This window comes from Schistocerca nitens, chromosome 3 (genome assembly GCF_023898315.1).
Source record: "Schistocerca nitens isolate TAMUIC-IGC-003100 chromosome 3, iqSchNite1.1, whole genome shotgun sequence".
In the NCBI taxonomy this organism is placed as follows: Eukaryota; Metazoa; Arthropoda; class Insecta; order Orthoptera; family Acrididae; genus Schistocerca; species Schistocerca nitens.
The window spans coordinates 742,941,323-743,229,680 of NC_064616.1; the positions used below are offsets into that span (position 1 = coordinate 742,941,323).

Consider the following 288,358-nt stretch of genomic DNA (forward strand, 5'->3'; position numbering starts at 1 on the left):
ATGATGTGTAAAGAGTATGTTATGAGACGAAAAAAATACAAATACAAAATACAAATATAGGCTTCACTTCTGTTTAGATATTTTATTGTAAATGCCTCGCCAGTTAACCATTAGGATTTTAATACTCTCAACAGTGATGGACATTTCTTTTTATTTTATGCTGATACTTCTGGGTTTCCTACAGCTATCGTTACCTGAACTGATCAGTATTGTATTTCTTGTCTTTGTGTACGCAGTTACACCTAAAATGGTTGATATGTATGAGTGCTTTAGGGAGATCATTGTTGGATTTATTGAAATATTTGAAAGTCACACACGTTTGTGGAAAGTTAAGACCAAGGATTACAGCGATTGAGATAATAAAGCTGCCACTTATTATTCTTTGACAGAGGAAACCGGCAGTTAACCCTATGACATAAAGGGAACAGTTACGGACGTAAACAGATATTTATCTGTCTCCATGTACATTCGCAAGTAACTGCGTCGGGTTTGTACTGTAACTCGTGATTTAAACGAAAATATGAAAACTGCTGGCGTTTAAGGAGCCACTGTCTAGTTGCGAACGTAGGTCGCAGTAGAGTCTTTTCCGTTGTGAGCTATTGTCCTTAACTGAGATATCCTCGCTACAGGGAAGCTACTTACAGCTGAAATTTCTTTCCTAGACGGACAGAAGACGGACCAACAGTAGAATGAACCTGTGTCGAGTGGACGAGCGAATTTTGCGGCGATGTATTGCATTTACCGACATCACCAAAGGAATCTGCGAAGCTACATAGGTGCGTGGGAACAGCCGCGTTTTACGTTGATGTGTCAAAGATGTCTTACGAGTACTTTGATTCTAGTTGGAATATCTTTGGTATTGTAAGTTTGTTTTGAAACATTAGCGGTGTGACAAAATTTATGTTTGACGTGTGTGGGTGAAGCCTGTATACCTATACAACAAATGTGAACATAACATCGTCGTCAGGAAGACATTTGGCAAGGTATGGTGGTAAACTCTTCTTCTGAGTTACAGCGTAGTGAAACTGTCTGACGCTCGTTTGCTGAATACAACCGGCAGAATGAGGTTGTAAGATGTGTGGAGCGAACAAAAATGTTTTGTGATAGTAGCAGCACTGCCACAGCGATAACCCGGTACTGACGATATAAATTACAGTGAACCTTTGCAAGAGTTAAGCATTTATAACTATTGTTTCTGTTCGTTTTATATCCTGTTATCAGTATAAAGTTGTGAACACCGTATTCTCAGATCTTCACATTACACAATCACGTATTTTCTCACATTTATCATGTGAGTTACATCATATTTGTAATTTTTTTGGGACCCGTACGTCATCTGTAGTATGGGATAAACGATACTTCATTTACGGGCGCCAGTCATCATTTTGTTACCTGGGCATCTGTCCCAATGGTTCTATTCGATCTGCCACCACCATCGTTGCTAAACAACTGACATTAAACTATCCCCAAGCCTCAGCATCTGAAACTTACCATTCACCATCACAAAAGACGAGCGGACGTTACTTTCCCATAATTCCATTCTATACCCTCAAAAACATACAAGGAATGAGCACTCACCTTCACAATGGTTAGCCTGGGACTGTTATCTAATTTTTAAACATCACAAGACCCACCGAATGTTGGACACAATAAGAAAACAACAGTGAGCAGTGTTATTTTATTATTAGCGGTGTAGCAAGATAAAATAAAGAAATCGTCAGCAGGAGAAGATAAAAAGTCCTGTTTCCTTCTCCACAGATGAAGCAAAGTTATTAGTAAATCACTGTCTAATATAATAAATACTTCATTTTAACATACAATATTCCCAAGAAAATACCAAAAGTCATACATATACATAAAAAGGGATCTAAAGATGGTCCTAGCACTACTGTCCAGTTGCATACTATCTGTGTTCAGTAAAATATTTGTATATGCATGGCTGCCAGACTAAAATAAATTATTAGAAAAATACAACATTCTTTTTTCTGCTCGGTATGGTTTCCAAGAAAATGAAACTGCTGCCGATGCCATATGTGAATTCTTTGATACTACTCTATATCTTGCTGACAACAAATGCCTACCTGTAGATGTCTTTCTTGATGTGAGAGAGATCTTTGATGCGATATACCACAACATATTCAATCTTGCAAAAGTTTGACTAATATGAGGGGAACTGCCCATGCCTGAGACAGAAGTTAACTCAAAGACCAAGCACAATATCTTCATGTAAATCAATTCAATCAGGAAAGAATCCTAAATGTTGTGTACTCATCTGTACAAGTGCACTTGTTACTTTTACTTTATATAAATGACATCCCCTCCACCCTGCCACTAGTAAGGCATTTCTGTTCTCTGATGATACTGATGCCTTTACTCAGATGCAGATGAATCTTTCCAGTCAGCAGTTAATAGAAATACAGCCCAACTAGACCCATGCCTTGCATCAAACAGACTGCTCCTGAATGCAACTGAATGCAAAAAAGACAGTATGGGGTCATTCCATGTCAATTCAAACAATTTGAGAAAATGTTCCAGCTGATAGTCTCAGATTTGGCCGAAATTTAGCACACCAATGCTACCAAGTGTGGAACACTCATGTACAAAATTTTAAGTTCTCCTACCAATTAGTTCCAGAATTATGGCTTGTGAAAGAAGGTGGTGTGACCCAGAAATTGTAACCCGCATCTGGCAATCTATCTTCAGACCCAAATTCAGGTCTTAATAACTTTGGAATTATTCCACACAGTCCAGTGAAATTTTTACAACCAAGTAACATCCACTTAGAGAACGCACTCTATGAATCAAAATGCCAACAACATATTTCTGAGGGCAAATAAAAAATTCCAAAATGTGATTAAAAAAATGTAATATGTTAAAAGGTACATATTGTAGGTGCCCTCTATGCCAAATATAATTCACTTAAAAAGGGTATAATTTTTTTTGTGGTAAGCTTAATGTGGCCTAAACACAGACAGGGCTCATCATGCCCATATCAGTCACAAAAAACTGAGTTACATGCACACGAAAATACAAAAATTTGGAAAATTACCTGAAAAACATGGATTTTCGAAGTATGGTAGCACAAAAGGGACAAGTGATATCCAAGCCAAATTTCACATACTGCATAAGTAGACCATAATGATATATATCTCAAAATTTCAGCATGTTATTGCAAGACATTTGTGTACAATGGAAGTTGGCAGATGTATTTGGTTACGTTTCTTTTAATATGATTTAGCAAGTAATAGTGATGATGCAGACAGCTTGTTTCAGATAAAGCTGCAGCAATTGTTGGGAACAACTAGGCAACAGAAAGTTAAACAATGGTAGTTTTCAGGGACAGAATGAGTCATTGTTAGGCAGGAACAACAAAGGAAACAAGCAACAATTATGGGTTATTCATGTTTTTAAGATTCTAGTTCAGACTGGTAAGTACTGTTGTGGAAAGTCAGTATGGAGGCAGAAGAGTGTACTGGTGGTGCTTTTGTTCAAACAAGTTGCAGTATTGTTAGAGCACAAGCATCTGAATGTCATAAAACAAGATATGGAACAAAATGTGGCATTCGCTTTGTACTCTATGATCTGGATGATCCGGACCAAGATTTGTTGCTATGGAGATTCTGGATACACCCTGTGGGCACAAGAAGTATACTTCCAGGAAACTTTAGTGTTTGTTGTCATCATATGAAAGTGTTTCTGGATAAGTTTTCTTTCCTACATAGAAGTTGTTTTGATCCATTTTGGATTCATAAGAAGACAGTGAAGTGTAGCCTCAGAGAAATTGATAGAAAATCAGTATTGAAAGTGAATCAGTGCATGGGACTTAACATGAAACCAGGACAAAAGTTATGTTCCAGGTGTGTTACACTGCTAAAAAAATGAAGAAATTTCTGATAATTTACATGACAGTGACGAAGAGTATCAGTCACCTACAACCACAGCGGATGAGCAATTAAATACTTCAGTGACTGCGCTTGGTTTGTCTCCCATGAAGACACACAAAGTTGGGAAAAGAGACAGGTAGAAGAAACTGCAAAAAGCTCAAATGGAATTTAAGCACAAAATAGCTGACACACTAATGGTGGAAGAGGAAGAACTATCTGCTCGAAAGGAACAGAAATCATGCCAGAAATGCTCTGATTTTGACAAAATTGTGCATGATTTGAAAGAAAAATGTGCCATATCCACACGCCAGAAAAAAGTAACTATTCTTACCCTTGCACCTTCCAGCTGGTCTATTGACTACACAGCAAAGGCATTCAGTGTTTCTACATATATGGTAAAGCAAGCTATGAAAATAAAAGCAACCCAAGGAGTGCTTCCACAACTTCAGCAGGCTGAGGGTAAGCAATTGAGTTCAGAAATAAAGGTGCTAGTGCTGGAGTTTTATGAAAATAATGACTACAGCCAAATAATGCCTGGAAAAAAAAAGACTATGTAATGGTGAACATGGGAAATGTACGTGTACAGATGCTAAAAAGGCTGTTGCTATGCAACATATCAGAACTATATGTAGAATTCAAGGAAAAGTATCCCAATACCAAAGTAGGTTTATCATCTTTTTTCAAACTTCGGCCAAAATGAGTTGTGCCTATAAGTGCAAGGGGCACACACAATGTTTGTGTATGTGAGACCCATCAAAATGCTAAGCTGATGTTTGCTGCTATAAAGGATTCTGGTCTGGATTACAAAGGTGCAATGAAGCTGCTAGAGTGTGACATCAATTCCTACCAGTGCATGATACACAGGTGTGAAAAGTGTCCTGGTAAGGCAAATCTTGCACAACACATGAATAACAAACTGTATGGTGAACTCCTTATGGATGACGATGAACATGTTTCTTATAAACAATGGATACACATGGATTGCACAAGTCTTGAAACAAAGCAAAGTACAGTGGAAGATTTTGTTGAAATGTGTTGTCAAAAAACAGACAAAATGACCACACAGCACAATCGGCTTATCTCCAGTTTTGTAAGGATAATTTGAAACAAGATGAAATTATAGTAATACTAGACTTCTCTGAAAATTATGCGTTTATAGTTCAAGATGCCATCCAAGGATATCATTGGGACAACAGTCAAGCAACTCTCTAGCCATTTGCGATTTACTATAGAGGTGAATCAGATGATGTGTCTGTCATGAACCTTCGCGTTTTTAGTGACTGTTTAATTCATGATGCCATTGCAGTTCATGCCCACATTCGCACTGCCATGGCATATGTGAAAAACAAGCTGCCTCACATACATTTTGTGAAATACTTCAGTGATGGGGCAGCTAGTCAGTACAAAAACTGTAAAAATCTCAAAAATGTATGCATGCATTACCATGATTTTCAGATTCACACAGAATGGAATTTTTTTGCAACAAGTCATAGTAAAAATGTATGTGATGGTATTGGTGCTACCATTAAGTGCATGGCATTACGAGCTAGTCTGCAGCACCCTACAGAAGTTCACATTCTAACACCTCTTCAATTATTTACCTGGGTACAGAAAAATATCTCTGGCATACGATCATTCTATGTTTTGAAAGATGAGGTGAAATCAGTCGAAGAATTCCTAAAAAGCAGACTAGAACATGTTAAAACTGTTGCAGGCACAGGAGCCATCATCACTTCTCTCCAGTGGACTCTGACAATTTGCAGATGAGCAGACTGTCCAGTTATAACTATAGGTTCATGCACAACATGTGTCTTCACAGTGTGTCTGACTCAGGATTCAGAAGCAAAAGCAGCAACATACAACCAGGTTGCTATGTTATTGCTGTTTATGACGACTAATGGTACTTAGGATGTGTTGCAGAGTGCTGTGAAGTAGAAGGTGATGTATTTGTGAACTTCATGGCACCAGCAGGACCAGCAAGATCATTTCATTGGCCATGTTTGGCAAACAGGTGTTGGATTCCTATTGAAAATATTCTTATGACAGTTCCAGTTCCTACCACAGTGTCAGGAAGACAGTACAATTTGCCACTCAGTGTACAGAGTACAGCAGCTGAAGTGTGGGAGAACTTCTGTTCAAAGCACAATTGACTGAGTTTTAGCAGTTAAGGGTGCAGTAAACATTAATGATAGGTTGTGTTAACCTGTCTATATGTTGTTGCTTAGTGATTAAACAGTTGTGGGAGAGGATAAGAAGAGGCAGAACAGTTTACGATATGTTTTTACAAAATTGTGTTGTGGAACAATGGCCACATCACCAAATACATCTGTCATCTTCCATTGTACACAAATGTCTTGCAATAACATGCTGAAATTTTGAGATATATATCATTATGGTCTACTTATGCAGTATGTGAAATTTGGCTTGGATACCACTTGTCCCTTTTGTGCTACCACACTTCGAAAATCCATGTTTTTCAGGTAATTTTCCAAATTTTTGTATTTTCGTGTGCATGTAACTCAGTTTTTTGTGACTGATATGGGCATGATGAGTCCTGTCTGTGTTTAGGCCACATTAAGCTTACCACAAAAAAATTTATACCCTTTTTGAGTGAATTATATTTGGCATAGAGGGCACCTACAACATGTACCTTTTAACATATCACATTTTTTAATCACATTTTGGAATTTTTTATTTTCCCTCAGAAATATGTTGTTGGTGTTTTGATTCATAGAGTGTGTTCTCTAAATGGATGTTACTGGGTCGTAAAAATTTCACTGGACTGTGTGGAATAGTTCCAAAGTTATTAAGACCTGAAGTTGGGTCTGAAGATAGATTGCCAGATGCGGATTGCAATTTCCGGGTCATGCCACCTTCTTTCACCAGTCATAATTCTGGAACTAATTGGTAGGGAAAACTAATACTTTGTACACGATTGTTCCACACATGCTAGAATTAGTGTACTGAATTTCAGTCAAATCTGAATCTATGAGCTGGAGCCCCTGGTTGAACTGACATGGAATGACCCTATGCTCAACCTTCCCACTGTTGAGAACAGAACTCCCCAGGTTCCAACAGTAACACTAAGTGACGGATCCATATCACTGACATATTCACACAGAAAAACCACATGGACATGATTAATTCCAGGCTAAGCAAAGACTCTTACACTCCACTCAGTGAGGGACGAGTTAAATGCCAGTGTGTTGACATATATGTATTATGCTCTTTTCTGTTCATTACTATGCTATGGATCATTTTGGGGGGAGGGGGGATCATAGTATTGAAACAGTGATATTTAAACTGGGGGAAAAAAAAAAAAACATTTGGAACAATCCTGCACAAATGAAAACGAGAAACCTGTAAACCACTTTTAAAAAATTAAACATAATGCTTCTCCCTAGTCAATATGTATTTGACCTGCCCTGTTTAACAAACATCAATAGACTGTAGAGGAACCTAGACAGTCACCACCATGACACAATGTTAAAAAGTTTTTAAGATCAGTGCATTTCTTTAAACTGTATAGCAATAGTGTTTAATATGTGAGAATTGAAGTGTACAATTATCTCCCAAAAGAAGCTGAAAAAATAGTCAAAAGCCAACAAAATTTGAAAAAAACTCAAAGAGCACTTCTAGCAAAGCATTGCTTCTACAACACAATAGACTTTCTGGAACGTGATCTGTCATAAATTATACATTTTGATTATCTTTCAAAACTAAACTTTTTTTATTAGAAGTATAACCTATTGCCCATTAATGAACTTTAACTGTGTGATATGACCAGCATTGTTATTCAAGGTTACTCTTACATTATTATGAACACATATGGGTAACTCCATGTCAATTCAGTGCAGCACTCAACCCATACAAATTTCTTTCAGATTTGGTGCATTCAGTGACCCAGATAAGAGAAGGAAAACTAGCAGTGTGCAGAGGTGTATGACAGTTGTGAAGAAAGTTACAGATCTGTAAAGTTTGGAAATTGTGTGAAATTTATGTGCATCTGTCTCACCATAAATGACTATAATTCTGGTTTTAATCCAAATACACCAATGAAACTTTTATTACTGAAAAGCTAATTGATAAGAGCTTTACATTGATATGCAATATGGCAGGTTTCTAGGAATTCCCACATTCAAGGTCATTGACCTTAACCTTTGATCTCGAATAACTCAAAATATATCATCTTCAATTATCTATGTGACTATAAGTATGGTAGATATCAAGATGGACACCAAAGGCATCATGACCCAATTTTTTTCTGTGTCATTACATTAACTAATGCAATAATCAGTGGTGTGTGTGTGTGTGTGTGTGTGTGTGTGTGTGTGTGTGTGTGTGTGTCATTTATTTATTTATTCCTATTCAACAGTTCATCAGTGGTATAGAAGTAGTTGTAAAGGAGATATGATATCAGTTTATTTTTGAAACTATCCCTTTCTGTGCCAAAGATAGCATAAGTAGAGGATAGTGTAAGTCTTTCTTACCTCTGGTATTATAATCATGAATGTCACTGTTGTGTATAAACTGGTCCATGTTGTTGAGAACAAATTCCATTACTAAGTAAATGTACTGTGAGGCTGTTGCGAGAACTCCTAACCTTAAGCAGATGCCTACAGGATGTGCGGCTATGAGCCCCAGATATTATTTTAACCGCCTTCTTTTGAGCAGTGAATACTTTCTGCCTAAATGTTGAGTTACCCCAACATAGTATTCCGTATGATGTCAAAGAGTGAAAGTATGCAGAGTATGTTAGCTTGCTAATTTCTATATCCTCAAAATTAGCAATTATTCTGATTGCAAAAGTTACTGAACCTAGTCATTTTAGGGGATCCAAAATAGGAATTTTCCAATTAAGATTCTCATCTATATGTACACCCATAAAATTAGTATGCTCTACCCTGGCTACTGACTGCTTTTGATGTGTTACATTTATTGGAGGAACTGTACTCCTCATAGTAGAAAATTGGATATACTGTGTTTTTTCAAAGTTCAGAGCAAGCCCATTTGCAAAAAACCAATCAGTAACTTTTTCAAAGACATTATTTGCATCATTTTCAATTGGAGCTTCTTTTACTGGATTAATAATGATGCTTGTATCATCAGCAGACTGTCAGTTTAGCTTCTTGTCTCAGATAAGAAGGGAGGTCATTCACATACATCAAGAACAGAAGGGTACCCATGATCAAACCCTGTGGAAGACCTAATGTAATTTCACCTCAGTTAGATGAAGTGGAAGTGGGAAACTTCCTTAAATCACCTAATTCATATGAAGAAACTTTTTGCTTCCTTCTGTGAACAGCCAATCAGAGAGACTTTTTTTTCAACCAGGCACCATTAGCATGTCTCATGGGTGTGGCTTGTTTACTCAAACTGCAGTGTACATGTGTTGTGATGTTGTTTTTTCAGGTCAAAATTGTACTGTTACTATTGATTTCAAGGAGGAGGTCATCCAAGAGTACAGAAGAATTTGAAAAAAGTCAGGAGTGTCCTAATGTATTGCTAGATGGTAAAATTTGCAGCAAGTCTAGGACATAAATATCCCAAAATGCAGCTGTGCTTATTACTTCTAGAGAGCGTGTTAGGTGAAGATGAAATAACATTGGCTCTGGCACTGGATTCTTTAAATATTAACATCCAGTTTTTAGACAAACCACTTGTGAAGAAAAAGAGTCTGCAGTGTGAGAAGAAGTACACAAAGTAAAAACTGAAAAGTTTGTCTCGGGGTTGGAACATATCTTTGTGGCACAACTGGAAAAAGAAGAGTGTGAAAATCACAATACAGACTGTAAGTGTGGCAAGACACAACTTTTGACATTACTTCCCAAGAACTGCTGAATAAGGAAAACCATGAAATAATTTTCCATTTCACATTACATGATTTGAAGAATAAAACAGATAGAAGCAGTGGCATCAAATCCGAAGCCAGATAAGACGTGTTGTGAAAAAAAAGTTCAGTTTGTACCTGATTTTTGCTGTGATCTATGTGATGCCAGGAAGAAAAGACTCTGTGTCTGTGAAAGAAAATGGAATTAGAGTACATAAGCAGAAACAGTGAGTTCTTAAGGAATTGTATGCATATTTCAAAGGTATATACCCAGATGTAAATGCTGAATTTCAAGATTTTTTTGAGTTGTGACAAAAGCAGTGCCTTTGCCAGTGGGATCCAATCCATACTGTTTGTTTGTGGATCACACCAGAATTTTAAGTTAAAGGATGAAGGATATGAATTGAAAGAACTAACTGTATGTGAAGAACACACATCACCATCATTAAAGTGCTGTGTAGCATTTCTTATGTGCAGTCCTGTATTTCCAGCATGTTTCTTAAGTGCATATCCCTGTCGTCCAAGTTTTACAAGAGTGACTTATCTGTTTGAGCTGTTTGGTACCAACTGCATTGACAAAATTACATACAAGTGTTGGTTAACTGTAGGCAGGGTAATTCTGGAGACGATAACAAAATCAGTAGACAATTTCATTGAGCAGTTGGCATCAAGTTTACAGTAGTTACAATGGCATTACAGAAGTGTCCGATTCCACCTGTCTGCTTTGACCCATGACGTCATCAATATAGCAGAAATGGCTGCCTCCAGCGTAGACAAAATGATGATGGTGATGTCACTACATACGTACGCCGACAAACCTGAACAAAAATAAAAATGACACAGTAATGTCTCACTCCAAAAATAAAATGAAACTAACAGGGCAATCATGGAAAATTGGGGGTTAGGTTGGGGACAAGCTAATTATACAAAATGAAAAAGTACCCCATCATCCCAAAAGAAATAATATAAAAAAAATTAAATTACAGAACTCTGCTGCACTAACAAAACTGCAGCAATTGGACATTTCCCTTGACCTATATAGGTCAACTTTACATACCAATACCAAAAAACCAATGTGTATTACCCCAGAAAGGGGAATTGGACATTTCCCTAGTCATATACAGCTAAACTGCAGCTATTGATACCAAAAAACCAACCACTCAAAAACCCAAATAGCCCATATTCACTACATCAGTTAAAACACAACTAACCTACCATAAATATACAATAAACAACACATCACAATTACTGTTGAATAAAACCAAAACAAAAATTACTTGCCAACAAAAGCCTCCTACAATACCATCATATCATCACCCATCTGAAAACGCAGTGATACACTCGTGAACTTCACTGTCATGTCCATACTTAGCAAGAAAAGCAATATATATATAAAAAAAAAATTACGTTTCTTTCCTCACAACAAACTCCAAACTAATCAGACCTAATGAAAATGCCAAACACGTAAACAAAATAAAAAAGTTAATAGTTCTCTGAAAACTCATCCCCAACACATTTTATCACATCAACTTCCTAAACTCAAAACCACGTTTTCACGGTGACAACGAAAACTCAAATGAACCCAATACCACTTGTTAAACTCAACATGTCCACATCCACCATCAGAGGGCACCATCACATATAACAACACGGCATCCAGAAACACAACTAACTCGAAAATTCAGTACCATAGTGATGTCACACACAATACATCACAGGTCAAAGCAGACTTATGGAATCAGATGCTTCCATTGACCTCTTACTGCCACACATATGTATCACTCAGCAGCAATCAAAGATCTTTAAAATCACTAAAGAGGAACTTAGAGTAAATAAATATCATGTTGTTTGTGATTTTGTAGAGAATTACTCCTTCAACATTCAGGGTGAAGTACAGGGATTTCACTGGTATAATTCACAGGTTACAATTCACACATTTGTAGCTTACTGCAGAGATGCAGATACTAGTGAAATACCCCATGTGTCATATGTGGAAATATCTGATTGCCTTCAACATGATACAGTGTGTTTGTGTGTGTATTCTTTCAGCACAAATTCTTAAAATGTCACTTTCAAACTCCAAAACACATTTACTACATTTTGGATGGATGGGTTGCCCAATAGAATAACAGAAAGAATTTCATGAGTTCTGTACTTTCATCAGGAATAGTTTGAATGGCAATTTTTTGCTACAGCACATGGCAAAGGAACTTTTGATGAGGTTGCAGAGGCTGTAAAGAGATTAGTCATATTGGCCAGCCTCAAACGACCTTACGGAACTGTTTTGACACCATGACGGTTGTTTCAGTGGTGCAAAGAAAATATTCCTCTATATGTCTTTGAGTATGCATCAGTTTCTCATCACGATTAAGACATTCCCCACCTGAAGCAACATTTCAAGAATAAAAGCATGATTCCAGGTACCCATAAGCTTCATTGTGTAATACATATTAACAAAGGTGTTGTAAATGCAAAGATATAGTCTATGTATTTAGTGAGCAGACAAGAGATTGATATGTGGAAAGAAATGCTGGTAACAGACAGATGCATTTGTTGCAGCCACATTTGCACTTAGAATCATTGTAAATCGTGGGGAGAGACATATCAGTAAGTTGACGTATTTTGCATATTTTCAATCTGTAATGTCATATGGAATAAGGTTCTGGAGTAACTGATCTTTAAGAAAGAAAATCTTTATTGCGCAAAAATGTGCTGCAAGAATATAATGTGGTGTTCACCCCGACCATCCTGTAGACATCTGTTTGAGTTAAGGCTTATGACTACTGCTTTATAGTATATTTATTTCTTCATGAAGTGTTGTTTTCCACTGCAGTTGAAAGAGAACAGTGATGTACATAATTAAAATACCGCAAGGAAAAATAAAATTCATCACTTCATGTTAAGGTTGTCTTTAGCACAAAAAGGGGTGCTCAATGCTGCAACAAAAATTTTGATCACTTATCCAGTGATATAAAATGTCTGGCAGACAGCAGAGTAAAATTTGAAAACAAACTGAGAAAGTTTCTCCGTGACAACTTCTTCTATTCTGTAGAAGAATTTCTATTACCGTAATGTGCAGAAGATGGTGAGTAGGACTTACTAGCTCACAACATCAGTATATATTTTTTCTTATTGGGAAAAAAACCTTAGAAACATTGAGAATGTAACCATACACTGATAAGCCAAAACATTATGACCACTGCCCACGGTGGCATTGTGAGTATATGACACAGTAGAAAAAGTATGTAAGTAGAGCAGACGCAGATGGGGGATCACCCTAGCAAAGGAATGTGCAGCAGATGGGGAAATTCTAATTTGGATTCTTATCCCTAGATTATACAGTTGATCATATCAGCATGACACATCCTTTCTTTCTGTTCCGAGTCCGTTTTACATTACGTTATCGAACAGCACGTGTCGGGCAACCTTTTGCTGGCGTGGGTGCTTGCCCAGATAATTGTCCTAAAAGGACAAATTATCTCAGCGGGACATGGACAGCCGCCATCGCGACCTTGGGACCCGGGGGGCCCCTTTTTTTTATCAGTTGCTGACCCTCATGAATCGAAACATGACTGCGTCGCGTCGTTTCATGATTCGAGGGTAACGTAATGTAAAACGGACTCGGAACAGAAAGAAAGGATGTGTCATGCTGATATGATCAACTGTATAATCTAGGGATAAGAATCCAAATTAGAATGTAAAATTTGAAAAATTTTATATGGCAAGGTATCAGAATATTCATTTTTCAGTAGCTTTTTTGTGATTATATACACAGCCTGTCCCATTTATCTTGACCACCGTAAATAACTGCCAACTTACATTCCCCATAGATGAGTAGCATTTCTACCTTCTCTTGGTTGGTGTACATTCTGCTCATACAACTCTTCAATTGATGATGGTTGACGGAATGACGGGTGTGCATTCTACTTATGTTTACGTTTGTCCTCTGCCAACGTCAGCACGTGGATGTGTTCCATACCCCGAGTACCTGCACTAAGCGCTGGGAGCGTCAACATCAGTGTTGTGTTATGTAATTAAAACATTGTGTTCTAATGAATGGTACACTGTGATACATTTTTGAATAGGTCTTTAGGAGAGGAAATGAATTACCGAATAAAAAATACAGGGTTCCATTTAAAAAAGTCATACCGCTATTCTTATCTTTGTAAAAAACAAAGCTACAACTAAGGCAATCATGCTGATTGATGTCCCCCCTGACGGCTAAAGAACATTTGCTTGAAACATTTTGTAATTTGCATCCGGACCAACAGTTATTTAGGGTGGTCAAAGTAATCTGCTTATTTAGGGTGGTCAAAGTAATCTGTCAATGATATCACAAATAGCTAAAGACGTAATATTACGTAAGGTCAGTGCCATCAAGTACATCACCATGACATCATCATGACTTAACAAAATATCAGCAAAATCAACATCTTCCTCCTCTGAATCACTTACAGCATCTAATGCTCCACCACAACGTACACTTCTGAATAATGGCGTATTAACGCAAAAATAAATTATTACCGCCTTTTACATACATTACGTTATCGAACAGCACATGTCGGGCAACCTTTTGCTGGCGTGGGTGCTTGCCCAGATAATTGTCCTAAAAGGACAAATTATCTCAGCGGGACATGGACAGCCGCCATCGCGACCTTGGGACCCGGGGGGCCCCTTTTTTTATCAGTTGCTGACCCTCGAATCATGAAACGACGCGACGCAGTCATGTTTCGATTCATAAGCTACTTTGACAAAGGGCAAATTATTATTATGTAGAGCCTGTGAACGAGTATCTTGAAAATGGTGAAGCTGGTCAAAAGTTCACATGCTACTGTTGTGAGCATCTACAGAAAGAGGTAGAAGGACAGAAAAACTACCTCTAGGCGCGAAATGGTTGGACGTCCATGACTCTTCTTACAACATGGGGTTCGGATGCTTGTCTGCTCTGTAAAGTAGGGTGATTGGTGATCTGTGGCATCTCTGCTGAAAGACCACAATGCTGGTTCATGCACAAGGTTTTTTTTTTTAAGCACACTGCTCATTGTTCATTGTTAAACATGGAGCTCCGCAGCGGACCACCCCTACGTGTCCACATGTTGAACGACATCCTCAGTTACAATTCCAGTGGGCACGGGACAATCGGGATTTGACCATCAATCAATGGAAATGTGTTGGCTCTTTGGGTGAGTAACATTTTTGCTACACTAGGTCAATGGTTGTCACCACAAACTCTGTCATCAAGGTGAGCGACAGCTCAAAACATGCAGTGTGTCGTGTATGCAGGCTGGTGGGAGCAGTACTGTGCTGTGGGAGACATTCTCTTCTGCTTGCATGGGACTTGTGGTAGCAATCAAAGACAAGCTAATAGCTGTGAATCTCCTGCATCCCTTCATGCTTGTTGTCTTCCCTGATGGCGATCTCACCTTACAGCAGTATAATTGTCTGTGCGTCTCAGCCAGAACAATGCTACAGTGGTTTGAGGGGCATTATAATAAACTCATATTGATGTTTCGGTGACCAAATTCACGTGATGTAAATCCTATGGAACCCATCCGGGTCACTATTGGATGCCATAAGTGCATACTCAAATCAGCGGGCCACCATTTACATGAATTGTGTGACCCTTGCATAGTTATCTAATGCCACATACCTCAACAAACCTACCAACAAACTGTCAGATCCCCGGTATGCAGAATCAGTGATGTATTTCGTTCCAAAGATTGACTGACAAGCTATTAAGCAGCTCATAATGTTTTGGCTCATCAGTGTATATACAAATTAATTTGTGAAAGGAGAAAATATAAAAATGCAGTAAATGAAGCAGGCAAAAAGGAATACAAACGTCTCAAAAATGAGATTGACAGGAAGTGCAAAATGGCTAAGCAGGGATGGCTAGAGGACAAATGTAAGGATGTAGAGGCTTATCTCACTAGGGGTAAGATAGATACTGCCTACAGGAAAATTAAAGAGACCTTTGGAGAAAAGAGAACCACTTGCATGAATATCAAGAGCTCAGATGGAAACCCAGTTCTAAGCAAAGAAGGGAAAGCAGAAAGGTGGAAGGAGTATATAGAGGGTCTATACAAGGGCGATGTACTTGAGGACAATATTATGGAAATGGAAGAGGATGTAGATGAAGATGAAATGGGAGATATGATACTGCGTGAAGAGTTTGACAGAGCACTGATAGACCTAAGTCGAAACAAGGCCCTGGGAGTAGACAACATTCCGTTAGAACTACTGACGGCCTTGGGAGAGCCAGTTCTTACAAAACTCTACCATCTGGTGAGCAAGATGTACGAGACAGGCGAAATACCCTCAGACTTCAAGAAGAATATAATAGTTCCAATCCCAAAGAAAGCAGGTGTTGACAGATGTGAAAATTACCGAACTATCAGTTTAATAAGTCACAGCTGCAAAATACTAATGTGAATTATTTACAGACGAATGGGAAAACTGGTAGAAGCCGACCTCGGGGAAGATCAGTTTGGATTCCGTAGAAATGTTGAAACACGTGAGGCAATACTGACCTTACAACTTATCTTAGAAGAAAGATTAAGGGAAGGCAAACCTACGTTTCTAGGATTTGTAGACTTAGAGAAAGCTTAAGACAATGTTGAGTGGAATACTCTCTTTCAAATTCTAAAGGTGTGCAGGGGTAAAATACAGGGAGTGAAAGCCTATTTACAATTTGTACAGAAACCAGATGGCAGTTATAAGAGTCGAGGGACACGAAAGGGAAGCAGTGGTTGGGAAGGGAGTAAGACAGGGTTGTAGCCTCTCCCCAATGTTATTCAATCTGTATATTGAGCAAGCAGTGAAGGAAACAAAAGAAAAATTCGGAGTAGGTATTAAAATCCATGGAGAAGAGATAAAAACTTTGAGGTTCGCCGATGACATTGTAATTCTGTCAGAGACAGCAAAGGACTTGGAAGAGCAGTTGAACGGAATGGATGGTGTCTTGAAGGGAGGATATAAGATGAACATCAACAAAAGCAAAACGAGGATAATGGAATGTAGTCGAAGTAAGTCGGGTGATGTTGAGGGTATTAGATTAGGAAATGAGACACTTAAAGTAGTAAAGGAGTTTTGCTATTTGGGGAGCAAAATAACCGATGATGGTCGAAGTAGAGAGGATATAAAATGTAGACTGGCAATGGCAAGGAAAGCGTTTCTGAAGAAGAGAAATTTGTTAACATCGAGTATAGATTTAAGTGTCAGAAAGTCTTTTCTGAAAGTATTTGTATGGAGTGTAGCCATGTATGGAAGTGAGACATGGACGATAAATAGTTTGGACAAGAAGAGAATAGAAGCTTTCGAAATGTGGTGCTACAGAAGAATGCTGAAGATTAGATGGGTAGATCACATAACTAATGAGGAGGTACTGAATCGGATTGGGGAGAAGAGGAGTTTGTGGCACAACTTGACCAGAAGAAGGGATCGGTTGGTAGGACATGTTCTGAGGCATCAAGGGATCACCAATTTAGTATTGGAGGGCAGCGTGGAGGGTAAAAATCGTAGGGGGAGACCAAGAGATGCATACACTAAGCAGATTCAGAAGGATGTAGGTTGCAGTAGGTACTGGGAGATGAAGAAGCTTGCACAGGATAGAGTAGCATGGAGAGCTGCATCAAACCAGTCTCAGGACTGAAGACCACAACAACAACAACAAATGTAAAATGACTCATTCCACATCATTACGATCTATCATGCAAAATGATCCATGGAACATGAAACTGACTAATTGTATGACAGTCATTGGCGAGTTGTGTATGTCTTACAAACTTAACAGATAAGGTACAGGCCAGCTTCTCGCATTCTTATAGACCATCTCCATCATTTGTGTTTCCTGCCATACCGGATACTTATGTTATCAGAAGATGTGACATTCTCGCAAGACTAGATCCAGTGATACAAACTGGAAGGACATACTCTGTACTTCCAACAGATTTGGTGAACATTAAAAATTTAATTGGCAGCTTGTGAAACAAGGTGTAACCAAATTTTGTTACTTTTTCATTGAAGGTACACTATATATAAATGGTTCGTAATACGGTTACAGTAATATAAACCACATTTTTGTACAATATTACTTATGTTTTTTTAAAAATAATGTGTGTTAGTGGCATGTTGGAGCTACACAATATATTAAAAAAAAATGACTGTGGTGTGTTTTGAGACATTGAAGGGCAAAGGTCAAGGACAATGGTCTTGAATGTGGAAATTCTTAGAAACACACCCTGTTATAGGCTTAAAAAAGTAAATTATAACAGATTTCTTGAGAGTTTTTTTGTATGTTTTAGTGAAATATTTCACCCTACCGTCTGCCATAAAAAATTTACAAGCAAATTGAAATAGATAATTGCTGGTATAAAAGTGTGAAGTGCCAGAAAAAGGCAATTACATACTGATCTAAAAAGTAATACAAATTTCGATATTGTAAACTGTGTAAAAAGGTATAAAACTGTATTTGGAGGGGTGGTAAAGGCACCAAGACAAATGGTACACAAAATATGCATTCTGCACCATATAAATAAATCAAAGGCAGTATTGTCAGTCATAAACTCGGAACTTGGTGTAATAGATGACAGTCCACAGGTTTCCGTAATTAATATAGGTATCAAATCCAAATCAGATGTTAGTGTAAGTGGTTACCTAGGTAATGTCCAACCCTTCAGTTTCAACCAGGATAACAGGCAAGTTCTATCTACATTTCAGTGAATTACAGCGAAAGGTGTAGAAAAAGTAATAGTCTCCCCCAAAAATAAAAATTTGACTGGGTGGGATGAAATACCCACTAGAGTAATGAAAACAGTTCCTAGTATAATATCAGCACCTCTGTCTGAAATAATAAACCAGTCGTTTGAAGAAGGGTGCTTCCCAGATGCTCTAAAGCACACAATAGGAAAGCCATTACTGAAGAAGTGCTCAAAGAAAGGAAGATGTAGGAACTGTCAACCAATAAGTCTTCTCCCAATATTTGCAAAGGTATTTTAAAAAGTTGTTGCAATACAGGTCCAAAATTTCATGGCAAAATCTAATATTATCACATTAAATCAGCTCTGCTTCCAGAAAGGAAAGAGTACAATGCGTACCATCAACAATTTTGTACAGAAAATTTGCTTATCTCTGGACAAATTCCAAAAAGTCACAGGAATTTTCTGTGACATTATGAAAGCTTGTCACTGTGTAAACCACTCCCAACTGTTACATAAATTAGAAGTATGTGGAATAAGTGGTAGTTCTTTGGAATGGTCCAAATCATATTTTAGCTGATAGAAAGCAAAGGGGTTGGTGTAACATCAGTTACAGGAAATTGTTTCTCAGAATGGAAAATTATTGTACAGGAAGCCACACAAGGTTCTGTCTTTGGCCCAATCTTGTTTTTATTTTATAACATCCCACTCAGTTTTATTTGCAAAAGACACATCTGTACTCATTGAAAGTGAGACCACATAACAAATTCCTCAAACAGTCATTGACATTCTAAATAGTTTAGAACATTGGTTTGATGTAAATGGATTAAAATTAAACTTGTAAAAAACCCCACTCACATAGTGTAAAACCAAACAATCAAAATCAAGTGACTTCCAAATTACCCACAAAAATCAGAAACTTGGGGAAGCAGAATCTGTCAAATTTCTGGGGATATTTACAGAAAAAAATGTTTATCCTGGTCTTCTTATATAAGCTACTTGGCAGACAAACCGAACAGTCTTGCCTTTGCAATGATTGTCTTACACAAGTGACATGGACATTAGGACAGTTGTTTATCACAGCTGTTTTGAATCTATTGTAAAGTACAGAATAATCTATTGGGGGCAATGCAGATAGTGAAAATATTTATTACTTCAAAAAATTATTATTTGAAATATATGTAGTATTGAGCATAGTGTGTTATGCCAACCTTTATTCAGGCATCTGAAAATTTTAACTAGTCCACACATTTACATTTATGATCTGTTTGTCATTATCTGTACCAAGCCAGAAATATTTATAGAAAACCATTTTCAACACATTCATGACAGAAGAAACAAAGATAATTTCATGTTACACTCTCATAGACTAAAACTCTACTTCAGTACTTCTCAATACAGGGCCATGAAAATTTATAACAAATTAAATCTGAAAAACTTACACAGTATGGAACTAAGTTTACTGAAGATAAAATTATGCGCCATCCTAATGCAAAAATATCAGTGTTCACTCATGGAATTTTTACATGAAGAAGAAGATTTCATTGTAGAATGATGAAACAAAAGTGTAATGATTTTTTAAAATTAAGACTGGTTGTTATTTGACACATTGTATGTATCTCTGTTACATTATTTATACTGAGGAGTTTCTTGTACTGTAAATCAATTATGAGTGTATGTCACGAGACAATAAAATTCTAATTCTGATTGCATATCATTGTAAAGCTCTTCTCATTAGCTTTTCAGTAATATTAGTGTCATTGCTGTATCTGGATTAGAACCAGAATTATAGTTATTTGTGTTGAGACAGACACATGTAAATGTCATACAATTTCTAAACTTTGCAGGCCTCTAACTTTCTTCACAATTGTCATATACCTCTGCAAATTGTTAGTTTTCCATCTCTTATCTGGAGCATTGAATGCACCAAATTTGAAAGATATCTCAGATGATCAGGTTAAAAATGCTTCTTTTCTGTATAGAACCGATGTGGAATTATCCATGTGTAACACATCTTCAGTGTGATGCTATATGAAACAATATTGTGTTCTCATATCATCTGCTTGGCTTGTCTTATATTATGTTGTTCGCTTCTGTACATTGAATAATTGGGTGGATCAATAAAGATGCAATAAATACACTCACTGTCTTTGGTACTGAGAAATATTGTTCACGTGTGAAGTCTTCGTGCAGGATCAGAATTGTATTGTCTCATGATGTACATACACAAATCATTGATTTAAAGTGCAGGAGAATTGTCAGTATGAGTAATGTAACAGAGATACATATGATGTATTGTCATGGTTTAAAAATGCTATGAGTGAAAAATAACATTTTTGCACTAGAATTGCAGGTAATTTTATCTTCAGTAAACCCAGGTTCCTACTGTGAAAGTTTCTCATTTTTATCGTATTATAAATTTTCGTAGCCGTGTATTGAGGTGTCTGGGAGTAGAGTTTTAGTCTATGAACTGGCAACATGAAATTATCTTTGTTTCTTGTGTCATACATATGTTGAAAATTGTTTCCTACAAATAATTCTACATTGTTACAGATAAAGACAAATAGTCAATAAAAATAAATACATGGAATAGTTAAAATTTTTAGATCCCTGAATAAACGTCAGCATGACACTCTAGCTTAATATTACACATATTTCTAATAATAGTTTTTTGAGTAATAATATTGTATTTACACTACTTGTATTCTCTCAAAAGATTATTCTGTTTCTTGCAGTAGATTCAAAATAGTAACTTGAATGAGAAAAATTACATTTAAAGATGTGTGTCATTTAGTACAAATTGTATCTGGTCCTTACTGTAGATCTGCTTCACTTTATGAAATTCTGCTTCACTTTATGAAATGCATTGTATTTCCTGTATGAGATGTGAAGGAGAGGCCAGTTTCTATGTGAGCAGTGAGCTCACTATTTTTTATGTGATTTGAAATGGAAAAAACAGGGCTATTTTTCAAAGTAGGTGCTTCTCTTCTAATATTTATAAATATGTGTTATTCACACAAAACTGGGGGTCAATGGTGGTCATTAGTTGGGATGTGCACTGAGGAGATTGTAGACACTAATTGCAGAACACTAGCTGTAATCAATAATTCAGACTGCATTACAAACAATACTGTTAAATCCTAACAGGTATCATCAAAAGAGCAAAAAGCATGTACACTATTAAAAAATCTGGAAAAGTAAAATGCTTGGACGTCAAAGTTTGTTTTCCCCCCAGGATCTTCTAGTACTGTATTTGGATGATACATAGGCTTTGTAAATGTCTATTTCTCATAGAATCTAGTTTCCTACCTAGAGATTAATTTTATATGATCATCTTGTACATTGTTTTAGTGCCCCTTATAAAGAGGCTTTTTCTGCTGAAATAATTATTGGAATTTTTTCTGTCCTGACATTTTTGTTTTTAATTTGATCTAGTTTGGTACTATAATTACATTTACTCTTTCTTCTATTGAGAGTCACATGTAATTTGTGTACTATAGAATAGGTAGTAATGAACCCTTTCGCTTTTTGCTGTCTGAGGAAGTGATAAACTGTGTGCTGCTCTAGTGTTTGTAAGAAGCTTAAGTAAACTATCAGTTAAAAGTGAAGAGATATTTTAGCCTATTGAATTAGAGTGTTTTAGTATTTGAATTTGTCAGCTGCTACAACATATATTGAGTAAACACACCTCTAACTTCTATCTCTGTATATCCTTCATTTAAAATATGGGGTTTCCATGAAGTCCCATTATTATTTCAGAAAATCTTAACTCTGAAACTATTAGAGATAAAGCATCGTGATTTGCTGTAAAATGTATTGCAGCTCTGAAACTTTCTTCTGTTACGCCCCACTCATCATAAGTAGAACATTGAGGTGATATTCGAGTGTTGCCCATGTAAGGATCAGCATTGCGGCTTCGACCATTCTGTTTGCTTTATTGTTTTGTGTGCAAAGGTTACCAGTATCATTGACTATGTTATGCACACACGATTCTTGATGTCACCCTACAAGAAGTAGTAAAATGGTGTGACATTGTGAGAGCGCGAGGGCCATGAGATGAGACTATCATGATCTGTCCACCTCTTAGGAAAGTTGGGCAATTGATTTTGCTTCCTCCAGTGCACATGATGCACAGGAAATTGACTTCTAGGGGCTGCAATGAAATGCAGCTTGCTCTCTGTCCATACATGCTAGTGACACAAAGGGACGTCGACTTTGAAGAACGTCTTTGACACTGCGTGTCTCTTCAAAGTTTGTGGACCACCCCATGATGCTTGTTTTCCCCAGTGGTGTCCTCACATACTGGGAGCAACAGTTACGCTGTACCACTGTCACAGATTTTGGTTCTGCGTGCCAGACACCACTTTCCTCTTTACTGTTGCCATTTTGATGCACTCCAAGTCAAATCTGCAACAAAGGAGAAATCAAACTTTTAGACCTGCTAAATGTTTTACAACAAACTAAAATTATCCATCTCTAATATTATGCAAATTATATATTTTTTAAATGATAGTGGGACTTAGTGGATAGCCTCCACATTGCTTTCAGTTTCAGCTTGAGTTGAATCTTTTCATTCAGTCTTTATATGTAACTAGATTTTTATAGGAAAATTCACCAATGAATCTATTTTATTTTGTATCTTTTATGGAGTCTTATTATACCATGATATGTTTTCTTTGTGTTCTTGTTAATTTCATAAATAACTTGTATTTTATTTGTTTGATATTGCTCATACTCTAATTTGAGGTACTTATTAAGGTGGCCCAGTACACTCGAGCCGTATTTGGGAGGATGTCAATTCAAATTCTGTACCCAGTCATTCAGATTTGGTTTTCCATGATTTTCATAAATTGCTTAAAGGAATGCCAGGACGGTTCTTTTGATAGGTCATGGCCAATCACCTTCCCCATATTTTTCCCCCACTCCGAGCTTGTGCTCCATCTCTAATGATGTCATTATTCATAGACATTACCCAGTAATCTTTCTCTTTCTGTTTCGAGCTGTTGTTCTCTGGACTTCATTTCCAGGGCTGGAAATGTGTATATGATGATCCAGTACAAAACAGAAATCCTCTCATTTCTATTAGTTTCTTCATGTGTGGGATAATTTCTGAATGCTGAAACCCTTTTATCATGCATGCACGTCCCCCGCCCCCATCAGCCCCCTGCCCCCCCCCCCCCCGCTAAAAAAAAAAAAAAAAAAAAAAAAAAAAAAAAAAAAAAAAAAAAAAACAAGAATTTGCATCACATCACATGATGCATACAGGAACACATGTTTTTACATGGCATATAACTGAACTGCTGTTGATAAACGACTTCTAAGTCCTTGCTTAATGTATTTAACATCCCAATATTTCATTTCATGCACAAAGGTGTCAAATGCTTTTAGCATTTAGGAACTATTTCTCTCTTTCAGTCATCATTATAAACATGTTCCCAGTCGTCACCACTGATCACTTAGTCTGATATTTCAGTTGTTCACATAAAGCTTTTAATGCCATGTCAGTACAATAAAATCTTCTCATGTTACTAACTATGTGAATCCACATGGTGTCTGTTCTCTCACTTTGTCACAAGATAGATGAAGTGGGAGAAAAGAATATACTTCCTAAACCACCCTGTGAATTGATGTAGTTAGTAACACAAGAAAATTTTATTGGAATTTCAATCATTTATCCACAGTAGTAGAAAGTGACTGTATTTACAATACACTTCCATAACTTGCACCATCACCTCATGCCCTGACGACAGCCGTTGGCTGAAGGAGGTGTGGGAAATGGGCTATAGGTTGGCTCATTCTTCTTTTTTACACAAAACCACACAGATATTTCCCAACTGGGACTAAAATCCCCACCTCCCATCCCCACCCCCTCAAAAAAAGAAACACCTGAAGGAAAGGATGGATCTAGTAACCTCAAACATCCTGTGTCCCCCAAAATCCACTTACAGAAACTATTTAAATTGAAATCGATCCCCCACAATAGGTGGAATAGACCCACATTGAGCTGCAAAATAAATTTTCATTGCTTTCACTCCCCCCTTCTTCAAAGATGCACACAGTTATTATCCAAAGGAACTGAGGTGTCTACAGCCACCACCTTATGAGCTTAAGCAACGAATAACACTTCACCCAGTAGCTTGTATTGCCCTACAGAAAACCCAGTTTGCTGCAGACTATTCTAATCTCACCCATTACAAAGCATATTACAATAATTGAGCTGACCCTAGGAGAGTGTCAGGTGGGTTTGTACATCGATCTATGAGACCAAATTTAGTAAACAGCTTGTAGTTAATAGTTCATTGGAAGTGATAGCTGTATGTATATGGACACACAGTGATCTTAAACTCTGTAACAGTTATTTACCTCCAGATTGAGAGATCACACACCAGCTGACCAATGATTTGATTTTGTGACAACCTTTACCTCTGTTCATCTCAGAGGATTTTAATGCCCACAATCTCTCAGCAATGTAATATACTAGAACAGATATTTTAAAATTTTAATCATTATGTTTTAAACTCCGGGTCTCCCACTCACTCTAGCCTACTCATATGGTACCTTCAAAGCTAACGATCTACCAGTCTGTAGCCTCAGCTTTCTCCTGTCCATTTACTGAAAAGTGCATGATGAATTATGTGACAGTGATTACTTTCTGGTCAGTCTTTCTTTCCTGCAGTGATATCCATTGTAACACCTACCATGCCAATTGTCATAGTTTCACATTTCTTTCATTCCTGAACTCCCCTCCTTAGGAATAAGTGACATACCATGCATTACAGCTACATGAATGACATCCATTGAGGAGTACACTTACTACCTTCAAAAGGCTTCGAATCTGGAATCCCTACCTAACTGAAAAATACAAGAACTACTGTTGGGAAAGATGTGTAACTACTGCTTAGTCCCATACTTTTTCCTCTCAAATTTGATACAAACTATGCTTCATTTATGGACACCAGTCATCATCCAGTATTGCCACCACTATCCTTGCTGAATAACTAACAACAGACTTTGCCCAAGCCTCATCATCTGAATGTTATGCTCCCACCATCCACCTCAATAAAAGATGCACAGAGAGTATTTACCTATCCTTCCATTCCCCATCTTCAGAAACATAAAATTAGCCATACAATAAATGGAAACTCATCAGTACAGTGGCAAAAAGTCACGACACAGCCCCAGACACTGATCAGACACATAACTAGATGCTACGTCATTTTCAGCTAGGTTATAAACATCATATTTTTGCACATTGTAATCACATCTGCCATGGGGATGAATTTCCTGCCAGTGGAGAGAAAGTGTCGTTACCCAAGTTTGAAACCATTTTGGAAAGAGAGTTTGAAACCATTTTGGAAAGAGCTCTGATGAAGTGGACATCTATCATTTGTTTTATGCAAGCAGTTTGAACAGATGGTGACTATATGACATATTTGGACTCTTGAGACTAAGGGATTTCTACCAGATATTATGTGTGGAATTTGGGAGGGCCAATCTGGCAACAAGCACATATTCTGCATGGAATCCACTATCAGAACAGCCTTCATTTGTACCCATCTTCTTCTTCTTCTTCTTCTCCCCCCCCCTCCCCCCCTCTCTCTCTCTCTCTCTCTCTCTCTCTCTCTCTCTCTCTCTCTCTCTCTACCGAGCAATGAAAAGCCTATGATATTCACACGGCAGCACTGTATTCTTACTACAGTACTCTACATGAAGAGGCCTTTCTCATTTTTAGCTGGATTTTTTTTTGGTCCTTCCATGTTCAAGTCGCCACTTCTCACAGGAATCTGCTGTTGTATTCTTACTACACCACGTGGAGGGGACTTTAGAGGTGCCTTCCAAATTTTTATTTGTAGTTTTTTTTCTCTCATTAATCCTTCCATGTTCAAGTAGGCACTTCTCACACTCTTCCCCACGTGCAGGACAACAGAGTTCCACAAAGCTATGTTCTAAGCAGAACTCTTTTCCTAATAGCAGTTAACAGTTTTATAGAGGCCATAGGCCCTACAGTCTCATATTTCCTGTATGTTGATGGCTTCTGCGTCTACAAATCTTCAAATGTAAGTATTTCACAATACCAACTACTGGCCCTCACCAGTGGCATGCAGTTCACTATTTCAAAACATGGCTAATGCAGTTCTGCCATTGCTGAACTGTCCACCCACTCACAAATCTATTTTCATAATAAGTTACTTGTTCTTGTTGTGGTCTTGAGTTTGAAAACTGATTTGCTGCAGCCCGCCACCCTTTTCTGCCCTGAGCAAGCCTTTTCATCTCTGCGTATCTATCGAATCTACACCCACTTGAACCTGCTTAGTGTATTCAAGTCTTTCCCCCAGCAGTTTTTACCTCCCACACTTTCTTCCATTGCTAAACTGACTACTTCTTGATGCCTCAGAATGTGTCCTGTCAACTGACCCCTTTTTTTAGTGAAGCTGCGCCTAATTTGATTCAGTACCAACCAAATTTCAGTAGCTTCTATTCTCTTCTTGTCATCAATGTTTCACCTCTTTATGGGACTACATTCCATATAAATACCTTCAGAAAAGATTTCCTAACACGTAAATGTATATTTGATTTCTCTCTTTCTACTTCAGCCATCATCAGTCATTTTGTTGCCGAAATAACAAAACTTACTTACAGGTTTTAGTGCATTTCCTAATCTAATTCACTCAGCATCACACAATTTAATTTGACTACAGTCTGTTATCCTTGTTTACTTTTGTTGATATTCGTTTTATAATCTCTTTTGTAGACAATATCCAATCTGTTCAAATGATCATCCAAGTCCTTTGCTGTCTCTGACAGAACTACAATGTCATTGACAAACCTCAGTGTTTTTTTCGTCTTTTTCTTTCTTTCTTTTTTCTTTTTTTTTCTCCCTGAACTTTAATTTCTACTCCAAATTTCTCCTTTGATTCTTTTACTGCTTGCTCAGTGTACAAACTGAATAACATAGTGTGAGGTTACAGCTGTGTTGCACTCCCTTCTCAGCTACTTCTTCCTCATCATGCTCTTTGCCCCTTACAACTGCAGGCTAGTTTCGGTACAAGTTATAAATAACTTTTCCCTCCAGTATTTTACCCCTGCTTCCTTTAGAATTTTGAAGTGTGTATCCCAGTCAACAATGGCGGAATCTTTCTCTTTCTCTAAGTCTACAAATAATATAAATGCAGGTTTGCCTTCCTTCAGTTAGTCTTATAAGATAAGGACCCAAACCAGTTTTCCCCAAGGTTGGCTTGTATAAATTTTTCCATTGTTCTGTGAATAATTCATATCAATATTTGGCAGCCATGATTTATTAAACCAATAGTTTGGTAATATTGACACAGGTTAGCACCAACCGTCTTTGTACTAGGAATTGTTATAGTCTTTTTCAAGTATGAGGGTGTTCAACTTGCCTCATATCTCTTGAATTCAATTGGAATAGTTTTGCCATGGCTGGCTCTCCCAAGGATCCAAATAATTCTGATGGAATGTCGTCTACTCCAGGAAACTTGTTTTGACTTAGGTGTGTCATAACTGTGTCCCATCTCATCTTCATTTACTACTTCTTCTCATTGTTTAATATTGTCTTCAAGTTCGTTTCCCTTGTATAGCCCTTCTGTACTGTATACACAGCTTTCTTTTCTTTGTGTAGTACTGGATTGCATCTGAAATTGTTATATTCTCACTGGTATTTATCTTTTTTCTAAAGGTTTCTTTAATTTTACTCTAGGTGACTCCCATATTTCCCCTACATATACTCTATCTGATCAAAAGTATCTGGGAATCTCTGTATAAATCAGAATTGACAAGATGTCATGAGAGGTGGACCCGCCGTTATAAAAGGAGAGAAAGAGTATTTTGTTGTCAGTAGAGAAGCAGTCGTAGCAGAATGGGTCAGTTAGGAGAGGCCAGTGACTTTGAACGAGGACTAGTCATTGGATGTATTGGATGTGACCTAAGTAACAGATCCACCATGGACATTTTAGCCCTTCTAAAGCTGCAATGTCAACTAGTGGTGATGTGTTTGTGAAGTGTAAATGTGAAGGAACAACCACAGCAAATCCAGGACCATGCATGCCTCATGTACTGACAGACAGGAACCTTTGAGCATTGCAAACAGTGTTTGTAAAGAAAAAGGAGGGGCAAAAGGAATGACTCATGAGTTTCAAAGTGCTACCAGCAGTCCAGCTAGCAGTTAAAAAGAATTAGGTACAGTGATTGAGCAGCTCCTCACTAACCATAAACTTGTGTGTCAGTGCTAAGTGACACATGAGATGACATAAAGAGCAATTGTAAATGAGTTATACCCTGTGGCGATCTTATGGAAGTGTTTGGGTTTGACCAATACCTGGAGTACATTACCTGACATCATGTGTAATGCCAACACTGAAGGAATATTAGGACTAAACATCCCATCGATATAGATTATTAGAGATGGAGCACAAGTTCAGAATGTTTTTATTAAGTATGAAAAATGAGACCAGCCGTGCCCTTTCAAAGGAACCACCCTGGCATTTGCCTGTACTGATTTAGGGAAATCATGCAAAACATAAATCTGGATGGCTGCAGGTGGGTTTGAACTGCTGCCCTCCTGAATGAGAGTCCAGTGTTCCAACTACTGTGCCACCTTGTTTGGTGCCAAAAGTGAAGTATGGAGGAAGTGGTGGTGGTACGGTATGGGGCTAAATTTCGAGGTTAGGTTGTGGTCCCCTTATTGCACTTAAGAAAATGCTAAATGTGGAAGGATATGAATGCATTTTAAAGCATTGTGTGCTGCATACACCAGAGGTACATTTCAGAGGTTATGATTGTTTGTATCAGCATGACAATTCACCCTGTCATAAAGCAGCATCTGTGAGGCAGTGGTTTGTGGACAGTGACGTTTCTGAAATAGACTAGTCTACCGTGAGCCCCAGCCTGAACCCAGTGGAACACCTTTGGGATAAGTTAGACTGTTAACTTAGCTTAAGACCCCAAAATATAAAATTTGTACCATCCCTGGTTTTGGCTATTGAGGAGAATGGGCTGCCATTCCTCGAGATACTTTCAGACAGCTCAGTGACAGTGTCCCCACTACAGTTCAAGGCATCATAGAGGTGAAGGGTGGGCACTCGCCATATCAATCCCCACTAATAGGTATCTGAATACTTTAGATCAGATGTATACATGCATTTCATGTCCATCTCATTTTTTAGATGCGTATATTCCTTTTTATTTGCTTCATTTGATTTATTTTCTATTTTCATCAGTTACATTCAATATCTTGTGCATTATCCAAGGATTTTTATTGATACTTGTGTTTTTGCTTATCTGATTTCATCTGTCAAGGCTACCCCTTTTGTCTTCTGTTATGTTCCTTGCACCAATTTCAGTCAATTGTTGCCTATTGCTTCCTGTGAAACTGTCAACAACTTCTGTTTGTTTCAACATATACTGGCCTCATCTCCACAAGTCCCTATGTTTCTGTAATTTCTTCAGATTTACTCTGCAGTTCATAACTAGTAAATAATGGCCAGAGTCTGCATGTGCCCCTGGAAATGTTTAGCATTTTAAAATCTGATTTTGAAGTCTCTCTCTGACCATTATGTGATATATTTTAAACTTTCTAGTGTCTCCAGGTCTCTGCTATGTTTACAGCCTTCTTTCATTAGTTCTAAATCAAATGTTAGCAATAATTAAATGGCGCCAGACAGCTTTCCCTTTCATTCCTCTCTCCCAGTCCATGTTCTCCTGCTATTTTTATTTCTCATCCTTTTTCTGCTATTGCATTCAGTCCCCCATCAAAGTTAAATTTTCAACTCCCTTAAATGCTTGAATAATTTCTTTTATCTTGTCATAGATTCTTTCTGGCTCTTCATTGTCTGCATACTTTTCATATAAACCTGATCTACTGTGATGGGTGTTGGATTCATGTCTGTAGAGTTACTTAAGGCAGTAGAAACATACCACTTTCTAGGACTATTTTTTATGTTGAGCTGACTTGGCTGCCTTATATACACAAGCTGAAAGAGAATTTCCTGATAGTACTTTATGCTCTATGCTGCCTCAGCAACACTTCTTGGGATGCCAGTCACTCCATCCTTTTACAACTGTCCCATTCGGACTACAGAAGCCTGGTCTGTGAATTGACAGCTCCATCTGTGCAAGGCCATTTAGATCCAATGGGATCAGACTTAAAACCAGCACCTTTCAGTGTAGCCCCATATATGGCATACTGATGGAGGTAGGAATACTCCTTTAAGGGATGTGACAGCTCAAACTATTACTGAACTACGATTTCCATGAAACAACGATATTGTCTTCCCAGATAAAAGACATAACATCTGCAAAAACATCTTCATTCTGGTATCACAATATCAGCCTGTCTAAAACTCATTCTCTCTAATCTACACATGACTTTTTTGAACCCTCCCTCGTGATCATGTGATCATTCTCACAAACACTCCTTCATTGGGTCTCATGTGTACATTTTTCTTAGTTGTATCCTTCAGGCCAAAAGGCATAACAGACTGTGGTAATTGTTTTTTTGAATGAATTCAGAGTTTGGATATCATTTACACTGATGTATGGCCAAATGGGTTTAGGCCATTGCGCACACACACTCAGCAGTGAACATCACTCTCTACCACAGGACTGTAGTGTCTTTATTGCAGAACTGTTAGTCATTATGTGAGGTAGTAAATAAACCTGCACCTGCTCATATGAGTCTTTTATAATTTGCAGTGACACAATGAGTTTTTCATAAGCCGTAGCTCATTGCTACCCCTGACACCCACCCCTATTGTCCGTTAAAGACCTTCTATCTGGGTTCCAAAACAATGGAAGGCCGATTGTATTTTTCTGGCCCCTTGTCATGCCCAAATCCCAGGAAATGAACTTGCAGATCATTTAGTTAAGGGAGTTAACCAAAAAAGGACACCTTGGTATTAAAGATATCTACATAATCTGCAAGCCACTGCACGGTGTGTGGTGAAGGGTACCCTCTACCACTAATAGTTCCACTCACAAATAGAGTGAGGGAAAAATGACTGTCTATATGCGTCCATATAATTTCTCGTATCTTATCTTCATGGTTCTTATGTGTAGTGCACGGTAGGGGCAGTAGAATCATTTTGCAGTCAGCTTCAAATGCCGGTTCTCTAAATTTTCTCAGTAGTGCTCCTCAAGCCTCTGAATTGCTTCGATGTCTTCCTTTAATCCGACCTGATGCGGATCCCAAACACTTCAACAGTACTCAAGTATGAGTCATACTAGTGTCCTGTATGTTGTCACTTTTACAGATGAACTCCACTATCCTAAAATTCCCCCAATAAACAGGAGTCGACCATTTGCCTTCCCTACTACAATCCTTACATGCTCTTTCCATTTCATAATGCTTTGCTGTGTTATGCTTAGATATTTAATCAACGTTACTCTGCCAAGCAGCACATTACTAATGCTGTATTTGAACATTACAGGTTTGTTTTTCCTACTCATCTGCATTAACTTACATTTTTCTACATTTACAGCTAGCTGCCATTCATTACACCAACTAGAAATTTTGTGTAAGTCATCTTGTATCCTTCTACAATCACTCAATGCCACCACCTTCCTGTACATTACGGCATAAACAGTAAACAGCTGCAAGATTGCTTCTCACCCTACCCACCAGATCATTTATGTGTTTAAAAAACAGCAGCAGTCCTTTCACACTCCGCTGGGGCACCCCTGACGATCCCCTTGTCTTCGCCGTCAAGAACAGTGTACTGGGTTCTGTTACATAAGAAGTTTTCGATACCTGGCTCTGACCTATGGAAGACACTATATACCAACAAATTCTAGCATCATGCTGTAGGGAGTGATATGCTGAAGCAACCACCAACAAGCTATACATAATGAAAGATGACATTCTGTTGAGACTACAATTCTTTGGCAACTCTGCATCAGCGACACTAGACTGTCCTTGAAGACATTGTTAAACAAGTCACTAACACTTTCTGGAGTTGTGCTGTGCCTTTATCCATGGAACACATTTTAATAGAGTATGCTGCTTTTATTGCAATAAGGCAAACACTTGAGGGTAACTGACTCATCACTCTCAATTTCAGCTGATGACATCTAAGCAGTGTTCCTAGATTTACACTTTATCGAACCATGTGGCCTGTATAATCGTGTTTGAAAGCCATACAGTATCCTTTATGGTGGTGGGTCACCTCGTGCTGTAGTCTGTCCTGGACGGGATCTGGCTGTCCCTGGCTGGTGGGTTGGCCTAACCCCACCTTATAATTTGTTTTGCATTCTACATCTCTCATGATTTTAATTAAGAATGCTACCTTATTACCCCCTGTGAGTCCGGGGATTAGAATAGGCCCGATGTATTCCTGCCTGTCATAAGAGGCGAATAAAAGGTGCCTCACATGTTTTGGCGTTTATGTGATGGTCCCCTGTAGGGTTTGACCTCCATTCTTCAAAATTTTCCCAAAGAGCGAGCCAATTGAAGAAGGGCGCCTTATATGGTGCATCATGTCCATTGTGCCTTGAGATCTTTAGCCCACTTTCTCGTCGTCGCACTGCTGTTCAGTCATTCTCCACCTCTTGGGCGAACACGCCTTCCTGGGTGCGTTTTCCACCATGCACTATGCAGTGTCGCTTTTTGTGCCAACGGTGACATGGATTTCCTTGCACCTCATATCTAGCACGGTAGCCAGTCTGTTGTGGTGGGGCCACCATGTACCCTGTTGGTTGTAGGCCCCTGACAACACAGGGATCGCTCTGCTGACTCCTGTGCTGTTAACTCCGCACATATGCCAAGCAGTAGATGCCCATCACCCTGGGGCATCGGGACTCCCAGCAGTGGCCATCCTGCCAGGTGGCCTTTGCTGTGGCTGGTTGGTGCCCATGGGGAGGGCATCAGGGCAGATGACGTGCGATGAAGTGTACCACGTCATCACTTGCTGGTGATCAAACACCAGCAGACTCTAAGCATTTCAAGTCTCAGTACAACGCAAGAAAGTACGACCCTAAATCAATCCCCTCCCTGGCCCCACCATGGGAGGAACGCCAGGCTAAGGATGGCAGCGAACCTTATTCACCCCTGTACCTTCTATGTACGAGAACTGATTGGGGGCTCCTTTGTTTTGATGAAGCCACAGTTTTTTTGTAGAGCATTTAGACGACAAGTTTGGGGAGGTTGAGGGCTTGTCCAAAATGCGATCTGGGTCAATCTCGATAAAAACAGCATCTTCTGCACAGTCACGGACTTTACTCGCTTGTTACAAGTTGGGGGATGTTTCTGTTACCATCACACCACATAAGAGCTTAATTATGGTCCAGGGTATTATCTTCCACAGGAACCTTCTTTTGCAGTCTGACGACGAGCTGCACTTCAATTTAGAGTGGCAAGGTGTTCATTTTATGCGGCGCATCCATCAGAGTCCGAGGGATAATCAGATTGCCACTGGTGCCCTCATCTTGGCCTTCGAGGGTGACTCCTTACCCGAGAAGGTCAAGGTGATGGTGGACCGCTGTGATATAAAGCCATATGTCCCTCCCCCGATGCGGTGCTTTACGTGCTGGAAGTTCGGCCATATGTCTTCCCGCTGTACTTCCAGCATCACATGTCGAGATTGTGGACATCCATCACATCCCAATAATCCATGTGCCCCGCCTCTCATCTGTGTCAACTGTGGAGAGCATCTATCACCTTGCTCGCCAGACTGCACGATTTTACAGAAAGAGAGGAAAATCATGGAATGCAATACCCTGGACCGATTGACCTACACTGAGGCAGGCTAAGAGAAAATATGAGCGCCTATATCCTGTGGCTATGACCTCCTCATACGCTGCCGCTACGAGAACAGTTGTAGTCCCATCAGTTCCGCGAATTCCAGTCAGCTCTTCAGCTCTCAGTTAGCACACTGGACTCGCATTCGGGAGGACAACGGTTCAATCCCGTCTCCGGCCATCCTGATTTAGGTTTTCCGTGATTTCCCTAAATCGTTTCAGGCAAATGCCGGGATGGTTCCTTTGAAAGGGCACGGCCGATTTCCTTCCCAATCCTTCCCTAACCCGAGCTTGCGCTCCGTCTCTAATGACCTCGTTGTCGACGGGACGTTAAACACTAACCACCACCACCACCACCACCATCTTCAGCTCTCAGAACCAGAAGGCTACAGATGCCCCCTTGATGGTGGGGGCACTTCCCCCCCCCCCCTCCCCCGTTCCTCCCACACCACCTACGTCGGGTGCACTGCCCCCCCCCCCCCCCTTTCCCAACCATCGGGGACACCAGTCCCCACTTCACAGCCGGAGAAGCGTAAGTCTTCTTAGGCTCCTCTCTCCAGGAAGGGGTTTCTTGGGTCACTCCCTTCCCAGATTTCTGCTAATGGGAAAGATGATGCCCGCCAGTGGCTGAAGTGCCCAAAAGCAGCTGGTTGTAGGGCTTCACGATCATCCTCAGTCCCAGAAACTGAATCAGTGAAGCCCTCCCAGCTAGAGAAACCCAAGGAGCAGCAAGAAAAGTCCAAAAAGAAGACCCCTGAGACCAAGGAAATTGTGCGGGCACCCACACCAGTGCTACCTACAAGTTCTGCAACTGGGGATAAGGTGGAGATTCTGGCGTCTGCTGAGGACCTAGATCTCGCCGAACCTTCAGACACAATAGATAATAGACTGCTCAGGCAATAAGTCGGTGGCAGCAGTTGACCCTGAGGCGTAAACTGCTTCATTGAATGTTCCATGCCTCCCCAGTCTCGCAATGACATATTCCTCCAGTGGAATTGCTATGGTTTTTTCCACCGCCTGGTTGAGCTACAGCAACTGTTAAGCTTTACACCTTCTTTCTGCATTGCCCTCGAGGAAACCTGGTTCCCGGCAATGTGGATCCCAGCCCTCTGCAGTTATAAGGGATATTACAGGAACTGTAGCGGATATAATCGAGCTTGAGCCTTTATGTCAGAGAACTACCACCCAGCCTTTCGCACCCTCAAACAGCGGATGGAAAGGCAAGTCCACTCATTCGGTACACGCCACAATGAACCCTATAATACCACATTTACACAGCGGGAGCTCCTCAGTGCCCTTGCACATTGCCCCGACACAGCTCCTGGGCCAGATCTGATCCACAGTCAGATGATTAAACATCTCTCATCTGACTAGCAACATTTCCTCATCATCTTCAACTGGATCTGGTGCGATGGCGTATTTCCATCGCATTGGCGGGAGAGCACCATCATTCTGGTGCTTAAACCTGGTAAAAACCCGCTTGATGTAGATAGCTATTGGCCCTTCAGCCTCACAAACATTCTTTTTAAGCTGCTGGAATGTATGGTGTGTCAGCAGTTGGGTTGGGTCCCAGAGTCACGTGGCCTACTGCCTCCATGTCAGGATGCCTTCTGCCAGGGTCGGTCTACCACTGATAATTTTGGGTCCCTCTAGTCTGCCATCCGAACAGTCTTTTCCAGTTGCCAACACCTGATTGCCGTCCTTTTTTATTTATGAAAAGCGTATGACATGACCTGGTGACATCATATCCTAGCCACATTATACGAGTAGGGTCTCCGAGGCCTGCTCCTGATTTATATCCACAGTTTCCTGTCCTTTCATACTTTCTGTGTCCAAGTTGGTGCCTCCCATAGTTTCCCCCCATATTCAGGAGAGTGGGGTCCCATAGGGGTCCGTATTGAGTGTATCTCTATTTTTAGCAGCAGCTGTGGGGCCATCCGTCTCACTTTCTCTGTATGCAGATGACTTCTGCATTTCATACTGCTGCTCCAGTACTGGTGTTGCTGAGTGGTGCCTACAGGGAGCCATCCAAGGCGCAGTCATGGGCTCTAGCCCACGGTTTCCAGTTTTCGGTCGCAAAGTCATGTGTTATACACTCTTGTGAGCGTCGTACCATTCATCCAGAACCAGAACTTTACCTTAATGACAATCCACTCACTGTAGTGGAGACATATCAGTTCTCAGGACTGGTTTTCGATGCCCGATTGACTTGGCTTCCTCTCCTCCGTCAGCTTAAACGGAAGTGCTGGCAGCACCTCAGTGTCCTCCACTGCCTGAGGAACACCAACTGGGGTGCAGATCGCTCTATGCTACAGCAGCTCTACAGAACCCTTGTCCAATACCGCCCTGAGTATGGGAGTGTGGTTTATGGTTCGGCGGCATCCTCAGCGTTGCGTTTACTAGACCCAGTGCACCATTGTGGCGTTCGCCTAGCGACAGGAGGTTTTAGGATGAGTCCAGTGACCAGTGTCCTGGTGGAGGCCGAGTCCCTCCATTGCAGGTTAGGCGTGTGCAATTTCTCTCCAGTGACATTGCACACGTTCGTAGTTGTCCTGCGCATCTGAATTACCGTCTCCTTTCCCCACCCACAGTGGTTCATCTCCCTCATTGGCGACCCAGGTCAGGGCTTACAAGTGCAGTTCATGTGCAATCCCCTCTCTCCAAATTGGAGTCATTGCCTTTGTGACCTATACTTGAGGTTCATTCATGAACACCTCCATGGTGTACACCTAGGCCATAGCTTCACCTGGGCCTTTCACATGGTCCTAAGGACTCAGTCAACCCTGCGACTCTCCGCTGTCACTTCCTCTCGATTGTTTCCATGTACCGGGACCATGAAATGGTTTACACTGATGGCTCGATGGCTGATGGTCACGTTGGCTTTGCCATGTAGGACATATAGAACAGCACTCCTTGCCAGATGGCTGCAGTGTTTTCACTGCAGAGCTGGCGGCCATATGTCATACTCTTGCCGACATCCGCTCATGCCCAGGCAAGTCATTTCTCCTGTGTACTGACTCCTTAAGCAGCCTATAAGCTATCGACCAGTGCAACCCTCGTCATCCTTTGGTAGTGACCATCCAGGAGTCCATCTATGCCCTGGAATGTTCCAGTCGTTCAGTGGTGTTTGTCTGGACCCCAGGTCATGTTGAAATCCCAGGCAACGAACTTGCCGACAGGCTGGCCAAACAGGCTACGCTGAAACTGCTTATGGAGATCGGCTTCTCTGAAACTCAGCTGTGTTCAGTATTATGCCACAAGGTTTTGCGGCATTGGGAGACGGAATGGCATAACCTCAGTACGCACAACAAGCTGTGTGCCATTAAGGAAACTATGAATGTGTGAAAGACCTCCGTGCGCGCCTTTTTGCAGGGACTCTGTTGGCTCAGCAATGGCCATACGTGACTGACGCATGGTTACCTCCTCCATCGCGAGGACCCACCTCGGTATCGCTGTGGCTCATGAATGACGGTTGTCCATCTCTTGCTGGACTACCCACTTTTAGCCACTCTGCGACGGACTTTTAACTTTCCCATCACCCTACCTTCGGTGTTGGGTGACAATGCCTCAACAGCAGCTTTAGTTTTACGTTTTATTCGTGGGGGTGAGTTTTATCATTTGCTCTAAGTTTTAGCACATGTTATTTGTCCCTGTGTGTCCTCCACCCTAGTGCTTTCAAGGTGGAGGTTTTATTGTGTTGCAGAGTGACTGGCTTTCCCTTTTTATCCTCATGGTCAGCCAGCCATGGTAACCTGCTTTCTTGTTTTAACCTCTTCTTGCTGTTTCTTACGTTTTTGTGGTTTTCTTGTCCCCTTTTGTCCATTTAAGTGTTTGTTGCCCTTCAGTTGTTGTAGTTTTTCCTTTCATTCTGTTTTGTGTCATAAGTCTCATTGTCTTATTCGCACCCTTGTGGCATTGTTTCCTTCAGAACAAGGGACCGATGACCTCGTAGCTTAGTCCCTTCCCCCCTCTTTTAAACCAGCCAACCAAGCTGCCTTATTTACTGTTATGCTTTTATTGACCTGACTATCTCATTAGACATTTATAATGATTACAGATTTGCCACTCAAATGCAGAAGATGTATCTTTTGCCAGTTGTCATTCCTTGGAGGGCCTTCAGCTATTTTTTGCAGTCATTCTTTCTTCACCTTACAGTACTTTACCTGTACTTTATAGTTTTATCAATCCGTTCTCTTTTTTCCACCCCTGACGAACATCATAGTGGTCATTTCTGCTGTCTATTTTGTTTCTTTGACAATACTTTTATTGATTTGACAGTCCCAGGATGGAGGAAGTGATGACATAGTAGTTTGATTCTGCAACTGCATGACTGTGCTCATGCAAAACATCGTGTTGAGACTACAGTTCTTTGGCAACTTAGCATCGGCCGGCACTGGACTGTCCGTGAATACATTGTTATGCAAATCATTACCCCTTTCTGGGGTTTTGCTGCCCCTTTATTAGTGGGACACATTTTAATAGAGTAACTTAAACTTCTCAATCAAATCCATTTCAAATATACTACAGTTCAGGGCAACTAATTAATGTATGTAAGGATAATATTAAACTCTAATATGGAGCCTCATGGAACAGGTGACATACAGTACCTTAGTTAGGTGCTAACTAGTTACCTTCTGTTCAGATAAGACTGAAAGAAACACTGTACTTTACTTGTTATTCTGTAATATTATAATTTATTTTGTTATGTTCTACACTGTCAAAACTCTTTAAACCTATGAAAGATACCGTATGGCACAGTTTATTTGAAAAGATTCCACTATATTGAACAAGAAGGAATTTATTGTGGGGATGGCTGAAGAAAATTCCTGAAATTGAACTGTGAATCTGTCAGGAACTGGTTTTCTGTAGAATTTTCAACTATTGTATTGTACATAGCCTTGTCTTTTTTTTTAAAAAAAAAAGAAATAAAAAATTAAAATTCCTTATAACAATGATATTGGTTAGTGGTTATCATGGTCTTCATCATTATCCCCTTCCATGTGTAGATGTATCACCAACTAAATCTTTTAAGTCTGCCTTACACTAGTAAGTACACTATTAATACAATATGCATCAGTCTTCATGATACTACTGTCTGATTGTAACCATACAGATCTTACACTTTGGTAACCTAATAATTACATCAGCATTATTTCTTTTATTCCAATAACGCAATCTCCTGTTGCTTTCTCAAGCAAGTTTTCATGAAGAAGTTATATAATTGGTGTTATGCTATAAGTATTGATTCAGTGTACCAGTAGCAGACAAGATTATTGAAGACTGTGCTAATCGTACTGAGGCCAGTAACATTTTTATTCTGTAAGATACATCACACTTCACAAACCTATATAACATATCATTGTTTATCTTCCAGCATTACAACTTCTTAGTTTTGACTAAGTAGATCCAGTGGTCATACATTTTAATGATTTATTTCCACAATATTTTAGAGCAGCAATTCGAGTTTATTGTAGTACACAGTGATGATTCAGAGCAGAGAAACTCTCTTGGCTGTTCTGATGTTCTTACTGCACTGTGCTTTTGCTGTACAAATAGTTGTGGCATTGTGTTGACAGAGTCCATTTCATACTCTAATGAGGGAGCAATGGTAATCTCAGATGTATCATCTTCTCTATTTCACCTGACAAGACAATTGTTGTATAGCTAGTACTCACATTTAACACTGCAGCACATAGTGATGGCTACTTTATACAGAAAGCCCGGACATTATCTAAGAATTACATAGGTTCTTTGCTGTGCTGAGGCTTCCTCTTTGAAGCTAATAAGTGGTCTCACCCATAGTAATCATAGCTTCTGTACCACTATTCATAATTTTGTTTATCATCTATTGAGAGTGATGTTAGCCAGATTGAAGTGCATGACTTTATTGCTGCTTTATTTTGTGCAGTGGTACCAATGGAAGATTAAATCATATACACTGCTCATTCCCCCCTGCGGGTTCGGGGGTAAGAATAGGCCCACAGTATTCCTGCCTGTCGTAAGAGGCGATTAAAAGGAGTCTCACCTGTTTTGGCCTTTAATGTGATGGTCCCCTAAGGGGTTTGACCACTCCATTTCCAAATTTTTGCATTAGTGCGTACCGTTTGTGGAAGGACGCCTTACGCGGTGCATTCTATATCCATCTTGCCGTAAGATCTGCCACATTCGTTATGTCATGGAGTTGGACTACCGCTGAGCTTCCGGCCACATCGGCTGCAGTGTGTTCCGGGTAGCCTACGTTCCCTCCATTGTGCACTGCCATCTTTGCTCCCTTTATTAACGGATATTCGACACCCGACAACCAGCATGGTAGCCAGTCCGTTGTGGTGGGGTCATCATGTACTCTCTTGGTGGTAGCCCCCTGACTATACAGGGATCGCACTGCTGATGCCTGAGCTGCTACCTCCCCATGTATGCCGAAGAGTAGATGCCTATCCCTCTGGGGCATCGGGACTCCTGGCAAAGGCCATCGTGCCAGGTGGTCTTTGCTGTGGCTGGGTGGCACCCATGGGGAGAGCCCCTGGTCGGAGTGGGTGGTATCACGGCGGTGACCCGCAATGAAGCGTGGTACATCGTCTCTCGCTGGTGGGCCTCCACCAGCAGTCTCTAAGCGATCGAGGAAGGAAGAAATATGATCCAAGATCATTTCCCTCCCTGGCCACTCCATGGGAGGAACGTATGGCTAAAGAAGGCAGTGCAGATTATTCAGCCCGGTACCTAGTCTGTACATGGGTTGATGGTGAATCATTTATGTCAACCAAGCCCCAGTTTTTTGTGGAGCATATAGAGGACAAGTTCGGGGAGGTGGAGGGCTTGTCCAAAATGCGCTCTGGTTCAGTTCTAATCAAGACAGCATCCTCTGCCCAGTCATGGAGGTTGCTCGCTTGCGATAAGTTAGGGGACGTTTCAGTTAGCATCACGCCCCATAAGAGTTTAAACATGGTCCAGGGTATTATATTCCACAGGGATCTTCTTCTGCAGTCGGACGATGAACTACGTGCCAACCTAGAATGACGAGGTGTTCACTTTGTCCGGCACGTCCATCGGGTCCGAGGGATAATCAGGTGGCCACCGGTGCCTTCATCTTGGCCTTCGAGGGTGACGTCTTTCCCGAAAAGGTCAAGGTGATGGTTTACCGCTGTGATGGGAAACCATATATCCCTCCTCCGATGCAGTGTTTTAAATGCTGGAAGTTCGGGCACATGTCATCCCGCTGTACTTCCGGCATCATATGTCGAGATTGTGGACGTCCTTCGCATCCCAATACTCCATGTGCTCCGCCTCCCATCTGCGTAGAACACCATTCCCCCTGCTCGCCGGACTGTAGGATATTCCAGAAAGAACGGAAGATAATGGAATATAAGGCCCTGGACCGCCTGACCTACTCCGAGGCGAGGCGGAAATATGAGATGCTCCATCCTGTGCCAATGACGTCGACCTACGCCGCTGCTGCAACGACGGTTCTCCCATCTCCTGTGCCTTCCCGTATGGTTGGATCTATGATTGGTCAGAATCCACCAGACCCCTTGATTGTGGGGGGCACTTCACACCCTGTTGCTCCTGCTCCATCTACTTCAGGAGCAACACCCCCCCCCCCACCCCCCCACCCCCCTAACCATCGGGGACATCAGTTCCCCCTTCCCAGCCGGAGAAGACTACGACTTCTTTGACTACTCTCCCCAGGAAGGGGTCCCTTGGGGACCTCCCTTCGCAAGTTCCGACCAGCGGAAAAGCAGACACCCGCAAGTGGCTGAAACAACCACCAGTCCCTGGTCGTAGGGCCTCACAGTCGTCGTCCGTCCCTGAGACTGACCCAGTGAAGCCCTCCCAGCCTGAACCAAATGGTTCAAATGGCTCTGAGCACTATGGGACTCAACTGCTGAGGTCATAAGTCCCCTAGAACTTAGAACTACTTAAACCTAACTAACCTAAGGACAACACACACATCCATGCCCGAGGCAGGATTCGAACCTGCGACCGTAGCGGTCGCGTGGTTCCAGACTGTAGCGCCAGAACCGCTCAGCCACCAGCGGCCGGCAGCCTGAACCACCGAAGGCACAGCGAGAGAAGCTGAAAAAGAAGAAAGTCCCCAAGAATAACGACATTGCGGTGGCACCCGTCCCACTGCTTCCTACAAGCTCTGCGTCTGAGGACGAGGTTGAGATTCTGGCGTCTGCTGAGGACCACGATCTCGCCGGTCCCTCAGGCACCTTGGATGGCACTAGCACAGGTGCTCAATCGGAGGCAGCAGGTGACCCAGTGGCGTCATCTGCCTTCCCAGTCCCTTCACGCCTTTCTCAGCCATGGACAATATCATCCTCCAGTGGAACTGCAGCGGTTTCTTCCACCATCTAGCTCCGACAACTTACCAGCCTTCACCCTTTCTTCTGCATTGCTCTTCAGGAAACTTGGTTTCCAGCAATGTGAACCCCCACCCTCCGTGGCTATTGGGGTTACTATAAGAACCGGGCAGCTTATGAAAGGGTGTCTCGTGGCGTCTGCATCTATGTCCTTAACTCTCTTCACAGCGAGTCTGTCCTTTTACATACAGCTTTAGAGGCTGTCGCCGTTCGGGTGTGGACGCCTCAGGCTGTTACCGTCTGTAGTCTTTACCTTCCACCGGATGGTGATGTCGTGCAGCATGTCCTGGCTGCGCTGATAGCCCAATTACCGCCACCTTTCTTGTTACTGGGCGACTTCAACGCCCATAACCCTGTGTGGGGTGGGTCAGTGGCAACAGGTCGAGGCGCCACTGTTATGCATTTATTGGCACAGCTTGATCTTTCGATTTTAATCGATGGTGCCTTCACACACTACAGTGTGGCGCATGGCACGTACTCCGTCATCGACTTTTCGATCTTCAGCCCTAGTCTCTTACCGTCTGTCCAATGGAGTGTGCATGACGACCTGTGTGGTAGTGACCACTTTCCGATCTTTCTGTCACTGCCGTGGCGTCACTCTTCTCGGCGCCCTAGCAGATGGGCTATGAATAAGGCTGACTGGGACTTGTTCTCCTCCATTGCCGCTATTGAGCCTCTCTCTATTGGCGCCATTGATGCGGTGGTTCACTCAGTCACCACCGACATTGTTACTGCTGCAGAATCTGCCATTCCCCGTTCTTCTGGGTCCCCTCGGCGGAGGACTGTGCCTTGGTGGTCGCCTGCGATCGCCAAGGAGATTATAAAGATCGCCGGCGGGCGCTCCTGCGTCACAAGCGGCAACCCTCTTAGGAAAACCTCGTCGCCTTTAAACGGCTCCGTGCGCAGGCCAGCTGCCTTATCCGCCAACACAAGCAAGAGTGCTGGGAGCGGTATGTGTCCACCATTGGCCTCCATGTCTCTCCATCGCAGGTCTGGGCCAAGATTAGACGCCTTTATGGTTATCGGACCCCTGTCAGCGTCCCTGCGCTCTCACTGAATGGAGCAGTTTGTACTGACTCCGACGTCATTGCCAACCGCTTGGCAGAGCATTTTTCTCTGAGTTCCGCTTCTGCGAACTACCCACTGCCCTTCCGCTCCATTAAAGAGCGGATGGAACGTCAGAGCCTTTCATTTTGCACCCACCATCCTGAGCCCTACAATGTTCCATTCAGTGAGTAGGAATTTCACAGTGCCCTCGCCGCTTGCCCTGATACCGCTCCTGGGCCAGATCGCATCCACTGTCAGATGCTGAAACACATTTCAGTGGACTGCCAGCGACGGCTCCTCGACCTTTACAACCGACTGTGGGTCGAGGGTGAGTTTCCGTCGCAATGGCGGGAAAGCATTTTTATCCCCGTTTTGAAACCTGGCAAGAACCCTTTGGAGGTGGACAGCTACCGCCCCATTAGCCTCACCAACGTTCCGTGCAAGTTGCTCGAATGGATGGTGAGCCGGTGGTTGAGTTGGGTACTCGAGTCACGGGGCCTCCTGGCTCCGTCTCAGGGTGGGTTCCGTAAAGGCCGCTCTGCCGCCGACGATCTGGTGAGCCTGGAGTCCGCCATCCGTACGGCCTTTGCCCGCCGTCAGCACCTGGTCGCTGTCTTTTTCGACATGCGGAAGGCGTACGATACTACATGGCGCCATCACATCCTCTCTACACTTCATGATTGGGATCTTCGGGGACCGCTGCCGATTTTTATACGCAATTTTCTGGCGCATCGTACCTTCCGCGTGCAAGTCGCGGCCTCTCATAGTTCCTCCAGAGTTAAGGAGAACGGGGTGCCACAGGGGTCTGTTTCAAGTGTCTGCCTGTTTTTAATAGCAATTAACGGGCTCGCTGCGGCGGTGGGAACGTCTGTCTCAGCGTCCTTGTATGCTGACGACTTCTGCCTTTACTATAGCCCTAATGGCATTGCAGCTGCTGAACGTCAGCTGCAGGGCGCTATCCGCAAGGCGCAGTCTTGGGCTGTAGCGCATGGCTTTCAGTTTTCGGCAGCCAAGACCTGCGTTATGCGTTTCTGCCAGCGACGCACTGTTCATCCGGAGCCGCGGCTTTACCTTGATGGCGAACTTCTTGCTGTGGTGGAGTCACATAGGTTTTTGGGTGTGGTTTTTGATGCCCGGTTGACTTGGCTGCCTCATATTCGGCAGCTTAAACAGATGTGTTGGTGGCATCTAAATGCTCTGCGATGCTTGATCCACACCAGCTGGGGCGCCGACCGATCTACCCTCTTACGGCTCTACCAGGCGTTAATCCAGGCCCGTCTGGATTATGGGAGCCTGGCTTATGGCTCAGCATCCCCATCTGCGTTGCGGGTGCTGGTCCCAATCCTACACAGCGGGATACGACTTGCCACTGGTGCCTTCCGGACCAGCCCTGTGGACAGCATACTTGTAGAGGCAGGTGTCCCTCCACTGCGGTTGCGGCGCCAACATTTACTGGCCGTTTGTGCTGCCCATGTTTGTAGCTTGCCCGGGCATCCAAATTCTCGTCTCCTGTTCCCGCAGTCAGTCGTCCATCTCCCAGAACGTCGGCCCCGGTCGGGTTGTACGATCGCTGTCCGCGTCCGAGAGCTTCTCTCCGGGCTTGGGGTTTTCCCTGTTCCACCTCCTTTCCGGGCCCCTCTACGTACACCCCCGTGGTGTGTGCCTCGCCCTTGCCTTCGGCTCGAATTGGCACAGGGCCCGAAGGACTTAGTCCCTCCGGAGACCTTCCGCCGCCGCTTTTATTCCATCCTCGCCTCGTATCAGGGTTCTGGCGTTGTTTACACTGACGGTTCGATAGTTGCTGGTCGTGTCGGTTATGCTCTCACTCTAGGGGACCATTCCGAACAACGTTCATTGCGGGCTGGCTGCAGCGTTTTCACTGCTGTACTGGTCGCCCTAGAGTATATCCGCGCCTGCTCAGGTGAGTCCTTCGTTATCTGTAGCGACTCCCTGAGCAGTTTACGAGCTATCGACCAGTGCTTCCCTCGCTCTCGTCTGGTGGTGGCTGTCCAGGAGTCCCTGCATGCTCTTGCCCGTTGCGGCCGATCTGTGGTCTTTATGCGGACCCCTAGCCATGTTGGGATACCTCGCAATGAAAATGTTGACCGCCTGGCGAAAGAGGCCACCAGTAAACGATCTCTGGAGACTGGCCTCCCGGCGACTGATTTGCGGGCAATCTTACGCCGCAAAATTTTCGATTTATGGGACACTGAATGGCGCAACCTGCCCGTGCCAAACAAACTCCGTCCTATCAAGGAGACGACGACTGTGTGCCGGTCATCCATGCGGGTCTCTCGCAAGGAGTCTGTTGTCCTCTGCCGGCTGCGCTTTGGGCACACTTGGCCGACGCACGGCCACTTATTGCACCGTGAGGACCCACCTCTATGTCGCTGCGGTTTCGTTTTGTCTGTGGTCCACATTTTGTTGGAGTGTCGCCTTTTAGCTGTGCTCAGGCAGACGTTCGCTCTGCCTGATACGCTCCCTGCCCTTTTAACAGATGACTCTGCCATGGCGGAATTAGGTTTGCGTTTTATTCGGACAGGGGGCTTTTATCGCTTACTGTAAGTGTTTGTCTTTTTGTGTTGATTCTGGCCTATGGCCTCCGATTTTAGTCTGATTTTTTAATGTGTTTCTCGGTGATTGGCTTTTCCTTTTTTGTTTCTATGGTCGGCCAACCACCGTCACACTCTGTGTGATTTTAGTTCGTCTTCTCCTGGTCTTTGTCTAAGTTTCTTTTGTCCTGTGTCGTCTGTCTTTTTTCCATTGTCCGTTTTTATTCTTTGTGAGTGTTTTTTAAGTTTTGGAACAAGGGACCGATGACCGTAGCAGTCTGGTCCCTTTCATCCCCCAAAACCAACCAACCACTGCTCATTCCGTAGTCCCATTGTGAGGAGATCCTTGTAGGTGTGGAACATATTATAAGATCAGAAATATGTAACACATGTTTACAAAATAACTGGTAAAAAGCTTACTTCAAACATTTGATTAAAGTAGATGATGTGTATTCAGATTTTGCATAAGAGTGGCACTAGTAATGCCACTATCAGGATGCAAATCAGGTTTGCTTTAAATACACACTATTATGGTTTTGAGCATTAGTTACCTTTGGGATTGGACATGATGAGTTGATGTTACTCAAGAATGCCTCTAATGTGACAAAGACATCATCATCAACACATCACTTAGTTTGAGCAATGTCATGTAATAAAGCTACAAGAAACTGGATTTCCCTTTGCGATATTGCAGAAAGACTGGGCAGGAGTGTAACCACTGTACATTATTGCTGGCAGTGATGGTCACAAGAATGTGTGGTCAGAAGGAGATTGGGTTCCGGACGGCTGTGTGGCACTACCGAGAGGAAGACCATCATGTTCGGCATATGGCTGTGGTGCATCGTACTGCATCTGCAGCTTCAATTTGAGCAACAGTTGGCTCCACAGTGGCACAGCGAACTGTTACAAATAGGTTACTTCAAGGACAGCTCAAGGCCAGACACCTTGTTGTGTGCATTCCACTGATCCCAAACCACCACTATTGGTGGCTGCGGGGCTATGGGGTATCATCTCAGTTGTGCGACTGGATTCGTGATTTCCTGTCAGGAAGGTCGCAGTTCGTAGTAATAGACATCAAATCATCGAGTAAAACTGAGGTGATATCAGGTGTTCGCCAGGGAAATGTCCTCGGACCTCTGCTGTTCCTGATCTATATAAATGACCTGGGTGACAATGTGAGCAGTTCTCTTAGGTTGTTCGCAGATGATGCTGTAATTTACCGTCTAGTAAGGTCAACCGAAGACCAGTATCAGTTGCAAAGCGATTTAGAAAAGATTGCTGTATGGTGTGGCAGGTGGCAGTTGACGCTAAATAACGAAAAGTGTGAGGTGATCCACATGAGTTCCAAAAGAAATCCGTTGGAATTCGATTACTTGATAAATAGTACAATTCTCAAGGCTGTCAATTCAACTAAGTACCTGGGTGTTAAAATTACGAACAACTTCAGTTGGAAAGACCACATAGACAATATTGTGGGGAAGGCGAGCCAAAGGTTGCGTTTCATTGGCAGGACACTTAGAAGATGCAACAAGTCCACTAAAGAGACAGCTTACACTACACTCATTCGTCTTCTGTTAGAATATTGCTGCGCGGTGTGGGATCCTTACCAGGTGGGATTGACGGAGGACATCGAAAGGGTGCAAAAAAGGGCAGCTCGTTTTGTATTATCACGTAATAGGGGAGAGAGTGTGGCAGATATGATACGCGAGTTTGGATGGAAGTCATTAAAGCAAAGACGTTTTTCGTCGCGGCGAGATCTATTTACGAAATTTCAGTCACAAACTTTCTCTTCCAAATGCGAAAATATTTTGTTGAGCCCAACCTACATAGGTAGGAATGATCATCAAAATAAAATAAGAGAAATCAGAGCTCGAACAGAAAGGTTTAGGTGTTCGTTTTTACTGCGCGCTGTTCGGGAGTGGAATGGTAGAGAGATAGTATGATTGTGATTCGATGAACCCTCTGCCAAGCACTTAAATGTGAATTGAAGAGTAGACATGTAGATGTAGATGACCTCAGTGATTTCCAGCACGAAACTGATTTGAGGGCAGTGTGGAGGTCTGTTGTGTTTTCTGATGAAAGATGGTTCCGCCTTGGTGCCAGTGATGGCCGTGCGTTTGTTAGGAGGAGGCCAGTTGAGGGCCTGCAACCAGCCTTTTTGAGTGCTAGACACACTGGACCTACATCTGGAGTTGTGGTCTGGGGTGCAATTTTGTATGACAACAGGAGCACCCTCATGCTTATCCACACATCTTGACTGCAAAATTGTATGTCAGTCTGGTGATTCGACCTGTTTTGCTGCCATTGATGAATAGAATTCCAGAAGATGTTTTCCAACAGGATAACACCCACCCACATACCACCTTTGTACTCCAACATGCTCCAACTTTCAACCTTCCCTTCTTTACTTAGGACTGGTTTTCCATGTGAGATCTTGATATTCATGCACGTGATTCTCTTTTCTCCAAAGGTCTCTCTAATTTTCCTGGAGGTGGTATCTATCTTTTCACTAGTGATATATGCTTTGAAATCCTTACATTTGTCCTCTAGCCATTCCTGCTTAGCCATTTTGCACTTCCTGTCAACCTCATTTATTTAGACGTTTGTATTTTCATTCACCTGCTTCATTTGGTACATTTTTACATTTTCTCCTTTCATCAGTTTAATTTAACACTTCTTGTGTTACCCAAGGATTTTTACTAGGTCTTGTCTTTGTACCTATTTGATCCTCTGCTGCCTTCACTATTTCTTGTCTCAAAGCTACCCATTTGTCTTCTACTTATTGCTTTTCTCTGCTCTAGTTTGTTGTTGCCTTATGCTACCTGTGAAACTCTCAACAGCCTCTGGTTCTTTCCGCTCATCTAGGTCCCATTTCCTTAATTTTACCTTTTTGCAATTTCTTCAGTTTTTATATGCAGTTCTTAACCAGTAAATTGTGATCAGAGTTTACATCTAAGCCTGAAAATGTTTTATAATTTAAAATCTCGTTCTGCAATCTCTGTCATAGCATTATACACACACATAAAAAAAGTTTTGCATCACTTCAGTTCCGAGAGTTCCGGAACCTGTACAGAAAATTGGAATAGAGATCAATATAAACATCATTTTCGCACTTTTCATTGCTCATGAAAACCACACATTACATGTTGTACAACTATACAGCGAGACCTTGAGAGGTGGTGGTCCGCCGCGCGGGATTAGCCGAGCGGTCTTGGGCGCTGCAGTCATGGACTGTGCGGCTAGTCCCGGCGGAGGTTCGAGTCCTCCCTCGGGCATGGGTGTGTGTGTTTGTCCTTGGGATAATTTAGGTTAAGTAGTGTGTAAGCTTAGGGACTGATGACCTAAGCAGTTAAGTCCCATAAGATTTCACACACATTTGATCATTTTTTTAGGTAGTGGTCCAGATTGCTGTATACCCCGGTACCTCTAATACTCAGTAGCACGTCCTCTTGCATTGATGCACGCCTGTATTCGTCATGGTATACTATCCACAAGTTCATCAGGGGATTGTTGGTCCAGATTGTCCCACTCCTCAACGGCAATTCGGCATATATCCCTCAGAATGGTTGGTGGGTCACGTTGTCCAGAAACAGCCCTTTTCAATCTATCCCAGGTATGTTCGATAGGGTTCATGTCTGGAAAACATGCTGGCCACTCTAGTTGAGCGATATCGTTATCCTGAAGGAAGTAATTCACAAGATGTACATGATGGGGGCACAAATTGTCGTCCATGAAGACAAATATCTCGCCAATATGCTGCTGATATGGTTGCAGTACCGGTCGGAGGATGGCATTCACGTATCGTACAGCTATTATGGCGCCTTCCATGACCACCAGCGACACACGGAGGCCCTACATAATGCCACCCAACAACAGCAGGGAACCTCCACCTTGCTGCACTCGCTGGACAGTGTGTCTAAGGCGTTCAGCCTGACTGGGTTGCCTCCATACACGTCTCCGACTATTGTGTGTTGAAGGCATATGCAACACTCATCGGCGAACAGAACATGATGCCAATCCTGAGCGGTCCTTTCAGCATGTTGTTGGGCCCATCTGTACCACACTGCATGGTGTCGTGGTTGCAAAGATGGACCTTGCCATGGACGTTGGGAGTGAAGTTTCGCATCATGCAGCCTATTGTGCACAGTTTGAGTCATAACACGATGTCCTGTGGCTGCACAAAAAGCATTATTCACCATGGTGGCGTTGCTGTCAGGGTTCCTCCGAGCCATAATCCATAAGTAGTGGCCATCCACTGCAGTAGCGGCCCTTGGGCAGCCTGAGTGAGGCATGTCATTGACATTTCCTGTCTCTCTGTATCTCCTCCATGTGCGAACAACATCGCTTTGGTTCACACCGAGACGCCTGGCCACTGCCCTTGTTGAGAGCCCTTCCTGGCACAAAGTAACAATGCGGACATGATCGAACCGCGGTATTGGCAGTTTAGGCATGTTTGAACTACAGACAACACGAGCCGTGTACCTCCTCCCTTGTGGAGTGACTGGAACAGATTGGCTTTCAGACCCCCTTCGTCTAATAAGCGCTGCTCATGCATGGTTGTTTACATCTTTGGGCTGGTCTAGTGACATCTCTGAACAGTCAAAGGGACTGTGTCAGTGATACAATATCCACACTCAACGTCTATCTTCAGGAGTTCTGGGAACTGGGGTGATGCAAAACTTTTTTTGATGTGTGTATAATCAATCTGAAATCTTCCAGTGGCTTCAGGTCTTGTCCATATATACAGTGTTCTTTCATGATTCTTAAACCAAGTGTTAGCAATGAGTAAATGATGCTGTGTTCAGAATTCGACCTGGCAGCTTCCTCTTTCATTCCTTTCCCCCAGTCCATATTCACCTACTATTTTTCCTTATCTTCGTTTTCCTACTATTTAATTTCAGTCCTCCATTCCCATTAAATTTTTGCCTCTCTTAACTATCTGAATAATTTCTTTTATCTCGTCATACATTTTTTCAGTGTCTTCTTCATCTGCAAAGCTAGGTGGTATATAAACTTGTACTACTGTGATGGGTATGGGCTTCGTGTTGATCTTGGCTACAATATCGCATTCACTATTCTGTTCATAGTAGCACACCTGCATTCCTATTTTCTTATTCACTATTAAACCTACTCCTGCATTAGCCCTACTTGATTGTGTATTTACAGCCCTATAGTCATCTGAGCTGAAGTCCTGTTTCTCCTGCCCCTGAACTTCACAAATTGCCATTATATGTAAGTTTAACATATCCATTTCCTTTTTTAAATTTTCTAGTGTATGTACCCGGTTAAGGGATCTAAGATTCCACCCTCTGATCCGTAGGACGCCAGCTTTGTTTCTCCTGTTGACGACATCCTCTTTGGTAGCCCCTGCCTGGAAATTTGAATGGGGGCTATTTTACCTCCGGGATATTTTACCCAATAGGATGACATTATCATTGAACAATAGAGTAGAGCTGCGTGCCCTCAGGAAGGATTACGCCCATAGTTTCCCTTTGCTTTCAACCATTCAGAGTACCAGCACAGCACAGTGAGGCCACTTTGGTTGCTGTTACAAGGCCACATCAATCCAAACTTGCCCCTGCAACTACTGAAAATGCTGCTGCCCCTCTTTGTGAACCACAGATTTGTCTGGCCTCTCAACAGATACCTCTAAATTGTGGTTGCAACTACGGTAGAGCTACCTGTGTCATCTAGGCGTGAAAGCCACTCCAGCAGCAGCAAGATCTTCATTTCATTGGAGGGGGGAAGCGAGACTTATTCACTCGTGTTGTAACAATTAGATAAAGCAGCAGCATATTTGAACCAGATTAGTATGTATTCTGTATACTGCTGGTAAATTATATTGGGAGCGTAAGGTAATGATGTTTCTGTGTTGTCTAGTTGCAAAGCTACATACATCACTTTTTTTCTAGAAGTGAGATTGTTATTATTTTTTATCTCTATTCAAAAGGGTATTTGACTGTTTTCTGGATATTGTCTTAAATGATTAATTATGTAATTTGATGCTCCCAACATGTTTTTCTTCCTCTCGAATTTCAGTATTATTTTATGAAAACAGAAATGAAATTCAAATCATTTGAAATCTCGCTAAAACGCTCCATTCGGGACATGTGATACCTGTGACATCACTGGCTAGCTCGCTGCTTCTAATGTCATAATGCTAATCCACAGTGATGTCTTGTTTTGGAATTTAAGTTTCGGAAAATGGATTACAAACAGTAGCACCATACTGTACAAATACATCTACAAATCTCCTGAAAAGTTGTTTTTGAGTGTTCCAGAGGATGAGAATAAACCGTCAAATTTTATAAGACGATGGCCATAGATCGCTGGTTCGAATCTAATCTGAAAGGACATTTTATCTTATTTGTAAAACGACCCGAAAGTCGTCTCATACGAAAACCACATCACAGAATTAGAAAACTTCACCGTACCGATCAGAAACAGAATTTTATTGTCTTTTCTTTGCTGTTTAGATGCGCTTACATTTGCAATCACTGTTCGCATACGTCACGTTCAAAAGATATTTTCTAGTTAATCTGACAACACACTTGTTTTGTAAATAAAACTGCCTTTTCCTGCTGCTAGTTATCATCAGTGGGATCTACACTGCTGGCCACCGTAAATGCAACACCCTGAAGGAAGCATCCGAATCAAGTGAAATTTACACCATGAGTTTGCAGCGATGAGATATGCAACTGATTAGAATTTCAGCGCAGACGCACATCACGCGCGCCTGTGGCGCCACCTCATAGCGCCATTTAAGGCTTGGCGATTTCGACGAGTGTACGTTCAGCACGTGTGTTTACCTTGTGGTTGTTTCACAAGACGATCAGTTATGCCTCGTAGACAACAGCGAACATCTTTTGATCAAGTATCCGAGTTCGAGAGAGGAAGGATAGTGGCTTACCGAGATTGTGGATTGTCATACAGAGAAATCGCTAGTCGTGTTGGACGAAACCAAACAACTGTAATGCGGATATGTGACCGTTGGATGCAGGAGGTTACGACGGACCGACGTGGTCGATCGCATTCACCTCGGTGCACCACTGAACGTGCTGATAGGCAAATTGTGCGCATGGCAGTGACGGATCGCTCAGTGACATCCCGAACCATAGCACAGCACATTGCGTCTGTAACGCATCATCCAGTGTCTGCGCGTACCATTCGAAGCCGTTAACAGCAGAGTGGTCTGTCCGCAAGACGTCCATTGCTTCGTCTATCATTGACGCAGAACCACAGACGTCTCCGTCGCCAATGGTGTGATGACAGACGGATGTGGACGGCAGAATGGAATGACGTTGTCTTTACTGACGAGGCACGCTTCTGTCTGCAGCACCACGATGGTCGGATTCGAGTGTGGAGACACCGTGGAGAGAGGATGCTGGACAGCTGCATTATGCACCGCCACACTGGTTTTGCACCGGGTATTATGGTATGGGGCGGTATTGGATATTACTCTCGCACGACTCTAGTACGCATTGCCGGTACTTTAAATAGCCGGCGCTACATATCCGAGGTGCTGGAGCCAGTTGTCCTTCCTTACCTTCAGGGCTCGGCCACAGCCATATTTCAACAGGATAATGCGCGACCACACGTGGCACGCATTGTCCAAAGGTTCTTCGTCAATAACCAGATTGAATTGCTTCCCTGGCCGGCTCGCTCTCCGGATCTTTCGCCGATAGAAAACATGTGGTCCATGGTTGCTCAACGAGTGACCCAGATTACATCCCCAGCTGCCACACCAGATGATCTTTGGCAACGTGTGCAAGCTGCTTGGGCTGCTGTACCCCAGGAACACATCCAACGTCTCTTTGACTCAATGCCGAGACGTGTGGCAGCGGTGATCTCCAACAATGGCGGCTACTCTGGCTACTGATTCTGGCAGGAACCACATGTCACAGACGTCTGTAAACGTAATCATTTGATACTTGGTCAACATGTTATCTACAAAATAAATTTTGTTGTGCTACCTCTTGTCTTTCTTGGTGTTGCATTTACGGTGGCCAGCAGTGTATAACGATACGTTCTGTTAGTTTTAGATTATGCCGTAGAACAGGAGAAGACGAAACGCGTATGGGATAAATAAAGTAACTAGCAGCAGGAAAAGGCAGTTTTATTTACAAAACAAATACACTCCTGGAAATGGAAAAAAGAACACATTGACACCGGTGTGTCAGACCCACCATACTTGCTCCGGACACTGCGAGAGGGCTGTACAAGCAATGATCACACGCACGGCACAGCGGACACACCAGGAACCGCGGTGTTGGCCGTCGAATGGCGCTAGCTGCGCAGCATTTGTGCACCGCCGCCGTCAGTGTCGGCCAGTTTGCCGTGGCATACGGAGCTCCGTCGCAGTCTTTAACACTGCGACCTGGGACCGGACTGCAGCGACGCACGGATGCACGCCAAGACCGTAGGATCCTACGCAGTGCCGTAGGGGACCGCACCGCCACTTCCCAGCAAATTAGGGACACTGTTGCTCCTGGGGTATCGGCGAGGACCATTCGCAACCGTCTCCATGAAGCTGGGCTACGGTCCCGCACACCGTTAGGCCGTCTTCCGCTCACGCCCCAACATCGTGCAGCCCGCCTCCAGTGGTGTCGCGACAGGCGTGAATGGAGGGACGAATGGAGACGTGTCGTCTTCAGCGATGAGAGTCGCTTCTGCCTTGGTGCCAATGATGGTCGTATGCGTGTGTGGCGCCGTGCAGGTGAGCGCCACAATCAGGACTGCATACGACCGAGGCACACAGGGCCAACACCCGGCATCATGGTGTGGGGAGCGATCTCCTACACTGCCCGTACACCACTGGTGATCGTCGAGGGGACACTGAATAGTGCACGGTACATCCAAACCGTCATCGAACCCATCGTTCTACCATTCCTAGACCGGCAAGGGAACTTGCTGTTCCAACAGGACAATGCACGTCCGCATGTATCCCGTGCCACCCAACGTGCTCTAGAAGGTGTAAGTCAACTACCCTGGCCAGCAAGATCTCCGGATCTGTCTCCCATTGAGCATGTTTGGGACTGGATGAAGCGTCGTCTCACGCGGTCTGCACGTCCAGCACGAACGCTGGTCCAACTGAGGCGCCAGGTGGAAATGGCATGGCAAGCCGTTCCACAGGACTACATCCAGCATCTCTACGATCGTCTCCATGGGAGAATAGCAGCCTGCATTGCTGCGAAAGGTGGATATACACTGTACTAGTGCCGACATTGTGCATGCTCTGTTGCCTGTGTCTATGTGCCTGTGGTTCTGTCAGTGTGATCATGTGGTGTATCTGACCCCAGGAATGTGTCAATAAAGTTTCCCCTTCCTGGGACAATGAATTCACGGTGTTCTTATTTCAATTTCCAGGAGTGTATTCATATGCTTGCTGCGGAGGATGGCCACACAAACTTGTTGACAACACACTGTTTAGTTTATTAGAAGCAATGTTTTTATATTCGTACTGTCCAGCAAGGATCATTATTGTTTAAACTTTTGCAGTTTCATCATCTTATACACAGATGAAGTAAACCTGGCCGGCCGCTGTGGCTGAGCGGTTCTAGGCGCTTCAGTCCGGAACCGCGCTGCTGCTACGGTCGCAGGTTCGAATCCTGCCTCGGGCATGGATGTGTGTGATGTCCTTAGGTTAGTTAGGTTTAAGTACTTCTAAGTCTAGGGGACTGATGACCCCAGATGTTAAGTCCCATAGTGCTTGGAGCAATTTGAATTTGAAGTAAATCTGCTCTAGACGATAACGTCAGTTGATACCTTCAAACTGTACAGCCCTTAGGTTTGTGTTCCATATATGTTATGCACGCGTATCTCCGTGTAACCTCATAGTCCTACACCTCCTTGTACTGTGGATGTATGGTGATTATCTTCACTACTATCAATGTTTTCCAAAAGAGTGAATTGTATGCTCGCAAATTAGATGCACTTATCCTCCGTTGTCCGTTTCTCAGACTAAGACCAATGTGAAACTACAGGGTAACAATTATTGAACTATATTATATAAAATCGTCGTAACTTCTGAACGGTTTGCGTTAGGACGTCCAAAATGCACGGTTGGCCGCGGGGCATGATGGAAATTAGTATGCAAATGCATGGTTTGGTTTAGCTACGAAGCCCACATTCATTTGGATGGGTTCGTCAGAAAGCAAAATTGGCGCATTTGGGAGACCGAATATTCGCATTTCGCGATTGAGAAGTCTTTGCACTATTAACGGGTGACTGTGCGGTGTGCAATGTCCAGTCACGGAATAATCGATGCAATATTCCTTCATGGCACGGTGAATACTCAAATGGTACGTGAAGGTTTTGGAAGATGATTTCATCCCCATTATCAAAGTGACCTTGATTTCGACAAAATGTAGTTCACGTAAGACGAAGCTCGGCCCCATAGAAGCAGGAGAGTGTTTGATGGCCTGGAGGAGCACTTTGGGGACCGCATTCTTGGCCCTGTGGTACCCCGAGGTCACTGACATGGACCTCGATTGGCCGCCATATTCTCCGGACCTGAACACATACGACTCCTTTTTGTGGGACTATATTAAAGACAAGGTGTACAGCAATAACACTGAAACCGTTGCTAGGCTGAAAACAACCATTCAGGAGGTCATCGACATCATCGATGTCACGACACTTCAGCGGGTCATGTAGAATTTCGCTATTTGTTTGCACCACATCATCGCCAATGATGGCAGGCATATCGAAGATGTCATAACCTAAATCCGAATATCTGTAGTGACGTTTACATGCTGAATAAATAATTGTCACCCACACTCGAAACAAATGCTACAATCAGTTTTTGCTAAAGCTGTTTTCGTATTTCGTGTAAAACTTTTAAAAATATATGACCTTTCCAGAATTCGAACATGTAACCTCTTCCACTGCAATCGAATGCGCTGCCCGTTGCGTCACGGTTGCAATATCTGTGCTGTCTTCTACACAGGAATCAGCCCTAATTTTAGGTAATAATGATTTTATTGTGCTTTGGGTCGTAGCTCATGACTGATAGTTGTAATATGCGGATCCATTTGCAAAAGTTGTAAAACTCCTTAGTTTTGAGCGAGTTTAATGATATTGCAGGGAGCAGGGAAAGGAATGTCCGTTGTTGCACATATCGCCGCTCTAAATGGGTGGAGCATAAACGCATCAACTTTGGCAAGGCTTCCACTATCAGCGTTCACAAAATCTCTCACTATTGTTACTTAGAAATTTTATTGCGTTTTCCATCACTAAATAGCTTATCTGTTTGCAGTAAAAGTACATAAAAGCCTCGTAACTTCGGCTAACGCTTCTATAACATGTGTACATCTTCGTCTTACTCCTAGCCTGTGACGTCACCAGAGTACCAGGCAGTAACAGAGCATTTTCGATCACGTGACCAGATCTTGATATTTAATTACATAAAAGTAAGAGATATTTTTTGGGAATATTGACTGTAAATACTATTTAAATGTTATAATCAATCAGAATAATAACAATCCGAACCATATTTTTAACACAGGAAGATAGCCTATTCTGCACCTTCACGTGAAATCCTAGATTCCAGAACAACATACATGCATATTTTTTCATCAACAAAACTAACATTGGAATCAAACCAAAGAGATACATAAACGATACAAAGTGGCAGTCTTGCATTACAGCGCTCTGTGTGGCAGTTGCAGTTAACACTAGCTACCATATTTTGTAACATCAGGTGCACTGAAAATGTAAGTTGGGTAGATGGAACAGCTACTGGAAAAATTCATGTTTTTGCTATCGAAATGTAAGTTAAAGGATCACAAATCACCCCAAGTGTATATTCAATGTACAAGGTTATTAAGAAATTCTGAAATGTTGATAGGGAAGAACAATTTTGTCTTAGGATTGTATGTTGATGTATTCAGAATGTTGGGACATAGATTGAGTTTAAGCACCTAATGTCTGTCTCCAAATTTGGCGATGGACCTCATTATTGTTTTCTACTGAGAATGGTGTTCAAACATTACTTCAGTTGTAGGTTGGATGGTTCAAATGGTTCTGAGCACTATGGGACTTAACATTTGTGGCCATCAGTCCCCTAGAACGTAGAACTACTTAAACCTAACTAACATAAGGACATCACACACATCCATGCCCGAGGCAGGATTCAAACCTGCGACCGTAGCAGTCGCGCGGTTCCGGACTGCGCGCCTAGAACCGCTAGACCACCGCGGCCGGCTAGGTTGGATAATATGTGCAAAACAAAATAGTAAGTAGAGATTTGACAAAAGTACGCAAAGTTAATGTTGTTTAAAGGACTATGGATAACTTTATCTTGTTAGTAGGCCTATTTCACATGGAAATTTAATCTGTTTAATGTCAAATAATTGTATGTCTAACTTATGTAGCATAGCAGCTGATATTATTTATTTAAAATGTAGCTACATCACTAAAAATCTATATTTACAACTAACTGGGGTACCTGGCTTTACTCTGGGAGTTGGTATGAGATTTTGTGCTAATTGGTATAAAATGATAAACTTTCAAGTATAAGAGCTAAAAATTTTTTTATTGAAAACGTATTCTAACTATTTACAATACGTGTTTATAAACAACATTTTTCATTTTGCTGGCTGGAGTATATATGTACAAATTTTTCGAATTTCCTAGTGGAGAGCAAGCTATGTATAATGGACCATGAGAGAAGCAGGAGTTTTTGAGGTTGATATCCCAACATCCTTGCGCTTAGTTAATTTCAAAACTGTAGGTTAATTTGATTGGAAATTGCAGTCTCTTAAATTTGGAATCGTAGTTCAGTAGAGATCAGTACTATTCTGGGGATAAATAGTGTGTGTCCATCACATGTTCCAGTCATGAGTTCGGCTTCGATGATGTTATTTGGTAGCTGTTTCACTGTCATTTTTGTTCCATCACGTAGTTTTGGTGAGTTGAGATGTTTGAATAGTATGATTGGAGATCCAATTGTAAGTCGAAGGCATTGTAATGGCATTCCTGGAAGTTCACACTTTCTTCAATATTGACCATCGTGTCGATCAATTTGTATATTCTCTCTAGACTGGGAATTTACTTTTGAATATTAAAGTTGATATCATCGACAGTATTACTTTTAGTTGCCAGAATTGCCCTTTCAAATAGCCAGTCCAGACTGGTCTAGTTGTGAACAATGTTTGGATAAATTTGATCAATGAGTTCGCTTTCAGTAGTGGCTGTGTTGCAGAAATCACTGTTGAGTTTAATGAGGACGGTCGTCTGGTCAGTAGCCTAGGTGCCTTCGCCTATTTGTTAAAGTTGTTGAGCAAAATGTGCTGTTGTTTCGTCTTCCGATAATTCAACTCTCGTGTTTTTCGTTAGTCGCAGTATTTCTGTGTGTTGCCAGAAATGTGAATTTTTAAAGCATGTATTGATCTCGTCTGCTGGTGTTGACTTGGGGATAACGGGAAGTGTTTGTCGAAAATCTCTTGAGAGTATGAGTAGAGCTCCTCTCATCACTTCAGAGTTCCCTCGCAAGTGTTGTAATGTTCTGTTCGTGGTTTCGAGTGATTTTTTATGTGCAATTGTTCACTCGTCTCAGAAGATAATTTTAACATACTTCAGAAATTCGCTTCACCCATTGAACTACTTTTTGGTTCCTCCCTTCGTCACTGATGTGAAAGTGACATTCAAACCCACGACAGTTCGTGCGTTATATACCCCTGTCAATGGGTAGCCCCACTAGTGGTGAATTCCAGAACATACCAAAAAGGTTTAGAATGGTCCACAATGTTCCAGAACATTTCACAGCATTTGAGAGTGTTCTGGAATGTTCCACAATGATCTTAGATGTTCCAGGATGTTCCTGAACATTTTGGAATCTTCCCAAATGTTCCAAGCTATTCCTGAGCATTCTAGAACACCCCGCAGCATTGTGGAACATTTTGGAATGTTGTGGAACGCTATTGAACATTCTCAAATGATCTGGATGTTCAAGAAATTTATAGAGGGCGAAATTTCCCATTCCTTATATCTTCAGAACCACGCGCTTCTTCATGGATGGGCAATAGAGGTTTACCATACCATATAACTCCCTTGATGCACATTGTACACTTACTTTTATAATATATATTGAGTATCTGAAATCACAAACTAATATCCAGGCTACAAATGTAGGCTATTGATCCCTCCATTGTCACCAGGAACTCTGTAGGACTGCCTTGGAAAGCTCTTGAACTACTTGGTGAACAATCTGCTTTTCAGTGCCAGTCACAACTTGTAGAAGTTATTTTCTTACTTGTTCAGAGAATCGGCCAGTGTTGGTTCTTATTCAGTTAGGAACAGATCAGATCTCGCATACCGATTCAGAGCTAGGTCGCTTGGTTGATGTGCACGACATCTTGAGTTGGTCCATTGTGGCATTAGTCTGGCATGTGTGTCTCGAAACGTCATTAGTAGTAAAGCCATTGCTATCTAACATCTTTGCATTTCTTCGGGTGAGTAACGAGAGCAAAGCCTTCCTTTTCCGATGGTCGGAATGCCTATGTGAACAGGGAGCTGAGGATTTTTCTGTAGTTTTTTGTACTCCCATACAAGTGCTCTTTCCCCTACAGAATTGGAGGTGGTATGTGGCTAAGTCTAAGTAGCTAGAAAGTATGTGTACGTCTGATTGTACCAATCACAAGCCCCCTGGTACAGTTGAGCTATATGTCAATGAGTCTTGCATGAGTGCTATTAATTCAAGCTGGGAAAATTATTCCACAACAGGATAAATCAGCCCCAGATCTGAAGTGCAGAGTGTTGATGCAGAGGATCCCCGAAATTGGCCACAAAGAATGTGGAGAATATTGTTTCGAGTCTTAATTTTGGCAGCTGTTCTTAATAGATGATGTTCGTAACTGAGTGTTCTGTTATGCACGACCTAGATATTACGAGTTTCTGTTATGTCTCAGGAGTCTTCCTTCAAAGAAAACCATGAGCATTTTGTTGGCCAACTTATTTAGGTGAAATGTTGAGGCTTCTGTTGTTAGTGATATGTGGCTGCAACCTCCATTTGCAGATATTTTTACCATTAATTGCAAGATCGTAATGCAACATTGCAAGTGCGAGTCAACATACGCAAACTTTATTGATATAATTAAAGGTCTACCTGGTAGGTACAAACTGAACGGGAGAGGGCTACGCGACCGCTACGGTCGCAGGTTCGAATCCTTGCCTTTTGGCTACACATTAATTAAGAACCAGAGCTCCAAGCCCTAATAGAAAGCACTGAAGCTCAAATAGTTATAGGTACAGAAAGCTGGCTGAAGCGGGAAATAAGTTCAGCCGAAATTTTTTCAAACTATTTCACTGTGTTCAGAAGGGATAGAGCAATTCGGGGATCGAGATTGCATCTTTCAACACGATCCATCACCTGTTCATAATGTACGGCCTGTGGCGGAGTTGTTTGCACGACAATAACATCCATGTAATGGACTGGCCTGCACAGAGTTCTGAACTGAATCCTATAGAACACCTTTGGGTTGTTTTGGAACGCCGACTTCGTGCCAGGCATCACCTACCGACATCGATACCTCTCCTCAGTGCAGCACTCCGGGAAGAATGGGCTTCCATTCCCCAACAAACCTCCCAGCACCTGGTTGAATGTTTGCCTGCGAGAGGTGGTGGTGCAGTATTTATTGCTGTCAGTAGTAGTTCACCTTGTAGTGAAATAGAAGTAGATGCACAATGTGATCAAGTGGTTGAAATGGCTCTGAGCACTATGGGACTCAACTTCTGAGGTCATCAGTCCCCTAGAACTTAGAACTAGTTAATCCTAAGTAACCTAAGGACATCACACACACCCATGCCCGAGGCAGGATTCGAACCTGCGACCGTAGCAGTCGCGCGGTTCCAGACTGCAGCGCCTATAACCGCTCGGCCACTCCGGCCGGCCACTATGTGATCAAAAGTATCCAGACACATGGCTGAAAATGACTTACAAGTTCGTTGCGCCCTCCATCGGTAATGCTGGAATTCAATATGGTGTTGACCCACCCGTAGCCTTGATGACAGCTTCCACTCTAGCAGGCATACATTCAGCTAGGTGCTGGAAGGATTCTTGGGGAATGGCAGACCATTCTTCACGGAGTGCTGTACTGACGAGAGGTATCGATGTCGGTAGGAGAGGCCTGGCACGAAGTCGGCGTTCCAAAACATCCTAAGGGTGTTCTATAGGATTCAGTTCAGGACTCTGTGCAGGTCAGTCCATTACAGGGATGTTATTGTCGTGTAACCACTCCGCCATAGGCCGTGCATTATGAACAGGTGCTCGATCGTGTTGAAAGATGCAATCGCGATCCCCGAATTGCGCTTCAACAGTGGGAAGCAAGAAGATGCTTAAAACATCAATGTAGGCCGGTGCTGTGGTAATGCCACGCAAAACGACAAGGAGTGCAAGCCCCGTCCATGAAAAACACGACCGTACCATAACACCACCGACTCCGAATTTTACTGTTGGCACTACACACGCTGACATATGACGTTCACCGGGCATTCGCCATACCCACACCCTGCCATCGAATCGCCAGATTGTGTACCGTGATTCGTCACTCCATGTAACGTTTTTCCACTGTTAAATCGTCCAATGTTTACGCTCCTTACACCAAGCGAGGCGTCGTTTGGCATTTACCGGCGTGATGTGTGGCTTACGAGCAGCCGCTCGACCATGAAACCCAAATGTTCTCACCTCCTGCCTAACTGTCATAGTACTTGCAGTGGCTCCTGATGCAGTTTGTAATTCCTGTGTGATGGTCTGGATAGATGTCTACCTATTACACATTACGACCCTTCTCAACGGTCAGCGGTCACTGTCAGTCAACAGACGAGGTCGGCCTGTATACTTTTGTGCTGTATGTGTCCCTTCACGTTTCGAATTCACTATCACATCGGAAACAGTAGGCCTAGGGATGTTTAGGAGTGTGGAAATGTCGCGTACAGACGTATGACACAAGTGACACCCAATCACCTTAGCACGTTCAATGCCCGTGAGTTCCCTCATTTTGCTCTCTCGCGATAAGTAATGACTACTGAGGTCGCTGATATGAAGTACCTGCCGGTAGATGGCAGCACAATGCACCTAATAAGAAAAACGTATGTTTTTGAGAGTGTCCTTGTACTTTTGATCACATAGTGTAGTTCCTGCGAAATAGTATGGGTAGACGTTATACTTGACAATCGGACTAAACTATTAATTGGATCTGGCCGTGCGGTTCTAGGCGCTCCAGTCCGGAGCCGCGCTGCTGCTACGGTCGCAGGTTCGAATCCTGCCTCGGGCATGGGTGAGTGTGATGTCCTTAGGTTAGTTAGGTTTAAGTAGTTCTAAGTTCTAGGGGACTGATGACCACAGCAGTTGAGTCCCATAGTGCTCAGAGCCATTTGAACCATTTTTTTTTTTATTATTAATTGGATCGTGATACACCACATCACTTCTTACGTGCACTTCGGAGACACCTCAACAGACGATATGGTGGCAAAGTTCCTATGCAAAGTTTAATTTACGAGACTCTTGTAGAGACAGATCTGCTGGCACGAGTTCTGTCCGCTGTACCAGAAATTGAAGAGAGACTAGATGGGATGAAGAGAGTGTACCAGAACATGCTTCGTAGGTACAATGTCTGTAGCAACGTTAGGGGTAGCCACGTCGAGCCGCTGTTGTAATGCTTCATTATTGTTCTGTACGTAGGCTACAGTATGCTGGGTCCTTTCTTTTTTTGTTTTGGAATAATCTAAACGCGTAGTGTTTAAGTGTTGATACAAACAAATGTGCTTAAGTGATGAATGGAGGTTTCATTGCGTTTCCTTTCGAACTGTTACCAAATAATTATACTGCGTCATGCCCAATTCAGTTCCTCAAGCAGAAGTGGATAAGTTAAACATCTGAATTGAAACGGTCGTAGAACGGAACCTGAAGTCACATAACGTCTGCCTTGCTGCGAGACCTAGTCAATGCGTGTGCATCTCCGATGCAGTAAATATGGTTCAGTACACGTTGTCGGAATACATAGACATGCTGAAACTTGCTGGCAGATTAAAACTGTGTGCCGGACCGAGACTCGAACTCGGGACCATTGCCTTTCGCGGGCAAGTGCTCTACCAACTGAACTGCCCAAGGATAGCTCACGACCCGTCATCACAGCTTCAATTCCGCCAGTACCTCGTCTCCTACTTTCCAAACTTCGCAGAAGCTCTCCTGCATAGACATGCTGCTTGTGTGTAGCATAGCTCGAAGTAACGGAAGAGCTGCTATTCAAAATGTTATGTACTCATTCCTCTCTACAAGTCGTAGAAGTTTGTAATGGGGATTTCCAAACCCCCTGTATATCAGATTTTCTAAGTGTTATGTTGATATTTCTGTGTAAGTAAGAGGTCTTATGAATCTAATTTCCCGCCATTGCGTTCTTTTTTTGGGTGGGTTTCGGTAGCCAATTCTTTATTGTTTGATGCTGCTGCAATATCCTGTTCGTGTAGCATTGGGCTCCATTAAATTTGATGCTGTTGCTCCTCTGTCTTCCTTCGATTAAGTCCTGCACTTTGTACATCGTGACTAAAATACAACTGGCCCGAAAACTGTTTAGAAAGCTGAATGGTTCAAATGGCTCTGAGCACTATGGGACTTAACATCTGAGGTCATCAGTCCCCTATAACTTAGAACGACTCTAACCTAACTAACATAAGGACATCACACACATCCATGCCCGAGGCAAGATTCGAACCTGCGACCGTAGCGTTAGTGCGGTTCCAGACTGAAGCGCCTAGAATCACTGGGCTACACCGGCCGGCCTTAGAAAGTGGAGTTCAAGTCGGTTACTCTTAGGTAAATAATAGGAGAACCGTTCGAACAGTCCACGGGTGTACTGCAGGTTAATAGTGTCCAACAGGCACAATACTTCGGCGATCAGATGCGCTGCTGTTGGCTGACGCTATGACGTCACTGAGGAACAGCCAGGGGCCCACGGGAACAGCTCCAGTCTGTGACTTGGGGGACGCATGTACACGCGATGTATTGTGGAATGCTTGAGTTTCCACTAAAGTAATGAAATGTAAATTGCTGCTGCTGGAAAGTCGATGCTACAGTCTGTGTAATTTTCCCAACTTTTAAACAGGCTCTGGTGACTTAAAACCAATGAACCATCGGAACACATACACATCAGAAAAGTGGAATGTGTAGTCTGTTTTGCAGTTTACTGTCAAAGTTAATGTTGAAAATGAGCACGCAGTTTTTCTAGTTGGGTCTAGACAATACACCATTTTAATTTTGTGTGCATCACAAGTTTAAAAAACTTCAGCTGACACTGTCGTCTTTACTCGAGTAATTATGCAAGTATCTTAATCCTTGAACACGAGTTAGCTACTCTAACTGCTGCACAGACTATATATACTTTAGTTACACCACTACCCTTTGGATTTTTTTTATCAGAGTGGGAGGACAGTGTTGATCTAAAATGTTGTAAGCTTTTAAACAGATATTAGCTCGAGAATACAGCAGCGCTGCAAAATATGATTTACAGGAAACATAAGCGGGTTCACTTATCATGCCTTCCATTCGTTAATGCTGAGATGTGGTGTGCAAATAATTCGGACGTTTGCACCATCAGTCTTGGAATCTTGCTAGGTAATTAGAATTCCAGTGATGTTAAACAAACACAGAGTAACTTCACTTTTGTCACTAAATTCTTTCACAACTAAATGTTACAAAAATGTTCATTTTTCGACTGAAGCGATTCACTTTTACTTTGTGATGGTCGGCTGCCTCTGCTTTCTTTTCCTTGTATTTTGATGACAGTCAACGCAGGCGAATAAATGTTTGCGCTCTGGTGTAAATTTTAATTATTTCTGAATGGACAGTGAGGAAACGGTCGGGAAATGTGGTACGTAATGACGGCAATTTCCGCGGAAAATAGTCGTAGCCATGAATCTGGGCAAAAATTAATCCTAACTTGCTGGCTGTTTCGAGCCATGTTCCTGAAGCAACAGACAAATCCCCGTGTGAAATCGTGCTCAGCCACGCAATCGATGTTTACTCAGGCATTGCCATGAATTCTCCTGTAGACATGGGAAGTGATGCGTTGTGCTTACTATGATATGCTACATATCCAGCAAGATATTCAAGCCATTCAAAGTTACAGTCGGAAGCCAGCGAGACTGACGGCATATCGGAATCTGCAACGCGACAAACTCAAGGATGTCCTCATCTCCTTCAACCATTGCCAATGCCTCAGGCGTATCCGGTAGGATGCTGCCAGACATCGGTGCAGTCACAAACATTCATTCTTCACCTGGTTCAACACATGACACATTTGAAAAAGGAACGCATGGGTGTTTGCTACCGACAAGTCATCTGGCTGTTTACATCGACTGGCGAATAGTGATCGTAAGTCCAAGGCCTCTTATAAGGGAAAACAAGTTCCCCAGACATCCTTGATTTAGCCCGGAAGTGGGGATGGATTCAGTATTGTAAGCTGCTAAGCCGTTGAACAAACCGAAAAGTTATCGAATAATTTTCAAAAACCCTTTGAAGTGGTTTGTTTTCACTCACACAAGGCAAATTAAGCAACTCGGTACCCAATCAGTTTTTTCGAAATGACAAGAGCATTTCCTACGGTTGCACCATTTACAATCTCTTTGTCACAGCATTTTGTCAGATAAATCTTTTCACAAACTTGCAACGTGATGGGAGTGCTTGAAGTATTACTTTCTGTGTTTGGATTGTGAGAATTACAGCCAACAGCAACAGTACCTGACATTTCTCACACACCCTTGAAACACTTGTACGTACAAAACGGTCACTGAACAAAAGTAATTCAGTGAAAATGATAACACTCACGAAAATCACAGGGCCTCCAACATACAAGTATAAACACCAAGAGTTCCTCAGTGACGTTATGCGCTCAAAAGCCGAAACACTTTTGATACTACGCCCTGCTTACTGCACCTCCCTGGCACTGACTGACTGACTGACCCGGGGCCACATGGCCTACTCATATCCCATCACCCCCCCCGAGCCAGGCTGTATGCAGCGACACGTTAGTGTCTGTGGCCAGCGACGCCTGGCAGGTCGCGCCTCGCTTGCAATAGCGTAGATGTACGACAGGGCGTGCTGAAAAAATGCCTCCTAACTTTTTATGTGAAACGTGTCAAGAATTTGAAACAAACCAAACATTGCTAACATTGTACATCTATATTCACGTCTAAATATTTCAGCCCCCTGCCGCTAGAGGGCTCTGAATTGTAGCGTGAAACACGGCAGTATGTAACCTATGTCGGAGTGCGAGAAATGACGTGCTGTAATCGAGTTTCGAATTCGAAGAGTTCGTCCACATGTGGAGCACGTTCTTCTTCATCATGATAATACCAGACCACACACGAATACTGTGACGTCTGCTACAAGCCGACACCGTCAGTCAGTCATCCTTCATATTGTCACGAGTTGGCCTCATATGAGTTGCATCTGCTCCCAAAACACCTTCAAGGACTTTATTTTGATCATCATGAAATGGTGCAAGCAGAAGTGAGATTGTGGCTCCGTCAACAAAGTCTAACATTCTACAGTGATGGTATCAAAAACTGGTCGCACATTGGGAGAAATGTGTTTGTTGCCAAGGTAGCTTTATTGAGAAATAAATATGTAGACATGAAGAATATAGATGTTGAATGTTATTAACACCCTTTTTATTCAAAAATCCGTAAGAGCTTTCACGTAAAAAATGTGGGAGCATTACGTATCAGTGTGTTCTCATAGTTACTTCATCCGCCAATGTCACATTGTATAGCTACATAATAAGCTGAGCATTTTGAATCTGTTAAAGGAATATGTAAGCTTTATACTAGACACATGTAATCATCATTAAAATGCATCGTGCAAAATGAAAGGAGAAAAAACATGTGAGAGACAGTACACATGCTGAGAAAAACACGTTAACAAATGTAAACAAGATGTGATTGATACGCCGGCCGCGGTGGTCTCGCGGTTCTAGGCGCGCAGTCCGGAACCGTGCGACTGCTACGGTCGCAGGTTCGAATCCTGCCTCGGGCATGGATGTTTGTGATGTCCTTAGGTTAGTTAGGTTTAAGTAGTTCTACGTTCTAGGGGACTAATGACCACAGCAGTTGAGTCCCATAGTGCTCAGAGCCATTTGAACCATTTTTTGTGATTGATACGCGTATAAAAACATCATGAAAATAAAATACAACAATATGACACTATAAACTTTTTAGGAAAAGCTTAATAATGTAGTGCCCAGATCATACAGCAATTTTAATAGATTAGATCATTTTTATTACATGTTTTAAATTCTTCTATTGTACAGAAGGCTCTTCGTTCAAGCCACCTTTTTGTAATATTTCTGAAGATGCTCACTGACGCACTGCTGTAGTTGGTAACATATATAACCCAGTGTGGGTTTCCAAGCCTTACTGACATTATAGCTGCAGTCCCAGTTGATGAGATTGTTCCTAGTGCGTATTTCCATGGCTTCTCAACGACACTGTGCCAGTACTTGGAAGTTTGTGCTAAAATCCTGATACATCTGTATTCCATCACGAGTCTCGGACATACAGTGTTCATCAGGCGACAACTCGTTGGGATATACTTGTGGAGTGTGTCACAGGTGTTCTCAGCACTGATCGTCAGTGGTGCGCACTGTTTGTCCAATATATTTCATGCCACATTGGCACGGAATCAGACATACCCCGGCCTTCAGTAAACGGAGATCATCTTTGACGCTCCTCAGTAATGCCCTTGGGGAGATGAAAGACAATTCTCACTCGGTGCTTTTTCAGTATGTGCCCAATTTCTCCAGTTCAGCACCAGCGTACGGTGAAAAGGCAGTGGCTGCCACTTTCTCTGTGACTTCGTTCGCCTCCACAGGTTCTGCTGTAGTGAAGGGGTGCATAGTGCATCTAATCTGCTACTCCAAACCGAGCAGGGTAGCGCAGTGGTTAGCACACTGGACTCGCATTCAGGAGGACGATGGTTCAAACCCGTGTCCAGCTATCCTGATTTAGGTTTTCAATGATTTCTCTAAATCACTTAAGGCCAGTGCCAGGATGGTCCCTTAAGTAGGGCACAGGTGCTTTACTTCTCCATCCTTCCATAATCCGAACTTGTGCTCTGTTTCTAATGACCTCGTTGAGCACAGATCTCCTCCTCTTCTTCTTCTTCTTCCTCCTCCTCCTCCTCCTCCTCCTCCTCCTCCTCCTCCTCCTCCACCTGCTACTCCAAGTAACCGTGTTTATTGAACACAGAAGTGAGGTGATGCAGGTGCTGGGGAAGACTATGCATTGAGATGGTGCGGTGCTCTCCCTGTGTACTCTTGAACACCGCTGGTGGCAGCTACACTATGTGATCAAAAGTATAGGGACACCTGGCTGAAAATGACGTACAAGTTCGTGCGGCCATCCATCGGTAATGCTGGAATTCAATATGGTGTTGGCCCACCCTTAGCCTTTATGATAGCTTCCACTCTCGCAGGCATACGTTCAATCAGGTGCTGGAAGACTTCTTGGGGAATGGCAGCTCATTCTTCACGGAGTGCTGCACTGAGGAGAGATATCGATGTTGGTCGTTGAGGCCTGGCACGAAGTTGGCGTTCCAAAACATCTCAAAGGTGTTCTATAGGATTCAGGTCAGGGCTCTGTGCAGGCCAGTCCATTACAGGGATGTTACTGTCGTGTAACCACTCCGCCACAGGTCGTGGATTATGAACAGGTGCTCGATCGTGTTGAAAGATGCAATCACCATCCCCGAATTGCTCTTCAACAGTGGGAAGCAAGAAGGTGCTTAAAACATCAGTGTAGGCATGTACTGTGATAGTGCCACGCAAAACAACAAGGGGCGCAAGCCCCCTTCATGAAAAATACGACCATACCATAACACCACCGTCTCCGAATTTTACTGTTGGCACTACACACGCTGGCAGATGACGTTCACCGGGCATTTGCCGTACCCACAACCTGCCATCGCATCGCCACATTGTGTACCGTGATTCGTCACTCCACACAACGTTTGTCTACTGTTCAATCGTCCAATGTTCACGCTCCTTACACCAAGCGAGGCGTCGTTTGGCATTTACCGGCGTGATGTGTGGCTTACGAGCAGCCGCTCGACCATGAAATCCAAATTTTCTCACCTCCTGCCTAACTGTCATAGTACTTGCAGTGGCTCCTGATGCAGTTTGGAATTCCTGTGTGATGGTCTGGATAGATGACTACCTATTACACATTACGACCCTTCTCAACGGTCAGCGGTCACTGTCAGTCAACAGACGAGGTCGGCCTGTATACTTTTGTGCTGTATGTGTCCCTTCACGTTTCGAATTCACTATCACATCGGAAACAGTAGGCCTAGGGATGTTTAGGAGTGTGGAAATGTCGCGTACAGACGTATGACACAAGTGACACCCAATCACCTGACCACGTTCGAAGTCTGTGAGCTCCGCACAGCGCCCCATTCATCTACATCTACATTTATACTCCGCGAGCTACCCAGCGGTGTGTGGCGGAGGGCACTTTACGTGCCACTGTCATTACCTCCCTTTCCTGTTCCAGTCGCGTATGGTTCGCGGGAAGAACGACTGTCTGAAAGCCTCCGTGCGCGCTCTAATCTCTCTAATTTTACATTCGTGATCTCCTCGGGAGGTATAAGTAGGGGGAAGCAATATATTCGATACCTCATCCAGAAACGCACCCTCTCGAAACCTGGCGAGCAAGCTACACCGCGATGCAGAGCGCCTCTCTTGCAGAGTCTGCCACTTGAATTTGTTAAACATCTCCGTAACGCTATCACGGTTACCAAATAACCCTGTGACGAAACGCGCCGCTCTTCTTTGGATCTTCTCTATCTCCTCCGTCAACCCGATCTGGTACGGATCCCACACTGATGAGCAATACTCAAGTATAGGTCGAACGAGTGTTTTGTAAGCCACCTCCTTTGTTGATGGACTACATTTTCTAAGGACTCTCCCAATGAATCTCAACCCGGTACCCGCCTTACCAACAATTAATTTTATATGATCGTTCCACTTCAAATCGTTCCGCACGCATACTCCCAGATATTTTACAGAAGTAACTGCTACCAGTGTTTGTTCCGCTATCATATAATCATACAATAAAGGATCCTTCTTTCTATGTATTCGCAATACATTACATTTGTCTATGTTAAGGGTCAGTTGCCACTCCCTGCACCAAGTGCCTATCCGCTGCAGATCTTCCTGCATTTCGCTACAATTTTCTAATGCTGCAACTTCTCTGTATACTACAGCATCATCTGCTCTCTCACGATGTCTAATGACTACTGGGGTTGCTGATACGGAGTACCTGTCAGTAGATGGCAGCACAATGCATCTAATATGAAAAACGTATATTTTTGTGGGTGTCCGGATACTTTTGATCACATAGCGTACGCGGTATGAAAATTTAGTCCTGTATTTATTTCTATTTTCTTCTAAAACAGGACATAGCAACCAATATCTCCAAATTTTCTTCACTAAGGCTCAAGCGTTTATCCGACAGCATTTTTGTATGTAGAAAATTGCCTTTCTAAATCGCAAGAAGTGACAGGTGCATACTTGAGCGAAGAAATTTTTGGCGAAGTCAGATTCAAATCTTTTGCATTTTGGCCGTAAAATATTTTTTTGTAAACTTCTTACATACTTTACTTTTATACGATCAGCCCTAATGGACCGCAGGCTGCTAAAAGTTTCCTTCTCCATCTTTTTCTATCCATCACTGCCATCTCTCATCCATCCACATCTGTTGCTGACTGTTGCAGGTCTTCATGGAGGCCACCCTTGCCCATCTTCCTCGGCCTTCCAGAGCTCTCGTACTTGTGGCGATGAAATACAGGAGCTTCTGTTGCCCCCTGTCACCTCCCATCCGGGCTACATCTGTCACACTGTAGTCGCTTGCTTCTGATGATTCCTGCTATATTGGCATCTTGATACCGCCCATCTCGCTCATGGTTGTGTCTGATTCTCCACTCACCCTTGTTTGACTCCAACAATGGACCAAAGATCTTGTGCAGCACTTTCCTCTCAAGAATATAAGTTTATGAAAGCCCCGTTTTCGAACATTCCATGTGCTAGATCAGGATTTCATATAGCCCAATCCTGCACTGTCTCTAGAAATGAAGGGAGGGAGAAAGGGAAGGGATTACTGATGTCAGCTGCATTGGGAAATTATGCGGAATCAGCAGCGACAAGTGAAAACGTGCACCAGACCGGGATTCAAACCTGAGCTCTCCTGCTTACTAGGCAGATGCGTTAACCACTGCGCCATCCAGGACGCAGTGTTATCACAACTGCACGGACTGTCTCGGCACGCCTCACGGTCGACCCACATTTCTACTGAGTACCACCTATCCGCAGTCCCTGTCCATTTACTCCATGTTCACTATGCTGAGATTCTGAAGGAGGTTGAAAGTACTTGGGCATCCACACTGAAGAATGTGGATCCATTGCCATCGAGGTGAATCAGTTATATAAATGCCTGGTGTCTTTACTTTTGGACATGTTCGAAGTAACAGACACTCATTCATCTGTGAGACGTCAGCGCTGAAGCAGTTGTGTTAGACTGTAGAAGATTTGGAGTCCTGCCTCGATCCTGTCATCGATCTCTACGTCACATGACGAGTTCTCTGTAAAAAGCGCTCCCGGATATTTAAATTTGCTTGTAGAACTAGTTTCCCACTCACAGTAATTAGTTGTCCAGTATTGTGGTCTTGTTGATGGGTCAAAATAAGGGTTTGTTTATGGGTAGCCCAAATTTTTCGGGGGCCATCTCCAGTGCCCAAGTCATTTGTTTCCATTCATCTTCAGAGCTGTTGAGTAGGCAGATGTGATCTGCGTGTGCTAGATAAGCCAGATTCTTTCCTTAGACTTGGATCCCTCTAAAGATCTCAAGTAATCACGAAGTCTCACGTCTGACGTCAATTGTAAAACTGAACAGGGTAGGAGATAAACCATCTCTTAGCTTGAAACCAAACGCAATTTCAAAGTGATCTGTTTCTTGGTTTTCTATCTTCACCTTAACCTATGTTTTAGTCGCGCTAATCTTTACCAGGTTGATTAATTTCTGTGGCATCTTGAACTCCCTTTGATAACTGAACAAGCTCTTGCAGAATATGCAGTCTTAGGCCTTCTTGAAATCAACAAACAAAATGTGTAGTTATTTACTGAGTTCCCTCAGTTTTTCAGTGAGCTAATGGAGAAAGATGATGTGATGTATCGTTGACCGCCTTAGGTGGAAACCTCCGTGGTCTTCAACAATTACTGATTCTGCTAATGGTTGAATTCTATTTATGAAGCAGCTGGACAGGATCTTGTAGCATACATTGGGCAGGGCAATTCCTTGATAGTTGTCACATTTTAGTTTGTGGCCTTTCTTATGAATTGGACGGATCAAAGTCATTTACGATTCTTTTGGTAGATCGTCTTTGGTCCAAATTGTTTGTATCAGCCTTTGTAGTCTTTCTGCAAGTTTATCACCTTCTGCCTAGATCGTCTCGGCCTGTATATCGTCTTCACTTGGCCTCTTACTCTTCCGAAGCCATTTGATTTGAGTGTGGTGGAGGGAGCGGAGGCGGAGATAATGTGGGTTAACTCTGATTAGAGACTGAAAATCGAACCATCACAGTCGAGAAACTGGTTGAAGTACACCTTCCGTCTTTCAGTGATTTCGCTATCGTTGGTCAGGATTCGATCATCAGAACCTTTGACAAACTTCAGTTTGGCGTTGTCCCTTTGCTAAAAGTCACAAATTCAAAATCAGGATTTGATCGAACAACTTTGTTTAACTTATCATTTGCTCCAACACCCACTTCTCCATAGGATGGTTGCAAAGATTTTTCAACTTCTTCAATAATTGTCAAAGATTCCGTCAGTGGTAGATCTGTGGCTTCCAACTCGGTTATTGCTGCAGGCAAATGGGCAAAATGTTATATGATGAAGATCAAGTCTTGCTTCAAGTCTGTTTTCTTGAATGCAACTTTCGTGTCTTTAATAGAAGCTGCATCCGTGCTTTCAAAAGTGTCTACGACCTAAACCAAAAACAACAACAACAACAAAATCATTTTTGGGGTGGGAGTAGTAACTTAAGGCTTCTCAATAGAATGGACCAAATAGATGTTAACAGTAAGATGGGAGAATTTATCCAGCAGGTACCGCATCTGGTCAAAATAGGACGATGTCGAAGCTAAATCTGTTAGTTTATCTCAAAATTTGACAACCCTGGCAAGTGCTCTCCAGAATACCTTTAATAGGAAAAAAGTCTGCATTGGATTTAATTAGTGTTGTCAGAATTATCAGACATTTGTATTTTATGTTTCTGTTTACCTTTTTTGTGGAGGATATCAGCTAATTGTTGGTATTGTATCTGTCCTTAGTTTCATCTTTGCAGTATGACATGCAGAAATTACATGCTGATCTGCTTGAAGCCTTTTTGAGCCTGTATCAACAATACTTTTTTTTTACGCGTACGTTTTCTAGACTTCGTACCGTATAAAGAAAGTGGCTTGATTATAGTTTCCATAAATGTTGGTACAAAAATTGGGACGAAATCCTCAGAAATCCAGTCATCAGATGTGGACGAGGATGGATTTCAAACGCCTGGAAAAATTAACCTATGCGTCACTACGGAGTATAATACTTGTATAAATATATTTGAGAAGAACGAAGTATAACATAAGTATGAAGATAGTAACTTTTCTCGAAAGAACAGATACCATTGATGACCGTGCAGCTTCTCTAGAATAAATGATAATTAATTGAAACCCTCAGCTGCCGACAGTTGTTGTTGATATACCTCAATGGGGACAGCTGAAAATGTGTGCCCCGACCGGAACTCGAACCCGGGATCTCCTGCTTACATGACAGACATTACTTATGTAGATTGTGGACAGTTCAGAATGTGGGTCTCACGGGTAGCTTGCAAGGGATAAGTCCCTGCAGTCGCGCTATTCATCTGTGTCCTCGGTGGCTGAGATTGATAGAGCGTCTGCCATGTAAGCAGGAGATCGCGGGTTCGATTCTCGATCGGGGCACACATTTTCAGCTGTCCCCATCGAGGTATATCAACACCACCTGTTGGCAGCTGAGGGTTTCAATTAATTATCATTTATTCGAGAGAAGCTGCACGGTTATCAATGGTATCTGTTCTTTCGAGAACAGTTACGATCTTCATATATATAGTTAAAGGCTACTCAGCCATGGACCTTCGTCTGTGCGAATGCGCACAGGTTGCCCGAACTCTTACGGGAATCGTCACCTTAGTGTGCGCGAGTAATGAGTGGATGGGCAAATACCTATTAGGTACATTACGTATGTCGATTGTGGACAGTTGACAATGTGGGTCTCACGGGAAGCGTGGAAAGGATAAGTCCCTGCAGTCGCGCTATTCATCTGTGTCCTCGGTGTCTCAGATGTATACAACGTCTGTCATGTAAGCAGGAGATCCTGGATTCGAGTCCCAGTCTGGGCACACATTTTCAGCTGTCCCCATCGAGGTACATCAACCATACCTGTCGGCAGCTGAGGGTTTCAATTAATTGTCATATAACATAAGTTATTTACACAAGAGACGTTCAGTAGCTCGGTACGGGCTTTTGTTGAAGTTTCGAGAACATACCTTCACAGAGGAATCAAGCAGTATATTGCTCCCTCCTACGTATATCTCGCGAAGAGACCATGAGGATAAAATCAGAGAGATTAGAGCCCACACAGAGGCATACGGACAATCCTTCTTTCCACGAACAATACGAGACTGGAATAGAAGGGAGAACCGATAGAGGTACTCAAGGTACTCTCCGCCACACACCGTCAGGTGGCTTGCGGAGTATGGATGTAGATGTAGATGAAATTGTTTTATGGGCCAGTTATACGGCTCAGACTGAAGATCAGTTTGTTTACTTGCGTAATTATAAAACTCTGCACAACTCATTTGAAAGTTAAAAGTAATCTGTAAGATGCTCTCAAATGTTGATACATCCAAACCATTCTGTTACTCGGTCTACTGAATTCCCATTAATTAAAAAATTGTCTCAACAATACAGTTACGCGCTACTATTGAAAACATATATTGTCATATCTTTACCAATTCTGATTTCTGAATGCAGATCTCGTTGGTTCTGAAAAATTCCAGCTAGTTGTTCGGGGCTGGTAATACTGACTTACAATTATTATCTGAAACTTTTGAAGCCAGAAAATTCCTCAGATTCACATACTAATTAAAAATTACTGACTCACAAATATCCACTTGTTTTCCTTTTAAATAAACCAATATCCTTTGTATGTTTTCCCATTCCACTAATTTAGTTATACACATCCACTCAAAAATGACGGCAGTTTCATAAAACTCTTTCACGTCACTGTGAAATTTTTCGGTGGTTACTTGAGAGTCAGTGATCTACATTTTTCAAAAATTTGTTTAGTTTTCATATTCAAATAACAACAGTTTTATTTATCTTGTTGTGAATTTATTTTATACTCAATAATGACCTTCACTTCAATCACAGATATGTTACTACTATCAAATTTCTTTATTGGATTACTAAACAATCTCAGCTGATGGTGAATAAACCAAAAGTAAGCCTTACTTAAAAGAGCAGACAAAAATTCTAACAAGATCTGCGGTGGTTCTTCTTCTGTCAGGAAGACAGATTTCAGAGCTTTCTACAGTTGTAACATTCTCTCGAATGCAGACATTAAAGACAGCCATCTAGTTTTAGAGTGTGACTAAAGTTCTCAATAACAGATACCCACAAATTGACAGAAGTCAGCAAGTTTTTGAGGTTCTCATTGTGTAGTTGGAAAATAGTTGAAAAGTTTCAAGACAATTAACTCGATATCAATAAATAAAATGTCTGCAACGGTTGAAACAGTGTTCTGTAAAATGTGTGGTGGACAGCCTACTCCTTCCAAGTTCTTCACAAGTTTCGTTTTTAAACGACTGACTATATTGTTTTCACCTCTACGGTTCAACCCGCCCCCACACCCGAAATTGGTGTTTCAGTTTTCGCCGCAAAATGCTACACAATCTTTTAAATTAATTTTAAGATATTTGAGTTCTTAAATGAATAAATTGGATGTAGTTTCCAATGTTTCATTTTGTACAGAATCCACTTTAATTGGTTTAGTTTTAACCCTTCATCTGCATCAAAATACTGAACAACTGTTGGAAACAATTTCAGTGCGTAGTGATTGCCGCCTTCAGTTGCTAGTCCGTAAAACGAAGTGTTTCTCAAGTTCAAAGTGCAAATGGATACAGAATGATATGTTTGATTATTTCAGTGGCTTTTTTTCTTGCGGCACTTTGCTTTTTAGCTCTCTACGACTCGGCATACATAACCGAACACAATTTTGTCGTGCAATCAGGTGACTTGAATGAAATGTGATGTTTTACAGTTCATTTCCTGTTGTCAGTTCAGCATAATATGAGCATTTCCTTTCTTGTATCGGGTTTTACAAAAAAAAAAAAAAAAAAAAAAAAGTGTCGTGAACTGGAGGCCTCTCCTTGAGTACTTCTTTAGAGATTATGGTTCTCAAATCAGATTTCCCACCGTGCTCGATTGAAAAATAACAGGAACAAAGTTTATGAAATGCTTCCCTAGCTCTTTTTGCCTCTTTTGTTAATGAGAAAAAATTTGGAAAATATTTGAAATCATGCACAAAGTTTGCTGGAAGTCGCTAAATGCTCTCATTATGGAACACTGAATTAATATAGTGTGACTAATTTGCGCGCCATTTTAAGCAGAAGCTAGTTTTTCACGCATCTAAATTTCTGTGTCGTCTCATCTCCAGAACTATGACTTGTACAATGATACAGTTCTGCATCTATTTTCCAGTAGTATATGTGGGTTCTGTCTGCTAACTGCGTTGTGAATAGAGTTGATAACAATAAGTGATAAATAAAAATGTTGTGTCTGATGCTGAAGTCTTACTGTATGAACGGCGAAAATGTAATAAGGGACGAACTTTGTATTTGCGCGCCATCTAGTACGGTGCTTCAAGCCACATACAGAGTATGTAACTGTAATACTTTTTAACGTAAGATTATCTCTCTTAACGAGTAGATTATGATAGTATTTAAAAATTTTTAATTCGGTCAATAATCATGCGAAATGCTGAAAATCAAATTTTTATCGCTGAAATATATTAGTTACGCAACCTGTCACTGTTATTGGGTCCTGGGTTCCAGGAAAATCGCATAGTATTAGTAATATAGATATGCGACGGCCTGATAATAATAGACTAAATACACATCTTCGTACATCCTGATTGCGACAGCCACAGTGAACGGCAACACCGCCCTTTTGTAGAAAATTATTTCCCTCGATGCATTATGACACAAGGTCTCTTCTTGCATTCCTATTTGGAGGCGATCAAAAAGTTTCCGTTGGAAGGCGTTGCTGTGGTGTATATGCAACGTAGCGGAACTCCGATGCAGGTATGTAAGCACCGACATATAGGCAGGGGATTAGTGTGGCATTCATGTCTTTCCGACGTGCCTGCGGTACATGCGGAAACATGAACTACTCGTATGACGATGTTATTAGCAAATTCGTTCCAACAGGACCAACGTGCTGTTATTCTTGTCTTGGCCAGTAACGTCCATTGCAGAATGAAGAATCCGTACGGGGCAGCAATTCTGTTGAAAACCACAGTTGTGGAAATGTGCGTCAAGTTCCGTGCTTAAAGCATGTCCCCATACCCCAAATGTCGTAACACAGAGTTACGCCTACTCAAGTGGGTGATACTAGAGCACCCACCCTGTAGTTCTCATCTTTCCCCATGCGATTGTCATGCCTTCGGTGCCTTATAAAAGGCTGCAACGGGTCAGCGATTCCTGTCGGACGAGGATGTGCAGCAGGCAGTTATGGACTTCTTCACACAGCAGGACATGGTGTTTTACCAAATGGGTAGTATTGGGGCAAGGCAGTTTCTACCCCAAAGTACTGTCATCCAATATGGCATCAATGACATCATCCAAGATGCCGGCAATGATGTCATCTGATGACGTCATTCAAGATGGCGGATTTTGGCGGGAAGAAAATGATGGGAAGGAAAGGGCAGTTAGGCTACCTCCACTAACCTATGTCATCCAACCGCCACCTCTTCCTAGGGATTGGCGCGAAGTTTTAATTTTGGCGGTAAAGAAATTTCACTTGGGCTATCTCTACTAACCTAAGAAAATGGCTGGAAAGGAAGGGCACTTGGACTACCTCCACTAACCTAATTCACCCGACTGCCACCTCTTCCTAGGGATTGGTGGGGAGAGGACTCAACCTGTGTTCGACATAAGTCTTTATTATTTTGTATCCACTATTTTATTTAAACAATTAGAAGCACTACCACCATCCAGTGTAGTCGCCTAGGGATCGTGACTCCAACTGACCTAGTACACAGTACCACAACCAGAGGGTGCTGTCATCCCTTCTATGATGTAATCCAAGATGGTGGGGGAAATGGCCGGAAACAGTGTGGTCGCCATGGGGTCTGGACTCCAACTGACCTAGTACACAGTACCACCACCAGAGGGCGGTGTCATCAGTGGCGTAATCCAATATGGCTGCGATGCCGTCAGCTGATGGCACAAGTACCGTTATCCAAGATGGTGGGAAGCAGCGTGTTCGCTACAAGGTCCAAGTGGCCTGTTACACAGTAACACCACCAGAGAGCACTGTCGTCCATTCCGTTACGTAACCCAAGACAGTGGGGGAAAATGGAGGGAAGAGGACTCTGCCTGTGCCGGTCATAAGTCTTCATTTTGCAGGCAGTGTCTCCACCATGAGATCTTGAGTCCAGCTGACCTAGTACACAATACTTCCACCAGAGATTGCTCTCGTCCGTGAAATAACCGAAGATCACTGTCTGGAGGGGAAAATGACTCAGCCTGTGATGGGCTGCTGTAGAGAGTAAGGAAGGAGTGTACTTTATTTATTTTGGAACAATTTATTTAGGGACAGATTTTGAGAGATAGTATATTTATCACACTGACACTAAACACTCGCCCTGATGTGCTTGGGGTCACAATATACAGTCTGCAAACCTGTAAACTACTCGTAAATAATGCAGCAGACACGCTTGATAATTGTAAACTGTCAAAATAATGCATTCCACAGCCTACACACATGCAAACTAGCACACCGAAGTAATTTCAGTACACAGCACACAGACCTGCAAACTGCTCCTAAATAATGCAGCACACTGCTTTACTCTCCCCAGTAGCCTAGCGCAGGTTAAGTCTTTTTCCCCTCCAGACAGTCATCTTGGGTTATGCCATGGATGAGAGCACTCTCTGGTGGCAGGATTGCATACTAGGTCAGTTGGACTCAAGATCTCATGGTGGAGACACTGCCTGCAAAATGAAGACTTATGACCGGCACAGGCAGAGTCCTATTCCCCGCCATTTTCCCCCATTATCTTGGGTTACCTCACGGAACAGACGACAGCGTTCTCTGGTGGTGTTACATAGTACTGGGCCACTTGGACCTTGTGACCATGGTGACTATACTGTTTCCCGCCATTTCCCCCCACCATATTGGATTACATCACAGGAGGGATGACAGCACCCTCTGGTTGTGGTACTGTGTACTAGGTCAGTTGGAGTCAGGACCCCTTGGCGGCGACACTGGATGGTGGTAGTGCTTCTAATTGTTTAAATAAAATAGTGGATACAAAATAATAAAGACTTATGTCGAACACAGGTTGAGTCCTCTCCCCACCAATCCCTAGGAAGAGGTGGCAGTCGGGTGACTTAGGTTAGTGGAGGTAGTCCAAGTGCCCTTTCTTTCCAGCCATTTTCTTGGGTTAGTAGAGATAGCCCAAGTGACCTTCTTTACCACCAAAATCCAAACTTCGCGCCAATCCCTAGGAAGAGGTGGTGGTTAGATGACTTGGGTGAATGGAGATAGCCTAACTGCCCTTTCTTTGGTTAGTAGCTGTTGCATTATCCTGATGGAATTTGAACTTCCCACCATTTTGTGGAGGAGTGGGTTAGGTTAGTGGAGGTAACCGAGTTGACCTATCGTCCCGCCAAAATCAGCCATCTTGAATGACGTTATCAGATGACATCACGGCGTTATCAGATGACGTCACAGCCGCCATTTTGGATGACGTCATATCCGCCATCTTAGATAATGGTACTTTGGGGTAGAACTGCCTTGCCGCAATACTACCCATTTGGTAAAACACAGTGTCCTGTTGTGTGAAGAAGTACATAACTGCCTGCTGCATATCCTGATCCGACAGGAATCGCTAACCCCAACTGCCCTTTCTTTCCCGCCATTTTCTTAGATTTTCTTTCCCGCCATTTTGTTAGGTTAGTGGAGGCTGCATTATCCTGAGGGCATTTGAACTTCCCGCTATTTTCTGGGGGGAGGGGGTTAGGTTACTGGAGCTAGACCTATCTTCCCACCGAAATTTAAACTTCACGCCAAAATCCTCCATCTTGGATGACGTCTTCAGATGACGTCACAGGTGCCATCTTGGCTGACGTCACCGCCGCCATCTTGGATAACGGTACTTTGTGGTAGAAATCGCCTTGCACCAATACTATGGGTATCTTCAACCTGGTCCGTATGTAGAATGATTGCCTCAATGCTAACATCGATTTTGCATACCGATTCTGGATTGTACGGCCTTCGAATGGAAACTTTTGGATCGCCCTGTGTAATTCAGTACAGATGCATCAGTTGTCAACGCCCATTAGATTCTGGGCGGTACAGAATCCAACCTCTTTCCTTTGTCTCTCTCTCTTCTCTCTTTTTACCCTCTTCCTGAAGAGGTTGTTTTTGTGAATGGTGTCGCTCTTGGACATTTCCCTCTCTGTTGTGTTTGGTGTTTGATGGGCTGTTCTTTTCGTTCTTACCTTTTCTTTGTGAGAGTTTATCTTATATATTCTGCTACTGCAGAAGTACCGTAACGATTTTGGTCCCCTGTATTTATCTCTGTCTTGGTCATACTGCCAAGGGCATTAATCAGCTCGTTCTGTAAATTCCACGCCATGGGATAGAAGGCTTCAGCCAAGGTGCGTAAATGCGTTGTTAACCTTTCAATGCCTGCAGCTTCCTGTAGGTCTGCTGTGGGGAATCACATGGCGACGTGGAGAGCCCGTCTTAGCGCTCTGTTTTGGACTTTTTGTAGACTATCTACCCTCGATCTGGCTGCGTAACCCTGTACAGGCATGCGTATTCCGTTATCGGTCTAATGAGACTTTGCTAGACCACTACACCTGTTTCGGGATCAAGGGAACTGCTCTGATTCAAGACAGTGTAGAGAGCCTGCATCCTGGCGTGAGCTTTTCTGCGAAGCTCCTCTATGTGACATTTCCATGTTATGTGCCTGTCTAGTGTGACAGCGAGGTACTTCACAGAGTTTCTCCTTTGCTGGTTTTCGCCCTGCAGTCGCAGCAGTTGGTAGGGTTGTCTTGGTGGGCAGTGTTGCCGTAGCGACTGGTGAGCAGCATGGTTTGCATCTTGTCAAGAGTTGATGGTTATGCACCATTGCTTAGCTCAGTTTTCCATCCTATTTAGGGTGGTTTACAGACATCTGGTAACCACGTTCTTTTTTTCGAACAGCAGAAGAATGCTGTGTCATCCGCTTATTGCGCAGTGTGTACATGCTGCGTCGTGGGAATGCCAGCATTGTACACATTGTAGAGGACGGGCCCCAGGACCGAACCTTGTGGCACGCCTGCACAGTCCTGGTCGACAGGGATCCATCGATTTTGACTGAGAAACTGCTACCGGGGATATAGTTTTTTACGATTTTGTCGATCTTTCCGGGGAAGCGTAAGGAGTACATCTTGTGTAGTAGCTTGATGTGCCAGTCTTAAACGGAAGGCTTTTGCTACGTCTAGTAAGACAAGCCAGCAGTAGCCCTTTCGATTGAAGCCATCTGTGGCTGCTTCAACCAGTCCCCATAATTTGCTGGGGAGCGGTGTATATTTGTTGGAAGCTGAATTGGATTTTCGGCAGTATCTGCTGTCTTCTGATATGGTCCTGTATAGTGGTGAATAGGAGGCGCTCGTAAAGTTTACTGAGGGTAGGCAGTAGACTAATTGGTCTGTAGTTTTGTGGGAACACCAGGTCTTTTCCTGGTTTCACGATTGCAATAACTTCTGCGTGTTTCCACTGTGTCGGGAATTTTTGCGATCGCGTCAGTTCATTAAATATGTCGGTCAAGTGGGTGATGACCAGAAGCGGGAGGAGTTTTATTAGCTCGTTGGTGACCTGGTCGTGTCCTGGCGCCTTCCTGTTCGGCAGAAACTTGATGCAGCGCGCCACGTCCTCAGAAATGAAGAGTGGTGTATAGTCATCTTTGTCATCCGCTTCGAGATACGCGGCCAGTTGTTGGCAGACAGTTGCTACGTGTTCTCTGTCCTGTGCTTCAGCTGGTTTGAATTGCTTTTCGAACAAGTCCGCTAGTGCGTTGGCTTTGTCAATAGCGCTGAACTGCAGTCCATGTTCGCCATGCAACAGTGGCATTTTCGCGCATCGTTTCGTGAACTACTTGGCGGCTTGCCATAAACTGTTGTCTTCTAGATTAAGAGCTGAAAGCCCTGCAGACCATTGCTGCTTGCGGTACTCATTGAAATCTGCTTTAAGCTCTCTCTGTAGCCTGTTGAGCAGCCTCAGTGTGCCCCTGTTTCTGGTGAGCTTCCACTCTTTGGCAACCCTGTTTTTGTGCCGTATTTGCGCAAGCAAGTGCGGAGGGAGTTACCTGGAGCGTGGAAGAGGGGGGGAGGGGGGTGAGAGGAGGAGACAGTGTGGCTCCCTCAGCAGCTCATAGGATCACCTTTGTGAAGTCGGCTAGCGTATGTTTTGTGGTTTCAGCAGTTGGAGGTGGGGTCTGGGCAAGTTCAGGAGCTACTGCATTGCTGAACTGCTCACTATTAATGCACCTGTACGTAACTTGGTGCTGTGAGATAGAGCGCAATTCTCCCACGTCGATGTCGGAAATCACAGGGTCCGACGACATTCTGTTTAACAAAGCCTACCAGATTCTTTGTTATGGTGATGTCGAGGACGTCCGGTCTTCCTCCATTCTTTGGGAAGTGTGTCGGTTCCTCTGTGCTCCATACCTGTTACTGGTGTGCGTGCCAACTGTTCCAGTTATTGACCAGCTTGATTTTGATGTCTCGAGTTCTGGTTCGCATGTTTGGCATTCAGGTCTCCAGCAGTTAGTAGTTTCCCTCTAATCTGGCTTAATGCAGCTACGTCATCATCTTCTAGCCTTTGAAAACCTGGGGGGGGGGGGGGGGGAGGAGGGGCTTGATACACTGCAACGACTGTTAGGGGGCCAGTTACTGTAGCTACTTCTATTGCTGCAGTTTCTATTTCTGCTGTATCGGGGAGCAGGTGGGGGAGGGGGGAGCTATATTTGGTGGTGCTTGATTCCCATTTTGACATATTTTGCGACCCCGTCTCTGTGGGTGGGTCGATCATTTCTGCAGCAATTGTAGTTTGGTACAGAAACTCTTAATCCTGGCTTTAGGAATGTTTCTCCTACTAGGCGTAAGTCAATGTCTTCATCCTGCGTGAATTCTCTGAACTTCGTGGGTTGGTGATTAAGGTTATCTGCGTTACATGCACATATTTTGAGACTCTGTATGTTAGGTCTTGTATCCATGGTGGGGACCAAGTTTTCTGAAGATGACGCTGCTATAGGCGACTGCTGTGCTGCCGATCTGAGGTTGGCGGGGAGCTGAGTCATTGTCGCGAGAATGTTTACTAGCTGGGTTATCTGGGCCTGTAGCAGTCGGATGGATGATGTGAGTTGTATTGTAACAGACTCTGCTGCTTCTCGTGACTGGTCTGTGGTGGACAGGGAGGGTGGACTTCTCTAAGGCTTTGTACAGTTAGGAAGACCTGTTTACGATCAGGTGGAGGTGGGGGTGAATTTTTTGGTGGGTCACCGACAATTGTTCGTGAGCATGAGGTTGAGGTGAAGACCTGCGTCCTGACGGTGTTGTTGCCTTGCCTTGTCAGAGGTGGTGGTGGTTGTGGTGGTGGTGGTGGGGGTGGGGGTGGGGTGGTTCTATTGTGTAGTCGTGGTTTGCTTGTCAGCAGCAGTGAAACGTGTTCTATTGTCGGTCCACTACATAATACAGACGAGTCTTGGAAATGTTTTACTGATGTGTTGTTGTGGTATTTTAACAATAGTTCTACGAAACAACATCCCGCCCACAATTGCTTAAATTTTTTACTTAAAAATAATAATTGGGATACAGCCTGTAAATACCACACTGAACTCACCTCAGAGGCGATTGAGGTGAGAAGATACGGTGCACGGGGTGATTGGCAGTGCTGAGGGAAGTAGCTTGTGCAGTGCTGGCAACATACTTTTCAATCCACGTTGCTCAAATAAAGTAGTTCTTATATCTCACCCTAGGTAGCAAATATTGCCAGAAGTGATAGAAGGCATGAATTTTATTGACTTGTACCGAGCTGAGGTAAGGTGCTTGAACTCACTATGAAGTATACAGACAGCAACAAATATTCGCAAAATTAGTCATGTTCTGCATTTTTGGCGTAATTCATATAAAAACATCAATGAAATGCTATCACCCAAGTTATTGTAATACACTCCTGAAAATGGAAAAAAGAACACATTGACACCGGTGTGTCAGACCCACCATACTTGCTCCGGACACTGCGAGAGGGCTGTACAAGCAATGATCACACGCACGGCACAGCGGACACACCAGGAACCGCGGTGTTGGCCGTCGAATGGCGCTAGCTGCGCAGCATTTGTGCACCGCCGCCGTCAGTGTCAGCCAGTTTGCCGTGGCATACAGAGCTCCATCGCAGTCTTTAACACTGGTAGCATGCCGCGACAGCGTGGACGTGAACCGTATGTGCAGTTGATGGACTTTGAGCGAGGGCGTATAGTGGGCATGCGGGAGGCCGGGTGGACGTACCGCCGAATTGCTCAACACGTGGGGCGTGAGGTCTCCACAGTACATCGATGTTGTCGCCAGTGGTCGGCGGAAGGTGCACGTGCCCGTCGACCTGGGACCGGACCGCAGCGACGCACGGATGCACGCCAAGACCGTAGGATCCTACGCAGTGCCGTAGGGGACCGCACCGCCACTTCCCAGCAAATTAGGAACACTGTTGCTCCTGGGGTATCGGCGAGGACCATTCGCAACCGTCTCCATGAAGCTGGGCTACGGTCCCGCACACCGTTAGGCCGTCTTCCGCTCACGCCCCAACATCGTGCAGCCCGCCTCCAGTGGTGTCGCGACAGGCGTGAATGGAGGGACGAATGGAGACGTGTCGTCTTCAGCGATGAGAGTCGCTTCTGCCTTGGTGCCAATGATGGTCGTATGCGTGTTTGGCGCCGTGCAGGTGAGCGCCACAATCAGGACTGCATACGACCGAGGCACACAGGGCCAACACCCGGCATCATGGTGTGGGGAGCGATCTCCTACACTGGCCGTACACCACTGGTGATCGTCGAGGGGACACTGAATAGTGCACGGTACATCCAAACCGTCATCGAACCCATCGTTCTACCATTCCTAGACCGGCAAGGGAACTTGCTGTTCCAACAGGACAATGCACGTCCGCATGTATCCCGTGCCACCCAACGTGCTCTAGAAGGTGTAAGTTAACTACCCTGACCAGCAAGATCTCCGGATCTGTCCCCCATTGAGCATGTTTGGGACTGGATGAAGCGTCGTCTCACGCGGTCTGCACGTCCAGCACGAATGCTGGTCCAGCTGAGGCGCCAGGTGGAAATGGCATGGCAAGCCGTTCCACAGGACTACATCCAGCATCTCTACGATCGTCTCCATGGGAGAATAGCAGCCTGCATTGCTGCGAAAGGTGGATATACACTGTACTAGTGCCGACATTGTGCATGCTCTGTTGCCTGTGTCTATGTGCCTGTGGTTCTGTCAGTGTGATCATGTGATGTATCTGACCCCAGGAATGTGTCAATAAAGTTTCCCCTTCCTGGGACAATGAATTCACGGTGTTCTTATTTCAATTTCCAGGAGTGTATGTGCACTGAAGTCAGAAAAATTGATATGATATGAATTATAAATATCTAAATTCATGCTATTACATAAAAAAAATCTTCGAAATATGCATGTACTTTCGAGATTGCCAAAGTATTCATTTGCATGGAAATCCCAGCTCTAATGGTTACCCTTTGAGGAGAAATGAAGTGATTAATAATGAATTGATCACACTGCTTAGACATGCACCCTGTAGCAACTACTTACATGCCATATATGCTTTGTGTGGCTCATTGTCTTCAGTAGAAGCAAATCACAATGGTGTTCGATTCATTGTTGACTTCTTAATCCCATGAGTACTCAGGATGTTTCTTTTTATGAACGTCACAACAGTTTGCACAGAGTTGATATTGAATTTGGCCATAATCCTAAGAATAGTCAGTATATCTAAGTTAATGATATTTCAAATGTGAAAAATTAAAATCGGAGAACATCAAATCCTTCTTGAGTGGATCTGATGTATTGTATGCTTGACCTTATTGATTGTAAAAAGGTTCCTTTTTTTTTTAAGGGCACAGTGAAAACCATTTGGAATGCAACAGTCAACTGGAAAATAACCATAATGAACCCATTTGACTGGTTCCGAAAGCTGTGGTCATTGGCTCATGTGAATTTGACGTATGTATTATTATGCTTCAATGGCACTAAAATTTTTTAAGTTTTTTGCTGATTATCTTTGTATCAAAGCTGTATTTTAAAGATGTTCAATTTCAGATACCGCCGATATGCCATTGTGTTTATACTGATTTTCTTATTTCTTCGGTATTTTGGGCCAAGCATGACTCAGTGGATATCTGGTTCAAAGCCTAGTAATGAAGGTGAGTTAACATGTAAAATCAAGTGAATACGAAGTGCCTCTTGTAATTATATAGTAACAAAGCTGGCAACTGATTGGAAAACTTGTTTCTTAAGTTCTACTTGTTCTCCCTCACAGCCAATGTGCAGACCACTCATATCATTTATTGTACATATGTAGCTGGTTGCTCTCATTATTGAATACCAGTGAGTTACAATGGCAGCCACTGTTCCAGATGTAAGATTGAGTGTCAGAATAGCAATTGACATTCAGTGCTCTCCATACACTTGTGCCATTCTTCAATGAGTTTCCTTTCTTGCATCTCTCCCCTGTAAGGAAACACCCTACAGCCCTGTGCTCTACTTTTGAAGCCACCACTTCTGCTTTCAGCACTACAGAGTGCAGTGGACAGTCAACATATGGGTGTTTTCTCTCTGTTATCTCGTGGGTGTGAGACTGTGTCCTAGCAGTGAGGTTGCATTCTCAGCGCTCTTGTAGGGACCACACCATCTTCTGTAGGAAATGGCGTTAAGCTCCCTACCACCAGTTTCATTTTACAGCCTCTTGCTCATTTCTTTTTGAATCACCCTAATAAATGCCCCATAGTGTAGTACACAACTCACCAGTTCACTGCTCAACAACAACAACAACAACAACAACAACTACTACTACTACTACTACTACTACTACTACTACTACTGGTACTGGTACTGGTACTGTTACTGTTACCACCACCACTATTACGTTGTTGTGTGCAATTCTGTTGCTTGTTATAGTATACAGTGTCTTTTTCTAATATGCTAGCACTTCTCATATCTGAGCTATGGTGATAATCTCTGTTTACTGTATGTTTACATTTGTGAGGTTGTATCATGACTTAACTAAAGTAATCAGCAACTTTTACCCATGCAAAGTCACATTTACCTAGGCATTCTATGTAGTATTTGCTCAGTTTCACACTTTCTGCACTATTGTTTTTTCCTATGTCTATCATATTTTTTACTTTTCTTCTTTAAAATCCCACCTTCAAAATCAACATATTATTTTCGCACCATCACTGTTTCCTATGGATCCTCCTGGCTCTATTGGACATTTTCACTTTAGAGCAAATGAATAATAATTACAAATGAAAGAGCAGTATTTTAAACAGCTGTATGTAAAGTTCCCTTTGTTCTTTAAAATTATTTTGTTTTGAATTTGAAAAGGACACATGTGATTGGTAACCTTCAAGAACTTATGAAAATAAAGTTTATCAAAATACAGGCTGTCCATAAAAGAATGTCCCAGTTATAAATTTTAATGATATCACCTGTGTTTCGGAGTATTGGTTCAAGGACACAATTAAAACTTAACTCAGACAGTTTTATATAAGTGCGTGTGTGAGTAGTGCTTTGTTGTTTCACCACTTGCAGCATCACATATGCCATATATGCAAAACAGCAACGCCCGAGCACAATATCAAAGAGAGTCCCCAAAATTAAATGTTTTTATTGCAGCACACAATACAGAAAAATGCTGATCAGCTACTTGTTTATGGAGTCAAACACAAGACTACACAGAATACAATAACACGGAAGTAACAGCTAGAGGTGATACCACACCAACAGCAATATTCTAGCCCAGCTTAGTATATCAATCGGTAGCACAAACAAGAGCAAAGTCCAAAGAGCATATCATATCCAAATCTCTGGTGTCGCCTGGTATGAAGGCAGTGAAGAGCAAGGCGAAGAATGGTGATTCCACAGATAGTCCCACAATGTACATTAATTTTATTATAGCATCACCTCAGAAAGTAAAGTCTCCCATAAGACAATAATTACACAAATGAGCATCTTCAATCAGAGGCAGATATAACTCAAAATCTAAATAAACGGCTGCTGGAGGTTGCACTGTGGGTTAAGTACTCCACAGTGGAGAATGTCCATGGGCCCTTGATGACCTCGTGACTCGCAAACTAGTCCATGATTGCAGTGCTGCTATTGTTGCTGCTGCACGCACTGCCTATGGGCGATGTGGTGGTTCCTGGTGGCATCTGCTAGCATTAAGCCTGCAAACATAATATTTTTAATCAACACCAAATCCAAACATCTGATATACTGATTAGGCACATGAACAGTTTCTGAAGGAGGAGCACCTGCAAGCCAAGGGCCGGCAACCCGCAGGATGCAGATGTCATAATAGGCATGTTCAAATACACAGGGGCTCAGCCCTGCATATACAACACTCCTCCCACCCCGTAAAAAATGAGACACTGACAGGAAGGAGGCTGGCAGCATGAGGGTGGGTGTGGTGGGTGGAGATTCTATGGTTCGTCACAATGACAGGACAGTCGGGTCTTGTGGAGAGGGCTTGCAACAAAACGTGCTGGAAGAAACAGCTGGCTCCAGCTGTGGGTGGCCATCTTGGAGGCTGTGGCAGACCAGCACAGGGCAAGGACCTGAAGAAGGCACGGTGTGTGCATGCCAGAGAGCTGCAGAAAAGACAGAATATGAGGCATGGGGTGGAAACCAGAAAACACATGAAAACCATCAAGAACCCTGGGGGATCAAGTGCATGAAAAGGTACACTGGAATGTGAGGAGTTGTGCACTGGCATGCAGGAGAGCGTGTTAAGTGCGTGATGGTTGTGGAGTCCAGCGACAGGGCCAGCTGCAGCAGCAGTGGAAATGGCAGCGGCAGGAACAACTGGGCTGGCAATTAGTGACATGCCACTTTTGACTGGGCTGGCATTGGCAGTGACAGCCAGAGTCAGCCTGACCAACAACAGCAGGAGAGCTGGTTGCAACAGAGGCTGTCCTGGTGGTGCCGGCAGTGGCCGCTGTGGCAGGTGTGATGGCAGAGATGGCGAAGGAAGATGCCGATTGTGAAATGTGCAAAAGGAACATGAAAGAATGAAGATGGCAGCCGAAGGAGTAATGGGTCTGTATGCAGAGAGAGAAGGCTTCCTAGAAAGGAGTGGAAAACCTAAGGTGCAAGGAGCAAGCAAAGGAGACTAAGTGCAGGCATGTTCAGCTGTGGTGGAACCCAAAGATGTGCCGAGGTGCATGGGAATGCACTTGGGAACATGGAGGTGTGTGGGAGCAGAGAGCGCAGAAGGGAGAGGGAAGCTATAAACTGAAAAGAAAGACAGAACAAAGGAGAAATGGAAGCCTGAAGAAGGGGAGCAGATATGGGAGTGATGGCAGTGTTGGGGCCAGCATGGACGGAGGCTGTGCTGATGTTAACTATAGAGAGGGTTGTGTCAGAACTGCAGGGCTCATTAAAACCAGCTGGAAGTGTTGGGGGTGGTGGAGGGAAAGGTGTCTCTGCAGGAGCCTGATGCAACAACCAAGTGGCAATAGAACCGACCTCGAAGGAGCCAGCGGCAACAGGTGGTGGAACTTGGAACAAAGGCCCTTGGGATACCTGACAGGACAGGAAGATGTCCCAGAAGAGTAACTGAATGCTGAAGCTTGAGAGACAGTGGGGACCTTGTAATGAGCATTGAGCTTGTCCTGCATGTGGTAGAAGAGGGAAGAAATGTCGACTCCATGATTAAGGGATAGAAGAAGATGATAGGTCGAAGTGCCAAACCAGGCAAGGAGAAGAGGTCATTTGTGACAGTCCACATTGATGGTGAGGGCCACGAAAGATCATTTGAGCTGACGTAAGAAGGCCAAACATGGCTCCAAAGTTTCATTGAAAACCTGAAACATTGGAAGTTGTGGTGTCTATGTTGGTGAAGAGGCAACAGATAAAATGAAAAAGTGACAGTGGGATACAGCGAAGGATTGGCTGTTTGTTTCTGAATCAGTACCCTGGACTGGACCTTGTAAATATGTTTTTGACTGTCCACCTGTTGAGCCATCAGCTGCTGCAGCACAGCTGCAAAGGTGATTTGTCCATGGTGACTGGGAAGAATGAAAAATACATGCTGCTTGCTGGACGAAGTCCAGAAGACAAAGTTCCGTAGTTCATAGAAAAGTTGACAGTCCAGGCACCAATGTGCAAAAGAATTTACAGTCCTGGTGTATCGGTGCACATGTAAGCTCAGTCTGCAGTCACCAGTTATGAGGATCACAGTCTGAAATGCACAAAAGAGAGGCGAACACAAGAAGCACAAAGTCAGGAGTGCAGGACACATTGCAAAACCAATAATACGTGTCAGCAATTGTATTGTGGCATGCAATATAAACGAATGCTGAGCAGTTACTTGTTTATGGAGCCAAACACAAACTCCACAGAATACAATAACGGAGAAGCGACAGCCAGTGGCGATACCAAGTCAGCAACAATTTCTAGCCCAGCATAGCGTAACATATCCACAGCATAAACAAGAGCAAAGTGCAAAGAACATTGTGTATCCAAATCTCAGATGTGGCTTGGTATGATGGCAGTGAACACCATGATGAAGAATAGTGATTCATAGAACAGTAGATATGACTCAAAATCTAAATAAGCATCAACTTGATAATTGCTGTAACATCGTACGTAGTAGCACTGAACCACGGAAGGTGTACAGTAGCTACTGTGTGGCATAGTGGAGCAATGTGGTGTGGTACAGTATCAGCTGGATCTTTAACATATAGGATACTGTAGGCAGCTGGCAGATGTGGTTTGGAGCAGAGCTACAACTGCAACTGGCTGCTGGAGGTTGCACTGTGGGTTAAGTAGACCACAGCAGAGAGTATCCATGGGCTCTTGATGACTACGTGACCCACAGATGCAAACAAGACCACAATAGCAGCGCCGCTATTGCTGCTGCTGTGCGAACAGCCTATAGGCAGTGGTGGCAGTTCCTGCTGGCACCTGCTGGTGTTAAGCCTGTAAACATAATATTTGTAATCAGCACCAAATCCAAACACCTGATATACTGACAATGTGCATAAACAGGTTGTGAAGGAGGAGCGCATGTGGATCAATGGCTGGCAACCCACCAGATGCAGATATCATGCCACAAGGGCATGCTCGAGTAAGAAGGTGCCCAGCCCTGAATAGATGAGGGCTTGCTGAAAAGTAATGCCTCCGAATTTTTTTTATGTGAAAACTCTTAAAGATTTTTAAGTAAGAAATAACTTTATTAACATTCTACACCTTTATTCTTCAAGTCTACATATTTATTTCTCAACACAGGCACCCTGCTGATGAACACTTTTCTCCCAATGAGAGACTGGTTTGTTTATACTGTCACTGTAGAATGTTTGACTTTATTGACAAAGCCACAACATTATCTCTGCTTGCACTACTTTATCACTATCAAAGTATAGTCCTTGAAGATACTCTTTGAGTTTTAGAAACAGATGAAAATTGGATGTGGCCAAGTCAGGACTGAATGGAGGATGAGGAATGACAGTGAACACAGTGTGTCAGATTGTTGCAGCACTCATGTACGGTCTGGCATTGTAATGCTGAAGGTGAGGGTGCTCCATGTGTCAACAAAATCTTTTGATTCGTGCTTATAGATTCCTGAGGGGCTCTCATGCACTGACATAATTGTGTTACACATCACCATGATACACACTACAATTTGGAGCCCTCTAACGGCAGAGGGTTGTAGCTTGGGTCAGTGAGCGGAAAAGTTGACCGAGTAGTATGCATGATACTTAATACCTCAACCAATATTGAGAACAGAATTTAAAAAATTTGGCATTACTTTTTAGCATGCCCTCATGGTACAGTTTTCTATCCTGTGTCCCAATGTAACATGTACAGCCCTTTTATATATTTATTTCCTTCTGCAGCTACCATAACCGGGGTGGATTATCTTGATGTGTTGCAAGAATGGCTCTTTCCCCAGTTAGAAGGTGAACCTGAAAACTTTATTTGACAACAAGATCCAACATCCAATTCTTTCCACACTATGGCTAACAAGTCTGGAATAATGGAAGCAACAGCCTCTCCAATTCTGTGTATCAACTCTGGTAAATTATTAGATAGTGGCAGAACATAGACACAATCTTTTATAAATCCCCAAATGAAAAAATCTCATGCCGTGAGGTCAGACAAAGGTGGAGGCCAATGGAAAAGAGCTCTGTCATATTGACCGTTATGACCAATCCAGTGGTCAGGGACTTCGATGTGTAACCACTCTCACAGAATGAGATGCCAATATGGAGGGGCTCCATCTTGTTGCCAAATAAAGTTTTCAGGCTCACTTTCTAATTAGCTGCAGCAGGAATAAATAAATAAATAAATAAATAAAAGGTCAATACACTGGGATACAGCATAGAAAGCTGTACCACGAGGGCCTGCTAAAATTTAATGCCTGAATTTTTTTAAAGCTGTTCTCAATATTGGTTGAGGTATTACATGTCATGCATACTACTTCGTCAACTTTCCCACTCATTGACCGAAGTTGACCACCTGCTAGAGGGCTCTAAATTGTAGCGTGTATTATCGTGATGTGTAACAGTATTATGTCACTGTGTAAGAGACCCTCAAAAATCTGAAAAAATGAATCTGAAGAGATCATCCAAATAGAGCACTCTCTTCTTCAGCATGACAATGCCAGACCACACATGAATGCTGCCATCTGCAACAATTGGACATCTTAGATTCACTGTCATTGATCGTCCTTCATGCAGTCGCAACTTGGTCGCACCTGATTTCCATCTGTTTCCAAAATTTATAGAACTCCTTCGAGGACTTCACTCTGATAGTGATGAAGCGGTGCAAGCAGAGGCATGGTTGTGGCTCTGTCAACAAAGTCAAACATTCTACAGTGACAGTATAAACAAACTGGTCTCTCATTGGGAGAAATGTGTTAGTCGCCAAAGTGACTGTGATGAGAAATAAATATTTAGACATGGAGAATAAAGGTTTATAAAGTTTTAATTAAAAAACTTTAAGAATTTTCAGTTAAAAAATTCAGAGACATTACTTCTCAGCACACCCTTGTATAACCCATCTGATACATCCCACCAGGTCTCTTCCCCATTTACTGCCTTTGTTCATGATTCTTAAACCCAGAGTTAGCACTGATTAAATTGTGCTCTGTGCAAAATTCTACCAGTTAGGTTCCCCCTTCATTACTTTGTCTCAGTTCATGTTATTCTGCTATTTATCCTTTGCTCCCTTTTCCTATTATCGAATTCCAATCCCCTACACTATGAAATTTTGACTTCCCTTATTGATATGAATTAGTTCTGTTTTTTTGTGTTACAGTCTTTGAAACTCTTTATCTATCTGAGCTGGTAGGCATATAAACCTGTACTGCAGTGATGAGTATTAGCTTTGTGTCTATATTGGATGTGGTAGTGTGCTCACAACCTGTATGCTGTTTATGGTAGCTTACCTGCATTCCAATTTCTTATTCTGTATCAGAACTACTCCTGCATTACTGCTATTTGATTTTGTGAGGATTACCATGTATTCACCTGACCGGAAGTCATATTCTTTGTGCCACTGCACTTCACCAATCTACACAATGTGTAACTTCAACGTATCCATTTTGTTTTATGAGAGTTTGAACTTAAATGATGGAAGTTATTTGTTTACATCTTATACAAAATAGATACATTTTTCAAAGTTTTACTGGTCTTCAGAGTAGTTACCAGCATTGTTTATAACCTGCTGTCAGTGATGTGGAAGTCGAAGCCCTTAACAGTGCCAGTTGTGTTGATAGTTTGAGTGGTGTGGTGTATTGTGTCTGTGTAAAAGTTTTGAAACAAATGCCATGAAGTGCTTCCTTACATTAGGAGTGACATTGAACTCACAAGGGCTTAAGTCCAGGGAGTGCGGTGGGTGGTACATTTTTCAGCCCCATCGATCAAACAAATAAGTCACATCAAATAAGTCATAGCTTGCGCCATATGCTCCTGAGCATTTTTCTGCAAAATGATGGGTGGGTCCTGGAGAAAGTGTTGCTGGTTCTTTCTCTTAGCTGGTTGCTGACTGTGTTCCAAAAATGGACAGTTTATAGAAAGAAGCACCAGCACTTTCTGCTGGATCCGCCCATCAATTTGCAGGACAGTGCTTGGGTGCATATGGCATGAACTGTGATGATTTGTTCAACTGGTGGTGCTGGGAAGTGCCATACCACCCACCACACTCCCCAGACTTAAGCTCTTGTTGGTTCCACTTGATTCCTAAATGGAAGGAATCACTTTATGGAATTCACTACACATCTGTTATGGGTATTCATCAGGCAATAGACTACTCCACTCGAACTATGATACAACTGGCACTGCTAAGGGTATCCCACTACTTGCACATTGCTGGCAGTCGGCTATACACAGGGCTGGTGACTGAAGGACAGTAAAACTCTGAAACGAATTCTCTAACCCGCCCACCAAATTAAGGGATCTAATAATCCATCCTCCACCCAATACAATGCCAATTTTGTTTTTCCTGATGACATAGTGCACGCCCAGAGCTCCCAATAGGGTAAGTTTTCACTTCCAAAATATTTCACGAAGGATGCCATCATCATTGAGCTACACAGAAAAGCTTCATGTCCTTGGAAAATATAAAGGCTGTAGTTTCCCCTCACTTTTAGCTGTTCACAGCAATTCCTTGGCAAGGCTAAGCTGACTAATGTTAGAAGACATGTCAGTCAGTCATCCAGACTGCTGCCCATGCAAATACTGAAAGGCTGATACCTTTCCTAAAGAAAAATATTTTAGTTCAGCCTGTCCACAGATATGAGTAAATAAATCTGCAGATATAATATATGCATTTTGTGCCATTTAAGAGAATGGGATAGATAATAGAAATATTTAGGTATAACACTATAATACAAAAAAAAAAGTTTCCTGTGCGCATTTCTTGTGCATTTGACATGTTCCACATCATAAAGGTTTTTCTATGCTATTGATCAATGGAACACGTAACTAACTACGCCTCCATTGTGATTGCACCTGTGGTAAGGCTATCTGTATTATTTAGGCACAAAAGCCATTCACCTTGGAAAGACACCAATAACAATAATAATAAAAGTAATAATAATAATAATAATAATAATAATAATAATAATAAACCCCGTGGAGGCCCGGGAAAAGAATAGGCCTCCGGTATGTTCTGCCAGTCGTAAAAGGCGATGAAAAGAACAAACCACTAATAGGGCTAACCCCCCTTTTAGTGTGATTACTTGGTTCAGGACAGAACTAAAGAAGCCTCGGACAAGCGCCGTCATGGTCGGGGACGACGCTTGAACCCTATGCCCGCCCACAATGGTAACGACACTGCTAGCCAACTGGATAATGATTTAAATCCAAATAGAGGTGTTTTGCAGGATATGCTTCCTGCAACCACCCTAGAAGGAAAACAAAGACAGAGGATGAGATGGTCAGATGAAGTTAATCGACACCTCATGTTCTGTTATTACCAAGCAACAAACCTAGGAACCAACACAACTGGATACAGATCACAAGTATACACAACATTTATTACCAGATACCCAGAATTAAAATTTTTAACAGAACAACGACTAGCTGATCAGATCCGTGTAATAATCAAAAATAACAGCATACCCCAGTCAGAATTAGAAAACATCAAACAACAAGTACAACAAATACTAGAACAAAATAATGTGCAATCAGAAGAAGAAGAAGAAGAAAATACAGTAATGGACTCAAACATCCCAGAGCAAACAAACAAAGAACAACACGGATCAATTAAACAATCAGAGGAAAACGACATCTTAAGACAGCCACCAGAACAAGCACAAATAGAACACGAAGTGACACACATGTTAGATATAGAAGAGAAATTTCAGCTGACATATATAGAATACAAAGACACAGATACAGACATTAGACCAATCTTGCATACACCACCAAATAACCCACAAGTCGAAACAACAATAACAACTATCAACACAATCATACACAACAAAATAAATGAAAATACAACAATGGAAGAGTTACAACTACTGGTTTATGTAGGAGCACTCACTACACTAAATATACACACTAGGCAGAGATCAGAACCAACCAACACACAGAAGAAACCCACAAAACCAGCATGGCAACACAGGCTACAGATCAGAATAGAAAAACTGAGAAAAGACATCGGACAGCTAACACAATTTATAAGAAATGAAATATCAGACAAAAAACGAAAACGGTTAGGTAAAATCTCACAACAAGAAGCAATAGAGCAATTAGATGAAAAGAAGCAGAAATTACAAGCATTGGCCAAACGACTTAGAAGATACAAAAAAAGTGAAAATAGAAGGAAACAAAACCAAACATTCAACACAAACCAAAAGAAATTTTACCAGACAATAGATAACACACACATTAAAATAGACAATCCACCAAACATAACAGACATGGAACACTTCTGGAGCAACATATTGTCAAACCCGGTACAACATAACAGGCATGCACGGTGGATACAAGCAGAAACAGACTCATACAAGATGATACCACAAATGCCTGAAGTGATAATTTTGCAACATGAAGTCACCCAAGCAATTAATTCTACTCACAATTGGAAAGCCCCTGGAAATGATAAAATAGCAAATTTCTGGCTAAAGAAGTTCACCTCAACACATTCACATCTAACTAAATTATTTAACAGTTACATTGCAGACCCAAACAAATTCCCTGATACACTTACACATGGAATAACCTATCTGAAACCTAAAGATCAAGCAGACACAGCAAACCCAGCTAAATATCGCCCCATAACATGCCTACCAACAATCTACAAAATATTAACCTCAGTCATTGCACAGAAATTAATGACACATACAACACAGAACAAAATTATAAATGAAGAACAAAAAGGCTGCTGCAAAGGAGCACGAGGATGTAAAGAGCAACTGATAATAGATGCAGAGGTGACATATCAAGCTAAAACTAAACAAAGGTCGCTACACTACGCATACATTGATTACCAAAAAGCTTTTGATAGTGTACCCCACTCATGGTTACTACAGATATTGGAAATATACAAAGTAGATCCTAAATTGATACAGTTCCTAAACATAGTTATGAAAAACTGGAAAACCACACTTAATATCCAAACAAACTCTAATAATATCACATCACAGCCAATACAGATTAAGCGTGGAATATACCAAGGAGACTCATTAAGTCCTTTCTGGTTCTGTCTTGCTCTGAACCCACTATCCAACATGCTAAATAATACAAATTATGGATATAATATTACTGGAACATACCCACACAAAATCACACATTTGCTATACATGGATGATCTAAAACTACTGGCAGCAACCAATCAACAACTCAACCAATTACTAAAGATAACAGAAGTATTCAGCAATGATATAAATATGGCTTTTGGAACAGACAAATGTAAGAAAAAGAGCATAGTCAAGGGAAAACACACTAAACAAGAAGATTACATATTGAATAACCACAGTGACTCCATAGAAGCGATGGAAAAAACAGATGCCTATAAATATCTAGGATACAGACAAAAAATAGGAATAGATAATACAAATATTAAAGAAGAACTAAAAGAAAAATATAGACAAAGACTAACAAAAATACTGAAAACAGAATTGACAGCAAGAAACAAGACAAAAGCTATAAATACTTACGCTATACCAGTATTGACCTACTCATTTGGAGTAGTGAAATGGAGTAACACAGACCTAGAAGCACTCAATACACTTACACGTTCACAATGCCACAAATATAGAATACATCACATACATTCAGCAACTGAAAGATTCACATTAAGCAGAAAGGAAGGAGGAAGGGGATTCATCGACATAAAAGACCTACATTATGGACAGGTAGACAATTTAAGAAAATTCTTTCTAGAACGAGCAGAAACTAGCAAAATACACAAAGCAATCACTCATATAAATACATCGGCTACACCACTGCAATTTCATAACCACTTCTACAACCCTTTAGATCACATAACATCAACAGATACGAAGAAATTAAATTGGAAAAAGAAAACACTACATGGCAAGCACCCGTATCATCTAACACAACCACACATCGATCAAGACGCATCCAACACATGGCTAAGAAAAGGCAATATATACAGTGAGACGGAAGGATTCATGATTGCAATACAGGATCAAACAATAAACACCAGATATTACAGCAAGCACATTATTAAAGATCCCAATACCACAACAGATAAATGCAGACTTTGCAAACAACAAATAGAAACGGTAGATCACATCACAAGTGGATGTACAATACTAGCAAATACAGAATACCCCAGAAGACATGACAATGTAGCAAAAATAATACATCAACAACTTGCCTTACAACATAAACTTATAAAACAACACGTTCCCACATACAAGTATGAACCACAAAATGTACTGGAGAATGATGAATACAAATTATACTGGAACAGAACCATTATAACAGATAAAACAACACCACATAACAAACCTGACATCATACTCACCAATAAAAAGAAGAAATTAACACAACTAATCGAAATATCCATACCCAATACAACAAATATACAAAAGAAAACAGGAGAAAAAATTGAAAAATACATCCAACTGGCTGAGGAAGTCAAGGACATGTGGCATCAGGATAAAGTTGACATTATACCAATTATACTATCAACTACAGGAGTCATACCACACAATATCCACCAGTACATCAATGCAATACAGCTACATCCAAACTTATATATACAATTACAGAAATCCGTAATTATTGATACATGCTCAATTACCCGAAAGTTCCTAAATGCAATATAACATATACCGTACAGCAAAAAGGAAGTGACGCTTGATAAAGGTCCGCGTAACTCCATTCTTAACCAGACTTCTAAAAAGTCTGAGAAAGTAAAGAAATAATAATAATAATAATTCCCGTGGAGGCCCGGGAAAAGAATAGGCCTCCGGTATGTTCTGCCAGTCGTAAAAGGCGACGAAAAGAACAAACCACTAATAGGGCTAACCCCCCTTTTAGTGTGATTACTTGGTTCAGGACAGAACTAAAGAAGCCTCGGACAAGCGCCGTCATGGTCGGGGACGACGCTTGAACCCTATGCCCGCCCACAATGGTAACGACACTGCTAGCCAACTAGAAAATGATTCAAATCCAAATAGAGGTGTTTTGCAGGATATGCTTCCTGCAACCACCCTAGAAGGAAAACAAAGACAGAGGATGAGATGGTCAGATGAAGTTAATCGACACCTCATGTTCTGTTATTACCAAGCAACAAACCTAGGAACCAACACAACTGGATACAGATCACAAGTATACACAACATTTATTACCAGATACCCAGAATTAAAATTTTTAACAGAACAACGACTAGCTGATCAGATCCGTGTAATAATCAAAAATAACAGCATACCCCAGTCAGAATTAGAAAACATCAAACAACAAGTACAACAAATACTGGAACAAAATAATGTGCAATCAGAAGAAGAAGAAAATACAGTAATGGACTCAAACATCCCAGAGCAAACAAACAAAGAACAACACACATCAATTAAACAATCAGAGGAAAACGACATCTTAAGACAGCCACCAGAACAAGCACAAATAGAACACGAAGTGACACACATGTTAGATATAGAAGAGAAATTTCAGCTGACATATATAGAATACAAAGACACAAATACAGACATTAGACCATTCTTGCATAGACCACCAAATAACCCACAAGTCGAAACAACAATAACAACTATCAACACAATCATACACAACAAAATAAATGAAAATACAACAATGGAAGAGTTACAACTACTGGTTTATGTAGGAGCACTCACTACACTAAATATACACACTAGGCAGAGATCAGAACCAACCAACACACAGAAGAAACACACAAAACCAGCATGGCAACACAGGCTACAGATCAGAATAGAAAAACTGAGAAAAGACATCGGACAGCTAACACAATTTATAAGAAATGAAATATCAGACAAAAAACGAAAACGGTTAGGTAAAATCTCACAACAAGAAGCAATAGAGCAATTAGATGAAAAGAAGCAGAAATTACAAGCATTGGCCAAACGACTTAGAAGATACAAAAAAAGTGAAAATAGAAGGAAACAAAACCAAACATTCAACACAAACCAAAAGAAATTTTACCAGACAATAGATAACACACACATTAAAATAGGCAATCCACCAAACATAACAGACATGGAACACTTCTGGAGCAACATATGGTCAAACCCGGTACAACATAACAGGCATGCACGGTGGATACAAGCAGAAACAGACTCATACAAGATGATACCACAAATGCCTGACGTGATAATTTTGCAACATGAAGTCACCCGAGCAATTAATTCTACGCACAATTGGAAAGCCCCTGGAAATGATAAAATAGCAAATTTCTGGCTAAAGAAGTTCACCTCAACACATTCACATCTAACTAAATTATTTAACAGTTACATTGCAGACCCATACACATTCCCTGATACACTTACACATGGAATAACCTATCTGAAACCTAAAGATCAAGCAGACACAGCAAACCCAGCTAAATATCGTCCCATAACATGCCTACCAACAATCTATAAAATATTAACTTCAGTCATTACACAGAAATTAATGACACATACAACACAGAACAAAATTATAAATGAAGAACAAAAAGGCTGTTGCAAAGGAGCACGAGGATGTAAAGAGCAACTGATAATAGATACAGAGGTGACATATCAAGCTAAAACCAAACAAAGGTCACTACACTACGCATACATTGATTACCAAAAAGCTTTTGATAGTGTACCCCACTCATGGTTACTACAGATACTGGAAATATACAAAGTAGATCCTAAATTGATACAGTTCCTAAACATAGTAATGAAAAACTGGAAAACCACACTTAATATCCAAACAAACTCTAATAATATCACATCACAGCCAATACAGATTAAGCGTGGAATATACCAAGGAGACTCATTAAGTCCTTTCTGGTTCTGCCTTGCTCTGAACCCACTATCCAACATGCTAAATAATACAAATTATGGATACAATATTACTGGAACATACCCACACAAAATCACACATTTGCTGTACATGGATGATCTAAAACTACTGGCAGCAACAAATCAACAACTCAACCAATTACTAAAGATAACAGAAGTATTCAGCAGTGATATAAATATGGCTTTTGGAACAGACAAATGTAAGAAAAATAGCATAGTCAAGGGAAAACACACTAAACACGAAGATTACATATTGGATAACCACAGCGACTGCATTGAAGCGATGGAAAAAACAGATGCCTATAAATATCTAGGATACAGACAAAAAATAGGAATAGATAATACAAATATTAAAGAAGAACTAAAAGAAAAATATAGACAAAGACTAACAAAAATACTGAAAACAGAATTGACAGCAAGAAACAAGACAAAAGCTATAAACACTTATGCCATACCAGTATTGACCTACTCATTTGGAGTAGTGAAATGGAGTAACACAGACCTAGAAGCACTCAATACACTTACACGATCACAATGCCACAAATATAGAATACATCACATACATTCAGCAACAGAAAGATTCACATTAAGCAGAAAGGAAGGAGGAAGGGGATTTATCGACATAAAAAACCTACATTATGGACAGGTAGACAATTTAAGAAAATTCTTTCTAGAACGAGCAGAAACTAGCAAAATACACAAGGCAATCACTCATATAAATACATCGGCTACACCACTGCAACTTCATAACCACTTCTACAACCCTTTAGATCACATAACATCAACAAATACGAAGAAAGTAAATTGGAAAAAGAAAACACTACATGGCAAGCACCCGTATCATCTAACACAGCCACACATCGATCAAGACGCATCCAACACATGGCTAAGAAAAGGCAATATATACAGTGAGACAGAAGGATTCATGATTGCAATACAGGATCAAACAATAAACACCAGGTATTACGGCAAGCATATTATTAAAGATCCCAATACCACAACAGATAAATGCAGACTTTGTAAACAACAAATAGAAACAGTAGATCACATCACAAGCGGATGTACAATACTAGCAAATACAGAATACCCCAGAAGGCATGACAATGTAGCAAAAATAATACATCAACAGCTCGCCTTACAACATAAACTTATAAAACAACACGTTCCCACATACAAGTATGCACCACAAAATGTACTGGAGAATGATGAATACAAATTATACTGGAACAGAACCATTATAACAGATAAAACAACACTACATAACAAACCTGACATCATACTCACCAATAAAAAGAAGAAATTAACACAACTAATCGAAATATCCATACCCAATACAACAAATATACAAAAGAAAACAGGAGAAAAAATTGAAAAATACATCCAACTGGCTGAGGAAGTCAAAGACATGTGGCATCAGGATAAAGTTGACATCATACCAATTATAGTATCAACTACAGGAGTCATACCACACAATATCCACCAGTACATCAATGCAATACAGCTACATCCAAACACATATATACAACTACAGAAATCCGTAATAATTGATACATGTTCAATTACCCGAAAGTTCCTAAACGCAATGTAACATATACCGTACAGTTAAAAGGAAGTCATGCTTGATCAAGGTCCGCGTCACTTTCATTTCGAACCAGACCTAAGGTCTGAGAAAGGAAAGAAATAATAATAATAATAATGGAAGGAATCACTTTATGGAATTCACTACACATCTGTTATGGGTATTCATCAGGCAATAGACTACTCCACTCGAACTATAATACAACTGGCACTGCTAAGGGTATCCCACTACTTGAACTTAGAAGATACAAATAAAGTGAAAATAGAAGGAAACAAAACCAAACATTCAACACAAACCAAAAGAAATTTTACCAGACAATAGATAACACACACATTAAAATAGACAATCCTCCAAACATAACAGACATGGAACACTTCTGGAGCAACATATGGTCAAACCCGGTACAACATAACAGGCATGCACGGTGGATACAAGCAGAAACAGACACATACAAGGTGATACCGCAAATGCCTGAAGTGATAATTTTGCAACATGAAGTCACCCAAGCAATTAATTCTACTCACAATTGGAAAGCCCCTGGAAAAGATAAAATAGCAAATTTCTGGCTAAAGAAGTTCACCTCAACACATTCACATCTAACTAAATTATTTAACAGTTACATTGCAGACCCATACACATTCTCTGATACCCTTACACATGGAATAACTTATCTGAAACCTAAAGATCAAGCAGACACAGCAAACCCAGCTAAATATCGCCCCATAACATGCCTACCAACAATATACAAAATATTAACTTCAGTCATTACACAGAAATTAATGGCACATACAACACAGAACAAAATTATAAATGTAGAACAAAATGGCTGTTGCAAAGGAGCACGAGGATGTAAAGAGCAACTGACAATAGATGCAGAGGTGACATATCAAGCTAAAACTAAACAAAGGTCGCTACACTACACATAGATTGATTACCAAAAAGCTTTTGATAGTGTACCCCACTCATGGTTACTACAAATATTAGAAATATATAAAGTAGATCCTAAATAGATACAGTTCCTAAACATAGTAATGAAAAACTGGAAAACCACACTTAATATCCAAACAAATTCAAATAATATCACATCACAGCCAATATAGATTAAGCGTGGAATATACCAAGGAGACTCATTAAGTCCTTTCTGGTTCTGCCTTGCTCTGAACCCACTATCCAACATGCTAAATAACACAAATTATGGATACAATATTACTCGAACATACCCACACAAAATCACACATTTGCTATACATGGATGATCTAAAACTACTGGCAGCAACAAATCAACAACTCAACCAATTACTAAAGATAACAGAAGTATTCAGCAATGATATAAATATGGCTTTTGGAACAGACAAATGTAAGAAAAAGAGCATAGTCAAGGGAAAACACACTAAACAAGAAGATTACATATTGGATAACCACAGCGACTGCATAGAAGTGATGGAAAAAACAGATGCCTATAAATATCTAGGATACAGACAAAAAATAGGAATAGATAATACAAATCTTAAAGAAGAACTGAAAGAAAAATATAGACAAAGACTAACAAAAATACTGAAAACAGAATTGACAGCAAGAAACAAGACAAAAGCTATAAATACTTATGCTATACCAATATTGACCTACTCATTTGGAGTAGTGAAATGGAGTAACACAGACCTAGAAGCACTCAATACAGTTACACGATTACAATGCCACAAATATAGAATACATCACATACATTCAGCAACAGAAAGATTCAAATTAAGCAGAAAGGAAGGAGGAAGGGGATTTATCGACATAAACAACCTACATTATGGACAGGTAGACAATTTAAGAAAATTCTTTCTAGAACGAGCAGAAACTAGCAAAATACACAAGGCAATCACTCATATAAATACATCGGCTACACCACTGCAATTTCATAACCACTTCTACAACCCTTTAGATCACATAACATCAACAGATACAAAGAAAGTAAATTTGAAAAAGAAAACACTACATGGCAAGCACCCGTATCATCTAACACAGCCACACATCGATCAAGACGCATCCAACACATGGCTAAGAAAAGGCAATATATACAGTGAGACGGAAGGATTCATGATTGCAATACAGGATCAAACAATAAACACCAGATATTACAGCAAACATATTATTAAAGATCCCAATACCACAACAGATAAATGCAGACTTTGCAAACAACAAATAGAAACAGTAGATCACATCACAAGCGGATGTACAATACTAGCAAATACAGAATACCCCAGAAGACATGACAATGTAGCAAAAATAATACATCAACAGCTTGCCTTACAACATAAACTTATAAAACAACACGTTCCCACATACAAGTATGCACCACAAAATGTACTGGAGAATGATGAATACAAATTATACTGGAACAGAACCATTATAACAGACAAAACAACACCGCATAACAAACCTGACATGATACTCACCAATAAAAAGAAGAAATTAACACAACTAATTGAAATATCCATACCCAATACAACAAATATACAAAAGAAAACAGGTGAAAAAATTGAAAAATACATCCAACTGGTTGAGGAAGTCAAGGACATGTGGCATCAGGATAAAGTTGACATTATACCAATTATACTATCAACTACAGGAGTCATACCACACAATATAATATTCACCAGTACATCAATGCAATACAGCTACATCCAAACTTATATATACAACTACAGAAATCCGTAATTATTGATACATGTTCAATTACCCGAAAGATCCTAAATGCGATATAACATATACCATACAGTTAAAAGGAAGTCACACTTGATCAAGGTCCGCATCACTTTCCATTTTTGACCAGACATAACGTTTGAGAAAAGAAAGAAGTAATAATAATAACCATAAGACATGGCAATGTAGCAAAAATAATACATCAACAACTTGCCATACAACATAAACTAATAAAACAACACGTTCCCACATACAAGTATGCACCACAAAATGTACTGGAGAATGATGAATACAAATTATACTGGAACAGAACCATTATAACAGATAAAACACTACCACATAACAAACCTGACATCATACTCACCAATGAAAATAGGAAATATCCATACCCAATACAACAAATATACAGAAGAAAACAGGTGAAAAAATTGAAAAATACATCCAACAGGCTGAGAAAGTCAAGGACATGTGGCATTAGGATAAAGTTGACATTATACCAATTATACTATCAACTACAGGAGTCATACCACACAATATCCACCAGTACATCAACGCAATACAGCTACATCCAAACGTATACACAGGGTGTTACAAAAAGGTACGGCCAAACCTTCAGGAAACATTCCTCACACACAAAGAAAGAAAATATGTTATGTGGACGTGTCCGGAAACATGTACTTTCCATGTTAGATCTCATTTTATTACTTCTCTTCAAATCGCATCAATCATGGAATGGAAACACACAGCAACAGAACGTACCAGTGTGACTTCAAACACTTTGTTACAGGAAATGTTCAAAATGTCTTCCGTTAGCGAGGATACATGCATCCACCCTCCGTCGCATGGAATCCCTGATGCGCTGATGCAGCCCTGGAGAATGGCGTATTGTATCACAGCCGTCCACAATACGAGCACGAAGAGTCTCTACATTTGGTACCGGAGTTGCGTAGACAAGAGCATTCAAATGCTCCCATAAATGAAAGTAAAGAGGGCTGAAGTCAGGAGAGTGTGGAGGCCATGGAATTGGTCCGCCTCTACCAATCCATCGGTCACCGAATCTGTTGTTGAGAAGCGTACGAACACTTCGACTGAAATGTGCAGGAGCTCCATCGTGCATGAACCACATGTTGTGTCGTACTTGTAAAGGCACATGTTCTAGCAGCACAGGTAGTGTATCCCCTATGAAATCATGATAATGTGCTCCATTGAGCATAGGTGGAAGAATATGGGGCCCAATCAAGACATCACCAACAATGCCTGCCCAAACGTTCACAGAAAATCTGTGTTCCTTCAATTGGGCCAACTGGCGGTGAATCGAGGAAGTACAGTACATACTGACGAAACTAAAATGAGCTCTAATATGGAAATTAAGCGTTTCCGGACACATGTCCACATAACATCTTTTCTTTATTTGTGTGTGAGGAATGTTTCCTGAAAGTTTGGCCGTACCTTTTTGTAACACCCTGTATACAACTACAGAAATCTGTAATTATTGATGCATGTTCAATTACCTGAAAGTTTCTAAATGCGATGTAACATATACCGTACAGTTAAAAGGAAGTCACGCTTGATCAAGGTCCATGTCACTTTCTGTTTTTAACCAGACATAACGTCTGAGAAAGAAAAGAAATAATAATAATAATAATAGGAATATGCTTAGCAGTACAGTTTCATTGTAAGACCTCAGTATTGTAGATCTCAGACCTGGAAAGAAGTATCCTAGTGAGCACATGAAAGTCCTTCAGGCTGCAGTAAGTGGGAAAGAAAAACTGACCTGCTCCAGTTCACTACTGAAGCGTGTAATCAGTAGATGGGACACACACTGCTTGACTTGTAGGTCTAATCAAAATATGGTAAGATTTCTCCTCACTAGTGACAGTGAAAACACTCAATTAAGTTTGCAGTTTTTAATGCTGTTGTCTAGACTGTAGAGTCATCCACATGTATCTTATGGCGGGGATGGAACTGGTTTGTTTGTGTCAAGAGTCAATTGTTCACCACCATGGATGGGGCAGCAGTGACGCAATGGGTGATAGCCATCCATTGTATCACCATGAGAGCACAATTGATTAAATACGCATTTTACTAGTGAAAACAACCATAGTAAAAATTGTCAGTGTGGGCATCTGTTGAAGACTGCAGGTGTGGAGGTACTAAGGTAAGCAGGCTGCCTGTGGTCTCCGACAGCCATCTGCATCGCTCGCCTGAAGAAACGGTGGTGCCACGGACTCAGCTAGTACACTTATGCAAGGTGCGTGTGGCAACCTGGGCTGTGTATGTACCAACTGGATGCAGCTTCATGGCTCAGGGCAGTGTGCACTAGTACGCATGGAATCCCACCACGGATCCCATATAGGAAGAAAGCACTCTGCAGTATGCCCACCCTTGAAATCAGAGGTGGGCAGCAACAGTATGCCCACACAGGTGAAGATGGTTGGATGGCTGCACCACTGTGGTCTCGAACAGTGGCCCTTCAGGATAGGAGAGTGGCAGCGACTGGTAGTAGACCTGGAGGTGGCTCACCAGCTGGGAGGTGCTATGTCCACATCACACTCAGAGCCAGCAGTAGGTGGAGGACAAGTCTCCTGGTGGCAGATTCTTGTGAACTCACAGACCGATTTGTGTGTCTCCTGGAAGCTTGTGGCTGCTGGACTGCATGCATCTATCAAAAAATGAGGGGTATTTGTGTGGGCTCGGTGCATACTTGTTTTGTCAGGGCAACAATTCCCTTCACATAGCCCCAACAAAGCCTGCAGCTCAGGCATCAAGTAATCAGGCCATCATGCTGCAGGGGATTGTCTAATGTGACACTGGTTCCTTGCCTGGCATGGCAGTGTGATAATTGCCTGGCATTATAGTGGCAGCTCTTGTTGTACCAGCAGGGCACCCCTGATGTAACAGCATCTGGTTGGCTCTGGTCCAACCCATTTATGTGGCCTCATCCTTTAACCATGGCAGAGTTGTTATTTTATTCATTAGCACCAAAAAATAGTAGTGGTGCTGCATGTAGCGTGAAGTTTATCTGGGTTACTAACATCAAAATCGTTCAGACACCTATTAGTGTACATTAATGTGAGGTCCACATTTTCTCTTCATGGTGGATTGAATTATGCTGGGGACACTTTAAGTGAGATGTCTGAATATCTGTGGAGGAATGGCAACCCATTCTTCCTCAGTAGCCAAAACGAGAAAATATAGTGAGATAATAATTAAATGGACACCCTAGCTGCAAACAGGCGTTGATGTACTTCATTGGGGACATGTTGAAAATGTGTGCCCCGACCGGGACTCGAACCCGGTCGGGGCACACATTTTCAACATGTCCCCAATGAAGTACATCAACGCCTGTTTGCAGCTAGGGTGTCCATTTAATTATCATCTCATTTCTAGGAAAGCTGCATGGTCATCCACGGTAACTGTTCTTTCGGGAACAGATACTACCGTCATATATAGTTAAAAAAAATATATAGTGATGTTAGATGCTGGGGTCTGGAGTGAAGTCTACTTTCTAACTAATCCCAAAGGGGTTCCATTCGGTTTATGTCAGGACTCTGTGCAGACCAGCCCATTTAAGGATTGTTGATGTCTACAGACCATTGCCTTTCTGATGCTGTGTTGTGACTGGTTATATTGTCATGCTGACACGAACAGTCCTCATCTCCGAAATGTTCCTCTAGTGTATGTCGTACACAATACTGCAAAATGTGTTTATATCCTTCTGCATTTAGCATTTTTGTAAGTGCAATAAGTGGACCATGCCTTACCCATGAAAAACACATCCATATTGTATCACTACCTCCGTTGGCACTGCACCTGACAGCATGTAACATCTCCAGACATTTGCCAAACCCAAAACCCTTCCATTGGATTGCCACAGGGTATAGAATGATTCATCGCTCTAAATCACTTGTTTCCAGTCAACTGATGTTCAGTGACATTGCTCTTTACACTACATCAAGTGTCGCTTAGCATTGACTACAGAAATATTTGGCTTAGGAATAGCTGCTTGACCATTGTATCCGTTCTTTGTAACTTCCAATGAACAGTTATTGTGCTAGCTGGATAGCTGGTACCTCTTCAGAACTCATTAGTGATTCCTTCCACTGATTTTGTGTAATTTTTTTGCAATCAATGTCCACAATGCTCATCGAAGCCTGTCTGTAAGTATGTGAGGTTTTGATGGTCTTGGTCCAGCTGTGGTTTATTCCTTCAAATTTCCACTTCACAGTCACATCATCATCAGTTGACGTTGTCAGCTATAGAAAGGTTGAAATGTCCCTCATTGACCTTGGTATGACTAGTTTACATTTGAAGTCATTAAGCTCTCCTGATCGACTCATTCTGCTGTTACTGCTTCTCTACTGACAACACAATACTCTAAGCCACCTTTTATACTGGCTAGTCCACCTCTAGTGGTATCTCCTGGTCAGTTCCAAATTGCACAATGGCTTCTGCTTTGCTTTGAAGTACTGGAGAGAGAGAGAGAGAGAGAGAGAGAGAGAGAGAGAGAGAGAGAGAGAGAGAAAGGGGGGGGGGAGGAGGAGGAGGAGGCTGTGTGCATGTTCCCCCCCCCCCCCCCCCAAGTCAGTAATATCCATAGTAACAATCAGTTGTAGCACACACGGCAGTTAGATGAGCTGGATGTTATTCAGTCAGTTGCTTATTCAGAATGAAATTTTCACTCTGCAGCAGAGTGTGCACTGATATGAAACTTCCTGGCAGATTAAAACTGTGTGCCAGACCGAGACTCAAACTTAAGTTCGAGTCTTGGTCCAGCACACAGTTTTAATCTGCCAGGAAGTTTCAGTTGCTTATTCAGTTCCACATTTATTATGAGCCATGGTATTTACAGTGCTTCCCATAGCTGTTGTATGGTGAATGCTGGATGATACTCTACTTGAACACAAGACACTTTTGATTATCCCACAAATGATCAGTTTGGTTAAGATCCTGGGAAGTAATTTAATCATGCACTTCTGACAGTTAGCATAAAATTCTAGCCATTTGAGAAGGCTAATTTTTGCTGAAAGATACCATGATTCTGTGCAAAGACACTCATCATATACAACTGAATGTCATTCCTGAGGCTGAACATATAACCAGATTAGTCATGAATGCTTTCCATGGAAGTTAATTGTCTAAAAGAATACAACAGGAGTGTCATACAGACCGGAATGCTGCCCATAATACTTTCCAAATATTGCTGGAAGCATTTAGTTTCTTCTGTGACTTGTCTCACTAGAAGTAGAAAACATCAGCCATCAGAGAAGGCCATCAGTTACCAATCAGCAGCAGTTCAGTTTCAATGCTGCCAAGCCAAATGGAGGTTTTCTATGAATGCACTATCATCCATTTGCTTCCGAGCAACTATTGTGGTTAACACTTGCCGCATATGTTATTTGGCTTGGAGTTGTTGTGGAACTGTTTGTCTGTTAGTCTTCATAGGCAGACATTGCGCCCACTTTGGACATCATTGGCACATGGAACTTTGTTTCTATGTCCATGTTATATGACCATAACTTTTCACAAGATAAATAAATCTTCCTTCCTGCCTTCCTCTAAAAATCGTTGCACATCTTCTGTTACCTGGCTGAACTCACATTAAGATTTTATATAAACATAAACTGATGATTTTTTTATCAATGATTTTTTTATCTAATTCTATCCCTACACCATACCTACAGCAACTATGCTGTTTTCAAAGTCTACTGCACCAACCTAGACCTTCATTTCTCTGAGGGCTCTGTTCTTTTCTCAGAAGACATTTGGTAGAACCTATTTTTGCATGCAACAATAAACTATCTGATCATCATCTTATTCTACCAGCATTACTACCAGGTACCACTTTACAATCCCTTCTCTTCCGTTTTCTTATATATGTAAATTCTTTTGTCGTCTTTCTATCTTCTCTTTCGGTTTCTGATGTAATTTTTTCTTGCTGCACACTCTGCAATACTAAGAGAAAACCTTGCTAAGGTCCTTTTGGACATCCCAAGTCGTATGAAGCACATTTCACAAGCACGTCCCAGTACCCATCTACTCAAAAATTGATGTACTTATACCACACATACACTGGTGTACAATAGACAAGCATTCTGTTATTGACTATCCACACATTAAAAAAAATCAAATTTTACCATTGGTTTAGTGCTGTACTGTTATGTGAAGAGGTATCTGTGAACTTGCAAGCATTATGTAAGCTGATGTGAATAGATAACGAGTTACGATGTCTGCCAGAAATTACCAAGTTATTCACATTATTAAACTTTCATATGATGCTACAACAACAAAACATATTTTCAGCAGCTACACATGTTACGTGATGAGATACACATAAGGTAGTAGTAGAGTTCCTGCACTTGTGGTAAACTTTTGTCATAACTAAATAGTTTGAAAATTTAAGTACCTGGCAGGTTTCAAAATTGAGGTACATTGTCAGGCAAATATCAAATATCATGCTTACTTCAGTCACCTAAGAAACACTGTCTTGTATAGTGGCTACTCATAATCAATATCTAAATCTAATTCATGTATCTTGTGCCATTGTTTTTGCAGTCACCAAACAATGATAGAAGTTTTTAGGTTTTTAGAAATTAGCGATTGTGTAAAACCTTTAACACATGCTATTAATCCTAAGACAAATAGACTTCAAAAGAAGCCTGTAAGGGCAGTCAGTAGTGCTATAATAGAAGCCAAATCCCAGAAAGACTGTGAGAGGCTGCAAGAAAAATCCAACAAAGTTCCACTCATTAAGTGTGAACTCCCTCAAAAAGGATGGCCATGCCTAATTGTGTGACGTACCATACATGTCCAGTGAAATATTGCAAGACACTATCAACAGAATGTAATCAGAAGATCAAAACAAACTGCAAAACGATTTAGAAAAGATACCTGAATAGTGTGAAATTTGGCAGTTGACCCTAAATAACGAAAAGTGTGTGGTCATCCACATGAGTGCTAAAAGGAGTCTGTTAAACTTCGGCTACATGATAAATCAGTCAAATGTAAAAGCCGTAAATTCAAATAAATACCTAGGAATTACAACTACGTACAACTTAAATTAGAAGGAACATATAGGAAATGTTGTGGGGAAGGCTAACCAAAGACTGCGTTTTATTGGCAGGACACTTAGAAAATGTAACAGATCTACTAAGGAGACTGCCTACACTACACTTGTCCATCCTCTTTTAGAATACTGCTGCATGGTGTAGCATCCTTACCAGATTGAACTGACTGAGTACATCGAAAAAGTTCAAAGAAGGGCAGCATGTTTTGTATTATCACAAAATATGGGAGAGAGTGTCACTGAAATGACACAGGGTTTGGGCTGGACATCATTAAAAGAAAGGAGTTTTTCATTGCGACGTTATCTTCTCACGAAATTCCAATCACCAACTTTCTCCTCTGAATGCGAAAATATTTTGTTGACTCCAACCTACATAGTAAGAAACGATCACCACAATATAATAAGGGAAATCAGAGCTCGTACAGAAAGATATAGGTGTTCGTTCTTTCCGCGAGCTGTACGAGATTGGAATAATAGAGAATTGTGAAGATGGTTTGATGAACCCTCTGCCAGGCATTTAAATGTGATTTGCAGAGTATCTATGTAGATGTAGATGTAGATAGATGATGGAGCATCTTGTAGAGGACAACTTGTGCTTTAAAAAAAAAACTGATCATAGAGCTACTGTACACCATTTAATGGAAGCGAGTCCCTGAGAGTACACAATTTCTTGTTAACTAAACAAAAATTGTACATTGGCTTCAATGCACAAAATGTGAAGGACCACCTAGTTGTACCTAAGTGCTTTAAATGCACCACAACAAAATAGCAGGTTTGTTTCAATAGTGCAGATAACAGACATTAAAAGAAAAACTGCAGTGAGCATTGTGAAAAAGTGAAGTGCATTTCATGCCTTAAAAGCAGAAGACAATGTTCACATAAAAGGAAAGAAGACTCTCTCACTTATCAGTTCATTCTTGAGAGACAAATAGCATGGACTGATTATGGAAGTGTTTAGTAACCCATGTATTTTTGAATGTGCCACAACTAATTTTCAGAATCTATATGCATTTGGTAGATTTCATACCATACACAGTTGCACTACACACTTCAATTTTTTCCAGGAGGGCAAGGAGTTAGTGCAGAGCAATTGAGTGGTGTGAACAGTATGGTATTCTGCATCCTTCAGAAACAAACTAATGTATATCACATGATGTCACCTGCTCTACGTACTTAGTGGAATACCTTTGCAACAAAATGATTTACTACATAGATGGGCTGTGGAACAACAAAACCTACAACAACAGGCAGCTTGGGAGCTTAAAAAGAAAGCTTTGAAATGGGCCATTTTCCAGGTTCACCGTCTATTTAGGATAAAAGAAACTGAGAGTAACTTATTGGAATTCAAGAGCTGCAATGACTGCCACAAATCAGAGTCAGATTTTGATACTCATCGAAAGCAAAACCTTCCAGCCCAAGACCTAGTAATATCATAATTGGTACTGTGACATTGCAAAGTTAACTTTGTACATGGTGGTACTCTCAGTGATTACAAGCCTACTGGGACAAATTCTGCCACTGGCATATAGAGCAGTGACATGATACCACCTGTTTCATCTAAAACACCAGAAATTACACCAGCTTCATGGAGCACTGTTCATGACAATAGCATACATTAACTTGTGGAAAAATGTCACACTTCCATCTCTTCACTTCTGGACTCATGAGCTAGTAATCAGGTCACTTTATTGGAAGTACCAGGAGCCTCTAGTGCTTGTAGCAACAGAACCTCCAAACAATGGAGAACATGTTATAGCCCGTAACAGATGAACCTTTGGCACACAATGAGAGATGTAATGCACTCTACTCCTTGCAAACACAAAATCCTCACAAAACTGCTTTTGTGATGTCAACAGACCTGAACCAGATATATGATGTAGAAGGCAGTGTCAGGCTAAGTAGACAGGAGGCTACTATAATTCGTTGAGCAGCCATCAGATTTGTAACATGTGTTGCAACCCAAAAAGAGAGACAATTGCTTTTTCAATGCCACCGGCGGTTGGTCACATTTTGAGTACAATAAACTCCCTACAGATATTAAAGACCTCTGCAATTTACTCAGACAAGTCTTTACATGCTGGAATGAAGTCTTCGATCGTGAACAGATGTTCAAAGATTTTGTGAAGGCCCGTGAACAAGTCTGTTTTGACCACACCCTAGCTTCTGGTAAGATATTTCCATACAGTATATGTCTAGTAGCAGCATTAGATTCCAGCAGATCAACACTATACTCTCTGCATTGCCAATGAGTGAGCTGTGAAAGATCTGGATGTTGATGTGCTAGTCCAGCAACCATACATGTGCCTTGCTGACATAAGTGCTCTCAGTAGTTGGGCACCAGAATGCCAAGGCAGCAATCATAATTCTTAATCAGAGATACCTTGTCACTAAAATAACACAATTATACAATGAGCTTGCTGTAATAGTGGAGATGTGTACTACTAGGTGCAAGTGTATTATTACCTACATATACATGTAGTGCTCCCCTATGATTGATTCATACCCTGACAAACTAAGAGCTGCAGCATTGTGCAGTCATGATACACGTCACGTAATAGGGGCTGGTGCGAATGCAAAGTTGAGGCTTTGACATAGACGAAAGACAGAAGAATGTGGTGTAATGCTGACAGACATGATCCAAGAATGGGACATGACTGTGATCAATAAAGAAGGGCAGCCTAGCAAATTCACAGATAGTACCATTGCAGAGACAAGTATAGACATTATCCTGGCAAATCTGGCTGTGGCTAGTAAGTTTATATTCTGGGAAGTTGAACAACATATGACCACTAATGAAAATAGTGTCATAACCTTCTGTATCAGAGCAGTGACAGTAAACTCTAGAAATACTAGCAGTGGTAGGTAACCAGAAAGCTGGGATTTGAAGAGAGGAAATTGGAATGCATTTATTGGTGAAATAGCTTCATAAACTGAGACTATTTACCTGAAAACATAGATCTCTGGATGCATGCCTTTACTGAGTTATTGCAGCAGATGCAGGCAATTCACATCCCAAACAGGTGATATTGAGCTATTCCTAAGACACGTTGGAGTGGGGAACAGTCAGAGTTGCGCAGAAAAGTGCATAACACAAGGAGGAGTTACACCAGTGCTCATGAGGGAGGAACCAGAGAGATAGAAAGCTGAATATATACCAGCATCTGAAACAAAGATATAGTGACTGTGGGGTCAACCATACAAACTTCTAAATGACAAAATTACATGTATAAAAGGGCAGTGCATTGGTGGAGCTGTCATTTGTACTCAGGTGAGCCATGTGAAAAGGTTGCTGACATGATTATGGCCACAATTAACAGAAGTTGAATGCGAACTGGTAGTTGAAGTTAGACACATAGGACATTCTATTTCTAGAATCATTAGGGAAATCAATATTCTGAGAACTACAGTGTCAAGAGTGTGCCGAGAATACCAAATATCAGGCATTACTTCTCTCCACGGACACAGTGGCTAATGACCTTCACTTAATGACTGAGGGCAGTGATGTTTGCATAGAATTGTCAGTGCTAAAAAACAACCAGTACTGCTTGAAATAATTGCCAGAATCAGTGTGGGATGTACAACAAATGTATCCATTAGGACACTGTATTACGAGCACCGATGTTTTCATGGAGATGTCAGTGCTAACAGACAAGCAGTACTGCTTGAAATAATCATCAAAAACCAGTGTGGGACATACAACAAATGTATCCATTGGGACAGTGCAAGGAAATTTGATGTTGATGGTCTGTTGCAGCAGACAACTGATGTGAGTGCTTTTGCTAACAGGACATCACCTGTAGCACCTCTCCTTGGCTCGTGACCATATAGGTTGGACCCTATACGACTGGAAAACCATGGACTGCTCAGATCAGTCCTGATTTCAGTTGGTAAGGGTTTGAGTGTGTACAGACCTCACGAGGCCATGGACCCATTTGACAACAAGGCACTGTGCAAGCTGGTGGCAACTCCATAACGGTGCGGGCTGTGTTGATATGGAATGGATTGGTCCTCTGGTCCAAGTGAACTGATCATTGACTGGAAATCGTTATTTTCGGCTACTTGGAGATCATTCGCAGCCATTTGTGGACTTCATGATCCTAAACAACAATCAAATTTTTGTGGATGACAGTGTGTCATATCACCAGGCCGCAATTGTTTGCAATTGGTTCAAGAACATTCAGGACCATTCCATCAAATGATTTGGTCACCCATATCGTCCATTGTGAATTCCATGAAACATTTATATGACATAATGAAGAGGTCAGTTCATGCACAAAATCCTTCACTGGCAACACAATTATGGGAAGCTATAGAGGCAGCATGGCTCAGTTACTTCTGCAGGGCACTTCCAACGACTTGTTGAACCTGGCATTATGCCAGGCAAAAGGAGGTCCAACATGATATTACGAGGTATCCCATGAATTTTGTCACCTCAGTGTAAGGCTCCCACCATCCTGTCCACCCTTTGCAAGACCAATGGAACAATAACAGATGACTGAAGGAATTCCACCAGATGTTTATCAAACACTCTTTTTGTCATATGATTCTGCAGATACAGACAACAATCATCAATCAGTGCTACTTGACCAGATGAATTCTGAATATAGTAACAGTGCTGTCCTCCTCCCATTTGCTCAGGAAGAAGTAGTGGTAGTGATAGCCATGCTTAAATGTAGCAAGGCACTGGGTCCAGATGGTACCTGCTCAGAAGTGATACAGAAATTAGCTCCAATCATAATGCCATCCTTAACACATCTGTTGAATGAAGCATTGGGACAGGATAGGGTACCAGAGACTTGGATATCTGTATGTGCGGTTATCATAAAGATCCCACAGACCCAAAGAGCTATAGACCTGTATGTTTAATTAATACATTAGCAGAAGTTCACGAGCATCTACTCTGCCAGCATCTTCAAGAGCACAGAGAGCTCCAGCATCTCGGCATGTCAGTTTGACTTCCACAAATAATAAATTGTTTCATGACAATATTAATCAGGCTCTTCAAATTGTAGACAGAGCAAACAGTAAATATTGTGCTCCAACTGAGAATCGTTTCCGCAAGCCTCACTTTGTGCATTTTTTTAAAATAACTTATTTTTCTTAACACATTTTGTTCAGCTTCCTCTAAAAGTCTTTGCAGCTGGCTTTAGAAAAACTGGCTTTATTCCATACTTATAAAACAGAGAATACAGCCCATTTTTGCAAAACTTACCTCATGCGTACATCAGGGTCTTTTCAAAACCCACTTTCTATGTAGTTTGCAAAAGACATTAGAGATATTACTGAGTTTTCTTATAATTTGTTTAATATGCAGTATCTGTCAGAAAAAGTACTATTCTGACTGTTTTATGGAACTCCTGGAACAACTGTTTTGCTTGGGGGTAGATGGCAGGCTGTATTACTGTGCATGCCAAATAAGCTGACAGTTGGCACAATGGCTGATGGGAGCTCCCATTAGCCACTGCACCCAGTGACTATTTAGTTTGCACAGGTAGCATTAAATTGCATTTGTTGTTGATAGCTGTTATGTGAACTGGTTGCCAGTTACCTCCATTTCATGAAAGTAAGTGCAGAAGACTAGACTTGTGTTAAATAATCAACATGGAAGGTGATGGTGAGTATAATATTCATGTGATAGAAACACATGGTGAGCATGAAAGAAGAGAAACAAAACAATCAGACATCTCCAAAGCAAAATCATCTCAATATTCAAAGAAAATTTCAGTGCCTGATATTGACTGCTGGCATGCTGAAAGGCATAAGGCAAGCAACCGTGGAAGAAAAGACTATCTCTTATGCTGACTTATCATATTTCAATGTATTATATTTGTCAGGAGATAAGAGCAAGCAAGATGCATTGTTTCTGTCATACATGGGTGTTTCACCACCAGCTAGATATGTTGTAGATCCCACTGAAGCTAAGGCTTCTAAATCAATGTCTATCGAGTATAAGATAAAACTTTGAGATAGATCACAAGTACCAATGTATGCTGCTACATTTTAAAAAAATAACAAGTTTATCACAGGATCGCTTAACCCGGATTGTTCGGCACTGTCAAGAACAACACTAAAGGAATGAAGAGATGGCTCAAGAGCAACTCAAGCCGATGTAGTTATGACCCTACAAGTGAAAGAGCACATTCTGAAGTATAAGTATAGAGAGAATTGTTGTAGTGGAGGTAAAATGAAAAGTCATATTTGCCCCCAAGTTTAAATGTAAATATGAGGGAAAATTTTTGGAAAGAATAAAGACAATCAGGTAATACAAGCTGTTCCATGTCAAAATTTAAGACAATGTAAGAATTTTAATCTTGGCTCTGGTTAACCTCATAGTGATATATGTTCGACATGCAAGGGGATTTGGCTGAAAATAAAGGTCGCAGAAACCGAAGAATGACAGGAAGTGTGTAAAACTAACAAGTTCAACAGCATCGTGAACAAATACTCTGAAGGCACTGTAAAAGTTGTCTTTGAAATGCAAGAAAATCAACCTCTGCCACACCTTCATATTGTCGACATCTTCTACACATCACAGGTATTGTTCTATAACCTGATTGTGGTGATACATGAACCAAAACAAGGTACTGATAACATTTTTCAATATACTTGGTGTGAAACAGAAGCTGGAAGAGGTGCAAATGAAATCACATCTGCACAGTTAACATTTTCTCCTACATTATTAGGAAGAGAGGACTAGAGATGTTGGTGAGAGAGTATTGAAACTTGAGCTTTTTCCAGACTTGTGTACCAGCCAGAACAAGAATTATATAATGCAATGTATGCTGGCACATTTTGTGGAACACAGTACAGTGTTCTTTGAACTTAACCACTATTTTCTTATTCATGGACATAGTTTCCTTCCACTGGATCATGTATTCAGTAGAGTTGAGAAGGGATATCAGAAGAAAGAAGAGAACATATCACTTTGTCAATTCAGGAATATTCTAGTGAAGTTTGGGAAGGTGCTGGTGTAGGGAGAAGACTGGTCTTCCTACAACTTCAAATGGATTTCTAAAGAAATATTAAAGTCCACCTTGCCTTGTAAAATGGTGAATTTATTGGCCATAATTTACAGACAAACCAACGGTAAGATTCAGTGTGCTGTTAAAACAATGCATTTCTTTGTATCAGACGTATGTCGTGATGTTTTGAAGAAGAACATTCCTTCCTTCAAAGCCATGAAATGTGTTGGATTTATTCCAAAGATAAATGATATTATTGCAGAAAAGCAGGAGGATATAATGAAGCTAATGTGTTTCCTTACCATTCCTAAGAATGCAGCAAGTTTCTGCAATGACATACTCTCTGCAAGTGATGAGGAATGTGAAGATCATGACAGCTCATGGAGAATTTATGAAGAGTCCTCTGAAGTTGTGAAGAAGAGAAAAAAGAAATATTATTTTAAAACTTTAATCTAAAATCAGACATTTAATGTTCAAGTATCACTGATCTAGTTTGAAAAAGAAAGCTGTTTTTCTGCTTCCAGCAGTTGATAAACTATCAAAAATGTTATGCATGTGGAAAGACTGTCTTAAAATATATTCAGAAGTGTACCAAATTTGTTAATTGTAAAAGAAAAAAATCTGTCTAAAGTCGCTTGTTAATTAAATAAATGCTTCTCCTGCAAAAATATGTCTTTTTGCATGAAGCAAGTTTTGTTAAAATGGCCCTCAATTATGATCAACTTTGCAAGTGCATTCAATAATAATTTATGGTAGTGTACGAAGTTCAGTCACGTAAGAAGTATTCAGTTGCTAAATTGTCTTTATATAAGTTTCATGGACTACTGTAAGAGTCGCACAGTTGAATGGTTTGCTGGGCAGCATGTTGTTGTTGTTGTCTTCAGTCCAGAGACTGGTTTGATGCAGCTCTCCATGTTACTCTATCCTGTGCAAGCTTTTTTATCTCCCAGTACCTACTGCAATCTACATCCTTCTGAATCTGCTTAGTGTCTTCATCTCTTGGTCTCCCTCTATGATTTTTACTCTCTACGCTGCCCTCCAATACTAAATTGCTGATCCCTTGATGCCTCAGAACATGTCCTACCAACCGATCCCTTCTTCTAGTCAAGTTGTGCCACAAATTTCTCTTCTCCCCAATTCTATTCAATACCTCCTCATTAGTTATGTGATCAACCCATCTAATCTTCAGCATTCTTCTGTAGCACCAAATTTTGAAAGCTTCTATTCTCTTCTTGTCCAAACTATTTATCGTCCATGTTTCACTTCCGTACATGGCTACACTCCATGCAAGTACTTTCAGAAATGACTTCCTGTCACTTAAATCTATACTCGATGATAACAAATTTCTCTTCTTCAGAAACGCTTTCCTTGCCATTGCCAGTCTACATTTTATATCCTCTCTACTTCGACCATCATCGGTTATTTTGCTCCCCAAATAGCAAAACTCCTTTACTACTTTAAGTGTCTCATTTCCTAATCTAATTCCCTCAGCATCACCCGACTTAATTTGACTACATTCCATTACCCTCGTTTTGTTTTTGTTGATGTTCATCTTATATCCTCCTTTCAAGACTCTGTCCATTCCGTTCAACTGCTCTTCCAGGTCCTTTGCTGTATCTGTTATAATTACAATGTCATTGGTGAACCTCAAAGTTTTTATTTCTTCTCCATGCTTTTTAATTCCTACTCGTAATTTTTCTTTTGTTTCCTTTACTGCTTGCTCAATATACAGATTGAATAACATCGGGGATAGGCTACAACCCTGTCTCACTCCCTTCCCAACCACTGCTTCCTTTTGATGCCCCTCAAATGTGCACTGGGCAGCATAAGATAATAAAAGAAGATTATGAAGGTCTGTCCACAGGGCTCGATATGTTGACCAATATTTTGGGAACTCACAATTGAGCCATTGTTGGAACAGTTGGATGGGACTGATGAAGCAAATGGAATTGTGGTTGATGCTGATGATATCTTGTATCTTGTTGGTGGTGTCTGGAGATCCCAGATGCAAGGTTGAAGAAAATAAAATCATGTGCTCTGAAAGATGCAGGAGTGGTGCAGGAACAACAAATTAGCAGTAGCTAAAAATAAATCTTTATATGTGCTGCTTAAGGACAAACCATCCTAAATGGGAATTAAACTTTTAGACCAGAGAACAGCCTATTTTTGAGAAGCACTGTATGCAGTTATTTAGGAGTTTTCTCAACAACAGAAGAAACTTCTCAGCTCATGTAGATATGGTCTGCCTAAAGACTTCCAAAATCATGCTCAAAATTGCCAACACTGGCGCTGCAACGTATTCTTGCCCAATTACTTAACATAGCCATGAACAACATATCTAGGAGTGAACTAAACAAGTTCACAACATCTATTAGAAACATAATTACATGTATGAGAGACATCAATAGAAGAGAGAGGATGAATGAGAAGGAATATGTAAATTATGAGGCAGTTTGAAAGGATGGTGGTAGTGCTGATGGTGAGGAAGAGACTCACTGCATACCAGTGAAGTGTTGGGTGGCAACTGTAATTTAGTTTTAATGTAAATAAATTAGTAATAATAACTGTGATCACTCCATATTTCTACCAATTCAGTAAACAACAGGATAATTAGTTAAAGACAGCTGAAGTGTAGGCAGTTTTCCTACTCTGCACAGGCAACACTCGATGTACTGAGATAGCTAGAGAAATTTACATAAGAAATAATATAAAACATTTATCTCTCTTACTTTTTTTTCATTACTTACCTTCATTTTACTTCTTTCATAACTACTTATGGTTTCTTTGTATATACATATCAAGTTTTATTGTATAATTTAGTATCTTAATTAGAGTTTTAAAAAATGTATCCTATTATGTAGAGAATTGTCAATGTTCTGATGTACTGTACGACTTGCCTGAGACATGAAGGAGACCAGGTTTGAAGGCTACAATAAAGAAACAAGTAAATAAATAAATAAAATAAATTACAGGATGAAAACTATGTCGGCAATATATGCAGCGTATTATTATCTTGTTCATGAACTTACTGTTAGATTTGCATGTCATTATATCCACCCAAGCCTTCATTTTAATAACACAAAGCCTGATCCTACGCACCAATAGAATAAAAATAGTGGCCACCTGTACAGAAAGTTCTACTGATTAATTTGCTCACTAACATGTCTTTATGACTCAAAAGTACCTCAAGGTAAATGTGGAGTGTTATGAATAATTCACACATTCGATTAGCTTTTCTAATTGTGTGATAATGAATTCAAGATTTTTAAATGAATAGATAACATGAATGTGTGATTTTATGGACTTCTACTGATTTCTTACTATATATTTCAATTTACAGGTGAAGACGAACAGTGCTTATCAAATAGTCTTGCTCAGTTCTCTGCGGATTCAGAAGAATTCAGTGCTAATATCAGACATTATCCAGCCAAAGATGACGAGAAACCTTACTTAGCTTTTGTGGGAAATGGTGTTTTTGGCTTGACTGTAGATCCAGCAAGTCCCGTCTATATCAAGAGCGGGCGTACATTATCTTTACCTGCGTACTGGTTTCCTATAGTGTCAGTTACATCACAAGCAGAAGCAGCATATGAAGCTACTGTTGTTCACTATACCACAGGCATTGTTCACAGAATTCAGTGTTTGCCCCGAGGAACTAGTGTGTCTCATCAGTATTATGCACATAGGACATTGCCGAACGTCTTCGTTCAAGAAATAACAATAAACAATCCAACGAATGACATACAGTCATTCAGTCTGCGCCAGGGGACATACCTTAATTGGCCTACTGCAGTGTCACATGTTGAACCGTAAGTCAATTCAGTAATAATCAGTTTAAAGAATTTTAATTTTTAGGGATTGTGGTTTGAATATGTGTTACAGCTTAGAAGTGTTTGTAGTACAAACACCAGTGCATCCTTATTCTTGCTGAGTACCAATTTGTGTAACATCTGCAGTGTTTTTCTGGTCCTTTCAGCCAAATGGAATTTTTGAGTGTTCATCTGCAGTTACTTCTAATATGTGTTCTGTCTTTATTTATGTTGTTCAGTTGAAACATTCATATGGACATTAGAGGAAAGAGTTATATAACTTTGAAATCAATAACACATGGTAATTAAAATAATACTAATACTAATAATGTCATATGGTACATGGCCTGGTGCAAGTCTTTTATTTGGATGCCACTTTGATGACTTGTGTGTCCCTGAGCCAATGGCACCCTGTGTTCCTAGACAGTCACCCATCTAAGTACTAAATGGTCCCATGTTGCTTAACTTCAATGATCAGGCGGATCAGTGTATCCAACATGGCAAGGCCATTAGCAACACCGTAAATAAAGGCAACTGCTTGAAATATTTCAGCTGTATATTGTAATCTATGGCATTTTTTAAGTAAATAACATTTATCATATTTTTATTGTATCTCAGCTGAACATTATTACTGTCCCCTTTCTTTAGTGCAATTATCATCTAAAAAACTGCTAATAACTTAAATCACTCTAACACAACTCATACTAGTAGTATACTAGTATGTAGTATAAAATCTCAAAACATGTATAATTTAGTGAAAGAAATATGGTGGCTATTATATAATTGCTTTTAGTTTGAAACCTGTTGTCATTAGTAGATTAACTTATCTGCTATTTGTCAAATACTCTTTAATACACAGCAGTTTTGACTTTTGTGGGTTGTGGCTGTCTGCAGATTACTAAACCGAAAGTCTGGACTTCAAGCTGGTATGTCTTTATATTTATTATTGGACTTGTGACTTTCAGTTCTTGCAATACTCTGTGCACATGAAAATTGGTAAATGGAAATGCTGTTTGAATTTCATAGTAAATTGTAAGTCAGTCCATACTGGCTGGGTGAGGAGGTTCACTAGGTAACGGTGTATCATCTCCAATGAGATCACACATGGTAAGATACTATGGCATTCAGACTGACCTTTCAGTTGAAGGTAACTGCAATCAGTTTCTGTAGCTGTTTTGTAATATCATTCTGTTTATTAACCTCAAATTGGAAGAACCTACTTTGACTAATCCTTCTTAGTACCTGTTTATGAGGGTCATTTTTAAAGTTGGTATCTTTGTGTAGAAAACAGAAAACAAAAAGTGAGGTGCCGACATCAGTGATGGACAAAGCCACTCATAGGTTTATGACATCTGCTTGCTCACTGATGGCTGGATCAATGAAGACATTTCCATTACCTTCCGGCAATGATGAAATCAGCTGTAGCACCCTGGGCAGTGTCAGTGGTACCAGACTCAGTGATCGTTGCCAACCCATGTGGTGAGATTTACAGCCCTGATGCAGGTTGTCAGTTGGTGTCATATGGCATTGATGGTGACAGCATAGTTATAGTGGTGTACATAAGAAGACAGGTGGTGAGGCAGTGCGCAGTTACAAGGAGCAGTGTACCACGTGATGATCCAGCCAGTAGCGTCATTCTGCCGTGTTTGTCTGTAGCACACACATTTGGGTGCTTGCAGAACATTTAGCATTGATTTTCATATTATTTTATATATGATGAGGTTCCTTAGCCACTATAGTGTTCATTATGCATGAAATGAAGCAAATCCAGCAAGTATTATATTAAGTAGTGATGAAAATAGTTTCAGAGCATATAAATTCTGCTAGGCAGAGTCAGAAGCAGAAACAATGGCTGGGTGTAGTGCTCATGCCTGTGTTACCAGTTGTGAGGGTATGCAATGACTGGAGTTTGAGGTATTGCACGGAGACAGAGGGCACCCTAGCACTGCCACAAGGTATTCTCTGTCTCTCTCTCTGTGCAGATTTTTATTGCTCTGCTGTCTTCTTATGTGCGCATCACTGTAACTTGGGGTGACACACTGTTTACGTTTTTGGATGGTGAGAGCATGTGTGCTTTTCGTGTTGCTTTAGACTGCTTGGTGCTGTGATGCCACCATAGATGTAGATTCCCTCCTCCTCAGGAAGGAAACCATAGTGCCTGGAGCCCACTTAGGATTGCGCCTGAATGTAAACTATGTGATCAAAAGTATCCGGACACCTGACTGAAAATGACTTACAAGTTCGTGGCGTTTTCCATTGGTAATGCTGGAATTCAGTATGGTGTTGGCCCAACGTTAGCCTCGATGACAGCTTCCACTCTCACAGGCATACTTTCAATCAGGTGCTGGAAGGTTTCTTGAGGAATGGCAGCCCATTCTTCATTGAGTGCTGCACTGAGGAGAGGTATCGATGTCGGTCAGTGAGGCCTGGCATGAAGTCAGCGTTCCAAAACATCCCAAAGGTGTTCTATAGGATTCAGGTCAAGACTCAGTGCAGGCTAGCTCATTACAGGGATGTTATTGTCGTATAACCACTCCGCCACAGGCTGTGCGCTATGAACAGGTGCTCAATCCTGTTGAAAGATGCAATCACCATCCCCTAATTGCTCTTCAACAGTGGGAAGCAAGAAGGTGCTTAAAACATCAATGTAGGCCTGTGCTGTGATAGTGCCATGCAAAACAACAAGTTATGCAAGCCCCCTCCATGAAAAACACGACCACAACATAACACCACTGCCTCTGAATTTTACTGTTCACACTACACACGCTGGCAGATGACATTCACCGGGCATTTTCCATACCCACACCCTGCCATCGGATCGCCACAGTGTGTACCATGATTCATCACTCCACACAACATTTTTCCACTGTTCAATCATCCATTTATATTCCTTACACCAAACAAGGCATAGTTTGGCATTTACCGGCTTGATGTGTGGCTTATGAGCAGCCACTTGACCATGAAATCCAAGTTTTCTCACCTCTTGCCTTACTGTCATAATACTTGTAGTGGCTGCTAATGCAGTTTGGAATCCCTGTGTGATGGTTTGGATAGATGTCTGCCTATTACACATTATGGCCCTCTGGCAGTCAACAGATGAGGTCGACCTGTATGCTTTTGTTCTGTACGCGTCCCTTCACGTTTCCACTTTGTTATCACATTAGAAACAGTGGACCTAGGGATGTTTAGGAGTGTGGAAATCTCGCCTACAGACTTATGACACAAGTGACACTCAATCAGCTGACCACTTCGTAATCCGTGAGTTCTGCGGAGCACCCCATTCATCTCTCTCACAATGTCTGATGACTATTGAGGTTGCTGATATGGAGTTCCTGGCAGTAGATGGCAGCACAATGTACCAAATATGAAAACCATATGTTTTTGGGGGTATCCGAATACTTTTGGTCACATAGTGTATATTCCCAGATGTACTTTCCTTGATGGTAAATTGCCAGATGAAACTCAGTGACTACCTGTTATGTTTGCTGCAACAAATATAGTAGCGTCTGAGGTTGCATTCTGTGCAGCACGTCCATATGACTGAGGCTATTTACATGTGAGATCCTCTATGTGTCTAATAAGTGTTTGTGCTGCCTCTGTAATATTGTTGGCTAGGACTTCAGGTAACTAATATTTGAATGTTGTTACCAGTTGTTCCACCTTGACATTCAGTTGTGGGTTTAATGTTGAATACGACAGGTTAGTGATACCATTCCTATTGCACAACTCCTGGAATGGACAGGGGCAATTATAGTTGGCAGCCCTCATATCACCAATATTTTGCCTAAAGGGACTATCGTCATTTGTTGTGCTGAGCTTGCCTGCTATGTATTGTTAGTTTAGGAGTGCATGGAAAACTATCAGCCACAATGTTTGTGCACAAATAGCCTAGTGAAGTCTGTCATGTATCCTCTCCGAGATATATTTGATCTGAGCTGATGGCAGAGAATTTCAAGCATAATCAGGACATATTTGAACTGTTGCACGAAAAGTCAGGATTTACTTTAACAAGTAAAATCAAGACTTAATAGAATTTCAGTCTCTTGGGTATAGTAGTACCTTACTGTGGCAAAATCAAACATATGCTGTAGGTTCCATAAATTCTAAATACAAAATGATCTTAAAGTATACTACTGTTGAGTTAGTTTTCAATATGCATTTCTAGCACCAGTTGTAAAGGTTCTGGCAAAACTTTGACATGAACGTTGTTTAGAATTGCTATCATATTCTGGTGAGTCAATTCAACATCTTCAAAATGCACCCCATTAAGACATATTTGAATTTGGGAAAGGGCATGAAGGCTCCAGGGGTCAAATTAGATGAATATGGGGAAGGAGTCCACGACTGTTATCCCTGAAACCCATGAACACTACTATCGGCTAGAAAACAGCAACAAAGAATAAACATGCACCATCATGTACTGGAAACAGGTTATTACCAATTGCTAAAAAAACTGTTAGTAAGGAAAAATTCATTCTACTGAACTGACAGTATAGAACTGACCAGGTGTTAATAACACCATTGAGCAGACAATCTAAATATATTTATTTGTTTATGTAATCTGGTACACAATTTGAATTGAAGTAGAAGCAAGTGTTGATCTGTGCTGTCATAAATATTGTACAATGATAAGACTGGAGTGCCATATTGACAAACATCTGTGGCTGATTCCTCTGTTGAATGATTTGCAAAACAGCGTGAAAAGTGTAATAGTATTTTAAAATTTGTTTGCAGGCTGGTCATTAGTATTTAGGAACCCCTCTGTCACACAGCTGAGTGTGATACAACCACAGCTTTTGGAATCAACTTTGCATGAGTGTTCATTTTCACCATAAAAATTGTAGTTCCTTGACTGCATTTCACACAGAATTTGGGTCTTCAGTGTGCATTTCTTGCTTATCGTTTCAATATATTTGGTGTATGCTTGGAAATGATCAGTTGATTTACGCAGTATGTGTACATCAGCTTGTTTTGTTCTGTGATTGTGGTGCCCTCTAACAGCTGTTGTTGGCAACATTTGGTGAGTAAACCACATTAGGATGTAAGTTCTTGAAAAAGATGTGTGAATTAGCCATGAGAACTTAGTTTTTCTCAACAGAATTAGTATGAGGACTAACTTATGATGATGATGATGATGATGATGATGATGATGATGACGGTGGTGGTGGTGGTGGTGGTGGTGACAGAGGGAGTCATTAAAAGCTTGAGATTGCGAACAAATTTTATGTTCCAAGAAATCTTTGAATTAGCCATGTTAGCCTTAGTAGTGGAGCCCATGTTTTATGTAATATCAGATCAAGAAATATGTTCATAAATATGGATCCAAAATTGGTGAAATATGTAAATAAATAAGTAATGAAGCAATTATATATATAATCAAAAATTTAATTTTTTGCTAGAAAATGTAAGTTCACAGGCAAGCTAGTCAAAATTAGTTAACTTATGCTAAAAAGTACTGAAGTACAAGTGTCTTTGTATTGAATCATTTAAGTCACACTGGAACAGGATGCACAATTAATTATAATTTACTTTTCCAAATGTTCTGTTGCTGTGCACAGTCTTCTGTCTGACAATATGTTTCTATAAATAGAGAAAGATTGCTTAACATTGCTAGAAGTCACTGGTGCATATTTATACAGAGAGGTTGTGCTAGGAATTAAATTCTCATGGGATTTTACAGTTTCACTATTAAATAAGCAAGACAAAATAACATAATTTGGGTAGCCATGCTTCTCGTTCAGTACAGATTGTAGTTAACCTTCATCTACACCACCCGCTTCACCTGGTACAACACTGACCTTCTGAACAGCATCTTCCATTATTCTCACAGCCTCTTGGAGAGCATACTTGAAGTCTCCAGTTTCTTGATACTGTCAGGAAGTCAGCTGTAGTGACTTGCAATGTATGAAACTGAACTGAGCAGTTCAGAATTGATGAATGCTGTCGAGGATCCACTCACAGATACTGCAGGATAAGAAGAAAAGTTCTCCAGCACTGACTTCACAGCTTCAAAGTGCTTACTTTAGAAAATCAAAGATTCAAGTCATGTTACCCACCTTGTTAACACTGGCTCCAGAGGCACAGGTACATCAGGTAGCTACTCTTTGTAGTATTGCACCTGATAAGGACATTTGAAGAAAACATTCTTTGTTGCTGATATCATTGTATTTACTTCTGGGAACTGATGTCTATCTATCTCTGCCACTTGTTGCAATGCATGAGCCATATGTGTTACATGCACTAAGTTTAGATAAAATATGTTAAGCAATTTCACCACTTTTACCATGTATGGTGTTGCATCTGTGTACATCCGTAGGACTCTCTCTTCTTTTACACCATTTGGCCATAGTATCTTAAGCCATTCACTAATGAATCTAGCAACTGTTGAACTACTTGTTGCCTTGAAAAGCTTACAATAAATTAAATAGGGTTTACATTCAGTATAAGAGACCAACTTGCCCACAATTAGATTAGTGGTGATATGGCATACAGCATCTGTCATCTCATCAGCAGGAATCTGTGTAGGTGATTTTCCAATGTCAGCCCTGATTTTTTTCTACTATGCCAATATAGCAAGAATCCAGTTAATGCCTCCTGAGACTGGACTCATTGAAGTGTTGTGATTGCAGTATTTCTGCAAGAAAAGTTTAAATTAACATACCTGAAATTTGTTCTAAGATATGTTCCTGGCAACCAATACAAAACAAAGTTATTTGAAAAAAAAAATTGTTCCAGAATATGTTCCTGGCAACCAATATAAAACTATGCTATATTTTTATACTATATTTTTATAATATATATATAAAACAGTTATTTGAAAAATTCACTACTAGATTATGTAGATTGTCCCTGCAACTGGGTAAGTAGAACCTGCTTCTTTGAAGAAACCTGTTGTTTATTCCCAATATGTAGAGTGCTTTGCACATGTTGTTCAATTAAGATTTCATTGCACATCCTACACATTTAACACAAGTTTGGGATAGAACTGTTTTACCATCAGTAGTTAAAGCACTGTCAATGGAAATCCATGTTTTCAACTCTGATGACAATGAAGACACATGGTTAACATGGATGCAACTGTGTTACACATTGTGAAGCATTTGAGAACAAGAAAGGAAAGCATTTAAAATGAGTCGTCATTGTCTGCATCAAATTTGTGCAATTTAGCTTCGAGTGTAACAAGGTTGAGAACAGAATGAGAAAACTTAAACTCTTTTACCTTTCTTGATTTATAATGTTAATGTATGGGATTTACAAAAATGTGTGATAATTGCACAGTCGTATTAAAATATGTAAAACTATATAGTATAGCCTGAAATATGTATTATACCTCAAAATATGTAAAAAATATGAAATTTAAAGCATTGAAATAAGGATCCTTTCAGAATAATTTGTTGAGATTTTAGTTTTTCTTGTAACTACTTATAAAGGAACAGAATATGTAATTACATAATATCCAGTCTCTACTTATTACTAGCTGTCAGTGATAGGAAGAGCAAATTCTGAAGAATATTGTGGAGATATAAGTAAATTCATTGAAAATCATGCTTAAAAGAGAACTATAGAACTATTAACTCAGCACAGAAGAAATGAAACTGCTCACATTGCTGAGGAATTATTTGAGGTGAGTTTCAATTATATTGTACACATGACATGTTTCATTGAAGTGGACCAAGATAGTGACCGTGACAGTGGATGACCTTTCAGTTGTGTGCCAGTTTCATTAAAATCAGTCAAAGCTTGCAGTGGATGGAATGTTTGCTGCAGACATGTTCTTGCACTTTGTTCCAAGGCAAAAATGGTCGACGTCCTGCACAGTCTCACGAAGAATGGCATGTAGAAATATTTTGAATCGTGAAAGGAATTAATGTAGGTATTTTTGGACTCAGGGGGTCCTTCTTTAAGTGTAGTAACCACTAATAAAATTCGTTTGGGAAGTAAACAAATTTGTATTGTCAGTCTCAGTTATGTAATTATTTTGCATCATATTTATTACACAAAATGTGTCATCACAGCTGAAGAATACGTTTGTGGGAAACTGCTCATCCATGCCATACACTTGATTGACTTTGTTGAAACTTGTTGCAAAGTTCAAAATTTCATTTTTATGCAACCAGGGAATATATACACTGCCATTGGGTGGGTAAAAAAACGGATAAGTGTGTATTCTTATCTATACTTTTGCATTTAAATAAATGGTAGATCTTTTAACCTCTGATATGCCTTTACTCAACATTTTATTGTAACAAATGATACCAGTACTTGCCTTTTTTGTGTATCCTTGACGCAAAAGTGCCATGAAACAGTATACTTTCATAGCATTCAGATTACAGTGCAAAAACCACTGCTATGACATTTAAGCTCCAGTAAATTTAATCATATATGGCATGCTCTGCCCTGCCTGTGGTGTTTCAAATGCTCTTGCAGTTTATTAGTTCATCTTCCTCTTCTTGTTTGGAAAATTTGGTATTTATGAGCCTACTGTTCACACTTAAATATGCTGTACAGCATATACAGTTCATATTATGACATCACATACCACCATGTTTCATGCCCACATTGTTTTTCTCAACCCTTGTGAACATGGCTTTAAGGGTTTGGGAATTTTTTTAATTACTGTGAACTGCTGAGTCTGTGTATAGTAGCACTTGAAGATAAGAATCTCCTAAAGTTTATTTAAAAAAATCTCTCTTGCCAGGATGGCTGAGCTCTTCAGAGTTCTGTATGAAGTGTGTGTGTTTGTGTCTTATTATTGCTTGTGCATTTAAGGTAAAATTGCCATACATGCGGAACATGACAACCTCCTTCCTCATGGCTATTGATTTTGCACACTGAATAAGGAAGGAAGATTGAGGTTTAGTTTCCCATCAACAGTGAGGCCATTACAGATGGCACACAAATTCAGATTAGAAAAGGATTGGGAAGAAAATACACAATGTCATTTTCAAACAAACCATCTTGATTTTAGTGAGTATAATGCTGTAATACTACATTACTTTGCTCAGTACAACTGACTAGCTGGAATTGAATGAAACACTCCTTAAGCTTGTAATCTGTCAGACTTGGTTTTAATGGCATCGTTTAGGGCAAATGGAATGTGTCAACCTGGGAAAAATATAGACGGTGCCTCATTTGGTGTGTTCATTAAAGTGCCTAGTTCCTCATTAGATGGCAGTCACCTACAAAGAAGTGTCATCTAATTTTAAGTGGACAGAGCTGTAAGCAGAAAACCTAAATGTCATGAAGGTCTTTAATCTGAATATCTGTTCCATTATTGAGTACAAGGGAGTGTAATGACCATCTAAACTTTTGATGTGATGCTTCAAGCACTGATTGTCCTCTAGATTACAGTAGATTGATATATGTAACCTACTGGACAACTTTTGCTGTCAACAACATTGGAAATCCTAGGCAGTAGCATATATAAACAGAGTAAGCAACAATGCCAATTTGAATCTCAATTTCGTGTTTGTGAATGCAAAGTGTTGTATTCGTCTGGTAGTCAGTTCCTTCGCACATCAGGCAGGCCATGCAATTGCCTCAGGAGAACCTGCATGAGTAGGTTGTCATCAGCATTGAAATATTATTCCTTGTACAGCCTGGGCTGTTTTCCTTGGAGTTACACGTTGCCTCCATAGTATCTGGGGGCTCCAACCATGCCAGCAGGCAGCATGCCTTTTGCTGCAGAGAGCGCTGTCAGCAGGCCACTGTTTTGCTACACCAGGTCACATGCCCTCGCAGATTCCATCTGCACCTGACTATTTAAGCCACTGCCAAACTGTGTTAAGTCAGTTATGCCCTACACCTCAAGTCAGCAGTACCAGCAGTTTTGTCCCAGCAGGCCACACTAGCAGATCCGAACCAGTTCATCATGTCAGCTGTCATATGCCAGTGGCAACAGCCCAGTAACATCCCAGGTCTTCACACCACCACTTACTATGACTCTGGGGTTCGTCGTGTAGGCACATCATGGACAGTGTCACAGGAGAGACATTTCTTTTATTTGTAGTTTGTGGATATTCATCCAAGGACATTATTATTGAGTTTTGTTTTGTTAATAAACAGTTATTCTTTCAAAGTGCCTTTGATCACTCCTCAGTACAAGGATACATCACTAAGCATGTCAAGCATGATATAACGTCATTGCATGCACTCATTTGAGACTGTCTTGGCTACAACAGCAAAATAAGATGTTACAGCCTTGAATGTTGCATGTGGAGCATTGTGCCCTATAAAGTTAGGTATGATGGCCTTCTTTTCTGAGTCGACATTGTGTTAAGTTCAAGTGCCTTAAAAAAATAATGACTTTGGGGTGGCAAATTTGATTTTGATGCATCTGATGAATGTTGACAATACATGGTGCTATTTTTATCTGTGTTACTTGCAGGGACTGTTGCATTTATTGGTACATTGATTCTGTGGTTTGAACACCTTGTGTTAACACTGCTGTGGGGACTATGACCCACCCTTGCCAGATTAGGATGCCCTGGTTGTTTTCAAGGTTGGTGGAACCACATCCTTACTGAAACTACATGATATTTCAGTGTATTATAGTTTCCCAATAAACTACCAAAATTTTCCAGTGATAGCTTTGTAGCCTGACCAATGGCGACACATTCCTTAACCTTCCATCAGTCATGCATAGCTCACAGATGCTTTAGAAGTCAGGATTTAGTACTCCCATGGTCTGTATCAGTTACTTATTTGTTCACTTTAAAACAAAATATAATTTATTATTTACATGAAATTTGTTGTTTCCTATTTTATCCATGGGTTCACAAAGTGCCCATATGTTTGGGAATATTTTTGACTAATAAAGACTGCTAAAGCTTCTCACAAATGCAGCACAGCTATGGATGGGAGGAAAAGGAGCATGCCTAATGGAAGGTTAATATGTGGAAGATTCCTAAATTTAAGCACAAAAAGAAAAGACTCAATTGGTTTCTGTGCTCATTTACTTTGGACTCCAAGAAATTCTGCCTGAGGCATTATACGAGTATATAGACATCAAAATTCTCTTTCATCTCAGTAAGTGATGCAACCAGTGATGAAGTTGCATTTTGTAGATGTACTGTTTACACTTTCACTGTGATAGTATTTGCTGGGTAGATTACCAGTAATGTTTGTGAAATGGTTACTACTAGGAATTGTTTTTTAGCAGCTGACGACACTGCTGGTTGTTCATCCACTGTTTCTCTGATAATTTTGCATTAGTTGAGTTAAAGACATACTTTAGGAAAGCACACACCTGAAACTTAGTCCACTAGTTACAACTGGGTTTGATTATCAGAGGATTCAAATTTTTAAACAAAGGTACATGTTATATGACCGTAAAATACATAAATATGGAAAAAAATCAATAACGCATGAGACTAATGATGGTTAGATCAAGTCTCATTTCAATCATTTTTCTTTCTCTCTCTGTTCAGTTTGGATACCTCTGTGATTTAAATATAAAATTCATCAAAAATACGCCAATTACCCCTAATGTAACTGTCATTTTTATAAAAAAATGCTCATTGTTTTATTTCTGATTACATATCGCACATAAAAATCCAGTGTACATTGCAAATTTAAAGTTTAAGGTACTGATCTTTCATTATAGAATGTTAATAAAGACTGTTTAAATTTAAAAAATACAAATTACCCTGAAATTTATGGGAATTATGTGACCTTTGTGTGTCGATGTGGTGCCAACTCTCTCCAGCGACTTACCAAGGCCTCATTGCTTCCTTGCCATGATGCGTCGTCGCTGTTATCCGTGCCAAAGGTGGACATATGGCCATTAGGGAGGTGGTCGTAATGTTCTGACTGATTGGTGTATAAAAAAAATACAGAAATCCAGTAGCTGTTTGGCCTCCTTGTAAGCAGCTCTTTCTGGACTGGTTCGACTGTCCCTGTGTGCATACATTTAGGGATGAGCTGTGGCTGCTCATGATAATTAGTGATCGCAAGTTCTGCTCTTTGTCTATGATGCTAATGGTCATTTCTTTTGTGAACCTGAGTAGCTTTCTGCAATTGGCAAAAGCTTCTAGTTTACCTGAGCATCTCAGTTGACAACTCATTAATGGAAATGAGCATTTCTACATCTACATCTACATCCATACTCCACAAGCCACCTGACGGTGTGTGGCGGAGGGTACCCTGAGTACCTCTATCGGTTCTTTCTTCTACTCCAGTCTCGTATTGTTCGTGGAAAGAAAGATTGTCGGTATGCTTCTGTGTGGGCTCTAATCTCTCTGATTTTATCCTTATGGTCTCTTCGCGAGATATACGTAGGAGGGAGCAATATACTGCTCGACTCTTCGGTGAAGGTATGTTTTCGAAACTTTAACAAAAGCCCGTACCGAGCTACTGAGCGTCTCTCCTGCAGAGTCTTCCACTGGACTTTATGTGTCATCTCCGTAACGCTTTCACGATTACTAAATGATCCTGTAACAAAGCGCACTGCTCTCCGTTGGATCTTCTCTATTTCTTCTATCAACCCTATCTGGTACGGATCCCACACTGCTAAGCAGTATTCAAGCAGTGGGCGAACAAGCGTACTGTAAGCTACTTCCTTTGTTTTCGGATTGCATTTCATTAGGATTCTTCCAATGAATCTCAGTCTGGCATCTGCTTTACCGACGATCAACTTTATATGATCATTCCATTTTAAATCACTCCTAATGGGTACTCCCAGATAATTTATGGAATTAACTGCTTCCAGTTGCTGACCTGCTATATTGTAGCTAAATGATAAGGGATCTTTGTTTCTATGTATTCGCAGCACATTACACATGTCTACATTGAGATTCAATTGCCATTCCCTGCACCATGCGTCAATTCGCTGCGGATCTTCCTGCATTTCAGTACAATTTTCCATTGTTACAACCTCTCAATATACCACAGCATCATCCGCAAAAAGCCTCAGTGAACTTCCAATGTCATCCACAAGGTCATTTATATATATTGTGAATAGCAATGCTCCTCCGACACTTCCCTGCGGCACACCTGAAATCACTCTTACTTCGGAAGACTTCTCTCCATTGAGAATGACATGCTGCGTTCTGATATCTAGGAACTCTTCAATCCAATCACACAATTGGTCTGATAGTCCATATGCTCTTACTTTGTTCATTAAACGACTGTGGGGAACTGTATAGAACGCCTTGCGGAAGTCAAGAAACACGGCATCTACCTGTGAACCCGTGTCTATGGCCCTCTGAGTCTCATGGCCGAATAGCGCAAGCTGGGTTTCACACAACCGTCTTTCTCGAAACCCATGCTGATTTGTACAGAGTAGATTTCTAGTCTCCAGAAAAGTCATTATACTCGAACATAATACGTGTTCCAAAATTCTACAACTGATCGATGTTAGAGATATAGGTCTATAGTTCTGCACATCTGTTCGACGTCCATTCTTGGAAACGGGGATGACCTGTGCCCTTTTCCAATCCTTTGGAACGCTACGCTTTTCTAGAGACCTACGGTACACCGCTGCAAGAAGGGGTGCAAGTTTCTTCGCGTACTCTGTGTAAAATCGAACTGGTATCCCATCATGTCCAGCGGCCTTTCCTCTTTTGAGCGATTTTAATTGTTTCTCTATCCCTCTGTCGTCTATTTCGATATCTACCATTTTGTCTTCTGTGCGACAATCTAGAGAAGGAACTACAGTGCAGTCTTCCTCTGTGAAACAGCTTTGGAAAAAGACATTTAATCATACAATGTAAACTTTCACGGCTGGTATTGTCTTCACTTAAAACTTCCGGGCTGATAGGCCGTGGTCGAAGTATAAAACTGTCTCCTGACGTTTCGTCTCCGACTGCGGGAGACATCCTCGGAGGTAAAGTGGCGAACTGCGAAGAGAACTCGAGGAAGCGCTGATTATATAGGCAGTACAGAGGGCGCCACTGTTGATCACGTGGCGTCGGCTATGAGATTGTCTCTCGTAATGCCAACATTCTCGATTGAAAGTAATCGATCGTCACGCTTGCGGTGCAACGTTGACATCCAAATTTTATCCAGTTTAACACCTTCATCTTTCCTGTTAAAATTATTACGATGTTTATCAATCTCGATAGCCTCTCTATACAAGCGTGCATAATAATGCGAGGTTTTTGATATGACGCTCGTCTCGCTGAATTTTATTTCATTATCACCTTCCTGGTAAACATGTTCCGCTACGGCCGATTTATCCGTGTGACCCAGGCGGCAACTCCTCTTATGTTCGACAAGACGGGTGTTCACACTTCTCTTTGTGGTTCCGATGTAAACCTGTCCACAACTACAAGGAATTTTATATACCCCCGGTGTAGCCAAAGGGTGCCGTGTATCTTTTGCCGACCTTAAAAATTATTTTATTTTCCTAGTAGGTCTGAAAATAGTTTCCATCCCTTACTTGCCTGAAACTTTCCCAATGCGATCTGTGACCTTGCTAATGAACGGAAGAAAAACTGTGCCAATGGACGACTGTTGTTCGTCATTACTCCTGATTCTCTGCCTAGAGCGAAGTGCTCGATCTATATCCTTGCTAGAATAGCCATTCTTCACGAAAGTTGACCGTAGATGTTCAATCTCATCTTTTAAATAAACAGGTTCACAAAGTTTGTGTGCCCTGTCTACCAAAGTTTTCATTACACCTCTTTTTTGTCTAGGGTGGTGGTTTGAATCTTTGTGTAGATAACGATCAGTATGTGTGGGCTTTCTATACGCCTTATGGCCCAACGTTCCGTCCGGTCGTTTAATCACAGACACATCCAGGAAGTTCAATTGCCCATTCCTTTCTGTCTCCATAGTGAATTGGATTTTCGGATTAATGCTGTTTAAATGTGTCAGGAAGGCATCCAACTCCTCTGCTCCGTGTGTCCATACTACGAACGTGTCATCGACATAGCGATACTATCTGGCTGGTCTCTTACTGGCAGTCTGCAGCGCCTGTTGTTCAAAAGTCTCCATAAATAAGTTAGCCACAGCAGGACTGAGAGGACTGCCCATAGCCACCCCGTCAATCTGTTCATAAAAGTCACTATTGTATTGAAAGTAGGTTGTGGTGAGGCAGTGTCAGAATAATGCCACAATATCGGTGGTGAAAAATATCCGCTATGCATAAGATAGCTTCGTTTACCGGAATCATGGTAAATAATGACACAACGTCAAAACTGACGAGGATATCATCCGGTCCCACGCTCGTTTCCTTTAACTTGTCAATGAAATGAGCTGAATTTTTAATATGACTGTCCGTCCTACCAACATAGGCTGCAGCATTGAGGCAAGGTGTCTAGCTAACTCATGTGTTGGTCCGCCTATAGCGCTGACAATTGGCCTCAACGGAATCCCAGGTTTATGAACTTTGGGTAAGCCATAAAGTCTAGGTGGGTACGCTTCTGTTTTACAAAGCAGCTTCTTATTGTCGGAACCAAGTATGGGGTGGAAACTATTTTCAGACCTACTAGGAAAATAAAATAATTTTTAAGGTCGGCAAAAGATGCACGGCACCCTTTGGCTACACCGGGGGTATATAAAATTCCTTGTAGTTGTGGACAGGTTTACATCGGAACCACAAAGAGAAGTGTGAACACCCATCTTGTCGAACATAAGAGGAATTGCCGCCTGGGTCACACGGATAAATCGGCCGTAGCGGAACATGTTTACCAGGAAGGTGATCATGAAATAAAATTCAGTGAGACGAGCGTCATATCAAAAACCTCGCATTATTATGCACGCTTGTATAGAGAGGCTATCGAGATTGATAAACATCGTAATAATTTTAACAGGAAAGATGAAGGTGTTAAACTGGATAAAATTTGGATGTCAACGTTGTACCGCAAGCGTGACGATCGATTACTTTCAATCGAGAATGTTGGCATTATGAGATACAATCTCATAGCCAACGCCACGTGATCAACAGTGGCGCCCTCTGTACTGCCTATATAATCAGCGCTTCCTCGAGTTCTCTTCGCAGTTCGCCGCTTTACCTCCGAGGGTGTCTCCCGCAGTCGGAGACGAAACGTCAGGAGACAGTTTTATACTTCGTCCACGGCCTATCAGCCCGGAAGTTTTAAGTGAAGACATTTAGTATTTTGGCCTTTAGTCTGTCATCCTCTGTTTCAGTACCATTTTGGTCACAGAGTGTCTGGACATTTTGTTTTGATCCACCTACCGGTTTGACGTAAGACCAAAATTTCTTAGGATTTTCTGCCAAGTTAGTACATAGAACTTTACTTTTGAATTCATTGAATGCCTCTTGCATAGCCCTCCTCACACTACAGTTTGCTTCGCATAATTTTTGTTTGTCTGTAAGGCTTTGGCTATGTTTATGTTTGCTGTGAAGTTCCCTTTGCTTCCGCAGCAGTTTCCTAACTCGGTCGTTGTACCACTGTGGCTCTTTTCCATCTCTTATGATCTTGCTTGGCACATACTCATCTAACGCATATTGTACGATGGTTTTGAACTTTGTCCACTGATCCTCAACACTATCTGTACCTGAGACAAAACTTTTGTGTTGAGCCGTCAGGTACTCTGTAATCTGCTTTATGTCTCTTTTGCTAAGCAGAAAAATCTTCCTACTTTTTCTAATATTTGTATTTACAGCTGAAATCATCGATGCAGTAACCGCTTTATGATCGCTGATTCCCTGTTCTGCATTAACTGTTTCAAATAGTTCGGGTCTGTTTGTCACCAGAAGGTCTAATATGTTATCGCCATGAGTCGGTTCTCTGTTTAACTGCTCAAGGTAGTTCTCAGATAAAGCACTTAAAAAAAATTCACTGGATTCTTTGTCCCTGCCACCCGTTATGAACGTTTGAGTCTCCCAGTCTATATCCGGCAAATTAAAATCTCCACCCAGAACTATAACATGGTGGGGAAATCTACTCGAAATATTTTCCAAATTATCCTTCAGGTGCTCAGCCACAACAGCTGCTGAGCCAGGGGGCCTATAGAGACATCCAATTACCATGTCTGAGCCTGCTTTAACCGTGACCTTCACCCAAATTATTTCACATTTCAGATCTCCGTCAATTTCCTTCGATACTATTGCACTTCTTATCGCTATAAACATGCCTCCCCCTTCACTGTCCAGCCTGTCTCTGCGGTATACATTCCAATCTGAGTTTAGGATTTGATTACTGTTTACGTCTGGTTTCAGCCAACTTTCTGTCCCTAGTACTATATGGGCATTGTGACCGTTTATTAATCATTGGCTGGGAGGCCCCTTGTGGGGCAGGTCCGGCTGCTGTGGTGAAACCACATTGGGCGACTTGCGTGCCAGATAGGGATGAAATGATGATGAAGACGACCCAACACCCAGTCCCTGAGCGGAGAAAATCCCCGGCCTAGTCGGGAATCGAACCCGGGCCAGTAGGTCGGCAATTCGTCACGCTGACCACTCAGCTATCGGGCAAACATCTAATTGATGAAGGCAGAACAACAATGTTTTCATCGATAAATAACCACCCACAGCAATCTTTGTTTCAGTTCTTGTTGGAATTGCATTATCAGTTTGAAACTCTTGATTGCTTATGATGCCTGCAAGAAGTCCCACCCAAGATTACTATCATGACTACATTCTATTAAAACAACAAATTTTTAGGGCTGTGTTCTGTCATTGATAGTTATTCTTTCAATACATGTTCCTGTTGGGTGGGTGTATTTCACATTTGCAACCTTCATCACAATCATTTTTGTATCATGGATGATCCTCTTCTTTAGCTGGTGATGATAAGCATTTAACATTTAAATAAAAAAAAGGGAAAGAAGAAAGGAATGCCCTTGAGTTGACTAGTACTCCGTGATACCCCTCACCTCCTTGCTTAGCTTTCCTAAATTCAACAGCTTGGTGAGCAGCTGGCACCACTTTGACACTGGGGAATGGCTGTGGAATGTGCTTAGCTTTCCTAAATTCAACAGCTTGGCGAGCAGCTGGCACCACTTTGGCACTGGGGAATGGCTGTGGAATGTTGGGGAGGGACCTTGTCCAAGGTACGATAGTGACCTTTGGCACACATGTCAACCATGAATGTTCTGCAGTTGAGTAGGGTGAATAGGATTTTTTTGGTGGTTAATGCCTTGTGGCCCAATAGTTGTGAAACACTTGTATTATTTCTCCGTAGTAGTGCACAATAAATCCAGGGCGTCCACAGTGAAAAGAGACTGGCATGTTGTCCTGTGTCCTTCAAAAAGTCTGCTCTTCTGTGGCGTTTTTTATTTGGTGGAGGAGTTGGTTGTACCTCCATTGGTCAGATGCTGGGTTGTCATTATACAGCGGTGGCGTAAGTCCGAGTTGGTGGAGTCAGTTCTTCTTGGTGACAGACCAAGCAACCCATGGTAAAACATCATATCAGCACTGGGGATCATCTGCCAATTAGCCAGCACTCACATAGAGTGTTGTACACTAAAGACAGATAATCCGCAGTGAGGTGGAGAAGATGCTGCAAGATGACATCATTCAAAGTTCAGACCGACAACTGAACACAGTCACAGAGAAAAATGTCTGCTGCACATTGGGGACACTGTAGACTGCTTGAAAGGAGCCAAATATTTCTTAGCTATGATCATTAAGAAATGCTACTAGCAAATCAAGGTAGATGAAGCTGATCGAGAAGAGAGGGCCTTGATAACTGATGACAACATCTGTGAGTCCAAAGTTATGCTGTTTGGACTATGTAATGCTCCAGTCACCTTCAAATGTATGATGGACAACCTACTTTGACCCCTTAAATGGACATATCTTTGCTATCTAAATGACAGTGTCATTTTTTCAGAGACAATTCGAAACCATTTAAGCCTCCTGACAACTGTGTTAAAATGTGTTCAGGTTGCAGGTCTCTGAATCTGAAAAAGTGTGTCCTCATCACCCAAGAAATAAAAATCTTGACACACCTAGAGAATGGTGATGGTCTGTCCCAATCCAGAGAAAATAAGAACAGTCACAGATTCTTCCAACTCATTGGCACATTTGTGATGTGGGAAGCTTCCTTAGACTGTGCTCATTCTTTGGGTAATTCATAAAGGTTTTCTGTACCAAGGCACATCCTTTGCAAGAATTACTACAGGGAGATACCAAATATGAGAGCTGTTCAGAAAATTCTGGAACTTTGTCCACAAAATTTTTGTACGCTTGCCGTTTACTTGTTGTGCTTGGTATCCTTTGAAGTACTCTTCTCCACAATTGATACACCACTCCCAATGCTGTTTCCACTTCCGGAAGCAGTCTTGGTATGCCTTTTGCTGGATCGCACAGAGCACCGTCTGCAGATTTTCTTTTATCTCATCTATCGTTGCAAAGTTTTGTCCTTTCAATGGGGTTTTTGACTTTGGAAATAAAAAAAAAAGTCTGCAGGAGCCAGGTCTGGAGAGTAAGGAAGATGAGGCAGCACACTGATTTCATTTTTTGTGCAATAGTCATGCAGTGGGTGCATTATCGTGATGCAAGAGCTATAAACTGTCTTGCCACATTTCAGGCCATTTCCTTCTCACATTTACATACAGGTGTCGCAACACATCCCAACCGCTCGAGCGATTAACATTCTGTCCCTGTGGCATGAATTCATGATGAGCTAATCTACATCTACATCTACATCCATACTTCAGAAGCCACCTGACGGTGTGTGGTGGAGGGTACCTTGAGTACCTGTATCGGTTCTCCCTTCTATTCCAGTCTCGTATTGTTCATGGAAAGAAAGATTGTCGGTATGCCTCTGTGTGGGCTCTAATCTCCTTGATTTTATCCTCATGGTCTCTTCGCGAGATATATGTAGGAGGAAGCAATATACTGCTTGACTCTTCGGTGAAGGTATGTTCTCGATACTTCAACAAAAGCCTGTACCGAGCTACTGAGCGTCTCTCCTGCAGAGTCTTCTGCTGGAATTTATCTATCATGTCCATAACGCTTTCACGATTACTAAATGATCCTGTAACGAAGTGCGCTGCTCTCCATTGGATCTTCTCTATCTCTTCTATCAACCCTATCTGGTACGGATCCCACACTGGTGAGCAATATTCAAGCAGTGGGCGAACAGGTGTACTGTAACCTACTTCCTTTGTTTTCGGATTGCATTTCCTTAGGATTCTTCCAATGAATCTCAGTCTGGCATCTGCTTTACCAACGATCAACTTTATATGATGATTCCATTTTAAATCACTCCTAATGCCTACTCCCAGATAATTTATGGAATTAACTGCTTCCAGTTGCTGACCTGCTATATTGTAGCTAAATGATAAGGGATCTTTGTTTCCATGTATTCGCAGCACATTACACACGTCTACATTGAGATTCAATTGCCATTCCCTGCACCATGCGTCAATTCGCTGCAGATCCTCCTGCATTTCAGTACAATTTTCCATTGTTACAACCTCTCAATATACTACAGCATCATCTGCAAAAAGCCTCAGTGAACTTCTTTCAGTCAAAGAAAACTTATCTCTCTCTCTCTCTCTCTCTCTCTCTCTTTTTTTTGAGAAGCTTTGCTGACCCGCTGTGAAGATTGAACCTTGTTCTCAACATCATAACAGTAGACCCACATCTCATCACCTTTCAACATCATAACAGTAGACCCACATCTCATCACCTTTTATGATTATTGTAAGGAACTTCTTATTTTCATCTATGCGATCCAAAAGCTCTTCACAAACTGCGAGATGAAGATCTTTCTGGTCTTGACTCATGAGCTGTGGGACAAACTTGCTGACAACACGATGCATTCCGAGATGCTGTGTCAAGATTTCATGACATGATCCAACTGAAATGTTACATTCTTCTGCAATCTCTTGGATAGCGTTTGATTGGCACACACAATTTCATTGATGTTCCTGACATGAGCATTGTCAGTGGATGTCGAAATGGGTCCTGAATGAGGATCATCCTTAACTTGTGTCTGGCCCTTTTTAAACTATATGAACCATTTGTAACACCAAGTATGGCTTAAGCACTCATCATCATAGGCTTCGTGCCTCATTTGATGGGTCTGTTTAATGGTTTTCTTGAGTTTCATGCAAAATTTAATGCAGACGCAATGCTCCTCTAACTCTGCCATCTTGAAATTCGCAAACTGTGCAACACAATGTTCTACTCAGTACAGCACTGAGCAACGACCAACAGACATACAACAATGAAACTTCTGGCAGTTACACATTAAACACAGGCATGTGCAGGGATGCTAACTGCATTTCACTACAATTCACCCTTGGTGTGAAATTACGAATGTTCTAGAACTTTCTGAACAGACCTTGCATTCCTGGAATGAAGTGCTAGAAAGATCTTGCCTTGTAACATCTTCTCCAGTTCTAGCATAGTACGACAAGAATGTGAAGACAGAACTTTACACTGGCACGGTTTTGGGATAGGGGCAGTTTTAGCGCATATTCAGGAAGGTGCTGAATAGGTGGTAGATTACACTCCAAGTCCAAGAGGAAGTACTCTATAACTGAGAAGGAGTGCCTTGCAGTTGTTTGGGCCCTCAACAAGTTCTGGCTCATTTATTTGGCAAACAATTCATTGTTGTGGTGGACCATTATTCTCTGTGCTGGCTAACTAGTTTGAAGGACCCATTCTGTTGACTAGTGAGATGGGCACTGAGGCTTCAGAAGTACAGTGTCACAATGATATACAAAAATGGATGCCAACACAAGAACACTGACTGCCTTTCAAGGAATCCTATGGTGGTACACAGCAACATGGATAAAATCTAAGCCATTGCTGCATTAAATGACATTGCTGCTGAACAGATGGAAGATCCAACAATGCTGAAAACCATAGAAGCCTTGAGAATGAAGAACCAACCAAAGGAGTATTCCAGTTAATAAATGGAACATTGTAAAAAGGAACTATGAATGGGGATGTAAATGATTGCTCATCATCTCAGCTCATCTGTGGCCAGCAGTCCTGAAGTATTTCCACAGCACTCCAACATTTGGTCACCTGGGATTCGTTAAGACTCTAGACCAAGTCAGATTCAAGAATCACTGGTCAGGTCTCTACCAATGCATTAGACACTGTGTGAACCACTGTAATGAATTCCAATGAGGGCAAATACCTCTGGGGCTTCTGGTACAAATCCTGCCTGCAGCAGTGTCATTCTACCACATTGGAACCGACCTCTTGGGAAGGTTCTGGAATTGATGGACAATAGTCTGCTCTGACTACCTCATCAGCTGCGATGTCAGAAAAAGCTGTGCCAACTTCCAAAGCTCCAGAATTTGCAAAGTTCCTGGTATACAACATCTTTTGAAGCACTGAGTACCATGTGTGATGGTCTCTAACTGTGGAAAAGTTTTTCTGTCAAGTTTTTCTGTAATATCACAGATAATTTCACATTGCGATGTCACGCATAGGATGACAACTGCCTACCACCCACAGATAAAAGGCCTCACACAACACTTTAATAAGACTCTCGATGTACATTGATGTTGAACAGAGAGATTGGGATACAATACTCCCCTTTGTGACATTTGCATACAACACAGTGAAGCAAGATACTACAGTCCTGACCACATTCTTTCTGCTCCATAGTCGTGTGGCTGAAATGACAGTGGATACACTTGTGCATGTTTCACATCACCAAGATCAAAGAAGCAAGACAGGCTGGCTCTCATGTGAACCATGGACACCCAGGAGAAAGACCAAGATCACTATAATGTCAAGCACTGGCCAGTCAGATGCAGCCCGGGAGACATGGTATGGATAATTACACCTGTGAGGGAAGTCGGACTATTGAAGAACTTATTAAAGAACTGCTTTGGGTTTTATCATATCCTTTATCGTTTGTTGTATGTGACATACGTATTTGAGGATTATGATCCTTCATCAAGAAGACAAAAGTGCAGAGACATTGTCCATGTCCTTTGTATGAAGGCCTACCATGGTCCAGAGGAGCAAATTGATGATGAGAGGCTCAAGGAAACAGAAGACCCACTCGACAATCGTGAAGCTTCGATGCTTACCACAGTGAAGAGGATATAAAAACACAACCAGGATGTGAGGATCGACAACTGTCACCAACAGAGTACCTTTTACAAGATCAAGATCCAGGGTGGTGTTGTCGACTCCAGTGAGAACTTATGAAACAACTGGTCACTGTTTCAGCAGGAAATGGCCCAATACTGTGACCTGTGGTGGATGCATTGTAGCATAGCACTTAGCACCATTGGCCGGCAAGGTGTGGGTCGTCAGTTCAATCCTGACTGTTGGCAGTTATTTGTTATTTAGTATTTATTTTTTCTGGAAAATTCTTGAAACATCTTATGTTTGTTTATTCTGTAATATTCAGTGCGTGTTTAAATAGCATCATTCTAGAATATTGGATGTTTGTATAAATAGCAGCAGGTCCACCCACGAGTTTGATTCTGTTCTGCCTGTGCATTGGTATTTGTAGTGAACATGCTTTCAGTTCTTGGGTGTGGCTGTGACATGAAAATATTACAAGTGCAGTTGGACTCACTTTAAACAAAAATGATTAAGTGCAAGTGAAATTAGTAAGATGCAGCTTTGTATATGGATGTTGCTACAGGAAGTATTTCCTTTTCTAAAGTTTTGTGGTTGTTCCCTCCAGCTTTACTTCCAGGAAAATGGGTTCTGATGATTCTGTAGCAATTCTCATTTCTGTTGTAGTGAAATGTGGTATCTTTGTTATGATTTCAATTTGGTCTCAGAATGTGAACATTTTGGCTGCTTCTGTAAAATCCTTCTTACTCTCTGAATATTATTGATTAACAGTAACTGTTGACCATTGTTAGTTAGATAGCTTTTTCAAGGTGAACACTTTTCTATGCCCTGAAGTATTGCAGCTTGAAGGAGTGAAAGTATTTTTAGACTTTTCATCATACACAAGTGTTTTAATTTCTGTCTTCAAATCGGAACTGTCTTGTGCAATTGATTTCTCAACACTTCTTATCTGAAATATTGCATACACCATATTTAATTTACTTCATTTCATAACTAAGTTAAATCTTTATCCTTCTCTTAATATTGTAGTTATGTATTTAAATACTTGGTAACTGGGAATTTCTTCGGTCTTTGTTATTTAACTAAAGCATGGGGCAGCAAACAGTGAAAGAAATAATGTATTTTTTTCTTTTACTATACAACAGTCATTCATTTTATAAATACAGCCAATGATTGTCATCAGGTATAAAGAAATAAAAAGGATCATTTTTCAGCTGCAGCCACTCCAAAATGACAATATATAGTATTTTTCAGGATATACTACCTGTGATGTCATTTTGAGAAGTTTACGTTACATGTGCATCTTGTGCCCAATGAAAAAATTCTGAAATGAGTGAAAACAAATTTTGTATTAAATGGAATGTTGCTCATTTCATTGGTGCTGTCAACAGGAAACACATTCAGTTTGGAGTGTCTCCCAAACTGGTTCTAATATATTTTATACCAAATTTTTGTATTGTTTTTCTGTCTTTGGAAGATGCTGACTTGTAACTTATTTAAGTGGGTATGATAAAAATGTAGTTCGCCTCACTGTCGGAGACAGAGTGTTTCCCTTTGGCTCTCATTTGTTTAGAACATATGTGTATGATCAAACTCATGGCAAGAACCACAAAAAGGTATCTGACTGCCTTCTTGGTGGAGCTTGAAACGTTTCTGAAAATGAATTTAGTATTTTAGTATGGTAGTAATAAATTTTTGGATGTAGGTATAAAAGGGCCAACTCTTTGCTGCTCGTAAATTTTATGAGAATTGGAGGTAATGTATTATTTGACACATTCAGAGTGAGAGAACATTTCATGAATATGGTAATTTGCCAGCTGTCTCAGCAAATTAGCATCTTGCCAGCAGTAATATATATAAAGAAAAATATCTTAAGTCATGCAATTACTGGTATGGTTTTTTTTGTGCAGATAACAAAATGTCATTCTTCACACTATCTAAAAACATTAGAAAACTTTAAAAGCTTATGTAGTTGCTTCATTATTGTTCATATATCTCCACGGATATTGTCTTTCTATTGATTGATGATTTCAGTGGTCTTGAAGCTTATTAAGATGATCACACAATTTTTTATAATTTTGCACAAGAGTGGAAAGTTTTCCACCGTTCATTGCAATTGTTACTTAATGCCCGCACCACTAGTATATGTTGACATTTAATTTTTGTCCTATTGTTTGGCTGTGACTTTACCCTTACTAGATACATGTACCAAATGCATTCCCTCCTTGATAATACTGTTCAAATTTTCTCTGCTGTTTGCCTCTCATAACACAACCAAGTGAATGCCTTCCACTTGTAATCTCAGCAGATAATATGATAATGCAGTTTGTGCAGCTCTTGCAGGACACTCCAGTGAATGTGCACATCTCTCGAGAAGAGAAGTGGAGATATTGGCCAGTACTGATTACACTTTCTCAAATCTGTTACAATGATTGCTGTGCAGCAGTATGTGTATTTCAGTAATTACCACCCCATCTGTTTATCGTATTTGTAACAGAAAACCTGTTCTGGCATTGAATGTGTTGTTACTTGTCTCACCATATCCATTTATACCTCTGTACTGTTGTGACATGGGTTTGTTAAAATATTTTACAGCCAACATTGACTTCTTTAATGATCTTCAATTTAATGACATCCTAACCCATACAAAGTAGGTTTACACTGCCTGTATTGTCTATACACCCCATATGTGTTAGTGAACTGTGCAGTTCTCACTCCTGCGAGTATATCCTCCCCAAATTTGCTTTCTGTACCTTCATAAGTTTATCTAATACAGGCTTATTACCAGCAAGAAGGAGAAGCTAATCATGAAAAAACTCATCCCATACATATCAATTAGTATAAACCCGAGCCACCATTTTTTAGAGCCTGAGTCTGACTCCAGAAAAGGATTCACTGATGATGAATGAATGTAAGTAGATAAAAAGGAAAGAAGATTAAGGTTTAACGTTCTATTTATGAGAAGATCGTGAAATATGTAGCGCATGTAGCACAAGCTCACTTAGAATGTGGAGGGTCTTGGCTGTGTTCTTTTCAAGAGCAGCATTCCAGCATTTACCTTAAGCGATTTAGGGGAACTACATATAACCGAATCCTAAATGGCCAGATGTATATTCGAACACTGCTCCTCCTCACTTCTAGTTCAGTGCTTTGACCACCAAGTCACCCCATAAACTCATTGACAGACAATATCTCCTCACAGAACATATTATGCATCAGCTCAGTTACTAATAAATTCATCACTCACATCATTCATTGTGTTTTTGCAACAACAATTCTTCAGAAGCTGTCATTCAGAAATTCATTTATTAGTAAATACTTGGCTCATAAAATCCTCTGGATTGTAACTTCTACCATATGCACAATATGTATACATATTCCTGTTTTAATCCTCCTTTCTTCTTATCAGTTATATGGCTCCTGTTGTTCCTGCCTAAATCATCCGCCATATTTGTCATTATAAGCTGTCAGTTGTAATTCTGTGCACCTCTCTTTTGATTTAGAGTTGTGAGTGGTTTTTTTCCCCTTTTGTTTATGATCCTGTACAATCTACATGCTTGTCTATCTTTTTTTATTTATCAGTGAAATGTCTTAGCTCCAGTGCCAGTAAACCCTTAATTCTTTAAAGAATCAAACTCCCATGTATAAAACAGCTTCAAACATCTGATTACTTTACAAATGAGTTAATGTGTTAAATATTTGACATTAAGCATATAAGCAAGAAAAAGTTTAGAAAATGTTTGAAATTATGCTTACAGTTTGTTGGTAGTTGCTAAGTGCTCTCATTATGAAACACTATTTCCTTACTGATCCACACCCTAACAGTGCATGGGAAAAATGAACACTTAAATCTTGTTTTGTTGCAATGATCTTTTCTCCCTATCTAGGTTGGTGACAGTGAAGTATTTTCACATTGAGAAGAGGGAGTTACTGACTGAAACTTTGTGAAGAGATCTTGCTACAACAAAATACGCCTTTGTTTTAATGATTAACACCCCAACTCATGTGGTATATCTGTGACACTCTCTTTCCTATTTTTCTGCCCTTCTTTGGACTTTTTCGAAGTCCTGCATCAATCCCATCTTGTAAGGATCCGATACTGCACTACAGTACTCTGGCAGAGGATGAACAAGTGTAGTGTAGGCAGTCTCTTTAGTACACTTTTGCATCTTCTAAGCATTCTGCCAATAAAACATTGTTTTTAGTTTAACTTACCCACAACGCTATGTGGTCATTCCAATTTAAGTTGTTCATAATAGTAATTCCTAGGTATTTAGTTGACAGCATTTATATTTGCGTGATTTATTGTGTAAGTGAAATTTAACAGATTTCTATTCATACTCATGTAGATGACCTCACACTTTTACTTATTCAGAGAGAGTTGCCACTTTTCCCACCATAGAGGTATTGTGTCTAGGTTATTTTGTAATTGGTATTGAATTTCTGATGACTTTACTGGATGGTAAATGACAGTGAAAATGTAGTAAGCAATGAACTTTTCTCCTTTCGTCAGGTCCTGGCATGATTGCTTAGTAATTGTAGATATAGAGATTATATCAGTTTTTAATATTAGACATGTCCATCATTGATTTATTTAACAAGAGCTACATCTTTTGTCCATAACATTTTCATATCATTGTTTTGTAATAAGATAGATTGTTATCTTTCAGCTAATGTAAATTTGGTCACAGAGTGAGATAGCAGTACCCTATCTTGAAATTTAATTGTGTTGTTCTAATATACCCCATTTCTATCAATCAATAAAAAATGTAATCTTGCACAATCATTTTATGCAGTGAGTTATGTCACTTGGCGATTTTTGTTAACTAGTTGAACTGTGAAAGTAACTGTTTGTTCTCTTTTTCAGATTGTCAAATGGAAAAGAAAGCTTCAGATTTCAAGTTGTAACTGGAATGGTCGAAGTATCTTCGAAAACTGCTAATGTAATGGGTGTTTCAATTGTATCGAAGTCAATCCCACAGACTGTTGAGGTATTATCATATTATTGTTTTTCCTCTCCCTTGTAGTTTAACTGATTTGATGAAACACAAGTGCTATCTTTTTTATTTTTTCAAGGAATGATCTGTTGTGACATGGAAACTACAGTGAAGATCAAAAATTTTTTATTTGCAACATTTAACTATACCTTCAAGCTACTTTTTTACAGTCACCACTCCAACTTAGACATTTGTCATAGTGTTGTACCAACTTATCAATATCCTCATTATAGAATGTAGCTGCCTGTGCTTTATACCATTTCTCTACACTAGTCTGCAGCTCATAGTCTGTGCCAAAATGCTGCTTCATAGCCAGTGGTGCATGTGAGCAGCGAGATTAATATCAGAGGGAGTCAAGTCCGGGCTGTTGGTGAGTGATCGGATACTTCCCACTAAATACACTGCACAAGCATCTTTATTGCAACTGCAGTGTTTGGCCAAACAGTGTAATGAAGAAGGACAATGCCTGATGCCTGCATTCCTCTTAGCTTGCTCAGAATTGCCCCTCGCAGACAATTTTCGTGAATCGCCTGATCCACTTGCTGAACAAGATCATTGGTTGATACTCACTTGCTTCCCTGCTGCTTGCATCATGAACATGTGTACATCCTGCTGTGAAGTTCCTGCACCATTGCCACACGTTGTTGTCACGCATGACAGTTAGGTTATGTGGACTGCAAGTAATCAGGCAAAATACTCCAGGATGAAGAAAGCAAATGACAGCACACACTTAACACTTGGTGGGCAGGAGTATTGTTCTAGTCACCTTTAGGTGCTCACTATGCGTTCAGAACTGAAAAGTGTGACATGATGCAACCTATGGGTGTAGTAGAAACACATATGCTAAAGCTTCGTCAGTTTCACTGCACATTTAATTTTATGACCGATCGGACCTTGAAAAAAATATCCCTTGTATAGTAATAATTTTATAGACAATTGCTCATTAAATTTGTCAAAAGAATGTTTGGTATTTACAGTCACGATCAATGTATGAGAAAAAGGTGAATATGCTATTTCACATGTCATGGAATTTTTGTTGCTGACATAATGATCATTATTCTTTCTGCATAAAGCCTCAGTTCAGTATTAGCTGGACTATGTGACAGAATTTGCCTCAAGAAGAGTTTTCCATGTTAAGGGAAATGGACATTTAACGTAGGTCCAGTTCTTACAACCTAGCAGAATAAGATGTTTATGTAGAAAACATACAATGTGACCGAGCAAGGTGGCACAGTGGTTAGCACACTGGACTCGCATTCGGGAGGACGACGTTTCAATCCCGTCTCCAGCCATCCTGATTTAGGTTTTCCGTGATTTCCCTAAATCGTTTCAGGCACATGCCGGGATGGTTCCTTTGAAAGGGCACGGCCGATTTCCTTCCCAATCCTTCCCTACCCCGAGCTTGCGCTCCGTCTCTAATGACCTCGTTGTCGACGGGACGTTAAACACTAACCACCACCACCACCATACAATGTGAAAGAAAATGCTGATTGATTTGAACATTCAGCTGATAGATTACTTGTAACTGTGAACTGTAGCAGAATTTAGTGAAGTTGGTCATTACCTTAATGTATTATTTTGGCAGCTTTCCTGGTTTCCTCCTTCAAGTGTTGAGCATAGATTTCATTGCTTGCTGTTCAGGCTACAAACAGCAAGCAAGGAAATTGCCCCTTGACACTTGAAAAAGACAACTAGGGAAGCTGTAGAAATAATGTGTAAATAAAATGACCAATCGGCTGCAAACCAAAACTAGTAATTTATCATGTGGTTTATTCGTTTCTGTATTGGTGTGCTGAATCTTGTCCTCCTTTATTTTCTTTCTAGTCCAGTATACTTTCTCTAATGCCCAATTAGTGTTGCAAATTCACTGCATGTGGCCCTGGAGGTATTGTAGCAGGTAAGATGCGTTAAAAAGATGACATCACTGACATGAGATCCCTTTGGTGTTCAGTGTTGAATTGCAGAACATGATAGTTTATGATATTTGTGAGACTCATCCATGCCTTCAGAGACGGGGGCATGGGAAGGGAGGGGGAGGGGGTTGGCGGCGGCAATGTTCTGATGTGACAACTAAAGTAAATATTGGACTTGTTGGTGAAACTCTTACATTTTGTACCTTTCCCCTTATGTCCTTCACAGTTGAAACAGATTAAAAGATCCTATTCCAGAATCTGTATGCCAGTTTTAATTTACATTTTCACCAGCTACTCAAGATGTACCAACATGACATTTAATCAAATTTACAGCATATTCCTATTTTGTATTTACTTTGGTTTAAACTCTTACTATATGGTGAAATTACAGTTTATAGTTTCCATAACATTCTTCACTCTCACAAACTGTTTCAAACAAGGTGACTTGATTTGACATGCTGAGTGAGATGGCACTGTGGTTAAGGCACTGGTCTTACATTTGGGAGGAGTCAATAGACCAGTCATCCAAATATAGTTTTTCTGTGGTTTCCTTAAACTGAATGAAGTGAGTGATTGGATTGTTCTTTTGGGAAGAGCATAGCCAGCTTCATCCCCTGTTGTGGACCAATCTGCTCTTCTGCCTTGAATTACTTTGTTGTTGAAGACTTTTGAGTTTCACTCTCTTTTAATAAAGTGGAACTGGCATTACTTGAATGTATTAAGAGGTATAATCATTGTGTATCAGTTCAGGTAGAACCACCTGTGACCAGCAGTACCATCTGTTGATGTCTTCTTTGGCTCTAGGGCATTTGATACCAGATGTGTGGTGCAGTGGTATATTGTGAGAGTTGCACAGAGTAGTGTAGTTCAAATTGTCCAAATAGGATCTGACAGGGATTTTGAGAAGTCAGATCTTTCAGCCAGTATAGATGGCACATGTGATAGTGATGTTCCAAATCAAGAGCAATAACAATTTTTCAAGAGTGTTGCAAACCTGGTCAAAAGACTTGCCAGTGGCAGAATAGTGTGGTGCAGCAGAGGATGCAGTGATTCACTGAGTCCAACAGTGACCATAGTGGAACACTCCTCATGTAACTAGATTAACACTAGTTTATAAACAAAATAAAAAAAGTGCTTTCTCTGTACAGTAATAAAATAAGAAAATGTGTTCCAAGGTAATCTTGCATCATTTTGTATTGACATAAATTAAGATAATTTTTGTTGTCATTTCCCTGTTCCCACAGACTTTTGTTTCATTGCCAATATCTGGATCTTAATGTTTTGTGTAAAACTGTTTTTCATCTCTTGAAAATATTAGAAATTATAAAATTGTGGTATATAGGAATAGTAGATTTAGTGTTTTTTTATGTTCAGCTTATAATGTGAAATAATTTTATTCAGATGAAAGCACGAAGCACGAAGACCATTCAGTGTCTCACAGTAATAAAGTACTCTGAGGCTATAACAAAAGTGGAATATGCAACAAGGAAAGATATTCTTGAGAAGGAAGCATTAAATGTAAGTCCTGTATGATTATAACTAGAGATATATTATATTTCTTGTGTTATTCCATTAAGACTTGTATTCTCTGACTAAAATTTTCAGATAATGGAAAGAGCTGTGGTAAAGCCAGATTTGAAAGATGATCATGTTAATGTGTGGAAACAGTTATGGAGCACTGGTGTCACAATAAGTCAGTCAAAGCACACACAAGCAATTAATGGAGACAAAATTAATGCAACATTCTATTATGTTCTATCTCATGTTGCATCACCATATCATGAAGATGGAACTTCAAAGGAAAAGAAAGCTGAACTGATGAACAGTTTGTTTTATGCAGAAGGATGTTTTGGTGGTCACCACACATTGTAATTATGTTTTATGTATTCTTTCTGTTTGGAGCTGACCTTTTTGTATTTTTATGTACTCAGTTCCTTGGAACATTTTTTTTCCTATGCTAAAACTCCCCCTGGACTCTTTTTAGATTACTATTTGATGTAACTAATTCTCTTTCATTGTATGGAAGCAGTAAAATAAGTATTAACAAGTACAGGTTTACTGACAGTTGTACAAGGTGATTATAATTAAAGTTCCAGTTTCAAAATACTGTAAAAAAGAACTTCTCGGAATGACGTCAAATTTGAATGGCATTAAAAATTTTACCCCGGAATGGTACGGTAAGTAGCAGAAACAAAAGACACTGGATACATGGCTTTTCCTCTGCATCTGAAGCACTTGGCATGACTGTCTCAATACAGAATCGTGTGGTGCTGATAAAGCTCTCTTACAAGAATAGTAACTGCACACTTGTAGCTCTGCAGAAGTTCTGGACACTCAGGGGTATGAAAATAGGCATTGATTTGATGTCTGCCAAGGGTCTAGAGAAAATGATTATATGAAATTCGAAACAACAGGTTCTTTTGCAGTGTAATGTGGCAGAGGGAGGAAAACAACTAGGCCAACATAAGTAGAAGATGTGACCACAGCATTGCAAGAAGGATCAGTTGGTGGTGTGTAAACATATAGTGCATGGGGAATTGCCCAAACTGTGGACATATCTGTGAGCATGGTGCATAAAATTTTATGAAACATCCTGCATTGCTATCCATACAAAATTATCCACGGTCAGGAGTTGCTTTGAGCTGTGTAATTTGCCCTAGAATTTCTTGTTCACATGGAAGTGGACAGTGAATGACCATGGAATATTTTATGGACAGACAAAGCCCATTTCCCTCTCCAAAGTAATGTCAATATACAGAATTGCAGAATATGGGCAATGCAAAATTCACATGCTCTTCAGCCAGTACCACTTCATTCTGCAAAGGTAACTGTGTGGTACAGATTTACAGCATCGTATATCTTAGGGCCATTTTTGAGGAGGTGAGTCCTGTGGGTTCTGTTATGTGTGCTGTCATTGGTAAATGCTATGAGAGACTTCTGCACACCATTTCAAACCATTCAACAGCTTGAATGTGTGTGTAGGATCATTTTCATAGAAGATGACACTCCTCCGCACATTGCACAGCTGGTGAAGCAGCTGCTGCAGACACACTTTGCCGGCCGCGGTGGTCTAGCGGTTCTAGGCGCGCAGTCCAGAACCGCGCGACTGCTACGGTCGCAGCTTCGAATCCTGCCTCGGGCATGGATGTGTGTGATGTCCTTAGGTTAGTTAGGTTTAAGTAGTTCTAAGTTCTAGGGGACTGATGACCTTAGATGTTAAGTCCCATAGTGCTCAGAACCATTTGAACCATTTAGACACACTTTGGAAATGCTAGAATTATCTGTCATCATTTCCCTACAGCCTGGCCATCCAGTTCACCTGCTTTTAATCCTTATGACTTATGGCTGTGAGGTTATCTGGAAGATACTGTGTTCAGTGCTCTTATTACAAACGTATTTGAATTGAAGGCATACATTGCGTAACACATTCTGAGTATGAGCCCTGAGATACTCCAGTCTGCTGTGGAGCATGCTGTTTCTCAATTTCAACTTGGGGTAGAAAACAGTGGACAGCATATTGAACATGTCTTGCGCCAATTAAACATAGATTTCATGGTTGGTTTTTACGTAGTTTTTGGCCTCAACTCAATTAAAAACATATTTCATTATTGCTCTTTATGCAGCTTTTGGCTTCAAAACAATTAAAAGCTAATGTCATTGTTGCTTTCTATGCAGTTTTTGCCTCCAGGAGAATTAAAAACCAGTTTTTCCCATCAGATGTGGTACGACCTCACCATGATGGATAGGCTTACCTAACTAACAGTGCCACAAGTGTTGAATGCCAAACTCGTTTGGTCATGCACATTGCACAGTACAATTGGTGTGATGTACAACTCACACCATAGGTGTGATATTGCGATTCATCTGCCATTTGTAGCTGAACCCATTTACATTGTGGTGCTTACAGCACCATCTAGTGGTAAAATCCCCCCCCCCCCTCCCCCATAGTGTTGTTTACTTCCTTGATAGTATTCCATTCTAATCTGACATCATTCTGACCAGTTGTTTCCTTTGTACAGTGTTCTGAAAATGTATACAGTGTACTTCCGAGTACAGAAGAGTACAGTAGAATATGACAAGGTTGATGACTAACAGTGGAAAATTTACAAAATGGTGGCAGCATTGTTGGAAAGATTTATAGTGAACAAAGAATAAAATGTTTAAAATGTTGAGGAACATCTATGAGTAAACCCAGAGAATATGTAGATTTCACCAATGTTGTGACCCTCAAATTGTCATAAGGGGCAAACAGGTACAAAATTAAAGTTGGCATATTCATGGACAATCATTATAACACACCAGAGAATGAATGACAAACAAGGTCAAAATAGAAGTAAGACAAATCCACACAAGGCCAGTCCCTTCGTCAAGTTTGGTGGATGTGGAACATACTGAGTATGGAACCTTTGCCTTTTGCAGGTAAATGCTCTACCGACTGCACTATCAAGACACAACTCATGACCCGTCCTTACTGGTTTACTTTCACCAGTACCTCTCTTCTACTTTTCAAACTTCACAGAAGTTGCCTTGCATATCATATGAGACTAGCACTTATGGAAGAACAAATGTTGCGGACAAGTGGCTGAGTCACAGCTTAGGAGGTTGTTTGCAGAGTGACTTATTTTTTCTACTGCATAATGTGGGCTGGTTTGAAATTTCCCGGCAGATGAAAACTTTGTGACAGACCAGGACTCAAACGTGGAATGTTTGCCTTTCACCGACAAATACTCTACCAACTGAACTCTCGAGACACGACTCAACCTGTCCTGACAGCTTTACTTCTGCCAGTACTTATTTCTTAATTTCCAAATGTCAGCACTTGCTGTACTGTAGAGTTAATATTCACTCTGGGAACAGTCCTCTGGGCTGTGCCTAAGCCATTCCTTCACAATATCCATTTTTCCAGGGTTTCTATTCATGTGAGGTACGCAAGATACGCTCTGTGAATTTTGGAAAGTAGAAAAGAGTACTGGTGCAAGTAAATCTGTGGGGACAGGTTGTAAGTTCTGTCTGGTCAGCTGAGGCAGTAGAACATTTGTCCACAATAGGCAAATGTTACGGGTTTGAGTCCCAGCCTGGCATTCAGTTTTAATTGACCAGGTAGTTTCAGATGAGTGCACCTTCACTCTGGAAAAGAGCATTCCAAGTGCTGGTGGCCAAAGCTGGCTGTGCTTCTGGCCGCTGTGGAGCTGATGTGTCACTGCCTGATGCTGAACATGTTCTCTTAGGATGAGGTATGGTGAGTTCTAATTCTTAAACAGTGTTGACAGCGTGTATCTTATGCTGCCATGTGCTTGCCCCATTTGGGAAACTAGGTCAGAGGTGTTGGGTCAGTTGTGCAATTGGTCTCCTCACTGATGGCTCCAAGTGGAGGTTGTGTCAGTGACTGCATATACTGGCAGCTTTCAAAAACTTAAGGTCATAGCTGCTGTCATTAGGTTCGTTCACATGGTCTTTTCTTTTCAATTTTTTTTTCACTGTATCTATCTAGCCAGTCTTCACTGACTTAGTTGACTTCATTGTTCTGTCACTTTTTCTGGGTGGAACACGAGTTCTTCGGCTGTCGACAGTGGAGCCTCTGTGACCATAAGAACTGGTTTCAGGCAGAGGCACTGTGTTGGTTTTAGATGCTTTGGTGGCATCAGAACAGTGTTGCATTTGATGTAAGGGACAAGTACAATGGCCCGGGGCTGTATGCCAGAAGCACTTCTGTATCATATGGGCCCAATGGGTGCTCGAAGTGTGGATGTGCCATCGTCGATGGCACCTGTGGTGTGATTGCACTGTGTGAAGAGGAACCCAAAAGCATCGGGGTGTTGGATTGCAGAGGTAACACTGCATAGATAGACCCTGCTGTAGGATGATCAAAGCAACAGTGGTTGTGAGTATGGACGCTGTGGTTGCATACAAACATGGCCCATTGTTGGGGACTGTGAGTGTTCTTCTCTGAGAACCATGAATGAAACCCAGAAATAAATTTTTGTGGTTCATGGGCAGGTGGAATTTATTTTTATATAGGTATATGTGCAACATCTTGATGGCATAGATTGTAATTAAGGTTTCTTTTCTGATTTGGAAATGGTGTTTTTGGGAGGACATCATAATTTTGAAGACCAAATTGATTGGCAGCTTGAACCTGTCAAAGTTTCAATGAGCTATCACTGCTTTCACACCATATTGTGAGGCATCTGTTGCAAGCACTAATTGATTCCCAGTTATGTAAGTCACTAGGAGTGGGAATTGCCTCAGTTGATTTTTTAGTTGGTTGATCACTTTGTCACATTATGATATCCTTTGAAAACCAACACACTTCTGTTAGGGCCTATTTAAGAGATAAAGCATGTCTATATTCTAAGAAATAAATTTACAAGAAAAATTATTTTCCTTAAAAAGCATTGCAGTTCTTTTAAATTGCTGGAGTTTGCTAGGTTATCTACGGCAGTGAGATGTTATTTTATAGGTTTGTGCCCTGTTTAGGAAGGAAATGGGCCAAATAGCAGTATTATTAAAATAAGAACTAAATTTTTTTAAGTTCAAAAAATTTAAGGGTATGTTACCAAACCTTTGACAGAGGTCATCCAATACTTTGAACAGAATTGCTTTTTGTACTATAGTAATAACATCCTTCACTACTGTACCAAAAGGCATCAGCTCATTGGGATCAAATACAGATTTAAGGAATAGAATTATTTACAACAAATGATGTGACAGAGCGATTTGCTTGTGGATTCCTTTTTAATCCAATAGTTTATTAATTGGGATCAGTTAGTTATTATATGTAAATAAGGGACTACATTCCGGAAACCTTGGTGGAGCAACCAGAAGACTTTTAAAGTTTTACCATTACAAGAGCTACTGATTAATCTGTGTTTACTTAGAGGTACATTGGTAGCTGTTGTTTGTGCAGTATAATATAGAACATTCTTTGTGTAAGATTTTCCAGTTAGGTCTAGTTGTCGCACTGTTGATGTCAATGTGACTATCTTCCATGTCTGCAGCTGATTGATTGCCCTTGCTGTTACAAACTAGAACCATATATCTTTCTTTATTACAATATTATGCAAATGAAGTATGTTGATACAGCAACAACTTTTCTCATGCATTTGGAAGCAGTGTGGACAAAGTAGTAAGTTGTGATTGTACCCCCTGCATGTCAACATGGAACAGTCAGAGTTAGACACCATTGCCGAAAATTATGACGACCAAGGTCAGCGCAGAAAATTGTAGATGGAGTTGGTACTGAATGTGTGTACTGCAGAGAAATTGATCATGCTGCAGCTGCTACCTCTGATATATTCTTGAATTGTTAATATCCTGCCCATGGCACTCAAATACTACAGTTTTAGTGCTTCACAAGAAACACTGAGCAAGATGGTGCAGTGGTTAGTGCATTGGAGTTGCATTCATTAGGATGACAATGGCCACGCAGATTTATTTTTTCCATGATTTCCCTAAATTGCTCCAGGCATGGCCAATTTCCTTCCCCATCCTTTTCCTTCCTTCCTTCTTTCCTTCCTTCCTTCTTTCCTTCCTTCCTTCTTTCCTTCCTTCCTTCACGAGAAACTTACGAATCTGAAGCAAAATGAACAAGGACCTCTTACATAAAGGACCATTAATTGGAATATGTTAAAGTGGTATTTGTGAGATTAGATTGGTGACACATGTCTTATAACTGTCTTGGTTTCTTCTGCTTCAGATGAAATTCAAAGCTGGTTGCAATTACATGGCTTTTCTTTCAATAGTATGATCAGAATAGATCACCAGTTTCATCAAAAGTTAATATTAAGGAGCTGCTGGCATATCCCTGTTACTGAAATAGTTCTTTTATTGCTAAATACCGCCCTGTTTCATATAATTCATGAATATATCATCGTCACCATTTAACTGTTGGGATATAGTGTATATTGAACAACACAAATTACTGTGGTCAAGACTAGAAAGAATAACCATGCATGAATCCAGAAAAGAGCATGATTTTTCACTAACACGGAACACAACCTGGTAGTAGAGCACAGTGAAACTGGTACACAACAGATGATGTAAAAATGGGCTGTCTGTATAACAAGAATTGAACATTGAACTAGGTCAGCACACAGACACATGTGGTCAGGCTTTTTGTCACTTCACTTGGTAACGGGACATCCAAAGCTGACCATTTCAAGATCTACAGCAGAGCAGAATTAGTGTCTCTTGATTTCACATGCATCAAAAGACTAAATTTGAAAAACAGAGAAGTTAGAAGTTGCATAGAAGCCAGTCAACAAATTAAGAAATAAAGGAGGAAAGAATGGAAGTAAAACTAGATGTAACTGTTCTTTTTGCATATGATGGTTTTTATCTCAAAGGCGGTGTCTCATTTTGAGTTGTTATTTCTTGCTGACTCAGCTTTGGAAAATGTCAAATAACTTAACTTGTCATTTATTGGAGAAAATTTATTTTAAGAGAACTAGTCAGTTAGTGTGAAAATGTCAGGATAGTCTACAGTAAAAAGACATATTGAGTGTCACACATTTGAATAATATCTTACTGAGATGTATTAGTTCAAATTTTGTGATCATTTTCAAATTGGATACCATTAAACTTCAGTTTCCCTGTGGCATTTGACCGGGTACTAATTGTTTCAAATGTTTACAGTAAAAATATTGTATTGTCATTGGAATATTTGTGTGTGTGTGTGTGTGTGGGGGGGGGGGGGGGGGTGTTAATATCATTTGAAGGTGTTACAATTTGGCATAAGTGTTTGAATAATTATGATGATTGTAATGTGTTAGAAACCTGTGATCTTGCATACAATACCTTTGCTTCTCTGTCTTTGGCTCCAGGTATGTTAGGAATCCTGCTTTTCTCAAATTATCTCACAATAAAGCAACTACTCACTGTTATTAAACATCAATAAATTTGTAACATTACAACCAGTCTTCCTCCTTTCTTTTTCTATTTCTTTTCCTACCTTTAGTTTCAAAGAGTGCAGTATTTATGTCAGTGTAATAGTTAGCTAAGTGCACAATAATAACTGTTTTAGGCAAGCGAACAACCTGTGGCAAGGCCTTTCGTCTATAGAAGAAGTGAACACAGCAGTATCTTATTGGTTACTTACACTTGAAAAACAGGTAGGAAATTTTATTTATAATATTTTTCCATTGTGTCTACATACATTTTTTTCGTAATAGTGGTAGCAATAGTGAATTGTACACTTTCCTATTTTTCATCTTTTTCTCTCTTTATCTGTTATCCTAGTCATCACTCTACTGATTGTGTCTTTAATTCTACATTTTAATGTAAGTAACCCACCTTCAAGAAAGAATGTGTCACAAGCATCAGTAATTTTTAGTTACATTGCTAGCTTTTAAATTATTCATTAATAATTAAAATCTCTAAATCACTGAAAATTTTGGTCTATTCTTTATACCTGCTACTAATAACTGTTAAGATGTAGAGGCTCCTGAAGGCAGCCCAATGTGAACTTGTGACCAATGAATAAAAACAGTTGTGCTACAACTTTGTTCGAGTTGTGGGCAGTAATTTACTAGCAGAGATACATAAAAGTAGCCCCTGTACTTGATTTTTTACTTGTTCGTAGCTGACTCTATTATGAGGCTCTGTTGGAACTGAGTACAAATTTGTGTTTTGACTGTTTCCTGTAACGTGTTTAATTTCTTTACTTGTCTGTACATGCAACAACTAAGCTCCCATCTTCCTCTTACAATTACAGTGTTCCCTAGAAGTTCTGTAGGGGAGGACAGAATCTCATAAAGTAGAAAATAAATTAAAAAAAGAAGAAAAATAAAATAAATATATTTGGAAAAAAGTACTCATAATCATATATTGTAGATTGAGGCAGTAGATCTGTACTTGCACTTTTGTGCCTTACACAGAGCTCTATGTCTCTCCATGCCCTCCTTAACATCTTGCAGAACATCCAAGGAGCTGTGCTGTCAAAGACTTCCTTAACACTTTTGTGCAATTCTTTAATGGTCTTGTTCTGACATAGGTCCACATGGGACTTGATTATCCCCCATAATGTGTTGTCTGGTGGTAAAATCTGTGCTTGATAGTGGCCGTTTCAATGGGGCTAGAGATGTTGCTAAGCCAAGCCCAATCTGGTAGCCTTGAAATTGGTTGTCAAGGTACGCACACACCTGAATAGTAAAGTTACTGGAGTTCCAGCCACCTGCAAGCACATGTTATCCACAATTTCCTTGTTTTCAAGATGATGTATTAATCATGTTTGCAACAGGTCCAAATAAGAATTTACATTCATATACCCTTCAAGAAATATGGTTCAAACGTTATGGTAACAGTTCGGCCCACACTATCATGTGAAGCACGTCCCATTTACACTCTTGCACATAATGGGGAATTTTTCTTATATCAAAAAACCACATTTTTCCCATGTGAATTATGATGTATGGTACATTCTTAAAAATAATACTCTTGAGTCTGAAACAGCAGTTAGAAATTGTACCAACAAAGCACAGCAGGCTGCAACTCACTGCTTCATGTCATTGTCAGGTAATTGATTCCCAAACATCGGTTAAAATACTTTCATTCTCAGACATCTGTAACATGGTCAAGCATTGTTGATTGTGGTACTTGATGTTCAGCTCCTCATTTGTGAATATATGTCATTGGAGATTGCACAGCTGATTGAGCAAAAGTAGCACACGTTTCTTCTTTCATTGTCTTATCTCCACTACATGGTCTGTCTTTAACACTGTCTAATAGAAATGTGTGTTTCTCCCAATGAAGCAGGCCATCTCTAAACATACTCATTATGTTTGTCATTGCTTGTTCTGTCTGTGGATATTCATGCACTCACACACATGCCCCTAATTGTTCCTGTGTAACTATGTTTGTCCACATCATCTATGGTTTCACAAACAGTGCTTTACATCGGCATCAATACAGAGATACCAGTAGAAAAACTATTTATTTCTCCAATTATACAAAGTCAGGAAGGGGTATGGGGACTCCTTGAACAGCCTGAAGAAATTGTAGGTGTGGTTATTGTCACAGGAACTTGATGGGCAAGTTGACTGCTGTTTATAAACAGCTAGAAACTGGTTTGGAATCTGCGACTGGCTTGATGTGGCCTCTGCGGGTTGCTCCATTGGTGGAATGACAGGCTAGTATCCTATAGTTGCAAATGTACCATGGATCATCACAATTTCTCCTAATGCAGCAGTGAACCCAAATCTGGCACCAAATGGTCACTTAATATTGGACAGGGGTTGTGCCCAGATCTTGAGCTATTCCATGGAAAAGTGGTATGTGGCAAATAGCAAATAGATTTGAGGCATTGTCTTCTGCCAATAAATAGGCAGAGCTAGAGCTCATTGCTTCTGCTGCAGTTTTTACTTCAGTATCCACAGAAAACCACTGAGGGGAAAAAATGGGGCACTAGTTGTAGGCAGTTCTAACTCTAGGTGGATGTTGGCCTGTCTTAGGGAAATAGCAACACAAGAGGACATCAGTGCAGTGGGATCTCGATATGGATTGCAGGAGTAATTGCATAACGTGTGGAAGATTTCGCCCTGGAAGCAATTGAAAGCAGCAATTACAAACAGCTGCAGTGTTGCTGTTGTAGCTACTGACAATGTCTATCATGTGGAATAGGAGACCATTCTCAGTACTTTATGGTGATTGGTGGATATAGTGAAGACAGTTAGCCTCACTTGTGTCGTCTCAGACACATTGATGATTTGTAGGACTATTTGGGGTCATCTGATCTGGAAGTGAGTGGAGTGTCTAAAACAGACAATGTCTCATATAGAGAGTGGAAATATCAAAATAGTAGTTGTAATCTGCTAGTGTTGATGGGAAAGTCCCAGGACTTGTCTTCTCCAAGAAAGCAGCTTCGCTCACACAATACTAAGAACTATAGGTAGAATGTTGAAGTACCAGGAGTAGTACTTAAGCTTTTGTTATCACCTCAAAAATAAATAAATAAATAAATAAAGTTACATAATTAATATTTTGTTTGTTTGCAGGTAAATGTCTGCAATCCTGGTACACTTTGAAATCCCCTCACTGTAGTACCATAGTATGCCACTAGAGGAACTAAAATAAATTGGTACAGTCCATTGATAAAGTGGAGTATTGTGCAGTAATTCATTTCTGCATTTGAAAGGGAACAATGCTGCAACAGTCCATGCTGATTTAATGGAAATGTATTTGCAATAATGTGCCATCATATGACAGTGGGTGGCATAGATGCTTACTGTGTAGTCAGACGGATGACAAAGAACACAGTGACAGACCATCCCTTTGTGAAGAATTAGGAATCATAAGAGAAGAGGAGGCTCTGGTGCTCAAAGACCAGCAGGTCACAATTGACGTATAGTAAAAAAAGGTAACAATCGGTCATGGAGCACTTTTCAACATCCTTCATGACATTTTGAATTTCACCACTTGCTGGGTTCTGAAAGACCATCAAACTGAGGCAGCAGTGGAAATGTGGCAGCCATATCAGGTGAAACGAGATGAATTTTAGCCACCATGAACAAGTGCTTGATGTATCATGATGACTCAAGGCAAGGTAACAAAGTATACAGTGGAAACATCTGAATTTGCCATTGCCAAAAAAAGGTGAAAGACTCAACCATCATCAGGCAAGGTGACGCTGAATCTTTTTTGGTGCTAGCATTTGGAGTTCTTAACAGACAGGCATGACAGCTAAAATCAAAGAAATTCATAGATGCGACTCTAGGATGGCAACAGGTTGATGTAACTCATATGAAAGTGTAATAGAGATGATCAGGGAACTTAAATGTGAATCTTTGGAGGAGAAGTGACATTGTTCTAGCAAAATTCTATTAGGTAAATTTAAAGAGCCAGGATCTGTTGAAGACTAAGAGAAAATTCTGCTGCATCCATTGTGTGTATGCTGTAGGAATCATGAAAGTAAAGTTAATAGAGATTTGAACACATACTGAAGCATGGTTCCCTTGTTCCATATGTGAATGGAAAAATGGTTGATGTTGATAGAAAGTATTCTTCACTTTGCACTCTACAGTGCCTTAATGAGTGTATATGTAGATGTAGGTCCTTTCTGTTGAGGAATATGGTCATGAAACAATAGCAAAAAGAGTGACTAGAAGCAACGACTAGAAGCAACAGCACATTTAAGCAACCACCCTCCCTTACTGAGCACACTTCCAGTCACTCAGTTAGAAATAAGTTGCTCTAGTTAGTCACCAGCTGTAATACGCCTGATAAAATGGATACCTTATGAACTATGATCAGTTCTTTATCTTTGATACCATGAAACAAATCCCTTCTACTGCAGGCACTTTGCTTTCCATACTTTGAGAGATAGTAGTATGGACCCAAAGAAGAGGGGGAAGAAAGGTCCAGTAAACATGGGATCTAAAGTTAATACCTTAAGAACTATGAGCACTTGTTCATCTTCGCTACTGATAGACACCTCTTTCCTACTGAACAAGTGCTCATAGCTCTTCTGTGACTATATTAGTTACAGAGATATCTGTATCAACTTCACTTTCTCAATGGAACTAGAGTAATTTATGCTGCTATTATTGTAGTTCCAAAAGAGACAAATTCATTAGCATTTCATTCTTAAAAATCCGATTACTAGTTTATGAGTAATTACAGTAGTTAGAACTTAGGATTTATCTGTCATGAAATTGAAACTGATTGCATTCTTATGCAAAAGTGTGTTATTTCATACCTAAATAAGTAAATATGTCATATCAGGTAAGGAGGAAACAGTGTGTTGCACTACTGGGAAACTTGTATAAAAGGAGCACAGAGAAAATATAGCTATAACTCTCTGTTATTCACATGTGTCACAGTTTCAAAAAATAAATGACTTTCAAAGGCATAGAGAAACTAGATATGGTACTTCTTTACAGTGAATGCAGGAGCAACATGAATAGAACAGTTGAATTGTATCCACGAAGGTTTTGTGACAGTTGATGTCCAACAGTAATGACAGTTCAGTGCATGTGCAAAAAATCGGTGTTGGATGGGATGGAAATACTCTACAGAAGGTAAGGAGCAACCTTTAGTGATCAGAGCAAACAAAATAAACATTGTGGCAGCTGTTGCTCATAATTCACTTGTCATATCCAGAGAAGCTGAGTTCCAATGGAATAAGTCAACATACTATCGTTTTCGTGTAAAGTGCAAACATTTTCCATCCGTATGATGCATCGCTTCACCGGCAGATTAACCAGCAGAATTGTAGAACATGCACGACATTCTGTCACTCGGTTCTGATAAGACATTGCATTATTAGCCTGCTGAGAATCTGGAGTGGCTGAGGCAGTTTCAACATCAAAGGCAGTGAATGTTTGGTGTGGGATTATTTCAAACTATGTGATTGGTGCTTACATCATCAAAGCAACCTTAACAGTTTAAATGGAAGGCAAAATTTCTTACTGAAATGCTGCCAGCTCTCTTAAAGGAAGTACCGCTTGAAATATGCAAATGCTCATGGTACAAGCACAATGGGTGCCTGCCTCACTACTCACTTGAGGCCAGGAAGGTACTCACCCAACTCTTTCCTGGTCATTTGATAGAACATGAAGGCTTTATCAGTTGGCCTGCATGTGCAGGTTTGATACCACTTAGCTTTTTTTCTCTGGTGTAAACTCAGAAATGAAGTCTATGCACAAGTTCTGATGATGCAGTAGAATTTAAAACAATGTGTTGTTGCAGTACGTGCAGTGGTATTTTGAGAATCTGTTCAGTTAATCCAGAAGTCCTTGCACCAGTAACTGCAAACGTGTATTGGTGTGGATGTTGGGCATTTCAAACACTTAATTTATAACCACATTTTGTAATTTCATTTTTGTTGCTGTTACTAATGTAATTTTTATTGCGAGTGCGTATCTCGAGATTAATCCCATGATGTAAAGTTATTATTTAACAATCTTTATACTGAATTCTGAATGCCTTGCTTATAAATTCATTCATTTTTTGACGTACAAATTTCTGGCAGGAACAAGAGCAGAACTGTTACTACAATTAACTGGTGAGCCATCCTTAGATGCCATATCCATTGCCATCCAGTTGGTGTGTCAGACCAACCACATGTAGACAAATCTGATTAGTTTTAGTCTTAAATCAAAGGTTTCTCTGCTATTCCACTTTTGTAAGTAGTGCATCAAGCTGGAACGTCCCATCAGCCTGATGAGACAGTCGCATATAGCAACACGAACATCCACATAAGACAGTTATTGATTTCATGTTTAAAAAATGATAAATCCTATGTTCTTAACATTGTAATTTGCTGATGAGACAGTCGCATATAGCAACACGAACATCCACATAAGACAGTTATTGATTTCATGTTTAAAAAATGATAAATCCTATGTTCTTAACATTGTAATTTCTCCAAAGCTCTAATTGGATTTTGTAGAAGGAAATGCTGTTGAATTCATCTCTTTTGGAACTATGATACTAGCAGCAGCAAATACTGCAGTTCCACTGAAAAAGTGAAGTTGATACCAATACCTCTGTTTAATGAAGACTTTTTCAAAATTCATTTATTTGAAAACAGAATTATGATATGAAACTTCCTGGCAGATTAAAACTGTGTGCCGGGCCGAGACAAACTCAGGTCCCGAGTTTGAGTCTTGGTCCGGCACACGGTATTAATCTGCCAGAAAGTTTCATATCAGCGCACACTCCACTGCAGAGTGAAAATTTCTCTCTAGAATTATGATGTCTTGTCCAGATACTGAACCCTGAGACACACATTGCTTGATGATGTACTTTCATATAGAATTTCAGTAACGAAACTGAGTTGCTTGTCTGTGTATATCATATTGACCTGCTGAGAAACAGTACAATCCATTTGTTTGCCAGTCCTGTTAAATTTTTATGAGGAATATTTTATGATTAACTGGGTCAGAAGCTCTTGGTGGCTCAACAAGCAAGCCAACAGGACAGAATGTCCCCATTGTTATGCCCATTGTACTGCCTGTTGCTGTGCTAAACACACAGTGTGTGTGTGTGTGTGTGTGTGTGTGTGTGTGTGTGATAGTAACAGCACGAATAGTCCTTTCGCCACTACTGTATTACAGATGCAAGAAATTACATTGCAAGTGCTACAATCTGTGGATATACCCAGAGATAGGCACATGTAATTCAGTCTCAGTATTGCCAGCTATTAATTCCCATTACAGATAGACACTAGTGCAGCAGAATCTCATTTCAACAGCAGGCTACTGGCAGTTGATATCGATACCATTTTTGTAACCTATCACTGTTTTCGTAGTGTACGGGTAATTGTGTTTTGGCTTACACAGACAAGGCATACTAATTGAGGGGAACACAGTGATCATTATGTGTTTAAATACTTTTATTGCATTTCACAGCCTCAGATCACACACACAATTTTAAGAACAGTTTCAGTATCTTAGGAAGTCATAATATGTTTTGTATAAAAGCAAGAAAAAGGAGCATAGTGAAATATGAGGAAACTAAATTAAAAATCAAACTAAAATCTGTACACCACTACATGCACTTGAATCCATTACACTGCAGCTTCTCAACTGAACAGGCCAAGGAATGTGCTCTGTGGTTTGATTGTTAGAATGGAAAGCTACAATTAAGTATGTAATAGTAGTTGGTAACACATAAATCTCAAATGTGAGATTAAAAATACTGTACTTGCTCGTGTTGGTAAGATACACACAAATAAGAACAGATGACACCTACTTGAAGATGCAGCCCATAAGTAGTGAACTGGTAGATGACAGTCACAAATATCTACAAAACAGCGTGATTAAAACAACTGTTGAATTGAGCTACTATTACACAAGTGTGAGCTAGCATTAGAAAGAACTGCAGGAAAGGAAAAGGGCAAGAAACAGGGAGAAGAGACATCATAACAGATTAGAAAATACTTTGAAAAGGATTTGTTATGGAATTGTTTTATTCATTTAACAAATGCTGTAGATCTTTACTTGCATTATTAAAAGTGTAAGGTTTTTCAGTTGTGTCCAGAAGATAATCTTTAGGGACGTAATGATGGATATCAATATGTTGATCTTTGAGTCCTCTGGAGTTTGAGGAAAGTGACTTCTTCCATCTGGATTGGTGGCTGCATCCACAGATGAGCACTGTGTCCTGTAGCCAGAAGAGAAGCATCTTTGCACCCCAGGCAACAGTTGATGGCCCTGTGGGTAAATAAGGCAGAATGCTATTCCTGGCTGCTGTTTATGTAGGATACTCAGCTGATCCGTACTGTTAATGAGTGTTGTGCAGAAAGTACTCAAGAAGATTGAGAGTTCTGCATCACAGTTCATCTCTTGTAAAATTTTTGCCTTCTGCACCTTTAATATTTAGATATATCATTCAGCTATACCATTTAATGGCTTGAATGAAACCAAGAGTAGTTGTCTGAGGTGACAGTGATGTCACTGTTGGAAATTATGAATTGTGATGAAATGAAATGTCGTGTGGCTAGGGCCTCCCGTCGGGTAGACCATTCGCCTGGTGCAGGTCTTTCGATTTGACGCCACTTCGGCGACCTGCGCGTCGATGGGGATGAAATGATGATGATTAGGACAACACAACACCCAGTCCCTGAGTGGAGAAAATCTCCGACCCAGCCGGGAATCAAACCCAGGCCCTTTGGATTGACAGTCTGTCACGCTGACCACTCAGCTACAGGGGGCTGTGATAAATCTTCTGTGGTAACAATATACACTTTTTTTCGCTTCTGTTGATATAGGTATCATCTGCATTTCATAGGGGAATGTCATACGTGAATCAGCTGTAGGCTACAGATGTAAGAGGGCATGCTGAAAAGAAATGCTTCTGAATTTTGTATTTGAAAACTCTTAAAGCTTTTTAAGTAAAAGAAATGTTGACATATTTGCAGCCTTCTGCCATAAGAGGGCTCTGAATTGTAGCGTCTAACTTGATGGTGTGTAACATAACTGTGTCGATGTGTGAGGAACATCTTACCGTAATCATGTTTTGAATTCAAAGAGTTTGTCCACACATGGAGAACCCTCTCCTACAGCATGACAATGCCAGGCCACACATGAGTGCTGCAACATTTGTGACAACCTGCCACCTTGGGTTCACTGTCTTTGATCTGTTTCCATACAGTCCCAATTTGGCCCCATCTGATTCGCATCTATTTCCAGAACTTACAGAACACCTTTGAGGACTTCACTCTGATAGTGTTGAAGTGGTGCAAGCAGAGGTGAGGTTGGGGTTCTGTCAAAAAAGTCAAACACTCTACAGTGATGGTATTGACAAACTGTTCATGTTGGGGGAATGTGTTTGTCCTTGTCTTATGCTTCATGTTTTACACAAGAATATATTCCTCAGTCATCATTATAGTTCAATGCAATTACTGTACTAGTATGATGAATCCCTCATGACACCATTGCAAATATTATGTACAAATTTAACATTTACTTTTAAAGACATTTAATTTTAAGAGATACACATATCACCTAAAGATGATCATGTGATCATAACCACTGTTAGAACAAAACTCTTATTTAGCAATTCTGATGGAGAAATAAGAATTAATTTAATTACTCAGCAGCTTTGGAGCACAAGATGCATAACCCCTTCAGCGTCTGTTAAATTTATGGGAACCAAGAAACATACTGTTAAGTGTATCGTTTTGCTCTCAATCCAACACAGATGCCTTGCTATGACTAGTCATAAATTATCTTGGGCTTCAATGTTCAGATGTTTGCCACATTCCATGCAAATGTGATATGCTGTACATTTTCCAAACAATTGAAAAGTGACACAAAGAATTTCATCATGATATAACCTTGCAATTCTGCTATAATGAAACAGTGTGTCACAAAAAGGTGTGCAATTAAGTATAGTAGAACAAAATTCTTACTTGGGCAGCAATTTAAAGGGACTACATTGTAAAACAGTTTGTGGAAATTTGCGTGACTGGCAGTTTAATGACCCAAGACTGTAGATTCCAATTACACAGCACATGGAAGCAGGGACCAGAGTCAGGTTGGTGTCCTGGAAAACTGGGAAAACTTTGGGAATTTTTTTGTTCCAAAAAACTGGGAATTTTTTGTTCTAGAAAACATACAGAACTTATGAATTTTTGTCTAAAAACCCTAGAAAAGGCATGATACCCCATATGCTTTTGAGCAGTGGCATTTGCTTGCCTGCTGCTCAATTCAGTGCAGTGCCACACTTTCCATTCACCTTTGGCTCAGTGCTGCATGCTCACCCGCCAGTGGTGTTTCAGTATCTCCCAGCCTTTTCCCTTGCTCAGTCCAAAACAACAGCCATGCTGTGCTAAACCTAGCTGTGGAAAGGTGTGTGGCTTGTTGACATGGAACAGCTTGCACACCTGTCACTGCAGCCTGGTTGTACTTCGCTGATGTTTTGTTGTGCCATGGTTTTGTGCATTTGTGATGCGATGTGACTAGCAAAGAGCTGCGAAAAGTATATGGCGTGGTTTACATTTACCTCTGTTCAAATGTTGTTTACTAACACAATTTGATGACAAAGACATGTTCTTTGTAGGGGAGTTAGCGACCTATTCGAATCCATTTATTTTGGATAAGGGATACTAGAGTGTGATAAGTTTGCATACCATAGGTTTGTTTTGTTTGTATACTGAAAAATTACTTTTGTAGATACCAACAGCTATCAACCTGATTGTTGTCATGTATGAATAAGAATGATCATAGAGCTTTAGTGGTAGGCACAAAAATAGTGTCATTAGACCACAACAACAAGTATGCAGACTGTCCGCATGCTGTGTTTGGTTGAGTTGTCATTGAGCTTAGTGCTGCAACATATGTGGCCAGAGGGTAGTGGAGACTGGAGGAGGAGGAGGAGGAGGAGGAGGAGAAAAAAGAGGAGAAGGGCGGGGCAACAGGGGGGGACCCTTCATGTCATTTCTTTCCTCACTGGCTAATGTTCCTGATGCTGCTGTAGGTCTTAGTGACCATAATCTTCCTTCAGCTATCTGCACAGAAGGAAGATGTTATTGCCTTCAGGGAGGGATGTAGTTGAATGAATGATGTGGAGGTTTACTCATCGGCAAGAAAGTAGTCCAGGTCATGAGATTTTGTTTAGTCACTTCCTGTCTTCATGAACCATCTTCCCATATTGCTTAGGTCTAATACATATATTAATTCAGGATTCACTTGAAGAATGGGAAGTGTGGGTTCAACCTTTAGTGGACAGAGTATCCAAAATTTTGGTGGGTAGCAGAGCACCTGTCTGCAAAATTCAGTGTTTGATGCACGCTCTGTAAAATGAACACCTTCCTTGGTAATACAGGCAAGTAGGCCTTCTCCAGTCATGCAAGGGGAAGGAGCACACTGAGCTTCAGAGTACTAAGAAGGTGATAGTGCCTATATCCTTGCTAAGCACTGCAAATAGCAGTGGCCTTGATGCTACTGTATCAGACCTAGCCCCTGCAGTGCTGCCAGCCACTGCTGGATGTACTCAACCAATCATCAGTTAACATTGATCAAAAGGACAATCCTGATGGTGACCTTGACGTAATAAGTGCACTGGAAAATAAATTTACCAATTTCAATGAAGAAAAGTAGTATTTATAATTAATCTGTGTGTGCTTTTAGTCTTATGAAATGCAGGCTGGACGTGCATCACATAGTCATAATGTCTCAACAGCTAGCTCCTTTCCTGTGGCAATTACATCAGACACCTACTGCAGGAACTTTTAGATGAAGGCCAAAAATGCTGGATTATGCACAGAGGGATGCCATGATGAAGGCAGAGATTGTTTATGTCTTTTGACTGCTGTGACACACCAATCTACTCAGGACAGTGACAGCCTTGTTAATCTATTACCAGATATGTTCCTGGACAGTGACATTGCCTCCAAAGTGCAGCTTCAAAATTAAAGAGTAAATTATAGCATTTTTTCCGAACTGGAATTGTTTTTCACTCAACAACTGTTGTTGCCTGTGATATGATCACACTTGGGTTTGATGAAAGTATGAATAACGTTAGCCAAAACCATAAGATGGAACTGTTTGTATGTTTGTGGGGTAGTATGTTTGGGCCAGGTACCTCTCTTTAGTGTTTTTGGGAGAAAGTGATGGAAAAGATTTAGTTGAAGTATTTGAGGCAGGTGCATCTCAGACTAAGGCAACTCTGAAAAGGCAAGTTATTCAGATGTCCATGGATAACCCATTGTTAATAAGGCATTGCTCAGACAACTGAAAAGCAAGCTTAAAGTGGAGGGTAATCCAGAGGACCATGTGAATTTGGGCTTTGGGACATGTCACTTAAATAAAGTAGATGGTACCTTTCAGACGGGTTGTGCTAGCTCTGGTTGGAACCTTGTTCAGTCTATGAGGGGCATCATGTGTTTAGACAGTGTCAAGACATGGTTAGACATAACATTGACACATCTCACTACCTTAAATCACTTTGGTGGTCATGAGGCTGATGTCATTTCATGTGAGTTCCAAAATCTTTTAGAGATCATGTCATTAAAGGAAATCGTCAACAAATTTGATGGGGATCATGATCGCTTTAATCAGTTTTGGATGATCATCATTCAAGATAAGAGTGGACATGAACATTTGAAGAGATTTTTCATGCTTGCTTGCATTTGCTTCGATGACAGTGATAGCCTTGAAAGAGATTTATCTGACAACTCTTCCATTATTTTTGAAAATTTGACTGAAGCCTCTCTTATAGCCCTTTGTACTATTCATGATGTTATCAAGGTTGATGGGGTGTTGGATCTATACCCATCACAAAGCAGTTATTACATAGCTTCTGAAATCACACATAGTAGGTACAGTGAAGTAGTAGCCAAAAAATGAACAGCTGCGAAGTTGTCGAAAGAAAATGAGAGAAAGGGGGAAGAAATTAGAGAAAATTTAAGGGAACTGCAGAATCAGAAAGCAAACCTCAAGGAAAGTGCTGAGAAAGAGGTTTCTCAGATCAAAGAAGAAATTGTATCACTAAAAAATGCCTGCTTGTGACTCCATTTAATGTTCATGCATGTGTTCCTAACAAACTAGTCTGTTACTCTACCTTCCATAACAGTTTTGTCCAAACTGTATTTTGAATTTTATTCTTAAGTCTTTTTCTAAAAATTTTAAATTTTTACTAAAGTGGATAATGTTCTTTGTTTTATGTCAGTGTGTGTTCCCAATAATTGATTGTTCGTAATGGAAACATTTTATTAATACTACTTTACTTCCTCTGCAACATAGTTTCATTTTACTTTTCAATTTTTTAAAAATCCTTTTGCCAATAAATTCTTTTGTCAGATCGTGGCATGTTTTTTTATTCTTATAACTCAGAGTATAGGAGTATAGACCCCATAATGTTCATGTATATTGACAAAACTTCTATATTTTATCATAAAATTTAAAACAAAAATTGTTTAGGGACTAAGCACAATACAACCCTGGAAAAAAATTGGCTTGAAAAATCTGGAAAACTTGTTCCCCCCCCCCCCCCCCCCCCCCCTCCCCCAAAAGAGCATGTCTTGACTGTGATTTGGAGGTCCCAACAAGAAGTCTGTTCCCTTTCCACTAAACAAAAGCTACCTCTGTTCCACAACAGAAACTATTGATCCAGATTTACTCTTTCATTATAACACCAACAAAATTGATATTGGCAGCAATTATCCATTCGCCCATAAGACTGTAAAGTGATGGCAGAAACTTTGTTCATCCATTTATTTATCACCTTCTTTTAATAATTTATTTTGCATGAAGGAAAATTTGCAAAAATCTAATCCTTGGTTGGCTGGGTGAAGGCAGTGGGGGAGAAATAGACAATATGTCTTCAGTATAATGGAACATTTGTGTATCTGTTTCCAGAAGATGTTCCAGTTACTACAAACAAAGTAAATGCAACTTAGTAGTGTAAAGCATATTAAGATTGAAGGAAGAAAGGCTTCAATAAGCATATGTAGAGTGAAGCAGATGGTGGTGTAAGGAAAACAATATCAGCATTTGTGTAGAACAGTGTTTCTGAGATTTCTGTGCAAAAGTTAACTATCAAACAATGGAAACTCCAGGTAGGAATATCATCAGTGTAGGAAAAGACAGATTGCTTCTTACCATAAAGAAGACACATTAAGTTAAAGGCACAATTAAAAGACACTTATGTACTGCTTTCAGCCACAACTTCCATCAGAAGAAGACACACACACACACACACACACACACACACACACACACACACACACACACACACACACATACTCTTCTTGCATACTTGACTGCCAATTCTAGCATCTCGGGCCAGGCATTCCTGTCCGTGATGCTGTAACCCGTGGTCATGTGTGCATGAGATGTGCTTGCTTGTGTGTGTGTCTCTTTTTCTGATGGAGGCTGTGGCCAAAAGCTTTATGTAAATGTCTTTTTTTTCTTTTCTTTTTTTTTTTCTTCTTTTTAATTGTGTCTGTCCGCAACTTACCATGTCTTCTTTACAATAAGTAGCAATCTGTCTTTTTGTACGTTGTTCAAAAGTAAACTATATTTGATTCATAAGAGTAGTTCTAAAATGTAAAACAGTTATTTATGTGTTTCACTGTTTTATAACCCATGAGCAACTATTGTTTATTCAGCCAAATTAAATGTAACATAATTATCTGCAAGTTTCATTTTTTCTTTTATTCAGTCTCCTAAAATAAATATGTAATCCCACATTATTCTTAAATTTCTCATTTTAATGCTCCAACAAATGAGTTCCTACATCATATCTTAGTTTCATAGTCCTGTTTAATAGCAACCTCAAATTATACCAATTTCAGACATAATTATGTATTTCATACAGAATAAAGAATGCTAAAGATGGCAAAGATATGCAGATCTCAGTTGAAATACCCTTACGCTTCCAGAAGCCCGTGTGGAAAGACTTTAAGTATTGCAGCATTTTCCTGTTGCAAGACTTCTCCCAGAATGCTAGGAAATTATATATCTGTGTTAACTCTGTAAGTGGTAAACAATTTCATGTCCAGACACTTATTAGCGGCTCAGATTAAAACACAGTAGCTGTCGAAAAATCTGAAACATTTAATTTTGTCTTTAAGTGTTCCTTCACAGAGAGAAATCACTACCACTTAACTGCAATACTACTGCAATGCTGGGTTATATAGAGATCAGCAAAAGTGCTATTACAAAGCACCTAAATTACTAATGTGAACAAACACCTGGCTCCTAATGGATGCCTCTCCTGTTCGTTATGGAGTTTAGACATGAAAAGTTTCACTCTTAACCACATACATTTATTGGTAAGGAAGACTGGTCTCACACCATCTTAAAAGAGGTGGGAGAGAGAGAGAGAGAGAGAGAGAGAGAGAGAAGAACTGATCTGCAGGACCACCGTGCTGTATCAGTCACATATATATCTTACAGAAGTCTATAACATATTCTGAGTTTAAACAAAATGACCAACATGGAATAAAATTACCCTTTCTTTGGGTACCAACATTGATTCGAAAACACTAATTGTGTGAAATCCAACTTGTGCACTTTGTGAATCATATTGTAAAACCCATGGATGGGACTACTCAGAGTCAGTTTTACTGGACTTTAAAAATTTAGTGCCACACTAGTGTCTACTAAAGGAAATATGTGAGATATGTAGTTAGGTTTGTAACTGAGTCAAGAACTGGCTGACAGGATGTACCACACCCTGATGGGAGCCTTATCTATGCACATAATGTAAACTTCAGACATTCCCCTGTAAAATGCAATAAGTCTGATATTTTTAATGTTAATACATTAATTGCGTACAGTATAACATTAGTTACTACCTCAGACATGTTTCAGATGGCACATTTGTCTGTGAGGAAGTGTTATCTTGTAAAAATTTCAGTAATATTCAGTCAGAAAGCATGAGGATGTGAAGTAGAACAGTCACATAAGTTGTTCACTGAGAACACAGATTTACATGGTACTGGGAGCCTGAAGCCTGTATGTTTAATGAAGTTTAGGCAGATATATATATTAAATTAAATAATTTGTAATGCAGATTGTAGAGTTGTGTTTGCAAAATGATTAATCCTCAGTATAATGTAAAAAATGAAAACTGAATCTGTGTTCATGTAACTATTATGCCAGATGAAGAGTGATTGTTGAACACATCAAAGATTGAATTACATGTAGAAAGGTTCTGTAGACTGCTCTAAATCATCAGAGCTATAAATAAATAATATTATTGAACATTGTGGAATATTCATATTCAGAAGAAAGAAAAGCATATTTATCAGTGACAGTGTACTGAGAATAACAGGAGATGGTGATAGAATGGAAATACACTTACATGTCACAGATTGTGTGTCCTATATTGAGACATTGATCAAGTGTGTGGGACCCATATTAGAGTGAAATGACATGGGTTATCCTGCATGTACAAAAAATAATTGCTGGCTTATTTGTCTCATGGAAAACAGAAACAGAAATTCAGAAAAATCTCACTTTAAGAATGATACCTAATATTTCATTAAAACATCCAAAGACAGGTATTTAGGGAAGAATTTAAGATTGTCCTCCTGCCCCTTCCTTCCCTACATACCGTACCATTCCTGTGGGGGATCATGAAGATAAAATTGACTGAAAACAACTGACACTACTGCTGCTATGCAATTGTTTGTATCACCTTTCACCTTTGAAAGGGACAGAAGTAAACCTTAACGCATGATGCCTTATAAAACATGCTCTGCCATACTAATGGCAGTTATATGTGGAGTATAGATTTAAAGATAATTTCCATACCCTTAGCTTCCCTTGTGCTTTTATTTAATGGTCTGAATTTTCTCAGCTTGAGATGCACTGCTGCACAGTTCTCTTTTTTTTACCATGTTTGGTAATTATAAAATAGCGTTATAACACAGTGTTAAGAAAATGTCAGCCATGCATTTGTTCATTTTCTGTTTCTAACATCTTGATTGAAGGTGGAAACAGATCCTATTTCCTTTTGTGTTTGCAAGTCCGCAGGTCCCTGAACAGTCACCAATATGTTAGAAATTTGTCACTCACCTCTGTAATTAAAAATCCAGAAGATTCCATTAGAAAATCAATTCCTGAGCTTGCGTTGTGCCCCCACCACATGAATCACTATTGCCTCATGCCTTGACACAATATCATCTTTCATTATTGCATGTAGTTGAATTGTTTCAAGGATGTTATAATTACTAACTGGTAATATATGTGAAAGACAACTGAAATTTATTGCTCCAATACATTGTGGTAGTGTTGATTTACAGAATTTTAATATGAATGATGATATTTGTTGTATAAATGTAAAATGTTACTAAAGAATTTGTTTACAAAATGTATGCTTTACAGATTTGTATGCGCACCACATCCAAGTGAAACTCATTGTTTTCCACTCACTGCTTGCTGCCATCACTGTTTATTGTTCCCTGTTTTAGGGCTGCCATAACTTACTCAAAGCAGGAGCTCCTGGTGTAATGCAAGCAATGGTTTTGAGTATTGGAGGCCTTCGCTTTAGCAACCAGCATTTAGAATTGAACATGCATCCAAGTGACATTCATAGAGAATATGTCTTCAGGTGAATATTGCATAAATACAATTTATAAGTACAGTTATTTTATAATTTTTCATCTAATCATTTGACTTTTTGCTGACAACATGTTACTGAAATGAAAGTTCCCTGTTGTTATGTATGCTTTGGGGTAAGTAAATTGCACTGCACTCATAAAACTGTCTATTTGCAAAAAGTTGTTGGCCACAAATGCAAGTGGCAGATTGCAGGTAATTAATCTTAGGATAAAGAACTTTCACTCTATCATGTTCTGTATGCATACGGGTGATTAGTTAGTTATCAGTGTGCAGAGACTTACTGGACTACACTACGAACATGAAAGATAATTTGCACCTGCTAAAAGTAGTTACATGTTGGATACACAGAGGTTAATAGTATCAAAATTTAAGAATCTTTTGTTGTACATTTCGCTTTTTGTCGTGTCATTATTTACTCTCTTGTGTATAGGCAAGAATGCCTCCGGATATTCCCAGGAGTGAACAATTCCTTTTATATCAGACATTTATTCAAAGAGCTTTCTTGTATTTTACTAGCAATGGAGATATGTATCCCAGTTCTGATACAGTTGTGTATTACGTCATAAAAAAGCACTCTCCCCCCCTCTTTTTTTTTTCACTGTCTTATGAGTTGAAGTATGTTCTAATTCATGATACACGATACACAGTGCTACTTCTTTCCTCCTTTTACAGTGTTGCAGATCCTTTTTCGTCCCAGTGATATGCAAGAGAAGGGTTGTGGTGTTACTCTTTAGTAATAGGCACAGCCTTTTAAAATGGCCTAGTAGTAGCATTGGTTTGATTTGATACTGCTTCTTCTCATACTTAATTATCTCAAAAACGGTTATTAGAGAAGTGTACTGTTGATTTACATAAAACAATAATTACACATTGTTGTGTAACTGTAACACATCCATTATCTGGATATGACAGATATGTTTTTTAGCCAACATGTTTTATACAACTGTGTTTCATGTCCTTTGTGTGAAACATCACAACAATTTTTTTCAGTTGCTTTGATTCTGTTAGAATCTTCAAATAACTGAATTCCATGTATATAGGTATTTGATGAGCTGTGTTCTTTCCATGCAATTATTTTTATTCCTTCCTGGTGATCTGCTCTCATGTTGTTATCTTTGTTTCATTCTGAATTTTCTATGAGTTCTATGTAGGTATTGTAAATGTTGTATAACACTATTAAACATCTGAAACTATAAATACACATAATTTGATTGAAACTGAATCATCTAGTGCTCTGTTTTATCTCAGATTATCATCATATTTTTAATATCTTTAAATTGCAGTGTATACTGTTATGATTTAAATAATGAGACACTGAATCAGTTACATATTTTTTCATGCTTAGCATGATGTATTTCGAGAATTATTCTCAGTGTCAAGTGCATTTGTTTTACATAAGTATTTTATGAGATGAGATGTTCGCATGTGAGTTTTCTGTTTCTTTTCCACTACAGTCATTGTCTTGAGGTTATAAGAAACCGTGCCTTCTACATTGTGCAGAATACCACTCACATGCAAACCATCACTCACACAGTTTGCTTTTTAAATTGAAATATGTTACAGAGATACAAGTACGTGCTGAAAAGTAATGCCTCTGAGTTTATTATGTGGAAACTCTTAAAGCTTTTTAAACATAACAAACATTATTAACATTCCACACCTTTATTATTTATTTCTGAGCATGATCACCCTGGTGATGAACATATTGCTCCCAATGAGAGACCGGTTTGTTGATACTGTCATTGTAGAATGTTTAACTTTTTTGACAGAGCCACAACTTCACCTCTGCTTGCAGAGCTGCATCACCATCAAATGAAGTCCTTGAAGGTGTTCTTTATGTTTTGCAAACAGATGAAAATCAGATGGGGTAGTGAACCCAAGGCGTCATATTGTTGCAGTGCTCGTGTGGTCTGCCATTGTCATGCTGAAGTAAAGGGTGCTCCATGTGTGGACAAACTCTTTGAATTTGTGCTTTCAGTTTTCTCAAGGTGTCTTACACACCGACATAGTTATTTTAAACACCACCACCTTACACACTACGATTCAGAGCCCTGTGGTGGCAGAGGGTTGCAACTTTTGTCAACAAAGAGGAAAAGTCAACTGAGTAATATGCATGACATGTAACATCTCAACTAATATTAAGAACAGAACAAAAAACCGAGGGAAATTACTTTTCAACACCCCCTCAAAGTATGAGAGTATGATTTCACAAAGAGTGCAGATACAGTCAGAGGTGTTGCATTTTCTGTGGATGTGTGTTTATAGTTGTCAACTATAAATTTATTTTACATTTATTTTACATTATCGATTATGCTTTATATTCTGTTTTGTTGCAAATGTTGAGTAGAGTCAATGAAGAACTGAGCGTATTTATATAATTTGAAAAAATTAACTGATTCACTATCTAGTTTGTCATTTAGAATTGTTTTCCCCTGCTTTTTGTGGTGTGCAAAAATTTTCAGCTTTTCCATTAAACCCATTTTATATGACTTCTGGAATTGGTGGAGTATCTTAAAACTTTCTTCTATTTTTTTGAATGGAATGGGTGTCTAGTGGTGTGTGTGTGTGTGTGTGTGTGCGTGCGCGTGCGCGTGCGTGTGTGTAAGTAATGGTGTCAAATAAAAATACTTGCACCAGGTGGCTGAGCATTCCATGTGGAGTCTCCCAGCCTTTAATACCATACAAACATTTCATTATTCTAATTTCACAGTAAAGTTAAACATGATGCCACTATCTGTAGCTGTCTCTTTTTCGAGGTGACAATAAAAGAGATCACAGGCCAAAAAAACAGATTCTGTACAAATTGCTGTGGAGCCAGATGATTTTGTAGTTGGACTGATGAAACCTGCTGCGGTTTACAGAGAAAGTTTTGAAATACTGGCTTACTTATAGAACCATAAATGTATCAATGATTTCTTCCTATCATAAAATATAAGCACTACACACTATTAGGGAATTAACACGTGACTGCTACAAAGACCCCCGGTGGACACAGCAGAGCCTGATGCCACGCACCTTGTGCCTACCAGCAGCTCCAAGCTCCTCTCTGCTTATTGCGGTATAACTTTCGAAGGTGTGTTTGTAATACAATCACAGTCACGTGCATATTGTCAATGAAACATATACTGTGGATGAATGTAGCCTGTAAATGCAATCTTGGGTTGTTAGGGTGTTATCAGTTTAGCCTTGGTCATGGTTTGTGCTCGTTACAGTTCTACTTGGTGTAGATTACTTGCAGTCCATTGCCATCAAAATTACCAACACAGTCATTGTCATTATCATTGTCATTGCCTTTGTTTTCAGTTTCATCCACAAACGTGTCATCTTCAATAGAAAACTCATTAAATGCTGGATCATTGACATCAAAATCTGATTATTCCAACATCCTCAACTATTCTTTATTAGTGAAACCTGTAATTTTTTATACTTACAGTGTTGTTCTATCCCACCGGTTGATGGTATGGGATCAATTTAAGCTAAAACCGTTTATGCTGTATCACGTGATAAAGCAAATCTCACTGTTCATACCAAAATATAAGTTAGCAGTCAACTTTGTAATGCAAACAGATGGGTGTTGAAATTTAATAACAATTCTTAATAAAAACTTTGTTGAAAGTAAAGTTACAAAAAACAAAATTCAGTATGTTGAACAAGGTATTGTACCCAATTCCCTGAACACTGGAGACAACTCAGTCGAGAACTACAAATTAAGGCACAGTACTGCACTATATACTGGACCACCGTATTTACTCGAATTTAAACCACACTCGAATCAAGGCTACACCTTAAAAATGAGACTCGAAATCAAGGAAAAAAAATTTCCTGAATCTAAGCCGCACCTGAAATTTGAGACTAGAAATTCAAGGGGAGAGAAAAGTTTTAGACCGCACCTCCAAATCGAAACAAAGTTGGTCCGTTGTAACATGAGGCACAATTGAGGTCGAATGGATGAAGATTCAGCTACAGGAGTTTGGTTCAAGTCGTAAGCTTAACAGTTAAGCTTTACCAAGTCACCATTGCTATGTGTCAGGCACTCTGCCCGTATTTATACGGGTACCCTTCCTTTTTCATGTGCTTCATCTGGTTTGAATCAGTTGATTATTTTGATCTGATCTGATAAGTGCCGTTCTCTTTGTTATAGGTGTTTACATCACTCTAAGCTGAAAATGCATTATTGTACTGTGTCATGCTTTGTTTGTTGCATTCTGATAATAAGTGTTTACAATCTGTCACCACTCACGGCATGGCTTGCTTTTGTGCGCGCTTCTGTGGCTTTAAAAAAAAAAAGCAGAGGGGAATTTTCTCATAAGCGAAACAATGGCAAGAGACTGCTATTTGTTGTTACTTACACTGCTGCTTTCTTTGATAGTGATCAACAAGAACCGAATAATAGACTGCATATGATAGAAGATGTTCTGAATGAGAGTTTAGCAAAAAATTTTCTCCGTTTGAAAATCTTTTCAGACGCCTCTTTAGTACATTAAATTCTGCACAGAAATTAGATTCATCTTAGATTTAAAAATCCAGTCAGCTGCTGTGCTCCATTTCTGACTGTATCACTATTCAGCATAACAATAATAGGAATATAAACATGACATGATATGTATATTCTTGTGCATTTGCTGTTGTCTCACTCTAGTTTTGTAGTTATTAGGCAGACAGGATTTAAACGAGATAGCAGCAAACACGAAAGAATACATGGCATAATGTTTACATTCTTCTACATTTTCTTTTAATTTATTTACTGATGCTGAGGTTTTGGTGCCAGTATTTATCTTTGTGCTTGCAAAGCATGCCTGTGTAGTGCTACATATATTCGATGGCAGAAGTTAGTTATAGCGGCACCTACCAACATTTTTCAGAACTTCCACTTACTTTGCACTTGATTCTAAGCCACAGGCGTTTTCTTGGATTGCAAAAACCGGAAAAAAAGTGCGGCTTAGATTCGAGTAAATACTGGAAATAGAAGGGAGTGTGTAGAGGCTGGCAGGCACATGGCAGTGGCACTGACCACTAAAGCATACTGAACTAGCTTCGTACATAACAAACTTAACCAAGCTAAGGTTGTTGAGCTGCTTGTTACTTACATAAGCTTTGTCAAATTACAGATATTAACAATGTTACAGCTTTCTTTATTTCTTTTGTATTTGATCTGACGTGCTTCACAAAGGTGATGAATCACAATTAATACAAGCTGATTGAGAACCTTAATGAACAATGCTGTACATACTGACACAGTATAACTTCAGTTTTGTAAATATAGTAAATGAGTGTTCTGATGCTACATTAGCATAAATAGAGAACATGAAATCTTTGGAGATGAACACAACAGTTGCAGAGGTGGTTGGTCTTTTGGACTAGCATTCAGCAAGTTTACCAATCCTATGTAAACTGCAGAAGATGAGATGCATTATGGTGAAAAGTTTCTCAACTGCCTGTCTTCCAGGTAGTTGCTCATGTACGAGGTATATGCAAAAATAAGGGCAATTTGTTTGTATTTAAATTGTGAAAACTGAGAACAAAGTTTCCTGAATGCAGTGCAATCCAATGATTGTTTATGAAACTACAGAACTCACGATTTTGATTCAGTAGCTTGTAAATGAAAATAAATAACAACACTTTGAAAAATAGTTACAAAGTGGGTACAGTGCTTTGAATTTTATGTGCAAAAGGATGTACAGCCGCAGGTATTTTTCAGGAGCTGTTCCCAGTTTTTGGGCTTACAGATATGAGTGAAAGAAAGGTTCAACAATGGTGTTGAGACTTTAAAAGAGGCTATACAAATATGCATGATGATGAATAGCAGAGGATGGCAGACCAGTTGTGTGAACCAATGAAATCGTGCTTCAAGCGGAATAAAAACTGCAATCTCATCAGTTGATTATTGATGCTCTGGCTGATTTTTTTCATGTTGACTGCATGTGTACATGAGGGAGGGGTGGGGAGGGGGAGGGGAGGAGGAGGGTAATCGTCATCAATGACAACACACATTAACAAGCCCTGCCTGTATCGAGGAGCAGAAATCCCTGCCTGTATCAAGTGGCACAATCAGCATTTCTATTGGGAATTTTTGACTACCCACCCTACAGCCCTGAAAGTGCATCCAGCAAATGTTATCTCATGTTGCACTTGAGACAATGACCTGATGCACAATGGTTTGAAGATGAAAAAGAACACAAGACTGTCATTGTCAACCAGTTAATTCTCAGGTGGAGAACTTTTATGCAGAAGTCTTGAAGAAGTTAGTGCAGTGTCGTGAAAAGTGCTTTGAAATAAACAGTGATGATGTGGAATTGAGAAGTAGGTTTGTACCAACCTAATACCACCAATGAAATTTTTTCTGGGGAATACTTTTTTTTTCAGCTGAATAGTCCTTACTTTTTGAAAATGCTTCATGCCTCCATCAGGTAAATTCATCCTAGATGTTAACTAAACTGAAAAGTTCAGGACAAGATGACAATATTGTTATGTACGAAATCCAAGGCTGTGTGCCACTTTATTGCTGTATGAACTTCAGTACATCGCCATTTACAAGTAAGTTGTGCATTACTGAAATAATTGATGTTTAGAAGAGAGGAACAGTAAACTGTGACTGGTAAATGTGACATGATGTTCCCCCTACAACAACCCAGATGGGATGAAATAACCTTAAAGTGTTACTTTGTAGCACATAGCATTTTTATAAGTTTATTCTACTTGAATGACTGAACTTTCACTATGTGCCAATTAGGAGATTAATCTGTGATATAAAAGCATGGTTGTAGGTTTTCGTATCAGCATGACATCTTCCAGATAGTCAGGAGTTGTGAAACATACACTTTGTATAGCTTTGTGTAGTGACAAACATATGGGATTTCTGGTGAAGAAAAACTTTGCTTATCTCTGTTGTATCTTAATCAGACAGACAGAATTATGTATCTAATATTGCTTTTCAGGTCTTGCATTAATGTTCCTTTTAATGTGTAATTTATTTAGTGACATGGATTTGTGGAACTGTGGCTGAGGTTTTTCAGTGATTGGCTGGAACATTTCATATGATATTTTGATATGCTGTTTATCATACAGGTGTATGCTCCACTGACAGAGATAGGTGAAAGATGGTGTACTTGTTCACACAAGTGACTTAATAACCTATTTGTATTCAGAGTTTGTTTGAACAGGAGAATTTACATACTAGTTGCTAAAAATGAAAAAAGTTGATCAAGAGTTATGCAAACTTTAGGACTTCAAGAATTTAATAGTCGTTCCTTTCTGAGAAAGTGTCAGATGGGAAACGAGAAATATATTTGAGTGCCACATGAAATTCAGGGAAGAAGTTAATGTTAACAGGAGACTGACTTCGAATTTCAGGATACTGATATGAGCTTCACACAGTCAAATAAGAGATGAATGCTGAAAAAATCTCAGGGTACATGTACAAATGAAATGGTAGGAAAAAGAGAGAAATGGGAACAGTGGGCAGGTAAGATAAAGAGCAAAAGTTAAGAGTGTTCTATGTAAAAGGTTGAATCCTGCAGCACTGTTAGAAAAACTGTGCCGCTTTGGCATAGAAAAGGCAAAATCTGATAGTATGTTTCAAGTTCCTGCTAAACTATTTTGTATCAACAGTAGTCAATTCTGTAGTTGTGATAAGATATCAGCCACAAGAGCACCTTCTGGACAGATGCGTTTTTCTTAAAACATGTTTGTGTGGACACAGTACAGAATGTAGTCATGAGAATTTCCTCTGAGGCAGTAGATAATGATGGTTGAGCCTAGGTATGATTAAAAATGTTGTCAATATGACTATTCTGGTGACAGAGTTCCTCAAAATTTATGATATCTGTGATAAATATCAATTGGGCTTCCAAAGACACACAGAAACTGAATTGAACAAAGTGACTGAAAACGTTAGACATGCTATGGACAGATGTGAACTGACAAATTAACACTGCTTGAGTACATTAATGTTTTTAATACATTTTATTTCAGTTTATTATTTATTAAAATGAAACAACTGAAGTACAGTGCTGCTATCTCGAAAACACACGTCAGCGAATCGTCTGCTGGTCGGAGAAATCGTTGTGGAAAAATGTGTTGTCTGGAGTCCCCCAGGGTTTTGTCCTTGGTCATCCTCATATCTCACTGAAAGTTGATCAGTGAACGTTTTCTTGAAACTGCCATTCCAATACCTCTCGATTGTATCCAGTTACCATTTCGGAAAGCGATAAAAGGCCTTGGCTTAACCTTGGATGAGCACCTAAATTAGGAAGATTGAACAGGTGCAGCTTATAGGAAATCTCTCTCCAGTCTGTATGCAATCCAAACATTTAGATGAATATTCCCACATCAAACCAAACAAAAATTAGTCCAGTCTTTAATACTGCCAAATCTTTACTTCTGTGATGTAGCTCGAGATGGCACGAATAGTGAGAACTCCAGATGACTTGAACTATCAGTGAGCACTTGCATAAGATATGTGTGCAATATTTCGTTGTTTAATCCTATTAGTTCTTCCTATCTCAGTTAGGTTGGATACAACCAGACAGACATAATTTTCACAAACTTTGGTCACTCCATCGCTTTCTTAGTCACTGGTGTCCTCACATACCTCCCCTCACATATTAGACACATATCACCATTCAACAACAACAATACCAAATCAGATACATCCAACATCTTGACTGTACCTGTGCACACCACTAGATCTTTCTCCTTTTTTTTTTTTTTTTTTTTTTTTTTTCAGCCACACGTTTGTGAAAAAAATTATCCTGTAGCTTTTGTCTTATCCAAAACTACTCTTCATTCAAGAGATTAAAGTTTTAACTTTTTTCATCTGTGTATCTTCCCTCTCCTTGCTGTTCTCATCCCTTTCTCTTTTCTTCTTTCTATCTTATCTGCTAATCTTACCCTATCATTTCTTAGTCTTCCTCTGACCAGTCAATGTTTTCTCCACTGTAATGAGCTATTGTAGCTTGTTTGTGACTACTGTTTGTATCAAGATGGCCGCGAGTGTAGAAGTGTGTAACTATAATACGGGAAAAAGTTACAGTTATGTGCTAGAAAAGGGAGTTTGCGAGAATTGTAATTTCGAAATAACAAATTTAAGAGAATGAGTTTCAGGTCTACAATTCTTAGTCAATACTTTAAGAAATGAAATCACCACACTTAAGAATTAAAATCGGGAACTACGGTCAAAGAACAAATCAAGTGAAGTGGCACCTGACGAAAGGTACAAATCGTCCGAGTGGAAAGAAGTGAGACACAAAGGTAGGGCTTTAGCTGGAAAAATAACAACGAACTTTGCAACAGCAGTTACATTTACAGATAAAAACAAATACGGTGTTCTGCAGTCCAGTGATGGTGTTAAAGATAGTATAAATGATCCAGACCTTTCAAATGACAATGCGCTGAAAACGAATATCACTCTGAGAAAAATGATGATAAGTGGGGAACATTAGGTAAAAAGAACAGTGTGCTTTATCTAACAGACAGCCATGGCAGGAATATATCTAGTATGTTTCAAGAAGTATATTGGGACATAGCAGTGAGCAGTGTTGTCAAACCTGCAGCGGGAACTAAGCACGTTTTAGACACTTGCATTTAAACAAAATCCACGCAAGAAAATGACTTTGTCATATGCATAATGGGATCAAATGATGATGTGAAAAATGAAGCAGATGTATGCATAAAAGTGCTTCAGAACTTTCTAGAAAAAATAAATCAAGGAATACAGTTGTTGCTACAGCGCCTCATAGGCATGATCTAATCTATAGTTTCTGCGTTAATAAAGAAATTCGAAGAACAAATATTAAAATGAAGAAACTGTTCTCTGAATACGCAAATTGTGCTGTGGTCGATATAAGTAAACCGCAGTGTAACCTTCACACCAGACATGGACACCACCTAAACTATGAAGGGAAAAAGTTTGTGTGCGAACGTGTCAACGAAATAATTAAAAAAGACTCACATGGAAAAAAACAATCTACAAAAGTAGTAGTTTGAATAATACCTGGAATGTTCGTCATTTTTTAGTATAAAAGTCAGTGAATCGGTGGGTAATAAACCTCCTGTACTTGAACTAGGTGCTAAAAGCAGCATTCGAATTAGAGAGTGTTCACAGACAATAAACATAAATTTGTTACTGTGATGCAAACGAACATTCCCTGCATTAGGAACAAAGTACTACAGTTAGAACATTTTTGCAGTATTGAAAACGTTGATGTTGTTTGTATCTCAGAACATTGGCTGACAGAAGATCAAGTACAATATTTTGTTCCTCAAGGGTATGCTGTTGGAGACATTATGTGTAGAAGTGAAAGAAAGAATGGAGGTGTTCTAATATTTGTTAAAGATACTATAATGTTTACCAAAATAGATGTTAGCTCTTACTGTGCAGAACTAGATGGAGAATTTAGATGTATAAGACTAAACGCAGAGAATACTATAATTCTTAGCTTATATAGATCACGAGGTGGAGATGTAAATACATTTTTCGAAAGATTTGAGCTGCTTATGAGGAAAATACTAAAATCTAAAATAAAACTAATTATCTGTGGTGATTTCAACATTGAAATGGCCAACAGTGATGAACATGTTAGTAGAACATTTTTTAATATCTTAAGAGCACTAAATTTACAATGTACAAATTATACACCAACACGGGGGGATAATGCGTTCTTAGATAATATTATAGTAAATTTTTCTAGAGACATGTATGATGTCAGACTTGCCAGTGGAGCCCTAGCTGATCATGAACTGTTGATTTTAACATTCTGCTGTGATCGGTTGCCTAAATCAGACAAATCAATCAGAATCAAGTCTAATGCCACATGGATAAGAGGGCAGAAAGATGAATATATTTATTGACAGATTATCTGATGTTAACTGTGACTTTGTATACAACACACAACCGGAGAAGGGTGCTGGTGAAATGGTGTTTAACAACGTCCTGAAAGTATTCAGAGAGTTATGGTACTCCTGCTCACCATTAATCAAAAGTAGCCCTAAGCATAAACAGAAAAACGAACAGCTAAAATGGTGTACAGATGAGCTAGCTCTCACTAGTGAGGAGATGCTCAGACTGTACAGAATATATAAAAATTCTTTTAAACAAGGACCTGAGCTAGATAATACGTCTTATAGAGCTTATCTAAAATGTAAAAAAATCTACAAAGACAAACTGTCCTTGGCCAAAAAAGAGGCATGTGAACATTACATTGAAAGTGCTCCCAACAAATGTAAAGCAACGTGGGACATCATCAACCAAAATAATTCACAAACCCACACACAAGATGCAATGCTGGTCCCAGAAGAAGTAAATAATTACTTCCTAACCTCAGTGAGTGAGCTGAAAAACAAAATCAAGCAAATTGGCACTTGTGCACTAGATCATCTTGGTGCTGTGCCCCATAGGAGATATACTTTCCACTGGAATGTTGTCACCCCAGAGGATATAGTAAAAGTTGTGGCGAAGTTCACCAACTCCCAAAGTATGGACTGTTATTGGTTCTCTAACTATGTAATGAAAAAAATAATACACTTTATCTGTCAACCTCTTTCTTTAATTTTTAATATGTGTTTAGAATCTGGAGTTTTCCCAGATGCACTCAAAACTGCTAAAGTGATACCAGTCTTTATAAAGAGAGATAAGCATCTGCCCTAAAACTATCGACCAGTTTCTATTGTCCCAATTTTCTCTAAAGTTTTTGAATGTCTAATGTACAGTCAACTAAATAACTATTTTGAAAAGCATGAACTCCTCTCCAACAGACAGTTTGCATGTCAACATGGTAAAAATACCACCACTTCTGTCACTGAGGTTGTTAACCAGATGTTAACTGCATTCGAAAATAAGGATCTAGTATCGGTTGTACTTTGTGATCTTAGCAAAACCTTTGACTGCATACCATTTAACACCCTACTTGCAAAACTGGAATTTTATGGCATACACAAACAATCTTTAGATGTAATCGAATCATACTTAAGTAATAGGAGACAGTTCATATCAATTAAAAATAGATACTCCTCGCTGAAGGAAGTTCAGACTGGAGTGCCTCAGGGCTTGGTCCTAGGTCCTATTCTGTTCATCATTGCAATTAATGACTTACCTTACCATGTAGTAGCAAATTCAATTGTGTGTTATGCAGGTGACACAACACTGCTCAATACACACCATGACACAACACAACTGCATCAGGCATCACAGGAAAAACTAGAACTAGTAATGAATTGGTTTTCTTCTAATGAACTCCTATGTAATCCTGATAAAGCACAAGAACTAATTCTGGGTTTAACCACAGCTGTTGAAAGCAAATCAGTAAAATTGTTAGGATTCCACATGGATTCAGAATTAAACCGGGAGGAACATATTAGCCATATCTGCAAGAGCAAGAGTGTGTTATCTCATCTGGAGACTGACAGATGTAGTCACTGATGAGTATCTAAAGGTGGTATATTTTGGCCTGTTTCAATCACACATTTCCTACGGCATATTGTTATGGGGACATTCTTGCTTTCTCAGTGAAATTCTGAAAATTCAAAAAAAAGTAATCAGAATAATGAGCAGAGTTAAGCGCAAGGAACACTGCTGCCCCCTCTTTATCAAGCACATGATATTAACTGTTGTGAATGTATACATCTACACAGCATCGCTTTATGTCAAAAGCAACTTAAATGAGTTTGAGACCAGAGAGAACATACATCCCCACAACACCAGAGGCAAACTGGACTTCGACATACCAAGACACAGACTCACAAAGACTGCAAACTCACACAAAATAATGAGTTTAAAACTCTTCAATAAACTTCCATCATCTGCTCGGTCACTGACCAGTAATATTTTCAAACATAAGATTTATGACTGGTTACTCAAACACCCATTTTATAAGATAATAGAATATTTTGAAATAATCATTGAAATTAGTATATAAGAATATTCCTAAAAGAAGTTGAATCAAATTGTAAAAACTTTACTGTAAAGTTATTGTAAATTGTATATTTAATGTTCAGACCTATTATGCTGTAAGTGGTCAGTGGTGAATAAGCTGAATACTGAATACATCTGTACTGTTGTCATACTTTCCTGTTAGAGCTGACTACCCACATTTGACAAGAACCTAATGAGAATATTATTTAATGTTAATAAGACTGACAATTCTTAAATTCCATGTATTCATTACTATAAATATTTCCATTATTGTTATTATTATTATTATTATTATTATTATGTATTGCTCATGTACTATACAAATCATATTGTGTACTCATTGAAGAAGTGTGGTTGGATGTAGGAGGAGCCGGATGGCCCTAATCTTTATATTGCAATGAAAAGTCATGAAGGCTTTAATAGAAAAAGTGATCACCAGCAATTTACACCAGTGATACCTAGTATTACATTATAGGACATGTTGTTTCACATAACTGTGTGGATCTTTGTCCTTGTTTCAGAAAATGCTGTTTCACTTATTATTTTTAGTGCTTTTGAATGATGGCACGGACAGAAACTTAAGACTTAAGAATCCAAGTGGTGTGTGTGTGTGTGTGTGTGTGTGTGTGTGTGTGTGTGTGTGTGTGTGTGTGTGTGTGTGTGTGTGTGTGTGTGTCCGCATTTTATCTTTCTTAGCCCCCACCCCATGTAGTTTTGGTTATATGTTCTGTCATTCTGTACCTGAATGTATTAGAGTGTATCTTCTTTTCTCAGGCGGATCAGCTATGGAAACCTAACTCATGTGAACATAAGTGTGGAAATTCAGGACAACAAACCTGTGCTGTATGTAGCACTTGATCGAAGTGATAAATATTATTATGGATGTGATGCCGGTTGCCTGGACCCTCCAGTTTTGCTAAGGTATGGTATGAAACTTTTTTTTCTAATTATAAAATTTAATTCCACAGATTTTAATTATTTTTAGTTCTGATGTACTATAGCTTATGCATTACAACAAAAATTTGGTATTAAAACTAAGAGTATGTTGTTGCAGACAATGTTAATGTTGGGTAGCCATCACATGTCAAACTGTGAATTTCTAGACACTACAGTTGTCATATGTACTATCTCAACATGAAACAAGCAAGATTGCTTTGATTGTTAGGGAACCATCTATAATGGTGTGTACTGCATAACATATTTTTCCCCTTAATTGTGTACTGTGGCCAGTTTCATCTTCATCAGGGTAACCCAATGGCAGTGGATAGATAGTACAGTACAGTACAGACCTTTTCATGGACTATGTTAGAAAACACTGTGTACAATGTCTGACACAAATGAAAATCCTGCAGATTTGGTAAGTCAGTTGTGCACACCAAGTAGTATCCATTTGAGTCCACACACCAATGCATTCATTCCTTCCATTAGTCAAAGCCTTTCAGCCTATTGTTTTCTGTGAGGCTGCATTGGTACTCCTCCACATTTAGCATTCTGTGGAGTGCAGGGGCATTAAATTAAAAGATTTTGATGAAACTTGTGGGGCAGCGTAATAACTCAGTTTGATGTCAAGAAAGCAATCACCATAGCAAGTTCTGTAGTAATGCTAGCAGCCTTATTCCTGGATAGTATAGCAAATTTGTTATGATATCTTCTCTGTGTACAGGAGCCTGCACAGATAATGACATTTTATTCACACAATTTTTCTCATTTCAATTTCCTTAACATAATTCTAGAATCTTGGAGGAATGCTTGTACAGATGGGTACTATGAGGTGCAATGTATGCTGTTTATGGACATAGAAAGTCTTGTAACTTCCACTACAGTCCTTTTGAGATATTATCCCCTTATTTAGAAAGTTAATATTTTGTCTGACTTGGAAAGTTACCCACCAGCCACCTGTTCTATGGGCAAATCAGCTGTTGAGAGGACGAGATGAAAAGTTCTCAGTATGAGTGTGAAAGTTCGGTGTGTGTGTGTGTGGTTTTTTTTTTTTTTTTTTTTTTTTTTTTTTTTTTTTTTTTTTTTTTTTTTCCTCCAAGAAGTAGCCAAAGCTAGGGTTGCTAATCGTTCTATCTCAAGTGCTCAACCCATTCACATCTGTTATGTTTACATTATTTACATGATCTGGGAAATGTCAAAATATAAATATTTGCATATGATGTACTTGCTTCCTTTTACAGACCATGGTAAATCATCCAGAATTTTTATATTCCAGCATTTATTCAGTTGGATTTCTCTTTGCTGTTTACCAAAACTAAGTCTCTTACTTCCAAACTGATGAGCTTGACCTCATCGTATCTCCTTTTTCTCCCACAGACTTTCCTTTTCAACATTTCCTTAACTAATCCTTTCCTTTGCAAGGCCAGTCCACAATCACTGAAAATTGTACCTCCTCCATATAAGTACTCAATTTTTCATTTAACATAGATTAACATGGGGAAAAATCCTGTGAATTTCTTTCATTCCATCATCGCAGTTGATATGCCAGCCAGTGTAAGATTTGACATAAAAATAGTCTTTGTTGTGGAGATTTTTATTTTTAGATTTCAATAAATTTGAAAATAAAAACCTTCGCAACCAAAACTGTGTTTTTGTCACAAATCCTGTGACTTCATGACACAAGCTATAAATAATTTTCTCAGGGACAGGAGTATAAATAGCCCAAGCTGAATGCTGTTTGGAACTATGTGTGTTAAGTAAAAAGTTTAATTCCTTCATTGTTTCTTCAGTCTTGTTACATTACAGAAAATACTTTGAAATCTATAAACACATGATATCTCTTTCCAAGCACTTCTGAAATACTATAGAAGCAAATTGTACCCCCTTACAGGACAACAAATGCCATTGTACCAGCTAGTGTTTGAATGTACCTGCTGGCATTCATTTAGCCAATACTTGTAGAAAAATGAAGCTTCAAATTCCTTAACTGATTGACAGACCTTGGCTCCTACTGCTTCAGCATTCAACTGGCTCTTGATAAATGATATCTTCTTCTTTTCATTCCAGTAAGTGGCTAAAACATCTCTAAAATCTTTCAAAAATTTACAGGATGAATTGATCCCCCTGGGGTTAAACTTGCAAAATAATTTGCACTTAACTAGAACATTTTTCACAGCCACACTCTTACTAGTAAATGACCCAGACTCAAATACACTTACAGGCTGATCTGTATTTCAGTTAATATCATTCATCTCTTACTTGGCTTCCAGACTTCAGTACTCTTCCATACATTGCATCTGCACATGCACCTGAATTAACCAGTCTTCTAGAGATGAATTTATTTCTGTACACTGCACCTCTATCTGTATGTGCCTTCTACTACAGTTATCGCCAACCTTTTTCATGTGTTCATCACAATGAATTTCTGCCCACTTGAATCCCATCACTACAGTCTTTTTACAGTTTCCTATATTCTGGTCTATCTTACAACTCCAAAATTTAACAGTTTTATTAAGTTTGTCTGTCATTGATAAACATTTGATCTGAGTCTTGACTAGTGCTAGAAACCTTGTGGTTTAAATCTTACTTAATGCTAGAAAACGTTTGGTTGAGTCTTGTTTAAAGATAACAAAAATTGAGTTCACACTTGAAAATTCTGGTTTGAGTCCTGCTTAATGTTAACTAACATTTGGTTTGTAGCTTGCAAGACAGACTGTAAACCTGTGTCCTCGTTGGACTTACTCATGTTGCCTCCACTTGTTGCTCCCATATCTATAATTATCTCTGCTTCTAATTTTCAAGTTCCAGCTGAGCACTACTCTCTGATGCAGAGCCTAACTTACTCCCCTTCAGAATTATCAACTGCTATACCCTGGGAATATTGAGTAGTGTTTGGTATTTACATCTACATCAATGCTCTGCAAATCACATTTAAGTGCCTGGCAGAGGGTTCATAGAACCACCTTCACAGTTCTCTATTATTCCAATCTCGTATAGCACGCTGAAAGAACAAACACCTGTATATTTCCGTATGAGCTCTGATTTCCTAATTTTATCATAGTGATCGTTCCTCCCTATGTAGGTAGGTGTCAACAAAATATTTTCGCATTCAGAGAAGAAAGTTGGTGATTGGAATTTTGTGAGAAGATTCCATCGCAATGAAAAACGCTTTTCTTTCAATGATTTCCAGCCCAAATCCTGTATAATTTCAGTGACACTCTCTCCCATATTTCACGATAATACAAAATGTGCTGTCCTTCTTTGAACTTTTTCGATGTACTCTGTCAGTCCTATCTGCTAAAGGTCCCACACTGTGCTGCAGTATTCTAAAAGAGGATGGACAGGTGAAGTGTAGGCAGTCTCCGTAGTAGATCTGTTACATTTTCTAAGTGTCCTGCCAATAAAACAATCAAAGTTTGCAAACATTTTCACTTCTTAACTCCGCAGGCCCCATCATTCACATGCAACAGAAATAGGTCTGAAGGTAGAGAAAAAGTTTTTATTGTTTTACCTTAGTCCTTATTTCACAGCCCACTGTAAGTTATTCCTTTTCCAATTCAGAATCTTTTGTTGTTCTTTTTTATATTTCACGCTGAGTGCTGTCAAATTACGTAGGGCTGCAATTCTGTATACTCTGATCAGAGCATTGTCCATTTGTTGCTTTGGTGCTAGTCTCAAAAAATGACACTGAGCTTCCCTGAAGCTTTCACACACAAGCACATGAATATTGTATGCAATAAATAGTCCACATCTCTTAAATTTCCTTAATTAAAGGTTTATGTTTCCTCCATTGTTTCCTTACTTTTATGTTGTGTGCACCAAACTTTTGCCACTATCAATGTTGGCGCAACAACTTCCTTTTGCCACATGTACACTAAAAAATGGAAACATTACAGAATTCTTACCAACAATGTCTGCAAAACAATGTAACAAGCACGGAGTTTACTATGTACAACAAGTCACAGGTGTTACTTCACAAAGTGTAAAACCTAACATTTATATCAGATGGGTGACTCTGTCAGTGCCTCACGTAGCAAATGGTGAGGAAGGAGCAGGGGGTCCATCTGTCTCCAAATGGTAGAACCTTGTAAGGCCCCATTGACAGGGTAGCAGGTGAAGACAGCCAACATTTTTGAAAGCAGAAAAGAATGCAAAAGTCTCAGTGGTGGAAAAAGTGGAAGAACTGTCATATTACTGCAGCAATCTGTTCTGCAGAGGAGCGACAACAAAAGGCATGTGTTCTCCACAGTAGTGGCTACAAAAGGTGTCTGTCCTCCCTGTTAGGAGCAGCCTAAACCTATGCTGGCAGTAGCTCAAAATGCCTTTGGCAGCAGCAACTGCACATAATAATAGCCTGTATGTGGAATGGTACTTCAATACCAGCCTTGGAAAAGGCCACGGCATACCCCACAGATCGTGGGGTGCTGGAGGAACTGTGAGAAGTGGGCAACTAATCACTTTAATATGATGACCCAGACTAGACAGCAGAAGAGCTGATAGACTTCATGGAGTTGGAGAATGTAGAAATGTTAGGGCTTGGTGAGGTCAGGTGAAAGGGAAGAGGAAGGAGGAAAATGAGAAGAGGATACACACTTCACTGGAGTGGCAGACAAGAGGACAGAAATGCAGTGGATGTAATAATAAAACCAACCCTAGAAGAATATGTGAAAACAGTAGAATACACAAGTCACAGGATTATGATTTGTCTGAGGACAAGTAATGGAGTACACACACCACTGACAGGAAATAAAGAGGAGAGGTATTCATAAAGAAATTAAAGAATGAAATTACAGATGTGGAAGTGATAGTGATAGGTGACTTAAATGCACAAGTAGGAAAGGAAGGACTAGGGAAGGAAGAGAGAATTGATCTGTATAGATATGGGAAAAAATGAGGAAAGAGAGAAATTGAACGAGTTCTGTGCAATAAATGATTTGATTGTGGGGAACACATGGTTCAGAAATAAAAATAGCCAGAAGATAAGATATGGGTGGGAGAGTGGAGGACAAATACAGTCATTGACTATTTTCTGGTGGAGAAGCAAAATCATAGAGATTTGATGGATGTAGCAGCATTCCCAGGAGAAGCTTTTGATGGAGACCATTGAGTAATAGTGACAAAGATGAGGATGGCTAAAATGGTAAGAATAAAGACAGAAAGAGAGAAGAAAATAAAAATGTGGAAACTAAAAGATAGTAAGGTACAAGAAAATTTCAGGAAGTTATGTAAGCATGAAATCCCAGGCACTGAACGTGGAAGTGTGGAAAAGGAATAGGGTAAGGTCAAAGAGGCATTTGTAAACTCTGCAGGGAACACCTGGGGCAAAATGTTTGAAAGAGAAAAGGATAAGAAGACACCATGGTGGAATGAGCAGGTGAAGAAAGTGAAAAGAAGGATACATGGCATGAATGGAACAGAGATAAAAAGGAAGAAAATAGAAGGGAATACAAGGAAAGTAAAAAGAGGTTTAAGAAAGTGGTAGTGGAAGAAAAGAGGAAAAGCTGGGAGGAATTCACACGTTAGTTGGAAAAGTACATATTAGTTTGAAAAGGATGTTATTGCAGGTAAAAGGATGCTGTATGGAATGACAAGGAGTATGAGAAAGGAAAGCACTTACACAAAGCTGGTGAAAGGTGGAACTATATCTCCGTATTGATATATATCTAGGTAATTGGACTATGCAGGGCTCTGTTTAAAAAGGAAAGCTTCATAAAGTCATAGGATCTAGCCGTACACATCTGCTTTTGTATCCTGCAGCTAAAATTGCTGCAAATAACAACATCTACCTGAGATCCTGCAGTCAAATAGTGTATGCGTTGGCTAGAATTGTGAATTAATAAAATAATCAGAAATATTAAGTCAAAGATGAATGAATAGTTAATAGAAGGGTTTTATTCTAATGTCTGAAATTGATGTAGACAACACCAGAGAATTTGGCTGAAACATTTTTATTCAAGTGAGTAACCTCAAATAAATGGAAAGTGCTCATACAATTACCATTTATACAACAACCAGAAATATAAAATTGCATAAATGTGTTACAAGAATGGTAGCAGAATTCCCAAGCTAAATAGTCATCCAAGACATGTGAGAAAAGAAGTACATTTTGTGATCACAATAAACAAAATATTCACCACCCCAAAATAATTCAGCATCCAGCTTGATGATATACACATCAACACTTGAAAGATAAATAGTATGAACTCGTGCTTTGTCAAGTTTTAATTCTAAGCAGAGAAAATTAAAGTTCTGAACTAGCGCACAATCAGACTTCACAAAAGTAATTCCCTTTGAAAGTTAAAGTATTTTAGTGGCCATTCACTGCCCAGAATCTATCACTTACACTGCCTAATATCACACATTACGTCAGGTATGTCTGCCTTCAGTCAGATCTTGACATAAAGATGTTCTGAATCACTCCCTTGAGTGCACTGCTCAAAAAGTGCCTGTCTTCACTTAACTCTAGTAGTTTTTCTGCCACTAACAAATTTTCATTGTCTGAAGGCCATCCCCATCAAAAGTACATCATTCTTGTGTTCTGCAGACTTGATTTGACTCAACTTAATCACTATTATCATGCTAAACTAATAAATTATAACAATAGCTAATGGAATAATGATATAAACCCAGGCCATTTACAGTAAGTAAAGTAAATAAATATGCTATCATTCTTGCACATGTGTGATAATGTTCAATGGCAATACAATGTTTGGCTCCAGGATCTACTAGGCTACAGTGGTTGCATAGATTGCTAACATGTATATGGAGTCAGAAATGTGTACCTGAAGAACAGAAAGGAGTTGCCTCTATCTCTATTCTTAATGGTCAATGTGTATTTGTAGGCTGTGATTTTAATTTTAGTATTGTTAACAATGATACCTTTAGTTCAAGAAGAAATATGGAAAAATATATGATAACTACAGAGGGATCACACTTGTATCACAAGTAGAAAAAATACTGTAGAGGATACTGGAAAGAATACTGGGGAAAAAGTGAAAGGTCAGTTAGAAGAGTAGCAGGATGGCTTTTGGCATGGTAGATCTACAGTGAACCCAATCTTTAGTATGAGAGAGTTGATGGAAAGGCATTGCGAGTAGGGGAAAAATCTGGTGATGGCATTTCTTGACGTAGTGAAGTCTTACTATAGTACAAGAGCTATAGGAAACTGTGGGGAAAAGGGAGTTGGAAAAAAAAAAACAGTTGAAATCATTCAAGCCATGTGTGACAAAAGCTTCAGCTGTTTCCAGACTCAAGATGGAAGAACTGAATGGATTAGAAATGTTATGGGGTTGAGACAAGAAAGTGTGGTGTCACCATTATTATTTATAATGATGATGGACAAATTTGTGAAAAAGACAAAAGAAGCTCATAGAGGAAGGACTTACTGTTGTTTGCTGGTGATATTGTGGCATGGGGAACTAACAGTAAGGAGGTACCAGAACTAATAGACATTTTAAATGAAAAAATCAAGATATATGGAATGAAATGCAGTGTGGAAAAAAATAAGACTACAGTACTAATGAGATGAGATAGAGAAGGCAAGGGGGAAATTAATATTAAAGGACAGCATATTGAAATTGTGGATTACTTTAAATATCCAGGAAGTGCAATAATGGAAAATGCAAGAATGGGGGCAGAAGTTAGCAAAAGGGTACAACAGAGCATTGCATTTTACCAGTGTGTGTGTGTGTGTGTGTGTGTGTGTGTGTGTGTGTGTGTGTGTGTGTGTGCGCGCGCGTGTGTGTGGCTTAGTCTGGGGAAAGGAGGCACCAGTGAAGTGTAAGTAAATACTGTACAAGATGTACTTAACACTCATACTGTCGCATCAGAGACCTGCACAGTGACAAGAAGAGAGGAGAGTAGGAACCAGACCAGTGAAATGAATTCCTAAGAAGTGTGTTAGGGAAAATGGGGATAGAGGGCATGAGAAATTAAGATGTCAGGAACAAAACTGGAGTAGAACAGTTGAATGAGAGAATTGAGGAGAATAGGTTAAAATGGTTTGGACATATAAAGAGAATGGTAGACAGAAGAATACCAGAACAAATGATGGAGGACAAGTGTGGAGGCAAGAGGGAGACAGAGAAAAATGGACTGACTCAGTACAGATGAATTTGAGTAGTAGTAGTCTGGATTGGAACGAAACAATTACAGAAGAAGAATGCTGGAAAGACAGAGGAAAGTATAGAAGTACCACAAATGTTCCTACCCGACCCAGTGTGGAATAAAGATTAGATTTACTTTCATTCCAATTGATCTGTAGTGAGGAGGTCCTCCAGGATGTAGAACATGTCAGAAAAAAAACAATAATACATGACAAATATTTACAACTGAAACAAATAAGCTAATGTACCTTCCACAGGTCCCAAGTAGAATGATCCACAGATATTTTATTAGCCAATCTTTCTAAGGCTACACTTGATTTGCTATTTATTGCAATGTTTGAATGTTTGTATCATCGGAAAACAAAACAAACTTAGTATCTGGTAATGTTATTGATGAAAGGTCATTGATATACACAAGAAAAAGTAAGGGCCCTAAGATGGAACCTTGTGGGACCCCACATGTAATTAGTTCCCAGTTGGATGATGCCTGATAGCTTAATACATGTCTCTTTCCTAGTAACACACTTTGTTTCCTGCCAGAGATATAAGATTTTAACCATTTTGCAACATTTCCTGTTGCACCATAATATTCTAATTTACTTAATAGGATATTGTGATTTACAGAGTCATATGCCTTTGACAGATCACAAAATATACCAGTTGCCTGCAATTTTTTGTCTAATGATTTAAGTACATTTTCACTGTAAGTGTAGGTAGCCTTCTCAGTATCAGAACCCTTTAGAAATCCCAACTGCAACTTTGACAGTATGTTAGTTGTGATAAGATGGTCATAAAGCCCATTGTAATTGTTGTTGTTGTTGTTGTTGTTGTTGTTGTCATCTTCAGTCCTGAGACTGGTTTGATGCAGCACTCCATGCTACTCTATCCTGTGCAAGCTTCTTCATCTCCCAGTACTTACTGCAGCCTACATCCTTCTGAATCTGCTTAGTGTATTCATCTCTTGGTCTCCCTCTATGATTTTTACCCTCCACACTGCCCTCCAATGCTAAATTTGTGATCTCTTGATGCCTCAGAATATGTCCTACCAACCAGTCCCTTCTTCTTGTCAAGTTGTGCCACAAACTCCTCTTCTCCCCAATTCTGTTCAATACCTCCTCATTAGTTATGTGATCTACCCATCTAATCTTCAGCATTCTTCTGTAGCACCACATTTCGAAAGCTTCTATTCTCTTCTTGTCCAAACTATTTATCGTCCATGTTTCACTTCCATACATGGCTACACTCCATACAAATACTTTCAGAAACGACTTCCTGACACTTCAATCTATACTCAATGTTAACAAATTTCTCTTCTTCAGAAACGATTTCCTTGCCATTGCCAGTCTACATTTTATATCCTCTCTACTTCGACCATCATCACTTATTTTGCTCCCCAAATAGCAAAACTCCTTTACTACTTTAAGTGTCTCATTTCCTAATCTAATTCCCTCAGCATCACCCGACTTAATTCGACTACATTCCATTATCCTCGTTTTGCTTTTGCTGATGTTCATCTTATATCCACCATTCAAGACACTGTCCATTCCGTTCAACTGCTCTTCCAAGTCCTTTGCTGTCTCTGACAGAATTACAATGTCATCGGCGAACCTCAACGTTTTTATTTCTTCTCCATGGACTTTAATACCTACTCCGAATTTTTCTTTTGTTTCCTTTAGTGCTTGCTCAATATACAGATTGAATAGCATCAGGGACAGGCTACAACCCTGTCTCACTCCCTTCCCAACCGCTGCTTCCCTTTCATGCCCCTCGACTCTTATAACTGCCATCTGGTTTCTGTACAAATTGTAAATATCCTTTCGCTCCCTGTATTTTATCCCTGCCACCTTTAGAATTTGAAAGAGAGTTTTCCAATCAACATTGTCAAAAGCTTTCTCTAAGTCTACAAATGCTAGAAATGTAGGTTTGCCTTTCCTTAATCTATTTTCTAAGATAAGTCGTAGGGTCAGTATTGCCGCACGTGTTCCAACATTTCTGCGGAATCCAAACTGATCTTCGCCGAGGTCGGCTTCTACCAGTTTTTCCATTCGTCTGTAAAGAATTCGCGTTAGTATTTTGCAGCTGTGACTTATTAAACTGTTGGTTCAGTAATTTTCACATCTGTCAAGACCTGCTTTCTTTGGGATTGGAATTATTATATTCTTCTTGAAGTCTGAGGGTATTTCGCCCGTCTCATACATCTTGCTCACCAGATGATAGAGTTTTGTCAGGACTGGCTCTCCCAAGGCCGTCAGTAGTTCTAATGGAATGTTGTCTACTCCCGGGGCCTTGTTTCGACTCAGGTCCTTCAGTGCTCTGCCAAACTCTTCACGCAGTATCGTATCTCCCATTTCATCTTCATCTACATCCTCTTCCATTTCCATAATATTGTCCTCAAGTACATCGCCCTTGTATAGACCCTCTATATACTGCTTCCACCTTTCTGCTTTCCCTTCTTTGCTTAGAACTGGGTTTCCATCTGAGCTCTTGATATTCATACAAGTGGCTCTCTTTTCTCCAAAGGTCTCTTTAATTTTCCTGTAGGCACTATCTATCTTACCCCTAGTGAGACAAGCCTCTACATCCTTACATTTGTCCTCTAGCCATCCCTGTTTAGCCATTTTGCACTTCCTGTCGATCTCACTTTTCAGCCGTTTATATTCCCTTTTGCCTGCTTCATTTACTGTGTTTTTATATTTTCTCCTTTAATCAATTAAATTCAATATTTCTTCTTACCTTTTCTAAAATTTTGAGAATGCAGGCAAATTAGATGTTATTTCTTTATCTCCCTTCTTAAACAGTGGCTTAACATCAGCGTATTTAAACCATTCAGGAAATATTCCACTGTTGAATGACTGGTTACACAGATAGCTTAATATGTTACTTAACTCAGAATCACATTCTTTAATTAACTTTTTTGATATTTCATCATACCCACTAGATGTTTTTGGTTTTAAAGATTTTATGATGGACATTACTTCTGCTGGGGTAATGAGGATCAAATTCATATTATGGAAGGTACTTGAAATGTCTGGTCTGAGGTATTCCATAGCAGCATCTACAGAACCTGACAAACCCATCTTTTCAGTGACAGTTATAAAATATTGTTAATAATTTCTGCAACACTATACACATCTGTCACCAATGTATCATTTACTCTTAATGCTATTTGTCCCTCTTCATGTCTGGTTCTACTGGTCTCCTCCTACACTATATCCCATATTGTCTTTATTTTGTTATCTGATACAACTATCTTTTCCTTGTAATATATTTGCTCAAATGTCCATATTACAATCATTAATATCTTGTAGCATTTCTTGTAATGTGCTGTAGCATCAACGTCAGAACTGTTCCGGATTGACAGATACAGTTTTCTTTTTGTTTTACTAGATGCCCCTATTCCTTGAGTAATCCATGGCTTCTTTGTAGACTTTGCTCTGAGCTTGGTTAGTTTGGGTGGGAAACAGTGCTCAAATAAATGAATGTGATTAGAGTTTTAAGGTTTTTAGATGTTTCAAACTTGTTTACACAAATTTTCGGGTGACTGGCTCACCCATGTTTTTTGTAAGTGGTCAATCAGTCACATCTCCCTTTGGCTTTATTTTAGTTCTTCTGTGGCTTTACTTCTGCTTTAATCCCGTGTGTAGCACCTTTCACACTTCTCCGTTGTATTAAGACCTTTCAGATAAAGTCACTGTGTGGGTCAATGTGAGTGAGGTGGGAGTAAGTGAATGAGTATCATTTTATATGATTCTTCCTCATTGTGTGACAAGAATTTCAGTCATTTTATACACATTCAATTCTTGTAATATGTATAAGGACAATGATAACCTTGGCACTGAGTGACCTTGAGTTTAAAAACCACACACACACACACACACACACACACACACACACACACGCACACACGGGTCCAACTGTCCAGGGGTAAGACTGAGTGGTGGGCCAGTGAGGCACAGTGACAGACTGGTGGTTGAAAAGACACTTTATTGCTTGTAATCACAACATTCCTCTGTCATCGCAGAGAGGTGGACATGGTCTAATCCATTGTAGCATGCCAGTGACGGTTAACACCCCAGATGGATGGTTCTTGCGTTGGCATCCTGCGGTGATGTCAATACCATGGAGGTGAGCCAGTGGCCCATCAGTAGGCCAAGGCTATGTTGTCAGCAGCCCGCTCCTTCTTCTTGCTGCATGGCCCTCTGATGTTGAATGCCCATCCCAATGTGACCAGGCGTGGCTTGCATCTTCCACAGTGACGAGGGATGACTGCCTTGCATGGGGTGTGCCCCGCTGCCTCTTGACAGGAATCTGCTGGTGGCTGGTGTAGATGGCAGGTCTTCTGTGCTGTGATACTAAGTCTTCTTGGGTGCATATGAGGCTGCTGGCCCATCCTGGTCTTGAACCTGTGACTGCAGCTGGCATTGCCCATTTGTTTCGTCATCTAGCATAGCCCTGGCAGCGTGATAGTACTGCTGGGTTCTGAATGCCTCTGTCTCAAAATTCACAGTTATTTTCACTGCTCTGGGGTGATTTGTTGCATTGCCTCAGCTCCTTGTCATGTTACTTATAACATAATTCTAGCCACGGTGTGGTAACACAATCCTTCCCTCTCCATCTATTACTGCTGCACGGTGCAGGTTTCGCAGAGCACAGCTAGCCCGTCGTACAATCCTTTTGTGCACATGTTGCTATAACCTACATGCCACAGTGTGGACTGTGCATACCGACCAGCGGTAGCTAACACAATGCTCCATGGAAGCTTCTTCCAAATTTCACCAAGACCAAGTATTAGCAGTACACTACTGAGGTTAATGTATGGGCCAGTGTCAGGTGATAGAACAAGAGGATGGAACAGAGACTGGAATATCATGTGTGGAAATGTTTAGTGATTAAGAAATAATTATTAAAAAACAAACAATCTGAGTATTCAACTTAATAACTCTTATGTTGTATGCATCATTCTCCACAACCACCACCACCACCACCACCACCACCACTTCTTACAATGTAATACAGTACTCACTTTTACAGATCAGAGAAGACAAAGTTCCAGGTCAAGCTGACTGAGCCATTAACAGCAATACTGTATATTACATATGACAAGCAACATATGGAAGATCTCAGGCATGCAATACACGTGAAAAACGTAGAAGAAGGTAAGATATTTTAATACTGTATGAAACAGTAGTCGAAATGCTTCTAAGATTTCAAATTTAAAATGAGCTGTGTTGGTTTATAATATGAACTGAATTGAATTAACATTTCTCAGATATATATATATTACTTTTTTGTTGCAGCTCCTCCACTGCATAGCCATATAATTTCGCTGCATAAGCATGGACATCATCTTGGATTCTCAACAATGTTTTGGGTGTTCATAGCATTAGGAATAACAACATTTCATATTTTTGTTTTTAGATTAATTTACAATGAACTTTTCCACCGAAATGACAAATTACCGCAAAGGACTCGATATACAGGAGATCTAAACAATATGCACCGGCTATAATATTGTATTTGTTTAAGCTACTTGTGGAACAGTTGTATTCTGATAACAAATATTTGAACATCCTGCATTTATAGCATTGTGGCTGTTTCGTTAGTATTTAAGCAAAAGACATTCATCTGATCAAGAATGTCATGAACTGGCATGGTGCTCTGAATTTTTTGGTTAAATTTGGTTTACTTTGTTTCAAACTTTTGAGATGTTGGTATAGAAGTGCATTTAGTAGAGTTCAGCAAATTTCAGTGATCTAGTGAAATAGGCTGTTATGAAAAGTCATGTGATGCAGACAGACAATATCAAATATAGAATAACTCTTGAAAGGGAAAAATAGAAGAAAAGAAACAGATAATATGAGTTACTTGTAAATAGTATTTAAATTGTAGCTTTATCTTTTGGAGTGGGTGGTGGTGAGTAATTTCCTGTGTTGTGCTTGAATGAGAATCTGTTGCTGTTGTGTTAATCATTCTCAGCTGAGAATGTGTTTGGTTTCCTCAGTGGCAAGAATTTTAAAATTGAGTATATTTGAGATGAAGAGGAAGATATAGGGTCGGTCAGATGAAGTAAAAAGCAATGTGAAAATACTTGTGTGAATAGTAAATGAACAGAAACATTTATAAAACAAACAAACAAACAAACAAAATCATAATTTAAACCATAGAAAGAGTGACCGAATGTTATGTAACAAAAAGTAGTTTCAGAACAGTACAAGATGATGTGTGATCCTCAAATTTTGTAGGGAAAAAGTTGGGAGTGGAAAGTAAGAAAGAAATATTAACAGTAAAAGACACTTCAAAATTTGTATAACACACACACACACACACATCTTATAATTTTGGCTAACTCATCAACAGAAGGGTACACTAAATTATAATGTTGTTAGAGAAAAGTCACCCCACAGAGATTTTAGGGGGTGAAAATACACCCATACTATTTCGTGTAGCGTACTTAATTATATCAGCACTGTTAGCTATTTTTTAGTCCTCTCCAAAACTACTATTTCATTCAGCACCCAACTTCTGTTAACAAAATGTAGTTAATGCGTGTTTTACTTCCAGGCTGCTTTTATGTGAAGGTTCTTTAATTATAAAGTATTTGTAATTCATGAAGCTTAGTGATCTGGTATTGTTTTTAATTTCATTTGCTTACACATAACAGTGACAAGGTGCTATTTTCGGACTGTATGTGTTTGAAAGTGGTACTGTATTATTCACACCTGTTCTCTTTACAAACAGACTGCCATGGTTTTGTCATCTACAGTTTGCAGTTTTATTGCTTTTCTGCAGTATTTTCAATGTAATGTAAACTCCACTGACTAGGTGGATGCAAAGCGCATTTAAGTACTAAGTTATTTTGTTTGAAATTTTGTATCTACCAGATTCTCACTTTTCGTTTCACTTCTGTTTTGTCTGTCACTTTTTAAATTTTCATGTCATGAAGTAAAGTTGTAGATTCTGTTTTTATGTTGCTTGTACATCAGTTTTCCATTGTCTTCTTTGTTATCTTTTGTGCTTTTGTTTGTTCCCTTTTTTATTTACTCCTCGTTGCCCCGATTTTGTTCTGTTCTAGCTTCCCCACTTTTCTCCTTTCATAATTCTACTCTTTTAATTTTTTCGACTACTTTTATTTTTGTTTAATTATTCTTACTTCTGTTTGGTTTCTTTTTATTTTTAATTGAATGACCTTTTGCCCACTTTGTAGCAACCTATAAATATGTATCACCAGTCTAGTCCATTGCTATTTACCATACAGACAAGAAGCTCACATGTACTTCATTGCCTTCATTATCAACCTTTTGCTCCTGATTTTTTTGTTTTAAGATTCTTGCCACCAGTGGGCATTCCTGTAGAGGTTAACTTCTTTACTTTCTTTCTTTTTAATTATAGAAGCATACTGCACTTCAAAATTAGAGTTATTCTCTGTTGTTATTTGTTACACATTTTATCAATGTACAGTATTTCTTTATCCTAAGATAGGTATTGAAATATAGATCTTGCAGTGCAATGCTAATATGGAGGTTAGAAATATGTAAATAAATGAAGTTTGGATGCCTTATTTTTTTGGAAAATTTTGTATATGATGACAAAATGTAGATGTATGTTTCAAATATTTCAAGACTGCGCCCACTTGGGGTTTGTACAAAGAATAAACTAGCAGAAGTAATAATGATGAAATTATAACAATAATGTTAATAAACACTTTACAGATATCTGGTAGTCAGTTATTGATGTAAATAAACTATATTACTGACGACACAAAGTATGGTTATGGTTGTACTTAGCACAAGTTTGGAAATTTGTCCTTATCTGTTTAGGTATAAAGGAATTGGGGAAAAAAAATAACGGAAAGAACTTAAACCATATGTAACTAACAGGTGCCTTACAGACTTGCTACTTTTTTAATATACATTCTTTAAAACTTAGTCTGTTTGTAGAAAATATGTGTTAAATATTGCATCAGCAGCCTCCTCTCCATGTGACAATTGATAGCTAGGGCTCTTCGTACTTACTATGTGTATAATTAAACATCCAGAAATGTTTTGTTGTGCAGTGCTTAACTTTTTGTTGGAAAGTGCATAACTGCAATACCCATATTATACTTACATTGTTGTTGTGAAGTCCAGTATTTTATGGGATTGTTTACATGTTTGGAGAAAATTGTACATGTTTCTTGTATTTATTCGAAATTACAGATCAACTCTGAACCACAGATTGAATTAGACTTTACTTCCAGGAAACTACGCAGAAGGCTACAATTGCTCTGTGGTGGGATGAGTAATAACTTTTTACTTGTTTCCTCAACATAAAGGCATATATTTTATATTCACTTGACATGTACAGCAAACAGAAATGCTCCAGTAACATATTCTCTTGTACTGTCTATCATTGTGGGGGAATTTCTTCACTTTGGTATTCAAGGTGATTCAGTGTTTTGAAGTTACACACACGTCCTCAAAAGTTTGAAAAGGAGTACCTTCAAAAGCATTCTGAAACATTTTCACCACTGGCAACAAATTTGAGCATGTAAATATACTTTCCCTGATAACGGTTCTTAATTTATGATGCCTTCCAAGGTAAGTGGCATTATTGCTGTATTTTATGTTTAGGTGTCAGTTACTTAGCACGAGGTTCATTCATGTAGTAGAGTTTGGTTTCTGTTACTGACGAAAATCACCAGTTTGTGTCACTATTAATATGCCAGTACTAGACTGATTGATACTCTTTCTGCACTAAGCAGTCAGTAAGAGCAAAGATGCCAGATAGCCACGTCTAGTGGTGTAATAAATCCTGGCAGAATATTTGGTTACATACTCATTTCCTTCACCATAAAATTTGAATATTACTTAACAAGTGAACCCCCATTTCTTTAAAGAATCAAACACCCATGTATAAAACAGCTCTAGATGTCAGATTACTTTAAAAAAGGAGTGTTAAGTATTTGACTTTGAGCATGCAAGTAAGAAAAAATTTACAAAAGGTTTGTAATTATACTTAAAGTTTGTCAGAAGTTACTAAATGCTTTTATTATGAAATGGTGGATGGATATAGTCTGGCTAATTTGCATTCCATTTCAAGCAGAAGCTAGTTTTTCTTCCATCTCAATATTCAATGTTCATTTTGCAAGTACATTCAGTGATGTATATAGATACGGTCTGCAAACTGTGTTGTGAATAGAGTCAGTAGTTAATTAGAAATAAATTAAAATGCCATGCCTGATTTTGAAGTTTGACTGCATGAACAGCGAAAATGTAGTAAGCAATGTTTCATAACTTTGTGGGTTGTGTCTGTGAGATACAGTTTAACAAAGATTTGAAATTGAATGTAAATTATGTTGTAAATTACTCTTATTCTCAAATAGTGGATGAATAATGTCCAGGTATTTGTGCAACATAAGTTACGCTGCCCCAATACAAACGCACAGTTTCTGAGTGCAATACTTGTCTGATTGAGATATTATACCTGTTAATGAGTATATTATGACATCATTTAAAATTTTTAAATTTGGCTAACAATCACGCGAAATACTGAAAATCAAATTTTTGTTGCCCTTGGAAGCTGTTAGATATGGAACCTGCGACTGGTACTGGCTTGTGGGATAGCAGTTCAGTAGTATAGATTATTGTTTGTTCAAAGCTCATTGCAGTCACTGATTCGTGCAATCAGTTGTGTATAGCCTTGTAGATGGGGAAGTATTTATATTTTGTGTGTTCATTTATTTTATCAGATAATGCCAGAACCTAGAAGCCTTTTATCATTAATAAGGTTGTCTTCATAATTTTGCTGCTCATGGAATGTAATGGAGGATGCTAACTACAGAGTGGTATGTAGGAAGCTCAGCTTGGTATACCTCCTGCTCTAAATTTATGGAATATGTTGCTGTCATTGCATCTAAACTTTATTCCTAACTTCACTTTAGCCTCTTACACTACTTGCAGAAATAGGAAAGAAACTTGGTGGGTATAAGTTTTGTGCTCAAGAAACATTTCAGCCACAGAACCACATTCTTCTTGACACCAGTGTAGTTGGGGATTGACAATATTGCAGGATAAGCATTTCAGCTCCGTGATATTTATTTTTTTCATTTATTTATCCAACTAACAATCACTGTAATCTTACAGTGATCAGTTTTGATTGTTATCTACAGATGTCTGTATATCATATAAGTGTTGATTTTTTTAATGACAGCTTTTTGCCATTAATTTATTATTTAAATTCTATTATTGTGATTTTTGCGGTAGTCATTTTCAAGTTGTCAGATGCTGAGAATCAGCATTTGCCAACATGACTGAAAGCATTAAAGAGGCATGAACGTATATTGCTTTGTCAACTCTAATTATGGTACAAATAGAAATACACCAGTGTACAACAGAGTAAAAGTAATATGATTAAAGTACAATCTGTGGTTAAAATGTTGTCATTCATGTATAGGTTGCAGGGTAAAGCACCTTTTAGTATCTTGGGTGCAGAGATTGTCGAAAGCTTACACTCTAATCTGCTCTTTATTTGGCTGAGAAATGTGATTATTATTTGGTCAAATAAAACAACAAAAAAGGTGTCTCTGTGAATTGACAGTCATGTTGCTGTTTACAAATATGTGATTCACCACTGATTTCTCCAGGGTACTGGAAATGAATATGAGATGGTACACAAGTTAAGCTGCTCTGAAGGCCCAGAACTTCTGCTTCATTTTCTTACACACACACACACACACACACACACACACACACACTAATGGGCTTCCTAACTTTACAAATTCAATAAGAAAATACAAAAATTTTGATTTTTTTTTTATATTTAAATTTTTTTTTCTAGTTTGGAAAGTCACAGGCTGCTAACTTTCTTGTTATATTATCAGACACAACTGATATAAAAAAAATTCTCTGCTCTAGCTATCTGTTTTATGTAAATATTTTCTATTAAAAATTTACAAAATCACATTTAAAATTTTTACAAATAAATTACTCAGAAGCTTTCATCACAAAACATATGAAAATTGCACAATATATTGTTTTGTTAATGTGTTAGCAGTAACTGTAATCAAAGAGGGCAATATTTTTCTGTGTAAAGTGTTAGAAATTTTTCAACATTCTGCTTATTTCACATCATTGAATTTCTGGTGTCAAATATGTGTGATGGCAACACTATTTCCAGCTCTCTTCTGTTTATAAGAAATAAATGAGAACTTTCACATGAATCATTCTGCATAGAGTTTTGTGTTTGGTTTGAGCTTTTTGTTAGATACAGTGTCAGTGAGGAAATACAGCAGTGAAAGGGTGAGATTTATGGAGTATGAAAAAAGACACAAGAAGGTGATGTTTAAGAAAAGTGAAAAATAGGTCACAATTGTTGGGAATCTGTCAGAGGTATTACAGAAATATCTTGGTTCTCAAGTTACTGTGTTACCATCACATCCATTGTGCAGGAATCACTATACTCAATACAACAAGAAATTTAGTGCTAACCCACCTGAACGATCACCCATCACTGGAATATGAAAGTGAAGAAAACAGTGCAGGTGTTTATGTTCCTGGGTGTAAAGTTGTTTGTGTGTTCATTCTTAGCATTTCTGTTGTAGCCCCCAATATATCCCCCCTTAAATGCCCAGGCAAGATAAGAAGCACAAGAAGAAAACAGTATGTACAATGAAAAGTGGAAGAACTTTCAATGTGTTGTACACAAGCAACATCTTCAGAACTTTATGACATGTATAATGTAGATGCACTTGCTGCAGAACCTGAAGATAAAGATGTGCTCCCAGTGTGATGTGTACATTATATAATCTCAAAAGCTCATAAAATAAAGAATGAAAAAGGTATTTGGGCATACCCGGATTCCAATTGTTGGCATCCATTGCAAAATTTTGTGCTTAATGTTGCTCTGGAATATTACCTAAATGATGACAAATATTGCAGCGGGCAAAGTCCTAATCAGGCTGATGTTATCCCTTAGAGAAAATTATGAAAAAGTTAAAAAGGTAATAAGATAATAAGATATATGACACGTTCAGTGTCAAGAGCCAAAAAATAAATCTTGGTTGGCAGAGTGTGCAGTGTGTCCTGGTGCTGAGGGGATGGCTATTAAAGCATTACTGCTTCAGGATACTGACAGTGGCGTAACCCATGCATTGTGGGGAGGAGGGGAGTTGATGAAGAAGACAGTGGAGCTAGGGAAGTTTGTTACAGAGGTTGGGCATTGGGTCATGAGTAGCTCACCATCATATCCACAGGTTTCAGAGACAAGCCATAGCAGAAGTAAAATCAGCCACATCCCAGAATACTTCATTTCTACATTGCTGAGAACTGGTCTCTTGCTTTTGGAGAATGAAACAAAGCTACTGCTGGCACACATCACAAGTGTCAAATTCATATATGTTGCTCACTTCCTTGGAGCATCACGCTGTTTTGCTTTTGTCAGTGATGATCTCATTCATGACAGTGCACATGCATGCTTTGCTGTCAAAGGGCCATAGTTTTTTTTAACATCTGTGTGTGGCTGATAGTGCACATGCATGCTTTGCTGTCAAAGGGCCATAGTTTTTTTTAACATCTGTGTGTGGCTGATGGTGCAGCATCCCATTTTAAAAACTGCTTTCAGCTTTTTAAGCTTGGAAAGAACTGTACAGGAATTAAGACAAAAAAATGGAAATTTTTTGCAATGGGTCAGGGAAAAATGGTTCAGATTGCTTTGAGCACTATGGGACTTAACATCTGAGGTCATCAGTCCCCTAGAACTTAGAACTACTTAAACCTAACTAACCTAAGGACATCACACACATCCACACCCAAGGCAATATTCGAACCTGCGACCATAGCAGTCACACGGTTCCGGACTGAAGCGCCTAGATCCGTTCAGCTACCGCAGCCGGCTGGTCAGGGAAAAAGTGCAATGATGGGGTAGAAGATTTCTGTAAACATCTAGCAACACGATTTAATATCCAGCATGAAGCTGTTGATACTACAAGAGATGATATTGGATTTGTGCAGAGCATATCAAAATTACAATGAAACATGAAACTCTTACTTCTAAATGTAAGTACATTAGGGGAGTTATGTTTTAAAAAGATACAAGTGGTTTGCTATGAAGCCAGTAGTAGAAACTGCATCACATCACTTCTGGGCTACACCCGGGAGTAGCACCGAGTGAGGTAGCGCAGTGCTTAGCACACTGGACGCGCATTCGGTAGAATGACGGTTCAAACCCCCATCTGGCCACCCAGATTTAGGTTTTCTCTGATTTCCCTAAATTGCTTGATTCAAATGCTGGGATGGTTCCTTTGAAAGATCATGGTTGATTTCCTTTTCCCGTCCTTCGCTAATCAGAGATTGTACTTCGTATCTAATGACCTCAATGTCATCTACCCCTCCCCACAGTGGCATATACATTGCAAGAACAGCTGTCTCTGAAATGCAGTCTGTTACTGTGTGTGAAATGCAGAGACCTCAGTACGCTTCAGAAGACTTTGTTGTGAGCAATTTCATTTCTTGTGTGTATGACAATCAGTGGTAGGCGGGGCAAATAATTAGTCTCTCTCATGAGCTGCATGATGTAACCATCTTCTTTATGACACCTCATCATCCCACAAATTCTTTCAAATGGTCATCATCATCATCATCATCATCAGTTCCCATTTCCAAAGTACTGCCCTTGTTGAATCAGCCTTGTCCAGTTGCAAATTCAGCTCAGCTATATAAGTTCAATGAGGAGCAAAAGAAAACACACACACACACACACACACACACACACACACACACACACACACACACACACACGAACTCTCCAACAGTGCAGTGTTGACTGTAAAGAATTAAAATCGTGACAGGAGACAATAAAAAATTTGAGTAATATCAGAAACAGAAATGTACACACACACACACACACACACACACACACACACACACACACACAAAGCTATTTTCTATCTCTAATTGTAAAACACTTGAATAAAATTAACAGTTGTTTTCTCACTCATTGATAAGACTGTAAAATAATTATTTTGACTAACGTATACCAGTTTTGCATTAAATTTACTCAACATCAGCAATTAATTTAAATTTTTAAGTGCCCAGTATTTTATGACCTTCAGAGTAGCAAGGTCTAATATAAAAATTTCTCAGATTTTACACCACAAAATATTGCCCACTCTGATTGTACATTCCATAAGTACAATTACCAACTAATGTATCATGTAAATTTTAGAATATTCAAGTTGCGGGTTTTAGAGAGAATAATTTAAAAAATCAAAAAATTTCAGTACATCTTTATATAGAAATATTTTTACACTGATCAGCCAGAACATTATTACCACTCACCTACTATTGATATAAACCTGTCCAGGTGATAGCAGCATCACCTGATGAGGAATGACTGTTACTCAGATACACGCATGGAACATGCAGTATCAGTGAGCGTGCTGTCTGTGTGTAAAATGGGGAAGTTGCGCAACCTATGTGAGTTTGACACAGTGCATATTGTGATGTCCCAGAGGCTCAGCGCAAGCATTTCGGAAACTGCATGGCTCATCAGGTGTCCGAGGAGTGCTGTGGTGTCTTCAACACATGGTGAAACAAAGGTGAAACCTCATCCAGACATCTTGGGATTGAGGGGCCACCCCTCATTATGGATGTCAGACATCGTAGGCTGGGCAGACTGGTAAAACAGGTCAGGCGGCGAACTGTGGCGGAAGTAACATCAGACTTTAATGCTGGGCAGAGAACAAGCGTGCCTGAACACGCAGTGCACTGAATACTCCTAACAATGAGCCTCTGCAGCTGATGACCCTTGCATGTGCCAGTATTAACACAACGACTTCGGCAAGTATGACTAAAATCGGCACATTACCATTGGTCCTGGATGATGGTTGAATGGCCGAGAGTTGCGTGGTCTGATGAATTCCAATACCTTCCTCATCATGCCGATGGAGGGCATGAATCCATTATCTTCCAAGGGAACAGCTCCTTCACAACTGTACTGCGGTGACAGTTCCATTATGCTCTGTTCATGTTGGCATCCGTAGGTCCATTGTAGCTCGTGCCTGGCACCATGATGGCCAAGGAGTATCGTGCAGTGGTTGCAGACCACATGCACCCCTTCATGACAATTGTGTTTCCCAATGGTATTGACATTTTTCAATAAGATAATGTGCCATGTCACAAGCCCAGGAGTGTGGTGGCGAGTTCCAGTTGATGTGCTGGTCCCCCAACACACCAGGTCTGAACCTTACTGAACATATCTGGGATGTGATTGAATGTGGCATCAGAGCTCATTGCCTCCTTCCCCAAATTTATGAGAATTATGTGACTTGCATGTGCAGAAGTGGTGCCAACTGCCTCAACCAACATACCAAGGCCTCGTTGCTTCCATGCCATGACACTTCACCACTGTTATACATGTCAAAGGTGGTCATAATGTTCTGGCTGATCAGTGTATAGTTTAAGAATTTGAGGCATTAATGTCATAACTGACAGTTATCAGTCTTTCCACTTTATCACTTCTCAAGGCAGTTAATGTTCCATGAATGTTCATACTTTCAACACATAATTTTGAAGTTTGGTGACAGTTACAAATTTTCATAACTTATTTTTCCAAATTAAAGGTGGATAAAGCTATGAAGTGTGTATGTGTTAACCATGTCTAATAGCATTGTGAGGAAGGTTTTTATTAAAAATAATTTCAACTCTTTATCGCTTGTAATTTTTATTTGCTTTTTTTTTAATTTTCCCTTTCGTTATAATATTTTCACAAATACTGTCATTCAGAGAGGTCTATAACATTTTAATAAATCATCAGAAATCCAAATATTGTAGTTTTCGATATGTATCTTGTAGAAATTCAACTTTTTTTTTTTTCAGAAAACTTTGAAATAATAATGTGACACATTCACTCTTGACCTGTATGATTTGAAATGAAATCACCTAATATTCGAATGGGGGGGGGGGGGGGGGGGGCAGGTCATACTAGTCTCAGGAAAGAAGGACTTGAGACAACATACAGCACTTCTTATTAAATAAAACAGTAAACCAGTGAAAAACTGCTTTTAATAAACATTTTAAATACAAGAATACACGTCTACAATCTGAGAAAACATGCAGCATTTCTTATTAAATAAAACAGTAAACTAGTGAAAAACTGCGATTATCTTCTGGGGGGGGGGGGGGGGGTGAGCAGCTGCCCTCCACCCCACCGCCCCTCCGCCTAGCCCTCGCTGGGTACGCCCATGGTGAGGCTACAGTGAAGATCCCTAGCTCTTTAAATAAGTGTCTGCAGGATGATCTTGGATGAGCTCCAGCAGTTATTCTGATTACACGCTTTTGTGCAATGAACACTCATTTACTCAGTGATGAGTTACCCCAGAATATGATGCCATACGAAAGCAGAGAATGAAAATAGGCGTGGTAAGCTAATTTACCGAGATGTATATCACCAAAATTTGCAATGACCCTAACAGCAGAAGCAGCTGAACTCTAAACGTTTCAGCAGATCTTCAGTGTGTTTTTCCAGTTCAACCCCTCATCAATGCATACACATAGAACTTTTGAATACTCTACTTTAGCTATCAATTTCTGATTGAAGTCTATATTTATTAATGGTGTCGTTACATTTACTGTGTGGAACTGTATATACTGTGTTTTGTCAAAGTTTAATGAGAGCCCATTTGCAGAGTACCACTTAATGATTTTCTGAAAAAGATCGTTTAAAATTTCATCAGTTAATTCTTGTCTGTTGGGTGAGATAGCTATACTTTTATCATCGGCAAAAAGTACCACCTTTGCATCTTCATGAATATAGAATGGCAAGTCATTAATATATATTAAGAACAGCAGAGGACCCAAGATCGAACCTTGCAGCACCCCATTCTTGATTGTTCCCCAGTTTGAGAAATCACCAGATTTTTGCATATTATGTGAACTGCTTCTTTCAACTTTCTGCACTCTTCCAGTTAGGTATGATTTAAACCATTTCAGCACTGTTTCATCCATGCCACAGTACTTAAGCTTATCTAGAAATATTTCATGATTTACACAATCAAAAGCCTTTGAGAGATCACAAAAAATCCCAATGGGTGACTTCTGGTTACTCAGAGCATTTAATATTTCATTAATGAAAGTATATATAGAATTTTCAGTTGAAAAACCTTTCTGGAAACCAAACTGACATTTTGTTAAAACTTTATTTTCACAAAGGTGTGAAGCTACTGTACAATAAATTACTTTTTCAAGAATTTTGGATAAGGCAGTCAGAAGAGAGATTGGGCGGTAGTTGTTGACATCAGACGTATCCCCTTTTTTATCCAGTGGGGTAACAATAGCATACTTCAGTCTATCTGGGAAAATACCCTGCTTCAGAGAGCTATTACATATGTGGCTAAGAATCCCACTTATCTCTTGGGAACAAGCTTTTATTATCCTGCTGGAAATGCCATCAATTCCACGTGAGATTTTATTCTTGAGAGAGTTTATTATCTTCCTAATTTCAGAAGGAGAGGTGGGTGGAATTTCAGTTGTATCAAATTGTGTGGGTAAGGCCTCTTCCATTAACTGCCTTGCTTCTTCTAATGAACATTTAGATCCTATTTTCTCTGCAACATTTAAAAAATGATTATTCAAAATGTTTTCGACTTCCAGCTTGTTGTTTATCAAGTTTCCATTCGCTTTCATGGTAATGCCGTCGTCCTGTGCTCTTGGTTTTGTTATCAGAGGTATTAATCTGAGACATGATGCACATGCTTCTGGACTTTTTAATAACCTTTCTTAATGTACCGGTAGCACAGTAGTTTCTGGGTCATTACTCTTTCTTGTTATTAGATACAGTTCCATTTTGTGGTTACAAGATATTTTTATTCCTTTATTAACCAAAGGTTTTTTGCATGGTTTCTTATAATTAGATTTAACTACTTTCTTGGGGAAACAGTTTTCAAATTCTCTTACAAGTGTATCATGAAATAAGTTATATTTTAAATTAGCATCGGGTTCCTTGTACACCTCATCCCAGTCTAACTGCTGAAGATTTTCCCTGAAATTTCTAATTGTTGAGTCATTAATTGAACGCACAATTTTGGAGGGTGGTTATGAATTACTGAATGGAGCTATGTCATATACTGTAACTAGCTGAGCACCATGATCAGAAAGTTCATTCTCAACAGGAAAAGAATTTATGTTTTTAAACTTATCTTGCTCTATAAAAGTGTTATCTATCAATGTGCTGCTGTCCTTTACTACCCGAGTAGGAAAATCAATGACAGATGTCAAATTGAAAGAACCGAGCAAGACTTCCAGGTCATTCTTCATATTACACTCTTTCACTGAATCAGCATTGAAGTCCCCACAAATAATAATTTGCTTTCCCCTATCTGACAGATAGAACAACAAGGCATCCAAGTTTTCCAGGAATAAATGAAAGTTTCCTGAAGGGGACCTGTATACTGTTACAATTATAAAAGAGCCCTCCTTCAGTTTAAGTTGACAGGCGCATGCTTCTACATGTTGCCCTAAACAAAACTATTTTGTATCTAAGCTTTTTACACAGTGATAACTTTTGACATATATGGCAATTCCTCCTCTCACCTTACTCTCTCTACTCATATGTGAAGCTAGTTTATAACCACTGATATTTACCTTTTCCATATCAGACACAATGTGATGCTCATACAGGCATAGTGTAACTATTACATTATCAGATTCAATGTCATCTAAACAAACCAGAAGCTCATCTACTTTATTCTTCAATCCCGGAGTATTTTGGTGAAAAAAGGTAACTTTTTTTTCCTTTACTTTTGTGAGAATCTACTTTTTTCTTTAATCCACCAATATTTTGGTTGTTGTGAGAATCTTGTGAGTTTTGGACCTCTTTAGCACCTGCCTGGCTGAACTTCTCATTGGACACTGATATTAGTCTAAAAAAAGAGGTACATCCATGAGTACTAGTGTCCCCCCTTATGGATTTCACTAACAACTCTGCCAGTTTACCCTTCCCTTTCCTATTGAGATGTAGGCCATGCCTTGTGAAATCCCCCCTATCAATAGCCTCGACAGGAACCAATCCAATGTCTGACAGAGTGGCCACCCTACGCAACTGATCCATCTCCATATTTACCCTCCTGACAGAGTGGTTCAACTGGGGCTGATCATGCCACACGAAAGCAGGCACCAGCCCAACATTGGTATGGGTCATTGCAAAGGCTGTTTTCACCAGGTCACACTAAATACTGTAGCCCTGATCCCTATCAATACTGTTTCCCACTCCACCCACTATCATCACATGATCCTGCTTTGAGAAATCCTTGCACAAGGAACCTATATCCTCTACCACCTAACTAAGACATGCACTTGGCCTGAAAAAAGTTTGTGACCTGGTACCTGTCACCTAATTTTTCCTGCAAAATGTGGCCCACACCTCTTCCATGGCTGCTACCTAGCAACAGAACTTTCCTCTTACTTTCTACTTTTTTTTTGAAACAGTTGGTTTCCTAGTGAGATTCTGTTGCATCTTAACTACATCTACTTCTGCTGGAGCCTCTTCCTTACTTACCTGTGGTAGCAAGGCAAATCTACTGGTTGTGCCAGTTGGGAAACTGTCAGACACTGTTCTCTTTCTGTAGCCCCTGTTCCCAGCTACCACTTCCCACCACTGTTTACCCTCCTCCCCCCTTAACCTCTTCAGTTCCTCCCTCACTCTGTCCAAATCAGCCTGAAGGGCTCTTATTTTCCCCTCCTGTTCAGCTATAATCCTATCTCTTGAGCAAACCCTGCAAAAGAATGGAAGAGTCTCATTTGCTTCCCCAATTCCCACCCTGCTACAATTTCCCCAATGAAACCACCTGTCACAACAGCTGCACAAAACCCCTGAACTAACTTACCTACTGCAGCTGACACACTTAGTATTCACGGTAGTTTGTAATTCCATAGCAATTCCATTGAATGTTTACATGCTAATTCCCTTGAACTTCCCTTAGGGTGTAGTCAGAGTTTGTTGCCAGTATGTGGTGCATTGCAAGTTGCATTTTCTGTGGTGCTGAAATCTGCTGCAATTATATACAAGATTCTCCATATTTAATCTTCACCTCCGTAGCGCATTTGCCAATTTCTTGGCCTTAAACCTCAAAACTCATCAGGTTGCTTCTACCTTGTGAATGTCTCTGAGGAGTGTAGTTGCTGACATCGTATTTTGTACCAAACCATACTTCCTGCAATCACCAGTGCTTATGTATCTTTCATATGTATGTAGTTAAAATTTGTATTTCTCATTACTGACTTTTTACACCTAAAATAATGTTCAATTTTACATCAGCCTTGTAAATAGTTTGGTCAAAAACAACAAGTGGGCCTATTCTGTGGCTGATTTTGTGATAAGTTTCAGTTACTAAAACAGAAATAGCATTTCTGGGTGAGATTGGTGGTTTACAATTAAAGGGAATCGTGTTACAAGTGAATCAAGCAGATAAATGATACTGCCTTTTTTCACTTGCCCAGGCTGAATAATAAGGGTGATCTGTAGAGATTCAACTTGAAGGAAGACAACTTCTCAGTCAACTGTTAGCGGTTCAGTGATGCTCTTGCATGAGTGATGTACTCTGTGATTTGTAATATGGGACAGATGTACTTGGCGAAACATTTTGTAAATATTGGTTTTAACTCTGAACATATTGTTTATACTGGTTTTAACTTTGACATGCCAATGCATCTTACATCAAATGTCCTGATAATTAAGATGTGGAGTACATTTATAGCTCAAATTGACCACGTGTATTAACCTGTATTGATATCAGATGATGGTAACTCTGTATACTGAAACCATTTGTAGTAAATAAAAGTTTGATGTGTTCTTCAAGTTAGATTCTGCCTTCAGTGACCAGTATCTCGAATGAATTTTCTCCAGTTTCCTCTCCTACAGACAGGACTCTATAATTACATCCTCCACCACCTCTCCACAATTCATGTCCTCACTTGTCACTGTGGATGTTACATCCCTGAACACCAACATCCCTCCCCCCTCCTCCCTCCCACCAACCCTCTTGTTACTGGTGGAGAATACAACTTTTCTCATTCACTGCCCCACAGCAAATGCAACTCAACCACCTCCTCCTCCTCCTCTACCACTACCACCACCACCACCACCACCACCACTACTACTACCACTACCACTACCACCATTGCATACAAGGGTGTATCCAGTGAGGGATGGAGGAGGGCATTTGTACTCATCTAGAAAAAGACATCGTTACAAATGGAGCTCTCAGCCTACTTTACCAACGAGACACATGTGTCAATTCAGTATCACTTTGAAGAAAGATAAAACATGCAACAGGTATTTATTAGTAGCAAGTATACACGAAGCCAATTGTTATGATATCCAAAAATTATTTTGTCACTAATTGCAAAACTAACTAGAATCACCAGACCAAATTTTCACTGTGCAGTAGAATATGTGATGATTTAAAACCTCCTGCCTGATTAAAATTGTGTGCTGCACTGGGACTTGAACCTGGGACTTTCGCCCACTAGGTATGCAAGAGAACTGTGAAGTCTAGAAGGTACGAGATGAGGTGCTGGGGGAAGTAAAGTTGTAAGGATGGGTTGTGAGTCATGTTTGTATAGCTCAGGCAGTAGAGCTCTTGCCACAAAAGGCAAAGGTCCCAGTTTAGAGACCAGATCCTGTACACATTTTTAATCTAGCAGGAAATTTCAAATTGGTGCGCATTCACTACAGAGTGAAAATTAATTTTGGAAACAATTCCCCAGGCTATTGCTAAGTATCCTTTCTTCCAGGAGTGCTGTCCTGCAAGGTATGCGGAGAACTTCTGTAGTGTTTGGAAGATAGGAAATACCTACTGGCAGAAATAATGCTGCGAGGGAGGGTGTGAGTTGTGTTTGGATAGATCAGTCGGTAGAGTTCATGCCTGTGAAAGGCAGAGGTCCAAGGTTTGTGTCCCAGTGTGGCACACATTTTTAATCTGCCAGGAAGTTTCTAATGTGAGTCCCCACCTCCTTAGGCTTAGATCCTGAGTACACCCCTGCATGGTCATGTTCATGGTATTGTTCTAGGCTAACTTATATATGAGCCACTTAGATGGATCCTTCGTGTCCACTCAAAATCTAAAATCCACTTGTCTGGTTTAGATTTAATGACTGCATCTTCACAGTGAGGACATGTGGCAGGGGCGGCCTCTACTATTTCCTCCACAATCGCATTATCACCTCTAAACCATACTTCAACAATCCTAGTGAAGTGGACAAGCTACCATTCTACATGTCTGTGTTTTTCAGGCAGTTCCTAAAAGTCTCTGTTGACATCAAATGCACCAACTACCAGTAGTACATCTGTCATAAAGCTCTTTCCCATTCCCCCTCCCCCCCTTTATCATGTGTGAGTTCTGCATATCGTACAGTGGGAAGTAGAAGTTGTTCAAATACGTGTGTAACCATGCCAGAGCCTTTGCCCCCCTTACCTCTCACACGTCTCCAGCCATCCTGATTTAGGTTTTCCGTGATTTCCCTAAATCGTTTCAGGCAAATGCCGGGATGGTTCCTTTGAAAGGGCACGGCCGATTTCCTTCCCCATCCTTCCCTAACCCGAGCTTGCGCTCCGTCTCTAATGACCTCGTTGTCGACGGGACGTTAAACAACACTAACCTAACCTAACCTTACCTCTCACCCCCCTCACATCTCTCGTCCCAAATTCTTGCCCCAACACTTAATGCCTCAACACCGCTCACCCCCTCACCTCTTGCGGACCTCTCATGCACACTTCTCCCCCCCCCCCCATCTGTCGTACGTACCCCACCTCTCCTCCCAACTCTTGCACCACCACCTCTTGCCCCAACCTCTGGTGCCCCCACCTCTGGTGTCCCCACCTCTCAACTCCCACCTCTCGCCCACCTCCCCCCCTCTCCAACCTCCACCCCTCTCCCACCTCCACCCCTCTCCCACCTCCCCCCTCTCCCACCTCCACCCCTCTCCCACCTCCACCCCTCTCCCACCTCCACCCCTCTCCCACCTCCACCCCTCTCCCACCTCCACCCCTCTCCCACCTCCACCCCTCTCCCACCTCCACCCCTCTCCCACCTCCACCCCTCTCCCACCTCCACCCCTCTCCCACCTCCACCCCTCTCCCACCTCCACCCCTCTCCCACCTCCACCCCTCTCCCACCTCCGCCTCTCTCCCACCTCCGCCTCTCTCCCACCTCCGCCTGTCACCCCACCTCCGCCTGTCACCCCACCTCCGCCTGTCACCCCACCTCCGCCTCTCACCCCACCTCCGCCTCTCACCCCACCTCCGCCTCTCACCCCACCTCCGCCTCTCGTCCCCACCTCCGCCTCTCGTCCCCACCTCCGCCTCTCACCCCCACCTCCAACTCTTGCTGCCCTCCCGTCTCTCACCACCACCCCTATCTCCCACGACCACTGCCGCCGCTCACCCACCACCCCAACCTCTCCGCCCTCTGCTTCACGCTCCTCCACCTCACTCCCCTCCACTTCTTGGCCCTCCACAGCCACCACACTCCCCTCCACTTCTTGGCCCTCCACATCCACCTCACTCCCCTCTACTTCTCGCATCGCACTTATTGCCCCTTCACCTCTGCCTTTTGCCCCCATCTCCGCCTCATGCCCCCACCTCTTGCACCCATCTCCACCTCATGCCCCCACCTCTTGCACCCATCTCCGCCTCATGCCCCCACCTCTTGCACCCATCTCCGCCTCATGCCCCCACCTCTTGCACCCATCTCCGCCTCATGTTCCCACCTCTTGCACCCATCTCCGCCTCATGCCCCCACCTCTTGCACCCATCTGCGCCTCATGCCCCCACCTCTTGCACCCATCTCCGCCTCATGCCCCCACCTCTTGCACCCATCTCCGCCTCATGCCCCCACCTCTTGCACCCATCTCTGCCTCATGCTCCCACCTCTTGCACCCATCTCTGCCTCATGCCCCCACCTCTTGCACCCATCTCTGCCTCATGCCCCCACCTCTTGCACCCATCTCTGCCCCATGCCCCCACCTCTTGCACCCGTCTCTGCCCCATGCCCCCACCTCTTGACCTGTCTCCGCCTCATGCCCCCCACCTCTTGACCTGTCTCCGCCTCATGCCCCCCACCTCTCGGCCACACACCTCTCGGCCACACACCTCTCACCACTCTCACCACTGCCTCTCATCCCAACCTGTAGCCACTTACACCCTTGCCTCTCATCCCGCCCACCCTCACCTACACCACTCATGCCTCCTATCCTGTGTGCCTCTCGCCTCTTCCACTTCTATCCCACTCTTCCATCTGCCCCCCTTTGTCATCCTTCCCCTTTCGCTATCCATCCTCTCCCCTTTCTGGCCCTTCCACATTCTGCCCCACCTGTCTTTCATCCCTCCACTTTCTGCCCCTCCAACTTATGCCCTCATCTCTCATCTCACCACCTCTTTCCATCACCTCTCACACCTCAAATCTTGACCCACCTAATTGCCCACCGCTAGCTTACACCTTTTGGCCTTTTTTTACCCATACCCCTCAGTTGCCAATTCCGTATCTTCTCTACCCCTACATTTCGACGTCTTACTGGTTGTGTCCTCTCTGCTCCTTCCACCTCCTGTACTCCCTTAAGCCCTTCCACTTCTCCCCATTTACTGTGCTCTCCTCTCATTCCACCTCTCCCTGTTCTTCTCCTCCCTCCCACCTCTCCCCATTCTCTGCCCTCTTCTCACATTCCACCCCTCCCCACTCTCTACCCTCTCTTCTACTTCTACCCCTACCCACTCTCTACCCTCTAAAAATGGTTCAAATGGCTCTGAGCACTATGTGACTTAACTTCCGAGGTCATCAGACGCCTAGAACTTAGAACTAATTAAACCTAACTAACCTAAGACATCACACACATCCATGCCTGAGGCAGGATTGGAACCTGCAACCGGAGCGGTCGCTCGCTTCCAGACTGTAGCACCTAGAACCGCACGGCCACTCCGGCCGGCCTCTCTACCCTCTCCTCATCTTCCATCCTTCCCCATTATCTACCCTCTCCTCAACTTCCACCCTTCCTAACTTATCTGCTTTCTCCTCTCCTTAAACCCCTAGTTATTCTCTGCTGTCTCCTCTCCAACCACCAGTCCTCATTCTCCACCCTCTCCTCTCCTACCACCCCTCCTCATTCTCCGCCCTCTCCTCTCCTACCACCCCTCCTCATTCTCTGACCTCTCCTCTCCTACCACCCCTCCTCATTCTCTGCCCTCTCCTCTCCTTACATGCCATCTGGTCTCCTTCCACCCGTTTCCATTCGCTGTCCTCTCCTCTCCATCCACCACCCCCTGGTCTATGCTCCCTCTTCTTCCACCTCTCCATGGTCAATGTGCCCTTCTTACTTTCCCTGATTCAGCCCATCCTCTCCTTCCGCCTCTCCCTGAACTATGCCAAATCCTCTCTTTCCTACTACACCTGGACTATGCCACCTCTTCTCTTCCACTCCCTAGACCCCAATTTTGATGCAAATTAATTAAACTGATCAATTAATTACCCTCCCCCGACCATGCCTAACCCAGCTTCTGATGACATCATGTCTTTCTCAGCTGGCACGTAGACCCCTCCCGGCCCCTCCCCATTCCTCCCCCCCCCCTCCCCCACCCAAGCTATTGGTGGGGATTTCGAAGTTTGCCGGAAATTTCGAGTTTTTGCGACAATTTTTAATTTTGGCGGCAATTTCCAATTTTTACGGAAATTTTGAATTTTGGTGGGGATTTCTTTGTCCTAGGGCTGTGCTGTTGTCCTACCTCAACTCCCACTTGGGAATTGAGGGAAATTAAAAATGGTGGTGTGGTGCCCTTTCTGGGACTCAAACCATGGTCCTTCTGAACAGAAAGCCGAAGTCCACCACCCAGCACATGGAAACTCCACAGATGCAGGAAAGGGAGTTGACGTTAGTGTACTTTATTTATTTTGGTTGGGAAACTGAGGTAAAGATCACTCCTAATTACTTAATTAATCATACTGGTCGGTCCTAATTACAGAATTATATGCATAGTGCTACACAAAGACTGCCTAAAATCGAAATATAGCTCAAAATTGACGATTCCATACATCTGCTCTAATCCTGCTGCGAAAAATTTCAAAATACCACTCAAAACTAGTGGCAGGCGCACTCAAACTCGACCCTTCACCTACAAGCTGGCAGGAAAAAGGCTGACCATATGCTGGTGTCAGGCAGAGAGGAATAAGTGTATTGCCAGTAAGCATACAGCTGAGGACAGTATCTTTAGTTGTTTGACGTCAGAGTTCACTACAGACGCATGCTCGACAATCACCCTGCAGTCTAGGTAATCGAAGCCAATACATGCTGCCACAACTGATGGAAGAAATGCATCACTGTTCTAATTACACTTAGAGATTGTCATGAAAAAACTAGCACTCGTAATCAAAGGATCATAGTGCAACACGTTCTGTTGAAAATCGTTGTCCAAAAAGACTGCAGAGGGTGTGGTAGCAGAACATGCATTCTCCTCAATGGGTGCTCACGAACTAACCAACTTGAAGGTAGTCTTTCCCCCCTAACCACCCCTCATCCCTCTCTCCCTCCCTCCTCTCACCACTGTAAGCAGGGATAGATGTCTGTTCTATTTTACTGCTGGTGGTACACAAAGAGATCCTTCTGGTTGCATTGATATACTGTCTCCAGTCTGCGGAAATCAGTCACAGATAGACTAAAGGCAAGAAGAAGATAACGCTTCCTGCTATCTGTTAAATGTATTTCTTGGAAGTACTGGACACCTCTCGAACAACAATGAAATTCTGGATAACACTCCAGATCACTTTTTCAAACGGGCAGCTGCTGCTGCCCCAACACTCTTTGCAGTCTATCGTGCTTCTGGTGTGGCACGAGCTAACTGCAGACACTGTCTGCCTTCAGGCAATGGTCCTCCACCAGCCACCCCAGGTGCAACTTGGTCATCTACAATATAGTGACATATCAACCACACCGGGAGGACGACGGTTCAATCCCGCGTCCGGCCATCCTGATTTAGGTTTTCCGTGATTTCTCTAAATCGCTCCAGGCAAATGCCGGGATGGTTCCTTTCAAAGGGCTCGGCCGACTTCCTTCCCCGTCCTTCCCTAATCCGATGAGACCGATGACCTCGCTGTCTGGTCTCCTTCCCCAAAACAACCAACCTATCAACCACACGCCACCCTCTTGTCGGAGCATGGCTGTATCCACCCACCATCCAGAGTAAACATGCTCCAACAGCCCACCATTCTGTGGTGGAGAACAATTTATTGTATTTAACATCAACACTATTCTTCCTTGAAATCTGCTAAACATATTTTGCGGAAAGACTGGACCCCTCTGGAACAACAACGAAATTCCGGAAAACAGTCGCGATGACTTTTTCAAAAGTCGGCTTCTTGGAAAACAGGAAGCCTTTAGCCTAAAGCGACTGCAGACCCCAGAGCAACCTGCCCTCAGTATCTTCAGTACAAATCGTCCTCGCCTGCATGTGGCTGGATGGTCAATGTCATCAATGCCGACAAAAGCTACACATACAATAGAGCAGGACGCTGGCATTAGACAGAACAAACCTGTGGTAACTGAGAGCTATCCTGATCGAGCATTGTTTGTCTAAAAAGTCAGCCACGACCTCCTACAGAAATGGGCCACCATGCCTGTAGTAGCCCACCCACCAAGCGCATGCCATTCTGAGCACTGCACTGTAACATTTTCATTTAATTCTCATGTATGTGTGTATACAAACATTGCAGACACGTGAAATAACTTTAGAGAATACAATCTTTTCTGCCATTGGCTCACATATCATCAAAAACATTTTACATTCAACAACAGCAAGCATTAATCCAAGAGGACATAGCTATTTTGTACACTATGGCAGGTCCTCTTTTTACCAATGCAGTGCTATATCGTACTAGTGTTTACAAAACAAATCGTGAGGGTCTGTCTGACCCTGTGTATGTGGGAGATTGAAATTTCATTAAAAGATATCGCCCCAACGAGAAAAAGAAGCCTATCAGGAATCGTTCCAAGGTGCCCCAGCTCTCTCTTCTCCCACCAGCCTACACGTCATTGATGTAAAATTGATAGGTCTATTAATTAAATTGATCATGAGAGTCACATTGCGGGTAATTCTTTTCCAGCGGTTGGATTACACGCAACAGGTAAGTCAAATGGGAATCTGTGGAGAGAAGACAATGTTCTTTTCGAGGAACTCTATTGAGAAATGTCATTTGAAGCTGACCACAGAGAAAAATTAGGAAGACTCCACATCATACAGGGTATGGAAGGAGGACGAGGAATTTGCTACTGCATTGCTTTACATCTCCATACAGGTACTGCAGTCCTATGGACATCTGCCTGCGTCTCTCAAGAGTCCATTCATGTCTGTCACCCAAACATTCTCACCCTCCCCATTATTTTGTACCAACCAGCAGAGAAAAACTGTGAACTATAAAAACACAGCTAACATCATCCGTTTTTGGAACTTGATAAGATATCACCACATCCCTGTCTTCTGATATATTGGAAACAAATACTGTGTCCATGCTAGCATTGACCGTATGTGGCGATACTATTAAATACACAGGTATTGGTTCGTTGAAGGAGGTAGCTCATGATCGAAGTTGCTTCCACAAACCAGACTAAATTTTCGTCACCTGTACTTTAGAAGGACAATGTCCCACAGACTATCAATTGCAAGTGAGGGTTTCTGTGTTGTTGTTTGAATCATTGTTTTTTTTCTGGTGTAACACATCCATGTCATGCATGAATACAGCTACATACACCGCCGCCATTTTGTTTTTTCCATAACAACTTCGAGGTCTCTGTTAGGTGCTAAACCAACATTATCAGGTCTCCATCCATTGGCTCTCACAGAAAACTGGCCTTTTGCACAGTGTAAATTAAGATGCAGCTGCTTCCACAATACACACAGGGTGATTAAAATGAAAGACAAAGGCAGTGTTTCTTATTGAACAAAAAATGCAGAAGACATCACGACATATGGAAACTAGTGAAGATTTGCAGCGTTGTGGGGCGATTCCAAACAGCTGGCCGAGGGTGACTGATGACCTATACATTTAAAGTCATCTTTCACAGTGACGTGGTAGCAGTTGTCTAGGTGTCCCGTTTCGACTGATCTGCCATACTGCAGTCTTGTACACAATCAGTGTTTCGGTGCAGCCCATCCTCGGAGGGTGTTGCTCCCACTAAGACTCTCTCTCCATCTCAAACAAGTGATATCAGTCAATCATTATGTGGTAATCTACAGCGTTCCAGCGGACAGATGGGATGGGAAAGAGGTTGACGATTTACTGTAATAAGCATCTCAGCTAATAGTGTGATCAATTTTAGCAATTTTAGAAGTTTTTCTAATAATTTCAACACCGACTAATGAGACGGCAGCGTGCTTCCCTAGTTCTGTATCATCGCTAACCTCACCCTCCACTACCTTGCGAGTACCATATAGAAGATGGCGAATGTAGACAGAAGACTATGCAGTATATCCATTCATTGTTAATTCCCGAACATATATATACCAAAGTATACCAGATAGCGTCCTATAATAGTACTTCGCTCATAGTGTGTTATTTACGATTACGATTGCCCATCTTTCCCTGTGCGGATGGGAGTCAGAGCATTCTTACATTCTTAGTGTTCTGGCGTAACCACAAGCGCTGGAACAAAGATGCGAAACACAAGAGCAGAGAAGGCGGTGAGGAAACTCCAGCTAATAGTGCACGGAATTCAACCGCACCGCCACTTAGAAGAAACGAATATAAGCACCACTCCTGCTAGCCTCGGCTCACATCGGCACTGGATCGCGGACGTTAGTTATCAGTGACTTGTAACAACATGTCTGAACTGTTCACATATCAAGGACTCTAAATTAGATTGTTTGTTGCTCCTTGTTTGCGACTACTATTTGTAAATTTCCAAGAATTAAGTTCTGTCAATTGCTTTCTAGAAATAAAACTCCTAATGTTGTACTCTGAGAACGCTGCAACCGATAGGCACCCTATTAGCGACGAGTGGGTAGGAACCCACACGAGTCATCAACTGAACTACTTGCCAACGGCCATGCCCATGTTTTTGCAGGCGCCTTAATTCTCTCTTGTCTTTACATTGGATGGGCGATCGCCTCGCTTTAACAGTTTCTTGTCTTTTTTGCTAATCAGTGTTTTCAAGTGGGCGTTGCCGAACATTTCTTTGCTTTTGACGTTCTTCACATTGCTTGCCTTGTATATTTTTTGCATTTGAGTCTTCCAACATGCCCACCAATCGTGTCCCGCCACTCCTGAGATGCCACAGCCACAAGCGTTAGATGCCACACAGCTAATGCAGTTATTTCGGTTTCAGACGAACCAGAGTTCACCCTGCTCAACACGGTGCAGCAGCTCCTTGCCAACGCTGCACCCTCGACGGAACGAGCACCGCCTATTACAGCTGCTATTATACCACCTTTTCGACAACTTAGTGAACAAGAAGAAGAATGGCTCGAGTGCTTACAACAGTCTGAGGCACATTTACTCTCCCACAATGTTACAGGCACTGTGAAACTTGCCTATATATTATCCACGGTAGGAAGTGCAGTGTTATTCAGAAGTTACATCATAACGCCACTCCGAGTGAACTGTCATACGAACAAGTAATCGCTTCGTTATCTAACTATTATGACCAAAAGTGAATGTGGTAGCAGCTAGGTATCAATTCTTTAATTGCAAAAAAAGGCAGAACAAACATGTCACGAGTGGGCACAGATTTGCAGGATATGACACAGAAATACAAATTCAAATGTGCTTGCTGTTCTTTATATTCAAATGTTCTGTTGCGTGATGCGATCGTGTACAGTGTGTCTGATGTCAAAATCAGAGAACAAATTTTGAAACAGTCCGACCCACCATTTCAGCAGGTAGTGCAAATACTAAATCAGTACGATCCCGATTGACTTGTCGGCTCATACATTTGAGCAGCCAGCTGTTTGTCGGGTTGAGTCCCTTAGTTGTGATCGCCCCCCATTCTGCACCATCGGCTTGAGCTAGCCAAACCGAGTAAACAACCTTCCACGCCGCATACGCAGTTCGCTAAACAGGCGGTTACACAGGCGAACAGATTTAATCTTGTCCTCGCTGTTATACACGGCACAAAACGCCAAGATTGACTCTCCTGCGAAGCTCAATGTTACGCTTGCGGTAGGAAAGGACATGTGCAATCCGTATGTTTGCAACGGAACAATCATGAGAATTCGGCCCACTCATAAAAATCTAGTCATGAGGCCCATGTCATTAATGCAGTATATTCCAAGTCTGCAACTAACAAGCGCGCAGTTTCGTCAGTGATACGCCAGGTCTCCCCCCACCCCCACCCCCTCCCCACCCCCACCTGTCTAAAGCACGCAACTGACAGCTTATATTGGACAAGTCAGTCATTTCCGTTCTCGAAACATGTACTTTGCCTAGTGCTACAATCACGCGTGTGTGAGATCATATTTGGACTTGACTCTTTTGATATGTGTGGCTTTAACATTCAGGAGAATGTGCTGTCAGTGTCCGCATTCAACGCAAAAGAAAGTGTAGCTAGCTTGCTAAAAGAACTCCAGAATTCTTTTCTGAAGGTTAAGGCAAAGCTAACAATTTTGTTGCACATACTACGCTGAAAGACAATGCTCACCTGAAATTTTGCCGTGTTTGCTGTTCCCGTCGTATTACAAGACAAAGTCGCGACTGAACTTAAAGAACTGCAAGATAACGGAGTTATTCCGCCCATATCAGCTAGTCAAGGGGCAAGTCCACTGGTTTTGCTCCCCAAACCTTCAGGTCGCATTCACCTCTGTGTTGACCTTAAGTCTACAGTCAACCCAGAAACTATCATTGATACTTATCCATTGCCCCACCCAGAGAATCTCATGGACAAATTAGACGCTGGACGCTACTTTTAAAAATTGATTTGCGCAACGCATATCTTCAAATACCGCTCGATGAAAAGTGTGTGTAGTAAATACTCATTTGGGTTTGTTTAAATATTTGCGTTTGCCTTTTGGCAGTGCTTCCGCACCCGCCATTATCAAAAAAATTGCTCTGAGCACTATGGGACTCAACTTCTAAGGTCATCACTCCCCTAGAACTTAGAACCACTTAAACCTAACTAACTTAAGGACATCACACACATCCATGCCCAAGGCAGGATTCGAACCTGCGATCGCAGCGGTCGCGCGGTTCCAGACTGTAGCGCCTAGAACCGCTCGGCCACCCCGACCGGCCCGCCATTTTCCAACGGTATTTGGAACAGCAGACTGCGTAAGTGCTAAACTGTTCAAACGATTTGAACGATATGCATAAGTGCTAAACTGTTCAGACAATTTGGACGATATTGTAGTAGCAGGTCGCACACCTGACGAACATATAGCAAATTTACGCGTTTTGTTTCATGTGTCATCAGAAGCAGGACAGCCGGCCGGGGTGGCCGAGCGGGTCTAGGCGCTACAGTCTGGAACCGCGCGACCGCTACGGTCGCAGGTTCGAATCCTGCCTCGGTCATGGATGTGTGTGATGTCCTTAGGTTGGTTAGGTTTAAGTAGTTCTAAGTTCTAGAGGACTGATGACCTCAGAAGTTAAGTCCCATAGTGCTCAGAACCAACCAGAAGCAGGACACACGTGTAGACCAGGCAAGTGCGATTTTTTAAAACCTGAGTTGCAGTATCTTGATCATGTCATAAACAATCAAGGTTTACACAGTGTGCGATTTGTGCTTTTACCAGTGGGGGGATGTCTTATGGAGTTAGTATAATTATATATGTTACTAGCTTGGACCGTGGCGTTACCCATGGTTAAACAGTTATTTATAAATAGATGTTAATGCCGAAACTCACTACTGACGAGTATGCACTATCAGAAAAGCCATCCCTTGTTATATCTTTAAAAGTACATTATAGGTAAAGCTTATTTACAAAATCATCTACATACAGGTATACGAGGGGAATTCAAAAAGCAAAGGCACATTGGTGAAAAGCTGTACTTATTCTGATGATAGAAAACTGAAACATGCGTTATTTTTCTACGTAACCTCCCTGGACTTCAATGCAGTTTTCCCGACGTTTTACGAGTTTTTTTATTTCATCAGAAAATACGTTTTTCGGTTGCATCTGTAACCAATTTTGCACCGCAGCAATGACGTCTTCATCACTTTCAAATCTTCTTCCCTGTAGTGCTTCCATTAAGGGTCCAAACATGTGAAAATCGCTTGTAGCCAGGTCTGGACTGTACGGTGGATGTTCCAGCACCTCGAATCTCAACTCCTTTATTGCGTCAGCTGTCCGTTTGGCAGAATGTGGGTGAGCGTTATCTTGCTGCAGGATGACACCTCTTCACAGTTTTCCACGACGTTTGGGTCTGATTGCAGGTTTTAGTTTCGTACGCAACGCATCACATCTACCATACAACACAGACCTGACTCTAAAGTCTCGTTTACGCTGGGGCGACGTCTTGCAACATTGTGGCATGCTACGGGAATGTGGCGTGCGTCGTCTTGTCGTTTAGTTCTAAATGTTTTGAAATGCTTACCTACTACATAACACTTTTTCAGAATTAATAAGTAAACATATTAATAGTAAACTTTCAGTGTTCGGCTCCACAAATTTAATTATATGTAAAGTTTTACTCCAGTGCGTGGGAAATAAACATCCCAGGTTGGGATGCATAAACTAAAACCAGAGGAGAGGATGGTCTGATGCAGAGGGGGGGAATCCCCCCCATCCCCCCCCCCCCCTGCAAATCGCATACTGGGTTTACATCCTCTTCAGTCGCATTTGTTAGCCGTAAGAGACTTGCACACTTCCTCTTAATATCACAGAATTGCGGTCAGTTTTGGGGAAAATGAACTATTATATTCGGTTCATACCGAATGCTGCGCATACTGCAGCTCCATTGCATCGCTTGCTTTGTAAGAATGTCCCCTTTGTTTGGACAGATGATTGCCAAGTAGCTTTTCAAAAAGTTAAAGAAGCATTGCTCAGTGATCGATGCTTAGTTCACTTTGATCCTGAAAAGCCAGTTGTATTTCAAGCTGATGCTTCCTCTTACGGAATCGGTGCAGTGACTTCGCACAGTGATAAAGACAGACCTATTGCTTTCGCATCCAAAGTGTTGTCCAAAGCTCAGTGTAACTATTCACTAATTGAAAAAGAGGCTTTGGCTATTGTGAATGTCACCAAATTCTACGAATATTTGTATGACAGAAAATTCTATTTAGTAACGGATCACAAGCCTTTGCAGTCCTTGTTTCATCTGACTAAACCGGTTCCTGTACGAACTGCCCAAAAATTCCAAAGATGGGCTTTCTTGTTGTCTCATTACTTGCACGAGATTGTGTATTGTCCATCAGCTCAACATGGTAATCCGGGCGCACTTTCACGTCTTCCGATTGGCCCTGATACAGATTTTGACGCGTCTGCTGCATCTTGTTGTCAAATCGATGCTCATGATTCTGAAATGCTTCAGTCTTTTCCGCTGAACTATAAGAAAATTGCACAGGCCATGGACGCTGATCCAGATTTGAACATCTTGCTCAACTACATTCGCACATCTTGGCCTCACTCAGTGAATACTATAAACAATTCTGTAGTACGCCGGTACTTTGCACGTCGGTATAGCCTCACTGTACAGATAGGTGCGATTCTTTTATAGTGTTTCTGGATGGCCGGTGGACATAGCCACACTCCGGCAAGGGGGGCGACGTGTGGGGGCTATGTCACTATGTTTTAGATGAACAAGTTGCACCTGGGCCGGCCGACTGTTTATAGCCTATTGTCTAGTTGACTATACATGCTGCGGTGTTGGTGAAGGGTCATTACCTCAAGGCAGGCAGTGGCTATGGTTAGCTAGCGCCAAGCCGAAAGGACAGTAGGCCGCAAATCATTGTGTGGCGGCAGCAGCTGTCTGTTTGAAAAAGCAATCTGGCGTGTTCTCTGAAATTTCATTGTTGTTCCAGAGGGTTTTCTGTCTACCTGTGACTGATTTCCGTAGACTGGAGACAATACCGGGTGATCAAAAAGTCAGTATAAATTTGAAAACTGAATAAATCACGGAATAATGTAGATAGGTAAAAATTGACACACATGCTTGGAATGACATGGGGTTTTATTAGAACCAAAAAAATACAAAAGTTCAAAAAATGTCCGACAGATGGCGCTTCATCTGATCAGAATAGCAATAATTAGCATAACAAAGTAAGACAAAGCAAAGATGATGTTCTTTACAGGAAATGCTCAATATGTTCACCATCATTCCTCAACAATAGCTGTAGTCGAGGAATAATGTTGTGAACAGCACTGTAAAGCATGTCCGCAGTTATGGTGAGGCATTGGCGTCGGGTGTTGTCTTTCAGCATCCCTAGAGATGTCGGTCGATCACGATACACTTGCGACTTCAGGTAACCCCAAAGCCAATAATCGCACGGACTGCGGTCTGGGGACCTGGGAGGCCAAGCATGACGAAAGTGGCGGCTGAGCACACGATCATCACCATACGACGCGCGCAAGAGATCTTTCACGCGTTTAGCAATACGAGGTAGAGCGCCATCGTGCATAAACATCGTACGTTCCAGCAGGTGTTTATCAGCCAGGCTGGGGATAATGCGATTCTGTAACATATCGGCGTACCTCCTACCCGTCACGGTAGCAGCTACAAAACCAGAATCACGCATTTCCTCGAAGAAAAAAGGCCCGATAACGGTAGATGTGGTAAATCCAACCCATACCGTGACTTTCTCGTCGTGCAATGGAGTTTCCACGACAGTTCTAGGACTTTCGGTAGCCCAAATTCTGCAGTTGTGGGCGTTGACAGACCCTCGAAGCGTGAAATGAGCTTCGTCGGTCCACAACACGTCACTAAACCAATCACCATCTTCCGCCATCTTTTGAAACGCCCACACCGCAAATGCCTTCCGCTTCACTAAATCGCCAGGTAACAGTTCGTGATGGCTTCAAATGGCTCTGAGCACTATGGGACTCAACTGCTGTGGTTATCAGTCCCCTAGAACTTAGAACTACTTAAACCTAACTAACCTAAGGACATCACACACACCCATGCCCGAGGCAGGATTCGAACCTGCGACCGCAGCAACAGTGCGGCTCCGGACTGGAGCGCCTAGAACCGCACGGCCACCGCGGCCGGCACAGTTCGTGATGCCGATGGATTTTGTACGGATAGCATCGGAGGGTACGCCTAAGTGACAACCAAACAGTAGTGTATGGAATGCCGGTGCGACGTGCGACTGCACGAGTGCTGACTTTCCCGTGCATAGACGAACCCGCTACAGTCTCCATATCTTCCTGAACTGTCTCAGCAACATTACGCCTTGTGCTCGGTCGGCCACTACGGGGTCTATCGTCTAAAAAACCTGTGGTTTCGAACTTCGAAATCATTCTCGCCACAGCTGCATTTGTCAACGGACCTTTACCCGTTCGAATCCGCTTCCTATGGCGATAGGATTGTAACGCTGAACTAGCACATTCCCCATTCTGATAATACAGCTTCACCAAAAGCGCCTTTTCAGGTAACGTCAATATGCTGCGACTGCTGGCGCATCTCTCTCTCATTACAGCTCCTTTTATACACGATTGTCATGCGCAGTCACTGACGTTTTGCTGTTCAGCGCCATCTGTCGGACATTTTGTGAACATTTTTTTGTTTTGTTTTGTTCTAATAAGACCCCATGTCATTCCGAGCATGTGTGTCAATTTTTACCTCTCTATACACATTATTCCGTGGTTTATTAAGTTTTCAAATTTATACTGACTTTTTGATCACCCGGTATATCAATGCCATCAGAAGTATCTCTCTGTGTACCATCAGCAGTAAGATAGAACAGACATCTATCTCGACCTGCAGCGGTGAGAGGAGGGAGGGAGGGTGGGATGGATTGATGAGGGGTGGTTAGGAGGGTAAGACTACCTTCAAGTTGGTTATTTCGTGTGCGCCCCCACTGCAGTATTTTGGGATAACTATTTTCTCTGGCACAGGTGTGTGCCGGCCGCGGTGGTCTAGTGGTTCTAGGCGCGCAGTCCGGAACCGCGGGACTGCTACGGTCGCAGGTTCGAATCCTGCCTCGGGCATGGATGTGTGTGATGTCCTCAGGTTAGTTAGGTTTAAGTAGTTCTAAGTTCTAGGGGACTGATGACCACAGAAGTTAAGTCCCATAGTGCTCAGAGCCATTTGAACCAATCTGGCACATGTGATCCTTTATGACCTTTTATTACGTGTGCTGGTTTTCTCATGACAATTTCGAAATGCAGTTAGAACAGTGATGCATTTTTTCCATCAGTTATGGTAGCGTGTATTGGCTTCGATTACCTGTGCTGCAGGATGATTGTTGAGCATGCGTCTGTAGTGAACTCTGACGTCAAACAATGAAAGCTTCTGTTCAAATGGCTCTAAGCATTAGACTTAACATCTGAGGTCATCAGTCCCCTAGACATGGAACTACTTAAACCTAACTAACCTAAGGACAACACACACATCCATGCCCGAGGCAGGATAGGAACCTGCGACCGTAGCAGCAGTGCTGTTCCAGACTGAAGCGCCCAGAACCGCTCGGCCACAACGGCCGGCGAAAGCTTCTGTCCTCAGCTGTTTGTTTACAGGTGACACACTTATTGATCTTTTCTGTCTGACACCAACATATCGTCAGTTGAATATGTTTCCCCCAAAGAAATATAGATATTACATTACACCCCCAGCCTTTTTCCCCACCAGCTTGTAGGTGAAGGGCAGAGTTTCAGTGCGCCTGCCACTAGTTTCGAGTGGTATTCTGAAATTGTTTCCCATCAGGATAAGAGCAGTTGTGTGGCATCATCAATTTTGAGCTGTATTGCGATTTTAGGCAGTCTTTATTTAGCGCTAACCATATAGTTGTGTGATTAGGACCGATGAGTATGATTAATTACGTAATTAGGAGCGATCTTTACTTCTGTTCCCCAACCAAAATAAATAAAGTACACTAACCTAACCTTTCTCTCCTGCATCTTTGCAGTTTTCATTTTCCGAGTGTTGCACTTGGGCTTTGCATCCAGAAGGATCATGGTTCGAGTCCCAAAAAGGCACCACCATTTTTAATTTCTCGGGGATTCCAAGCTCCTCTGTTGATATAATTGGGTTAAGCGGAGGGAGTGGTGTGAGGGGGGGGGGGGGGAAAGGTCAGCATAGCCCTAGGACAAAGAAATTCCCACCAAAATTCGAAATTCCAGCCAAAATTGAAAATTGCCACCACAATTCGAAGTTCCCATCAGTGGGGTAAGTTGGGGAGGGTGTGGGGGAGGAATGGGGAGGGGGTGAGGGGCTGGGACCCACGTGTGCGCTGATAAAACACTTGACGTCATCTGGGAGTGGTGGTGGGTGTGATCGGGGGCTAATTAATTGGTCAGTTGAATTAATTTGGATATCAATTTCATATCAAAGTTGGAGTGATGGCCACAGTACCCTTCTACTCATCTACTTTTTCCATGGGAAGCCTACCAGTAAAAACACAATTCATTTATGCAAAAGAAATCGCTCATATTTATTTATTGCAGGCCTCCTGACCTGATTTGTTGTAGGGCTAAAGAAAAGGAGGAACACGAATCAGTTGTTTTAAATACTAGATTTATTTTCCATAAATTAGTTCACAAGTAAATCGAATACTTTCTCGAAAATGAATCTGATATGTGGGCATCAATTGGCACTTTCAATCAGTCATGTAGTTGTATCAGTGCACTGAAGTTAGAGGTTGTACTCGTTCCCAGCATAGAAAAAGCCCTCTGTCCGTGTGCTTGAAGCCCCCCCCCCTCCCCCCCCCCCCACCAAATTCTATATTTCCCTCCAGATCCTCGAGCGCCATGCACTCTGCCTAGCCTTCCGTATACACCTCCCGTACCCCATGCGGATCCTCTATGACCTGATTCCTTTCCCCCATCTGCTTCTTTTGCTCGAACATATCTGAGTCCTCTACACCTCCCGCCGACTTGAGCCCCCCCCCCCCCCCCATCTTCTGGTTGTCCCCCCCCCCCTACCTGCCACCTCTACACCCTTCATCTCCTTTCCCAAGGTGGCTTCTGTCAACTTCCCCCTCCTGGATGATGCCCTCTCTCCCTCTGTTTATCCCTCCTATCAACTCTGATCCTCACCTCCCCCTCCCTCCCTCTGTCTTTTTCCCAGGCTCCCTTCCCTCCCCCCCCCCCCTTCCCACCTGTTTCTTTTATCCCTGCCTACTCTCTCTTTGACTCCTTTCTCTCCCCCATGTCCTTTTGCTTTCCCCTCCACTGTGTTCCCCACTCCTTATCGCGTCTGCCCTGCTGCACCCTTTTATGTGTCCTCTCCTCCATCGGGTCCCCCCTTTTTTTCTTTCTTCTCCCCCCCTTTTTTTTCCCTCAACGGTCCAGGTCCTCCAGCACCCCCCTCCCCCCCCCCCCCATCTTCCGTCGTTTCTCCTCTATGGTGCAGTTTTAAGTGATTAAGTGAGTGTTCAGTGTTGTGCCTCCCCTTTCAATGTTGCAAACAGACACCATACTGTCGCTAGCTGTGTTTTTTAACTCTTGTGAACAGAAACCAAGACTGTCGTCGTGTTTTTTTAATTGTGCCTATCTAATTACTATGTGTTTTAATCAGCATCACCGACCATTTGCTTTTTTATTTTCACTTCGCAACGTTTCGCCCTGTTACAGTTTTAACCAGTCACCGTTTTATCGCCTGTTTTTTTATTCTTTTGTTATCTTCTCATTATGTTTTTAACTTCTGTAGGCTGCAGAGCGGCATTTTACGCTGCTGCCAATAAAGAAAAAAAATGTGCTTGAGCAGTGAGCTGTAGGCCGTCAACGGGAGAGGTTTCCAGTAAGCTGGTTGGACGGAATCACGTTCGTTGGACGCGGCCGCGCTTCGGCAGTAGATGGTCGGCAGTTGTTTTGATGTTCCGGAGAACGGCGACAGCTGGCCATTGAGGTGCCTGTGTTCGACTGGGAGTGCACCACGAATGTTTGAGTTGTTACTGTCTTCTACTTCCGTCCACCACGTTAACTGCATGCTGCAAATTTTGTTTGCTCGTGCTTTGAGAAGTGTGGCGGGTGCTGTCTTTCATGCTCCAGTGTGGGATAACGTTCCTTTCTGTTATCTGTTTTAGAAGCAGGAACGTTTATATGTAAGCAACTAAACGTCCTGAGTGTGATGCTTGCTTAACGTTATCATCTGATGTCTTGTGCTTGCCGATGGCCGATTTCTATGCTGACAACAAAACACGCTGGTAAACCGTCTGCAACGGAATGGGTAATATAATTTTAATTCCCGAGCGCTGTAAACGTGGCTGTTGGCTCAGGGTACTGCAAGTGATCACGTATTCTTGTCACATCATTTCCAAGTGTAAGGATGTGGGTTAGTCCTTTGCATTTCAGGAACATAAAGCTCGAACTTAAGTGGTTAAATTTTAAAAGGAACAAACAGTTGTCATGTTACATAATTGGGTTGTTGAGTTCAGACTGAAATATCATTCTCTTTAATGACAAAAACTAAAAGCACCAATTTAAGAGTTAAATTTTAAGCTAACCGACAGTTGTTGTGTTGCTCAATGTGGTTCTTAATTTCAAACTGAAATTATCTGCACTCTTGTTACTTACGTAATAGTGCTTTAGGAAAATTGGCCTATTAACCTGTAGTTCAAAGTGGCTGTTGCTGGATCTTGAATAACCACATTGTGCCACAGTTTTGGACTGCTTTGAGGAAATTTAAAGGAAGGCTAGTGCCCTAAGTTTGTCATTTAATGTCCGAATCTAAAAATGTGTGTTTTAATTTGGCTTGGTTCAGTATTGGTCATATGCTTCTATTTTAGAAGGATTCGATCCCAGGCCATTTTGGAAAGCTTGCTAAATTTGTGATTTAAATTTTAGGTCCTTAATTTTCGAGGACTCCGTGTTCATGCAGTTTTGGTGTAAAAATTTTATTAGTCGTAAGCAAATTGTCTTCAAACTTCCTATGCTTTGCTGTACGGACTAGGGTCCATGTTTTGTACTCCACAGATTTTGCTCAGTTATTTAATAAATTTTAAAAGCGCTACTGCTTGGCGTTTGTAACCATTGTAGTGCGAACTTATTATCTATTCGCATGCACTAATGGCTGCTGGTTTTATCTTAGGCTGAAGATAGTATAGCGGGTGGCCACTTTGCAAATCTGACGCTGTACCCATTGGATATAGGTCAAGATGTCATTGTATGTTATTATTACCTTGTTTTTTTAAAAAATATGTGTGTCTAGTGCCTCGATGTAATTAAAGAAAACTTGCTGGTTTTGTTAAGAATCTTCTAAGTGGCTTAGTACCGCCAACAAGTAATGTTAACTGCATTTTTTTTTATTTGAGTAAAACAAGTCATGACTTGGAATGACGATATAAGTAATACTGTTGAATGCTGTAACTAGCAATGTATGTTCCTTAAATAATGTTTAATAAATGTTTTGTAAATCTACCGTTCAGTGGCTTTCCACTCAAGGAGCACTGTAGATTAGAGAGATTAGATTAGATTAGTACTTGTTCCATAGATCATGAATACGACAATTCGTAATGATGTGGAACGCGTCAGGTTAATAAAAGGTGTCTATACAAGATATTACATTACACAAAATATTACATGACACTCAATATTTTTAATTTTTTTGTGGGGGTTGGGGAAATTACCCACTTATTTTATCCAAAAATTCATCTAATGAGTAGAAGGAGTTGCCATTAAGAAATTCTTTTAATTTCCTTTTAAATGCTATATGGCTATCAGTCAGACTTTTGATGCTATTGGGTAAGTGACCAAAGACTTTCGTGGCAGCATAATTTACCCCCTTCTGAGCCCAAGTTAGATTTAACCTTGAGTAGTGAAGATCATCCTTTCTCCTAGTGTTGTAGCCATGTACACTGCTATTACTTTTGAATTCGTTCGGATTGTTAATAACAAATTTCATAAGTGAATACTGTGAGGCTACAGTGAAGATCTCTAGCTCTTTAAGTAAGTGTCTGCAGGATGATCTTGGATGAGCTCCAGCAATTATTCTGATTACACGCTTTTGTGCAATGAACACTCTTTTACTCAATGATGAGTTACCCCAGAATATGATGCCATAGGAAAGCAGAGAATGAAAATTGGCATGGTAAGCTAATTTGCTAAGATGTATATCGCCAACATATCCAGCGTATGTCACTTTAAAGGTTTTAAAACGGTCGTTAGCTCCAAAATAATTCCAACTACCTTCACTAATCCCGACCCTCTCCCTTCCAAGCAGAATCTATGAACGGATTCTCATTTAATGTTCAAAAGAAACCCTTGATTGCGAGGTCGGAAGTTCAGTCTTTAGTAATGCTCATTTCAAAGCGCTGTGTTAACAATTATGGCAGGAAAAAAAATTAGCAGGTAATGACTCACAATGCGGATCAGGTGGGCGCAGATAATGAGGGTTCATGACGTGCAGAGATCAACATTCTATGGGACGTACGTGTCACAGTCCACAAAATAGACGTAATCGACATTCAATTAATGTTCAAAACAAACCATTAACTTGCACAATGAGCACCAAATGAAAAATGGTACATCACAGTGTTCACAAAATTCACATCACCAAGATCGAAGGCAAACTCCCTGCGAGTTACAAAACGTGCAGGATGAATACATATAGAATCATATTGGTGTAAAAGGGTAATGAGTTAAGACGTAGCTCCAATTAGTGCAATAATATGTTTTATAGGCACGCAAAAACAAACATCCAGAGGCTGAATTTGTCTATTGGTTCCAGGGGGTATGAATTGCAATGTCACACGCTTTCAGGAGGGATAGTTTGCTCTAAACGAGTATGATTTTTAAACGCAGATCGGGAATGAAACAAAAGCAAGTTATTTTGGCCATCTAGAGGCCAAATGCAGTGCTCATGCCACAGTTGCACTTCTCTTACGTCAATCTTCCCACTCTTGCTTGCTGTGACTTTAACACACCCTACTGCCCTTGTAAAATTACGCACATGAGACGGAATCGTAGGGACCAGAGCATCCCCAACTTATCGCAGCACAATAAATGACATTCCAGCCAATTGACCATCTAGATTAACAGTCGACATAACTGTATACTTATGTGTTAATGCAATGATGTTAGTTGATCTCGATACAACTCTCTTGGTACCTTTAATTTCCAGGGTTCCTTTCATACGTATTTCCTCTTCAAACCCCGACTGGTCGGAGCTGAACACAAATTCCTTACTGAGCAATGGGATAAGGTTGTTTATTTCATCTACAAAATTTAAGGCAGATTCCGCAGTTTGCTGTTCATTGTCAAGCTGACACTTTCTTTGAAATTTCATTATCTTACATCTTCCAATTCCGTAGCACTGTTTGAAGTTATGCAACCATCCACTGCTTCCCTTGAAAACACTGTAATCTATGTCGCTCGCAATTTGATGTGCATAATATAGTATGCCACTATCATATGCTGCGGCTGCAGTGTAACACGTGTTAAGTTCGGCTCGCGAAATTTAGTTGAATTCGAAGGTGTTCTCGCAGGTGGTGTTGTCTAGTACAAGTGGAATTCGTGTAAACAACAGTGTTCTGTGCAGCAGTGTTATTTTTTTTTCTGTGCTCCGCCAATATCTTCGAGAAAATGGTAAACAGAAGAGTGAACAGCAGCGCGTCCGGCAGCGGGGGAGCAGCAGGTGCGGCGGGCCCGCTCTTGGCGGAAGGTGCGGCCGCGGCTCCCGGTATAGCGGAGCTGGTCCGCTCTGAGGTAAACGCTGCGCTTCGCGATAAAAACAATCTCGATCTAATAGCAGGCACTATATCAGATACTGTAACGGCAGCAGTATTGGCCAAAATGCGTGAAACTGTTGAGGCCAATACTGCCGAAATTACAGCACTAAAAAAGTCTGTGTCTGAATACGAGAAAAAGGCACGAGAGTTGGAAATGAAACTATCTGCCGCAACAGACGAACTAGAACAGTACCAAAGGCGAAATAGTCTACGACTGTTTGGAGTAGTAGAAAATAAGGAAGAAGACACGGACAACCTGCTTATACAGGTTGCGCGTGAAAAATTAGGCGTTGAAGTGACCAAGGCAGACATTGACAGGAGCCATCGGGTGGGACGAAAACTACCAGGTGCCACCAAACCTCGTCCAATAATAATTAAATTTATCTCGTACCGGAAAAGGGCAGAGATCTTTACCCAGAAGAAGAAGTTAGCAAGGACAGGGCTTACAATAAGGGAAGATCTGACACACGAACGGCTAAAGATTTTAAACAGTGCCATATCCCATTTCGGTCTTCAGAATGTGTGGACTCAGGATGGCAGAGTAATCATTAAGACAGCAGCTGGAAAGAAGACAGTCACAAACATGACAGAACTGAATAGTATTAAGTGAAGCTACTCGAGCCAAAAGTGCAAACTTAACACCATTTGCAAATTGTAACAGCCCTATACTCAGATATAGTCTTGTAATTTTATTAATTTTTTAATAATACCCATATTTGTACCTTCAACTAATTGTTTTTGTAACTGTATTAACTTTTCACTATATTTTTTGTGTCTGTAGCTCTAACCATTACTTAATTTTAGTTACTGCTAACACTTTTTTCATCTTCTCAGTTTATTCTCTTCCGTTCTGAATTAGTTCTATTGCAATTATTAGTCTCTCCTTTAGTTCATTAATCACCCATCTCTTCGGTTTAAATTGTTCATAACAAAAATCACTATCAGTATCACTTTAGCAAATCCCAATCTAATTGTAACTTCCTACGATAATCACTACCAGTATCACTTTAGTAAATTTCAATTTAATTCTAGCTTCCTACGATAATCTATTAATTATTAAGCTTACTTCTCTCTGCTGGCAGCATCGGCCTCTTAAATCACTCCCTTTTCCCTTATTTCCACCCTAAGCTGTTTCAAATACGCTAATTATATTTCTCCTCTTGCGACAGAGGATACACAGTGACACACAGCCGTCACTATTTTTGGGTATTCTCCTAGCACCGAATACCACTAATCCATTTTCTATACTCCCGCAACCTCAGGAAATCTCTAGCAGTCGCCTTTCTTTCGGCACTCGCGGTGTCACACACAGGGCGCGCAAAATCTCGGACACCCCTGTGTTATGTCACTTGGCGGAAGCAGCGGCCATTGCCCCTCGCGGCAGGTAGTGCCTAACAAAGGGACAAACCAGTCTGCCACCCTACTCCAGACTGCTCAGCGGAACGCATCAGAGCTTTTAGCAGCTCACTGCAACATCCAGTCTTTACCTGCACATTACGAAGAACTTAGCGTCCTCTTCAACCAACTAAACTACCACGTAATCCTCTTATCCGAAACGTGGTTGAAACCACACATATCCTCTGCATCTATTCATCTCCCAGGGTACACATTTCTTAGGGCAGACAGATCAAAAAAGCGAGGTGGCGGGGTCGGCGCATATATACGAGCAGATCTCAAAGCGAAAGTCTTATGTACGTCAAATCCTGTTGAGGAAAAAGAGGCTGAATTCATGTTCATTGAAATAAATATACACAGTCGGAAATTCTTGACTGGCGTCGTGTACAAGCCGCCAAAAATAAGCTCAATGAGTTCCTTCCAGTCGGAATTACATTCACTTCAGTGTCAATACGAACATGTAATCGTAATGGGTGACTTGAACATAGACCTGCTAAGAGACACTCCCTCCGCAATAAACCTAAGAAGACTGTTTAGTTGCAATAGCATGAACATTCTTCCATTACAACCTACACACCATACGGCGCACAGTCATACTCTTATAGACGTAATCGCAACGAAACAGACTGACAAAGTAAGAGATGTTGGTCAAACATCGGCCCCTGGCCTCTCAGCACATGATGTAATATTCCTGGCCTACTCTGTGCAGCCCCCAAGGATCAAATCGCGTTACATAACTTGTAGGAACATGAAACGTATTGACCTTGACGCCCTAACAGCCGATTGCTCAGAAATCTCATGGCATCAAATAATCAGAAAACCCACAATCGACGGCAAACTTAATGAACTTGGTGATAAACTCACTGCCCTCTATGACAAACATGCACCTGTGCGCACAATCCGTGTAAGAAAATCTCCTGCTCCATGGCTGACAGCTGAATTACGTCAAATGATGACTAATAGGGATACTGCCCACAGGCGTTTCAAGGCAGATCCGAAACCGAGCGTTTCGAAGAATATAGAAAGCTACGGAACAGAGTGAAACAATACATTCGCAATGCTAAAATCAGGCACGCTCGCTCCCTTGTATGCAGCGATCTGACGCCCACGACTCTATGGAAGAATCTCCGTAGCTTGGGGGTCGGAAAAGCAAAATCGGAAACTACTTTTCATGTGTCAGCTAACGAATTAAATGAATTCTTCTCTGCACCTCTGAATACCAGCACGGCTGATAATTACCGTCCACAAGAATCCCCAAACAGGATAACTAACAACGATACCTTCCATCTAAAACACGTAACAACAAATACGGCAAGAAAAGCAATAATGAGAATCTCTTCTGATGCAATAGGCAACGACAGTATCGGTATAACCATGATTAAGAATGTTGCCGATATCTTAGTGCCTGTCTTAACTGACATATTTAATTTTTCCCTCATAAACGGAATATATCCCACTGCATGGAAAAGAAGCCTAATTCGACCCATCCCTAAGATCGAAAACCCGCAACTGCCTAGTGATTACCGACCAATTAGCATACTGCCTGCTGTTTCCAAAGCACTTGAATATATTGTTCATGACCAAATCACTGAACACTTGCATGAATTCAGCCTATATGACAAATTTCAATCCGGTTTCCGTAAACATCACAGCACAAACACTGCTCTAATTAAAGTAACTGATGACCTGAAATATGCCATCGACAATCGAAAGGCAACAATATTGACGCTACTGGACTTCAGCAAAGCTTTTGACACTGTTAACTTTGACATATTGCTCAGAAAAATGCAACAGCTTAATTTCTCTGATAGTGCAATGAGATGGTTTGAAAGCTACTTAAAAGACAGACAGCAATGTGTTGTCTGCGTAAATGAAAAATCTTCCTGGAAACATGTTTCCTCGGGAGTGCCACAAGGATCAGTCTTAGGACCACTTTTGTTTTCTTTATATGTCAACGATATTTCGTCGGTTCTGTCCTCCTGTAAATATCATTTCTATGCCGACGACCTCCAGCTCTACCTAAGCGTCAGACCTGAAGATGTAAACACTGCAATCGCTCAGATGAATGATGACCTGTCTTCAGTAGTGACATGGGCGAAAAACCTGGGGCTTAAATTAAATGCAAAAAAGACGCAAGTAATCTTAATAGCCCATCAGAAATTAATAAGTTCAGATTTCCGCGAACGGCTACCTCCTATTCTGCTCGACGGTACTCCAATACCATATCAGAAAACAGTGAAGAATTTGGGTGTAACTTTGGATGAGCATCTCAACTGGGCGGAGAATACAGTCGCAGTGTGCCGAAAGACGTCTGCTTGTCTCTATGCTCTCAAAAAGTTTCGGAACATATTTCCACAGGACTTGAAACGCCAGCTCGTGCAAGCACTCGTTCTACCGAACCTCCACTATTGTGATGTGATTCAACAAGGCATGAGTAGTGAAAACAAAAGACGGCTAGAGCTAACCATGAATGCCTGTGTGCGTTACACCTGCAACATTCGCCGATACGATCATGTTAGTGCTTCATACTCCGAGCTAGGGTGGCTGCGGCCGGACAAATTGCGTGACTACCACACTCTATGTCTACTCCACCGACTCCTCGTCGCGCAAGCACCCCAGTACCTTGCTTCAGAGATTAAAAACCTGTCATGTCATCATAATCGAAACACGAGGTCACTCTTATTTGGCATCCTAACTGTGCCCACTCACAAAACAAAAACTTTTGCAAACTCCTTCTCAGTTGCCGCTGTCCGCCTCTGGAACAAACTGCCCCTTACCTTGCGCAAAATTCAATCTCCTGCTGCTTTTAAGAAGAAGTTGAAGCATTTCCTACTATCATCCTCATAAAGTTCTCCACAAAATTAATGTACAAGGGCAATCCCTTCATCTGTCAAATAGCAAAGCTAGCGTCTCCTATCTTGCTCCCGAGATGCCTTCCTTTTCATCTATATCTATTAGCCACGCAATATTCTTTTCCATTATATTTCCTTAATTATGTTTCATCATGTCTCTTTATTCTTCTCCTCCCTTCACCATGAGTCTCCCTCATACTCCCTGCTGCCAGCACTCCTATCTAAAATCTGTCTCTTCAATAATGTCTAATTATAACAGTACTTATGATCTAAGAATATAAACTCTGTATGTATGTATGTATTTTTCCAGGTGTACCTTTCTAATTGTTTATTTCACTTTTTGTACTAGATGTAGTTTAACATGCCTACTAAAACATATGAATGTAAAATAAGTAGAATGCCTGGTTAGATGTAAGAGAGGGCCTGATGGCCCTAATCTTGCCAGGTTAAATAAATCAATAAATAAATAAATAAATAAATAAATATGCATCCTATAAATTGTATCGAACATCTTGAAACTCGCGAACACCACTTTTTGTAACAAGTACGCCTTGTCCTATCTTGAATATCCATAGTTTTTCCTATGCACTACGCCGTCTTATTACTGCAGGCTTATTTGTAATCTGTTCATAATTGTTTTTTTACTATGCCGCAGATGATCTTCTATCAACATAATTATGTTTAGTACCTGCTCCTTGGACAACGATTGTCCTTGACTACACTACTGGCCATTAAAATTGCTACACCAAGAAGAAATGCAGATGATAAACGGGTATTCATTGGACAAATATATATTACTAGAACTGACATGTGATTACATTTTCACGCAATTCGGGTGCATAGATCTTGAGAAATCACTACCCAGAGCAACCACCTGTGGCCGTAATAACGGCCTTGATACGCCTGGGCATTGATTGAAACAGAGCTTGGTTGGCGTATACAGGTACAGCTGCCTACGCAGCTTCAACACGATACCACAGTTCATCAAGAGTAGTGACTGGCGTATTGTGACGAGCCAGTTGCTCGGCCACCATTGACCAGACGTTTTCAATTGGTGACAGATCTGGTGAATGTACTGGCCAGGGCAGCAGTCGAACATTTTTTGTATCCAGAAAGTCCCGTACAGGACCTGCAACATGCGGTCGTGCATTATTCTGCTGAAATGTAGGGTTTCGCAGGGATCGAATGAAGGGTAGAGCCACGGGTCGTAACGCATGTGAAATGTAACGTCCACTGTTCAAAGTGCAGTCAATGCGAACAATGGCACCCCATACCATGACGCCGGGTGATACGCCAGAATGGCGATGACGAATACACGCTTCCAATGTGCGTGCACCGCGATGTAGCCAAACACTGATGCGACCGTCATGATGCTATAAACAGAACCTGGATTCATCCGAAAAAATGACGTTTTGCCATTCGTGCACCCAGGTTTGTCGTTGGGTACACCATCGCAGGCGCTCCTGTCTGTGATGCAGCGTCAAGGGTAACCGCAGCCATGGTCTCCGACCTGATAGTCCATGCTGCTGCAAACATCGTCGAACTGTTCGTGCAGATGGTTGTTGTCTTGCAAACGTCCCCATCTGTTGACTCAGGGATCGAGACGTGGCTGCACGATCCGTTACAGCCATGCGGATAAGATGCCTGTCATCTCGCCTGCTAGTGGTACGAGGCTGTTGGGATCCAGCACGGCATTCCGTATTACCCTCCTGAACCCACCGATTCCATATTCTGCTAACAGTCATTGAATCTCGACCAACGCAAGCAGCAATATCGCGATACGATGAACTCCAATCGCGATAGGCTACAATCAGACCTTTACCAAAGTCGGAAACGTGATGGTACGCATTTCTCCTCCTTACACGAGGCATCACAACAACGTTTCACCAGGCAACGCCGGTCAACTGCTGTTTGTGTATGAGAAATCGGTTGGAAAGTTTCCTCATGTCAGCACGTTGTACGTGTCGCCACCGGCGCCAACCTCGTGTGAATGCTCTGAAAAGCAAATAATGTGCATATCACAGCATCTTCTTCCTGTCGGTTAAATTTCGCGTCTGTAGCACGTCATCTTCGTGGTGTAGCAATTTTAATGGCCAGTAGTGTACGTTTAACTGGAGACGGGATTTGTGTCTCCCTGTGCGATAAGAATAATGAACTGCATGGCTCAACATCCGTTTCAGTATCACTTTCACGTGTTAAGAACTTATTGACATTATTGTACTCGTCGTGTACATTGTTCGCTCAGTCGAACCTATACGACACGACACATTCCACTGACATATAGCCGGCCAGAGTGACCGAACGGTTCTAGGCGCTTCAGTCTGGAACTGCGAGACCGCTACGGTCACAGGTTCGAATCCTGCCTCGGGCATGGATGTGTGTGATGTCCTTAGTTTAGTTAGGTTTAAGTAGTTCTAAGTTCTAGGGGACTGATGACCTCAGATGTTAAGTCCCATAGCGCTCAGAGCCATTTGAACCATTTTTGAACTGACTCATATTGCAGAAACGCTAATATTGCATCTGCCACTTCTTTCTCACACTGTGAAATTCCTTGGGTTCGTTTCTGACGAAATTTCAACTTCAGTAACTGTTGTAGGTATAGCAATGTTTGCTTTGTTTGTCATTGTAATTGCTCTGCTTTGTTTCAACACCACTAGCCCTGTAGCACAGTTTTGAGTTAAACGTCGACTAAGCAGTGCAACTACTCTCCTTAGGCTCAGGCTGTGCTCACCATTGGCTACCTCCAGTCCCGCCCCCTGTTGCCATTAGCAGCCAATATTGTGGTTGCATGGTAAACAATATGTGGGGCGTCGAATTCCGCAAACATAATCGGTGTTTTGCGGCCTTACAATGCAGGGGCTCCTAGGAAACAAATTGTCCCAGCAAAAAGTTAACAAAATCGATTTCCACAATGGAATGCCCGTTTATGTTCCCACAATAAGAATAATGATCGTTTGAGCGAAGCTCACTTGCGATGGACTGTTCTGTTAGCAGGTGGTGGATACCTCTAATTGAAGAGAGGATTGCTATGGACAGCAATTGGATTTCCAAACTCTGTGCAGCTTGCAACCACAAGCTAAAAACGGATCCAATATCGAATCAAGTAAAGACAGTGAAAAAGCAACACAAACTGCGGAATCACTGCGCAAACTCTGAACTGTTCAGAGCAAAAGTCACGCTAGTGTTGCAAAGGTGACATCTGATCGATTCAGCGTAAATTGCCAGGTTGCGGCTAGGCGCTTCCCCCTATCGACGTGACCTCTCGGCCACGTGTCCTCGCACTGACTCCACGACTAATTAACGTTCCTCTCCGCTCCCAGGAAACTACCGCCTGGAGGGGAAGATTTACAACTTTCGCCACTGTGATGACAAAGAATTCCTCTCAACACGCTGAAACTCTGGAAAAGCCTGCCAAAACTTCTCAGCTATCGCTTACAGTATGCCCATTAACTGCCCAGAAGTTGGTACACTGAATATGCTGTGTTACCACTCATTGGTTCATGCATTTACGATACAGTGTCTATGCCGATGACCTTTCGGACTGGCTGACATCATCCAGACAGTTGGAGCCTAGAATTTTCCCACAATGAACACGGCACAATATCGGTGTCGTAAATTTACAACCGCCGACACGAAATGTTAATTCGCCACACCAAAAATGATAAGGGACCTGTGGTCACCTAGCTACCTTCCAAGGCCGTGCCGCCTCGTGGACACTGGAAATCAGCCAGCATATTGCCACATCTCAGCGAACGAGTTGCTCACCAGGGGAGAGCTTGACGTCCCATATTTATAGAGCTGCGACCGCTCACGTCTGTCACTATATCTTCACAGGCCTGCCTCCGCGAAGGCCGGCCGGAGTGGCCGTGCGGCTCTAGGCGCTACAGTCTGAAACCGCGTGACCGCTACGGTCGCAGGTTCGAATCCTGCCTCGGGCATGGATGTGTGTGATGTCCTTAGGTTAGTTTGGTTTAAGTAGTTCTAAGTTCTAGGGGACTGATGACCTCAGATGTTAAGTCCCATAGTGCTCAGAGCCATTTGAACCTTTTGAACCTCCGCGAAGGGAAATTAACGTTACATCAGAAGCTGCTAACGATCTATTTCCCTCCAGAACATTTAATAATCTTAAGCTACCAGTTTTAATCATTATCGCAAAGCGATACATGTGAAGTAACAGTCACTATGTACCTTTTTGAGGATGGAGCAGTAAATTGGAGACATTAATACCGATAAATTAAAGTAAACAGGAGAACATGCCAAAAGGAGAACGTAAAACTAGCAGGAGAATTAAACAGGCAATACAAACAAGAAATTTCTGATAGTACGATCTGAGGGAATACGGGAAACGCGACAACTGAGCTAATGGTAAGGTGGGAAAACGTAGAGGCGAGACAAGAGGACAGAAAGTTCAAGTATGCTGAATCGCAAAGACAGAAATAGAGTTAATAATAAACGCAATTGTTCAACATTCACAAAAGTAACACAAAGAAAACAGACAAAAAAAAGTTGACAGGAAAGTGTTCAGTATTGAAGAAATAGGAGCATAGATGAAAACAGGAATCCAACGAATTAAGGAAAACCGGAAACAACAGCCAAAACCGGTATTCAAGGATGCAGGCAATGTAGAAGTACAGGTGCAGTTAACTACACAAAAGCAAGATGAAAAACTTTACATGTAACGCAAATAGAACAAAAAGTGGACACGGTGAACCAAGTTGTACAGGCAGTACAACAGACGGTGCAAAAACACGTCGAACAAGCAGTGGACAATAAATTACCTCTGGAAGGAATTTCTGTTGAAGAACAAACTGCAATAATTACTGGAAACAACCCTCAAGTGGAATTCATACACAGTTGCAAATTTAAAAAAAGTTCTACCAAAAAGAAAATGTGTTGTTGGAAAGAGAACTTGAAAGAAATCAGTTTCTAGACGTACAGAATGACAAGAAACCTATTGTTCTTGGTAGTGTAGGGACTCCTAATCGAATTGTGCAACTATCGAACAGACGCAGTAAAGGTAACAGTGAAACAAGAACGTATACTACGTATACAGATCAAATGCAAATTACGCAGCCCACAGCCACCTAATAGAAATGTATGTCAAAATGTTGGAAAAAAACAGCAGCAACCCAGGAAAGACGCATATATAGCCAGACACGCCAAATAAGGTCTTAGACAGAGGCGCACAACAACAACAGAGTCTGCCACGAATCAGACAGGAATCACGACAGTGGCGTGTAATACCGCAGAGGAACAGACAGTAATCAGTGGGCAAGAAATTGGGAATGTGGCAAATATGCTTTCAGACACAGTGAAGCACAGAAGATAGGCAGAGGAGGAAATGGGTGCTATCTGAGCGAAGATGAGTGGAAGAGGAGAGTGGGCGCAAACCAGCCAGCAGCGAGACTGTGCGAAATGCATGCTCGTTTCTGGAATGAAATCTACAGGTTCATGCGCAGTTAGTAGCATGCAGTCAGTTTACATAATTAGGACAGGAGAAATTAAATGATGACCTCAATGATTTATTAGAAGAAGAAAATATAATAAAGAATAATGTGGTAGTTACTCAAATTATTGAAGTTAAGCTTTGTGGTAGCATGACGAAAACTTAGTACATCCGGAGTGTCAGGGTAGTGCAGCACCAAACAGATTGGTATATAATGTAGTACTGAACACAAGGCTTCGCAATGTAAGTTCATCATTTAGTGGATGTGAAAATAGATGGTGCTGTTGGAGAGTTGGGGGAAACCCTTAACATGACAAGTTTTGATGGAAGTTTTTACTGAACCAGCAGAACCGCGAAGAATGGCGAAGAAGCGTCTGAGAAGACCTTTAATTACAAAATGCAGTGAACTCTGGATAATTTGAAACTCAAATCACTAGGGAAAACTTTCAAATTACCGACAGCTCAAAATAATGGTAGCTCAAATACTCAAGAGGAACTCAGGAAAATATTCAAATAACAGAGAGTTTGATTGAATCTAAATTGTATATATACATATTACATATGCACATAGGTCATCTTTATTTTAATAATGTGCAATAATATACATATGGTACATACATATAATACATGAAAAACACACAAATAGAATGTTAACGTCATTTTGAAAAACATTCAGTGGTTTGCTTTTGAGAGAGCGACTTTCATCTAGCATTCATTAGCGAATTTTCGATGGTGGTGAGAGCTGAGCAGAAATCATCACTCGTTTCCGTTCTGTGGACAGGTATGGACAGATGACATTGACTCGCTCAGTGTGACTGAAGTTGGTGGCTATTTTTCGTTATCTTATATGTCCTCATTGACAGTTCAGCATCGGTTAGAACACCACGGACACCAATGTAATCGTCAACGTGAACGAAATCCTCAAAAGTGACGTCACTGCGCCTGGGTAGCAGTTCCCTCCCTGAGTCTGGCGGTATTGAATTCGCTAATTATAACGACTACGATGGCTGTTCCATGGTTACTCTTTGCATTACAAACCCGCACTTTCGGTAGCAGTTATAAAGAGTGATAGAGCTGACTGTTTTCCAGGCCTTATCAATCATGGTTACTATGGTCAAAACTGTTATGTTCGTCTTCTCATATTTTTCAATGCTATCCAGCACAAGTGAAACATTTTCTCTGCAGTAGAGAATTTAAAAACTCTGTGTTATGCCCTGGTCCAAAGGTTGCAATGTTGGTGTCGTATGGGGTGGGGAACAAATCAGTTCCCCGTGATCTCATTGCAGTGGGTTGTTACGTACGGCGCACTTGCCCAAAAACAATAAAATTTTGCGTTTCTCCTTTTTCATATCACAATTTAACCAAGATTAGCAATCATTAAACAATTCTGTCGCCATCAATGATTTTTTATTTAAACGATATTTGTGGAAAGCGTTTTTATTCCCTTGAAACACCGTGGTTTCAACAGATCTGTCCATGTTACAAGCTAGAAGGACAATTATTTTGTCTTTGCTCGGTTTTCCTTCATGATACTTTTCTGCTTTAAATGTTAGGGTGAGATCAGGAAGACACTTCTAAAAAAAATCCAGGTTTCGTCTGTGCTGAATATTCAAAAGTTGTTTTAGTTCTTCATTCCATCCAATACAAAAGGAACTGTCCTCGCAGGCACTCTCTCCACAGATTTCTTTAATACAATGGCGTGACTTTTTTCAAAATTGAGAGCCACCCCTCTTTTACCACGAATTCTTCAATCGCGGGAAACTGTGCAAAAGACTGGCTATTTCCTTCAAAATGAAACCACTCACGTTAAACTCTTATCCTCTACATTGATTTTGAGAGGTGGCATGAGCCCCCTCTCATATTTCTATCTTACGATTTTCCGCTCTAATTGCATGCGGTGAAAAATTGCTATTCCTTCACACGCGGACTTCCCATGCAGCGTCTCTCGTCACCCAGGTGGTCCGGTGACAGGCGGGCTCTGCTGATCTTGAAAGGGTAAGCCGACGGGTGTGAGGGAGTCGAGTCAATGCTTTCCAGACGCCGACATTGTCAAAAGACACACCCGCAGGGGCCTGAAGTAGCGGCTGGGCTAGAGGTTCCGTTACTATGCAGAAACTTAGCGAAAACACTTTCTGGCGGGCTACCAGCGAGGCGTGGGAATGACTTGTGTTCCCAAGCAGCCTTGGCGCGCAAATTCCTGCGTTTTCTGCCGTATAGTAACTGTGATTGGCTTGCTCAGGGCATAGCTCCGTGACGTAGCAAAATCGGCGCAGAAATTGGCGCCAAGAATCTCCATTGGTGGAATGGTAGTGCTCCGGCGATAGAGTGGAATTTTCCGCCGGTTTTCGAGTTGCTGATTGGAACGGTTAACCACAGCCACTATCGTGGGGGCGGGAATGTTCTGTGTTCGGTTTGTACGGGTGCTCTTGTGGGTAGTCGGCTCTCGCCTTTCGGTCGGAGTAGGTTACAAGACTGAGCTCTCGCTGCTCTGGACAGCCTGCCTCCCGTTGGTTGTCTAATATACTTTTATTTGATTGTAACTGTTTAACGAAGTTGCTGAAGTTTCGACTTCAACGTAACATTCCGAGTACAGTTGTCAATTGAGCGTTCTGCGTACAAGCGGCCTATGTTGTCTGTCTTGAGCAGTTTTGGCTAAAGTTGACTGTATCAGAGTTACAGTGTGACTTCGCTTGTTAAAATCAATCACAGTACCGTCAGTGATTGTGTGGCGAGCCTTCTTCGTCTCCCTCAGAGGCGCATTTGTATTGATAGGAAGTTGTAAGTAGGCTGTTTAGGTTTTTTTATTGGTAACGCCACCTCTGTATGAAAATCACTGCCTGTGCTGTGTGCAGTCTGTGGCTGCTTTTCATTGTTGTAATACTCGCCATTGTAGTGTTAGGCAGCTGGCTGTGAACAGCACGTAGCGTTGCGCAGTTGGAGGTCAGCCGCCAGCAGTGGTGGATGTGGGGAGAGAGATGGCGGAGTTTTGGAATTTGTCATGAACTGCTATATTTATATATGATGATATCAAGGTAAATACATTGTTTGTTCTCTATTAATATCTTTCATTTGCTAACTATCCCTATCAGTAGTTAGTGCCTTCCATAGTTTGAATCTTTTATTTAGCTGGCAGTAGTGGCGCTTGCTCTATTGCAGTAGTGGGAGTAACCAAGATTATTGTGAGGTAAGTGATTTGTGAAAAGTACAGGTTAATGTTAGTCAGGGCCATTCTCTTGTAGAGATTTTTGAAAGTCAGATTGCGTTGCGCAAAAAAAATATTGTGTGTCAGTTTAAGCACAGTCGTGTATAATTGTTAAAAAGGGGACGTTTCATATGTCGACCCTTAGCCTAGGATACCTCACTGGAATCTTCTGATTTTTTCTTGTAGTTTGTGTAATTAGTGTAGATTTTGTTTATTGCTAGCGCGTAATTGTAGAGAGAATCTCCTTTGTAGTTGCAGTCTTTCATTGTTGTACAGTAAAACAGTTGTGGCATGCATGTAGATTTGCACCAAGTATTTCGCAGCTGCAATTAACTAGATATTATTTTCAGTGCTATGTTAATGTGTTTTCTTATTTTTGCTCTTCAAATTGTGTTTTTCTGTGTTGTCGTGTGAAATATTGTGACAATAATGGCGTGTGAAAAACGTAATACTAGGCTCCAAAGTAAACTGAGAAATGACAGTGAAAACGAAAGCAGTGTGTTAGCGCCACCGAGTAATGAATTAACTAATATTCAAAGTAGTAATTTGGTAACTGTGCATAGGGAAATGGAGCGGGTGGCAAACAATGGCGTGCACAGTGAAACAATTAGTGAAGAGGGAAGCATTATCGATCGATCGGTCGGCAACAGCTCGCCTCAGGAATCGGGAATGACAGGACACAATTTTGCAAATATTGTAGACTCAGGTTTTGGGTCCTCACCGTTTTCTCAAATGAGTCAAGACACATTTTCTGCTTGTCAAAATGTGAATGCTGCCAGTGCAACTTCACTGCCTAAAAGTACTGAGGAACATGTTTCAGACACCAGTGCATTGTTATTACAATTAATGCAACAAATGGGACAAAGGCTACAAAAGTTAGACACAACGCTTGAACAAAATCAGAAACAAATGGGACAAAATCTTCAAAAGTTAGACACAATGGAACAAAATCTTCAAAAGTTAGACACAATGGAACAACACCAGAGACAAACACAGCAACAGTTAGACGCAATGGAACAAAATCTTCACACCACGCTTGAACAAACACGTGAAGACTTAACTACTGAGTTACATAACATCGAATCGAAATGTCAAAAAGTCTGTAATGACGTAAAAACACAAATTTTGAGAATTTCAACCCATTTTTTCGCGGCATGAAAATGCATTACAGAATCACGAAGCAGCCGTAAAAGAACTGCAAATTATTGTTCATGAAAATCATGAGACCTTGCAAGCTAAATTTGACTCAGTTGCATCTACCGATTCGGTTACGCAACTTGCAAAATCTCAGGAAAACTTAAAGGACACAGTAGATACTCTGAAACTTGGTTCAGAAAAACACACTGAGGAAATAAGTACACTATCGGAGAAAGTAGCCGAACTTTCGGATCAGTTCACTAATTTATCTACGAAGGTAGATGATAATCTGAATGACACAAAACCGGTAGTCTTTAATGACACAGAAGAGAACGAACAAATTAGGAAACTGAAACAAAATCTGATTCAACACCAAAGAGAAATCCGGGAAGTACAAGATCAGCTGACACAGGTAATACAAGAATTACGTATTTCAGAGGTCACTCGCGCCCCAATACGGGATGAGGGACTTAGAAATACGGGAAAGCCGCAAAATAATAACACAGGGCATTTCGGAAGTTATGAAAGAAATTGGCAATGTGCACCGAATTTTGAGATGGAACGGCCGACACGACCTAACAATGACCGATATGCGACTCGCCGACATGATGATTTTGACTATAAGCTGTTCATTACTACACGTAAATTCAAAACGTTTAAGAATTCTGCCAACGACATTCATCCACAAGCGTGGCTTCATCAATTCTCTCATTGTTTTCCTCCCAACTGGTCATTAGAGCACAGGTTAGAATGTATGTGTGGCTATTTAGAGAATGAACCAGCTGTAAGAATGCGATCGGTCATTCACGATTGCCACAGTGAAGGAGAATTTTACCATGCCTTCCTCTCAGCATATTGGTCTCAAGCCACACAAGACCGAGTAAAACATGGCATCATAATGATGAAACATTTCGAACAATCTGAATTCTCCAGTCTTGTGAAATATTTTGAAGACATGTTGCACAAGAATCAGTACCTGTCAAACCCATACAGCCCCTCAGAACTCATCCGCATTTGCTTACTCAAATTGCCTGAACATTTACGACATATTATTTTAGCAGGACGTTGCAAAGACGACATTGAAGCTTTTCAGGGACTCCTACAAGAATTAGAAATTGACACAGACAGTCGCCGGATGCGAAAACAGGAAAACAATCACTACAGGTCATATACGTCACAATTCCGTGACGACAGAAACAATAACTGGACACGACAAGGCTATTCTTACAACGCAAATCGTGACCAAAACAGACACCACCCATATGACAACCACTGGCAGAGTAATAATAGTTACAGAGAAAGATCGCATTTCCGTAGTAATGAAGGTGACAGAGATTACCTTAGAAACAGACAATATGGGAACCAAAACAATTATTATCAAGGGAGACAGAATAACTTCAGACGCAACAGTTCAGCGAGCAGGTACGATTCAGGAAGAAATTATTCTCCACCACATGACCGACAAGAAAGAAATTATGAAATCTACCGACATGACGACAGACGAGATAATCATAACGACAGACCTGAATTTCATCAGAACTGGCGAGCTTCAAACAGGGCAGGGCCTTCTCGTCAGAGTGAATTTGTAGAAGTTAGGTCTCCTAATCCCAATAACGGCGCGCGCCAACAAAGAGACAGACAATGACTTGCACAGCAGGCAGCCGCGTGCGCGCGCTGGCTCCGAGAAAAATAGCATAAGACGCTAGCCTTGAGAAAAATTTTAGCATTCTTTACCGATGTATACAACATGATAATTGCGTTGAAGTTGAAACTCTGCGTACTAGGAAGAGTAAAGGTTTACACCACATTTCACATGTAAAACCGTTTATTGAAAGATAATCTGCTTTTTAACTTTGTCTTTGCCATACAACTTTTCACTTTACATTGCTAATATGCTTTGACAGACTTAGAATCTGTTACCATGCAACAATGTTTGAAGTTAAATATCCAGTCAAGAACCAAGAGAACTTATTTAAACAGAAATTACGAATGCATTGTTATTGCAAACAGACGACACAGTGTTATTGTGTGTGTACATTCTTGCTTGTTAGTTGCACGATTACGTAACGACTATAAGGCTCACATACTTAGAACATTTACCAGTACTGTTAATGAGATTTTAATGAAACATTTTGGTTTATTTGAAAATACATTCTGAAATTAAAGTGCTTTCTGAGAGATACCAGATGACACAGAGGTTAGTTTATGTGACAGCTACACGATTTTATCACGACGCTACTAATGGGTGACAATTTACAATGTTGCTTTTGCGCTGTATCTGTTTTATATCTGCACAGTTTTCTGAATTCTTCTGGAAAGAAAAACATGTTTTAGTAGTAACTTTTGTGGTATAGCAACAATGAGACAGCCTTTTTCGTGGCACAACAATACGTTACAGTACAGTACTTTCTTCATCACAACAATAAGCGTAATAACTACGATATCTATACACAAAGCATTTCACTTTTGTTTATCATGAGGTAAGTACATTGACTTCTGCAGAACTTAGCTTTCGGAGGACGATAACTACGAGACTTCCACAGAGGTTTTCTTACAACATGACGCACAGTTTAGCGCTACAGTACATGTATTTGAGTGATTAATTTCGCACTTAAAACATTTATTTTTTTTAAGATATTTGAAGTACAATGATACAAGGGTTTTCCGTGAAATATTTCATTCCATTACTGTAATCTGTAACACCTGAGGGTATAATTACATTAATCCTCAGGGGGGTACACGCCTACTTTGTGTATCATGTGTTTGGCAAGCACAAGGAGCCCTAGCTAATATGGTATTTGCTTATACAACTTTACACATCGGTACCATATTTCTCTAACACAGAATTACACAGCTATCTGATTATTTAACAAAAAAACAAACATTTTTTTACTACATTAGTGACAGATGTTTACATAATTACACAGTTGGATAACTTCACACTTATGAAATTGTATTTTGTCTGTACTTTGTGAAATGCTCATATTTTTTTGGAACCATTGTGATACTATGAGAGCTTTGAATGATGTATTTGGTAAGGGAGCATGATTTTAAAGTACATTTGAGGTAGATGACACTATTGAAATGAGCAGAGAATTTTTTTAGGTTGTGGTATTATTGGAGGAAGCTACGACGATTTTGAGATTTGACTGAGGTGTTATGATGTTATTTTTACGACGACGATGTGTATTATGCTGTTTCAGTATGTTTATGATCAATAAGATGATGCTATATAAGGAATGTGATTACGTGTTTATATGTATATGAATAATGAATAGAAGGTAGGGACTCTGACTGGTGAAAAAGGATGTTGTAAACCGAGAATCGTACTTTAAGAGTTATGAAATGTGTGTAAATGCGTGAATGTATCACAATGCCGGCGAAAATTTTTTGGACACTGTTATATTCATACGATTTTGTTTCTACAGATTTGTAACGCAAATTCTTGACCTATGAAATTTTTATATGAGACTGTCGCTGTAGCGAAAACTGCTGTCGTAAATATTTCGTTAAGAAAGGTAAGTGACCGTGAAGTAATTCGTTGTGAGCAGCCAGGTGTGTCAGACGCCTGGAGAAAAAGCCATTATTGCGAGCCCTTTTCAGCGGCACAGGTAGAAAAAAAAAGGGAGGCCATTATCCTCGCTATTGACGTTCCTTTGTAGAGAGCTTCGCAAAAACGACACGGTCGAACTTGAAAACATATGTTGACACTGTAGAGCTCTTAATTTATGATATTTACAGAAATGCCTAATGAAATGACGAGAAATATTTTTACATCCACACACCTGATTCTGACAAGCGTCTTTCTACGAGAGTTGAGAGAATTTCTACTAACGTATGAAATGTCACATGACTATTGAATGATATTTTTATGCTTTGGTTTGCGTAATTGCTTATTTCATTTGATATCTGGTTTCCAGCTGTCTTGCAGCATTGGTTTCATAAAATAAAAATAAATGCATTTGCTAATGTGAACACTTTCTGTCAACAGATCTATTAAATAATAATTTTGTAATCCACATTCTTAAAAAAAAGGAGCACTTGGAAAGGAAAGAACAATAAGAAGGGACTAGTAACAGTAACTGCACACACAATTTTCTTTTCAAGTACATGGTAATATTTTTTTTACAATAAGTTGTTGTGGTGCACCACTTTAATGACATAGATATTAAGATGTGAATATACATTTCCCTTATCTGCGTTGTTGTCTTTAGTGTAATATTTTTTCTGCTTGATCTTTGCCATGCTTAGGTATTAATTATAGCATTTGCTGCTGCTGTTTGCCATGCATAGTGCTACTAAATTTCACTTTGTATTATTCTTTTAAGCCAGTTTTACTACTGATTTATTTTTCTTGTTTGCTGCTCATTGCCTTATATTAGTTGTAATTTATGCTGCTTGCTACGCCATTTGTATTTTTGATCATTGCTGTTTGCGTTAATTGTTTTATGTGCTGCTGCATTCCCTCGTCCCTTAGTTTAGCATCTGAGCTCAGTAGATTTAAGTTAGCTTAAGAGGGGGTAGACTATATAAGAAACTAGTTGTGATGAATGGGAAGAAATGCATTGAAGGTATATGAAAACGTTTTGGGCCAAAATGAGTATTGTACAATGAGAAATAATTATTTTGAAAGAAATATGAATAGAATACAGGAAGGAGGTTTAGATAGGACTTTTTGGTATGTGTTTGTGTACTCTTGTATATTTGTGTTTTTCCTGTCTTTATGTGTTTAGCTAATAAAATTTATGTTGTAGAATTTTTCAAATATTATGTTATTTTCTTCGTAAAGATGTTTAGACATTATTTATTCTGTTTTGTTTTAATACTCATGTGTGAAGTTGATGTTTCGAAAGTTATTCTGATCTTTATGTATGTACTTATGTCATAATCCCTGTAACACTGATGTATATGTCTATTTCTATTCTTTTGTAAAGCCTGTTTTACTACAAATGTTATCTGTATTATTATGTTTTTAATGATGTATTTTGTACCTTTGTAATTGTATTCTCATGTTATAAAATTGTAATTGACACCAGGTCATCAAATTAAGTAACTTGTAAGTTACATTTCACTGCACACGTTTCTGTTGGTCATAGTATATGGACAATATGTGACAAGTAGGGACTGTTAGTGTTTGCACATGTGTTAATAATTCAGCAAGGGACTGGATAACAGCATTGCTGGTTATAAGGACAATTTCAAAAACTTTGTGAGTGCACAAGTGGTGGTTTATGGACTTGCTATATTGTCCACAAGACTCTTCGATGGTGATTATGCACCTGCACAGTTGCAACAGATGGCTGCTGGCCGTCTCTACAAGGACTACAGTGGGTCTGCATCTTTGATGACCCAACAATACCATTATTTCTACAAGGACTACAATGGATCTACACTTTTGCTGACTCACCAGTACCATTATCTCTACAAGGACTACAGTGGGTCTACACCTTTGATGACTCACAAGTACAGGGTTGGCTGTGTGTCTCTCTTAAGACTTGAGTTGCAAGGAATTGGCTCCACATACCACTTCGTCATAAATGTCACAATCTAGTTTAGGGAAAACTTCACCTTCACAGCATTTATTTGAGTATCCAATTTGAGCCAATGTGATGCATTGTAAATGTTTCATGTGTTTTTGTTTATTATTTTGAGATACAATAAATCATATTGTTAGTTTGGACAGAACTTTCATTCTGTTAATCGGTAGAGCACCCCTATCATTTCTCACTAAGTTAATGAAACTTTCCTTTATTTAACTTATTTATCAAATGAAATTATTGCAGGTGCCAAACTCTTTTCTACTCCACTTGCAGGGTCGATTACAGTCAGTTCGCGTTTCTTTTTAATCCATGTGCAACAGCAAAAGTCGGAGTCAGAATAGGGGGGACTTAGAGCATCATTTACATATGTAGATTCTAGAAGAATTTAGTGTTAAATACACTGCTAGCCCCGGCACCTCGCAATTTATCCACGTGGGCAAGCACTACTCGAGACAGAGAAATTCGCCCTGACGTGACCTTTTTCTTCCTGTGCCTGAGACACTTCTGCAGTCTCGATCTTAATTTTTTTTCTAATCACTGGCGATGTAGATGATAAAAGAGCGAACATATTTTTTTCGAAATTTCACTCTCTGTAGCTTCAATAGCAAGTTTTGTCCGTAAACTGGAGGACACTTGTTTCTTCTAGCACTGATGGCGTTTCACAATTTCGAGAAACACGGATTGGCTACAACACAGTATGAAAGAAGATTACAGACTGAAGGTGTTGTAGGTCGGAGAAACAAACGACAGATTGTCTGAGCCTGTACTGTTAATTACATAGGACTTCAATGGGAAAGAAAGAAGTAGGGGGCTTCAAATTATAGAGAGAGCGGAAGCCCTGACTTCAAGTGTTGGCGAAATGCCGTCAACACTGCAACTTGAAAATGTCGAGGGCACCAAAACACATCGATTTTTTCAATCTATCGAGTATTTTTCAAGGGACTGCGAAATTTTTTTCAAATTATTCAGAGTTCCAAATTACCGAGTATCAAATTATAGAGAGTGGACTGTAATTGATATCACAAGATAAGAGCATTATGAAGCAAGAGAACTGAGCGAAGTATTGATAAAATACAAATAAGTTTCGCCAGAATATTCAGGGGTCATCAAAGGTACTGCCATTAGAGGAAAAATAATACCACATGTATCGTATTTGTATATCACATTATTGTAAACCACAGACGAGAAAATAAGCACCTGAGAGGAAGATGCAACTTTAGCTCTCTCTGGAAGAATTGGGGCAAAAAAAGTAGACAGAACAGCAGTTCGTTATTTCACTTCATGTATAAGGGATCATGGAAGATGACTGACCCTAGGTATCTAAAATGTTGGAGGTAGCAGAATTTGCAAAAGTGGAGAAGGAACATGATTTTCGAAATGTGGAGAAACATAATACAAAGAAATATGTTCGCAAAAGAGACGGTGTCCAAGGAAGACAATAAAAAAGACAAAAGCAACCAAGTCTTATTATTAGGTTGATGCATAAGTTCATAGCTTTTCTGTTTTGCATGTTAGTATTCCGGTTACTATGTGTTTATTTATTGACTGTAATTTTTATTTGTAGTTCACTGTTGTTGTTCGAGTTTACATATTGTCATTTTGACATTTGGAGATAGTGAGTGGACGCTAATTAGTGCGCCACGTGGAGGAAACGGAACATTTCCGACATATTCTTCTGTTTGAGTTCAATAGAGAGGTGATAGCAGCGACGGCAACAAGAAACATTTGCGCCGTGTATAGGGATGGCGCTACTTGACAGAGCAAGGCATGAAAATCAAGGAGGATCGTTTTGTCATTAGTGACTCCCCACGCTCAGGAAGACTTTCAGGATTTCATGAAGATCGTTTAAACGCATTACTCCACAAGTATCCACGTCAGTGTACTCGTGAACTGTTTAATGTTATTGACTGTGATCATTCCACCATTGTAGGACGTATGGCTGCAATGGGGAAGGTTCAAAAATCGAGTGTATGCGTACCGCGTGCTCTGAGTCAAAATCACACCTTTGCTTGCTTATCATCAATTGGCTCGTGGTCGACACTGATAATTCCTATCTTGTATCATTACTGGTGACGAGAAGTGATGTCTTTATGCTAACGCAAGGAAAAGATAGGAATGGTTGAGCCCAAACATAGCAGCAACTCCCAGTCCAAAGACCTGCATGCATCTATAAAAGAAAATGTTATGCATCTGGTGGAACAGTGTGGTGTACCACGGATTGCTTCCTCGAGGTGTAAACATCACTGCTGATATTTATTGACAACTGAGACGTCTTGCAGATACAGTCCAAGAACAACGACGAAGAAGACTGAAGTTATGCTTCGTTCTCCTAGACTGACAAAAAACACTATACAGGAGATGGGTTGGGAATTTATTTCGCACACACCTTATTAACTTGATCTTGTGTCCTCATACTTTCACCTTTTCCATTCTCTATAGAACAACCTTCAAGGAACTTCCTTTCTGGATGAAAATGCGCTTCAAACACGGCTGGACGAGTTCTTTGCCTCAAAACCATAGGATTTCTGGAGTCGCGGTTTCGAAAAGATACCCCAGCGTTGCCAGACTGTTGTAAATAATGAAGGAGCATACATTATTGACGACTAAAGTACCGTAAAATGGGGTTACTTTGTGACTGTAGAGGCTACTTTGTGACATACGTTCATTTTCGCTTATTTCGAATCTCCCGCTGCATCCAAGATGCCTAGAAACCAAAGATTAGTGCCAGCGGCTTGCCTGTAGTGCTGCACCATCTTGAAACAGCCGGCTGAATCTCCCGCGCTTCTTTTGTTCGTCGGAAGTGCGTTCGTGTTGACACCTGCTTTGAAGCCATCGTTTGAATTGTTGTAAACTTTGTGTGCTGGAGCCGTTCATGTGAAAGAACTGCAGAGAACAGGTATGTACGCCTGATTGTTAATATGTTGGATACATTATGGCGTGATTTGACGTTAATTGTAATGTTTATGTAAGCACTATAATTATACGACCATAAAATCAGCATGTTAAGGGGTTTCGTAGTGACAGTTTCGCGGTGTCACAAAGTGTTACTGTGTTTTAAAGTGTAAATATTTGACCTTTCTGTCACTAATAAGGCCGAGTCCTCAGATGAGAGCGAAAGCATCAAGTGGACCCATGACGATCTGAATGACTTGGAAGCTCTCTATGAAATACTACAACTTCTGCACCACTTGTTAGCAGCAGACACAGCGGCTGCGCCAAGGACTGAGACGACGTGGAGTTTTACAATTATTTATTGAGCTTTCTTTACAATTTCTCCCTCGTCGTCGTTACCCAGCCCTGCGGATCCCTCCGCCTGGCTGCTGCTGTGTAGGATCTCCGACAAAGCCCAATGCGCGCCGCTGATCGCACTCGGGAGCCTCAGGCCACCAGTACTCCGCTGAAGCCAGGATGCCCTGTGGTTGAGGTGAACTCGTCGCCGCTCGGCGCCCCAGTACGGCACGCCCATGGAGACGCGTCGCCGTGATGTCAGCTGCCGACACCTGCTGCACCGGCGGCTGGGAAGCCGTCAGTCGCGATGTCCGCGAGGTCCCGTCATGGACAGACCACGCGCCGTGGGGCCGCGTTGCCGTGAAGTCCGGGCGTCAGTCCCCGGCGGCGCCTGTGACCAAGACTGTGCTGCGGCCAGTCCTGCTGGAAGTGCTCGCTGTAGTTAGTCAGCCATGGTGCGATTGGATGATTCCTGCGAGCTGGAACAGACTTCCGGAATCGTCACCTACGAAGACTGAACATTTGGACACGGACCACGTCTGTCCTCAGTTCCGAACTGCTCCCTAATGGCCTCTCTCTGTTGTTGCCTGCACTCCACTATTTATATGCGCAGGAGGACGTTTTTTACCCTCAGTGGTAGCTTTTTGTTATTACTCCCACAGTATATTGCAGCGTAACTTAGCGCGCTTGTCTCACTTCTCCTTACTCAGCACTCTTCAGACTTCGCTCGGTGCTCGTTCTGTGTGCGTCCCTGCTGGTAGATTCCTGCTGTCAGCAAGGCTATCTGTGCCTGCCTACTTCGCAACGCCTCGGTCGCCGGTATGCCTCTGTTTTGTCATTCTCCACTGCGTGAAGCAATGCTTACTACATGTGGCCACAACACTGCCTCCTCCTAAAAATTAAATTCGTCCGCAAATTTACCCTATACGTTAACTCTAGTTCTATCCTATATTCTACTTCTTCCCTATGTACATGCAGGTTGCCCTGACTCATGCCCTACTGGTAATCCGTTCTACAGGAATCTCATGGAGCAGTCTTTGTATTAACATGCTGAATCCTCCGTTTTAATAAGACATATACCACACCGATAAATACAATCAACATGGTAATAGTACTGGTTGAAATACCAATGGTCACTATGCTACGTTTCCGCCTGGTATCGTACCCCTCCACATGCCTTAATAACTGCTGCATTTAAATTTGACCTTTCTCCGAATCTACTAGTTTATCTATCGTTTGCAATAGTGTAGCATCCAAGGTGTTGTTAATATACGTCAAATTTTCTCCTGGAGCGATGCTGAATGACGCATCTGGCCAGTACAACGTCAGATGGGTATCTGTAACCTTGGTGACTACCGTGACTGTCTCTGGTAAGCTGAAATGATCCCCTACTATTTCACAATTTGTCCCGTTGATTAGCAAACCACTGTCCCGTAATTCCATCTCCGTGGTTGCTGTCCAATTCCCATTGTCGTAACACTTGGCTGACGTCCTCTCCGTAGCGAATATTGAATACAACCAATGCCTCCCAACTTGCTGAAAATGTGGCGTAGGCTTCACTATTGTTCTCCGACACTCCGAAGCTTCTGCTTTGCCCTAAATAACTGGATCTCACACGACCCCTTGCCCGTGAAAACAACCCATGATGGACAAATGGAAACTGACTCCGTTAGACATGTACTCAACTCTAAACTCGACATAGTAGCATGAGTATCCCCCTCCTTAGAAATTAATAAAACCTCCTGTGTCGTGAACTGTACGCCCTTCCCCATGCGCTCCCATCTGACCGGATAAGGAAACACTGTGTAACCATGATACTGTCTCCCCACACTAGTTACTAGAAATCTAATCTCTGTATACATCTTAACTAGATCTGTTGTTACCTTAATCCTAGACATATGATAAAAAAGTGACATACTTGCTTCAATTATCTGCACTACATGCTGTACCCCCTCTGGAAACTATCCTTCTGCCTGCTTCAGACTCCGTCTGAATGTTTCTGGTGACATCAACGCCACCCTCACCTGCCCGTGCAATGCGTGATGTACTGCCTCTTGCAATTCATCCATCCTCACTCGTGCATCACCAATGCTGTTAACCAGTTCCCGCAGCAATTTAGCCATTGCCAGCTTCCTTTCCACTATATCCAATTGCGTTTGTACCTGTTCCAATTCCGTATTCAATCATTTCTGTGTTTTTCGTAACCCTGTAGCCATCCCACGCACCACACATGTCACATTCAACAACTCTGTTCCTAATCCTCGTATCTCTGTTGTGTGTATATCCACTAACTTCCCTATGCTTTTCTCCCTGTCGCGAATAACTGTTAAAGAATTGTTGAAACCCTCAATACCATCTCTATCCGCTGTTCCAAAAATTGTTTTCAGCAACGCCCCACCTGCATTCAACCAACCCCTCTTTACTCTCTTTCTCCTCCCTGGAATCATGCTCACGACTTGGCGCAGTTGTTCCCTTATTTCCTTACATGATCAGAGCCTCGTACTCTTCTTGCACGTCCCGTAATATTCCGTTCTTAGATGCAACCGTTTCCACACTGGATACCACCTCCCATAGCTGCCGTATCTCGTTCCTTACCTGCAGGATGTTGAGTGCCAGCCGAAGCGTCCACTCGTGACCTGTGAGGACCACATCCGGTTGTTTCCCCAACAACACACCACTTCGCAACAGCATATCCTGCACCTGGCTAGCTTGTGTCAGCTGCCAGAGGACTATGCCCCATACTATCCACTTGTTCCCCATCCTGCGTCACCTACAGAATGGAGAGAGAAGGAAAAAACTCCCATCACTACCCCTTAATATCAATAAAATAACCCTAGTCCGTGCACAAAAATAATACACACATGATAATTACTGCTAACTACACATCCCTCGAACACAGCTTATACTTAATACCAGGTTTACTTTCTGTTCTGGCGCTTCTCTTTCGCTTTCTGCCAGAAGGATAAGTACGTATACACAGATGTACTACCCCTCGGAATGGCTTAACTCTACTAACGTGAACCACCGTTGTCTTGGTAGACAATTGTAATTTTATATTGACAAGTGATGTCATTTCCACTACCTGGTATGGTCCCTGGAACTTGTTTGTGAACTTCTTGGTTCTCCCTTTTGGAACATATGGATTAGCTAGTAGCACCCATTGGCCTACTCTGTACTGTGGCAACTTCCTCGTTGTACCTCCCATCCGTTCTTGTCGTTCCAACGCTTTCGTGCTACCTCGTCTAACTCTCTGCCATACTTCCTTAATGGTTTTCGCAAATTGCCTTACATGCTCGCCCTCCTCTCCCAGCCTTGGACGAAGCATGTCAAAAGGTGATGGCATCTTCTGCCCATACACCACTTCGTACGGCGACAATCCTGTTTACGTATGTACCTTACTATTATATGTACTGGTTACGAATTGCAAGTACACATCCCAGTCGGTGTGTTGACTATTTACATAGTGACTCAACATCTTAGCGATCATGTGATGCACTCTCTCCGTTCGTCCGTTTGCTTGTGGATGGAATGGACTAGTCCGCAGTTTCTTTACCTTCAGTAACTTACACAGTTGCTTCATCAGATCAGACGTGAAATTAGTACCTTGACCCGAGATTAAGGACTGAGGTATCCCATACCTGAGTAACCAATTGTTAACTAAAGCTTGTGTCACAGTACTTGCTTTCTGATCTGGTAATGCGACCATGACTAAATACCTAGAAAAGTGGTCAATCACTGTTAACACATACTTATTCCCTGCTGCACTCCTATTACATGGGCCTAATACATCAATTCCGATTTGTTGGAAAGGTCTGTCTGCCTCTGGTAATCTTTGAAGCTGAATCTTTTGCTGGCTCAAGTCCGCACGCTGTGCGCATGGCACACAATTCCTGACGTACTCGTCCATGTCTTGACGTCGTGTCCTCCACCAAAACTTCTCCGCTATCTGCCTATCCGTAGCTCTTTTCCCGTCATGTCCTGAAAGAAAATGGTCATGCGCCTGTTGCAAAACTTCCGATCTTAACGCTGCTGGTACGACGACGCGCGGGCCGCATTTCGTCGACCTGCAAAGTAACCCGTCCTGTACTAGGAACTGCGGTTGTTTTCTGAACAATTGGCAGTCACTATTCACGGCTTGTGCCCTTTTCCACTCATCTTCAGTCACCCCTGTTACTTGTAATACTGCCACTTTCCTGCTCAATGCGTCAGCATTGGCATGTTTCACACCTGGCTGGTGTATTACCTCATAATCGAACTCACTGAGTTTCAGCGCCCATCTCACTAGCCTACTCGCTGGGTCTTTCAGACCTAATAACCATTTCAGAGCTGAATGATCCGTCACAACCTTAAACTTTCTACCGTACAGATAACATAGAAAGTACGAAATTCCGTATATTACCGCTAACAATTCCTTCTCCGTCGTGGAGTAATTTTGTTCCGCCTTGTTAAGTTGACGAGACGCGAACGCAATCGGATGTTCTTTGCCATCAATTTCTCGCCCAAGTATAACCCCAAGAGCGTGATTAGACGCGTCACATTGTAGTATAAACTCCTTCGAAAAGTCTGGAAACTTCAAAACTGGATCTGATGTCAGTATCCGTTTCAACCCTTGAAATGCTTTCTCGCACTCTGACGTCCACTGGAAGGTAACACCTTTTCTTAGCAACTTAGTAAGTGGCCTCGCTATTTCTGCGGACCCCTGTAAGAATTTTCGATAATACCTCACAAGACCAATATACGATTGCAGTTGTTTAACCATTTGCGGAACCGGAAAATCTCATACTGCAGAAGTGAGACGAGGATCTGTCCGTACCCCGTCCTGACTGATAACATGCCAGAGATAATTTACTTGTGCTTGCGCAAAATGGCATTTGTTCAAACTTAGTATTAGCCGTGCTGCCTCTAATCTTTTAAACACCTACTCTAACCGTTCCACATGCTGCTCTATATCTCTTGAAAAAACAATAATGTCATCCAGATACATCATGCATTTTTTCGGTTTCAACCCGCCAATGACTCCATCCAACAACCTCTGAAATGTTGCTGGAGCGTTTTTTAGTCCAAACGGCATTCTTTTATACTAGAAGTGACCACAATGCGTCGTAAATGCTGTTTTTGGCTTATCCTTCGGACATACTTCAGTCTGGTGATAACCGCTTCGCAAATCCATAGTGGTGAAAAATTTACACTGCCCTAGGTTGTCTAACGTTTCTGTGACATCCGCAATCGGATATACGAGGGCAGTTCAATAAGTAATGCAACACATTTTTTTTCTCGGCCAATTTTGGTTGAAAAAACCGGAAATTTCTTGTGGAATATTTTCAAACATTCCCGCTTCTTCTCGTATAGTTTCATTGATTTCCGACAGGTGGCAGCACTGTACGGAGCTGTTAAAATGGCGTCTGTAACGGATGTGCGTTGCAAACAACGGGCAGTGATCGAGTTTCTTTTGGCGGAAAACCAGGGCATCTCAGATATTCATAGGCGCTTGCAGAATGTCTACGGTGATCTGGCAGTGGACAAAAACACGGTGAGTCGTTGGGCAAAGCGTGTGTCATCATCGCCGCAAGGTCAAGCAAGACTGTCTGATCTCCCGCGTGCGGGCTGGCCGTGCACAGCTGTGACTCCTGCAATGGCGGAGCGTGCGAACACACTCGTTCGAGATGATCGACGGATCACCATCAAACAACTCAGTGCTCAACTTGACATCTCTGTTGGTAGTGCTGTCACAGTTGTTCACCAGTTGGGATATTCAAAGGTTTGTTCCCGCTGGGTCCCTCGTTGTCTAACCGAACACCATAAAGAGCAAAGGAGAACCATCTGTGCGGAATTGCTTGCTCGTCATGTGGCTGAGGGTGACAATTTCTTGTCAAAGATTGTTACAGGCGATGAAACATGGGTTCATAACTTCGAACCTGAAACAAAACGGCAATCAATGGAGTGGCGCCACACCCACTCCCCTACCAAGAAAAAGTTTAAAGCCATACCCTCAGCCGGTAAAGTCATGGTTACAGTCTTCTGGGACGCTGAAGGGGTTATTCTGTTCGATGTCTTTCCCCATGGTCAAACGATCAACTCTGAAGTGTATTGTGCTACTCTTCAGAAATTGAAGAAACGACTTCAGCGTGTTCGTAGGCACAAAAATCTGAACGAACTTCTCCTTCTTCATGACAATGCAAGACCTCACACAAGTCTTCGCACCCGAGAGGAGTTCACAAAACTTCAGTGGACTGTTCTTCCTCATGCACCCTACAGCCCCGATCTCGCACCGTCGGATTTCCATATGTTTGGCCCAATGAAGGACGCAATCCGTGGGACGCATTACGCGGATGATGAAGAAGTTATTGATGCAGTACGACGTTGGCTCCGACATCGACCAGTGGAATGGTACCGTGCAGGCATACAGGCCCTCATTTCAAGGTGGCGTAAGGCCGTAGCATTGAATGGAGATTACGTTGAAAAATAGTGTTGTGTAGCTAAAAGATTGGGGAATAACCTGGTGTATTTCAATGCTGAATAAAACAACCCCTGTTTCAGAAAAAAAATGTGTTGCATTACTTATTGAACTGCCCTCGTACGTCCGCCACTGTCCGTTCATTGAAATGTCTGTAATCGCAGGAAAAGCGAAATTTTTTCGACCCGTCAGGTGTCTTCTTCGGAACTGGGACTACGCTACTAGACCAAGGACTATTACTGTGCTGGATTATCCCATCTTCCAGTTGTTGCTCTATTAATTACTCTACTACTGGTTGTAATTGTTTCGATAGTCTGTATGGCTTACGATACACAGGAGCGTGATTCCCTGTCGGAATACGATGCTGTGTTATCGGTGTAGCAGGTAACATACCCTGTGCTTTGAACAATGCTTTATACTTTAGTAATAATGCTTCAATACCCGAACGATCATTCCCTCTCAAATGATTTACCTTGTCACAAAGTGCAGACGTGCGACAGTTTGCTTTACATCATAGTCTAGCCTCGAACTATCGATGTCCCATTCATCCATTAACTCTACTGTGGCTATTACTAATCCCTTCGTCAGATCGACATAATCCCGCCCGAAGTTATCTAAACTTACCGGAACCATAAACTGCCCGTTTATGTCCTTATCCGTGATACACTCCTACGAATAAAGCAATGCTTTTCGTCTGAAACCTCATTACCCGGTGCTGTGGCACATCGACATCCACCGGTACCCAGATCAACTTCCCTGTACCTGTTCGTACTTTGTCACACGCAAGTATTGGAACAGGGCCGGTACCATTCCAAAATACCGTTATCCATGATGGAGGCCATGACGTCACACCCCCCCCCCCCCCCCGCCTACGTATACGCGCTAGACATGAAATGTTGTCATTATGAAATGTTTTCATAACACCGTCACCATTCCAAAGCATCGTTAGTCGACAAGGTCGCACGCAGTGTATCCGGCACGTGTTGACTCTCTAGTCTTTATTACCGTAGCGGGTTGTGACAGAGAGAGAGAGAGAGTTAGCGCCATCTCTCTCTATGTCACAACCCCGCGCTTACATACACGCGCTAGGCAGGACCTATACAAATCAGTGCCCGGCCCACCTCACTCTCACACTGCTCGTATACTTCGTTCGTCCAGTACTTGTCACGTCTTCGTAATTAAACGTGCAAAAAATGAAGCGTTCAAGTGTACCTGCACTCACTAAGGATACGATATTACTTATTGCCTAATCCACTTCCTCGTACATCATCACGTTCAATACATTACAATTATTTTACAGAAATACATTTCTTAAACAAAATTTTCAAAACAAAATTATAAAAACAATCATGATGATCTGTTCCTGTGGATAAAATAAACGTTTATTAATTTAGTCATCCCATCACCACATGGTCTCTAACTACTAATTTCTCTATTTCTACTTTCTACAGTTGACGTCAACATGCTACTACTACTACTACATGCCGTGACCTTTTATATTAAACTCCTTTCCCTGGCGTCGCTCAGTTGCTGCTATTATCTGCGAACAATTAAAAACATTTGTTGCACATTATTGTAGGTTACTGTAACTCCGAATTTCTCCGATACCCCTTTGATGTTACGCTTGTTTGACTGGTTATGGCATTGGTCTTCCGCTCCTAGTCTGCTTCTGTCTGTAACGGTAGGCTCAATTCAACGTCATGCTTATCTGTTGAACAAAACAAGAGTTAGTTTTGCACGTTACAGCAAGTAAAAATCAGTGATAGTGGTCAAGGTTCATGGCTGGACTTGAGAGCATCTATCTTTTGTGGTGACCTTCATTATCATCCTTTAAACGGACTGGCGTGTTGTTTTAGCGTCTCTGCTTAACTCAAATAGTTAAGCCCAGACTCGGCTAGCGTCTCTACAACACTCCTACGGCCCAAATCATCAATAAGCTGTGTCGATCACGCTATTGCGTGCGACCAACCACCTGATTTACGTCTTTCTGTGAAGGCTCAAAACTCGCCTTTTCACACAACATCCTCATCGCACCCATTACGAATTATCCATGTTTGGTGCGTCCCTATCGCCTAATTTCGATTGACTGGCCACCGGATAGTCGTTTTGATCACCGTACTCACACTATCAACACAATTGAGATAACAGGTGCGTCTCGAACACTACTGCGTCGGACAGACCACCTCATAATTATCACCCGAAACACCCACAATCGCCATACGCCGATAACGCAACGGGTGGGTCCTGAACACTACCGCGTCGGACATCATACCCTGCACTCGTCTCAAGAAACGCAACACATTCGGTGGGACGCAATATCCACCTACCACATCACAACACGCTCAACACACCCCAAATCCATCCACCACAGATCCAGATTTTATCCTGAAAGCTCTCCTGTCCAATAGCCTTGCCATAAAATTTTGTATAGGAAGTTATCTACATAAGATAACCCCTTCTATAATTAATCTAATACTTCTAAATGTTGTTTGTGTCATAGCTGAAGCAAATTTTCTATACTAAGCGACCCAGTGGCCCCCATACAACAAAATTTAACATCAAACACATATATACACACAATCCATACCAAAATAAGACAAGCACATGAAAATAGGAAAATAAATACACACAACATAAAACAAATAATCACAAAACAAAAATAAAACACTGCCTATACTAATACAAATAAACATCGCCAACAAATCACAAAAATCTAATCTAATTATACACTACTTTGTTCCCGGCCGCGTTCTTCCGCTGCCGAGTGTGCCGCCCTAGTCATTCTTGTCTGTTTTGCGCAGTTTGCGTACGGCAAGTGTTAGCCGGACGTATTTTGATTATTTGTGTAGGTTCTGGATTGAGGTCTTCACTCGCTCTCCAGTTCTGCACTGGTTGATCCCTTCCATTTTTATTGGCTAGTTTCCAGTTATTATTACCCTGGTTCCACCTACGTTCCTGTGGCGGATAATGTTTGTCCTCTATTATCGCGCCACTGTGGGTTGTTTCCCCTATTGTTACCGTTACCGGCATAGTTATTCCTCATCTGGTTTCTGTTTCTCTCTATATTCGCGTCTTGGCCTTCCTCATGCGGTCCCCTTTGCTTCTTCTTCTCACACACCTGCTGGTCGTTATAGGCAAACTCCAGTTCCCTAAGAATGCCCTTAAATGCTTCTACTTCATTTCCGCATCTGCCAGCTAGCGTCTGCTGATATGTAAGTGGCAACTTCATATAGCATACGCGTATAATCTCCCCAAGGCTGCACGGTTCGTCCAGATACTGATTCTTTTTCAGCATGTTCTATAAAAATTTCACAACACTTCGGAAACCTGAGCTCTCGAAGTCGCGTGTCATGAGAATTTCTTGTTTAATTCTGTTTTGGGTCTCCTTTGACCAATATCTGCTCATAAATGCGTCGCGGAACTCTTGGTATGTTCTGCAACCTTTAGCAACACTACGCATACTTTCCGCTGATGCACCTTCCAAGTGCGCACACACAAAGTCAAGTTTGTACATTAACGGCCACTGTGGTGGTAACGTTAGATCAAACTGTCCAATGAACGTTTTTGGATGTAACGTATTATTATCATCCATATAGTGCTGGAACTTGTGTACCGACAGAAAGTGTTTATAATCAAACTGCCTAGTTTCATCTTTATGTTGTGGCGTTTCGATGTTTTCATAAACTACCTCCGTGTGCGCCTCCTGGATATCCTGTGGCTCTTGCAAGTGCGAGGTGGATCGCCTAAACGGGTAGCAATTGCTTGCGCCAGTTGTTCTGCTACTGAACTCCGCCTCCGGCAAATCACTTACTACACGCGGTACCTCCGTACGTGTGCCTCGCGGTTCATAGCTGCCATGACGTTCTAACGGTCTGGTTTCCAGCATGCATGCTTCATTATCACGTCGGTTCACAACTCCTGTGACAGATACTGTGTCCCGTTGACGTACTTCCGAGGTTACCTCTTCCGTGGATACTGTCTGAATATCGGCTCCAGTTTGTCCTGTATTTGTAGAAGTTCTGTCGACTGACAGTGCCTCTACCCTGCTCTCGATTTGTCGTTTAAATTCGGCAAATTCTGCCATCAGTGGTGCCTCTCCGGCTTCCTCCTTCCTGCTCGACACGGTTTCTTCAATCTTTTTCACTCGTGTCTGCAGCATATTTATAACAGTTTTGCCGACCTTGGTCTTGTTCTCTATGTCCTCCTTCGTTTCTCTCTTTATGTCACAACCCGCTACGGTAATAAAGACTAGAGAGTCAACACGTGCCGGATACACTGCGTGCGACCCTGTCGACTAACGATGCACCCGTCCGCCGTCGCCACAGTCTGGCCCTTCAAGCCGGCTGTCACCCCCTCCTCCTCCGGAAGCATCAGGTCGCCGCCGCCGCCGCCCACGCAAGGTATGCGTTCGGAGACGTATACCTCTCCCCGCAAATGATGATGATTACGATCCCTCATCACCAGCCCCTTCATCTATCGGGTGGACTCCTAGTTGTAGCAATAGTAATAATAGTAATTTCCCTATGGCTAGCGGTAGTTCTCTCCCCCGTCCTATCGATAATGAATTCGATCAGAATGACGGCGTAATGACTCCCTTAGAATACTCAGCAGTTGCTAGAGCGTTTGAGGGGCGAATCTCTTTCACCAGAATTGAGAATCCAGGCGGGAGGTATCGCGATCCTGTAAGGTTTTTGGAGGCGTGCCTCCCCGTCTTGGAGACCGAGCTCCTCAAACTCTTAGATGATCCGGAATTTAACGCCATTAAATGCAGTGCGGTATTATGCTGTGAACTGAGTCACCCCCCTAAACATCAAGGTGACGCGGAGACGGCTACTCTGCATTATATATGGGGTGACAATGGCGTTATTTCTCGGAGCACATCGATTGCTGAGTGGTACCGCGAATCCACCTTGAGCGCTATTATGGCTCGATTTTCCGAGAGGGAAGTACGTGGATCCGCTAAAGCGCTCAGCAGTATACCGCACCTCGACATCCATATACATGTCTATGATCCAATGAATGGAGGGTCCAGTTATATTAAACTCCCTATAGATATTGAGAAAAAACAGTCGTGCATTAATGTTCAAAATAACTATGATAATGCGTGTTTTGCATGGTCAGTCCTGGCTTGCGAGAGAAATTACAATTACAACCATCATCCCGAGCGTCCCAGCAGTTACAAAGTCAAAGATATTAAGAGATAGTATAACTTTGACGGAATAGAGATCCCTTTAAGAATCCAGGACATACCTAAGTTTGAGGCTCAGAATACCGCCATATCGGTCCACGTTTATGGCCTGGAGAAGAAAAGCAAGTCAGATGAGCAGAACAAGCATACAGTAGTAGGCCCCCTCCAGTTCTCAAAATTTGCAGGTGAGCGAGAGTTGCATGTCAACATGCTGCTCTTCTCCGAACGTGATAATTATCACTACGTCTGGATCAAAGACATGTCCCGACTCATTTCCTCCCAGTTAAGTAAAAATGAACATAAACAACATATTTGTATAAGGTGTTTGAATTATTTTTCATCTCAAGAGTTATTAGCGACACATCTATTAGATTGCGCATGCAAGGACCCGGTACGTGTTGTTATGCCCGCTGAGGAAAATAACTTCATTAAATTTAAAAATGCTCACCACCAGCAGCGTTGTCCTTTTGTTGTGTACGCCGATTTTGAATGCTTGCTGGCTCCTATTACTCGTTGTGAAGGGAACCCCTTAGCCTCACACACAACCTTCACACAAAAACACGTACCTTATGCGGCGGCGTTCCAAGTTGTATGCGCGTATGATTGTAAACTTAATAGCTATCAGTCTTATGTAGGGGACGATCCGGCGGTTTGGCTTCTCACTGAGCTTGAAAAACTTTCATGGCAAGTTCACAAGCTCTACAGCATCAATATTCCCATGACCAAATCAAAGGAAAATGATGACTTGTATGAAAAGGCTGTTAATTGCCATATTTGCGGGCTGGCCTTAGATAGAAAAGCGGAGACTCCTCGTAGAGACCATTGTCATCTTACGGGTAAGTTCCGCGGTGCAGCCCACAAAGCATGCAACTTGAAGTATCAGTTACCTACACACATACCCGTCTTTTTTCATAATCTGAGCGGGTATGACGCTCATTTTCTCGTTGAGCACTTGGCTAAGTTCGGTATGAAGAATGATCAGCTCAGTATCCTACCTGAAAGTGTTGAAAAGTACATTTCTTTTTCAAAACGAATGACGCCGAAAGTTACGCTCCGCTTCCTTGACTCTCTACGATTTATGCAGACTTCGCTCCAGAAACTGGTTGAGACTTTACCTCGGAATGATATGCATATCACTCGATCTGTATTTACCGATGAGGAAAAGTTTCAACTTGCGACGAGGAAAGGAGTTTTCCCGTACGAGTATCTTGATAGTATGGCAAAACTCAATGAAACAAGGCTTCCCGAAATAACTTCTTTTACCAGTACTCTCACAGGCGATACCATAACTATCACAGATTATGAGCATGCCGTTAATGTCTGGCAGGAATTCAACATCCCCAATTTGGGAGAATATGCAAGGTTATACATGGACACGGACGTTCGTTTGCTTGCAGATGTTTTCGAAAAGTTCCGGAGTGTATGTATGACCACGTACTCTCTGGACCCTGCCTTTTATTACACGGCACCTGGGTTGTCCTGGGACGCTATGCTCAAAAAAACGGATTGCAACATTGAACTTTTGACTGATGCTTCGATGCTTCTATTTTTGAGCGAGGGATCCGCGGCGGACTTTGTCAATGTGTTCACAGGCACGCCAAGGCAAATAACCCGCGGATGGGTGTCGAGTACAACGCATCCCTTGATTCTAGTTACATTTTGTACTTAGATGTTAACAATTTATATGGGCATGCTATGAAGCAACCGCTGCCGGTTGCCGGGTTCCAGTGGGTGCCCGAAGACGAATTGAAGGGATTAGGTGGACAGATAATGGGTCTTGCGGCCGATTCTGATGTAGGGTATGTGCTTGAGGCAGACATCGCGTACCCTAATAATTTGCATGGAGAGACAAGCGACTTGCCGTTATGTTCAGAGCAACAAATTCCACGAGGAAGCACCAGCCCTAAACTGCTGGCCACTGTTGGGGATAAGCAGAGGTATATTATTCATTATCGTAACTTCCAGCAGTGCCTCAGATTAGGAATGGAGCTCATTAAAATCACCTGGGCAATCTCCTTCAAGCAATCCCCCTGGTTGAAGGAGTATATTGAACTAAATACTGAAAAGAGGGTGGTCGCGAGTAATGATTTTGAAAAAGACTTTTATAAATTAATGAATAATTCCATTTTCGGGAAAACTATGCAAAATGTAAGAAATGAACGTGATATTGTTATTAGAACCGCATGGGAAGGGCGTTATGGCGTGAGAAAATGTATAGCCAAGCCAAATTTTAAGCGTGCCACCATCTTCAATGTAAACTTTGTTGCTGTGGAGATGTCGAAGACTGCAGTCCGACACTGTCGTACCGAGCAGGGTTTGGACCTTACTCGACAGGAGACGGAAGAATGAGCAGGGGATCACCTGCAAGTCATGACAGAAGTTATCATGCGGAAAGGGGAGACTTGGCGGTAGACGGTTCAGGCATCGCTGGATTCTTGGAGCGTATGATGCAGAAGATAGACGCTAGTACGAAAGTGATGTAGGACAGAATTTAAACGTGTAGAAAGGAGAGGCAAGCTAGTCTGGAAAGAAGAAACACTCAGCAGCATACAGGAGTGTAGAAAGGAAACCCGGGCACAACTTGCCATCATAAAGCGTGAAACATGCGGTGTGAAGGATGAAGTTGGAGCGAAAGATAGCCGAAGCGAAAAGAACCGCCAATGAGGCGAAATTAATTGCGCGGGGAGCCAAGAGAATATCGAGAGAAACGAAGGAGGACATAGAGAACAAGACCAAGGTCGGCAAAACTGTTATAAATATGCTGCAGACACGAGTGAAAAAGATTGAAGAAACCGTGTCGAGCAGGAAGGAGGAAGCCGGAGAGGCACCACTGATGGCAGAATTTGCCGAATTTAAACGACAAATCGAGAGCAGGGTAGAGGCACTGTCAGTCGACAGAACTTCTACAAATACAGGACAAACTGGAGCCGATATTCAGACAGTATCCACGGAAGAGGTAACCTCGGAAGTACGTCAACGGGACACAGTATCTGTCACAGGAGTTGTGAACCGACGTGATAATGAAGCATGCATGCTGGAAACCAGACCGTTAGAACGTCATGGCAGCTATGAACCGCGAGGCACACGTACGGAGGTACCGCGTGTAGTAAGTGATTTGCCGGAGGCGGAGTTCAGTAGCAGAACAACTGGCGCAAGCAATTGCTACCCGTTTAGGCGATCCACCTCGCACTTGCAAGAGCCACAGGATATCCAGGAGGCGCACACGGAGGTAGTTTATGAAAACATCGAAACGCCACAACATAAAGATGAAACTAGGCAGTTTGATTATAAACACTTTCTGTCGGTACACAAGTTCCAGCACTATATGGATGATAATAATACGTTACATCCAAAAACGTTCATTGGACAGTTTGATCTAACGTTACCACCACAGTGGCCGTTAATGTACAAACTTGACTTTGTGTGTACGCACTTGGAAGGTGCATCAGCGGAAAGTATGCGTAGTGTTGCTAAAGGTTGCAGAACATACCAAGAGTTCCGCGACGCATTTATGAGCAGATATTGGTCAAAGGAGACCCAAAACAGAATTAAACAAGAAATTCTCATGACACGCGACTTCGAGAGCTCAGGTTTCCGAAGTGTTGTGAAATTTTTATAGAACATGCTGAAAAAGAATCAGTATCTGGACGAACCGTGCAGCCTTGGGGAGATTATACGCGTATGCTATATGAAGTTGCCACTTACATATCAGCAGACGCTAGCTGGCAGATGCGGAAATGAAGTAGAAGCATTTAAGGGCATTCTTAGGGAACTGGAGTTTGCCTATAACGACCAGCAGGTGTGTGAGAAGAAGAAGCAAAGGGGACCGCATGAGGAAGGCCAAGACGCGAATATAGAGAGAAACAGAAACCAGATGAGGAATAACTATGCCGGTAACGGTAACAATAGGGGAAACAACCCACAGTGGCGCGATAATAGAGGACAAACATTATCCGCCACAGGAACGTAGGTGGAACCAGGGTAATAATAACTGGAAACTAGCCAATAAAAATGGAAGGGATCAACCAGTGCAGAACTGGAGAGCGAGTGAAGACCTCAATCCAGAACCTACACAAATAATCAAAATACGTCCGGCTAACACTTGCCGTACGCAAACTGCGCAAAACAGACAAGAATGACTAGGGCGGCACACTCGGCAGCGGAAGAACGCGGCCGGGAACAAAGTAGTGTATAATTAGATTAGATTTTTGTGATTTGTTGGCGATGTTTATTTGTATTAGTATAGGCAGTGTTTTATTTTTGTTTTGTGATTATTTGTTTTATGTTGTGTGTATTTATTTTCCTATTTTCATGTGCTTGTCTTATTTTGGTATGGATTGTGTGTATATATGTGTTTGATGTTAAATTTTGTTGTATGGGGGCCACTGGGTCGCTTAGTATAGAAAATTTGCTTCAGCTATGACACAAACAACATTTAGAAGTATTAGATTAATTATAGAAGGGGTTATCTTATGTAGATAACATCCTATACAAAATTTTATGGCAAGGCTATTGGACAGGAGAGCTTTCAGGATAAAATCTGGATCTGTGGTGGATGGATTTGGGGTGTGTTGAGCGTGTTGTGATGTGGTAGGTGGATATTGCGTCCCACCGAATGTGTTGCGTTTCTTGAGACGAGTGCAGGGTATGATGTCCGACGCGGTAGTGTTCAGGACCCACCCGTTGCGTTATCGGCGTATGGCGATTGTGGGTGTTTCGGGTGATAATTATGAGGTGGTCTGTCCGACGCAGTAGTGTTCGAGACGCACCTGTTATCTCAATTGTGTTGATAGTGTGAGTACGGTGATCAAAACGACTATCCGGTGGCCAGTCAATCGAAATTAGGCGATAGGGACGCACCAAACATGGATAATTCGTAATGGGTGCGATGAGGATGTTGTGTGAAAAGGCGAGTTTTGAGCCTTCACAGAAAGACGTAAATCAGGTGGTTGGTCGCACGCAATAGCGTGATCGACACAGCTTATTGATGATTTGGGCCGTAGGAGTGTTGTAGAGACGCTAGCCGAGTCTGGGCTTAACTACTTGAGTTAAGCAGAGACGCTAAAACAACACGCCAGTCCGTTTAAAGGATGATAATGAAGGTCACCACAAAAGATAGATGCTCTCAAGTCCAGCCATGAACCTTGACCACTATCACTGATTTTTACTTGCTGTAACGTGCAAAACTAACTCTTGTTTTGTTCAACAGATAAGCATGACGTTGAATTGAGCCTACCGTTACAGACAGAAGCAGACTAGGAGCGGAAGACCAATGCCATAACCAGTCAAACAAGCGTAACATCAAAGGGGTATCGGAGAAATTCGGAGTTACAGTAACCTACAATAATGTGCAACAAATGTTTTTAATTGTTCGCAGATAATAGCAGCAACTGAGCGACGCCAGGGAAAGGAGTTTACTATAAAAGGTCACGGCATGTAGTAGTAGTAGTAGTAGCATGTTGACGTCAACTGTAGAAAGTAGAAATAGAGAAATTAGTAGTTAGAGACCATGTGGTGATGGGATGACTAAATTAATAAACGTTTATTTTATCCACAGGAACAGATCATCATGATTGTTTTTATAATTTTGTTTTGAAAATTTTGTTTAAGAAATGTATTATTGTACGTGATGACGTACGAGGAAGTGGATTAGGCAATAAATAATATCGTATCCTTAGAGAGTGCAGGTACACTTGAACGCTTCATTTTTTGCACGTTTAATTACGAAGACGTGACAAGTACTGGACGAACGAAGTATACGAGCAGTGTGAGAGTGAGGTGGGCCGGGCACTGATTTGTATAGGTCCTGCCTAGCGCGTGTATGTAAGCGCGGGGTTGTGACATAGAGAGAGATGGCGCTAACTCTCTCTCTCTCTGTCACAACCCGCTACGGTAATAAAGACTAGAGAGTCAACACGTGCCGGATACACTGCGTGCGACCTTGTCGACTAACGATGCTTTGGAATGGTGACGGTGTTATGAAAACATTTCATAATGACAACATTTCATGTCTAGCGCGTATACGTCGGCGGGGGGGAGGGGGGGGGGGTGTGACGTCATGGCCTCCATCATGGATAACGGTATTTCGGAATGGTACCGGCCCTTTTCCAATACTCACGCAATCACCTTTAATGCACTTGTACGCAGTTTAGTTGGTATCACCTTAGCTATCGGTGCACCTTGCGACTCTGAAACATTTTCAACGGCTGTACCCATTGAGAACAAGTTCCCATCGAGCTCCAGCGTATGTTGTGAAAGGTCCATTTTGGCGTGATGTTTAATCAGAAAGTCCAACCAAAGTATCGCTGAAAATCCCTATCCCACAGTTGACAACACCTCCATTTGCTCCCGGAACCACACATTCCCTATCTTAAACTTGAGCTATGCTGCCCCTAGTGCATCTAATTTTTTATCACCTACTGCACGCAATCTGTATCTCGGAGCTTCCAATCCTTTCTTGCCCACAAGGTCCACACTGACAACTGATACATGCGCTCCAGTATCCACTAAAACTCTTCGCCACTTATCTTTTATCCAAACCATCAAACTACAATCCACCTCTTCATGCACTCTCTGGGTACCTCTTTTTACTGGGAATGCCTCCTGACGCCACGAACACTCCCAGTTTCGTTTAACAGTTTTTTACCTGCTGTATCATTAACCCGTTTCTTGGCTTTACACTGCCCTGCCTTATGCCCTATTTTCTGACACTTGAAACACTGCGGTTCCCGACATTTTCCCTTAAAATGACCTTGCTTCCCACAACGGTAACACTCTTTGGAAGACGAAAAAATTTTCTTGTCATTGCGACTTCTAGTGGCGCTATCCACTTCCTGCAAATGTGTAGCTATGCGCAATGCTCCTGCTAAGTCACTTTGATTTTCCATCCGCACACGGCGTGAAAAATCCGGCGAGACCCCTCGCAAAAATGCGTCTAAAGCTCTATTCTCTGCTTCTTGCAATAGAACTTCATTTGCACTCGCATCTTGCATAAACTCATGTGTGTGCGC

The 288,358-nt window shown here is 41.0% G+C and overlaps 1 protein-coding gene across 1 annotated transcript; it reads left to right on the plus strand.

Moving 5' to 3' along the window:
* The first annotated feature begins 847 nt into the window (after positions 1–847).
* On the plus strand, positions 848–210,858 carry LOC126248720 (uncharacterized protein KIAA2013 homolog). Its single transcript, XM_049950026.1, has 12 exons — positions 848–983; positions 87,641–87,747; positions 87,844–87,947; positions 124,383–124,851; positions 152,640–152,763; positions 156,084–156,200; positions 156,288–156,550; positions 163,705–163,792; positions 181,045–181,184; positions 194,877–195,023; positions 208,178–208,302; positions 208,444–210,858. Exons 2-12 carry the CDS (start codon positions 87,692–87,694, stop codon positions 208,653–208,655), a joined length of 1,845 nt encoding a protein of 614 aa, XP_049805983.1. The 5' UTR covers positions 848–983; positions 87,641–87,691; the 3' UTR covers positions 208,656–210,858.
* Positions 210,859–288,358: the final 77,500 nt, after the last annotated feature.

Bases quoted from the DNA above. Each gene is read 5' to 3' on its own strand.
- LOC126248720 (XM_049950026.1), top strand. From the start codon at position 87,692: ATGAACCCATTTGACTGGTTCCGAAAGCTGTGGTCATTGGCTCATGTG. The intron at 156,201-156,287 runs GTAAGTCCTGTA...TAAAATTTTCAG, and splicing joins TTGAGAAGGAAGCATTAAAT to ATAATGGAAAGAGCTGTGGT. The intron at 181,185-194,876 runs GTGAATATTGCA...TTCTTTTCTCAG, and splicing joins CATAGAGAATATGTCTTCAG to GCGGATCAGCTATGGAAACC.